At 42.9% G+C, this 288,358-nt stretch overlaps 1 protein-coding gene across 1 annotated transcript; it reads left to right on the plus strand.

Moving 5' to 3' along the window:
• The first annotated feature begins 121,498 nt into the window (after positions 1-121,498).
• tbx4 (T-box transcription factor 4) lies at positions 121,499-241,992 on the plus strand. Its single transcript, XM_041196704.1, has 9 exons — positions 121,499-121,654; positions 129,882-129,976; positions 184,854-184,973; positions 187,236-187,383; positions 206,776-206,928; positions 225,359-225,447; positions 226,727-226,729; positions 230,983-231,218; positions 241,376-241,992. The coding sequence occupies exons 1-9, from the start codon at positions 121,499-121,501 to the stop codon at positions 241,990-241,992; spliced, it is 1,617 nt and encodes a 538-aa protein (XP_041052638.1).
• Positions 241,993-288,358: the final 46,366 nt, after the last annotated feature.

Genomic DNA, 288,358 nt, shown 5'->3' on the forward strand with positions numbered 1-288,358 from the left:
TGACAGACCAGGGAAAAGGTAAGTAAAAAGGTAGGGTTGTGGGGGGCTGGGAATTTGAGGGGATGTTGAGTTGAGTTGGGTGTTGGGAGTGATGCATTGGGCCTTGAGGAGTGAATGAATCAGGTTGGGCCTCCGGGGGTGGGGGGGTTGCTTGGGTAGGGCCTTGGGGGAGGAGTCAAGTTGGGCCTTAGGTGGGGTTGAGAGTTGGGAGGTGGGTCTGGATGATGGGGGGGCAGAAGTTGGGCGGGGGGTGTGGGGGGAAGAGTCCCCATGGCAGGGGAGTTCAGTGGGATTGAGGGAGTCCTGTGGGGAGGTAGTTGGAGGGGGAGTGTGAGGGAGGGGCGAGTCCTGCAGGGGGTAGTTGGGAGGGGAGTCCCGTAGGGGTGTGGTCAGAGGGATGTGGGGAGTCCCCTGGGGGCTGGGGATGTTAAGTCCTGGGGGGTGGTTCTGTATAGTTACCCAGAAGTTAGAAGTGGTTTTAATTCTGCTAACTTTTTCTGGGTAACTATTGATGTAAAGTTGGATCCGAAGTTTGCGACTTAAGTCGCATTTTTGGATGGTTCCCAGTGCAGGTCTATTGCCCATCGGAAGTTTGAACTTCCCGAGCAATTGCCGTGCACCTGGGAATGTGGGCGCTTCCCCGTCGGAACCATTATTGGGGTACCAGCCAGTTACACTGCCCTGGAGCTCGTGAGTTACGGCCTGTGTCAGCTTCGCTATAGGGGGTACCCAATAATAGTGAAAAAGTCTCGCAGTCGTTATTAGGTTTCCCAAATTCAAGAAATACGTCAGCAACTCATAAATTGTGAAGTATTTGGCCGATGATCATTTTTTTGCAGTTTCTTATGTATTGTAGTAATAGTTGGATATAATATATAATTAAAAGTATGGACTGATAAAGTACACTGTTATGTTTGATACTGCGTGTTAAACATGTAGATGAGATGCTGCTTGGGAAACACATCTCAAAGTAAACAAGAAGATACGGGGTAGAGTTTTCGCTTTGCTAAAATGCACTCAAAATCATGCTGATTAAATTACAGTTCACGCTTCTGCTTAAAATTCGATCACATGTGTGTGTTTCAATGAATCAAGCGGGCATGTGTTGTTTTTGAACGCAATTGTTTATTTTATTTCCATTAAAATTTAGTGAAAAGCTAGTGCAGTTTTATTAATGCAGCGGAAAATAGGTTTATGACAAAAAATTAGCCTTTTAATAAAAGGCTCCACTAGCTCTTCCTTTGAGTAACTCAATTTAAATTCCTTGAAAATGATTTAAGAAACAATGCTGAACTATTTATTACTTTCATTGGTGTTTACATTTAATTAGGTTTTTGGTAAGATATTTTGTTACATAAAAAATGCTCTAAAAATGTGTTTGGGTTCCTAAAAGAATTAGTGCAAATTGAAGAGTCTTCCTGAACTAGCACATTCGAAGAAAACTCCCAACTTCCCCTCGGAAACCCAGCGTCAAAGATCATGGGAGAAATGAGCGTAAGTGGTTTTGGAGGGTGACTCACTTTAAAATTCCCCGATCTTTTGCACTGGTCGTGATGATTCCAGCCGGATTGCTCTGATATTACTGGAGAACTGTACAGGAGCAGAAACTCAAATGCATTCTCTTGGTGCACACTTCGGATTGAAAGTACATGCCTCCGAAACGGGAATCGACTGAACCAAATTTTCGAATTACTGTAATTTATTCCCATACGCCGACGAAACGAAACCCAAACCAAGATCTGATTATTGTGTAACTAATAAGCTGCACATGAGCTACAAGATCTTTGGGCTTTCAGTCGATTGATTGGGTTGAGTGAGGTTGAGCGGGAAAGTGTGTTGTTCCTGTGATGTATATAAAAAAAAGTCTGTCCCTTTTTATTGAGTCTAAAAGCAAATAGGGGATGAGACGGGGCTAGAATTGGGGCCATAGCTTTGAGTTCAAAGCTTTACTTTGCTGACGATGCACATTCACATCACTGATTGTTATGGCGCTGCTTCCTGATAATTAATGAGCCTAGATCATAAAGCAAAAATGTAGCAAACTGCATTTGTATTTTTAAATTTTTAATACTGGATTTTTGATTTCCTGAGTATGTTTTAGAACTTTCCAGATAATCCAATCAAAACTTGGACTCTCTTATTGCAAAACTGTCTGGGTGGGAACTCTAATTGTAAGGGAAGGGAGCTGATTGAAAATTATTAGAATATAATGAAATATGACAGGGGGTATGGGCGGGAGCTGACCCATTAGTGCCACCCATCCCACCCCTTACCTTGGCCAATTGGGGCACCCTGGTGTCGAACACTGATTAGTCGGCCAATTAATCCCTTACTCCACCTGCACGACATTTACTAAACTATTTTGTGACTTTCAACTAAGGCAGGTGCAGTGCCATGGAGGTGTAAACACAGAACATGTAGCGTTTGTTATTAGATGCAGTGGCTTTTTGGAGCCTCAGGACACCAATGGCTTGCTAGAGTTGGAAAAGCGTTTAATCCAAAACAGATCTCTGTAGGAAAACATTACAGCACTTAACATAACAGAAGACACAGCTTCCTTTTTTTATTAGTTCTGTTTGGCTTGCATTTATCGCATGATGTTGATGCTGCTCTTGTGCCAACATCGAGAAGCTGTGTAAGAGAGAACAAGGTTAACCTCACCTTCTAAGTTTTCCTGTGCTGGTTTCTCAAACTGGTACCTCACTTGATTGCTTGTCCCCATTCCTTGAGCTTGCTGACCTATATTGGCTCTCAGTCTGGGCACACTTCAATTTTAAAATTCTCATATTTGTATTCAAATCCCTTCAGGGCCTTCAGCTATTTCAATAACCTCCTTGGGGATCTCTGTGCTCCTCCAGTTCTGGTCTTTTGTGCATCTGTGATTTTCATTTCTCCACCATTGGTGGCCTTGCCTCCAGCTGCCTGGCCTTTAAACTTTGAAATTCCCTCAGTTAATCTCTCTACTTCTCCACCTCACTCTTCACATTTAAATCAGTCCTAAAAACATATCTTTTTGATCAAACTGTTGGTCATCACCCCTAATATCTCTTTACTTGGCCGAGGGTCAAATTTTAGTTGATAAAGCTCCTGTGAAGAAGTGTAGAACATTTGTATTACATTAAAGGTGATATGAAAAGGCATATTGCAAAGATTGTTTGATGGGCCTTATGCTGTTTTAAGCTATCAGCATACTATTGCTTGACAAATTGAGTTATTTGACAAATGTGCATAGTTAATTTGAAACACTTCAATGCTGTGTAGCATTAGCTTCATAAGTGTGGTCAGTTGACAAATAAAGTTAAGACAGGAAAACCCGTGAATTTCGAGTATAGGGAAACATTAATTGATGGGTTTTGTTTGGTAGTGTTCCACGGTTGCAAAAATGTTTAATCCTTTGTTCTTGCAGCTAGTAAATGTCTATCAGCATGTGACAACAGGAATAATAAGGTTGGATGGCACCAGTCAGAGCCAAGCATGAGACAAACATCAGAAAGTGACCCTGCCAGCTGGTGCGACAACCTCCTGCAGTTTGCAACTGAGAAAGTCTCTGAGGGAAAAAAGCCAAGTGCACAATATTGCTTAATGGGTTACAAGTGCTTGCCAAGCACCAAGGAACTGACCTCTGTAGTATTGAGAGTTGGGATATCTGAACTCATAATGCAGAGAAAAACTCCTGCAAATATTTATTAGAAGTAAAAGATTTTAAGATGAACAATGAGAGACGGAACATGTGAACAAAGGATAATCAAATGTTGGTTTTAATTTTCAGAAAACAGAAACATATATATTGTTATATTCCACAAATAGACCCAAACCAGTCCACCCAGTGCATTCAGACATCAAGGAGATAACACAATGAAACCAATGACCAAATGTTCAGTTGGTAATAATTAAAAATAAAGGTGTGCATTTATGTAGTACCTTTCATGACTGAAAAATATCACAAAGTGCTTAACAGCCAATTAAGTATTTCTTGAACTGTTGTCACCGTTATAAACTAGGACATATGACAGCCAATTTGTGCACAGCAAGGTCCCACAAACAGCAATGTGATAAATGACCAAATAATTTGTGTTTTTTTTAGTTACGTTGGCTGAGGGATAAATATTGATCAGGACATCAAGGAGAATGGTCTTGCTCTTCTTCAACATAATACTATGAGATCTGTTGCATTGACCTGAGAGGGTAGATGGGGCCTCAGTTTAATGCCTTATTAAAAAGATTGCAACCCTGACAGTATAGTGGGCCTTCAGGAGCATGTCAGGTTCCATATGTAGGCTGAAGACACCCGGCTCTCTCTCACCGCCATCTCTCTTGGCCATTCCATCATCCTATTTGTCATGCTAGTTGTCCGACATCCAGAACTGGATGAGCCAAAATGTCCTCTAATTAAATACTGGGAAGATCAAAGACATTGTATGGTGTAATATAAGCAAATGGAATCAAGTCAATGGCCCTGAAAATGTTGAAAAGGTGGAGAACATGAAGAATCTTTGTTTGGGGCAAGCTGTAAACATGACCAGTAACAGACTTCCTCCACTTACCTTGATGAGACCCAATGATTGCTAATTGCAATGAGATTGTATGTGCGATGTTTTGCTCCTGAATACAATGCATACTTTAGGGAACTAATTTTCACAGTTTACAAGTTTTGAAACAAAAACAGAAATAGAAATACCTGGAAAAACTCAGCAGGTCTGGCAGCATCGGTGGAGAAGAGCACAGTTGACGTTTCGAGTCCTCATGATCCTTCAACCTCTGTTGAAGGGTCATGAGGACTCGAAACGTCAACTGTGCTCTTCTCCGCCGATGCTGCCAGACTTGCTGAGTTTTTCCAGGTATCTCTGTTTTTGTTTTTGTTTTGGATTTCCAGAATCCGCAGTTTTTTGTTTTTACAAGTTTTGACCCACTCTGACAAAGACTGCAAAGACAATACCCATCAATACTAAGTACCCTTTATTGAGTTGTCATGGAATTCCTGAATTTACATTGTTCTCTTACTGGTCGCCATAACTTCAGCTGCTGAGACCCTTGGTTCTGCAATTCTCTCCCTGTATCTCTCCTCCTCTCTACCACTCTATCACTCTCAACTTATGACAGTCCTAAAGATCTACTTCTTTGATGTAGGCTTTGATCAAATATCCTAATACCTCCTTCTCTGTCCAGGTGTCAAATTTTGCCAAATATGTCTCATTTGGATGTTTTACTTTTTAAGGTGTTATATAAATGCAAGTTGTTGTTGCTGTTTCCAGTTGTTAAATTGGAAAAAATTTGATGTTCCAATGGTTTAACATACCAGCACATTTGTTACAGAGCAGCAGGGCATATTTGCCACCTATTTCAGCACAGTTTTCCCAGTCTCATTCCTCATTACATCTATGGGAAACATTGAGTGGGAATATGATGTTTCTTGGCAGTAGGAAAGGCAATTAAAATATGTATTTTTCATCGCTACTCATTTACAATGATCCCTCTTCTTTGAAATATTAGTTTTTCTTCCCTTTAGTAGGTCTCCCTGTAGTGGTGCTGGTCCTCATCCAAGAAATCGGGGAAGTAGATAATTATTTCTGGCATTTGCCAGTGCACACTTGTGCTAGCTACTGGGATGTATAACAGTGTCCTGGGGAAGACCTAGGGGTGGAGCAATGGTTTTTTTTTATATTTACAACCTTAATGGCACAGGTGAGATTAGCAACCATCCATAAATTATTCTTAGTGATACATAGCAGTTTATTTTAAATCTTCTACAAAAATGATTAACACATTTTATTGATAAAATTATGTTATGAACACAAATAACAGTTATGGAGTGACAAAGAAAAACTGTCACTGGACTGTTTCTACACACCTCAAGGGCAATTAACAATGGGCAATAAATGCTACAAGCCATGAGTGAATATATATATAGAAATTCTACTTAATAATCTTTATTGTTCCAGAACAAATAGAAAGTGTTACATTGCTCTTTTATTTACCAAGACTTGTGCACTGAAGAACATTATACCCAGCAGTTAAATCATTTTCCATAATATATAGTTAATTAGGATTTTTAATAGGTTGAAACATATCTAGGAAAAAAGTCATAAATTATGATGCAAATGGGTTTGGAGTCAAAGTTCCACTTCCCTCTTATCCCAGCATTGCCAACATATTGATCCAGTGGTAGAAGCCTGCTTAGTTATCAGATTTCATCATGTAGAGATTATTAACCTAACATTAAATTCTGCAGGACTCTCCATATGGTCCACAGTATGAAATATATTGTGTGTTTACTTATGCTGGAGGAAAAATTTATAGCTGTTCTGGTAGAAAGAAAATGGCTAGTTATTTCCTTTAGTTACAGAGTGTTCCAGTTAATTATAGCCTTGAGTTTTGATAGACCAAGTAAACAATTAGGGGCTCCTTGAATGTAATTGTTTGTGACAGAGGGTGGGCGAATAAATACTTCCCGAGTTTAATAGTTATGAGATATTCACATGTTTATAGATGTGACTAAATATTGGACAGCTCCTGATCTTGACTACATAAAACCTTGGACAGCCAGTTTAGTGTGTACGTGCAGAGTAGCAGGGTTTTGGAGAGATCTTGAGAATGTAATCATCGTTGATAAAATGTTATATAATTTAAGAATTTTTAGGAAAAAGAAACAGTCTTATTGCTTTTGATGGAACTGAACACCACATACCCACTTTCTCACCATTTTCCCTAATCCTTTAACTTTCCAGAAACTCATCCAATCCTTTGAACCTATTTGTATATAATTAATTCCACTAAATATTACCATGACTTGTTAATTCCTCACTTACATGTTTTGGAATTTGAACACTTCAATGCAGTGACCAATTTTCCTAGATCACCATTAATTATCCCTATAATCTTGAAAATTTTACTGGAAATTTATTTTCCAAAGGAAAACTTAATTCCACTTTTCTTATTAAATTTCTTGGTGAAGACAGATGTAAAAGTACTCATTTTATTACCTTATTACGTCTTCTGCTTCCATGCATAAATCCCCTTTTTGGTCTTGAATCGGCCCACTCTTATTGTTGTCCCACTATTCATTTGTCCACAGGAGACTTTTGGATTCCTCTTATATTAGCAGGAAATCGCTTCTCATACTCTCTCTTTGTCTCTCTTATTTCCTTTTTCACTTCCCCTCTGAACGTTCTATATTTAGCCTGGTTCTCCCTTGTATTATCAACCTGATAACTGTCATACACATCTAGTAATAGTAAAAGAGATGTGATGGAATCCGTGGTTTCCAAGCTTGTATTTTTTGAGGCAGGCTCTAATTGGAAAGGGAAGCTGAAAAAGGAAACTGATCCTTCCATGTTTCTAAGGAAATTAAGACTGAACCTGAGATTGGAAACCAAAATGACTGAAACTGGTTGAATCCATGTAAAATAACACAGAGCCATCGGAGCTCAGATGATGATCTTAATGAAGCAATACAGGCAGGCTGAAGAAGTCAGAGGTTAGACCTAGAAGCTAAGAATAGGTGAATATACAGTTGTTGCATCTGCTTCTGTTATTTGAGTATAACATTGGTAGACCTATGCCATCCAGAATGTCATAAGCAGAGTTGAGGAGGACCTGCAGACATGAATTACTTTTGGTGAAGACTGTGCCCGTGGTTGGTTGTGTGCTGCTGCCAGCTGGAGATCAGGCTAAATCCTAGAAGAAGAAGAGTTGAAATTCTTTGCGAAGAGGACAGAGTTTGAAAGATTCTCTGACTGAGATTGATGATGTAAGCTGAGTGGACTGCTGAGCCAATTCGTAATAACTGGGCAGAGTCGTCCCAGACTTGCACTGTGTGGTAGCGGACAGGTAAAACGACACCAGCTGTGATGACGGGTTTTCACGCCGTATTGTCTGAAACCTGTTGCATTATTAATGCATACCAGGGTAACATGCTGTTTCCATGGCGGGCTGGCTCTCTTTCGCCCGCCCGACATCACCTCGCTCCGGGTGCCATAATTAAAGTCCAGCTGCATGCACACATCTCAGTGCTTCCAGCCCATGACCGCTGTAGGGAAGATGTCCACGAAAGGCAAAAAGACTGCTACCTCCAGGTTTAGCGATGTGTGACTGGAACGCCTTTTAAATGCCATGGAGGCCCGTCGGGAAGTTCCATACCCCCTGTTCTGCCTGCAGGATGGGCAGCGGTATGACCAACCAGGTTTGGGAGGTGGTGGCAGTGGTAGTCAGCGCTAACACCCTTCAAAAGCAGACAGCCACTGTTATGACCGATGCAGCTGATAAAGCGGAGTTATTTAAAAATCTCAGAGGGAAACTTTAAACAACTGTCATAATCAATAATTTTAAGTGTTTTGTTTGAGATGCGACTCTAAACTCAGGAATCAGACCACTAGTTTGAGGTTTTACATTAAACTAAATGAAACATTTTATTAATTTACACTGGTTAAAATATATGTACACATGGCTACAAATTACTACTATCATAACTTTTAACAAATTCCCAAACTAATCTCCTTTAAGACAACAGCAACCCATAGACTTAACCAAACACCAGGCAAAGCATTTTCACCTTACAAATTCAAAATGAGGTTCTTTTCACTGTGGAGCCAGTTGGAGGCTTACAGCTGCCTTTTGATCTTACATTGCCTCTGCCTGCACACCCGAAAACTACTGAAGCTATACCTACCAGCCCCATTGAATGTTAATTCTCATTGTATCAACAACCTTTTTGAACTTCACCTCTTAACAATGAAAGCCCTTTCATTGTACCAATTTTATTAGTAATATAAACATATTACTTGGTAGCTGTCAGAAAGGTGTCAAGTTTTCACCCCACTTCTTGAATGCTCTATTCAAAAAAATGCAAATACACTCTACCTCTCTGTTCACATCTCAAACTAGCACATATCAAAACATCCAGACTAGCTAGCTTTAATCCAATTAAGACATGCCTGCAGACCAAACAAACCTCTATTTGAAAAGAAAAATATTTTCCAAAATATTATATACATTAATAGCTTCATGACAGCCACTCAGTGCCACAAGATGTTGAATGATCTCCTCTGTTCGATCAGGGTAAGTCACTCTTCTTATCACTCTCAACTTGCACACTCTCAAACCCATCACACATCCACAGGAATCTCACTGCCAAGTCCAAGGGACATCACCATTCACTCTCTTATATTCACCATCATTGTCCTCATCCCATCCATGGGACCACTCACCACCCACTTGTGCCAGGTATACTTATCATCTGGCCTGGCAGGTGTCCTGCTTACACCTTCTCCATCCCTACTCATACAGGACAAGCTAGCACACAACAACAGGGAGAGGTTGCAGACCAGTGGACAAATGCCTGAAATCAAGGCCCTCACAGACTTTGAAAACAGAACAATCCAGCTGGCCAGCAATGATCTGGACTGGTCCTGTGCTGACAGCGAGGTCGGCCGTGCTCTGCCAAGTGAGGGTCTAGCAGTACAACATCGATCAGACAACCGAGGTGTCAGTGATGTGTCCTGTTTCACAGGCCACTGCCATGCACTAATTATCTCCCCTTGCTTCCACAGGCACAAACAGAGGAAGGAATCCATGACCTAGGGCCTCCAATCAATCCCCAAAGAAACCTCTGAAGAGGAATCTGGAGGCACTTTCCTTGAAGTCCCGTCACAGCGCTCACCCACACCCCCCACCAGCGCAGAGAGACACACCTCGGTGGGATCTAGCTTTAAAATAGCCTTGGGATCACAATTTGGTGAGCACGTGGTACTGTCTCATCCATAGCAGGTGGTGGCAGGGACTTCCCTGGTGTTCAACACTTGGAGGACTGTTGGGATTTTCTGAATCTGAGTCAGAGGATAAGCCTCTGGCTAGAGCTGCAAAGGCAAGCTCGGGAACATCAGTAAGGGATGTCTGCTGCACTCCTCAGATTGCAAGGCATGTTGGAGGAGTCCATCCGCTTTTAGGTTGAGGTGATAGCGCCAGCATGCCAATGTACTGAGATCAATATTGGTAGGATGGAGGCCGCTATGGAGACCTTGGTCAAGGATGTCTCTCCTGCACTGCTGTGCAAGCTCAACTCCATTGCCGATGCTGTAGTTGGCCTCAAACAGTGTGTACACGAGAGGGGTGCTGGGCAGCTCGACCTCACTCCAGTTACCTCTACTCCTCAAGGAGTCGGCCTGGGGCTCCCATAGGGAGGAGGATCAGCAGGTACACGCTCTGGGCCATCCATCCATCTGACTCTGAGAGTGTCCGGACCATCTGAATTCCCTCTTCCTGTGACCTCAGCAGCTCCAGCTCCATTGGCTGAGGAGGGTGCCACTGCCACACAGCAGGACCCCAAAAGTGGGCCGGCGCCTGTCAGGTCTCCACCCTCCAGAGGGCGGCTGCCAAGGTCATCACAGACAGGGTGTTGCTGCCAGCAGGCTGCTTCCACCTCCACTGTGGATGTCAGGGAAGCACCATGATGTAGCGGCAGGGTTAGGAAAGTTAAGAAGAATTAGTCGCACAGCCAGAGCACGGGTGTTAATCACTTGTACATAATGTTCACTATTATCAATAAATTGCCAAGAATGCCTCCCAACCTATGGCTCCTTGTTCTGATGAGCAGTGTTCATGTCACTCAGATGTGAAACCTTTCTGCACAAGATAAAGGCAGGTGTCTCAGTCCAGGGCCTCTTCCCTGTGCTTTGTGCAGCCTTCAGACCAAAGTGATGGTCCGGCTTCACTCCCTGGACACATTATTCACACCTGCACTTCAACAGTGCTTGTCATTGCTGCCATAATGTTGTGGGCAGGCAACACTGAGCTCCGTCATTCTCTCTGTGTGCTCTCAGCACCTTTAAAGCATGGCTGGCCCCCATCTCTTCAGCATCTGTGACCAGTGACGCTGTGCTCCTGAAGGGCTCAGGTGCTGAAGACAAAGGATCAGATGCTTCTTAAGTTTTATGGCTTTGTCTCTATGATATGACCCTGATCACGGAGGGCAAGTGAGCTATCTTCAGCCAGACAGGAGTTAAACATTCTGAGAGGCTATGTGAAGATCTTTGGAGTGTCCTCACTGCATGTCGTCATCATCCTCCATAAATCTAGCTGCTATGAAGGCTTCCCGAGCACACCTGCCTCATCTAGCCAGTGTGAGGGCCTCATCCCTATCATCATCGCCTTCGAGGGCCTCTTCACCCTCATTCCTGTCAGCAACCTCCTCATTGGAGGAGACTTCCAGTTCCTCCATCTCCTCCTCAGCCAGTTCCTCTCCCTGTTGCAGCGCCAGGTTGTAAAGAGTGCAGCAGACAACGATGATGTGTGACACGCTCTGTGGACTCTATTGAAGGGCTCCACCAGACTGGTCCAGGCACCAGAACCTCATTTTCAGCATCCCAATGGTTTGCTCCACCAAGCTGTGAGTTGCAACATGAGCCTCGTTATACCTTCGCTCTGCTGCAGTCTGAGGCTGCTGCACATGTGTCATCAGCCACATCCTCTGTGGGTGGGCCTCATCCCCGAGGAGCCATCTCTGCAGCTTCTATGGACCCTGGAAGTCTTCAGGGATCTGTGACTGACTGCGAATGTAGGAGTCATGCACACTCCCTGGAAATCATGCGCAGACTTGAAGGATGCGTTTCTCATGGTCGCACACCAGCTGCACATTCAGCGAATGGAATCCCTTGCGGTTGACATAGTTGATCTCATGGATGCATTTGTGGGTGGAGGCTTGTGAGATCCCACAGAGGTCACCTGTGGAGCCCTTAAAGGAGCCACTGGTGCAGAAATTGAGCACCTTTGTCACTTTCACGGCCACTGGCAGTGGATGCCCTCCATGTCCCTGTGGCACCAAATCCTGCAGCAGATGTGACCTACCAGTTCCCTAGACATGCACAGTCTTCAGCGACACTGGTTCTCAGTCATCTGCAGGAATGAAAGGTGGCGTCTGTAGACCCTGGGTGTGTCACTAGGTGCCGACCAGCGATGGCTCGCTGTGGCTCTTCAGTGGCGTGTGCGGGAGCCCCATCTGCCCCTTCTTCCAGAGGGTGCTGCATGGCCAGGAGCTTCAGTCACTCTCTCCTCCGTCATCTTTGTTCTCTGTAAGCTATCGGGCAACAGCTAATTCATCAGGCTTCATGATTCTGAAGTACTCCTCCTGCAGGATGAAAGGGAGAAACACGTGGGTTAGCATGGATGTACTAAGAACGTGTCCTGGTTAAGTGTGAAGGGCCCTTAATTCTTCATGGAGAGTGCTGGCCACCATTTGGATGGCCAGAGATTAGTGCGCTGCATGGCTGCCCAAGACCCCACCCAACTTTGCCCCATTCCATCTGACCAATTGGCAGCAGCTTTGCTCATTGGACTACATGCAGTGCTCTCAGCTCAGGCATTGCTAGCTTGGACTATGGGGGAGACTGGTCCAAACCGGGGTGATGACATTGCAAGGGGCTGTGAGCAACTCCCCCAGTGACTGCTCCATGGCCAGCTTCAGCAAGGAGATTGTACGTGTGCAGTCATACAACTGTTCTGCCGTCCACTAAAATGCCCAAGACTTTGCAGCCTGTGCCCGAGGGGTGAAAAGCTCTCCAGCACTTGGTGGCACTTTGATGCTTCTGCATTGTTGTAGTAGTCAGATAAGCTAGAAGCCCAACTCCAATCATATCAATGGCTGTGCCTGAACTGTCTCAGTTACAAAGGAATGGTTACTTTATATAAGGTTTCCCTAATGCATGACCGCTTCCCTCTCCCACCCTACCCCCAACCTGGACTGCTTGTGTGCCATATTCAACCGCAAGGCAGCCCTTTCCCCCCACACCCTCACAAGTCGCCTCAACAGCAAGGCAACTCTTGCGCCCGTCCCCTTTCCCCTCCCCAACATGCCTGAAGCTTGAAGTGCAACAGGCAACCCTGACGAGCAATGCATATTGTTGCTGTGTACTCACCTCTGAGTTCCCTTCAAAGTGCAGCCACCAAGTGCACGCCTTTCATATGCCGTCGGTGTGAAGGTGGACTATTCAGCGGGGGAAGGGGTGAGGGTAGACAATTTTGATGGGCTGGCCTAGTAATGATATGCAGATGTATTACAATGAGGTTCCCGATGTCAGATGGCGGGAATAGTGGCCCGTCATTGGCGGGCTGAGCGGACGATCGCAAACTGGTTTCACGCTATTGTTAAACCGATCACGCCACATTGTCCACTCATGCCACCAAACACACCTGATGCTGGTGGACAAGGAATATTCTGGCCACAGTCTTTGTTGTGTCTGTCATTTAATGTGTAATTTATAGTTTGTAATGGACTACAATTTTCCTGTTAATTGATGTTTAATTTACGTTGATTCTGAATTTCAGATTATAGATGGTACCCCAAGATAATATTTAGTATTTGCTTTGTTTGATCCTTGTACAATAAAAAATCTTTGGTTTTCAACTGTGGAATCTTTTGGCTTCAATCTTTCTGCAAATAATTGGCATTTCAGGTTTCTTATTTTTTTTTAAAGTTACAGGTCTCCACTGAGATCATAACCGAGAAAATAGTTAAGACACTGGATAAGCTAAAAATTAATAAAGAGGAAATATTAGAAAGGCTGGCTATGCATAAAAGTTGATAAATCACCAGAACCAGATGGGATGCAACTGGGGATACTGAAGGAAATAAGGGAGGAGATTGCAAAGGCACTGGCCATAATCTTTCAATCTTCTTTAGATACAGAGTTGGTGCCAGAGGACTGAAGAATTGCAAATGTTGTGCCTTTGTTCAAAATAGAGTGTAAGAATAAACCCAACAACCACAGGCCAGTAAGTTTAAACTTGGTAATGGGGAAGCTTTTAGAAACTATAATCTGGGACAAAATTAACACCCACTTGGAAAAGTATGGATTTATTAAGGACAGCCAGCATGGATTTGTTGAACTAACTTGAGTGAGTTTTTTGATGAGATAACAAAGAGAATTGATGAGGCTGAGCAGTTGAAATGGTGCGCATGGATTTTTAAAAGGCATTTGATAAAGTGCCACACAACAAGCTTGCCAGCAAAGTTGAACCATATGGAATAATAGGGTAGCAGCAGCATGGATACAAAGTTGGCTGAATAATAGGAAACACAGAACAGCAGTGAACTGTTGCTTTTCCTACTGGAGGAAGGTATACAGTTCCCCTGGGATCAGTACTGGACCACTGCTTTTCTTGATATATATATATACATATATATATATACACACACACATGGCTGTACAGGGTGCAATTTCAATATGACACAGAACTTGAAAGTATTGTGAACTGTGAAGAGGATAGTGATATACTTTAAGAAGACATAGGCAGGCTGGTTGAATGGGCAGATGAAATTTAATGTGTGAAGTGATGAATTTTGGTAGGAGGAACCAGGAGAGGCAATATAAGGTAAAAGCATGTAATTCCAAAGTGGGTGCCCAAATCATTGGAAGTGGCAGGTTAGGTTGAGAAAGTAGTTAAAATGCATAGCGTAGAAAGGCAAGCAAGTTATGATGAACCTTTATAAAACATTTGTTTGATCTCAACTAGAGTACTATGGCCAATTATGGGCACGACACTGGGTGTGAAGGCTTTAGAGACAGTGCAGAATGGATTTATGAGAATGGTTCCAGGGATAAAGGTCTTCACATTACATGGATACTTGGAGAAGCTGGGTTGTTTTCCTCAGAGAAGAGAAGGTTAGGGTTAGAGAAGATTTGATAGAGATGCTTAGAATCATGACGGGTCTAGAAAGAATAAATAGGGGGAAACTATTGCCATTGTAAGAAGCATTGACAACCAGAGAACGCCGTTATAAGGTGAATGGCAAAAATACATAAGGAGAAACCTTTTTTATGCAGTGAGTGGTTAGGATCTGAAATGCACTGTCTGAGTATGTGGTGGAGGCGATTCAATCGTGGCTTTCAAAAAGGAATTAGGTAAGCACCTGAATAGAAAATATTTGCAGGGCTACAGGCAAAGGGCTGGGGTATGGGACTTGTTGATTTGCTTGTGCAGAAAGCCTTCTTAATTCTAGGATGCCATGAAGTTTTTGTTGCTTGCATGATTATTTTCTTTATTCTTGTGGAAGTTGCGAGTTTGGCAGATGCTGTTAAAGAAACCTTGATGAAATGTAGCTTTGATTCTTGTAGATAAAACACATTGTAGCCAAGATGCACCAATATTGAATGAAATGGATGTTTAAGGGGTGGATGGGCTGTCAATCAAGCAGAGCTCCCTTTTCCCTGAATAGTATCAAGCTTCTTGAATGTTGTTGCAGAAGCACCCATCCAGGCAAGTGGAGAGAATTTCTTCACACTCCTGACTTGGGCCTAGAAGGCAGTGTTGAGGTTTTGAGGAGTCAGAATATGAGCAGAAGCTCAGACCAAGCCAAACTTTTATCCAGCAAAGCTGGGAAATAAAGAGACTCTTAATGAGGTAGCTCAAATCATCATGTAACTGGTATATCCAATAGTATCTTCCTAGTTGGAACATTGGCCGTAGAGTGGTTCCTAGAGGATGGCAGAAACTGAAGAGTAAAACAAACATATCAATGGAAACAATTCATTTATTTTGTCTGTGGAGTACAAAGTCATCATGGGAACTGATAACATTTTTTCAATACATATATAGCTCATCCAATGGCCAATGTTCCATGTGATTCTACTAAAATTGTCTTTCAAAGTGAGAAAGTATATTCTAGGGGAAATGAAACATGAGGAACAGCAGACATAAGTTTCTTAGACCAAAACAAAAATATCTGGAAAAACTCAGCAGGTCTGACAGCATCTGCGGAGAGGAACACAGTTGACGTTTTGAGTCTGTATGACTCTTGAACAGAACTAAGGAAATAAAGAAATGAGGTGAAATATAAGCTGGTAGAGGGGAATGGGACAGGTAGAGCTGGATAGAGGGCAGTGATAGGTAGAGGCAAAGAAGAGATTGCCAAAGACATCATAGACAAAAGGGCAAAGGGGTGTTGACAGTGGTGAAATAATCTAAGGAATGTGCTAATGGGGACATTAAGGGTAGCAAGCAGGACAAACAAGTGGTAGATGGCCCTAGTGGGGGTGGGGTGGGAAGGGATCGAAATGGGCTAAAAGGTAGAGATAAAACAATAGATTGAAATAAATTTAAAAATAGGTGGGAAGTTTCTGAGAAATGGAAAGACAACAGGGACAACAGATCAAGTATGATACATGAAGCTGTCAATGTTGTGGAGATATGGAACTGCAGAGATTGTCCCAGAGGAGCTGAATAAACCTTTTAATAAGCTTTTGCAGTAGATATGTAGGAATGACCAACTATCTCCAGAGTTAGCTTTCAATGTTAGGATCTAATGCATATGGCAGCATCCTATTGTCAACTTTACCTAATTTTAAGAAAGATACAGATAGATTTTAAAATGGCAGGTAGCCAATCCAGGATTAAAGGCTATTTACACTTATAGGTGGAAGGACTTGGGCCTAAAGTCTTCCAGGTTTATGGAGCTGAACTTGCAACTTGCTAAAAGGCACTAAACCTGATGGATTCTCAGGGCCTGACTATTTTTGCCAGAAGGATTGTAATCTTCAAAAAGAGCGATGTCAGTCCAAACAATGGAACAATGAATCTCATTGTTTATGGAAACGGACAAGTAGATGAGTATTTTCTAAGTACAGCTGATCTTTAGAATGCTTATTATATTTATAAACATTATTACAGAAGAGTAAATTCCTAATTTCCGTTAGAAAGTCAAGAGCAGTTGGTATGGAAGTGTGCAAGCTAACACAGCTGCTTGGAGGTTTCCTAAAAGTCTAAATTCCCATGGAACCAAATTGGCAACCATACAAAACAGTCAATGTTGCTTGTTCTTCAGGTCTGATATCTTCTTGGATTGAATGCCCAGTGTTATGATTTCATGTTGTCATTTGTGGAAATCAGTGAGGAATTTATTGCTGTTACATTGAAAGGTAAAACTCCCTGCAACACTCTATGAACCCTGCCTGGAGTTTCTGCTTTCCAAACTGACTTCTATTGAAACGGGAAGGTGCAGTGTTAAGTCTTTTCAAAATTAACCTAGATTATTGCTACATGGTGCTCAGATATTCAGTCACGTTTGTATATTTGTAATACACTAATCAACAGTGGGGCATCAGTTCTTGGAATGGTTTTCCACTTTTTGCAGTCTACATTAATGACTTGAATTTATATATTGTATTACAAAACTTGCAATCTCTATCACCGAGTAGGACAAAGGCACATGGGAATACCATCACCTCCAAGTTACGCATCATCCTGATTTGGAAATACATTGACATCCTTTTATTGTTGTTGAGTCAAAATCCTGGACTTCCACTCTAATGGTACTGGGAGTGCCTACAACACACATACAGTAGTGGTTCAAGAAGAAGACTCACCACCACCTTCCCAAGGACAATTAGGAATGGGTAACAAATGCTGGCCTTGTCAGCAACACCTGCATCCTATGAATTATTTTGTTTTAAATATCATCTATAATGCATAGTGATCACTCCCAGGTAAGGCACAGCAAAACCAAATACTGTTAAATCTCCATTTGTCCTGTAGGGAATAGATAAATGTCTGTTATTATTGCACATTACATTAGGAGATGAATTTTATGGTGAGGCTTATTGCCCGCAACCCCCTTGCCCTGCCCCAACCCCATTGAAAAGTCTGCCTTGAGCTGACCGAATTTAAAAAAGGCTGTTCCATATTGCTGGGGTGTGTGTGTGGGGTGGGGGTGTGTGTGTGTGTGTGGGTGGGTGGGGTAGATGGTGGTGGGCGTGGCCGGCGGCCTTAACAAGCTGAGAGTGGGGCTTCTGCCCCTCAGGGAAAGGGATTACCGGCCTCGAGAGCTGCTGGCCAATCTGATTGGCGGGCAGCTGAGCAGCCCCAGCAGCACCAGAACTTGGTGCTGGCGACTGCTGGGACAATGAGCAGAACCAAGGAGATCCATGGCTACCGGACTTGCAGGTGAGTCCTAAGTTTTTGGAGGGGGAGAGATTGGTGACCCTAGGGAGGTGGCGAGGGGAGTAGGTGGTCAGGTTCTGGAGGCCAGGGGTGGGAGGCACAATGGGGGGGGGTACCATCTTGGGGGAGGATGCCTCCAATGGCACAAAGCACAGGGCACCCCTCCAAAGGAGGTGCCTTTCTTCCTTACCGCCTTTTACCTGAGGTCATGAAAGAGCAGGCTGGCCTTCTTCATTCTGCCTTCCCCAGCCATACGTATTATTGGGGCAGAGGCAGAACTAGGCCCTTACCTGGTCAGTTAAGGGCCTCATTAGGCCTAAGGGCGGGTGGGCTGGCTCACTCCTTACCTGCCCACCATATTATGAGGGACAGCTTGGGGGTGGGTGGGAAGGCAGTGGGCTAGCCGCCCATCTTATTTTATGTGTCCTCCGCCTGCAAGTACACCTGTCGAGGGCCATTAAGTTTCCCGCAGGCCATTGATCTTCAATAGAAATTATGGAATAGCCACAGATGTGACTACAGTGACACTACTTTAGACACATGCTTTAGTTTTAGTAGAATATGCCTCACAAACCACATACAATACAATAAATGTACTTAACATATATATTTACTGAACAAGCATTTACCACCATTTGGTAACCAAGGCAGTAAGACACTCAAAAGAATCAAAAAACTCATATAAGGTATTTATTGTCTTAATATTTTACCAACGAAGCACAAAAAGATTAAAGTACACACTCATTGACCATGTGAATAGCATATTGAAATCACATGCCCTACAACAGTGGCTATTACTCAATTTATATTTACTGATCAGAAACACAGCTTGTCATGCTGGATTCCCAATTATTCACATCTGGCTAGTAGCTATTGTATTGAACAACATTGCATTAAGCCTTTCTGATAAACTTTCTTTAAGGCATAACTCTGATTACATTCATAGGGTTGGATACGTAGGATATACGGCAGAGAAATAGCCAGTTTTTATGGTCCATTCTAGCCTCCTCCCATTTTTTCGTATCTAAATCTACCATCGTAATCATCTATTCCCTTCTTCCTCTTCTGCTTATCGAGGGCCAGGTTTTCGCTGGGAGAATTCCCAGCTCTGCAAACCCAATCTTTACAAATGGCGGCCTACAGTTCTGATATTCGTTCCAGGGGATGGGCTGTATTAGAAGTTAGGCCTGCCGCCCCCAGGGTGAATGCAGACATTGCCAGGTGCAGAGGCAGGCTGGGCAGAAGGCCTGCCTTTGTGCTTCGGCACTTTGTTGAATTTAATTTAAAAAATGATCAAAGCAAAAAACTGCCCTCACCCCTCACCACCCGCCCCCCCTCATCCCCCACGCACTCTCCATGCCAACCTATGCCATTGTTACAATCGGGTGAAAAAGGGTGAACTGGCTCCACTTTATTCAACCTCCTTGGTTGATCACAACAAAGGTCTAAGTTTCTTTTCCATGAGGATATGTCTTTTCCAAATCAGAACGTATTCAACTATTTAAACTATAAGCAATAAGAAACTATTCAAACTAAGTTTTCTCGAGCTAAAGAAAGAGCAGATTTATTAATCACAAAACCTGAGAAAAATAATAAAAATGTGACATCATTCGACCCTCATGCAGTCATTTGGGCCCACACACACACACACAGACACAAACACACACAGGTATCAGAAACAAGGGGAGTTAGAGTACAATGTAAAAGACAAAATAATATACAGTTAAGTGTCCTTTGATTGTCCTTGAGGTGTAGATTTTAAACGCTGCGGCCAAATTAGGTTAGCTGGTTTCTTGGATGCAGTCAGATGTAGATGCTGCAATCATTATGGGATCTCAGTTCGTTGGTGGGTTTCTGGTAGATTTGGCTTCTCAAAGCAGGCGACACTCTTATTCCAAAAGAGACTGAGGAAAAGAGAGCAGTATTCAGCCTGTTTCCTCTGCTGAAGACTTTCTTGGCACTGCCTATGTCACTTGCAATCTCTCTCCAGTGGCTGGGCAGCCTTGCCTTGAAATACTTCACCCATTGTGTATTTCCAAGAGGTTTTGGGTGTGTCCTTCTGTGGCAGCCATTGCTTCAATATCCAGTACTATGCTTTTTTAATGTCTCTTCCTTAGACAGTTAGAAATTTTGATGGGTGTGTGGATTATAGGAAATGCCTCTGATTTACACTCCCCTAAAGGTGATTTGTTTGTTTCTCCTTCACCTTGGAATGTAGCCTTGCATGTTTAACCAATTTGCTCTGTCTCAGTACAAACTGCAAAATTTCCAGTCAGTTGAAAGTTGAAAAATCATATTTTCAAAAAATAAAGGGGCATTGCCTTTTGACACCATCTAATGACCCCAAACCCCATGGCACCTCATATCTCCATGCCAAAATATGGCCCTCTACCCAAGTCCATGGCCCCTTATAGCCCCTGTACTAACCCAATGCCAACTCATGCCAACACATGCCCCCATCCCCCACCCTTTGCCCTTACCCTGTCCATGCCAATTCACCTATTATCCAGCATGGGCAAACCGCAGGACCCACGATGACATGAAATAATGGCTGAGATTTTCCGTGCCTGCTGGTATCGGGCGTGTTTGGTGGCCTGAGCAGACACTATGGCGCGATTGGTTTCATGACAATGTGAAAACATTTGCCATCGTCCACTCAGCCTGCTGATAGTGGGCCACTTTTCTGCCATTGGATGTTGGGAACCTCATTGTAATACATCTGCACATCATTATTAGGCCTCCCCACCGGAATCGAACACCCCCACCCGCCCTGCGCTGGATTGCCTGCCCATATTGGCAGGAAAGCAGGCCGACGTATTTCACAACAGCATATAAAAGGCATGCACTTGGTGGGCTGCACTTTCAGGGGAACTCGGAAGCAAGCACACAGTAATATTGCGCAGCGCTCACCAGGGTCACCTGTTGGACTTGGAGATTGAGGTGTGTTAAGGGGCGGGGCAAGGTCAGCCATGCGATTGAGGTGACTTGGGGGTGGAGGGTTGGGGGGGCTAGGGCTCCCTGCTGTTGAATATAGAGCACAAGTATTTGGGATGCTGGGTAGGGTGGGCGAGGGAAGCAGCCACGCGTTAGGGAAACCTTATATAAAGTGACTATTCTTCCGTAACTGAGACAGTTCAGGTGCAGCCATTGATTTGATTGGAGTTGGGTTTCTAACTTATCTGCGCACTCAAGCAACACAGAGGCATCAAAGCGCCACCAAGTGCTCCAGAGCTTTCCACCCCTCAGGCACAGGCTGCAAAGTCATGGGCGTTTTAGTGGACGGCAGAACAGTTGGATGACTGCACACGTTGTACAATCTCCTTGCTAAAGCTGGCCATGGATCAGTTACTGGTGGAGACGCTCACAGCCCCTTGCAATGTCATCACCCCGGTTTGGACCAATCTCCACCATGGTTCAATCTAACAGAGCAGCCTTGCAGTGTGGGTTAGGAGAATGTCTGTGCCTGAGCTAAGAGCACAGCATGCAGTCCAATGGGCAAAGCTGCAGCCAATCAGTTGGGTGGAATGGGGCAGAGGTGGGTGGGGTTTTGGGCAGCCATGCAACACACTAATCTCTGGCCATCCAAGTGGTGACCAGCACTCTCTGCAATGCATTAACAGGCCTTCACATTTAACCAGGACAGGTTCTTAGTACCCACATGTTTCTCTCTTTCATTCTGCAGGAGGAGTACATCAGGATCATGGAGCCTGGTGAACTAGCTGTATGTCTCATGGTGTATAGAGAGCGGAGACGATGGAGGAGAGAGCGACTGAGGCACCTGGCTGTGCAGAGGGAGCAGCAGCAGCCTCTGGAAGAAGGGGCAGCTGGGAATCCCACACCCACAGCAAGTCATCACTGGTTGGCGCCTAGCAACACTCAGGGTCTATAGACGCCGCCTTTCATTCCTGCAGATGACCGAGAACCAGTGTCGCTGAAGACTGCACATGTCTAGGGAACTGGTGGCTCATATCTGCCACATGCTGAAGGGTTTGGCGCCATGGGGGCATGGGAAGCATTTACTGCCAGTGGCCGTGAAAGTGCTCAATTTCTATGTCAATGACTTCTTTCCGTGCTCCACAGGTGACCTCTGTGGGATATCACACACCTCCACCCACAAATGCATCCAGGTCACGGATTCCATCTTTGTGAGAGCACACAACTTTGTGCATTTCGCCCGGGACCAGGACAGCCAGGATGCAAGAACGATTGGATTTGCCCAGATCTTGAATTTCCCACAGGTGCAGGGTGCCAGTGACTGCGCTCACATGGCACTCAAATCTCTGTTGCAACACATAGTCAACTATGCCAACCACAAGGGATTCCATTCACTGAATGTGCAGCTGGTGTGCAACCACAAGAAATGCATCCTGGAGCTCTGTGCATGGATTCTAGGGAGTGTGCATAACTCCTAGATTCTCAGTTGGTCACAGATCCCAGATGTATTCCAGGGTCCACAGAAGCTGCAGAGATGGCTGCTTGGGGACAAGGGCTACCAGAGTCCATGGCTGATGACACCCGTGTGGTGGCCTCAGACTGCAGCAGAGCGATGGTATAATGAGGCTCATGCTGCAACTTGCAATTCGGTGGAGCAGTCCATCAGGATGCTAAAAATGAGGTTCCGGTGCCTGAACCAGTCTGGTAGAGCCCTGCAATACAGTCTGCAGAGGGTGTCACACATCGCCATCGTCTGCTGCACCCATTACAACCTGGTGCTGCAACGGGGAGAGGAGCTGTCTGAGGAGGAGCTGGAGGTCTCATCCCATGAGGGGGACGCTGATGGGGATGAGGGTGAGGAGGTCCTCGAAGGCGGCGATGATGGGGATAAGGCATTCACACTGGCCAGACGAGGCAGGCACACTTGGGAGACCCTCATAGCTGCTAGATTTGTGGACGATGATGACGACATGCAGTGAGGAGACCCTATTGATTCTCACACTGCATCTGTGAACGTTTGACTCTAGCCTGGCTTATGGCAGGGCACATACCCTCTATGACAATGCTCCTGTCAAGGAGACACAGTGGAGGCCCTATTAGTCACTTGACTGCAGGAGGATGATGACGACATGCAGTGAGGACACTCCATAGATCTACACATAGCCTCTGAGAATGTCTGACTCCTGTCTGGCCGAGGGCAGCTCGCTTGCCCTCTGTGAACAGGGTTATACCATAGAGGCGCAGCCATGAAACTTTAGAAGCATCTGATCCTTTGTCCACCTTCGGCACTTGAGCCCCTCAGAAGCACAGGATCACTGATCACAGATGCTGAAGAGATAGGGGCTAGCCACACCTTAAAGATGCTGAGAGCACACAGAGAGAATGATGGAACTCTGTGGTACCTGCCCACTACATTCTAGCAGCAGTGACAAGCACTGTCGAGGTGCAGGAATCAGTATTGTGTTCAGGTAGTGTGAGGCTGGACCATCACTTTGGTCTGAAGGCTGCACAATGCACAGGGAAGAGGCCCTGGACTGAGACACCTGCCTTTATCTTGTGCAGAAAGGTTTCACATCTGAGTGACATGAACACTGCTCATCAGAACAAGGAGCCATAGGTAGGGAGACATTCTGGGAGTTTACTGACAATAGTGAACATTATGTACAAGTGATTAACACCCGTGCCCAAGCTGTGCAACTAATTCTTCTTAACTTTCCTAATCCTGCCGCTACATCTTGGTGCTCCCCGGACATCTACAGCGGAGGTGGAGGCAGCCTGCTGACTGCTACATCCTGTCTGTGATGACCTTGGCAAGTATCCATTGGAGCGCCAAAACCGGGAGGGCCCTGGCCTCTTTGTAGCAGCTCCCTCCCTGATGTTCCTGATCTTGCCTTTGCAGCTCCAGCAACTGTGACATGACTGAGTCCAGAGGCTTATCAGCTGACTCAGACTCAGCAAATATCTAGCCTCCAGCCTCTGGAATCCTGTCCTCTGAGTGCTGGACACCTTGGAAGTCCCTGCTGCCATCAGCTGTGGATCAGACCCTGGGTCATGGACTCCGTCGGCTGTTTCCAAGATCTGCCTACGGAAGCAAGGGGAGATAATTAGTGCATGGCAGTGGCCTGTGAAACAGGACACATCACTCATGGCATGATTGTGTGATGGATGTTGCACTGCTGGATCCTTACTTGGTAGAGCACCGCCGACCTCACCGTCAGCACAGGACCAATCCAGATCATCGCTGGCCAGCTGGATGGCTCTGTTTCCAAAGTCCATGAGGACCTTGATTTCAGACCTTCCTCTACTAGTCTGTGACTTCTCCCTGTTGTTGTGTGCCAGCTTGTCCTGCATGAATAACAATGGATAGAGTGTAAGCAGGATGCCTGCCAGGCCAGATGATAAGTTAGCTTGATGTGTGGATGGTGAGGAAGGAGGAGATAAACGGGCATGCATTGCACCTTCTGCGATTGCATGGGAAGGTGCTGTGGGAAGGTGTCGTGGGAAGAGGACAATTGGGGATTGATGGAGCAGTGGACCTGGGTGTCCTGGAGGGAGCAGTTCCTCTGGAATGCTGACAGGGGGGGTGAGGGGAAGATGTGTTTGGTGGTGACATCCTGCTGGAGTTGGTGGAAATGGCAGAGGGTGATCCTTTGAAGGCAGAGGTTGGTGGAGTGAAAAGTGAGGACAAGGGGGACCCTATCATGTTTCTGGGAGAGAGGGGAAGGTATGAAGGCAGAGGCGTGGGAGATGGGTTGGACATGATTGAGGGCTCTGTCAACCACAGTGGTGTGGTGGGGAGGTGGAACCTTAGTTAAGGAAGGAAGAAAGAAATGTCAGAAGTGCCGTTTTGGAAAGTAGCATCATTACAGCAGATGCAACGGAAGCGAAGGAACTGAGAGAATGAGATGGAGTCCTTACAGGAAGCGGGGTGTGAGGGGCTGTAGTCGAGGTAGCTGTGGGCGTCGGTAGGCTTGTAATGAATATTGGTGGACAGTCTATGACCAGAAATTGAGACAGAGAGGTCAAGGAAGGGGAGGGAAGTGTCAGAGATGAATCATGTGAAGGTGATAGATGGGTGGAAACTGGAAGCAAAATTGATACATTTTCCCAGGTCCAAACGAGAGTATGAAGCGGCACTGAAACAGTCATCGATGTACCAGAGAAAGAGTTGTGGGAGGGGGCCTGAGTAGGACTGGAACAAGGAATGTTCCACATACCCCATAAGGAGACAGGCTTAGCTGGGGACCATGCAGGTACCCACAGCCACACCTTTTATCTGGAGGAAGCAAGACAAGTTTAAGGAGAAATTGTTCAGTAAGAGGACAAGTTCAGCCAGATGGAAGAGAGTGGTGGATGGGGATTGTTCTGGCCTCTATTTAAGAAAGAAGCGGAGAGCCCTTAGACCATCCTGGCGGGTGATGGAGTTGTAGAGGGATTGGACCTCCATGATGAAGAGGAGGCAGTTAGGGCCAGGAAACTGGAAATTATTGATATGACTAAGAGGAATCGCAGATGTGGGTGGGAAGACATTGGGCAAGGGGAATGAGAACGGAGTCAAGATAAGAAGAAATTAGTTCCATGGGGCAGGAGCAGGCTGACATAATCGGTCTACCGGGACAGTCCAGTTTGTGGATTTTGGAAAAGAGTTAGAAGCGGGCTGTCCGGGGTTGGGAAACTATGAGGTTGGACGCTGTGGAGGGAAGATCTCCAGAGGAGATGAGGTCAGTGACAGTCCTGGAAACAATGGCTTGATGTTCGGTGGTAGGATGATAGTCCAGGGGGAGGTAGGAAGAAGTGTCTGAGAGTTGACGCTCAACCTCTGTGAGGTAGAGGTCAGTACACCAGACAGCAACAGCACCACCCTTGTCGGCAGGTTTGATAACAAAGTCAGGGTTGGACCTAAGGGAACGGACCGCGGCAAGTTCAGAAGGAGACAGGTTAGAGTGGGTGAGAGGGGCAGGGAAATTAATACAGCCGATGTCACGCCAACAGTTCTCAACTAAAAGATCAACGGCAGGTAGGAGGCCAAAGGGAGGGGTCCAGGTGGAGGGAGAATACTGGAGGCGGGTGAAAGGATCTGTGGAATGGGGTGAGGACTCTTGCCCAAAGAAGTGAGCACAGAGCCAAAGGCGGCAGAAGAAGAGTTCAGCATCGTGTCAAGCCCGAAATTTGTTGAGGTGAGGGCATAAGGTTATAAAATTGAATCCTTTGCTGAGTACAGTACGTTCAGCATCAGAGAGAGGAAGGTCAGAGGGTATGGTGAATACACGGCAAGGGCTGGGATTAGAAGACAGGATGGGGTCAGAGGGTCCTGGATGGGCATTGGTATCAATAAGTTGTTGGAGCTTGTGCACGTTAGCACCTGAAAGGAAGTAGAAAAGGATCCTCAATCTCTCTGCTCCTCTCACCCACTCTAACCTGTCTCTCTCTCTGAACTTGCTGCACTCCGTTCTCTCAAGTCCAACGCTGACATTGTCATCAAACCCGCTGACAAGAGTGGTGCTGCTGTTGTCTGGCGCACTGACCTCTACCTCATAGAGGCTGAGTGTCAACTCGCAGACATTTCCTTCTACCTCCCCCTGGACCATGACCCCACCACTGAACATCAAGCCATTGTTTCCAGGATTGTTACTGACCTCATCTCCTCTGGAGATCTTCCTTCTACAGCTTCCAACCTGATAGTCTCCCAACCTTGGACGGCCCGCTTCTACCTCCTACCCAAAATCCACAAACAGGACCGTTTTGGCAGACCGATCACGTCAGCCTGTTCCTGCCCCACGGAACTCATTTCTTGCTATCTTCACTCAATTCTCTATCCCCTTGTCCAGTCCCTTCCCACCTACATCCGTGATTCCTCTGACACCCTACATCATATCAACAATTTCCAGTTCCCTGGCCCCAACCGTCTCCTCTTCACCATGGACATCCAATCCCTCTACACCTCCATCCCCCACCGGGATGGTCTGATGGCTCTCCGCTTCTTCCTCAAACAGAGGCATGAACAATCCCCATCCACTACTGTCCTCCATCTGGCTGAACTCGTTATCACACTGAACAATTTCTCCTTAAACTCCTCTCACTTCCTCCAAATAAAAGGTGTGGCTATGGGTACCCACATGGGCCCCAGCTATGCCTGTCTCTTTAGGGGGTATGTGGAACATTCCTTGTTCCAGTCCTACTCCGGCCCCTCTCCCACAACTCTTTCTCTGGTACATCGATGATTACTTTGGTGCTGCTTCATGCTCTCATCTGGACCTGGAAAAATTTATTTATTTTGCTTCCAATTTCCACCCCTCCATCATTTTCACATGGTCCATCTCTGACACTTCTCTTCCCTTCCTTGACCTCTGTCTCAATTTCTGGTAATAGACTGTCCACCAATATCCATTACAAGCCTACCGACTCCCACAGCTACCTCGACTGCAGCTCCTCACACCCCGCTTCCTGTAAGGACTCCATCCCATTCTCTCAGTTCCTTTGCCTCCATCGCATCTGTTCTGATGATGCCACTTTCAAAAACAGTTCCTCTGGCATGTCTTCCTTCTTCCTTAACCAAGGTTTTCCACCCAAGGTGGTTGACAGGGCCCTCAACCGTCTCTGGCTCATCTCCTGCGCATCTGCCTTCACACCTTCTTCTCCCTCCCAGAAACATGATAGGGTCCCCCTTGTCCTCACTTATCACCCAACCAGCCTCTGCATTCAAAGGATCATCCTCCGCCCTTTCCGCCAACTCCAGCATGATGCCACCACCAAACACATCTTCCCTTCACCCCGCCTGGCGGCATTCCGCAGGGATCGTTTCTTCCGGGACACCCTGGTCCACTCCTCCATCACCCCCGACACCTCAACCCCCTCCCATGGCACCTTCCCATGCAACCGCAGAAGGTGCAACAGCTGCCCCTTTATTTCCCCTCTCCTCACTGTCCAAGGGCCCAAACACTCCTTTCAAGTGAAGCAACATTTCACTTGCACTTCCCTCAATTTAGTCTACTGCATTCGTTGCTCCCAATGCGGTTTCCTCTACATTGGAGAGACCAAACGCAGACTGGGTGACTGCTTTGCAGAACACCTTCAATCTGTCTGCAAGCATTACCCTGACCTCCCTGTCACTTGCCATTTCAACACTCCACCCTGCTCTCACGCCCACATGTCCGTCCTTGGCTTGCTGCATTGTTCCAGTGAAGCTCAACGCAAACTGGAGGAACAGCACCTCATCTTCCGACTAGGCACTTTACAGCCTTCTGGACTGAATATTGAGTTCAACAATTTTAGATCATGAACTCTCTCTTCCATCCCCACCCCTTTTCCGATTCCCCCCCTTTTTTTTCCCAATAATTTATATAGATTTTTCTTTTCCCACCTACTTCATTATTTTTAAATGTATTTCCAGCCATTGTTTTATATCTACCTTTTAGCCTTTTTTGATTCCTTCATCCCACCCCACCCCCACTAGGGCTATCTGTAACTTGCTTGTCCTGCTTTCTACCCCTAATTAGCACATTCCTTAGATAATATCACCACCTTCAACACCTCTTTGTCCTTTTGTCTGTGACATCTTTTGGTTATCTCCACCTATCACTGGCCCTCTATCCAGCTCCACTTGTCCCACCCCCCTTAAACCAGCTTATATTTCACCTCTCTTCTATTTTTACTTAGTTCTGTTGAAGGGTCATTTGGATTCGAAACGTTAACTGTGTTCCTCTCCGCAGATGTTGCCAGACCTACTGAGTTTTTCTAGGTATTTTTGTTTTTGTTTTGGAAAAGGATCATCCTCCGCCATTTCCGCCAACTTCAGCATAATGCCACTACCAAACACATCTTCCCCTCACCCCTCCTGCCAACATTCTGTAGAGACCGTTCCCTCCAAGACATCCTGGTCCACTCCTCCATCACCCCTAACACCTTGTCCCCTTACCACGACACCTTCCCATGCAAACGCAGAAGGTGCAACACCTGGCCCTTTACCTCCTCCCTCCTCACCATCCAAGGGCCCAAACACTACTTTCAGTTGAAGCAGCGCTTCACTTGCACCTCCTTTAATTTGGTCTACTGCATCCCCTGCTCCCAATGTGGTCTCCTCTATATCGGGGAGACCAAACGCAGACTTGGTGACCACTTTGCGAAACACCTATGGTTTGTCTGCAAGCATGACCCAGACCTCCTGGTCGTTTGCCAATTCAACACAGCATCCTGCTTTCATGCCCCCATGTCTATCCCCAACCCTTCTTAAACAGTATAAATTTCATCACATTTCCACTTCTCTTCAGCTCTGAAGAAGGGTCATATGGACTCGAAACTTTAACTTTGTTTCTCTTTCCACAGGTGCTGCTAAACCGGCTGAATTTTTCCAGCATTTTCTGTTTTTGTTTCAGACCTCCCAAGCCTGGTTGGTCACACCGCTGCCCATGCTGCAGCCATAGCAGGTGTAGTGGACATCACAGCGGGCATCCATGGCATCCAAAAGGCATTCCAGTGACGTGTTGCTAAACCTGGGGTGCAGTCTTTTTGCCTTTCGTGGACATCTTGCAGCAGTTGTGGACTGGAAGCACTGAGGTGTTTGCGCATGGCTGGGCTTTAAATATGGCGCCTGGCGTGATGAAGCGGCGAGGCGATGGCATGGTGGGTGAATGAGAGTCCATGTGTTTCCCAGGAATGCATAAGTAATGCAGCAGGTTTGGGATGATACAGCGTGAAAGCCCACCATTACGGCCGGCGGGTAAAACACTGTTTCACCTGCCCGCTACCACACTTTGGGTGAAATCGTCCCAGATTTGCACTATGTGTCTATTGATGGTGTCACTATTTTAAATTTAAAAAAACACTCTCATTGATTAAAAAAAACATTCAATACTTAGAAATTCCTTCATTAATCTCTTATGCAGGCAAAGGTTTCTATTTTATAATCACTTGGAGCTGTCAAACAAACTGCTCACTTAACAGGCGCCCCTCTGTGATAATATTAGTTTGTAAAATCAGTCTTTGCAGCACTAATCATATAATGACAACCCTCAGGCATATGTTAACTGACAGAATGAAATGTCAGGTACTTGTGTTTTTGAATTTCAGATTTTTTTTAAAGTTAAAGCCCAGCAGAGTTAAATCCATTGATAGCATTGAGTTCCAATGAGTTTTGAAGTTCCAATGAGTTTTGAAGTTCCAATGAGTTTTGATAGTTCTTTGACAGCTTGACAGTTCTTTGACAGCTTTAACAGTTCCAATGATTTATTCACTTTTTATGCACAATCACATTTACTTTTAACAATTTCAAATGGTGCCTTACCTATCCCAAAGATGCCCCAGGACCATATTCATAGGGGTAACTTACCTCTCCACAGGGGCACCTGGCTATCCAAATGAATCCACCAAGTTCAGACCAGCTCTTACCTGGTCCAATCTGCACACGTTGGGTTTCACATTTCTGGGCTACCAAAATCCCACTTCAGTGGAGGTAGCCGATGATTTACATGATCAGCTGCTTTTTAAAACATGCATGTGTGAACCTATTTCTACTTAGTTCTGTCAAAGGGTCATGAGGACTCGAAACGTCAACTCTTTTCTTCTCCGCCAATGCTGCCAGACCTGCTGAGTTTTTCCAGGTAATTCTGTTTTTGTTTCAGTCCCACCCTTATGCAAATAAGAATATTGTGTTTGGGGGTGGAACTTTGGATTTTTGGTCATTTCCGCCATGACACAGAGCCTCTCCAGATGATGAAAATCTGGGCCCTAGTATCTCCTTAAATGCATCCATAATATTCACTTCAACCACGCTCTGTGGTAGCTAGTTCCACATTCTCACCTCTCTTTGGGTGAAGAAGTTTCTTCTGAATTCCCTATTGGCTTTCTTAGCGGCTATCTTATATTGATGGTCTTTAGTTATGCTCTTCCCCATAAGATCTTCAATTCACAGTTGCAGGGCACTCAACATTTCACAATAAGAGCAGTTTTTCTTTGTGCAAGGAGTGATTAGTGTCTAAAATGGTTTTCTTTAAATCACTCAAGAGCTGGTTCAGTGCAGTGATGGGAGGACAATAGCTTCTATGCAAGAATAAGCAATGAGAATGCAAATGACCTCCTTCATTTGCCCTCACCTTTATGATTTCTCAGTGTCATAACAACATGTAAAATATCTAATTGGTGTTTGAAAGGTGTCCTTACGTAGCAAGTAGCATTACAGCACAGATACAGGTCATTTGGCCCAACAAGTCCATGTTGGTGTTTCTGTTCCACACAAGCCTCCTCCCAGCTTTATCTATCTAACCCCATCAACATTTGTTTCTCATTCGCGTCTTCATCTCCCTTCCCCTTAAATCCATCAATGTTCTGTTTGATGCGATCAGTTACCTGATGGAAATTCCACTCAGAAGATGGGGCGAACATTTTCTATTTTCTCCAGGTGCCACGTTTTTGGTGGATCACATAAATGCTTTAACAACTCTGGATGAATAGATATTTAGAAGAATTATAGCTACTCAGCTGTTTTTTTAATATCTTTTTAACTGTGAATCTGCTGGACATGGCAGAGCTTGGAAGGACAGAAGGAGGAGGAATGGAAAGGAAGGCTATCTGATATGACAATGAATACACAGCAAAGGAACAGGCCATGGGTCCAACTAATATGTGTTGGTGTTTATACTCCACACGAGTCATTGTGCATGGAGGAAGGAGTGTATAATGTTTATGTTCTCTTGTTTCTCAATATCTGAAAGCAACAAATTCAGGGAGAAACAATTATAATTTGGAGTGGGTTTGCACTGGGAAACTGTTCCGGCAATGGCAATCCTAATTACTGGGTTGCTGATCAAGTTTGGCAATCAACCTTACAAAAACCAGAAGGCTCAAGGTTCTTTACACTATGTACTAATTGTGAAACTGTGCAGGTTAACTCTTTTGAGTGATGAATGTTATTTTGGAACTTGCATATTTGTTAACTGCCAAAAATGATATTTCCTTGCTCAGTCTTCATGGGCAAAATCATCTCGGATTCCTGTTCCCAAGCTTTATACAGTATAGGAACACTTGCCAGAAAGTGCACATGTTGTGAATGTCATGTGATAACATTATATTTGGCTATGACATCCTATTAACTGTCAGAATAGTCCACTGGTTTTCATTTTCACATATGAAGGTTGCTTACTTAAACAATTAGGAGGGCTGCTGGCAATGTTCTCTACAAGCTGTGCGTGTGCATGGCCACAATTGTAAAGGTACCACACAGGTGCTTTTAAGATACTGCACAAGGACAGCCGCACAATAAATTTGAAGAGAATGCTCATTGAAATAAACTGGCTGCACACAACAAAGAATATTTAAAGGAATCATTAGATGCTAATGCCCAAGGGAGTGCAACCAGTGACAGCAGCACTTTCCGGAATGATGGCGAAGAAATGCTCAAAACAGCTTTCACCGAGTTCATACATTTGAAGATTGGACAGTCTCCTCTCGTGTGCTGTCAGGAAGTGTGTTCTCGGCTTTTGGCATCTTGTTACTCAATCAGCAAATGCCTTAAAAAGAAATTCCTTAGAATACAATATCTCAGTTTTCAAATCTTGGTCCAGTTGGATAGACTGGTGATCGTTCATTCACTTGAGCAATTTATTCTGAAGACAAATTATTCTCAGTGATTTGTTTCTTCCTAATTCATAGAATCTTACAGCACAGAGTGAGACTATTTGGCCCATTGTGTCTGAACCAGCTCTTTGAAAAAGGTATCCAACTAGTCCCACTCCTTTGCTCCTTTCCAATAGCCCAGCAATGTTCTTCTTTTCAAATATTTATCTAATTCCCTTTGGAAAGATACTATTGGATCTGCTTCATCCAGCCTTTCAGGCAGTGCAATCCAGAACAAAACAATTCACAGTCCCATATATAGTAATGAAGTAAACAACTAGAACAGTGCAGCAGTCCCTCAGTACTGCATTGATGTATCAGCCTAGATTATATGCTCAAGCCTCTGAAGTGGAGCTTGAACCCATGACCTGTTGACTCAGAAAGAGCTACCATTGAGCCAAAGCTGGTAGCCTCCTACTTTTGTATCTACTGTTCAACAGTTACTAAAATTGTATTGTCTGATACTTTAACTCATGTTTTACTTTTGGATGTATTTGTTAAGCATTTGTCTTTCATTCTTAGCCTTTAACTGATGGCCAGCTCATGTTCACACATTGAAAACATTCAGCTATAATTTTTTTCACTCCATTGTATTGTGTCTAAAACATTCACCTCACCTTAAACTCTGAACAATAAAACTGATCTATAGAGACCATCTGAGCACTATGCTCTGGAATTATGAAAAAAGAAAAGTAAAAGGATGACTTACATTTATAAAACACTTATCAAGACCACCGGACATCAAAGTACTTTTGAAGTGGAGTCACTGTTGTAATGTAGGAAACATAGCAGTCAGCGCACAGCAAGCTCCCATAACAGCAAAATATTAATGACCAGATAACCTGTTATTTTGTGATGTTGATTGAAGGATAAATATTGGCCAGGAAACCAGGGTAACTGCCCCAATCTGCTTCAAAATAATGCCATGGGATGTTTTACATGCAACTGAGAAGGTAGATGGGGTCTTGATTTAACATCTCATTCAAAAGATAACACTTACAACAGTGCAGCAATCCATCAGTACTGCACTGGAAAGTCAGCCTTGATTTTTATGCTCAAGCCTTGAAATGGAATTTAACAATGGAACCATGTGACTCAGTGAGAATGCTGCCAAATGAGCCAAGGCTGATATTCAATTGCTGTCTTTAAATCCCTCTATTAGCTCTCCCTCTTCACCTTTAAGACCCATCTTAAAGTCCAGTCCTTTGGCTAATGTTTTGGTCACCTCTCCTAATCTCACGCTCTTAGCCTAAGCAAACTGTGAATCAATTTGAAATGCTTTTCTACATTAAAAAGTATAATTATAAATACAATAATAGTTGTTTTTTTATCAGAAAAAAGGATCTGCAACCTCAGCAAAGCCAAAAGATTGAGTGTGCTTGCTTGTTGCTTAAGCTACTGATTCACTGATCTACAAATTTAACAAACACTTTAGATCAGATGATCTGATTTCAGGAAAAATATGCATAGCTGAGATTTTAAAGATTCAATTATTTCTCATGATTCCAACCTGCTCTCAGCTGCAATGCTTTAAATGATATTCTCAGTGAATATTACACTGAAGATTATAGAGGATGTTGATAACAAAGTACATGCAACTTTACCAATTTATTTCCCATTTCTGAGAAGGGAACCAAAGTGCTTTGGTAATCCATAGATTTGATATAACTGCCTACTCCAAGAATACTTGTGCTTTCATAAAGAATAAAATAACCCTGTACAATTTTATGTCAATCAAGCTGACAAAATAAACCCTATTCCTTCAACACCCAAATGAAGTACAATGGAATTGAGACTTTAATCTGAGGGGCCACCTGGGTTACTGATGACCTTGCAATGAGACACTTATATTGGATATAAATTCAGGCAGACAAACTGTAGATTGAGCAGCACTTCTGACATCTTTAATAGTTTTTGTATATTAAAAACCCAAGGACACCCAACAGGTGTAGGTCCTAAAAAAGTTACACTAGTCTATAAGGTGTTCATGTGAAAATACTGCCAATGTAGAAAGTAATTTATTAAAAAAAACACTTGGTATTGGAAACAGATGAAAACTGGGTTGGTTTGATTCCATCCTTCAAGGAGAATTTTGGGGAAAATGATTTCAAAGGCAACCCACGGATTAGAGACATTCTTGCAATTACAGCTCAGAGATGCTTTAGTGTGGTTATAATAGAGTTATGGATTATTTTTCACTGGGGATATTCACATGGATACTGATTCATCTTCTGGACTCCAATCCCTCCAGCTTTCTCTGTGTCTCAATTATTGCTGGGAGTTCCCCAGCCCCTCATCTAAATGGCCATTCTTCTTGCAATGAGCTTAAATCACTGACCACCCGAAGGTCACAACTACATGGGGGCCCATCACAACTAAAACTGATCTTCTGTTTAGCCAATGCAAACACAGAGTCAGCAGAAAGCAAGAGATCTGGCTACATTTCTCCTTCTAAGCGTTGGGCCACAGAGGCCTGTTGCTTTCTGCACATATTACCTCTCTTTGCGCAGACTGGGGCTTGAAACTCTTCAGTGTGGCAGCAGATTTACACATTTACTGATGCAGAGATTTTACCAGAAGTGAAGCGATAGTGTAGCATTTATATCACTATGTTAATAATTCACAGAATGTGAGTTCAAATTTTCCTGTAGCAGTTTGAGAATTTGAATTTGTTTATTTAAGAAAAATCCTGGTAACTAGGGATGGGTAAACAATGTTAGCCTAACTAGTAAGGCCCACATCCTGAGAATGAATTTTTAAAAAAAGGAAAAACCTACAGGAGTGATATTTATGGAACACATTGGATTTATTGGGGCTAATCTTGAAATGGATGTGAGATTTACACAAAAATGGAGACTGTTTTGTGGAAACCGTTATTTTTTATTCTTTCATGGAGTGTGAGCGCCACTGGCAAGGCCATCATTTGTTACCCATTCCTAATTGCCCTTGAGAAGGTGGTGACAAGCTGCCTTTTTGAACTACTGCAGGGTGTACACCCACAGTGTTGTTGGGGAGGAAGTTCCAGGTTTTTGATCCAGCAACATTGAAAGAACGGTGATATAGTTCCATGTCAGGATGGTGTGTGTGACTTGGAAGGAACCCTCAGATCATGACGTTCCTAAGTGTCTGCTGTCCTTGTCCTTGTAGATGGTAAGGTCATGGGTTTGGAAGATGCTTCAAAGGAATCTTGGCAATTTGCTGCAGTGCATCTTGTATATACTATACACTGCTGCCATTGTACATCAGTGGTGGAAAGAGTGAACATTTGGGGTGGATGGGGTGTAAATCAAGTGGTCTGCTTTATCCTGGATGGTGTCAAGCTCCTTGAACATTGTTGGAACTGCACTCATCCAAGCAAATGGAGAGCATTCCATCACACTCCTGATTTGTGCTCTGTAGATGGTAGACAGGCTTTGGGGAGTCACAGCATGACTTACAAGCCACAGAATTCCCAGACTCTGACCTGTTGTTGTGGCTACAATATTTATATAGCTAGCTCAGTTATGTTTCTGCTTCTAGCTTTTGCAAGGAATTTTTTCTTTTTTTTGAGATTCACACAGAAGGTTTTAAACATTTCAAATAGATGAATAGATTTGGGGAATGGAAGAGACTTTTTTCTTCTTTTATGGGATGTCTGTGTTGCTGGCTAGGTCAGCACTTGTTGCCCACCCCTAATTGCACTCGAGAAGATTGGGGTGAGTTGCATTCTTGAACTGCTGCAGTCCATTTGGTGCTGTTGGTGCTGTTAGGAAGGTAGTTCCAGGATTTTGATCCAGTGACAGTGAAGAAACAGTGATATAGTTCCAAGTCAGGATGGTGTAATACTTGGAAGGGAACTTGCAGGTGGTAGTGTTCCCATGCATCTGCTGCCCTTGTCCTGCTAGGTGGTAGAGGTCATGGATTTGGCAGGTGCTGTTTAAAGAGGCTTGGTGAGTTGCTACAGTGCATCTTGTAGATGGTACACACTGCTGCCACTGTGCATTGGGGTGGAGGGTGTGAATGTTTAAGCTGGTGGATGGGATGTCAATGAAGTGAGTTGCTTTGACTGGCTGGTGTCTAGCTTCTTGAGTGTTGTTGGAGTCGCTGCAATCCAGACAAGTAGAGAGTATTCCATGACATTCCTGACTTGCGCCTTGTAGATGGTGGACAGCTTTTAGGGAGACAGGAGCCGAGCTATTTGCTGCAGAATTCCCAAACTCTGACCTGTTCTTGTCACCACAGTTTTTACATGGCTGGTCCAATTCGGTTTCTGGTAACTCCCAGGATGTTGATGGCGGGGGTCCAGTGGTGGTAGTGGTGTTGAATGTCAAAGGGAGATGGTTAGATTCTCTCTTATTGGAGATGGTCATTGCTTGGCCCTTGTGTGGCATGAATGTTACTTTCCACTTATCAGCCCAATCCTGAATGTTGTCCAGGTCTTGCTGCATATGGACATGGACTGCTTCATTATCTGAGGAGCTGCGAACAGTGCTGAACATTGTGCAGTCATCAGCAAACATCCCCAATTCTGACCTTATGATGGAGTGACGGTCATTGACGAAGAGCCTAGGACACTATCCTGAGGAACTCCTGCAGTGACGTCCTGACGCTGAGATGAATGACCTCCAAAAAAACAACCATTTTCCTTTGTGCTAAGTATGACTCCAACCAGAGGACTGTTTTCCTCCTGATTCCCATTGACTCCAGTTTTGTTAGGGTTCCTTGATGCCACACTTGGTCAAATGCTGCCTTGATGTCAATGGCAGTCACTCTCACCGCACCTCTTGAGTACAGCTCTTTGGTCCATGTTTGGATCAAGGCTGTAATGAGGTCAGTAGCTGAGTGGCCCTTGCGGAACCCATACTGAGCGTCAATGAGCAGATTATTGCTGTATAACTGTTGATGCCACTTTCCATCACTTTGCTGATGAACAAGAATAGACCGAATTGGATTTGTCTCACTTTTTGTGGACAGGAAATACCTGGGCAATTTTCCACATTGTCAGATAGATGCCAGTGCTGTAACTTCAGTGGAACAGCTTGGTTTGAGACATGGCTAGTTATGGAGCAAAGGTTTTCAGTACTACTGCCAGAACATTGTCAGGGCTTATAATCTTTACTGTATCTGGGGCCTGCAGCTATTTCTTGGTATCATAGGAAGTGAATAGAATTGGCTGAAAATTGCATCTGTGATGGCAGGGACCTCAGGAGGAGGTTGAGGTGGATCATCCACCCATCACTTCTGGCTGAAAATGGTTGCAAATGCTTCAGCTTCGTCTTTTGTACTGATGTGCTGGGATCCCCCAACACTGAGGATGGGGATATTTGTGGAACTTGGTTCTCTGGTTAGTTGTTTAATTGTCCGTCACCATTCACAACTGGATGTCGCAGGACTGAAGGACTTAGATCTGATCTGTTGATTGTGGGTCACTTAGCTCTGTCTGTCACTTGCTGCTCATGCTGTTTGGCATGCACATAATCCTGTGTTGTAGCCTCACCAGGTAGACATCTCATTTTTAGGTATACCTTGTGCTGCTCCTGGCATGCCCTCCTGCATTCTTCAATGAACCAAGGTAATTGTACAGAGGGGGATATGCCAGGCCATGAAGTTACAGATTGTGGTTGAATACAATTCTGCTGCTGACGATGGCCCACAGTGTCTCATTGCTCAATTTTGAGTTGCTGTGTCTGTTCTGAATCTATCTCATTTAGCCCAGTGGTAGTGCCACAAACAGGATGGAGGGTCTCCACAAGGACTGTGCAGTGGTCACTCCTTCCAATACTGCCACTAATGGATTATGCAACAGTTATTGAAAAAGTTAATTTACCTTTGGATGAGGGAAAAGTCAGTCAATTTGAGTAGAAGCTTGTGACAATGGAAATTAGCCAATGTAAATTGCTATGCGGCCCAGAAAGCTGAGAGGAAATTGACATGAGTACATCAAGGCAAGCGGATATAGTACATACCGGGATTGTAATCTTTCTAAATTAAAGTGAATTGAGTGTACAGATGTTTTGAATAGATCAGGTAAGTTCATGAGCTAGCACAGAGCTGTTGGACAAACTACACTTGACCTAATGTTCAGTAATGAGCCTGAGATTATGGAAAATTGGGAGGCTGACAAACACCAAAGCACCCTTAATATCACCAGGATTTTAACAAAGCAGAATAATGGACATTGGAAATTTAGAAACTGTCTCCACCTGAATTGTGGAAAGAAGTACCTAGCAGTAAATATTATAGATTTTATCCTTTCAAAGTTTGATTGTGTCTGAAGGAAATATTTTGAGTTGTGCAACATTAAATGAAGGATGACATAAAACCTGGAAAAATTGTGAACAATGAGGAGGATAGCCAACTCAGGACTCGAAACGTCAACTCTTTTCTTCTCCGCCGATGCTGCCAGACCTGATGAGTTTTTCCAAGTAATTCTGTTTTTGTTTTTGTTGAGGAGGATAGTGTGGAATTTCAAAAGGACATAGACTGGGTAGTGAAATGGTTGGACAAATGGCAGATGAAATTTAATGCAGAGAATGTGAAGTGATTCATTTTGGTAGGAAGAATGTGGATAGACAATAAAAAATAAAGGATACAATTCTAAACGGGGTACAGGAACAGAAGGATCTGGATGAATATATGCAGAAGTCAATGAAGGTGGAAGGACAGTTTGAGAGAGTGTTTAATAAATCACATAGCACCCTAGGCTTTATTAAGAGGGCATTGAGTACAAAAGCAAGGAGGTTATGTTAAACCTCTATAGAACACTGGTTCAGCCTCAAAAACAGGGTTCTGTCCATTTCTGGGTGCCACACTTTAGGAAGGTGTGAAGGCATTAGAGATAGTGCAAAAAAGATTCATGAAAATGGCTCTAGGAGTGAGGAACTTCAGTTCAGTACATTGATTGGAGAGGTTGGGACTGTTTTCCTTGGAGAAGTGAAGGTTGAGAGGAGATTGATTGAGGTATACAAAATCATGAGGGGTTGGGACAGAGTAGATAGGGAAAAATTATTCCCATTGGTGGAAGGATCAATAACAAGAGGGCACAGAGTTATGGTAATTGGCAAAAGAAGCAAGGAGACATGAGGAAATATTTTTGACACTCAGCGAGTGGTTGGGATCTGGAATGCACTGTGTTAGAGCATTACAGAGGCAAGGTCAATCAATGCATTTAAGCAGGAACTGGATTAATATTTGAAAAGGAAGAATGTGCAGGGCTATAGAGAGAAGGTCAGAGAGTGGCACTAGGTAAATTGCTCCTTCTCAGAGCCAGCACAGATACGATGGGCCAAATGGCCTCCTTCTGTGCTCTAACCATTCTGTGGTTCTGCTGGTTGCAAATCTGTCACTGAGGTGTTTGTATTGAGAGGAATTATAAATTATGAATTAAGAGTATTATACATACAGCGTGTCACCAACTAATAATGTACTTGGCTTAAATGCTATTTCTTCTGCATTAGTATCGAAATGTCAAATTATGACAAATACTGCCTTGAAGTTGATACTGTAGCAGGGGTAAATCTGGAAAATAACTCTGTACAGTAAAAATAACAAGTCCAGAGGATAGTATTTTAAAAGCTTGAGGGACAAAATGGGGACAAAAAAGAACTTTCACTTATATAGCACCTTTCAGAGCTTCAGAACGTCACAACGTTGTTTGCAGCTAAAGAAGTAATTTTTGAAGTGCAGTCACTGTTGTTATGTAGTGAATCACAGCAGCCATTATTTGTACAGCAAGATCCCATAAACAGAAAATTAGATAAATGTTCACCCATTTTGTGTGGTGTTGGTTAAGGGGTAAATGTTAGCCAAGAACTTTGCAGTTCTTTTTTGATTTGTCCACATTGGTTTAACATGTCATCCAAAGGACGGCACCTCTGATGCTCCGAATGGAGTGTCAGCCCAGGTCACATGCTTAGGCCCATAGTGACATTTGATGTTCAGAGGCAGGAATGCTACCACAGAAGGAAGGGCAGAAATCCAACACATTGGATTTTAAGAATGTAAAAGGAATGGTACAGATGAAATGTATATATTAATAAAGAAGATTAGAAAAGTAACAAGAAAAGCAAAACTGCTTTAGCAGGTTTACAGGCTGAGAAGAGAAAATGTGATAACTAAAATATAAAACACAAACAGAATAAAAAGGAAAGTTGGACTTATGCTTCAAGGTCAAGTGATTGCCTGTTGTAGCACTGAGCCACATGAAAGGTCACTGGTTTGATCCTAATACTGTGCTAAGTTAGCTGCTCTCAACTACGATGGGGGCATTTTAATTGTCCTCAATGTTTATGGGCTCAATATTCATGGGCTAGGATGAGCCAGAATCCCAGTCCAACATGCTAACCTGCAACACCTTTCAGGAAATTAGGCAGTTATAGAAATTGGATGAACACCGATTGGGCTTCACTGTGCTTGTCTCCATTGGTGAGCAACTGCCAATGTCTCGGTGCAACAAATGAAGAACAGCCAACTGGTTAAGGTATTGGAGGGCGCAGAGCCCGGAAGACACAGCATTTTTAAGCAAGGAAGAATGGAAATTCATAATGAAAGGGCTAAGATTGGAAAAACAATAGACATGAACAATTAGGAAGGGAAAAAAAAATTCAGGTATTTTTGTAGCAGAAAGTAGGAGGGTGACAAACTATTTGGCAGCATAGAAGTTGTCAATGGCCTTCTCTTTCCAATAATTAGAGAGAACATGAGGAAATAGAGGTCAGAAAGAAAGGTCATTAAGAGACTGAAACATTCATAAAGCATCAGAATCAGATGGAATTCATCCAAGAGTGCTTCATAAAATCTGGGTAGAAGCAGGGGAACTGTGGCAGAAATCTTTCACAGCTTGTTTTGCACAACCTTGGTACCATGAGATTAGTACATAGCTTAAGTTGGTCCAATGTTTTAAAAAAAGGTTTCAAGCATGAACTTAGGGGTAACAAGTCTGTTAACTTGGAATCAATAGTGGGAAAAATATTGGAGTCTATCTTAAGAGGAAGAAATTAATTCACATCTCGTGGCAGAAAATGTGGTAAGTTGGAGCCAGCAGGGGTTTATGAAAGACAGATTACGTCCAAAGAAGGTGTTAGGATTTTGGGATGACACAGCATCATGGGACAATGTGTCTGATAATATATAGAGTTGCATTTTTTTCAGTTACCCTGCTCTAAATCGGGCAGGTCACTGATAGAAAAGTGATGAAGTGTCTATTTGCTGCCTTGCTGCTCCTTTTCAACATACTGCGTTTAAGTGTCTAAGTGAGTGGGGGTGGGGAGTGGGGTATGGTGGGCGGAAGCTCTGCTCACCATTGCCCTCCCACTCTGCTCAACTACAGCAGGGTAGAAGATAGCAGTAGACCCAGAGTGGCAGAGATAATGCCCCAAGTATGGCAAAGGAAGGAAAGGGTCCCTCTTATCCCCAATCTCCACCCCGCTCACTTATGATTGAATATGAAAGACAATTTCCCTGTCAATCATGCATGGAAACTGCACTGCTCTGAGTGATTGGGATTGATTTTATAAACATTATGTAACTATCCTCCACTTACTGAATTTTACTGGGGAAATAATCCAGCTGTATTCCAGAGATCCAGGCCCTGATCTTTACAAGGGTGGGTGTTCTGAGCCACTGGGGGCTCTTGTGGTTGGGTCCCACACACTGTTGACTCCAGACAATGTGCCTTCCTTTCCCAGAAGGTTTCCTGATCTGGAGGTCAAACCCTATTGGCACATTTGGCTCCCTGTCAGGAGGGGAAAGAGGAAACTGCAACCCAAGAGCAGGTAGGGAGTCTGTTGCTAGAGTTAGTAAAAGCAAGGGGAGGGTGTGAATCTTGAGGGACGAAATTGATCCTGGGAGGAAGGGGAGGGTTAAATCCTATGGGAGGTCCAATCCTGGGAGGGTACCCAATGATCCTGAGGTTGGGGGTGGTCACGGTGATCCTTGGGGGTGGAAGAATGTTAACTTAGGAGGGCCTGGGGTTGCTTTCATGCTCCTCCTGGCACAGGCAGTGCTGGAAAAGTACTTACCCCTTTCTCTCAGCAGCTCTGCCTCCATTTAGCTGTTGGGTTACCAAAGGTCTTGGAAACCTGGCCAACCTGTGTTAAGACTGGAAGGCAGATAAAAACTGAGCCTTGTTATAATATTCAAATGAGTAACCTGCCTCCTGGGAGCAGGATGATTGCTCACACCCCATCACTTCTCCCTTAACCCAGAATTGGGCAAGTTTGATGCAATCTGGGGTCAGGCTTGAGAGTTTTTAAATTTTCACATCCCACTGGACCCTCTTTCTTGCTGTAGTTTTGGTCATGAGTTCAGAGACTCTGCTATAGTTTGACTAATTCAAAACCACCCTGCCTCCAATCCATTGACTGACACAATATTCACTCCATTCACTTATCTAGATGTAGTCTGTGCTGAGGGTTACAAAGCTACGGCTCCCTCAGGACTTTCCTGACTCATTAAGTCTCCTTGCCATCTCTTGTAGTGCTATAATGATACATTTAGCTTCAACACTCCAAAGCAGAAGAAAGTCAGTCAATGTTCCCACTCCTTATGAACCTCCAGAAACCCATCCTGGAATATGCTTCAAAATGGACATTGGATGAGACAGAAAATAAAAAATGCTGGATAAACTCAGCAGGTCTGACAGCATGTGTGGAGAGGGAGATAGAGATAACATTTCGAGTCTGTATGACTCTTCTTCACGGGCTCGAAATGTTATTTCTGTTTCTCCCTCCACAGATGCTGTTAGACCTGCTGAGTTTTTCCAGTATTTTTTGTTTTTGTTTCAGATTTCCAGCATCTGCAATATTTTGCCTTTATATTGGATGAGGTAGGATTGGACATAGCTCTACTATCCTTCATGGTTAACAGCTTAGTAACTCCCTGTCTCAAGCCTACATGAATTATTGCTCAGTGCCCAGTTGAACCAACTGAAGAGGAGAGAAAGTGAAGAAAATATAAATTGGACACTCATTTGTCTAGAAATCAAGAAACAAAATATGTCACAACAAGGGTCTTATTATAAATAATCTTCAAGTGGCTATCTGAAGCAAAATTTAAGTTTTTGGATTTCTCTGGTTGTGGGGGAGGTCCAAAACTAGAAGCCTTAAATATCAGATAAAATATCCATGAAGGAATTCAGGAGAAATGTCTTTACCTACAGAATGGTTAAAAGATAGAACTCGCTACCACAAGGAGTCTTTAAGTTAAACAGCTACATATCAGGGGAAACTAGGTAAGCACTAGAAAGAGAGGAATAGAGGGATATGCTGGTAAGGTGAGATGAACTGCAAAAGGAGGAGGCTCGTGTGGAACATAAACACCAACATAGACCACTTGCGCTGAATGGCCTGTTTCTGTAAATATGATGTAAAAATTCTAAGTATTGGGTACTCAAGGAGTTCCCCAAGATGCAAGTCAAAGGAGGTGAAACAGGTAATTTATAAGAAAGTGGTAAGATCACACATAAAGTTTTGCACCTTCTACTGTAAATCCTGTAAATCTTTTTTGCACCCTCCCCAGTGCCTCTATATCCTTTTTCTAATATGGGGCAGAATTGTCCAGTCCCGCCAGCAGCAGGAAGTTTGGCGGGCAGGGGAACTTAATTTGGCATAGGCCAAAAATCAGTTTTCTAACATGGGGATGAACTTTAGGGGGAGAATTTTCTCCCTGTCGTGCAGGCTGGGCAGGAGCTGATCACTGCCATTTTATGTGGGTGGGCCAATAAGGCCTGCCCAGAGTGACGCGCACTTGGAGGCACTCAGTGCTCCCTGAGCGGGTGGGGGGAGGAGGGAGAGTCGGGTTCTGCGCTCTTTCGTGCCACTTGTGCGAAAGAGTGCAGAAATCTCCGAGGCACAGAGTTGCCTTAGTGAGATTAACTTAATTATGAAAAATGGAAAAAAAAATTTAAAAAATTAATTAGACATTTCCCTCATGTGGCAGTGTCACAGTATCATTGGAGCTGGGACATGTTTATGTATTTCAAAAAAATCTTTTATTTAATTTATAAAGCCTTCATGAAACCTCATCCCGCCCTTAAGGTTGGATGGGCAGCCCTGTTAATGATTTCAATTGGTTTTTAAATGACCTTAACAGGCCTTTGACAGCGTGCAGCTGACTCCAGTGCGCACCCGCCGAACTGAAGATCGGAATGACGCGCGGTAATGTCGGGACGCACGCCCAACATCACCGCGCATCATTTTACATGTTGGTGAGCGTGTCCCACTCCCCGCACGTCGACCAGAAGATTCAGGCCTAGGAATCTTACTTTTGGGACTTTAAAGGTGGGTCGAGTTTCCCCATGAACAATGTCGGGAAGCCCTGTTGCATGCATTAGCATGTCATGCATGCTCATTAAAAGGCCACCTCACCAGAATTAAGGTTTCTTGCCAAAATAAGTTCCCCACCCACAAGAAATAAGAATGCTCACTTTTAAGACTGTATAAATACCGGCGAGCTTCACTTCTTCCACAATTCTGAGGCAGATGCTGCTTTCGCCATCTTGGGGACAGCTCATAGCTTCACTCATGTCAGGGGCCGGAAGCAAAAGCTGTGCCAAGGCTGGAAATGGGGTGCAGGCAAAGAATGGAAGCAGGGTTAGGGTGGAATGTAGGCTGGACAAGGGAGGCAAGGGAAGAGTGGAGGGGGGTGCAGGAGGAAACTATGCAGGAAAGGTGGGGAGAGACTGTTGGGGGAAGGGAGAGCGGACAGTGTCCCGGGGAAGGTGTGGGGGTGGGGTGTGGAGGAGAGTGTCCTAGGGGGCAGCTTCGGTGCTGTCAATGACCGGGTCCTGGAGGTTAAACTCAGGGTACTGATCAGAGTAGGGAATAGTCACAGTCAGAGGGGGAAGTGGGATGCAGTAGGGTGGCAGGTCCAGGTGAGAGTCTGGTAGGTGAAGGTTTCATTGGGGGCTGGGGGGTAATCATGGAGGCAGGCCGCACAGGTGGCTCAGATAACAGGAGGGGTCAGGGTCAGGGTGGGCATGAGGATGGTAACGGGTGTCGGCCCTGAGGGTAGGGAAGGCATGTGGAGGTGGATGGTAATAGGTTCAAGGTAATGGAGGGAGGTTCAAGGGTGACAGAGGACAGAGGAATGGTGATATTGGGTAGGTCAAGGGTGATGTGGGGATGTTAGTGGGTGATCGGGGTGGGGGTAGAATATTAAAACCAATATTTGTGTGTTGAAGAAAGAATGAGTGTGAAGCCAGCCTGTACCTTAAGATAGATTTATTACCAAGCCTGCAGAGTAAAAACGCAAACGCTTCCAATTTCCCCCAACACCCACTGTGAGCACCTTTTTATACTCTTGTAACTCTTTCGATTTATACTCTTGTAATGAAGCCCTAAAAATACTTCTCCAGTTGGGGACAGCTGCTCTTGATGACCAATTTAAAGTATGTACTCTACTGCAGCACAATCCCAACATTGACTGATTCCCCTTAAAGAGAAGAAAAACACAATGCATTTTCTTTTCCGACAAAAAATAAATAAAACTGAAGGCGGAGAAATAAGTCACATTTTCAAAGCTCACACCCTGAGTCTTCCCTCTTCTAATACCCCTAATAGTTTTTCACTACAAGCATTCCTTTTGGTGAAACAATCTGAGAACTAATGGTTTGTAGCAACCCACTGGAGCTTAGAGATTTCCTGTTTCTCCATTGTTTATTTTAGGCTTGCAATGTCAATTTGTAGTCTTTTTGAACTCTTAGTGGGATAAAGGGATCAATTGTCAATATAACATTCTACTGGGGACGTTTTCTTTGTCATTTCCCCTGTGTACTATTTCCCCTAATATTTTAGATACAAAGAAGGCCATGTCAACTGCTCCTACCAGTGCAAGAGTCTGCAGCCAGTGTGCTTTTTACTACTCGCCTTATTTCTTGGCTTCCCAAGCCAATGGACAGCATTTCTTATTTTCACCCACAAGAAATATTATGAAACCCAATGCACCTGAAAACCCATCAACAAGGTTTGCGTGAGAGGCATCACTGAACACAATCAATTTTACATTCCTAGGGCAAAACTTTTAGCTCGGCCGTAAAACGACAGGCATTGACATTGGGCGAGCATCCCAACATCAACGCGCAGTCACGTGATATTTCGTTCAGTGGGCACGTCTGCCGACAACTTAAAGGCCTGTTAAGGCCGTTAAATTATCAATAAAGTTGAATTTTTCACTGCCTGTTCAACGTTCTGGTTGGCGGGCAGGCGAAATGGCCAAGTGACCTTTGCACTTTTTAGGAAGCCTCATCCACGGGCAGGATGAGATTCCCTAAAGCAAATAAAAATAAAAAATTTAAAACTTAGTTAATAATATGTCCCTGCTCATGTGACAGATCCACATGAGGGAACATGTTTCATTATATTTTTGTTTTCTTTATTTTTTAACTCTTCATCTTCCTGAGGCAGCTCTGTGCCTCAGGGAGATTATGAAGTGTGCACCCGTGCGCATGCGCAAAGTTCACGCTCACCCCGCTCACTGTGGCCCCCTGCCCACACAGACAGCGCTGAGCGTTGCTGCTCATTTTTCATGCTGGGCAGGCCTTAATTGGCCCGCCAGTGTGAAATCGTTATCCGGCCCGAATCACGGGTGGCAGTCGGCTCCCTGACCACCCCCACCCACCCCCGCCCATCCCCGCCAAGCCTGCCCGACATGGGTGAAATTCTGCCCTTAGGGTTGCCCAAATATGGAAACGTCAGTAAAAATTTCTCCATTCTTTAACATTTTTAATGTTTTGTTTGCTCGTAAGATGTCCCGGACTTTGGGGTATTATATTTCTTGAGCTGAGTGCTATAAGATAAGAATTGACTGAATGTCCAGGATGATGGACAAGCAGTGAAGGCCATAGACTGGGAGCACAAAGTACAAGAATGGAAAATATGGACAAGTAGCTCAAGTTACAGTGATGGCTTGGGCAATGAATCCCAGGTGAGGAAACATGCACGTACAGTGGATAGGGCCTCAGATGGGATAAACAGGGGATCTAACAGTAGGAGCCTGGAAAGATTTCAATAGGCAAGTAGGATTCGCAGCTTGACTAGGCAACGTTGTAGACTGGAGAACGTTGAACCATCTTTGTCTGTGTGCCCAGCCAGTTTAATTGTCAATCAGGCTTCGTAGTTGCTCTGCCTCATTTTTGGAAGCATCTGCCTTTTTTTGTGAGTACATCTCCCGGCTGACTGCGATAGGGCGAACACTTTCTTAATACGATTGCTGGTGTAAAATCACCTCAAACCCATACTGTTTTACTTCCGATCCAACATATGTAAAGGCCTCATTAGCCTGACTCTCAATCATAAAGTCTGTTCTAATGCTGTCAATAACTTTGTTTTGAAACTCACTAGTGCAATCCCATCGGAAGTTGCCAACATGCGTCATGAAGATGCCTGCAAGTTTCCCACCATGGTACCAATTAAACATGGCAGGATCTGCCTTTAGTTGGAGACAACACAACTTTAACAACACTGATCGAATTGAAAGGTATCACACTCTGGAAGCATCGTTTTACCCATATACACACTTACTCAGCTTCCAAAGTTTCCCCTCCACCAGTGGCACCTCCTTAGGAGGTTTGAGAAATATTTCCCTCTGGAGGTGATCTCCCTGCAGAAATGCAGCTTTTATATCTTTGGACTTACACTCCCACAAAAATGTCACCAAAAGGGCCAGAAACATTTTCAAAATTACATTCCCTGCTGCGGATGAGTCCACTCTGACTTCTTTATCTGCTAAGCATTCTTCAAATCCCCGTGCCATTAACCTAGCCTTGGCCTTCTAAGTTCCATACAGTAGGACCTTTTCCGTGTAGACCCACCTAGATGACAAAGCTGGTTGACTCCGGTTTGGGACTTCTGAATACACACCAAACTCCCTCCAACTCCCTCTATTTAGCATCTCGTATAGCTTTATCCCCTAACTTGTTAGCTTTTACAAAAACCTTCTTCTTCTGCAATGTTGTCGTAATGGTTCAACATTCTCCAGTCTACAATGTTGCATAATCAAGCTGCGAATCCTACTTGCCCATTAAAATCTTTCCAGGCTCCTACTGTTAGATCCCCTGTATACCCCGTCTGAGGCCCTACCCACCGTGTGTGCATGTTTCCTCATCTGGGATTCATCACCCAAGCCATCACTGTAACTTGGGCTACGCTTCCTTGTTTTCCATTCTTGTACTTTGTGCTCCCAGTCTATGGCCTTCACTGCTTGTCCATCATCCTGGACATTCAGTCAATTCTAACATTTTCCAGTAGATTTTCCTGCCCATCCCTCCAGTTATCCAATCCTTCTGGACGATACAATACCCAGGAACCCACTTTGGGTAGCTGACCTCTAGGCAAAATAGCCCCTTCCTGTTTATCACAATCATATTTTCTACCGATATCTAACTCCTGATCCATCATATCTTGTCCCTCTGGCTCTGCCCCACAAAATATATGAGTATGTGATGCACATGGTGCTGTGTCATCTTCCATCACATTGTCAGTATTCAGAAACTCATAATTCATTCTGAAGACCTGTGAGGAATAGGCTTTTAGTGTCTGATTCCCATGCTGAATAATCGCAGTTTTCTCTTTGCAACCTATAATTTTCCCTGGGCCTTTCCATTCCCTTTACCCCTCTCTCTTATAATCAACCAGATTGCCTGAAGTAAATTCTACCTCAGATGGTCTTATGTGGTGTTTCAATGCTCTCCTAATTCTTTCCAAACATCCGCCTTGATGAAAGCTTTCCTGCCTGCATGTAAGCCATTTAAGTAGGCAGAAAAAATAGAGACAATGGTAATCTGTCAAGAGCAGGGAGAGCATCTGATAGTACTGAAGGCAACTTTGGATTCCTACCATACACCAGCTGCTATGGAGTATACGCCCCAACCATTTGCAAAGAATTTTTTGCATGTACTGCCTATGCCAGCGCCGTTTGCAACTTACACCCAGTATCTAATGCAACATTTTGTCAATTACTGCATGGTTCTTCTCACACAAATCATTTCTGAATGGGCTCTCAGCCACAGTATTCATGACTATGATATTCAGATTTTCACACATGTCCAGAAATTCATCATTTGCAAATTTTCCTCCATTATCCACCAGGAATTTTGTCAGTGTTCCTAATCTAACACCTACCCACATCTCCATGTACAATGGTCTGTTTGTCCTTGCCATTTATTGCTGTAGATAGGCCAAATCTAGTCACCATATCTACAAAGCGTAGCAAAAAAATTACCTGATTCTTGTCTCATACATTTAAGTCCATTGCCACGACATTATTAAATTCTTTGGCCAGTGGCAGACTCACAACAGGACATGGTCATGTCCTTTGATGTTTAACACAGATGTCACATTGAGCCGTAACTCAGTCAATAAGGGTGTTGTATTCTTTATCAACTACTTCAGCATCTCGCATTAGAGCTTTCAATTTCTGTGATGATGGATGTGCGAATTGTCTGTGTAAATTCCAGATAATCCTTTTTTTGTCCACCAAACTTTTATCTCCAGAAGTTAACAAAATTGCTTGGACTCCCTGACGAGGAAATATCTGGCTGTCTCAATGACAGGCAGTATTGACCTGATTGCATAAAATGCAGATCCATGGTTTTCCCCAACACAATTGCTTTGTCATTCTCCATGTCTAATTTAATCTGTGCTTTTCTCATCGAAGATTTGCTCACAATAGAGGCATGTCACGAGCGATCACATCAGTACTGATGAAGAGACTGCTTCCAGCTATCTTGCATGGGATGCCTACTTTTCTGGAAGACGTTAATGTGCTGTTATCCTCAAACCTAAAGCAGGTGGACCTTCCATACTCCCTAAACTTCCACTGATCTGCCTCATCGAGAGATTCCATGTAGCAATTCACCCAATCCCACCCAACACATTGTGGAAGTGCAACTGCATTCCAGCACTGTGCAGTTGAATGAATCAGCAACCAAAGTACTCATCACTGGATTCAAACTCCCAGTGACCAACACAATTCCTTAATGGCAGTCACCATCATCATTCGCAGCGTTGGAATCATCTGTTTAATGAGTTTGTCATCCATGGCCTGCTTTTTATCTGAATCTCAAATTGGCTAAAAGTGCGACCATCTTCAGACTGCCTATCAACAACCCTGTCTTTATACTGAAATCTGCATCTAATATTTTGGCGACCTTGAAATTTGGTAACCATGGAGTCTTCCATCCTTTTCTTTACAGCAGAGTTGTCTGTATTTGATAGAAACGTAGCCGGAAATGACTGTTTCCCCCCCAAAAATTTTTACAGCAGTAGCCATTTGGTCTAGGAGTGAGACTTTTCCATAAAATTGAACCCCATCAAAATTAAAAGTATTGACATGAGAAATGTGTGCACAATCGAGTAGCTTAAATGCCAATACAAACTCTGGAATTTCAAGCTTAAACTTTTTTCAATCTCCTATACCATTTATCAAAGTCCATAATATGCTCCTCCATTGACTGATCATCTGTTTTCTTAAATCTATCAAAAGTTGACCATACTTCATATACTTCCAACAAATCATCCTTTTGTAAAACTTATCCAGAAAGTATAACAGAAGGGTCAATCCCTCTTTAAAGTCCAAGTCATCCACATCCAATTCTGAAAATAATTTACATCTAATATTTTTGCAATTTTTCCATTGCTGATATGGTTCTGCCTCCAAAAAATCCGGTGGATAGTCAAAGCCTGAGCTTTTGCATTGTCCTTCCACCATTGTGTAACTGAAGTTGTCAGGAGTAATACGCTTCTTTTTCTCAGAGGACAGAGACAACAAACTTCTAATTCAACACCAATCACCAGAGTTTCATGTTCATCTGCTGCTACCATGTTAAATCCAATATTCATGTGTTGAGGAAAGAATGAGTCTGAAGCCACTCTGTAACTTAAGACAGATTTATTTCCAAGGCTGAAGAGTAAGGACACAGACTCTTCTGATTATCCTCAAAGCACACCGTGAACACTTTTTTCTACTCTTGTAATGAATTCTTTATTCTTCCATGGGATGTGGGCATCACTGGCAAAGCCAGCATTTGTTGCCCATCCCTTAGTGCCCCTGAACTGAATGCCTTGCTAAGGCCATTTCAGAGTCAACCACACTGCTATCAGTCTGGAATCATATGTAGGCTGGACCAGGTAAGGACAGTAGATTTCCTTCTCTAAAGGACATCAGTGAACCAGATGGGTTTTTATGATAATTGACAACAGTTGTCATGGTCACCATCACTAGGCTAGACTAGCTTTATATTATAGATTTATTAATTGAATTTAAGTTCCACCAGCTGCCACGGTGGGATTTGAACCCATGGTCCCAGAACATTAGGCTGGACTTCTGGATTGCTAGTCCAGTGATATTACCACTATGCCACCATCTCCCTTAAATTAAGCCCTAACACTTCCCCAGCTGGGGACAACTGCACTTGATTACCAAGTTAAAGCATATACTCTATTGCAGCATAATTCCAACATTAACATGGAAGGTGGTGGAACAAGTTTGAATGGTGACATGTACCATTTGTCAAACCTGACCTTGACAATGCAGTTAGTCATGCAATCTCTCAAAGTGGGAGGAAGGTCTTACCAGGTGGATGGAGTTCACGGTCAGCACTAGAGACACCCTAATGATCATGAGGCAACTGGATGTCAACCACACTCTGTTGTGTTCTCCTCTCTATGGTGAAGCCCACACTGGCTCATGGGTCTCATAACATTGAGATCCCAGCAAGCTGTGGAGCTGCTGTTCATTCTGTGCCATTTGTTGTCCACTACAGTCAGAGGCAAGGATGAAGGGAAGGAGGGAGGTGGATGCCTCCAAGAGACCCAGCTGGTGCACAGCAGCCAACTTGCAACTCCAACCTCCATCTTCACAGGTGAATGGTCATGTCTGACAAGCGTTCATGTTGTTAGTCTTTTTATGATGCCAAGGCAATGGTGTCTCTATAGAATATTGAAGATAGTGGAGGCAAGCAGAATAGAGTCAGAGGGAGGCTCCTCGCACATGGCTGTGATCACCCTGGTCAAAGAGCAATGTCACATGCGCAGTCAAGTATGAATGGGAGAAACACCCATCTCTGATCCTCCAGGGTGTCCTTCACCTGGAAGGGGTGGGGTGGGGATGCGATGTCTAGATGGAGGCCAGGCAAAGGGCTTAGCACTGACTTGCTGGCTTTGAGATGGAGGGGAATCTGTAAATGAGATGGTCACTGAATTTATTACTTCAATGTTTTCACAGGTACACTGAGGCCTAGATGATGGAGGCTTCAGGCAACCCAGCCTTTCTATTGGCTCTCATCCATATGAGGAGAAGGAGGGCCTGTCATAGGTTGGCAAAGGGCTAGGAGGAGCAATGGCCTGAGCAAGAGGCAGCAGTGTTTCAAGAAGATCAAGATGCTGGAAATCAGGGTCCACTGCAGCAGCGACCATTGGCCCGACCATGGATGTATCACAGGCGATGTCCTTGATAAGGAGATGAGCAGGCCACACAAATCTCCATGTGAAGTCCGACAAAGGCTTCAGGCAACAGCACACAAAGATCTTAAATCCTACACTCAATCCTCTTGCAGTCAAGGCTAATATGTCCATTGCCTCCTTATTTGCTGCCTTCACCTGCATGTTAGCTCAAAATGACAAGTCACCAAGCAAGGCTATTCACAATTGAACATACCCACCACAGCTTCTTCCAGATATGTAGGGCAGCCTCTGGTTTTCTACTGTTCAGAAGACAGAGCTTCACTCTCTCAGCCCTGAATCTGCATGTACAGTGTTCCTTGCCGCTCACAAATCATGTTCAACTCCCCTTGAGCACTCATGGCATCCACCCATGTCACATCAACACAACAGCAGCAGGAACAGCATTCACCTTGATGAACACATTTTCAGAGATCAGAACCTGGGGAGCTCCAAGCAAATGATGGCCAGTGGTTAATCATACACAGGATTCTTGACTAATCATTACAGTGATAATATGGGAGAACTGAGTCTATTGGGGTTCATGATTGGATTCTGATGGGGGCCCACATTCCAGAACCTTAAATCCCGTGACCATTGAAGCAATGAGCAGCAAGATGGAATCCAGGAAACTTCCAAATTGTGCAAGTGAACATACATTCCAAGTGCCAAAACTATATATAATGATCGTACATCTATGCCACCCATGTGCCTTAAATACTTCTTCATCTTTCCTTGCCAATCGCTACATCTAGATGCAGCCCTGACGCTTGCAGCTGAGGTGGAGGCAGCCTGCTGACTGCTATGCCCTGTTGACTATGATGGCTTTGTCAGGCATCCTGTGGTGGTCCGAGGCCTGGAGGGCCCTGGCCTGCTAACAGTCTCCTGCTCAGGCACAGGTGCACCCTCCTCGGCCTGGCCTGCTGGAGGCGATGGGGTCACTGGCAGATGGGAGGTGGAGCAGCAAGGCACCCTGTGTGTGTCCTGGTAGGAAGCGTCTAGGGTGCCTGGCAGGCACTTCCCTAACTCCTTGAGGAGCAGGGGCACCTGGAAGGAGGTCAAGGTGCCCATCCCCCTCTAGCTTAGCTACTGCTGCACTGCACCAATGCCTATAGCAACAAATGGCAGGTCCAAGCGCATATCTGACAGCCATTGTGTTCTGTTGGCCCTGAGTCTCCAAGGCTTTCCATGGAGGCAGCCAAGTGCTCGCATACTAGAGCCATGACAGTAGACAGAGCGTGAATGGACTCCTCCACACTTCGGTGCAGTCTGCGCATGGCCTCTGGCATCTCTGCCTGATGTTCCCCTGCCTGTCTCTGCATCTCCATCAGGTCTCTTATGGCCAAGTCCAGAGACTCGTCATCTGCATGGGGCTGAGAAGGGGCCTGGTCTCCAGCTGTCCTCCAGCATCAAAGACCTTGGCTGTCACTTTCTCTGCCAGCTGTGGACCCGTGTCAATAATTTACTCATCAGATTGCGACCCCAAACCTACTCTTGAATTTGGACCCACCGAAATGAGTGTACCTGTGCTGGTGGAGGAGACAGGTGAATGCCATGACGGTCCATCCTCTGAAGACTCTTGTGGCATCCTCCTCAAGAGATGGGTTTAGGGTTGGGGCTGTGGCTGGTCAGGGTTTCTGTCTTCCCCCATTTCTTACTGGTACCTGGAATAGAGAAAAGAAAGATTTAGTGATTGACTAAGCAGGCTCCTTAATTAAATACATCTCTCCCTTAGTGGGTGCAGCTGAAAACTGCAGACTGGAGGCATCCTCACTGGCTTCCTGGGAGACCCCTATCTCACCCTCAGCACAGGCACGGTGCTTCTGCCTGGCTGGCTCAGCGGCCATCTCCTCATACAGGGCGAGGACTCGAATATCCGGTTTTCTGCTTTCAGTCTGAACATATGAATTAGGACCAGGAGTAGGTCTCTCGGCCCCTCAGCCTGATCCGCCATTCAATAAGATTATGTAACCTCAACTCCACATCCCCACCTACGCCTTATAACCTTTCACCCCCCCGCTTATCAAGAACCTATCTAGCTCTGCCTTAAAAATATACAAAGGCTCTGCTTCCACTGCCCTTTGAGGAAAGACTCCAAATAAGACTTTCCAAAGGCTCATGACCCTCTGAGAGAAAAAATTTCACCTCATCTCTGTCTTAAATAAGCCACCCCTTGTTTTTAAACTGTGACCCCCTAGTTCTGGATTCTCCCACAAGAGGAAACGTCCTCTCCACATCCATGTGGGAGCGCTTCACTTCGTTGTGGGCATTCTTCTGCAGAAAGACAGAAGGATTGATTGTCATTTCAATGGTTGCATGAGCAGTTTAGGAGCATGCATGCCTATGGCAGCTGTTGAGCCCTCCCCAGTAAGTGATTAGGAAGCCGATTGTCCTGCAACTGATTTGAGATTGAGAACATGAAGTGGCTGGCACACATTGAATGCAGAAGTCCCATCTGCTGCTGGCTGCTGCAACTCAAATTCCTGTCTGACATCCCTGTGCACTCACACACTTAGACTGCCTGATGCCCTTGTGAGAGTGTCACTTTTGCAGTGAGTAGATGGTGCCACTTAACCTGGCAGAGCGCAGCAGATCATTCCGACACTGCTGGGCATCTCTGCGCTGGACCCAATGGGTGCTAAGCTCTGCTGTGACATTTGTCCAAGCTTCCCTGGTCAGACGGGAGGGTCTCCTGCTGCCATCGTGGGGAAACAGCACCTTCTGCCTTTCTGGACAGACTGGAGGGCAGGTTTCAGGGAGGCTTGACTGAACCGTGGGGCCACACGTTGTTGTCTTCTCTGCGACATTCTGGCTGGAACAAAATATGGAGTTCCTGGCCTGCAGTGAGTGAATGGTGAATGGCTGTCCTGGTGCCCTTTAAACATGGTGTCTGGATCTTTGGCCCCATGAGGTAACAGTGGCGATGGTGACTTCCTGCTCACCCCTGCCATGAGATTCGCTGTACTCCGCACAGATGCATAAGTAACAAGCTGAACAGAGCAACATTGTGCATGCTGAGCCGCCCCACACCCCTTGCAGGAATCACTCCCACACCCACACCCACCACTGAACTTAGACTTCAGAGCACAAGATTGCGCCCATGGTGACCTACAATTGGCCTTTGTTTGCGATAATATATTTGGGCAGTCTTAGCCCAGCTTGTGGTGGGTTCATGTTCATAGTAGAACATAATCCCAATTCATTATTAATTGAAAATTTCTGTCCTATTAATAGTGACTTGACAGGAATAGGGAATACCACTCTGCAGAATTGGCTGTTCTCAGATTGGAGTGGCGATCCAATTCTGGGGCACCTTTATTCTACCCTTAACAGATATAATACTTGTCTTGGGAATGACTGATACTGGCTTGCATTTATATTGCTCCTTTTCTGATTTCTCAGAAATTTCTCAAACCACTGAATTACATTTGAAGTTTTGTGATTGTTGTATAAACTAACTTGACAGGTACTTTTGAGTGCAGCAAGATATTGTAAACAATCAGTTATCAGCTAAACATTCATTCATTGGTTGAGAGAGAAATTTTGGCAGGAAGACTGGGAGAACTTTGGACAATTCATCTAAGAAACTGGAACAGGCAAACAAAGCTTTGATTTCTTGCCTTTTCTGAAGGATAGCCTATTTGGCATTCAAGCATTCCATCAGTACTGTCAATCCAGATAATGAGCTCAAACCCTGATATGGGATTCAAAACTCTGATTCTGACAAACGTACCACAGACTTTGAGGCTGAATGATGCACTGAAAAGGCTTTCATTTGCTCCTTACACTTCAGTGAAGCACCGTAGAATGCTTTCTCTACATTATAGATGCTATATAAATGCAAGTCATCATTCTAGCTTTCATTGTTACAAATACTTTACCAAGAAAAATCCAATTTTAAAATCCTACAATCTAAATGTAATTTAAGGGGTGATTTCTCCAAAGAATTGTTAGCAGTGTATCACCTAAGGTATTAAATGATTATCTAATTGAAACATATAAGATTCCGAGAGGACTTGACAACACTTGAAAAGCTGTTTCCACTGGCCAGAAAATCTAGAACCACGGGGCATTGTCTCAGCATAAGCAGTCGATCATTTAAAGCTGAGACGAGGAGGAATTTCTGAATTTGTGAATCTTTTGAATTCTCTACCGCAGAGGGCTATGGAAGCTCAGATGTTGAATATATCCATGGCAGAGAGAGATAGATCTTTAGACTCTAGTGGTAGCCAGGGACAGACAAGAAAACAGAATTGAGGTCAAAGAGCAGCCATGGTATTGAATGGTGGAGCAGGCTAGAAGGACTGTTTGGTCTATTCTGCTCCTATTACATATGTTCTTATGATTAGTTGAAGCAACTAAAAGGAGAGTTGGAATTGGATAGGATTGTGATTCAACAGGTAGGAACAATGCTCAGGAACTGATCACTCAGATCCACCTGGCTGTTCAAAAAGATTGACATTGACTCAGTGCAAATACAGAATTAGAGGGACATACATTTAAAAAATCATCAATGCAGTTCCTGGGAAAAGATTCAAGTGTTCAAACTACTCGGATTTTTAAAAATTGTATATTTAATTTGGCTCAAGTCCATCTTTTGAGATTTATTTGAGAATATTTCTAAACCACTGAGCACATTTTCACTAGACAAGATTCCAGTGCTCCACCCAATTTGTTCTCCCAGCTTGAGGGGAAGCCAACACCACTTTTAAGCTCAAAGCCTGGCACATAAGAGAAGCCATCAAGTTATTATTTTTCCCCATTTTGAGGTTCGAATCTAACAGCAAAGAGACAAATCTTGTTATTTGTTGAGGGCTTATCCTTAAATCCCCGACTCACATCTCATATATTTTTAATGTTACTACACAAAAGTACTAGGAAATTATCCCCAAAATAATTTATGAACAGTAATTTTCATGATAGCACATAAAAAATGTAAATCCACATGAATAGACTTTCAGTGAATTTGTATATTAACATCACCATACTTTGAAACAGATGAGTCTGTTGTGTTCATTCCCACTAACTGGATAAATTACTTTCAGCTAATGAATAATTATGCTCTGGTTTCATATGTTTATTGATTTCAGTTCAAAAGATGTGCTTCTTAACTCTGAAAAGATTGATTCAGGTTTTTTTAAAATGAATCTTTCGAAATGAAATAACATTGAAAAATAAGTTTAGATTTTGTAAGGCTTGAATTGCATTAACAGTATGTCAGACATTCCCTCACAATCCCCACCTTCTAATATGGTAGGAGAGCACAAGTTTGTGACAAACTATTTATTTACTTAACAGGAACAGGCTGTACTTCATCTGGCATAAATCATAGACTTGGAAGAGAAGCAATTCACAATGAGCAGGCTGGATTGAACCCCAATGACTGATTATAACTTTGGCTAACTGAGTCAAGTTAAAGATGAACGTTTATTTGTTTTGGTCAGCACTGTTCAGTGGAGCCTAATATTTTCATGTTATTTTACCCCTATTTGTGACATAGGGATTACTTAATAATATAACTGATTACAAATGATTCGTACTTGTTGAAACATCAAGCGTAAATCATTTATAAAGCATCTTATGTAAATATATATCTATAATATAAAAGCTTTATGTAGACACACACTTCCAATGCACCAGGCTTTAGATATCACACAGCCTAATGCAGATTTTTGTGCCACACTTAGAAATAGCTAGCACGTGAGTGCAAAGGCAGGGCTGAAACGTCTGCAACCCTCTTCAGTCAGAAATGCCAAGTGGAGGATCCAACTCGGCTACCTCAGAGGTCCCTACAATCACAGAAGCTAGTATTCAGCCAATTTGATTCACTCCAAGTGATAACAAGAAATGGCTAAGTGCACAGGATACAGCAAAGGCTATGGGCCCTGACAACATCCTGACTGTAGTGTTCAAGACTTGTGCTCCAGAATTAGCTACAACTCTAGCTAAGTTTTTCCAGTACAGTTGCAACATTGGCATCTATCCAACAAAGTGGAAAATGTCTAGGGTTTGTCCTGGCTACAAAAAGCAGGACAAATCCAACCCTGTCAATTATGCCCCAGCAGTACTCTCAATCATCAGCAAAAAGATGGAAGGTGTAGTTGACAGTGCTGTCAAACTATTAACCTGCTCAATGAAGCTCAGGTTAGATTCCACCAAGACCACTTGGATCAAATCTCACTACAACATTGGTCCCAGCATGGACAAAAGAGGAAAATTTCAGAAGTGAGTGAGAATATCTGTCCTTGGCATTTGATGGAGTGTGACATCAAACAGCCCTAATAATATTGAAGTCAATGGGAATCAGGGGGAAATGCTCCAATGGTTGGAGTCATATGAGGCACAAAAGAAGATGGTTGTGGTTGTTGGAGGTCAGTCACCTCAGACCAAAGTCGTTGCTGCAGGAGTTCCTCAGGATCATGCCCCAAACCCAGACATCTTCAGCTGCATCGTCAAAGACTTTCCCTCCATCATGATGTTAGAAATGGGGATGTTTGCTGATGATTGCTCAGCACCATTTGCAACTCCTCAAATAATGAAGCAGTCCATGCTTTAGAAAGTGAAGTTTTAGAGAGGGCAGGGAACAGATTTACAAGATTGGTTCCAGGGATGAGGGACTTCAGTTACATGGATAGATTGGAGAAGTTGAAATTGTTCTCTTAGAGAAGAGAAGGTTGAAAAGAGATTTGATAGAGGTATTCAAAATCATGAGGAGTCTTGACAGAGTGGATAGAGAGAAACTGTTCCCATTGACAGAAAGGTCGAGACCCAGAGGACACCGATTTAAGGTGATTAAGCAAAAGAATTATGGGTGATATTAGAAAAACCTTTCTTCATGCAGCAAGTGGTTAAGATCTGGAATGTACCAGTTCAAAGGGTGGGTGGAGGCAGATTCAATTATGGTTTTTAAAAGGAAATTGGATAAGCACCTGAAGAGAAAAAAATATCAGTGTTATGGATAAAAGGATGGTGAATGGGGCTAGCTGAGTTGGTCTAGTAGCCAGCATACACATGACAGGCTGAATGGCCTCCTTTTGTGCTGTAATCATTCTATGATTCTGTTTCTATGTTGCATGTAGCAAGACCTAGACAACATTCAGACTTGGGCTGACAATTGATAAGTGATATTCACACCACACAAGTGCAGGCAATAACCACCTCCAACAAGAGAAAGTCTAACCACCTTTGACATTCAATGGCATTATCACCATAGAATCCCTCACCATTGACAATCCGAGGCCATCACTGACCAAAAACTTAACTGGATCAGCCACATAAATACAATGGCTACAAAGGAAGGTTAGAATTCAGTGGTGAGTATCTCATCTCCTGAGTGAGAAGTCTGAATGAGTACTCTCCACTTGCCAATACTCAATAAACTGGACACCATCCAGGACAAAGCAGCCCACTTGATTGGCATCCCATGCACCATCTCAACTGACTAGGCCCCAGATGTATAGGCTTCCATCCTACCACTGGATATCAGCCTCTGAGGTCGAGAGGTGGGTGCAAATGCTAGGCAAGTCTGCACCTCCTAAAACCATGCCCAGCCTACGCAGCAAACAAAGAAAGGTAACTTTTTGGCTTGGATGAAGGAATGTGAGGACTATGTGCACTAACATGAACAACAACCCACACTCCACAGTAGGTGTGTGCAAGACAGCCCTGATTGACTGTGAGCCACACAAGCTTGGTGTGAACGTTGCTGCTCTACAAGAAACCAGTTTAGCCAACACAGGCTCTATTCAAGAGATAATTACACCTTCGACTGGCATGGAAAGAGCGCTGAAGACCACAGTGAGCACAGTGTAGGCTTAGCAGTGAGCAACCAGCCTACACAGTCAATTGAGCCGCCAGTAGCAACCTTGGAGCATTTCATCTCCCTGCTGTTGTCATCTGACAGAGGCGGAGTCAACATCATATGTGCCCACACATTAACTCTGTATGTCAGCATCTCAGGCAAACAGCATTTCCAGGACTCGATAGGTGATGTTCTGAGGAACATTCCAAATGGCAAGAGGCTATTCAGCTGACCACAACCAGGAAAAGAAGCTCAATAATTTCCATCTTTGCTGTCTGCAGTGCACTTTGGATATATCCTGGCAGGACAAAATCACAAAAGTGGCAATCCTGTGAAAGACAGAGCTCCCAAGTGTGTTGGCACTAATCAACCTAGGTGCCTTCCTCCACAGGGTGGAGGATGGTTGTATACCCAAGGACTTTCTGTGCAGTGAAGTAGCTGGAGCCTGGGAACCAATGGGCCACCCAAGGATCTGCTTCAAGGATGCTTGCAAGCACAAAATGGAGGCCCTAAACATTGATTCTTAAACCTGAGGGAAAGAAACAGGCGAAAGAAGGAACTGGTGACATCACCTGTGGGCTGGAATGTGCTACCATGACAACTACCATGGCTACAGCACTTAGCAACAGGCGCCAATGCAGAAAACACCAACCCATAATGACACTAGGCAGCTTCATGTGCAGCGCTTGTCACAGAACCTGTCTCTCAAGGAGTGGTCTTCATAGGCATCAGCAAAGGTGCACCAAGTGAAGACACCCACACTTAAACTGTTTGCTGCATGTCCATCTCTCCTAGGTGAAAGGATGGCAACATGATGACCTTAAACATCCACTCCCTCCACCGAGAGCAGGTCGTGGCTGCAGTGTGTCCCATTTACATGATGTATTGCAGCAACTCTCCAAGGCTCCTTGAACAGCACCTTCCAAACCCGTGATCTCTACCACCAAGAACAAGAACAGCAGGTGCATGGGAACACCACCATGTGCATGCTCTCTTCCAAGTCACACACTACCTTGACTTAGAAATATATCACTGTTACTTCATCCTTTGCAGAATCCTGGAAGACAGGAACACTGAAGGAATACCTTTACCACACAACCCACAGCGTTACAAGAAGGCGGCTCACCAGCACCTTCTCAAGGGCAATTATGGGTAGAAATAAATGCTGGATGTGGCACCATACCCACCTCCCATAAATAAATAATTTTTAAGAAGTATAAAAGATGAACGTCACTCATTTCCAATGCTTGGAAAACTCCAGTGCAAAATTTTAGGGCTACGATGTATGCAGACTCGTAATTCGCTTCCCAAGAAACAAAGCAGGGATTTTAAGAGTGAATAGCCATGATCCTTTGAATAAACTTACCCAGAGTTGGCAAAATATTAGACTTAGTAGTGCTAAAGGGACATACACCTTTAGTGTACCATTTTGCCTCCCATATGTTTAATGTCCTTTGCTTTATCAATCAGTGCGCCATCTGATTAAACAGGCGCAGTGCTAAGGAAGATTTTAAGATATTTTAAAATATGTTGTGTATATATTACAGCCATCACAAACGACACCATCCCACGTTCATACAGAACCAGCCTGTCCTTTAACGTTAAGTGCCTCAGACCTGGAGCCTGAGGTTTACAATCTGCACAGACGCCTGATCAAACACAAATCTTTTGTCGGCATTCATTTATTTTTTTTTTACTATGATTGGACGCTGTGTCCTTAAGGGACACGATCCCAATTTAACAATGAAAGCAAAGAAGCATCCCTGTCGGCGCATCATCTGACTTAACCGGGAACAACCCCCCCAGGACATCCGCCTATATTTGCATAGAAACCTTACTGTGATAAAGTGTCACGTAGACGGCGAATTCTAAACAGCAAACATCAATTGAATGAAGCCTTGGGGAGATGACCAAAGGTTCAGACCAAGAGATACATCATTAGGATGGGACAGATAGACAGGGAGAGAGATAGGAAGAATATTTCAGATTGCAGGAGCATAATAGCTGAAGACTCTGACACTAGTGAGGGGAGGGTGAAGAGATGTCCCCCATAGTTCGGAGGAATGGAGGTGGGATTGTGGGGCTGGAGGGATTGAGGAGGTAGCGGCACTATTTTTGAAAACACGAGGGGGAATATTCCCACTGAAAGTAAGCGACTATGTTGCACCATAAAGGTTGGCGATTAATCGACCCGCCCAACTGCGCGACTATCTCTCTCCGAAAACTGTTTCACTCTGGACACGTCCTTTCATTCTCCGGTTAAACGGGAAAGTCACAAATGATGCTATTTGTGTCCATCAACATAAATGGCTCAAACCCCCCCCCCCCCCCCCCTCCTTCCCCCTTCTACATTGAGGAACCGTGTGAGATACAGTGTATTCCATTCCTGAGCCCGGAGAGGTCTCCCCCGCGCCCAGCAACAACTACACGATAAAACCAAGATTGTCTCTGCCTGGCGGCTCTGGACGATTGCAGCCTCTCTAAAAATATACCTCACTCTCAGCTGGAGTCATACAGGGGATTAGATTGGCGTGGGGGGGGGGGGGGGTCAAACGACGTGTAAGCGTAAACATTATCAACACGTTTATAGATTTTCTATGAAAATGTAAAACGCTGGCGCGAACTGCAATTTAAGATTCATTGGATTCTTGATTTTGTTTAAGCATCAACGTGAATTAAATCCGGTGAATGAACGTTTGCTCGTTGTGGTTATATTCTCACTGCAAATTGTTGCTCAAACTGGTCTGAGCAGATATTCAATCCTGCACAGGTTTAACAGCCGGAGCTGGGCAGAGTTTTACCCAATGAATGTTCCTGATGTTTTGTGTCCTTACTCTGACCCTTTAGTTTGATTTCTGTGCATTTTTTTATTTAATCCGAATACTTGGACGACATAAAATCTCTCCAGAGTATCCCTCCCTTAACTTAACCCCTTCCTTGGCGAATAAAAGCGATTTTAGTCCGGTGACCATGAAGTCTCGGTGAATGTTTTATCCTGTATGCAGGGCTGGAGTGATGGGTCCGCGAGGCATTACACTTCCTCGGGGTTTCTGCAAGTTGCTGTGTTAACTCCATGTCCCAGACGAGAGGAGGACGCCAGGTTTGTGTCTGTGAGTGACCCCCGGGAAAGCCCCAACCCCAGCTCCACGCAATGAGGCGCTGAGCGGAGGCCAGCCCTCCACCCGCACTCTCTCCCGAAAGGTGCCAGCTCAGCTCAGTTTCTTGCAAACTGCCCGAGTCGGGAGGTCGTGGGTACAAATCCCGCGCCAGAGACTTGAGCACAAAAGCTAAACCAACGCTCTGGTATCATACTGAGGGAGCGCTGCACTGTCCAAGGTGCTGTCTTTCAGAAGAGAGGTTAAACTGGGGCTTCCTCCGCCCTTTCTGGTAGATGTAAAAGATCTCATAGCGCAATTTGGAACAAGAGCTCGCTGGCCTTCTATCCAGCTCTACCTGTCCCACCCCCCTCAACCAACTTATATTTCATCTCATTTCTATTTTTCCTTAGTTCTAATGAAGAGTCATACGGACTCAAAACGTTAACTGTGTTGCTCTCCACAGATGCTGTCAGACCTGCTGAGTTTTTCCAGCTATTTTTGTTTTTGTTTCAGCTCTTCCTGGTGTTCTGGCCAATATTTACTCTTCAATAAGCATCACTAAAATATCCTGCCATTATTACATTACTTTATGGGATCTTGCTGTGCACAAATTAGCTGCTACCTTTCCTTTATTACAACAGTGACTACACTTCAAAAGTACCTTGTTATCTTGACATTCTGAGGTCATGGAAGGCACTATATTTTCTTATGGTACTTTTATTTATTCCCGGAATGTGGATGTTGCTGGCAAGGCTACATTTATTTTCAACCCCTAATTACCCTGAGAAAGTTAAGGGCATCTTCTTAGCCACTCTAATCCTTGTGGTGATGGTTCTCCTACATGCTGCTCAGTGATATGGCTACTGCTGGATGGTCTGTGACTTGCTGTTAACGGCCTTCCTACACGATTGTTGCTCTTGTTTTTTCCTGGTAGTTGAAGCCTCAGGGAAGGGGGCTGCCATTGAAGGCATGGTGAGTTGCTACAGTGCAATCTTGTTGATCATCTGCACTGCAGCCATCTTGTGCCAATGGAGTGGGGTAGGGGTGGATTCAAATCCAGTGAGAGAGCAGTGATTGAACAAACTGTTCTGGGCTGGGTAATGTTGAACTTCTTGAGTGGATAATATCCAGGTGAACAGTGAATATTCCATCACAATTCAGATTTAAGCCTTGTAGACAATGAAGATGCTTTGAGGATATCAGGATGTGAGCCAATCATTACAGAAATCCAGTCTCTGCCCTGCTCGTGAAGCCACACTGTTGATATGACTAGTTCAGGTCAATGTTGTTCTACAGGATCTTGATTGTAGGGGATTTGGTGTTAAAGAAAGTGCTACTGAAAGTCAACAGGATATGGGGTGAACTTTTTTTTGTTTCAAATGGTTATTACCTGGTACTTACATGGTGTTGTTACCTGTCATTTGTCAGCTCAAATCTGGATGCTACCTAGGTCCTGCTGAAGGTTGCCATGGGGTTCTTCATTTTCAGAGGAGTTATGAATGGATCTGAACATTGTGGAATTATCAGCAAACAGCCTGCTCTGGCCGAAGGAAGATCATTGACGAAGGAGTTGATAGTGGTTGGGTTTGAAAATGCTTTCTTGAGGAGCTCCTACAATGATGTCCTGGGTCTGTGATGACTGGTCTCCAAAACCACAAGCAGCCCCCTTTTCAGGTATGACTACAGTCACTGAAGGCTTTTCCCTTTGTTCATTTTTGCTCAGGTATCTTGGCTCAGGTGCCATACTTGATCAAAAGCTACTTTGATATCAAAGGGCAATTCCTCTTATGCACAGTTTTTAAGCTGTGTGCACTGTAAAATCACTCAAATTATGTGTGCTAATAATACTGTGGACAAAACCTTATTTCTGTCATGTATGTTATTTATGCTGAATTCTTCCTCAGGAGACTGAATGACTCTAATCTAAAAACAAAACATGGAATCAAAAAGGTCATCCTATTTATCAGCTTCAGTTCACTACATACCAGATCTAATCTATTCTGTCATAGATTTTATCCAGCTATTTAATCTGAGAAAGAATAATGCATAAATAACAAGAATGACAGAAATAAGGGCTTGTCCAGTGTTATGAGCATCAATAATTTAAGAGGATATTTTAAGAACTGTCTTAAAATAAATATTCAAATAAGTTGTAGAAAGAAATACTGCATTTAATGTCTTTCATGACCTCTGGGCATCACAAACCACTTTACAGCCAATGACATACTTCTGAATATTTTGAAGGGACTTGACATGGTGGACACAGAGGTTGTTTCCACTAGTTGGGAATGTAAAACACAGGGGCACATCTCAAGATAAGAGGATGATCATTAAGAACTCAGAAAAGGAAAAAAATCTTCACTCAAAGGGTTGTGAATCTTTGGAATTTTCTATCCCAGAGATGCTCCATTTTTGACTATTATTAAGGCTAGGATAGACAGATTTTTTTGGTCTTCCAGGGGATCAAAGGATATGGGGAGTAGGCAAGAAAGTGGAGTTGAAGCCCAAGATCTGCCATGTTCCCATTGAATGATGGGGCAGGCTCAACAGGCCATCTGGTCTACACCCATTCCTTTTTCTTGTGCTCTTGTGAAGTGTAGTCACTGTTGTAATGCAGGAAACTATGTCCACTAACAAACAATTAAATAATGCTCATCTAAATATGCTTCTTAAAATGTTCTGTTCAATGCTCTGAAGCTTTTAGGAGTTTGTATTCTTGCCCTCAGACAAAGGAGGCACAAAATCACACAGACTGACCCACCATCCCAAGCCCAGGATGTAAACCAATGTCTGGGGCCCAGTATGTAATTCAGTGTCTGACCCTAGAGAATGCAACCCTGTGTCTGGGCCTCACAGACTAATCTTTTCCACCAACTGCCTCCACCCACCCCCCATGACAAGTCCAGACTCCACCGATTGAACAGAGGCTGGTGTGCATTGCCAGAGGAGAGGTGAGTAAAAGGGATTGAAAATCATAATCATTAATCTCAATGAATTTCTAGGGATTGGTTTCAAAATGACCTCAAAGACTTGTAAGTTGGGTGCTTCTGTTCAAGAAAAGGCCATCCTGCCTATCAAACCTAGATCCATTCTACTTCACTGGATTCTATTCAACCATTTAATCTGTGGGAGAATTTTGCACAAGTAATTCCTAATCTCCAGGAGCTGACAAGTAAAACCAAAATATCTATCCATCTTGCTATCTCCATTATTCTGCCCTAGCCTGAAGTGATAGTTTAACATTACAGCCCACCCTCACCAGCAGTGCTGGAATCATTGCACCCTGTGGAGCATTTTATCAGCCCAGTCTATTCCCACTATTCTAACTTCTAAATCACACACTCCCAACCAGGAGAAAGGATTCTTTTTGTCACTGTGTGTAGTGACACTAATAAGTAAGTTCAAGAAGAAACCGTTGAGTAGCGCAGGCGATTTAGAACATAATTGAAAGGAAATTAACTTCAAAATGGGAAGAAAATACAAATAATTAAAAACTGTAACACAGTTTTGTGACAGATGAGTTCATCCCTACCATTCCTCAGACACTGAGCTTCAATCTTAGCCATGTGTCATGGCTGGTCCCCGGACAAGGGTTCCCACTTTGTTAAACTCCAGAACGAGATCCCCAATTTGTAACGATCAGGATGGAACCCCAATTTTGTTATGATCCCGAGTGAGCAGGAATAAGCTGGCTCTCCTTCTTTATTCAATCCCCTTGAGTATTGCAACAAGGTTTATTTAAAAACCCCTTTCCCAGTCCAATTGTATTTACTTTTTATAAAGGAGCCAATGTAACCAGGCTTTCTTCAGTCAAAGAAAGAGTAAGTTTATTAGTTACTAAAACCCAAGAAAAATAATAAAAATGCAACCGCATACACACAGATCAGAAATGAGCAGTTAAGAGTCCAAATAAAAGTTTTAAAAAATACAAATCAGTCCTTTGCTTGTCCATGAGGTGTAGATAGCAGTATGTTGTGGCCGTTAAGTTGGGTGATTCCAGTAGAGCTGTCTTTGGCAGATTTGCAGTTAGTTGGGTAGCTGAAGAGGCTGCCTTATTTCCTTTTGATTGTGGTTGCTGCTGAACCTTGCCTCCAGCAAGAGAGGGAGAGGGAGAGACTTTGCCTACAAACTGCAGGGTTGTCTTGTGGGTGTTTCTTCTTGTTTCTGTCACTTGCACACTGGTCTGCAGCCAATTTTTTTTTTAACCCATTGCTCCCTGTGTATTCCAGGAGAGGAAATAGTCATGTCTTGCATTCATCTCAGAACTATTAACACATTCTGAAATATAAATCAATAGGAGATGGATTTTTGGGTGACTGCCAAGATGTGCAAGTCAGTCTTTTGTCTCTGGAAAAACAGGAGATTAAAGTCCAGTCTTCTGCATTTTCCATATCCTCCTTTCAAGTGTCTCTCTTTGAAAGAGATCTTGACATCTCTTCAGGTGCAACATTCCATGTCCTCTCAGGACAGGTCTGTCAGTGTAATCCATGTAGGAATTTTCCAGAATGTGGTTACTGTACATTATCAGCCACCTTTTGGTCATGTAATTCTTAAAAAAAACAAAGACAGCACAGGTCTTCCTTAAAAAGTTCAATATGCCCACAAGTAATTTGTAGCTGTAATCTGCTTTTCATGACACCAACACAAATTAAATAAGATTAATTCTAATTTAATTACAAAAGGGAAAAGATATATAAAACAAATAAACAAACACACACACTCTCATTCATTCTCCCAGCCTTGGTCAATATTATCTTTTCAGTTCTAACTGGGTCTCAAGTTGTGAACAGGGCATCCGCTATCAGAATTGATTTCCCAGCAATGTGGGTGATTTATAGGTGGTACGATTGGAGAAACAAACTCCAATGGAATAACTTGGCATTCTGTGCTTCAAACTTTCCCACAAAAATTACATTTATTTACAGATTAGCTCAGATCGATATCAAGGTTTCAAAGTTGCTTTACCTTATAGTCATCTCAAGTCAGTAACCTTGTGTTAACCAATGTGAGTAATTTATTTTGTTGGTTAAAAGGCTGCAAGATTCAATTCCAGGGTATGGTGGAAGGGGAGCTCTAGCTGCTCTGGGGCCCGGTGATATCAGGGTTCAGCATGTGCTGGGCTTCCTGCCTGATCTGGCTGGCCAGTAGGGCTTTTGATTTATTGGTGGGGGTTTTCCCACATCCACATCATGGACTGCCAGTGCGGTAGCCTCCATCAGATCCTTGTGAATTTCTTTAAATTTTCTGAGCAGGGTGGCAAGATCCTCTGACTGCTCTAAGGTCAGGGTTGTTGGCAGGAGATTTCAGATTCCAGGGATTGCCAGTCCTGCAGCTGAGGGTTTAACATGGGAAGCCTCCTGTCCCTCCTGGCTACCTCCAAAGCGTCCACCCCCTGGTAGACACTCATCAGTTGACTGGGCTCTGGGTTCAATTTGGTTCTTATTGCACTTGAACTCCTTGTGTTTCAGGGTTACTGCCTTTCCCTGACTTGTTACCTTGGGGAGGGGTTGGTTCTGAACCTGTCCCATTTTGTTTGGGACACTACTGCCCTCAAATGGCTGTCCAGTTGCTGCAGCATTACCCTGCAGCTCATCAATTAGATGAGACATCATCCTCACCATCTTCATGTCTACTTGGGACCTTCCCTGTTCTCCTTCTAAAGTATGAGAATGGTGTGTGCTAGCCAGACCTCCAGCTCATCTCATAGGGGTGCAGCTTCTTTCTTAAGACATTGCGCCTGGTTTGGGACCTTTTTGCACCCCTGTTCTGTCCTGTATCTTTGGGGATATCTTCATTCAAAGGGATTGGGCTAGCTTCAGCTGCTGTGCCCTGTGACTCTTCAGCTAAGTGAGGCATCACCCTCACTCCTCCCTGGCCTATTTGGGATTTTCCCCATTCCCCATTTAAATTCGCCACAAAGCTACCAATCAAACAGAACATTGGTTCATTAGCACCCTCTGTGGTCTTGAGAAATTGCATTCCCCTAATCGGTTCCACATCTCTTGGAACATTACCGCCTCCAAGTGAACGTTCAGTTCCTGCTGCACTTCTGTGGCTCTTCAACCAGGTGAGGCATCTCCCTCACTATCTACCTTTTGGTTTGGAAAAACCATTTCCCCTTTTAAATCTGCCATGAAGCTGCCTGCCAAACTGATCATTGGCCTATTCCTATCCTCCGTTTTAACCTTTACAGGCCCCTCATGGACCTCTTTTATTACTGCTGGTCTAGCTTTGGTCCTTTTAATTTGCTCAGGTTCTACTTTGTTTCTTTGTACTTCTGCAGGCCTGTCTTTGGCCCTTTTAACTTTTAGTAGCTGTGCAGCTGGGCGTGGCACCTCGCTCACAGTCTCCTTATTTGTCTTGGAACTCCACTGGTCCCTGTTGAATTCTGCAAAAAATGTACCGAATAACTCAATTTCCAGGTCATCCTCTTTGTTTTAAATTCCACCAGTCGCTTCTGGACCCTCATTAACTCTACAGACCTAACCTTGGCATATTTAAATTCAACAAGCTGTTTCTTTACTTCAACCCTCATGGTTCTATTGCCTCCTCTTGGGCCCCTGAACATTCTCCAGCTCACTGCCATTCTGTAGGCTTTGGCTGCGTGTTCCCTGACTCCTTGATTGCAAGTAGCCCTTGCCTAGCTACTCCAACCTTGCAGTCTCTTTTGCCCCCTTTAAGGCCTCCAAACCATTCTCAGTTCCCTGTATTCTTACAGATCCTGATTGGCTTCCTCCAGCCCTTTTAGTTTCGAGTGTTTTCTCCTGACTTTTCCAGCGTGCCATCCTTTTGCCCGCCTCAGTTGCCTTTATCTTCCTTTCCAGTTCATGGAGCCTTCTTTGGAAAGGCTTTTCCCTTCTTGTTCCTGTCTCTCTTCCGTTCTCTTTGGAAAGCTTCCTCTCTTTCCCCTCTCTCTCTCTCTTTCTTCTTCTCTCATTTTCTGATCCTTTTCATTTGTTTTAGCTGCATTCCCAACAATTCTGCAATTTTTCGTAGCCTTGTCTTACATTCACAACATAATGCTCTGGCCATGCGTTGTAATATTACATATCTCATTTGAGGGAAACTCTATGCCTAAGTACCTAATTAGCTCTTTTAACCACTCAAGGGACTGAACTTATAAGCCCCAAAAGTAACTTCCCCTTCTGCTAGAAAAGCAATGGTATCAAATGCCGACATTTTCACACTTTAGTAGTACAGACTCAAGAAAAACTTTCTGCAGTTTTTAAAATTAGTTTTGAAGGAACAATTTACTTTCCCCGCTCTAATTCTTTCATTTCGTCTGTGGGAACAATCCCAGACAAGCCCCCAATTTGTTACAACCAGTCCCCGGATGAGGTCCCCCAATTTGTTAAATTCCCGGATGAGATCCCCAATTTGTAACGACTGGGACAGGACCTTAATTTTCTTATGTTCCCGGGTGAGGAAGAATGAGCTGGCTCCCCTTTTTAACTCAACCCTCTCAGTTGGTTGCAACAAGGTTAATTTAGAAATCCTTTCCCCATGGATATCTTTGCCCATTCCAAATGTATTTACTTTTTATAAGGAGCCAATTTAACTAGGCTTTCCCGAGTCAATGAAAGAGTAAGTTTATTAGTTACTAAAACCTGAGAAAAATAAAAATGCAACACACATACCTGCTGACTGTCCTTGATTAATCCCTGCCCCTCCAAGTGTAGATTAATTCTGTCCCTCAGAATTGCTTCCAATAATTTCCCCACCACTGAGGTTAGACTGACTGGCCTGTAGTTCCCTGGTTTGTGCCTGAAAGGGCGGTAGAGGCAGATACCCTCATAACATTTAAGAAGTATTTGGATATGCACTTGTGATGTCATGGCTCGATGGGCTGAAGGGCCTTTTTGTGCTGTAGACCTCTATGACTCTGACATACAGACAGATCAGAAATGAGAAGTTAAGAGTCCAAATGAAAACTAAAAAAAGCCCCAATACAAATCAGTCCTTTGCTTGTATGTGAGGCATAGATGATGATATGTTACAGCTGTCAAGTTGGGTGATTTTGGTAGAGTTGACTGGCAGATTTGCAGTTATTTGGAGGCACTTGCTTCTGCAGAGTAGCTGAAAAGGCTGTCCTATTTGATTGTGCCTTGCTTCTAGGAACAGAGAGAGAGACAGAGACAGAGACAGAGAGAGATTCTTCTTATTTCTGTCACTCACACACTGGTCTACAGCCAGTTTTTTTAAAACCAGTTTTCCCCTGTGTATTCCAGGAGAGGAAATAGTCATGTCTTGTGTTCATCTCAGAATTTTAACACATTCTGAGATATGGATCAATAGGAGATTTAAAGGGATAAGTCATGGCAGGAGCACTCAAAGCCATGGTGTGCTCCTCGTGGGAAGCCGGGGACATTTCCAGTGTCCAGGACCAGCACGTGAGCAGGAAATGCGTCCAGCTGCAGCTCCTGGAAGCTCGGGTTTCAGAGCTGGAACGGCCACTGGGGACACTGGAGCATCCACGAGTCTGAGAGCATCGTGGATAGCACATTTAGAGAGGTGGTCACACCGCAGATGAAGGGACCTGAGGAAGGAAGGGAATGGGTGACCACCAGGCAATCCAAGAGAAATAGGCAGGTAGTTCAGGGTCCCCTGGGGTCCCGCTCACAAATCAGTATTCCGTTTTGGAGGCTGGTGAGGGCGCTGGTTCCTCCAGGGAGTGTGACAGAGCCAAGCTTCTGGCACCACAAGCAGCCTACCTGTACAGGAGGGGATGAAAGGAGGAAGAGCAATAGTAACAGGGGATTCTATAGTCAGGGGAACAGATAGGCGCTACTGTGGCCATCAACATGACTCCAGGATGGTATTTGCCTCCCTGGTGCCAGGGTCCGGGATGTCACTGAACGGCTGCAGGATATCTGAAGGGGGAGGGTGATAAGGCAGAGGTCATGGTACATGTTGGTACCAATGACATAGGTAGAAAGAGGGATGAGGTCTTGCATCAAGAATTCAGGGAGTTAGGCAGTAGACTAAAAAGCAAGACCTCTCAGGTTGTAATCTCTGGATTACACCCAGTGCCATGTGCAAATGAGCTCAGAAATAGAATAGCGCAAATAAATATGTGGCTTAAGAGTTGGTGCAGGAAGGTGGGTTTTAGATTCGTGGATCACTGGGACTGTTTCTGGGGAAGTTGGGACCTGTACAAGCGGGACGATCTACATCTGAACCAGAGCGGGACTAACATCCTTGCGGGCGAGTTTGGTAGTGCTGTTGGGAGGAGTTTAAACTAATTCGGCAGGGGGAGGGGACACAGAATGTTAGCAGAATAGGGACACATCATAATACAGTAAAACAATCAAGTCAGAGGGAGTACAGCTGCAATAAGCTTCAAGGGAGTAAGGCAAGGCTGGATGGCCTCTACTTTAATGCCAGGAGTATTACGAGTAAAACGGATGTTAAGGGTGAGGATTGACACGTGGAATTGTGATATAGTAGCATCACTGAGACATGGTTGAGGGAAGGACAGGATTGGCAGCTCAACATTCCGGGATATAGAATCTTCAGGCGAGACAGGATAGGAGGTAAAAGAGGAGGAGGCATTGCATTATTAGTTAAGGAGTCAGTTACTGCAGTAAGGAGAGATGATATCTTGGAGGGGGTATCGAATGAAGCTTTGTGGGTAGAGCTTAGAAATAAAAAAGAGGCAACCACATTATTAGGTGTTTATTATAAGCCTCCAGATAGTTAGCGGGAAATTGAGGAGCAAATATGTGCACAATTTGTGGAGGTGTGTAAAAACAATAACAGTAGGGTAATTATATTAGGTAATTTCAACTTTCCGAACATTAATTAGGATAGACATAGTGTTAAGGGCTTGGATGGAGTGGATTTCTTGAAATGTGTACAGGAGAACTTTTTAGGTCAATATGTAGAGGGTCCAACAAGGGACGGTGCATTGCTGGACCTAATTCTGGGGAATGAAGCCGGACAGGTGGCTGAGGTGGTGGTGGGCGAGCATTTTAGCGATAGCGACCACAACATGATACAGTTTAAGTTTGTTATGGACAAAGAAATCAACAATTTGCAAAACAATGTTTTGGATTGGGGGAGAGTGGATTTTAGTAAAATAAGGCAGGATCTGGCCAAGGTAAACTGGGAACAGTTACTTGTGGGGAAATTTACAGAGGAACAGTGTGGGGTGTTCAAAAAGGAAATGGGGAGGGTACAGGCTCAACATGTTCCCTCCAGGGTGATAGGAAGGAGTAACAAGCCCAGAGAACCATGGATGGCCAGAGATATCTAGGTTATTGTGCATATATTTGCTCCTCAATTTCCCGCTGACTATCTGGGGATCTATAATAAACACCTATGATGAGAAGGAAAAGAGAGGTTTTTAGCAGGTACAAGGAAAGCAAATCAGCAGAGGCATTATCGGAGTACAGACAGTGCAGGGTGGAGCTTAAGAAAGCAATTAGGAGAGCAAAGAAGGGATATGAGAAAGCTCTGGCTGGTAAAAGTAGGGAAAATCCCAAGATATTCTATAAGTATATCAATGGGAAGAGGATAACCAGAGAAAGAGTAGGGCCCATTAGGGATCAAGGGGGCAATCTATGAGTGGAGCCAGGAGGACATCGCTAGAGTGTGGAATAAATACTTCATGTCCGTCTTCACCCAAGAGAGTGAGGATGAAGGTATCGAACTCGGGGAGAGAGACTGCGAGGTTCTTAAGCAAATTGATATAGGGAGTGACAAGGTATTGGAGGTGTTGGCAGACTTAAAAGTGGACAGATGATTTGTGTCTCAGACTGCTGAGGGAGGCAAGGGAGGAGATCGCCGTGGCTCTGACCCAAATTTTTAATTCCTCTCTGGCCACGGGGGAGGTGCCAGAGGACTGAAGAACAGCTAATGTACTTCTGCTAGTTAAGAAGGGTTGTAGAGATAAGCCAAGGAACTACAGGCCAGTGAGTCTTACGTCAGTGGTAGGGAAACTATTGGAGAAAGTTCTGAAGGAGAGTATCTATCTCCACTTCAAGAGGCAAAGTTTGATCAGGGATATTCAGCATGGCTTTGTCAGAGGGAGGTCATACCTAACAAATTTGACTGAATTTTTGAGGAGGTGACCAGGTGTGTAGATGAGGGTAGTGCAGTTGATGTAATTTATATGGATTTCAGCAAAGCCTTTGACAAGGTCCCACATGGGAGACTTATAAAGAAGGCAAATGCACATGGGATACAGGGTGATTTGATAACGTGGATTCAAAATTTGCTTAGCTGTAGGAGGCAGAGGGTGATTACAGAAGGATGCTTTAGTGACTGGAAGCCAGTGTCCAGGAATCTGTGCTGGGTCCCCTATTATTTGTAATTTATATAAATGACATAGATGACTGTCAGGGTAGGATTAGCAAACTTGCGGATGACACAGAGATTGGCCGGGTGGTTAACAGTGAGGTTGAGTGTCTTGGGCTACAGGAAGATACAGACAGGGTGGTCAAATGGGCAGATAAGTGGCAGATGGAATTTAACCCTGAAAAGTGTGAGGTGATACACTTTGGAAGGAGTAATTTGACAAGGAAGTATTCAATGAACGGCATGGAACTAGGAAGTTCTGAGGAACAAAGGGACCTTGGTGTGTGTGTCCATAGATCTCTGAAGGCAGAGGGTCATGTTAGTGGGGTGGTGAAGGCAGCATATGGGACACTTGCCTTTATCAATTAAGGCATAGATTACAAAAGTAGGGAGGTCATGTTGGAGTTGTATAGAACCTTGGTGAGGCCACAGCTGGAGTACTGTGTGCAGTTCTGGTCGCCACATTATAGGAAGGATGTGATTGCACTGGAGGCGGTGCGGAGGAGATTCACCAGGATGTTGCTTGGGATGAAACTTTTAAGTTATATAGAGAGGTTGGATAGACTTGGGTTGTTTTCATTGGAACAGAGAAGGCTGAGGGGTGACCTGATCGAGGTGTACAAGATTATGAGGGGCATGGACAGGGTGGATAGGGAGCAGGTGTTCCCCTTAGTTGAAGGATCAGTCACAAGGGGACATAAGTTCAAGGTGAGGGGCAGGAGGTTTTTGGGAGGGGGTGCGGTGGGGGGATGTGAGGAAAAACGTTTTTACCCAAAGGGTGGTGACAGTCTGGAATGCAGTACCTGGGAGGGTGGTGGAGGCGGGTTGCCTCACATCCTTTAAAAAGTATCTGGATGAGCACTTGGGCCAAGTGCTGGTAAATGGGATTAGGTAGGTAGGTCAGGTGTTTCTCACGTGTCGTTGTGGACTCGATGGGCCGAAGGGCCTCTTCTGCACTGTGTGATTCTGTGAGATGGATTTTTGGGCGACTGCTGAGATGTAGAAATCATGTAGAAATCCCTGCAACCGCAGGAGATTAAAGTCTAGACACGATGGGCCAAATAGCCTCCTTCTGCAGTGTAAGAATTCCGAAATTATCTTGTACAAGACCAAAAAAAAAATCAACAGGCTGTATCTCTGCCATTGTTGAAAACAGACATCAAATCCTCAATTACTTTTGATTATTGCAGACTAAATTATGGTGTTCTTGGAGACATAAAAAGCAATTTAATTTATATTATTGATAGTTGAATCTAAAAAAAATGATTTTGCTGATTTATCAGTTAGATGAAAGCTCCATTTTGCCAGAATATTTTTGCTGTTCCAACCAGAACATAAATAGCAATGATCCTAAAGGATATTCCAGGCATTTTTAAACTCATCTGAAAAATTAAGTCATAGTAAACCTGTCATCTTAGATTGTTGCCTGAGAAACCGTTGTATTTGAAAACCTGTGAGGAGACATCTTGTGGAACAGTGAGACAGGGTGATGAGAAATATAAGGTGTTAGGAATAAAACATTAGAGCCAAGCTGTTAGTAAGTCCTTAACCATCATTTGCTGAGTTAGTTAAAATAAAGGATGGTTATCCAAGAATGTTTTTTGAATATAGGACATGGAACAACGCTGGTGTGAAGTATTCTGAACTTCAACTTTGAATCATTGGATATTTTTGCAGGTTTACAACCTTTGATTTGAAGGCCAGTTAGCTCAACTGGCTGAATGGTTACCATGTGGTTCAGAATGACACCAACAGCACGGATTCAATTCCTGGTCTAGCTGAGTAGACTTGGAACCTGCCACATTACCCTGCCCCTGAGAGTGAAAGGCAGTGGCAAACCAACATTGCCAAGAAAACAGAAAAATGAAGCATCAGCAGACAATGAGCCAAGGACCTGCCTTCATGCAGTGCACAAATGAATGAAAAGCTTTTGGTTTATTGAGTGGCAATTATGAACAAAGGTTAACACTAATACACTGCTTTTCTTGTGCAACACACCCTTCATCTTCTGATAAGATGATCTCACTGTTTATACTATGAACACTCAAGATAGATTACCGCAAGTGCCCTGGTTATAAAATCAGTGAAACCAAGAATGAAATTAAACTCTTCCCATCCCATCAAAATATCACAAAATATCCCCTGAGGGCTCAATGAAGAAATCCAGTGTATGGTGCAGTATAAAGTTATACTAACCAAAAGGTCTTAGGTCCCATTTCAGTAACCTGCAGATTCAGCTGATCTCAGACAGGATAACACTCAGGCGACAACAACCATCCTCAGTGCCCCTGGACTGAAAAGAAGTAATGGACCTGTTCCAATGGCTCCGACTGACAAATGTGAATGTGCTGACATTGGGTGAGAATGGAACCCAATTCAATTTTGATGCCATCTATGGTCAACTAACTTACTAATAAAAATTGCCTGGGTTTTCAAAGGAAGAAGACCCTTAAACATCAGTCAGAAAATAAGTGTCAATAGAGAGGACAGATACACAATTTTGGTTATGCTAGCGCAGAACCTCTAGAGTTAGAGGCCCACTGACAATACTGGGGTCCATAACAGACCAACACAGAATAACCACAGAGCTGAAGACATGAAATTCACTGCAGCAGTACTATTGGTGACACAAATTGGTCCATTGTGCTCTCTGATCCTTCAGCTGTGAATTTATACCACAATTTCCTGAGTAGAACATGCCACATTGAGTATCAGGCCAACTCAGATGTGGGGCAGCTAATGCAGAATACAGATCCAAATTTCTACAGAATATGTTCATGTTTGTGACTGATCATTTAGAGAAACTGTCATTTAGCGAAAGCTAAGAGGTTTTTCCTCTTGCTGTATCCACAACAAATATATATGTTTGTAAAAGAAAATAGTATTGCAAATGCAGGAATTGTTTTCATTCTTACCTATACATGTGTTACATGGCAACAAGAGGACTTTCAATTCTCCATGTGTTGCTGATGGCTAATCACAATTCAAAAGCAGCTTTAACTGGGCAAACACATAAAATAAATGTAGCTAACTTCAATTTAGATGTCATTCATGGCTCAGTTGGTAACATTCTCATCTCTGAATGAAAGGGTTTTAGAGTCATGTCCCACCTCAGAGACTTGAGCACAAAATTTAGGGTGATACTCCTTGTGCAGTATTGATGGAAAGCTGCACTCTTGGAAGCTCTGTCCTTTGAATGAGACATTGCATCAGGGCCCAAACGGTCCCACATGGGAGCATGCAATATCCCCAGGCATTATTTGAAGAGCCAGGGAGTTCTCCTGGTGTCCTGTCCAACACCTGAAAAGCAGATAATCTCATTGCTGTTTGTGGGAGCTTTCTGTGCACAAATTGTATTTCCTATAACTGTGACTACAGTGTCAAAGCAATTAATTGGCTATAAAGCACTATAGCATACCCTGGGGCCCTGAAAGGTGCTTCCTTCCTTTAGTATGGTATGTGTACTCTGCCTGAAGGTAGGTCCTTGGCTCTTCCTCTGCTGGTACTTCAATCCTGAGCTGCTTTTCCTTCACAGTTTTTGTCAGTAGCTGGTTTGCCATTGCCATTGCCTTCTGCTCTCAGGGGTGCCCGGGAGGCAGGCCCCAAGTTTACTTCATCCAGAATGGGAATGGAACCCAAGCTGTTGGCTCCAATCTGAACCACATGCTAGCCATCTAGCCAACTGAGCCAACCAGCTTGAAGGGCACCATCTGAATGTAAATTATTTTTTCTAATTGCATCTAATGTGTTATTTTACCGAGGGTAATTTCTTGTTGTTCTCGCATGTACAGTTTATCTTTTGCCCACGCTGTAAACTACCGAGTTTAAATACGTGTGTGCTATTGATTATAATATGCATAACTACAAACAAGGGCTTATCTTTCGTTAGCGCCTTAAGGAATCTCCCAAAAAGGTCTAAGAGTGGGTATGTGAATTTTCTTCAAATTGATCTTGTAGGCATCAGAAGCAACCAAGTTCTTGAATAAAGACATAAATCAGGCTTCTGCTGGCTCTCCAACGCCGCTACTTCTCAGTCGAACTGACAGTTGTGTGAATACAAGCTCAAATGCAACAAATTCGCAGTCCCTATTAATGGAGGGGGAAGGGGATGGAGCGGAACCATGATAATTGGTTGTTCAAATTTTCCGGTGAGGGTCTCCGTGGAGCAGCGGAAAGTGCCAGCAAATTAGTGCGTGATGTATGTAATGACATAAGTCCTCTGGCCATAATTTCTGCGTCATACTAATGGCGTAGAAGGTAGTTACGCCGTTACTATAGTGCAAGTTTTCAGCATGAACATTTCTTCTGTCTATTCTTGCGGTTGGTGGTTGATGTGATTAGTTCAGCTCACCTTTTAATTGAAAATGAATCGAATTAATACCCTGGATGTGGAGTGGATCTTGAAGATATTCAAGTCTTCACTTCTGTCGCTGGTACAAGTAACCAATGGTCGGATTATAGGAGACGATGAGTGCTTAATAATGTGTTTCAACTAAAACAGGCCGACAGTGCTGTATCACCAGAAGGGAATTACAAGTTTTTGTTTCTGCAGTTTATCATTTTACTCACTTCCTCTACGGCGTATGTTCTTGATTAGAGTGGGCCATATTGTGCTCTGCTCTGTCTTATGTTGTGTAAGAAGTCTGAAGGGGAGATAATTCAACCCATTGAGATAGCTGAAATTTACGAGTTTGACATCTAACACCGTATTGCAAAGCAGCACGAAAATGCTAATTGATTGCCACGTGGACGATGGATGGACTGTAGACACCAGTACTGAGTGGAGAGAAATTATAACTAAGAGGGGGAGTGGAGACATCCTACAGATCCAATCTTTGATGAGCAGCAATTCAAACGAATAAGACTTGACTCTGGTAAATAACATGATTGAAAAAAGACTTGCATTTTTATAACACATATCACGACTTCAGGACATCCCAAAGCTCTTTACAGCCAATGAAGTACTTTTGAAATGTAGTCAACGTAGGACACGCGGCAGTAAATTTGCGGACAAGCTCCCGCACATATCAATATGATAATGAGGGGATAACATGTGCTTTATAATGTTAACTGAGGAATAAATATTGGCCAGGGGAGGGGACAGGTGTGGAACTCGCCTGCTCTTTAATAGTGCCATGGGATATTTTAAGAATGACATTAATGTAGCAAAGCCAATAACTAAGACAAAGGCAAAAAACTGCGGATGCTAGAAATCCAAAACAAAAACAAAAATACCTGGAAAAACTCAACAGGTCTGGCAGCATCTGCGGAGAGGAGCACAGGGTCATCCGGACTCGAAACGTTAATTGTGTTCCTCTCTGCAGATGCTGCCAGACCTGCTGAATTTTTCCAAGTATTTTTGTTTTTGTTAAAGCCAATAACTACTTCCTTTTGACAGCTTTTGGATTACATACACACACAATAGTTGTAATAAGGAAATCTGTTATCTTTAAAGTCGGTTCAGTTATTTTTCACACTCCCTGTGCCAACCTCTGCCAGGTCAAGAACAAGTGCTCTCAAGTGGTCTTCAGGTGTGTAACCGTCGGCACATCTCGTGAGAGACCTTGGGCTGACTCAGCCTCCAAATGCTGTTCCCTCATTCCAAAGTAAAATGATCGTTTCCATCAGTGTTAAATTGGAGAATTCATATTGGGAAGCTAGGGTGCTCCGAAACATCTGAGGTTTAAGTATTCCTTTGTCAGAAGAAAGCTGCTAATTTTCAGCAGAGTGGTAGGAGGCTGGCCTGATATGTTTCAAATTCTTTCTGATTAGTTGCAGCACTTCTAAACTTCTTGTGATCTACCAAGGAGCATTGGACGAATATTAATCTTATTTCACAGGAGCTGAATATTCACTAACCAAGTGAATGGCTAAGGGACCTTTGTTGTGGGATCTGTCTAGGTGATCTTAACCTAAGTTGAGAATGTTACCAACTGAGCCAAGGATGACACCTAAATTGAAGTTAGCTATATTCACTTAATGGGTTTGTCCAGTTTAAGCTGCTTTTGAATTGTGATTAGCCTAAGCAATACATGGAGAATTGGAAAGTTCTCTTGTTGCTGAGTAAGAATGAAACCAATTCCTACATTTGTAATACTGTTTCCTTTTACAAATGTGTAGATTTGGTATGGACATAGCAAGGTGAAAAATCTCTTAGCTATCCCTAAATGACAGGTTATCCAAATGGCCAGTTACAAACATGGACACAATCCATGGAAACTTGGATCTGCATCAGGCAATAGCTGCTCCACATCTTTGGTCACCTTTATTCAGAATTGCCACTCAATAAATCAAAGCTTTTCATTCATTCATTGGTGCAGTGTCCGGAGGCAGATCTTTGGCTCACTGTCTGTTGATGCTTCATCCCAAGCTGTTTTCTTGGCAGTCTTCATTTGCCATTGCCTTCCATTCTCAGGGCAGAGCAAGGGTGTGGGCCCCAAGTCTACCTCAGTTGGAACAGGAACTGAATCCATGCTAATGGACCTATAGTAGCACAGAATTTGAGTATTGCGGAAAAAAGAGACATGCTGTTGAAGCTTCTTGTCTTGCACTCATCAGGACAGCTCACAAAAAATTACCAACAGTAATGGGGGAACAACAATCTATTCAGCAGAAGAGAGTAATAATTGGTTGGCAAGTGGACTCTGATGGAGTCATTGCCATTCAGAATGCAGCATGGAACAGTTAACTGCCTAGCTTTGTTCAAATTCAAACCGAGCAGGTCAACTCTGGTCAAAGCATTACCCTATGGAATGAACCAGGGAATGGCTATTCCTTCAGCTTTTGTTTAGTTGAAAAGGGCACAAAGCGTGCACATGTTCCTCTTGTCTATAAAGGACAGGGCCCTAAGCATGAATGTATGTGGCTTCTAGCATGCATAAATGAACCACACTGTGAGCCCAACTGACATTCTAAAATTAGTTTTCAGTGTAATTTTTTAGCACAATCAGGATTATTTTGCAGGTGTTGTCCAATCACAGAATTACACTTAATGTTGGACCCTATGTTTTGAGTTTTACAAGCATAGGTTGGTTGGGCATGGTCAGTATTTTGCCTATTGCAAAGAACCAAAGGGACGTGCTGTTTGATAAGGTGTGCTAATCATTGGGACATACAATATATATGCCAGATATATGGGCCATACATCCCAATGATTGGTGGATTGTATCAAACAGCACATCCCTTTGGCTCTGTGCAACAGGCAAAGTACTGACCATACCCAACCAGCTCATGCAAATAAAACTCAAAACATAGTGTCCAACATTAGATGTGATTCCACCATTGGACAACATTTGATAAACAATCCCGATTGTGCTAAGAATAACACTGGAAACCAATTTAAGATTGTCAGTTGGGTTCACAATGTGGCTCACTTACGTATGCTAGAAGCCACATATATTCACAGAGGGCCCTGCCCTTCACAGACAGAAGGAATATGTGCACATTTTGTGCCTTTTTCAACCTAACAAAAGCTTAGGAAACATTCATCCCTAAGTTCATTCCCCTTGACAGATCAGACCTGCCTGGTCTGAATTTGAACAAAGCTGGGTAATTAACTGTTCCAAGCTGCATTCTCCATATCAATGCCTCCACCAGTCAGAGTACACATGCCAACCAATCAGCACTCTCCTCATTCAGTATAAATTGTTGCTCCCCCATTACAGTTGGTAATTTCTTGCCAGCTATCCTGTTGGGTGCAAAACCAAAAGCTTTAATAGCATGTCTCTTATGTCAGCAACACTCATGAACTCATACTGTCAGTGTTATTTTGCATCACATGGTAGCTATCTAGCCAGCTGAGCTAACTGGCCTTCAAATCAAAGGTTGTAAACCTGTAAAAATGCCCAATGATTCAAAGTTGAAGTTCAGAATATTTCACAACAGCATTGTTCCATACCCTACATTCAATAAGCATTCTTGGATAACCATCCTTTATTCTAACTAACTCAGCAAGTTATGGTTAAGGACTTACTAACAGCTTGGCTCTAATGTTTTATTCCTAACACCTTATATTTCTCATCATCCTGCCTCACTGTTCCACAAGATGTGTCCTCACAGGTTTTCAAATAGCAATGGTTTCTTAGGCAACGATCTAACTTGACAGATTTACTATGACTTAATTTTTCAAATGAGTTTTTAAAAAGCCTAAAATGTCCTCTAAGATCATTGCTATTTATGTACTGGTTGGAACAGCTCAGATTCTGGCAAAATGGAGCTTTCATGTAACTCACAAATTAACAAAATCAATTTTTGAGTTTCAACTTTCAGTAATATAAATTAAACTGCTTTTTATGTCCTCAGGTACATCATCATTTAGTTTACAATAATCAAAAGTAGTTGTGAATTTGATGCCAGTTTTCAACAATGGTAGAGATACAGTCTGTTGTTTTTATCCTTGTACAAGATACTTTTTATGTTCAAATCATTTAGTGAAGATAAAGGTTTCACTTAGAGCTCATTAAACCTTCCTTATGATTTAATCTTTAACTGAGTTTCTCTGGACAGTTTCTACAATGACAGGAGCAATCAGAATTCTTTGTGTTCTTTTTATAGTTGAAGTTCTCTTGCACTACCATGTATTTTGAAATGTTTGAGAGTGAGAAGGTGCTGTATAAATGCAAGTGTTTAAAGAATGTCAATATTAGAAGGACCTCTATTGTTTCTTAATACTGAAACTAAACATTATGCCAAAGTTGAATGATGTGAGCTCTCTAACTATTCCTTTATAGGCAACAATTTGATATTTATTAGCATGGTTCCTTCCATCAATGCATTTAAACACTACTGTGAACATGTTAGTTTTATTTTCCAAAGGTGATGCTCCAATTTGTATTTGTTTTTACAATCACTGGGTACTCAGTGGGTAACTTTGGATGCCATCTTTTTAGTTTTGAGGTTTCCTCCTCTCCAGTGTCCCCACAAATTTTGGCTAATGATATCAAGAGTTATGAAAGCAACATACTGCAGATGCTAGAGATTTGAAGTAGAAATAGAAACTGCTGGAAAAACTCAGCAGGTCTGGCAACATCTGTGAAGAGAGAAACAGAATTAATGTTTCAAGTCTAATATAACTCTTCTTTGAGACTGAAGAGAGATAGGAATCTGACGGGCTTTATGCTGCTGAAAAAAGAGGGAGGGGCAGATGGAGCAAAAGAAAAGGTTAGAGGGTGTGGGAGATTAATCGACAAAGATGTCATGGAACATGGGCAAAGGGTGTGGTAGTGATAGTATTAAAGACACAAAGCTTGATCAGAGTAGGTGTTAATAACATAATGAAAGTCAGCACTGTCTGAAAGCAAAATAGCAGAATGTGTTAATAGCAAAATAAAGGTCAGCCCTTTGTGAAAGCAAAAACATGACAACAAGATACAGACTGGCAATCAGAAAAGATTGAAAATGGAGGACAGAGTTCCCAGATCTGAAGTTGTTGAACTCAATGTTGAGTCCAGAAGGGTGTAAAGTGCCTAATTGGAAGATGAGATGCTGTTCCTCCAGCTTTCATTGGGCTTCAGGGGAACATTGTAGCAGGCCAACACTGTGGGCATGAGAGCAAGATGGTGAATTGAAATGGCAAGCGACCAGAAGGTCAGTGTCATGCATGTGTGCTGAGCAGAGCTGTTCCACAAAGCGGTCACCCAGTCTGTGTTTAGTCTCCCTAGTGTCGAAGAGACTGCATTGTGAGCAGAGAACACGGTAGACTAAATTAAAAGAAGTTCAAGTAAATCGCTGCTTCAGCTGAAAGGTGTGTTTGGGGCCTTGGGCAGTGAGGAGAGAAGAGGTAAAAGAGCAGGTGTTACATCTCCTGCTAAACACATTTTCCCCTCCCCTCCCCTCTTTTGGCAGCATTCTGGATGGACTGATCTCTCCACTCTGGTCCACTTCTCTATCACCCTCAAACCCTCATCCCCTTCCTACGGCACCTTCCCATGCAATTGCAGGAGGTATAACTGTCCAAAGCCCCAAACACACCTTTCAGGTGAAGCAGTGATTTACTGGTACTTCTTTCAATTTAGTCTACTGTATTCGCTGCACACAATTGTTGTCCCTTCTACATTAGGGAGACCAAACGCAGACTGGATGACTGCTTTGTGGAACAGCTCTGCTCAGTACACAAACATGACACTGACCTTCTGGTCATTTGCCATTTCAATTCGCCATTTTGCTTTCACACTCGCACTTCTGACCTTGCCCTGCTACAATGTTGCAGTGAAGCCCAACGCAAGCTGGAGGAACAGTGCCTCATCTTCTGCTCAGGCATGTTACTGCCTTCTGGACTCAACATTGAGTTCAATAATTTCAGACCATAAACTCTATTCTCCATTTTCAATGTTTTTCCCCTAGCACCAGTCTCTATCTTATTCCTGTGTTTTACTTTCAGACAGCACTGACCTTTATCCTGCTATTAACACCTACTTTGACCAAGCTTTGTGTCTTTAATACTATCATTACCAACCCTTTTGCCTGTGTTCAATTACATCTTTGCCATTTTATCTCCCCTGATCTCTAATCTATCCTTAACCTTCTCTTTTGCTTTACCTGCCCCTTTTTCAACAGCATAAAACCCATCACATTCCTACCTCTCTTCAGTTCCAAAGAAGAGTCATATTGGACTTGAAACATTAACTCTGTTTCTCTCTCCACAGATGCTTCCAGATCTGCTGTGTTTTTCCAGCATTTTCTGTTTTTTTTATGGAACTAGGGCTGATAAATCAACCAAGAACTAATTGAATGGTGGAGCAGATTGAAATGACTGAATAACCAACTCCTGTACCTATGTTGCCTCCATGTCATTATACAACCCCAATTCCCGTCAGCAAACCATTAGCACCGTTCCCAAACCACTGCAACTCTCACTCTCTCGCTCTCTCTCTCAGATTTAAGATGCTCCTTAAAATCTATATTGTCTTTAACCAACCTTTTGGTCATCAGCTCTAACATCTACTTCTGTGTCTCGGTGTTAAATTTTGTTTCATAGTACTCCTGTGAAGCACGTTGGGATATTTACGCTATATAAATTTTGAGTTGTTACTTTAATGTCCATACACTTCGCTCAGAAGGTCGAACAGTATATATCTGTTCCTAGGTCTGTATCAAGGCTATTCAATAGCCAAGGATTAGAAGTTTAATGGGAGACCTCAGCTTTGCATTTCCTCTCCCTCTCTATGGAAAATTGACATTCGATATCTCCCTCCGTTTTAAGAAATGGTCACGTGTGAACTCACAAGCATGAACCCAGCATTTTTCTCTGCTGCTTGCCCCATCTGGAGACTACAACATCAACGATCAAACCATAGGTGAGTTATAAGGAACACCCACCCTCTACCCCCAAGTATTTAACAATTTGTGTACATATATCTTCGACATTAGTACATATTATTCTAAACAACGCAATTACCCTGAAACTCCCACAGTCATTTGATACAGGGCCGACTTCTCATTCGAGGTATTCAGTATTCAGCGCCCCTAAACTAAGAGTTAGATTGAAAAGATGGGATTCTGGTTATAGCTGTTCTAAGAAATATACAGCTGCAGAGCTAACCATCCCTAAAATAAAAATTGAAATGAACTCCATGTAGCTCAGGAAATTACAGACATTACGTTCCAAGTAATGTTGACAGTATCAAAAGAGAAACGATCCTTTTTTCGCATCGTTTTATGAGATTTCAAAAGCGAAGTTTCGCCACTTCTGTAGGACCCGCGGGCGATATAAATGGAGGAACTTTTGTGACTTTCATTTGTCTGTTTGACGCTGATGGTCCTCATTCAGCGTAGTTACCATTCCTTTTTCCTTAGGGACTCAAATACCTCAACTGAGAAGCCGTTGAAAATGGCTATTTAAGAGTTTCAAAGTCATCTCTTTGTTTCGGATAGTCCACAGTAATTTCGAATATTCTCTTAAAGTTATAAAATATTTTGGAAAGCAGCTAATAGTTTTGTGGTTCTTTCGCTCATGTTATAGCGTAAACTTGCGCTCACTATCAGACACAGTTTATGAGTTGCTCAGTGACCAATGTTAGTTGACAGCTAGGGATTTGCACAAACTGCGTTACCAGTGTCGAGTTTTCGACAGGTTCCTGATACGAGACCGTGTAACTAATTCTTCATCTGATAGTGCAGGTAGAACGTGGATTCTAGTCAAGGATCTGAACTGTTGAGATGATGCTGAAGAACGCGCCCAATTTCCAAGTCTCCGGATAGGTTGGCTTACTTCAGGATATTCTCAGCATTGCCTCTTGGGCACTTTCCGAAATGTGCCTCATAAAAGTTTCTTCAATTCTGAGGCCAGCTTTGTATCCCAAGGCTGCAATTAAAGCTTTGCAAATCCTGGCGCTTGCGCTTATTTTTCAAAGTTGTAACTAGTCTGCAATTTTAACACTTCTCCCGTTTGGAATGCCATACACGCTGTTATCGTTGGCGAAACGAGTACTTTGGTGGGGTGAGGGGTGGGGGGAATAATTTAGCAGAAAGTCGGAGAGTCGCAGTCTTGCGAGAAATCGGGCTCTGCACCATGCGTGCGAATTGGTTGCAGCTTTCCACTTTGGTTAATGACGTTTATGAAAATAAATATTAGATAGAAACAACTCAATGTTCAAAATGATACAGCGCTATTTATGTCTAACTCCTGAAAATATACACCTGTCCCCCTCACCCATAAAGATCTATAAATGTTGGGTCTGTTACTCAGGCAATATGTTTGTCCTGCTCTTTTGAATGGATTATCTTATTTTTTAAAAAAGCAGTTGGAGCTAAAACTGTGGCGCTCGACAGCCCTGGGGAGAGAGGTGAGTTTAGGTGTTTCAGAGGAGATTAAGGGATATCCAATTCTGGGCGCCACACTCTGGGAAAGAAATCAAGATTTTGTGGAGGATGTGAAGGAGATTTACTAAAATAGACCTATGAATGAGGGACAATCTCTATGAAGAGATTAGAGAAACTGGAATTTTTCTCCTTGGGACAGAGAAAGTTGAGGAGAGATATAATGGAAGTGTTCAAATTAATGAAGGGTTTTCAGAGTACGTAAGGAGCCATTATTTACAGTGGCAGAAGCGTCTGTAAATAGTGGAGACAGATTTAAGATATTTGGCAAAAGAACTGGAGGAATGATGAGGAAACAATAACAAAATGATGAGGAAAGTTTATTTTATGCAGTGGGTTTGTATGAACTGGAAGGCGCAGCCTGAAAGGACGGTGGAAGCAGATTCAATAGTAACTTTCAAATAAAAATGGGATAAAATACTTAAAAGGAGGAAAAATATAGGGAAAGAGCAGGAGAGTGGGATTAACTGGATAACTCTTTCAAAGGCAGGGGCAGGATGGGCCGACGGACCCGCTGTGAGATACTAGTGTAAACAATTGGTTTAAAAAAAAGGTTTATCCTTCGCAGGTGGGGGCAAAACGTTGAACCAAAACACGGGAACCAACGCTCTTTGTGGAGTGAGCGAGGTGTTAAATCCGTATCGTTTCGTCAGAACCAAACATCGATCTGAAACTTGCCTCCTATTTTCCCATCTGCACAGATACGACCTGACCTGATGATGAGTGTTTCCAACACTTCTTTTAATTTCAGATTTCCAGCATCTGCAGGATTTTTTTTATTTTGAGTCTCAAAATATCGAGTTGCAAACTAAATAAATCAATTATCTTAGTTGGTTTAGGTCCTGCTTTGTTACTGGGCACAGAGTGTGAACACTGAAGTCTTGTATTACTTGTTCCCCTTTATCTCGAACCTCCCTTGTTCGGCACAACCGAGAGTAGGAACTGACATAGCAGAGACTTCACCGTTTAATGGTAAAGCGGTAATGCTCCACCCCGCACACACCCTCAGCACACTTTCTAATGTGAGGATGTCTTCTGCAAATTAGGAGTCGCAGTTAGACGCTAGACACAAAACATGTCCACGCTACGACTTCCGGAATACCTTTGAGAGAGTGTTCGGGTGGTATGGGGGGAGGGGTGGATGGATGGTGGTTTACACTCAATCGCTGCTCAACAATTCCAGTTGAGAAAGACTGATTGTGAAAATGCCACAATAAACCAATTTCAAGTTAAGCTCTGGGATTTGATCTCAATGGAGTTTAGGGTCAATTTCGTTCATTCAGAATGGAGATATCCTTCTCTGGGTTCCTCTCTCTAAAATCCAAGCGTCACCAATTTATCTGAATAATTAATCTCACCGTACAACGTATGTATTTCATTGCGGGCCCGGGCCTGGTTAGTGCAAACTCCTGGGGGCTGTCATTATGAGGTCCATATCACCAAGGTTTTAACTACGATTAACATGGGGAAGGTTTTTTTCAGTGAAATTTTTATAATGAGTCAGAGTAATGAATTTTTAATGAGGTTCCATTGTTTAGATGCAAGGTCCAGGTAGAGGACAAGTGTTTCACTCTATAATCTACAGGATTGATTGTGGTATCTGCATTTTAAAATGCAGTCGGAATATTTCATTTTATACTCGATGTGATTTACTTTTTACTTCTAGCATCTGGAGTTATGGAGACCCCATGCAGCTGTCGTGTTTTTTCTCAATGATCAGTTTGGGAGTGTATTTTCAGTGCAAATATTTTACAAATCAAAACAGTTCTTACCTATTGCTCTGCTACATGTAGTTAGTGAGAAGAACAGTTGAAATCAAGTTAAGGAATATGAATCCGTCTTAACTTTCCCACAACTTAGCTCAGCGGTAAAGAGGACCGTTAGAGGCTCCATCTTCACAAGAAATTGACGCAAAATTGAAATGACTGGTGCGTTTTTATATTTAACTGGATAACTGGATCTTAAAATCCCTCCCAAATGCACTGCATTGTTTGCCCTTGACTCTTAAAACGTCCATGTGATGTCTGTTCCCTGCAACCAGTAACTATTTGTTATAGATGTCAATCTCTCTCCACCTCCCCCGCCCCCAACCAAACTCAGAGTCAAAGGTGTATCTTCTGTTACAGTCACCTGTGGTGTTAAACAGTGGATGTCGTGCCACTAACCTAAACGCACAACTGCGTCTCATTGTTGGTTTATATTAGGTTTCCAGCTCAAAATGAATGTCTGCTAATGATTGTAATATTCATTGTTTGTACTGATGCACCTTGTGATACATGTAAAAGTTGAACCTGATTGTATTTTTGTGAGGGTGATTTTGAAATGGTTTGAAATGTTGTTGAAGATTTTTTATGAATAAAGTATATTTTTGCAAAAAAAATTATCAGGTTTCCTTTGGAAAGAACATGATGTTGGGTCGTGGGTAATTTCAGTGAGGTTCAGTTCACTGCGAGCTTTATTTATTTCCAATTTCCCATCCTGGGTTGAATTTTCTTTCACTCTTTACCCCTCTGGTGTCACACTCGAATCATCAGTTCGCTCATGGGGATGATAACAGTTGCATTGTGTGTATGTATGGTTACGGAGGCTCTGCTCCGTCCAGTCTGAGCCTCACCTTAACCACGGGACAGGGATGGGGATACAGTCACTCACTCACTGACCCGGATTCTGACACCACCTCTCCCCCCGCCCCCACTCACCTTTACTAAATGAAAGCTGCCTTGTCACCGCCATTCATTTTACCCGGTATAAAACCTAAAATGTGCTCCCAATACCAAATAGCAGCGAAAACCTCAAAGCATGGTTAAAATGTGCAAACAACTAAGGAATATATAGAGAAAAAACTTTAAAATGTCTATTTATATTTTATTTAGAAATGTACTTGGCTTTAACATTCTGCCACTACTAGAGGAGAATAGTTTACGATGTTGTTCGGTGTAATTTAATATATATTCCATAAATTGTGTTTTTTTTAAGTAAGAGAAGAGCAACGCGGCTTGTTTACCATGTGACATTCACAGCATCGTTCCCGATTTTACTTCTCAAATGTAAGTAATTTTCAGATATTCTAACTCAACCGGGTAGAGATCGCAGGCTCCGTTGAAATGGTGTTGGGCTTGGAAAACAGCTTGGAGAGAGAGGAAATCCTGTGGGACTCAAATAAAAGTTCGGTCAGTATAGATTCAGCTTATTTATGTGTGTCCAGGAAATGAATGGGACACTGGAACGGGAGTGTTGGGAGCAGCAGTAAATTAGAAGTGTTCTCATATTGTGGAAAATACAAAAAAGCAATTAAGAGTCAGGAGTTTGGGCGACACAGGTCGTGAATTCACTACAGAATTCCTGTTATAAAATCATAACCTCTTTTATGGCTCAAAAAACAACAAAATCACACTTTGCCCCAAAACTAAACCCATTTCCCAAAACGGTCAACGATTGAATATGAATTTCGTTATTTTATTTGTGTCGGAACTGAAATGATTTGAATGAAAGGGACCATACTGTGAGCAAGGTGTGACCCGGCCGCCCTGCTTATTTAGAAACAGTCTATTCAAACAGCGAAAATACTAAATATCGAGTCAGGAATAACTGTGTGGATTTGAGGTAAAATTCGACCCAACTCCTATCTGGGGTAACTGTGAAAAACACGAAATCTATACCTGTGGTGGTGCTGGAATTTTCAAATGGAATTTAAATAAAAAGAGAAACAATTCGTAAAAACAAAACGCTTCCTCGGTTTAAAACATTAAAGTAGAATTTATGTTCATAGGATTGAACCCATTCAACAATCTGATGGATTTAAACGGCTTCTAGTTGCTTTACCTAAAACTCTCCTATTAATTAATGTATTTATTTAACGATTAATGTTCAAAAATATTCCTTTACTAACCAGTTAGATAAAAATTATTACAAATTCCTGATTTGACACATTCAATAATCTCTAACTCTCAATTTCGGGTAATTCCGTTGATAAATATGGAGTTTGAATGTATGAAATATTTACCATAAATAAGGCCAGCTCCTAACTAGAGGTTATTTTTATCCCCTCCAATTCTCATTCTAATTATATCCCTCATTTGTTTAAAGAATAAAAACTAAGTACATGGACTTCTGTCATGGTCACAGCGGGAATTTCCTCTTTTGACAGCTGATTGACATGAACACATTTGGTAACGTTTCTCGGAGTGTTTTTTTGGGGGGGGGGTGCACGCAGGGGTGCATGAGGCTATTTAGCCACGTCAGTCAGTTCCTGTACAGTGGAACAGCCTAAAGTGAGGCAAGGAGTGGTGGGCATTGTCGAGGGCTCGCCCTGTATAATTGTGGGGAGGAGGGCAAGATTACAGGGGTAATTAATTGTCTTTCAAGACAAAAGTGCCCAGCATCTGTCTGGATTTACTGGTTGCCCAGAATACTTCTGCCCAGTTAGTTATTAGCTAGGCTGCTCTTCACAAACTGTGTAAAATGATTTCAGATAATGGCAAATTGAGACGGTTTTTTTCAGTTTTATTAAATTTACTTTCATGAAGTTCACGGTTAGTTTGCTGCCACTGAAATCATCCTCTGTTGGATGTAATTCTGCGTGAATCATATTCAATTATTTTATTTTTCTGTAGGGCCTACTTTTATATTTAGAGCTGTTAAAACGGTTGCCCTCTTTAATACTCATTTCATCAAACTCCAGTTGGGTCGATTTTTGCGTCACGTGACGGGGGAGTCTCCTCAGATAAAATTCAGTGTTAAACTCAACGAGGCTCTAACAGCCTCTGATCCGACACTCGCATTCCTTTTAAAAGGAACGGCCTCTGTCTTTCGAATACTTAAATTTCGGCCGTCCTGAGTTTGCGAGGTGAATCGTTATTCGCGCGAAATCGGGCTGTTCATCAAATCTTTCATCAGAAAGTGGATTATCTGTTTGGATAAACAGGACGTGTTTGGTAAGAAACTAGTCTTAACAGAGAGAGAAGAAAAAACACGAATCTGAATTCTAGAATGAGTTTAATTCAAGTTTAATCAGGAGAACTGCTTCACTTTCTCTTTCTCACACCTACAGGCTGTGCCGAGTATATCAGCAACTCGCGAGTGAGGTTTAATTTACTTGAATACTAGATTCAAGGCTAGGTATTAGTGCCCAATTTCAAATGATATCTTACGACGTTAAACTGCTGGCTCATTACTTGCATTTTTCAATGTATGTGATACTATTTGCGGCGTTTAAATCGAACACGAGATTAGTTAACATTTTGTTTCGATCTGTAATATTCAAGTTGATTCGGGATTATTCACTGGCTGAGATAATGCTTGACAGCGATGATAAATAGGAGGACAATCATCAAGGTGTGGGGGTTGGGTGGAGGATGTTACTGGAAGCAAGTGGCAGAGAAGAAGATAAGGACCAAAGCAAGAGAGAAGCCAAGGAGCAAAGTAGGATCGAGGGTGGGGAGTGAGAAACCGGCAGCTGGGGCGGAAAAAAAAATCAAATCGAGGAGGAATGATAAGAGGAATGTTATTGCATTTATTAAGAGTTTTATAGAGACAATATAAACAAACGTAGCATCCAAAATGAATGTGTCCTTTCATGGAGACTGCGAAGGAACTGGTGTGGACTATTGTATTTCTGTGTACTGACGTCGATTGGAATTTGCTAATGTTACTGTTCATAATAATAAATAATCCCCTGTCAAATATTTATTTGATCAACAGAATTCAGCTAGAGAAATGATTGCTGTTAACTATGTCCCCACCGCCTTGTGATTTTTTTTTAAAAAACCCTTAAACAAAATTGATCGTCATAAAGCTAACCTTTTTAAACACTAGTACACTTTAGAAATGACGATTTCTTTTAACGAAGTTGATGTAGTATTGGTATTCTTGTAATGTTTCCATTGGCTTCTGGCAATGTGAATGATGTAGATATTTTAAACAGATTTCAGAGAACCTGAGCGCTTTTACCCGTTCGGCCCACAATCTCCGAAATCTTTCTCCTGTCGCAAATCAAAGTGAAATCTCGCTATCTGACGCTTCAGCTGTTATGATAGCCGATTCTATGTGTTGTCAAATACATCATTTCCCCCAACTCCCAAACCCGCCACCTCCACCCTCCAAAACTTTCGATAGCAAACTATTACAAACAAGAGTTTAATACTAAGAGTTAGAACATAGTTGTCCCTAAACCCCATGCAATGTACGGATAATTATAGTAAAATAATAAATCATTGGAAGGGTCATTATTCCTAGAAAGAGTATTATTTATTACATTTAAAACTAATATGATACTAAAGTTCAATCAATACAATTGACCTGTTACCATGAAACAATCCTCTTTCCTTCAAACTCAGCCGTCCCGTTTACCCACATCTTGTTGATTTATACCGAGGGTCGTTGATAACAGGTTTCAGCAACATCATTAAATCACTTCTTTCAATGATTTCAGGAATGCAAAGGAAATGTTTTTGGGGGTGGGGAGTCCCGTCAAATCCAGGTCCGAAACAATTCACCGTTTCTAGCCTTAATTCAATCCCGATTAAGGGTCAGTGTTTTGCATTTAACTCTCTGTTCCCGGTTTAAAATGGCGAACGTGGTGAAGGGCAAACCGTTAGTTACGATGATTGGAGCAGAGGTGACTCCAGACTGACGTGCGCGCAATTGACCGCGGATCTGTTGGTGTTCAGTGCTAGGGGAGTGTGTTTGTTAACAGAATATCAAACGGTTCAACTTGAAATATTTCAAAGCTACAGGCAAAGAGCTCCGAAATTAGTAACACACAGCAAGGTTCCTGTAGCCAGGTTAGTGCAGGGATGGCGAACCAGAGGGAAAATAGAGAACTTTCTAATTAAATTTTAAATTTAAAAAATCTTAATTAACTCCTGACATTTTTTTTAAATCTAGTGAGAAATATCCACCAGTCAGCCACCACGTCGGATAGGGAGTGAACAGGTCTGTGACGGCGTCGGGCCCTGAAAATTGGGAGGAAATCAATCTTCTGTATCAGATAGATACAGATCAGATAGAGAGTTGCTCCATACAGTCATTTACTAGTTATAGTTTATTATTTAAGTCGGAAAAAAAACATTTTTTAAAGTAACTTTCGTTATGAGGGTTAGAACGTGAATAGCAATGAGCCATCCGGATTTATTTAGATTTCACGCCCCCGCCCTCCGCCCCACTTTGCCTCTCAGGCAGTTCCAGCACCACCCTCCCGCCCCCCCCCAATTTACCTGCCAGCGGCTACCCGCACACTCCCAAACACTATTACAGCACCTACATGTCTGTAACCGTGACTTGCACCGCCAAACAATGACAAATTATTGTTTCTGTGATGGGGAAAACACTCTGGAGTGCCTGCTGCTGGCTATTGGCAAGGCCTCTTCTCTGCTATTGATGCCTCTTTGAACGCAGTTGATTTATTTAAAAAAAACCTGGCAATTAGTGGTTTTGTCGAAAATTGCGCCTAATTAAAACACGTTCCACAACAGAAGATGAGCGACCACTGAACTGTGGTCTCATTTTAAACAGGTCGCAGCAGAACGCTTCCAGCAAAAGACAAATGATTTGACTAAAACGATCGCAGGACTTTAACCTGCAACAGTTTAAAACACAAAGTTTCGACGGGACCGTTTGAAGGACGGGGAGTGTTTTAAAGATCTAATGTCAGATGTTATACATCCGGTGCAGGCACGATGGGCCCAATGGCAGCACTGTGATTCTAAAATATAAAATCGAGTAATGAAATACAGTTAGATAGACACAGCCAATAAGATTTATTAATTCTAATGATGGTTCAGGCTTGAAGATTAACAGTTACTGTTTCACGCCATCGACACTATCGTATGAGGGTTTCCCATTTTGACATCTGGTAAATTGTAGCATTAGATGAGATCACAGGGCAGGTAACTCAAAAGGATGGATCCCCCTGAACCACAGATTATTGGGTAACAGGGCGACATTCTGTGCTGTCAAGAATAGCGTATTTATTCAGGGAAAATTGTCAAGTTCTCATTGTGGAAAATAAAAAAAAAGCAATTAAGAGTCAGGAGTTTGGGCGACACAGGTCGTGAATTCACTACAGAATTCCTGTTATAAAATCATAACCTCTTTTATGGCTCAAAAAACAACAAAATCACACTTTGCTGTTGATTTCTTTAGGTCAAAGGATGTTAATGTTGGTTCTGTTACAATAAACTCTCACCTTATCAAAGCAACTTCCAAAAGATGGGGATGCGGTGACGTAATCTGAAGTTGGTCTAATCTGATATGGAGCATCCAATGTTATGAACCTCTTATTGTCTAAACTAAAATCACGTTGTATATAATGAGATAACCGATGCACATTCCTTCTGCTAGAGAATCAATGTCACTTTTATATTATCAGCCGTTAGAATGTAGCAAGGAAACAGTCGCTCAACATAATCTGTCAGTAATAGAAAAAAAATGTTTCTAAGTAAGTTTCAATTCATAAATTGTCCAAACTCTAAACATCATTCACAACTGCTCACTGGCCGAATAGAGAATGGCGGATAATAGAAATTTATCTATTATATCTAGTGGAATTTGGGGACGCTCGTTTTACACAATTAATTCAAAATTCAACTTGGTGCCTTTAATTATAAAACTTGATTTAAAAAAAAATTCTTTATGGCAAAAACCCGGGGCTGCGCACATTCCATCTCAGTGTGCCCAGGGGAACGGGCGGATGTGCTACAGGCATTACATCACCGATATATGCGCCTTGTATCGTGGCAACCTTGATATCGAAAATAAAATTTAACCTCATCCACAGACAGAGTCCCTACATCTGACAATAAGCAGGACCGAGGCATTGTCAAGCTGACGAGTTCATTGCCAATCAGAAACTTTGCAAAGGTACAGAGCCAGGAACTAATTCATGTGCCTGGATGAGTGAGATGGAGCAAGCTTTGTATTGTTGGTGAATTGGGAGCACTTAAATATCAATCGTGTATAACCCCAACTTTAAATGTTATGGTTAATAATCAAGTTACAGTCTGAAGCAAATACTTTCAAATTTGACATGCACTGGCGCTTCTAATTCTCTATTGAAAATTACGTTCGGCGTAAAGCGTTGTGTACAAACCTTTCTACATTATTTTCATTAAATTGATCATTTTAAAATATAAAATCGTCAAAATACTTGAGTTAAAATATTAACTGCACCAGTGCGCAAAGCATTAAGTAACTGTTCGCAATTTTAAAATATTCCTTGGCTTTAATATTCTCTGACTTTGATTCAACAAAGATTGCCATTGATTGTTCAATCGATTCCTAGCTGATTAAAATTATTTTTGTTCCCCGTTTCCAATGAGGAAGGCTGACGGAGATGTCGTTTTGGACAGTCGAAATAAATTCATGGCGTTAGTTCAATTGAATTCCGAACGAGAAAATTTAACCCGATTAACCGTCCAATCACACAAAGTTAGTCCAGGGTCGTACACAAAATATCAATTGTAAAGGTACAAAGTCCAGTTATTTATGGGAATAGTAGCCAGTTTGTCTGATTTTAAATACATGGCATCGGGGAATGGACATTAACATCCCTGCCCAGAGCGTGTGCACTGGATCAGAAGGGCGGTTCTGATGGTATCTTACGGGTTACTGGACACATTCTGAATAACGCCGCTGCGCCCAATCATAATTTAATCTTGTTTATCCAAAGCCAGTTTTAAAATCAGATTAGCTTCCAGTTTTCACACAGAATTAAAGAAGTAGCCGCTACAATTTCCTAAACCAGCATCTGGGCGATGGTTGGGATGAGATTCCGAACTTGACTACATGTAAACAGCCTCCGGTCATTGTACGCGACATTTCCCTCCTCCAGGTATTAACAGGAGATCTGTGTTGGGAATATTCAGTGACTGATAATGTCGGGTGATGCTGAGTTGGGCTATTTTTAGATAAATACCGCGTCATTGTGGATGTCCGCGAATATTAAAAAAATGTTTACTCAACATTCATCAGGAGCGAATACTGACTTTTCAGAAAGGAAAGAACAGTAGAGAGAAAAAAATCACTGGAATTCACCTTAAAACCGCCTGACATAAATTCAGCGGTGACGATTTGTTCCAACACGCCAACCCCTCCAGTGCATTTAATGATTTCTGTTTAGTTTCTATCTCAATGGCACCTTGAAATTTTCTAGTCATTCTGCTGGATGCTCCTTGCAGCTTGGTAGCGGGGTGGGGGTGGGGTTAAGAGGGTAAGGAAAGGGCTGGTCAGAGGTTGTCTGGCTAAACTCAGATTCTGGTTAAACAGTGCACCTTTTTTTTGGTACCTGCAGTTGGGGGCCTGCACCGTGGGGCTCAGTTGACAGGCCAATGTGCATCATGGAACCGGCCGAAACCCCCTAATGGGACTCAGACAGAGTCTCCTTGTTGTTTTTGTCCCGCCGTTTTACGACCATCTCAAATAATCCTCAATGCTCTAATTTCCTCATCATGATTCACCAGGTAAACAATTTCCGCCTTTCTCATTATCGAGGTTACTGAAAGCACATGGAGCCGCCGAGTTCAGACCAGATTGGTACAGAAAAATAGGCCAATAAAAATAGAAACCACATTTTCAATTCTCAAAATGGCTAAGTTGGAAAGCGCGGGGCATCTCGAAATAATTTTATTCAATCTATTAAATGAAGCTGTGTGTTTTCCCGATCTATTCTAGAAGCTGGATACGCCTTTGACCATATTATAAACATAATTAGTGGAGGTTAATGTGAACAGTCAAGTGGAGACGCTATAAAGCCACTTTGTTATTCGGGTGCTGAGCCCAAAACTAGTTTCCCCAGAGCTGTTCTGTTTGAACCAGGAATCCCATAAACAGTAACGGAAACAGCCGATATCAAATCTTTTATACTGCTTACCATTTAGTATTTATTACTATATTTCAATCACTACACCACCACCCCACCCCCCGTTGCATTTTAGGAAGAGATTAAATCTAAATGCACTAATGCATGTGGTGGGATGGAGCGTGTCCGGTCCAGATAACCTGGGACCAATTGTTGCTTAACTCAGAAATTCTATTCATTAGGAATGGGCGAATGGAGAATGAATTGAATACCCCAGGCGGTTAAGTCTTGGCCATGCGGCCATTGCTCCAAATAGTCAAATAATAGTAGCCATTGCTGTAGTCTGGGTACTTGAGACTTTTTCCTGAAGTTATCGGATTTAGGGGATGCCGGATGAGCTGGCATGTCAAGGTGTATTTTCTTTGCGGGGGGGTGAAGACCTCTAATAGAAAGAGGACTTCAAAATGTTCTAAATATTTCGCCGACGAGTTTTTTTGGGGGGTGGGGTGTGTTGCTGGTTTGTGGTAAATGGGAGCCGGTTTGTTGAAGATTTCCACTGAATTTAAATGTTATACAAATGGTTTTATTGAATTCTTCCGGGAGGTCAACGCTTCCTGCCCTGTGACAGCTAAACTTTGGAATGACATGGTCTAAAATCTTTGTGGGGGTGGGGAGAATTATCCTACACTAATGTGGAGCTGACTTATCAGGCGCACAAATTTTGTTATGGGTGTGAGGCCTTGCTGCTTGGCTGTAAGGGATGGCGCCTGAATGTACGGGAGGATTGGGCAATTTCAGAAAAACGGCGAACGCTGTAACTTGGTGACGAAAAAGTCAAAAATTACAATATTATTATAGAACCTAAATTCAAAGAGTATACACTTGTTAAACGTTTCTTTGGGAAAGCTGCGATTAATACACAATACAGGCTGTCTTTATTAACATCATTGTGGGTGTATTTTGTGGGAAACTGGATCCAGTGTGTAACCCAGGGTAACACCCATCCTTCCACTAGTATTACGGTTGAGTTTTAGAATACTTGATGGTCTGAGCTAGAAGTGTAATTTTTGGAGCTGGGATCGCTTTGATATGCGAAAAGGATTGTTCTGTTTTAATACATTTCAGAATTACTATTGGGTCCTATCGCAGGAGCTCGTCGGCTGAGAAACTGACCTGTTGATGGATGTTTGGGACCGTTACTTAACTGAAAGTTTTTTTTCTGTAATACTGAGGCGATAGGCGCTGAATGTAAGGGTTCTGGAGTCTATGAAATGTGTACATAGAGGCTCCTGAGAGGCGGATTGTGATTGACAGGCTCTACGTCAGCACAGAGACAAACAGGCCCAAAACGTGCAGAACCTGAACGGGGAGCAGAACACCGCACAGACAGCAGCATTTCCGAAGCTTCCAACCACGAGAATCATCTGAGATCATGTTCAGCATCGATGTATAGATTTTACACGCAGAGAAAGATATCAAACAATTCCCCCAATCTTCCAGGAGAATAGTTGAGGAGTGAAACCGACTCAATCGAGGGGATCTTTTCAGGAGTCAGCCTCACTGCCTGATCTGGGATATTTTTCCTGGGGTCGCCCGACGCTGCACATTCCGAGACTTTAATCCAGGGTCGTATTTTCATCCGGTGGAAATACCAAGGCCCCCACCCCTAAAAAAAAAAGTTTGGAATCTGCACTTTGCAAATACTCCGAATGGGGATTCGCTGAACGAATCGGATAGAAGACAGGTTCAGTTTGTGTAAGTGATTGTTCCTAACAGCTCGTCAATCGAAACACAAAGGGAAAACCTGAAAATATAAACCACACGATAGACCAAGCTAGAAAGTGGCTTGCAATTATATATAAATTAAAATAAAGACACATAATCTGTCAGGTTTACAATAGAGAACGAATTGAAAACTTTTCTTTCAGGCAGTCGAAGCAGGCCTCAGCGTTAGTACTTTAGCAAAATATAATTCCTAACTCAACAGCCGCTTAGAAAGGAGACGGGTTCACATAGTACTGGATGGATCAAGCTAATATCTGTCTCTCCGCGTCTGTGTGACCCTTGGCTGGGTTGTAACCTTTCTGTGTATTTTATTCTATCTCATTGCTGCCTGTCTGGTCGTAGCGGCCTTGCAGTGAAAGTGTTTTAAAACTAGCCTCCTCTTGTCTCCCGTCTTTTCAACTTGCAGTTCAACTTTCCCACTTAACACCTGGATAAAATTCCCCAATTGGAAATTCGACCCTTTGTGCCTTTTAGTTTTCGCTGCCCAGTTATTCGGAACGATTTGACTGTTTACAGAAACCTTTAAATTCAGAGTTCACACGGTCCAGTTTAAAGAATCGGATTTTTGCTCAAGGTAAAAGAATACATTGAGAGCACAACTGATCTCACATCAATTAACAAAATGTAATTATGATATCCACACACTCCTTCCGATTTTCTGCTTTAACTTAATGTTGGTACGATTTATGCTGCTTTATAAATTTAATTCCTCATTTTATATTTTGGCAGTCTTGTGTTGGCAGCGAGCTTCTCCTAGGTTGGAGGTTTTATTTTATTTTAAGCAGAAATATATTTCTTACCCATTTTTCTGATCTGTCCATAGGAAACGCTCATCTGAATTCTCTACTGATTTTAACCATTTGTCATTAGAAGCAATGTTACGGTTTAAAACTCTTTAATAACTTTGATTTTGCACTATCCGCATACCGTATGTAATCACACGTGGAAGTGCATATAAATTGCTGGGATCTGACGCATAAAGTTTGTATATATTATATATCACAGAGCCAGAAAAAGATATTTAGAGAGAGATGTAAATATACCGATACACACTAAGGTCCAGCAGGGAAACATAATGATCGGAAACCCTAACAGAAAATTTAAGTTGCCTTAGCTAGCTTCCAGTGCTTCTTATACCAGCAGAATGTTTATATAGAGAATCCCAAAAAAATCGACGCCAAGGTATTAAGGTATGTTATTTCAAGTTATACAAGTTACCCACGTGCAGGTAGCTATTATTATTGGGGTATTTCAGCCCATTCTGCACTTAACAGGCCTTCTAGCGTTCATTACATGTATCCGGGTAGGTTGAGTAGGATTCGAAGGCTTCGGTTACGTGACTTGAGCTGTGAAAGTACGAATGCCCCTTACGACCAGCAATAAGCCAATCTGTACAGAAGCATTTAATAAATGTCTCTCTGTCTGAATGTACAGCATCAGCACACACGCAGTCTGCAGTTGCCAAAAAGGCTGTTTTTCTTAGGTTCGGTATCTGTTGTTTTAAAACAAACAATCGCTTGACAGTGAATCTGAATCTGAGAGCTCAACATTCCCCCTCTCTCAGGCTAGCCATTTATTCTGAGGCTGGGAACACACTACGGTATAAATCATTGATTTGCGCCATCAGAAACATTCCAAGTTGTTATTTGAAGGTTGCAAGTTTAAATTATTGCTGATTAGTCGTGAAATATATTTGACACATTGAGTTGTGGTAAATTACCGAAGTGACGTGTACCCCGAGAAGTCGAAGGCAAACCCAGGAGGATGTTGCAAAACTTCAATTTGAGGTTCTGCCGCAGCACAAACGGAGATTTCTTTGGTTGTAGTCTAATACTCGGTTAGAAATACAAGTGAGGGAGGTGGGTAAGGGTTGTTGCGAGATAGTGTATCGTTATCTTTCAAAAGTTATGCTACGGAAGGTACCGGTTAAAAACGAAGCCAAATCCTTAAATATGATGAGTAATCACAATAAAGCTTTAAAATTACTTTTCAAGGTTACCTGCTCTTTAATTTAACCCTGTCATGCCAATCTCCCTCCCACATTAAGGACAATTGATCTGGATGTTCAAGAAAGTATAAAAAACGAGTCCTTTTTTTAAACTGTACCATTTTCCATTAAGTCATAAACGGTCTAAGAGGCAGATGCACTAAAAGCACACAATATGGACTGTTAAACGCTAATAACTTTAGACTGATGGAGCCGTCCAAAGATGGACAAAATTAAATGAATTAAATAGGGTGAGTTGGAGACATTGCGACCATCCTGTCTCAGCCCGCCCCTCCATTCGGGTAGAGAAGAGGCGCCTCCACACTCTACACATCAGCTCGAAAACGGGGTGCCGGATTAATGTAACCAACCGGCGGAAAGCAACCACAATAGAATATTCTACCGTAAACGAAATGTCCAAGGAAGAGATCTGTTGTTGAAAAGGTGTCGAATCAGGAACAACCCTACACATTCACTTCCCCCACATACAAAAGAAGAACAAAAACGTGCAGTTAGGAATAAATAGGAAATACGTTTCGAATTTAAAAGCCGGAGCTGAAACACATTACAGTTATTTTATTTGCAGATTCTGTTAAATTAATTCTCTCGTGTAGACACATATTAAAGCTCCAAAATGATGATGCTCGTATAAATATTGTATAACCATATATCTGTTGTACCTGTATTAAACATATTCCTAATTTGCACATGTACTTTATCGGTTAGAAATCTTTCCCCAATCACTTCGATTCCACTAATTTCCTATAAATAACCCATATGTAGTCGTCATCAACACAGTTAACTGGGAAGACTGTCCCCATTCTCTGCTACACTATTACACCAGTAACTATAGCATCAAACAGTTTCAATTAAAAATATTTGACTGCAGACTCACACAGATTTAAATAAATGTTAAACAGTCTAATGGGAGGGAGCGGAGGACAGGTTTGTTGATTCGAATCTTTTAGGGACTTCTCCCCTTGCGAAGCTGCTGAAATTCTTTAAGTGCGTCTGCAAATTTTAGCCTTTGCTCTTGCCTCTTGATTCTCGCTTCATTCTTGCAGTTCCAAAACTTTCCCCCCCCCCCCCCCCTTTTTTACAGTTGTCTGCAATCCGGCGAATCATCACCGTGCCTCGCGCAAGCTGCAGGGAATCCCCTTGTTCCCCACTCTCGTGAAATATCTAAAAGTTGAACATTCTCTCAGCTTTTAATAATTCCAAGGTTCAGATTTCCTGGCTCTTAAATACCTCGGCATTTATTTATACTGAATGTCTTCAACTCAAAGCGAAATAAAAGGAGGAAATCTGGGCTGCAAATCTGATAGTTAATTGTAATATTTTACAGCAACGCTGCAATACTATATTCTGATGAACGAGTCCAGGTACAGAGCGCTCAGCAACAATACAGAAGCTGGAAATGACAAGTAGATAAAGGGAGGGGGAGGGGAGGCGGGAAAGGAACAAGGAGGCCCTTTTTGCAACAGAGACAATTACAGAAAAACACATTCATTCAAGGCCAATTATAATCGATTGCCTTCACGAAAAAAGTGACAGTTTTTGATTTAAAGGACAAAGATCGAGAACAGCACTAGCCATTGTCGGGAAGATTATAGAAACCCTTGCAAACCAGTACTCTGCTCTAAATTTCAGACAACTTTTCAATGTTTGGAACTTAAAGGAGGAATAAGAGGTAAGGTTATAGAGTAATCAATGTTTTATATTGGCCGCCAATACTAAATTGTCACTAAATCATCAATTGGAGAATTCAGAAGAAAAATCTGCACCCAGAGAGTAATGAGAATTTAGAAATCACTGGCACAGGGAATGATTGGGTGAATAGTAAAGAGACACATTTAAGCGGAAGCTAGGTAAACACAAGAGAGAGAAAGGAATAGAGGGTTATGCCGATAAAATTAAATGAGAGGAGACGGAATAACACTCAAGTGGAGCAGAAAGGCCGACATAGACGGTTGGGCCCAAAAAGGCCGGTTTCTGTGTTGTGTCATCTATGTGACTATCTCGGATTCGTCACTGGTCAGTGTGTTTATTTTCCTTTGAGCCGGATCTGATCCCGTTTCTCATAGGAAGCTGACAGAGATCTTTGATACAGTGTCAGAGTTTTGAATGTTTATATTGTTTGGAAAAACGTAGGCGGCTGATCACGAGAGGGATTTTGCGTGAAGCTTTCAAACAGGCGCATTTTTCCCGTCACAACATATCTTTAAAACGAGAGATAGCTGGAAATGTATATTGCAGAATATTTTATTTCCCCAGTTGCATTCCCCTTGTCAAAAAAAAACAAATGCACAAAACTTGTCTGGCTGAAAGACTCAGCCACGTCCACACATACCGAAGCTGAATCACCTGCGCCCATGACCAATGCTTTGCCTGAACGGGCTGGGTACGTGGGGAAGTTATAGGAAATGCTGTTCAGTGTGTTCACTATATATCACCTGCTATTCTCAATTATATTAATATTAAACATTTAAAAATTAAGATTGATTGATTTTTGTTAGGCAAAGGTATTAAAGGATATGGAACTAGGACGGGTAGTTGGAGTTAAAATATAGATCAGCCGTGATCTAACTGAATGGCGGAACAGGATCGAGGGGCTGAATGGCCACCTCATGTTCCGCTATCAGATATCCGAGGCTGCAGTCCACGTTAGGTTTCTGATACTTGATGGACTAAATCTCCAGTTATATTTCTACATTCTTTTTAAATTGTGCTAATAACTTTAAGCTATTTAAACACTTTATTCAAACCTATATAAGAGACTAGATAGGCTGGGGTTATTTTACTTAGAGCAGAGAAGGCTGAGGGGGAACCTGATAGAAAACGAAGAGGGGCATAGACAAGGTAGATAGGAAGAAACGTTTCCCCTTCATGTAGGGGTTCAATAACCAGGGGCATAGATTTAAGGTAAGGGGCAAGAGGTTTAGAGGGGACTTGAGGAAAAGATTTTCACCCAGAGGGTTGGGGGGGGGGGGGGGGGGGTGTGGTGGGGGGGGGGGGGGGGGGGGGGGGGGGGGGGGGGGGGGGGGGGTACCTGGAACTCTCTGCCTGAAAGGGTGGTAGAGGCGGGAACCCTCACAACATTTAAGTAGTATTTAGATAAACACTTGAAACGCCATAATATACAGGGCTACAGGCCAAGTGCTGGAAAATGGGATTAGAATAGATAGGGGCTTGAGGATCGACACCGACATGATGTGTTGAAGGGCCTCTTTCCATGCTGTAAAACTCTATGACACTATAACTGAACAGAAGGAGGCCATTCGGGCTGTCCAGCCCATGCCGGTGCCAGCACCTCAACTGCAGTGTCTGCAGTTTAAAGAAAATAATCCATGGGATGTGGGGGTCACTGGCTCAGCCAAGGTTTATTGCCCATCCCTAATTGCCATTGAGAAGGTGGTGGTAAGCTGCCTTCTTGAACCGTTGAAGTCCATGTGGTGTAGGTACACCCACAGTGCTGTTAGGGAGGGAGTTCCAGGATTTTGACCCAGTGACAGTGAAGGAATGGTTATATATTTCCAAGTCAGGATGGTGAGTGACTTGGAGAGGAACTTGCAGGTGATGGTGTTCCCATCTATCTGCTGCCCTTCTCCTTCTAGGTGGTAGCGGCCGCGGGGTTGGAAGGAGGCTTGGTGAGTTCCATTGGCTATGCTCCTTCTATCTTAAACAGTTATCCAGTTCCATTTTAAATTAGGTAATTTTTAAAATTACATTTTATGTTTACACACTCATCTCCAGCCGAAGATAATTTTGGTAATGCAATTAAATATTTTTTTTATTATTTGCAGTAGTTGGGCTCCACTCTAAATTTATACAACCAAGTGTATCTGGGATTACCCAGTGATGTCTGTAGACCCGCCCCTATCAGCAAAGGTACGTCATTCAGTATCTTCAATATAGTCAGAATAGCTAATCTTCACTATTTAGTGACTAAATAAACATTACTAGTTGTGGTTCCCTCACTCTTTCTGCAGTAAGTCTTATAGCGAGATAACGCCAGACAACACAAGTTCACTCTCTTTTCACTACAATATGAGAAAGGTCGTGTTTTTCTCAAATTACAACAGGATTCTTATTCTGCGGAAATAAGTTAGTTTTCATTCGCAATCTCTGGTGCCTGTAAAGTTGCTGGATGAACCAGAGGAGATTTATAGCTTATACAATAAGAATCATAGAATCAGCACAGAAGGGAACCATTCGGCCCGTAGTGTCTGCGCCAGCTTTATTTGATTACAAGTCAAGAGAATTAATGGAAGACTTTTTAAGTCAACACAACGTATGCTGGATATAAAAAACGTCATATTCATGTTTGTAGAGATTATCCTAACGTGAATCTAGCGCTGGGCAAACATCTAATAATGGAGGAATGACGTCGCCCATACTTGATTTGTTCTATAGGAATTTTTTTTAATGAATGAAGTGATAATTGTTTCTAATTTCCTTAAATTGTGTGGTTTGGACAGTGTCTGCTGTCTTTCAAAGATTACCAATTTATTTTCTAGTTAAGATGTATTTATACCACCCTTTCCAATTTTAGTCGGTCCCTTGCATGAGTTTCGACCAAATCGCCCACAGTATGGGTTCTGCCAGGGGGTTTCTTGTATGGGTGATGACCAGCCAGTCCCTCTATACATCTACTGCCTGTTGTTTTTCTCCTCGAGAAAGAATTCTACAATGGGCATGATTACACGCATATGTAGAACTTTTCATACCAATAAAACATGTAAATGTTTAGAGAGTGCAGGCGACACTGTCCAAACATTTCAATTAACTGCGCATATTAAAATCAACCAGGAGGTCCAAGAAGGGGGAGAGGAGTGGGGTGGAACTCTGACCACTTTCGTAAACACAGGCTGACACTGTAGAACTTGATACAATGCCCTAAGAGCCTCCAATTTCGCATGGCATCCTTTCTGAGTGAGGCCCTTACTCCATGTTTACGCCAACACTTCAACATCACTGCAAAATATAGCTGCCAACAAAGGGAAGAGATGTGCCCGGCGGCTTCATCACATGACCTGCTTCTAACCTGCTCTCCTGCTCTTGGTCACGTTCATTCTTGCATTCTCGCTACTCGATTGGCCAATTCTTGACTGTCAAACCGCCTCCCTCCCCATCTCCAATATTTTTGAAACGAATAAACAAATCCGTTCAAAGAACATTAAGAACACACACTTGTTTTTCACGTCCCCTCTAATTTCTCTCCCAGCTGTTGCTTACAGGCATGTCTAGAAGATTCTTTAGAACTTTAGTTCACAGAGGTTCCGGGACAATGCTGGGAATTTCACAATCCTACTGCAAACAGGGAACTGTGTAACAACCGAGCTAAGTTTGCAATATATACGTCCTATTAACTGAACGCTTTCATTGGGATTGTGGTAATTACAGAATCATTATTTCTTTTACGGAAAAGGAGTGTAGATCGAACTTGGTCGTCATAACTAAGTAGCAGATGTTGTGAACCTGGAACAAGAGCAGTAAAAATCTGGGAATACACAGCTGGCCAGTCAGCATCTGTGCAGCTGTTGTCTGTTCTTTGTCCAGGTGTTAACTGACCTACTGTGCGTTTCCAGCTTTCTGATTTTGTTCCAATTTCCTAGCATTTGGAGAAGTTTGCTTTTACAGTTATGATTAAGTGTAAGTCTGATATTCTCTCTCTGTCAGAACGTTTTATGGCATTATAATCACCTCAAACCAATGGAAACAGTTTTCTCTTTTTTCTGCAGTCGCTGAGTGAGCTGCTGTTTCTAATCTTTACTGTTTTTAGTCTTAATATATTCCAATTTACATATTTTAATTAAATGCTTACCAAATGAAAAACAATGATGAAAATAATAGGTGTATATTTATACTACAGTTACCAGTTGACATTTGCTTAAAGTGACATGATGGAAACAAGTCTGAGTTAGTTGGGGAAGGCACTAGTATCAAAAACCTTATGTAGAATTGAATCATAACATCTTACAGCACAGAAGGAGACCATTCAGCTTATCATGCCTGTGACAACTCTTTGAAAGTGCTGTCCAGTTAGTTCCATAGCCCTTTCAAATTGTTCCTTTTCAAGAATATATCCAATTCCCCTTTGAAAGCTATTATTGAATCAGCTTGCTGAATCTTAATGTTAACAAAGAACTGATGTGACTGTTGGCCTTTTGCTAACATGAGAAAGAAGTTTAAAGACTTCCTTGGGAGGCCAAAGAACCACCTCAGAAATTTTAAAATAGTAACGTAAGAATGTATAAGAGTTGAGAAGACCGAGGTCCAGTTTGATAGTCCAAGTCTTTAAAATTTGCTTTTCGCTGATTGCAGTGGTTTGAAGCCAAATCAAAGTGAGATTACTTCCTTCAAGTGGTCTCTGATTGCATGCCTAAATATGGTTTGGGAAACTTCTTTGAGCTACACTACAGATTGTGATTGCTGAAACTACTTTACAGTATCCTCACTAACCAGACAAGTGACTCTGTGCACAAGGCAATGCTAAGGAGAGCTGAATTACCTGGAAATACTCAGCAGGTCTGGCAGCATCGGCAGAGAAGAAAAGAGTTGACGTTTCAAGTCCTCATGACCCTTAAGGGTCATGCTGCCAGACATGCTGAGTATTTCCAGGTAATTCTCTTTTTGTTTTGGATTTCCAGCATCCGCAGTTTTTTGTTTTTAGCTAAGGAGAGCTGTAGGGTGTGACCTAGATCATCAGGTAAGACAGTTCATGAGCAATGTGATAATTCCTGAGCAACCATGGTCACCATTTAGTGGGGCATCAATATCCTCTTGCAACCTTCATTAGATGAGGAAAATCGATTAGACTAGGAGGTTAGAAAGATGGTTTTACTGCTGCACTAGATTCCTTTGTGGTTTTGTTTCAGTGCAGCTGGAGGTATTGTGAGTGCCAAAACGGCTATTATTGTGGGATCTGGGTTTGGATATGTTTCTATTTTGAACCTTTGTTTGAAGTAAAAATTCAAAGGAACTATAGATTGTATAATTAGAAAGTGATGTGATAGTCCATGAAGTATGAAAACCATTACCTGAAATGGCTTATCACAAATTGTTGATTTATTCCAAATTAAAACAGAGATAGTTTAGGTTTATCAGAAATCTATTACCTCCTCACTTTCTAAAAGAGAAATGGAAAAGGTCAACATTAAACTAATATAACCAAAGCCACGGTCTGCAGGTCTTAGAAAAAAATGGACAGAATTCCAGAATGTAATCCCCAAAACACTGGTAAATATCCAGGCATGGCATGTAATAAAAATGGAATTTGACACAGTCACTCACCATAAACCAGCGTGTCTGATTATAGGGAATAGCAGACCCTTTGTAAGTGTAGGCCAGGGCATTAACTTTTAGTTGACATGGAAAAACATACGAAATCACAGAACTCAACTTGCAAAATATTGGTAAAAGTCTTGGAATGCCATATAATGAAAGCAGCATTTGACTTATTCTGTCACTATGAAGTGATGAGTCTGAGCATAATTGCTGAAGGAGTTTCTAGTTTAAATCTGTTGAGATCCACTGCAACCCAGATGAAATATTACTTTCAAGTTCATATCTTCATAAGAGATGTCATGTCCTAGTTTGTCTTCTATCACATTGCCTTTTTCACATGTCAGCACCAAGTAAGCAGTTACACCAAGTCTTCCAGACTGCAGAAATGCAGGAAAGGATGGAATTGGATATAAAACAGAGCAGCTATTAAAAACAATGGCACAGTGATATAATAAGGTTTAGAATCACTCAACTTTTCAGTCAATTCCAGAATGTAGTTCATGTTTCATAAGTACATTTGTGAAAGTCTGCTGGATTATTCAACTCTCATTTTGGCAAAATGTATAAAATATAAGATTAGCAGGTCCCTTGGCTGATAAAAACATGCTTCACTGATCAGTTCAGCAATTGTAGGCTTTAAACACAACCTCTTACAGTGACAATGAAATACTTAAGGCTGAATGTTTAATCCAAATCCTTGTGAGGGTAGAAGAAGCTGTTTATTTTACATTTTACATAGAATTTACAGCACCAAAGTATACTAACTGCTCTATAGCAGTACTTATGCTCCACATGAGCCTTCTCCTACCCTACTTCATCTAAAGCTATTAACATATCCTCCTATTCCTTTCTCCCTTATGTGTTTATCTAGCCTCCTCTTAAATTTATCTGTTATTTACCTCAACTACTCCATGAGGCAGAGGGCTCCACATTCTAACCACTCTGGGTAAATAAGTTTTTCCTGAATTCCATTGGATTTTGGTGAATTTCATTTAGTTATTTATTTTTAGTGACTATAATCCATTGGTTATTTTAGGAAGACATGTCTGAAAGGCACGGAAGAACAGAAAAGTTGCATTTAGCCTATTGAGTCTAATTCACTAATAGTACAAACAATATGCTTATCAATTAAAGGAAAGAGGAAACTTGCATTTAAAAAGGTAGCTCACTATTGTTAGGAGTTTACTTCTACATTTCTAACTTTAAATATACAGTGGTGTCTGGTACAAATCTCAGGATTTTTGTTTCCTCCTCTCCTTCAATTGGATGAAAAAGGTAATTTGTCCCACTTCATTCAGCCTCTTAGCTGGATCCAGGTCTAGGAGATTTTTATACCATTTTCATCCTATTCCAGCCTTATTTCCCTGTCAATGGTTCTTGAGTACCAGTTGAAACAGGAATCCATCAATTTCCTTTCCGAATGTTTTAGCCATGTCTGCTTTCTCACTGCAAATTTATAATTAAATTGCATAAATGAATAGTTCAAAACACATCATCCTTAAGGTGGGAAGGGAAGTTTTGTTCAAAAGGTTGGCATGTTATAATGCAGAAAGCCAGTTGGTGAAGAATTATACTGTAACCACTCTTTATTCAGTCTGATATTTATTTACAGAGTGATACATTACAAGCATGCATCTCCTAACTCAACCACCCCCCAGTTTGATTAAGTGTCTCTCTCATCCTCTCTCTCTATGTGCTCAAGTAAAATCCCAATTGATACCCACCACCTGCATATAATTAAGCATAATTGATATAAATTGACATAATACTCTTAATTGAAGTTTCAGTTATATTTTTATTGTTGAAGTTCCAGGCACAGTGATCCTCAGGTTTGGAAAAGGCTGGGGATTCCCAGAACAGTCTGTATGAAAGGGAGTTTGAGTCATTTATATTAGATTTGATCTTTGATACTCAAAGACTTGAGGAAACCTTGCACACGGTTTATATGTTATATAACTGTTATAAAAAAAAGCTATAACAAGATGTAAAAAAAGATTAGGCAGAAGCAGTGAACACACAGTTCCCATGCTATGATCCCATAAATATAAGATAAGCACAGTAGCTGAAATGTCTTTTGCCATATGTGTAAAAATGAAGGTTACACAAATTGCAGTTAATACAGCTTTGACTCTAAAAGGGCTAATTCTGCTGAAAAATCTGAAAATCGTACATTTTACACAGTGAGTTCAAACACAAATGTCTGCTTGCTGGCAGTAGGATTGTGTTTTATTTAGGAACGTAGGAACAAAGGAGCAGGAGTAGGCCACTTGGCCCCTCGAGCCTGCTCTGGCATTTAACTAGTTCATGGCTGCCCATCTACCTCAACACCATCCTTGCACATTATCCCTGTATCTCTTGATGTCATTGCTATCGAGAAATCTATCCACCTCTGCTTTGAACATACTCAATGACTGAGCCTCCACAGCCCTCTGGGGTAAAGAAGTCCAAAGATTTGCCACCCTCTGACTAAAGAAATTCCTCCTCATCTTGGTCCTAAATGGCCTGCCTCTTATTCTCAGATTGTGTCTCAGAATGATGATTTTTAAATCATCGTCGTTTTATGCAAGAATATAATTTTCATTCGTAAAAAGAGAAAGTATTTTAAAGAGAAATATTCCCAGCAACTTTCATATCGTTCAGTTTTATTTAGATTATGGCTAATACTTTATCTCAGATAACAACTCCAAAGCAGATTACCTGGTTATTTCTCACATTGTTTTCTTTGGGATCTTGCTGTGTTCAAATAGTCTGCCATGTTTCTTACATTACAACAGTGACTAGATGTCCAAAGTACTTCATTGGCTGTAAAACACTTTGGGATGTCCTGTGCTTGTGATAGATACTGTCAGAATGCACCTATTTTTTTCAAATGAGTTTCTTAGCCTAAAACCATCTAAAGGACATTTTGACAACAAATAGTTTTATAATTGGACTGTTTATAGAGTGCTTAAATAATTTAAAACATAGCATATCTTCCTGTGTACTCTCCAAATGGGGTTAAATTAATTTTAAAATTAGGATTTAATCACCTCAATCAAAAAGCTGTCTTTACACAATTTTGTGAAACCCAGTTTTGTTACCAGGAACAATACTTCTCAAATAACTCTTAACTGTAAAAATATTCACTAATCTCCCCTGTCGAGCACAGGAGACAGAGAGTAATTAGCCCATCAAAATGAAAAAGGAACAGCTATTTATCTAAAAGGCTTTGCATGTGTTATAAATTCATTTTCTACTGAAACATGAAGATAACATAAGACATAGAAGCGGGAGTAGACCATACGGCCCCTATAACTTGTGCTGCCATTCAATAAGATCATGGCTGATCTTTGACCTCAACTTCACCTCCACCCCCTCCCCCCACACCCTTCCCGATCCCCATTTCTATGAATTCCCTTGGAGTCCAAATATCTATCATTCTCAGACTCGAATATACTTAACAACTGAGTATGCACAGCTCTCTGGAATAGGGAATTCCTAAGATTCACAACAATCTGAGTGAAGAAATTTCTCCTATGTCACACTTAAATGATCGGCCCCATATATTGAGACTATGCCTTCTCATTCTAGACTCGTAGGTGAAGGAAAACAGCCTGTCAGCATCTACTGTGCAAAGCCTGCTCACAACTTTATATGTTTCAATTAGATAGCCTCTCATTCTTCTAAACTGCAGAGTGTACAGGCACATTCTACTCAATCTCCCATCATAGGACAACCCTGTTCATCCCATGAATCAATTTAATGACTCTTCCCTGCGCCACTTCCAAAGCTAGTATATCCTTCCCTGGATAAGGAGGCCAAAACTAGATGCACAATGCTACTGGTGTGGTCCCACTAAAACCCTGTACAATTGTAGAAAAATGCTTGAGAATAGTTCATTTATCCAAACTTTTGCTGGTATAACTTTTAGGGCTCTGCCATTCTTTATTGTCTTTTTGTTTTACCTTTATCCTCCCATTGGGTCATGAAAATAATCTGTGTGCAATATCATGTACATAGCTCCTTTCCTTCTGTTCTCTGATGCTTTGTAGATTGTTTGAGGGGCTTTTGTGTTGAATTCGGGTGTGCTATTTACACTGTAGCTACTAGTAATTACAGTTCAGATTCACGGCCAGAACTCTGTTTATAAAAGCAAAATACTGCGGATGCTGGAGATCTGAAATAAAAGCAGAAAATGCTGGGAAAACTCAGCATCTGTGGAGTTGCCAGACCTACTGAGTTTTTCCAGCATTTTCTGTTATTATTCCAGAACCCTGTTTAGATTGCTTAGCTTCTGCCAGTTTGGGTTTCTGAATCAGTCACCATGTTTAGTGTCAATACATGTACAGATTCCAAACTTGCAGTGTGATTCAATCCTAAAATGCAAATGTCAACTAATGCCAGCAATAATCTAAACAAATACTGTAAATGGCATTACACGTTTCTGATGTACTTCATTATCTTTAAAGCACTTTGGACATCCTGAGGTTGTGAAAAAGTGCTATATAAATGCAAGTCTTTCTTTACTGCTTCATGAACATGATTTTCTCATGAATCATGGAAACATTTCTTCTTGTGATATTTTTAGTTTTCGATAATTAGCGACTGCTTGTAATGAGACAAAACTGAAATAACTTTTGGTGAGATAGTCAATAATACATCTAAAATTATTGGCACAGTACAGTTCCACCATGGCTATACTTCAGAAGAGCTTAATTAGCTGTAAAGTGTTTTGGAATGACCTGAGGTCATGAAAGGCACCAGATAAAAATAAATCCTTCTTTCTTTCAATAAATTATCAAGATACTGAGCAGAATTTTCAACTTCTAAAACATCTAAAACTAGCAGTAGTGGAGCAGTCTCTATTATACACTTGCCCAATTGTCCTTCCCTATGACATTGGGTAGTGTGCACAATGGGCACCATGTCAAATTCCACAAGTTTTACCCTCTGGCCAAAGTTGAAAGTTCTGCCCAATGTAATTCACAGAAACAATTTTAATATTGGATATGGAAAAATAATTTTCAAATGCTGTTTTCCATGAGCTTTTATTTTACAAGAACAGAATGCCAGAAGCTCAGGGTAATACTTAATCTGAAGTACCTACACGAAGGTAAACATAATTAACAAGGTTACACCATAGAATTACTCTAACAAAGGGTCAGCACAGACACGATGAGTGGAATTGATTTCTTCTGAGTTGTAAATTTCTATGGTACAATTATATGTGTCTATATGATAGGTGAAGCATTGATGAGATGAGTATGTAGAAACAAAAAAAAAAAACAGTTATAATACATATAACAGTGCTACAAATCAACAAAACATTGGGCATAATTTTCAATAATGACACTGTATCCTTTTTACCAGAGGAGTCCGTATGTTGTATTTTTTTTAGTTAAATTCCCTTCTCTGAGTCAAAGCCATGAAGCAAAACTCTTCATAAAACTGCCCAGTGAAACTCAATGACTATAACAGCTGTGGAAAGTAAAAATGAACAAGGTATCGGAATTGAAAACCATCATGAGTATTCACATGGGAATGTAAAAAAAAAATGGAATCATAGAAGAACAAATGATAGATAGGAGTGTGTTCAGGAAGTCTCTGCCTGTCTATTATTCCATGAAAACAATTGAACAGTACAAAATCACTAATGGTGTAAGGCAGAACTACAAAACGATTGAAATACTTGTCACAGTTTGGAATGTGCTGTTTGAGAATTAATGGTTTTGAAACGTTTGGAGAATCTACCACAGTTGGTGCCATTAATCCATTGCTGAATGATATTGCTGCATTTTACTGTTACTCTGACTCATAACTACAATTGATTCATTTATACATTTTCTTCAAGCAATTATTGAAATTTTACAATAATTCTGCATGTAAAATTTTCATTGCTTTATAAAATGTAATTGTTTGAATTAGTTTGCTAATATAATGACATTTTTAATGCAACATATCTGAATTCCCTCTGGTAGTGTGCTATCAGATTGTGCTATATTCAAGCTTAAATTTTTATTTCAGAATCTTACCCTTCCTTCATATAATTAACACCCACCCTGAATGTGAGTTCAGGACTTAATTTTATTTTACAGTCATCCAAGCACTAAATTCCCACCCCAACTCCAGTGCAATTCTGCATGTGTTCCTTAGAGAGCAATAGAAACCTTTTAATAAATCTTCAACCAACAATATTTTTACCATTAATTTTCTTTCATCCTTGCTAAGATGACAGAAAGGTTCACATGTTTTACTAAAGGGAAATCCTGTTCAACAAATTCATTGGAGTTTTTTGAGGATGTAACTAGTTATGTAGATAAAGGGGAGCCAGTAGATGTAGTATACCTGAATTTCCAAAAGGCTTTCAACAAGGCGCCCCGCAAAAGATTAACAGGCAAGTAAGTGCACATGGAATTGCGGGTAATATATTAACATTGATAGAGCGTTGGTTAGTAGATAGGAAGCAGAGAGTGGGCAGAAATAGGACTTTTTCAAGTTGGCAGGTGGTGAATAATGAAGTACCACAAGGGTAAGTGCCGGGATCTCAGCTATTTACAATCTGTATTAATGATTTAGATAAAGCAACAGAAAGTAATGTATCTAAGTTTGCTGATGATACAAAGGTAGGGGGGAAGGTAAGCTGGACACAGAGAGGCTGCAAAGAGACGTAGATAGGCTAAGTGAATGGGCAACAAGATGATAGATGAATTAAAATGTCGGGAAGTGTGAAGTTATTCACTTTGGTTGAAAGAATAGAAGAGCTGAATATTTTTAAAATGTGAGAAACTTGTAAGTGTGGATGTTCAAAGACACTTGGGTGTGCTTGTACAAGGGATGCAAAAAGTTAACACACAGGTACAGCAAGAAATTGGGAAGGCAAATGGCATGTTGGTCTTTATTGAAAGGGGATTGGAGTACAGGAATAAATAACTCTTGCGGAAGTTGTATAGTGTTTTGGTGAGATCACAACTGGAGTAGTGTGTGCAGTTTTGATCTCCACATTAAAGAAAAGATGTACTTGCATTGGAGGCGGTACAGCATAGGTTCACTAAATTAGTTCCTGCGATGAGGGGGTCGTCCTATGTTGAGAGGCTGAGCAAGTTGGGTCTATTTTCTTTGGTGTTTAGAAGAATGAGAGGTGATCTCATTGAAACATACAATGATTCTGAAAGGGCTTGATAGAGTAGACACTGAGTGATTGTTTCCACTGGTTGGGGAATCTAAAATATGGGGGCACAGTCTCAGGTTAAGGGGCTGATCATTTCAGACTGAGATGAAGGGAGATTACTTCACTCAAAGTGTTGTGAATCTTTGGAATTCTCTGCCCCAATTGTGCATGCTCCTTTGTTGAATACATTTAAGGCTGGGATAGGCAGGTGTTTGGTCTCTCAGGGAATCAAGGGATATGGGGAACAGGGAGGGTAGTGGAGTTGAAATCCAAGATCAGCCATGATCATATTGAATGGCAGAGCCGGCTCAAAGGGCAATACGGTCCACTCCTGCTCCTATTTCTTGTGTATTTGTGTTCTTAATAACAGAAATGTCTGTTGCTACTTTGCAACTGTTTATTCAAATGTAGTTTTTCCATAGTTAACAACCAGAGAAAACTGCCTCCTTAAAGAAGGAATGAAATTCCATTTATATAGCGCCTTTGACATCCTCAGTATGTCTCAAAGCACTTCACAGTCAATGATGTATTTTTAAAATGTACATCAGAAAACAGAGATGAGGTAAAATGACCAGATAACCTGTTTTATTGATATTGATTCAGGAATATATAATGGCAGAATACCAGACAAACTCCTCTGCTTTTCTTCAAATCGTTTCATGGAATCTTTTATATCCACCCGAGAGGGTAGGTAAGGCCACAGTTTAATCTTATCTGAAGGACAGCACACTACCTATGTGGTATTCCCTCAGATTCCCTGAAGGTGGATGTAAGAGTTCCCATGGCGCTATTTTGAAGAAAAATTGGAGAGTTATCCCCAGTGTCTTGGTCAATATTCATCCCTTGATCAATGTGACTAAAACAAATCACCTGGTCATTATTCCATTGTTGTTTGTGGGAGCTTGTTGCAGGCAAATACATGTGCCAAAATAACTGCACTTAAAAGTACTTAATTGGCTATAAGATACTTTGGGACATCCTGAGTTCATTAAAGGTGTTGTTTAAATGAAAACCTTTCTTTCTGGGAGAATCCTATGGACTGAATGTTTCAGGTACAGATTCAATTCTCATACAATTTAAAGGAATTGTTAAGGGGAACAGTTTAGACTGGGCTTTGATGCTTTCTAGATGCAACTTACAGGCAACTGTCCCATAACTCAATTCTCACATAGAGTACTTCCAACCAAAATCAGTACTGCAATTGTACACCATGAACCTAGCTAATGCCGATTAAAGCTTTCATGAACTGTTGAAGTATCGCCAGCAGTTCTGCTCAAGTCAAATTTCTTTCCAAATTCTCAGCAGTGATATAAAATAGGGGCAATCATAAATCTGAATACAAAGCTGCTGTTATAGAGACAGGTTAATTACTTCAAATTCTGGGACAGTTACAGGACACACTGCCAATACTGGGGAGGGAGCATGCACTTTTAATGATGAAGGCAAAAGAAAGCTTTGCATTCACACCTGACCTCTACAAGCATGTACTTACAGGAAAGAGGTTGCCAGATAGTGATCAAGAGTGCTATTATGGGTCATTTTCCTCTCCTTAACTCAGGAGTACTGAAGTGAATTGTAGCAGGTAAATAAGGCCATAAAATTGAAAAAAAAAAACACTGGACTTCATTTCCAGATGGATAGGTTGAAATGCAGAGAAGTTATGTTAACCTTGAAGAGAACCTTGTTAAGACCACACTTGGAATAATATAGACAATTCTAGTCTCCATATTATAAAATGGATTTCGAGGCATCAGAGAGGGTACAAACAAAACTTATTAGATTCATAACAGAACCGAAAGGTTATACCTATAAGGAAAGATTGAACAACTGGGGCTCTTTTTTCTAGAACAGAGAAGACTATGGGATGCCCTAGAGATAAAAACAAAAAAACTGCGGATGCTGGAAATCCAAAACAAAAACAAAAACAGAATTACCTGGAAAAACTCAGCAGGTCTGGCAGCATCGGCGCCCTGATAGATAACTGCTGGGTCTATTAACCATGGTTCAGTATAATGGGGCCACAATGTATCAATACTAAATTGATGGCAAAATGGGACATTATAAACTCAAGACAAGATTTCCAATAGTTCAGGTGAGATTTTAAGAAGGTAGCATGAACATTTTTTTTACAGCTGTATTTTGACAGGAAATTTGAGACTGTAAAATGTGCCATATGTTCACGTGGTCCACTGCACTTATATTTATTTGTTTGATTCTCTTGGCCAAACACTGTATTGACACAGACATAGGTCGCTCCTGTGGAGACTAAAGGAACTGGAACTATTCTTCTTAGTACAGAGAAAGTTGAAGAGAGTGTTCAAAATTCTGAAGGGTTCTGATAGAGTAATTAAATAATTAGAGAAACTTTTTCTGCTGGCAGGAGGATTGGTAACTAGAAGACACTTATTTAAGGCAATTGTCAGAAGGAGCACTGAGGAGATGAGGAGATTTTTTTATATACAACAAATTGCTGTGATCTGAATGCACTGCCTGGAAGGGTGATGGAATCAGGTTCAGCTGTAACTTTCAAAAGGGAATTGGATAAACACTTGAAGGGGAAAATTTTGTGGGGCAATGGGGAAAGAGCAGGGAATGGAACTACAGTAATTGGATAGTTCTTTCAAAGAGCTGGTACAGATACAATGGACTGAACAGCCTTGTTCTGTGTTATATGAGTCTGTGATATAGGCCTGATCCTAAACCTAAACCCTCCACCCCAGAAAAACAATTTAACTCCGCAAACCTCAATTTAAACTTTTTGTTCTGTAAGTGTGATCTATATGTGATTTACTTCAGTGCTCAACCTTTCCATTTAGTATTGAATTCTCCTGCAACTTTCGCACTTACCAAGTTGAGACCAGTGCCAGCAGTAAAATGTTACAAAGGCAAGACAAGGGTTGGAAGTCCACTGGAATGAACAGAGGTGTGTTTATACATTAGCAATTGGGAACACCGTGAAGTGCACTGAAATGGGTTTATAATTAGTGAGCAGGCTGCAAAAACCACTGAAATGAGCAAAGTTGTTATTTTTTCCTCCCGAGTGAGAAAAACTGGAAACAGCTCACTTAAAAAGAGAAAAAACAGAGTCAGTGAAATTTTTAACATGCACCAGGTCTATACTAAGCTTGTCGGAAAGTTATGGAAAAGTTGCAGGAGACATTTGCATCTACGTTCATTTTTGTAATTTTGTTGTAAAATGTTTATTTTAATTTTCTTATTCCCGTCCACTTCTCACAAATGGTTTAGTTCTTGGACTGAACTCCAGATGAAATGCTGTGAACTGTAGCTAGTGGCCTGTTAGCTGGTGGTCCATTGTCCTTCCTGCATTCATATTTTGGAATTGAGAAGTCTGGTGCTGCCACATCTCTCTCTGTGAGCCAATTTCTCACATTTTCTTTTGGCTATACAGCATTTATTGATGTGACAGCAGTTTATCTTTGAGTAAGTAGCAGTTACCTTAGAAAGAAAGAGCATATATTGATATAGCATCTTTCATGATCTTTCATGACCTCAGGATGGGTTAAGGAAGTACTTTTTGAAGTGTAGTAACTGTTGTAATGTAGAACACATGACAGCAGCACTATGACAAGGAGACTGTAGGTTGTTCCTTGTGGACAAATGAGCTAAGATAGAACGGGTGGCCTTCCTTAACTTCATTTATCTTCTGATCTCGTGACATGTATTTACAATACACAAAGGCCTTGATTTGAATTTTCAGGCAGCCAACTGGTGGAGTGAGCCTTAGGGAACTAATTCTGAAGGAAAACTCAAACAATTAAATGTACTACCTCTAGAGAAAAATGGCTAATGCAGGACATCAAAATGGAGTTGGAAGTAAATACGCTATTTGAACTTGGCACCTGATCTCTGGTGGAGCAGATTATGGAATTATTGTATGGAACATGGATGTAAAGAGCAAGAGACCTGACTGGTTAGAATGTGATTCCTTGGAGAGTGAGCTCAGGAGTAGATTACGAGTGAAAAATTCACAAATTTCCAGTAAGGTTAGATGTTAGTAAAAACCTTATTTCCTATAGCACAGTGGATGTGGAACAGATTTCCAGGGAGGGGTATCAGTTTGGGGTCAATTATTACCTTTAAAAAAAGCTTAATTAATATCTGTTTGGAAGTGAGATCGGGCCTTATAGACCTAGCAATCACATGACTTGATAAAACAAGAGACTTCACCCTCTAAGTAATGGATGGACAATTATTGTGGCGAGCTCTTCCAGTTTATCTGACAGCTTTTGGGCAGTACATGTGTGGATGTCAGATGAGAACAGGATTAAGCTGGGCTCACTGTCTAAACTGCAGATGAATAAACCAGCACCTGGTATTGAAGGTCAGTTAGTAACTGTGGAACTGGTCACCTAATTCCTGTGGAACTGTACCCCAGCAAGAGTTAGAACCACGAGAAAAAAATCATTGAAAAGTAACATTAGTAGGAAAAGAAGACTAAGGAATTATGACCAAGTCATACACATTACCAGTAAAATCTGTTATTACAATTTGAGTATGAAACTTGGAGTATCTTTTTGAACAGTCTAGCCACTACACAATACCCTTTAGTGAGTGTATTTTCTACTGTGCTGGTTCTTTAGGAAATGCTGCAAGAGAAGAGTGTGGCTGAGAGTGATGAGAGCTTTACAGCAGCTCAAGTAGACGGACACCAGGAGCACAATGTGCAGTCTCCAGGGCATGGAGCTCCAGGAGCAAGCAGCATGTCTCCAGGCAGCCCACAGGGACAGGACCCCGACCAGGTAAGAAATCACTATCTCTCCCTTTCCCATGGAATAACATAAAGGACAGTTTGTAGCTGGAAGTGGCATGATCAAAAACACCCCTTTCTCCCTAGTGGTGATCCTGCTCCTCCTTCTATCTCTCCACAACCCAATGGCACCTTAGTCAGACCTTGCCAAGCTATAAGCTGAGATTCAAACCCATATCTGATTCATCATCAAGACCATTTTCTCCATCTCTGGAATGGCAGTTGACTTCACTCCTACCTCATCCTCATCTATTGCTGAAACCCTCTTTGTCTTTGTTACCTCCGGACCTGTATTTTCCAATGCCTTTCTTGATGGCCTTCCAACTTCCACCCTCCATGAACTTGAACTCATCTATCATTCGGCTGTGTTAATGCTATCGTCTAAAATCATCCTAGGCACCCCACTGCTCATTGGCCACAGAGATCAAAATCCTCACCCTCATCTATAAACACCTCCTTGGCCTGATTCTTCTCCATGTCTGTAATCTCTTCCATTTTTCAGTACCTCTTACACCCATTATTGTTCTGAGTCTGGCCCATTATGTGTTCCTTTTCTTCTGCCATCGGTGGCAGAACTTTGTCATCTTGCCCCTATGCTCACATTATTTTCCAAGCTCTTCTACATTGCATGGCTGTTCAAGGTTAGTTAACATTTTGGGAGGACAGCAAGAAAGGAAAAGGGGGAGCAGTAGCTCTGTTACTAAAGAATGAGGCCAGTACATTTGTGAGAAATGATCTTGGTTTGGAGGATCATAATGTAGAATTAGTTTTGGCAGAGATAAGAAATAGCAATGGAAATAAGTCACTGGGAGGAGTAGTTTATAGGCTCCCTGACAGTAGCTACACTGTAGGACGAAGTATAAATCAAGAAATAATGGGGACTTGTAAGAAAGATACTGAAATAATCATGGGAGATTTTAATCTTCATAGATTAGATGAATCAAATTAGCAAAGGTAACCTAGAGATGAGTTCATAGAGTATATTTGGGACAGTTTCTTAGAGCAATGCATTCTGGAACCAACTAGGGAACAGGCTATTTTAGACCTGTTAATCTGCCATGAGACAGGATTAATTAATAACCTCATAGTAAATGATCCTCTAGGTAAGTGTGATCATAACATGACAATTTCATGTTCAGTTTGAGGGTGAGAAATTTGGACCTTAAATAGACTTAATTACAATTGGAATGGGAAGATATGTTAAAAGGTAAGATGGTAAAGAAGTAATGGCAGACATTTAAAGAAATATTTCATAACTCTCAACAAAGATATATTCCATTGAAAAAAAAAGACTCTAAGAGGAGGATGCACCATTTGTGGCTAACTAAGAAAGTTAAAGGTATCAAATTGGAAGAAAAGATGTACAATGCTACAATGGTCTGTGGGCCAGAGATAGGGAACATTTTTGAAACCAGCAAAAGATGACAAAAAAGGGAAGAATTGGAGTAAGAGAGAAAACTAACAAGAAATATAAAAAAGCAGACAGTAAAAGCTTCCACAACTATATAAAAAGGAGAAGAACAGCAAAAGTGAGCTTTGGTCTCTTAGATGGTGAGACTGAGGAATTAATAATCAGAAACAAGGAAATGACAGACTTCGAACAAGTATTTTGTATCTGTCTTCAAAGTAGAAAACATCCCAAGAATAATAGAAAAACAGGGGCAAAAGTGAGGGAAGAACTTAAACAATCATAATCACTAGAGAAAAGGCACTAGCAAAACTAATGGGACTAAAGGCTGTTAAGTCCCCTGGACCTGATGGCTTGCATTCTGGGGCCTCAAAGGAAGTGGCTGCAGAGAAAATGGAAGCATTAGTTGTAATCTTCCAAAATTCCCTAGGTTCTGTAAAGGTTCCAGTCAATTGGAAAACTGCAAATGTAACACTTCTATTCAAGAAAGGAGGGAGACAGAAAGCAGGAAACACTAGGTCTGTTAGCCTAACATCTGTCATTGGGAAAATGCTGGAATCCATTATTAAGGAGGTAGTACAAGGACATTTAGGAAATCATGATACAGTCAGGCAGAATCAACGTGGTTTTGTGAAAGGGAAATTTATTAGAGTTCTTTAAGGATGTAACAAGCAAGGTGGATAAAGGGGAACCAGTAGATATAATGTATTTGATTTCCAAAAGTCATTTGGTAAGGTGCCATATAAAAGGCTATTGCACAAGATAAGAACAGGTGATATATTAGCATGGATAGAAGATTGGCAGGAAACAGAGAATCAAGATAAATGGGTCATTTTCAGGGATCAGTGCTGGGACTTCAACTATTTTTGATCTATATTAATGACTCGGATGAAGGGACTGACTGTATTGTAGGCAAATGTGCTGATGGTACAAAGATAGGTCAGAAAGCAGGTTGTAGGGAGGGCACAAAGAGTCTGCAAAGGGATAGAGAAAGGTTAAGTGAGTGGGAAAAACTTTGGCAGATGGAGTAAAATGTGGGAAAATATGAAGTTGTTCTACAATATAGCAGGAAAAATAGAAAAGCAGATTATTGTTTAAATGGTGAGAGACTGCGGAATGCTGCACTACAGAAGGATCTGGGTGTCTGTGTACATGAATCACAATAAGTTAGCATGCAGGTACAGCAAGCAATTATGAAGGCAACTGGAATGTTAGCCTTTATTACAAGGGAGATTGAATATAAAAGTAGGGAAATCTTGCTACATGGGGCATTGGTGAGGCTATTCCTGGGGTACTATGTACAGTTTTGGTCTCCTTACTTAAGAAGGGATACACTTGCATTGAAAGCAGTTCAGGGATGGATCAATCATGAGGCTAATTCCTGGGATGAAAGGGGTTCGTCTCATGAGAAAAGGTTGAGCAGGTTGAGCCTATACTCATTGGAGTTTAGAAGAATGAGAGGTGATCTTACTGAAACTATAAGATTCTGAGAGGACTTGACAGGGTAGATATTGAGAGGGCTTTTCCTCTCATTGCGTCATCTTGAACTGGAGGCACCATTTAAAAATAGGGGGCCTCTCTTTCAAGATGGAGATTTAGGAGGAATTTCTTCTCTTAGAGGGTCATCAGTCTTTGGAATTCTCTTCCATAGAGAGAGCAGTGGAATCAGAGCCATTGAATATATTCAAGGCTGAATTGGATTTTTGATCGACAAGGGAAACAAGTGTTACAGGGGACAGGCAGGAAAGTGCAGTTAAGGCTAGAATCAGATCAGCCATTATCTTACTGAATGGCGGAGAAGGCTAGGTGGGATGAATTGCCTACTTCTGCTCCTATTTATTATGATCTTGTGATCTTTGTTTCATTCTTCACCATCTTATGAAGCATCCTTAACACCTACCTCTTTCAAACAGTGCTTTTAGTGACCTCCCCCAATTTCCCATCTATTTTTGAGGCCAACCTTCAACTGACAAGCACCTTGGGCTGCCTCATTACCGTTAAGCTGCCTATTACAAATTTTGGAATTGCATGAGTTCTCCTGTTAGGTCCAACATCATAGGTCATCCCCATAAGGAAATCCTGTGTCTTTTATGATTAGGATGAAAGTGGTCAGAATATGCCTCAATAGACACGCCATGTTTTCACAACAATTAAATCACTGTGCCAGTAACACACCCTACATTACTTCCATATTTCTATAAATTTGTCCACAATACGAACTAACCATGAATGAGTGACCTTCTAGCTTCAAATCAATAGCACAGTTCTCCTACTCTGATGGCCCACTGTCTCTAATGATAAATATGGATTTCCACATCTGACTCAGATTCAAAGTCTACCAATCAGATTCAGCCAGTCTCTCCCAGTTAATTTGCCAAAATAACTTATTGTAATGAGGGTGGTAAATCATCACAGACAGTATCACCAACCCCAATGCAACGTGGGCTGACTACCAGCTGATATGATGGAAGGTTGGCAGTCTTAAAGTGGCAACCTGAACCTTGTTGGCTCTCAAGAATGAAGGATGTAAAATTGAAAGAAAAAAGATAGGAAAGGATTTTTAAAAAAGAAAACCTTCAAACTTCATTTAAACAATGTTAACTGTGTGGAAATTCAATGATAAAATTCTAATGAACCTGTATTTGGCACAACAACAAAAACAACAACTAGTATTTATATAGCACCTTTAGTGTAGTAAAACATTCCAAAGCATTCCAAAGGAGCATTATCAAACAAAGTTAGTAACCGTACTATCTAAGATGACCAAAAGCTTAGACAAAGTGGTAGGTTTTAAGGGGCATCTTAAAGGAGAAAAGAAAGGAAGTGAAGTGGAGACATTTAGGGAAGGAATTTTGCAGCTTAGGTCCTTGGCAGCTGTAGGCACAGCTGCCAATATTGTAGTAATTAACACTGGGGATGCTCAAGAGGCCAGGATTGGAGGACCTCATAGATCTCAAAGGATTGTTAAGGCTGGTGGAGGTTACAGGGATAGGCCATGGGAGGGATTTGAAAACAAGGGTGAGAATTTTAAAATTAAGCTTGTTGAACTGAGAGCTAATGTTGGTCAGTGAGCACAGAGATGATAGTGGAATGGGACTTGGTGCAAGTTGAGCTTTGGACAGCAGACTTTTGGACAACCTCAGGTTTAACCAGGAATGTGCTGAAATACTCAAATTTTGAGATAACAAATGGATGAGGCTTGCAACAGCAGATGAGCTGACAGAGTTGGAAACAGGCAATCTTAGTGATGGCACTGATACATGGTTTGAAACTCATCTCAGGGTCAAACAGGTCTGGTTCAGCCTTAGAAGTTTCTAGGAAGAGGGATGGAGTCAGTGGCTAGGGCGTGGAGTTTGTGGCGTGGACCAAAGACTATGGTTTCAATCTTCCCAATATTTAATTGGAGGGAAATTTCCGCTCATCCAGCACTAGATGTTGGACAAGCGGTCTGGCAAATGGAAGTCAAGACAGATTTGTTGCGGTAGAGCTGTGTGTCATCTATGTACATGTGGAAATTGCTGCTGTATTTACAGATAATGTCACTGAGGGTAAACTTGTAGATGACAGAAAAGATAGATCCATGATGGACTCTAGAGGTAATGGTGTGAGACCGGGAGAGACACCAACGGTGGACATAGAAAGAAATAGAGCTGGAAGGAGGATGGGGTTGTAGGTAGAGAACAATACAAGGAAGTGAACAGAAATGGCCACGCTCAAGGACATGCAATTGCAAAAGTGTAGCCTCCCTGCCTGTTACTTCCTGCCCATTGAATATGATCATTGCAGACTGGGAATATGCAATTTTGCTGTATGTACCAGTAGAAGATTCATTGGAATATTATCCCTACATCACGTGGTCATATTCTAGAAGCCATTGATTCGGAAAAAGATCAATGTGTTAAATTTATAGCTCTACGGCGGGATTTTCCGCACCCGCCTGCCGCCGCGATCTTCCAGTCAATGGACTTCTGGTTGGGGCGCTGGCTCGCCTGTGGTGGGTCCTGCCCGTGACAGGGCCGGGAAATCCCAGCCTTAGAAACAATCCAAACAAAACAAAATTTTTAGAATATTTAGATAGTGCCTTTAATATAGCAAAATGCCCCCAGCTGCTTCACAACAGGAGTAGGGTCAGGGGAGGGAGTGAGGGTATGAGGGGAGGTCTGAAATTTGTAAGGCTTTTGAAGGTGAAGAAAAGTTGCAAGGCAGTGGGATTTAGGAAGGGAATGGGGGCAGTCGCTCTTCTATCATTGGTTGAGAAGAGGGAGGGGGAACACATGGTAGATGAGGGTTGAAAGTGAAGAGTGTGTGAACATGGACATTGAGCTGGAAGAAATTGCAGAATTAGGAAGAGGAGGCCGTGGAGGGACCTGTAGCCAAGGATGAGAGTTGACGTGCTGAGGGGTGGGAAACAAATGGAACTAGATAAACAAGTGAGTGCTAGAGGAGCAGGAGTTTGTTTGAGATGGGGTGCAGGTGGTGGAGTTCTGCCTGAACTGAAGTTTATGTGGAGGTAGAGCTTGAGAAGCTAGGAAGGACAACATTAGTAAAGTGTGAAAGAAAGCATATAATTGAGGATTTGTCACTGATTGAGGCGAATATGTGTCAAAAGTATTGACTGACCAAATGCAGGGTCAAACAGGACACCTGGGATGCACATCTTTCAACTGAACATGACAACACTACCAGAGGAGAGGATTGGACAAGGGCTAAAATGCAAAGTTTCTGAAATGGGCCCAATGGGACAGTTTTGGTCTTGTCATTGTTTGACATACAGAAATATCTGGGTCATGCACACAATATCAGTCAGGCAATTGAGACTGCACAGTGACTGCTTTAGAATCAAGAGTAATGATGAATAGTTAAAATGGGGAACTACTGATGGCGGTACAAAAGCTGATCCACTGCTTGAGGATAACATTACCATGATAATGTGCAGCTGAGGAAATGGATTGGGCAAGGTGGGTGTCTTGGGAGTGACGACAGCTTAGAGGGAATATTGCTATAGGCAGGACTATTTCAATGCTTTCCTGGCCAGGTTCCGACCTTACATCCTCAAAACTCATCCAAAACCCTGCTGCCCACATCCTAATTTGCATCAAGTTCCATTCACCCATCACCCCCTGTGTTTGCTGACTTACATTGGTTGTGGGCTGCAATGCCTCAAACGTCCAAAAAAGCTAGCCATGGCAGCGGATGTGCTGGTTACTTTGAGGGAAAATATACATATATTTAATTTACCAATTTAACATTCAGTTGACTTCGTTAACAAAATATTAGGGGACCAGGGGGAAATGTTTCAAATAAAGTGCAAGAAATTTATTAAAATATTCTTGAGTCTGTTGGAAATCATGTAAACACCTTCAACCATAGGGAGCAGTTTTAAAAGTTGGTCCCTTTGGACATCACTTGTTACTGACAAAAATGATTCCAATTACAAACTTTTATTTTTGGTGTTATTTTTTCCTCATTAACGTTTGTAAGTCAGTTCTGGGCAATGAAACACTCAAAATCTTGGCATCTGCTGTCAACATTTCACCGGTCTCTCCTCTCTAGGTGACGCCATTAAATTAATGCCAATTTGTTGCGAATTGTGACCTACAACCTTTAGCAACTTGGCTGAGAATGACCCAAACTTATTTTCACAGCAACTTAATGACAATTGATTTTTCACTCCAACAGTCGCAGAGGTGAAAGGTTAATTTGCCAATCCCACTGCATCACCTAATCCTTCACTGTTGCAAGCCAATGAAAATCTGACAAATAGCTAAAATCCCAAATGGTTTATATATGCTTAGAAATTTGGTGCAGAACAGAGGCTAATGGTTTCCATGGGTAACCAAGGAATCTTTCTCCCTTACCATGATGCATCAACATCACATGGCAACATATCACATAGATGCGAAATACATATAAAACTAATGATAAAGCCAACCATGTGATGACACAATACACAACCTCACCACATACATTATTTGATCGATGAGCAAACTGGAATTTTTCCCAAAGCTCTGCAGACGAAATGTATTTTTTGAAGCTATAAAGCATTGCATTCTATTGTTTATACCTTTCAATAGGATGTGTATTGATGAGCAGTAGGTTACGGAAAACAAGCCATTTATATCGCATGAATGATGCATTGGGTGCCACTAAGGTTTTGTTGCTTGGTAGTTATTGATCCGAGACACATATACACCCTCAAACGAATTGCCACATTTACACTGCTCCCCATTGGAACATAGAAATAACACAGGAACATAAAACATAGTTACACAAGAGGTAGGAGCAAGAGCAGGTCACATGATTCACCAAACCTGCTCGGCCATTTGATATGATTATGACTGAACTTCTACCAAAACTCCACTTTCCTGCCCTATCCCCATTGCAACAGGAGGAGGCCATTCAAACCTGTTCTGTCATTCAGTTAGATCATGGTTGATTTATAACTTAACTCCCATTTGCTGTCATGGTTCCATCTTATGGTTAAATCTCAGCCATGCTTCCGCTTTTGTTCAATTCATCATTTCATGGATCTGTCAATCATCCAATTTAGAAAACGTGTTCATCAATGATTTCCTTTCATTAAGTTGATTAAAATTTCTCAGAGAATCCATTGTTTTCCATTTACTGATTCCATTTGTTTTTTTTAATGTCTCAAGAGCAAAAGATTTTGTAATTGGAATTTTAGCATTCTAATAATCAAATACAGAATATTCTATGAAGGTAGTTTGTTTCCAGTTGGAATTGGAGGAATGAAATAATGTTATTTATTACAAAGTCATTTACAGTACTAAAGATATGCATTCAATTCCAGAGCATAGAGAACATCAAGGTTTATCTCCATGAGAAGGAACTTTGGAAGAAATTTCATGAAGCTGGTACAGAAATGATCATCACAAAGGCTGGCAGGTAGGTTTAATGTGTATGAGTGTAAAGGAGAGATACTTTGTGCCATTTTATATTTATTGATCTTATTTGGTTCTTTCATTGGTAAATTGGCCATTATCACATTGTTTTTGATGAAAATTAGCTGCCTAAATTAATTGGCAAAAAGAAACAGGTGACATGAAGAAAACATTATTTTAAACAGCGTGTTTTATGATCTGGAATGGACTTCCTGAAAGGGTGGTGGAAACAGATTCAATAATAACTTTTAAGTATTGCTGAAAAAATACATTTTGTTGAAACTTTTCAGCTGGACAGTCACAAGAATACCAATGTCAGGGGAAGCAACAACTTTATACTGTATGAGAAGAGAGTGCTGATTGGTTGGCAAGTGGACTCTGATTGATAGAGGCGTTGCCATGGAGAATGCACCAGTTAATGGTTTGCACGATATACAGTACGAAATAATCTGATCAGGGTAGTCATTAACCTGCAGGATGTCTTTGATGTGCCCTATTTCAGCATCAAGCTTGCATGGTGAGCAGGGTTGGGCCCCTTTTACAAGGCTGCCAATAAGACCAATCTTACAGCAACCCGTGTATTGACCTGTGAAGGTAGGCTTGTGGTAGACCGTGGTAGAGAACCCCCTGGCAAATTTCTTGACATGTCAAGGAACCAGAGTTAATTTGACTGCTCCATTTCAAAGGTGAACTTGAGTGCAGGATGTTAAGTGCTGCCTCAGGGAGATCGCTGTAAGTTGTACAAACATTAAAAGTAGAGAAAAAAAAATCCTTAACATGTCCCCCTCATGGGACAATGTCACACGTGATGGGACATGTTAATAAATTTCATTAAAACTTTATTAAACTTTTTTAAACCCTTTATGAAACCTCATCCCACCGGTGGATGAGGTTTCATGTTTTTTCCATTCCCCGCCAGGGCTCCTGGCCTGCCTGCCAACCTTAAGGTTGGACGAGCAGGTCCTTTAATTGTTTTAAGGATCCTGTCAATGGCCTCAATTGGCCATTGATAGGTCGGCGGGCCCGCTGCTGATTTTGCTGCAGGCCTGCCTTCCTGAAGATTTAAATGGGGCGGGGTGACGTCGAGGGGAACCCCTGACATCATCCCACATCATTTTGCACGTCGGCGAGTGGGCCCCGCCCCCTGCTCGCTGACGGCAAAATTCAGCCCCATGTATTTGCTCACCATTTAAGCTTGATGCGGAAATAGGGTTCATCAAAGACATCCTGCAGGTAATGGCTACCCCAATCAGATCATTTCACACTGTATATCGCGCAAACTCATGAACAGGCCTAAGGCCATCACTTTCGGCCCTGAAAAGTGTCTCCCTCAGATTACTCTGGAAGGGCAGGGTATCTCGATAATTTGAGCAACAGGTGAAGCTAGCTGATTCATGCTGCTACTACGCAGTAGCAACATGACTGGTATTTGCCACTAACAGGATGCTGCCGTCAAGCCAAAGAGACATCCTGCCTATCACACAAATAAGTAATGTGGGATATGAATTTCAGTGCCAGTGTGATGCTAGTTATGTAGGCCGTACATCCCAAAGACTGGAGGATTGTATTAAGCAGCATGTCCTAGCTGCTGTTTGCAATGGGAAAAGTACAGACCATACCCAACCAGCCTGTGCTTGCAAAACTCAAAACACAGTGTCCAACATTAGATGTGATTCTGTGATTGGACAGCATTTGCTAAATAACCATCAGTGTGCTAAAAATGATGCTGCCAAACAATTTAAGATTGTCAGTCGGGCTCATAGTGTGGCACATCTGTATTTACTGGAAGCTACAAATATTAATAAACAGGGCCCTGTTCCTTGCAGACAGAAAGAACATGTTCACACATTGCACCTGTTTCAGCTAAACAAAATAAGTGATAGTCATTCACTGGTTCATTCCTCAGGGCAATGCCTTACCAATCAGCGTCAAGCTGCCTGTTTTAAAATTTCAAACAATGCTTGGCAGCTAACTGTCAGTCACCATTAACTGGTGCATTCTCCACAGCAGCGCCTCTACCAATCAGGGTCCACTTGCCAACTAATCAGCACCCTCTTCTCATACAGTATAAAGTTATTGTTTCACCTGACATTGGTATTCTTGCAATTGTCCTGATAAGTGCAAGACAAAAAGCTTCGACAAATTGTCATTTTTCAGCAATACTCAAGTTCTGTACTATCAAGCGATAGTTCTGTACTATTTGAATAACTTTTAAAGGGAATTGGATAAACACTTGAAAATTAAATATTTGCCAGGCTATGGAGAAATAGCAAAGGAGTAGAACTAATTGGATAGTTCCTTCAAAGAGCTGGCACAGGCATGATGGGCCAACTGGTTTTTGTCTCTGATGTAGCATTCAATGATTCCATACCCTTAAAAAAACAAAATTTTATACATTTACAATTACTAATGTCAGACAGCAGCTCAGTTTAGGAGGTCAGAGCACTAGTTCCTAGCACTGTTCCCACTGACAGAAACATCAAAGATAACTGTGCCAAGGCTATTCTCCTGCTCCTCATAATGGACAGCTCTTCACAAGGATAGAGACCCAGTAGCAAGCTCTTCACAGTCAGTACCTGGGCCATGATACCAAGGGGAGAGTATCCTAATCCCATCCTAACAACAATAAAGATAGAAAATAACTTACATTCACATTCATACCCTCAGGACATCCCAAAATGCTTTGTGGTTAATAAATTACTTTGAAGTGCAGTCACTGTTGTACTGTAGACATATATGGCAGCCAATCTGCACACAGCAAGCTCACATAATCAGCAATGAGATTAATGGTCTGTTAATCTGCTTTCGGTATTGTTGGTTACATGAAGAATGTAGACTAGGAGAACTCCCCTCTGCTTCTTTGATACATGTTGCGGGATCTTTTGCAATTACCTGAATGGGTTGCAGTTTAACATATTATCCTAAAGTTTGTACCTCCAAATGGTACAGTATTAAGTGGCTATTTAATAAGTTACAGTTAGACCCATGGGTTCAAGATGCTGGAATGGAGCTTGAATGAATGATCCTCTATTTCAGAGGTAAGAGTGGTACCACTGACCCAAGCTGATTCCTAACACTTAAAAATCTTTAAATGCAGTTTTAGAGATTCACACTAATTACTAGGCGCAATTTCCAAGTCATTGTTTAGAGATATTCTTTAATCTTTTGGGCATGGATATGCCCTGCCCGCATTCTGCACCATCGCCCCCCCCCCCCCCCCCCCCCCCCCCCACCCCCCCCCCCCCCTCCCCCCCCACCACCACCACCACCACCACCACCACCACCACCTCAGGAGGAAGTGACGGCGTAATAAAATTCTGGAATTAAAAGTCTAATGATGACCACCAAGCCATTGTCAATTGTCGCAAAACCCATCTGGTTCACTAATGCCCCTTAGGGAAGGAGACCTGCTGTCCTTACCTGGTCTACATGTGACTCCAGATCCACAGCAATGTGATTGACTTTTAAATGGCCAAGCAAGCCACTCAATTGTACCGGACCGCTAAAAAGCTTGAAAGGAATGAAACCAGACAGACGACTCGGCATCGACCTTGGTACCAGAAACAACAACGGCAAACTCAGCCCTGTCGACCCTGCATAGTTCTCCTTACTAACATCTGGGGGTGAGTGCCAAAATTTGGAGAGCTGCCTCACAGACTAGTCAAACAACAGCCTGACATAGTCATCCTCACAGAATCATATCTTACAGACAATGTCCCAGACACCACCATCCCCATCCCTGCAGCAGAGGTGGTGGCACAGTGGTATACAGTCGGGAAGGAGTTGCCCTGGGAGTCCTCAACATCAACTCCAGTCCCTATGAAGGCATCAGGTCAAACATAGGAAAGGAAACCTCCTGCTGATTATCACATACCATCCCCCACTCAACTGATGAAACAGTGCTCCTCCATGTTGAAAACAACTTGGAGGAAGCACTGAGGGTGGAAAGGCTGCAGAATGTACTCTGAGTGGGGGGCTTCAATGTCCATCACCAAGAGTGGCTCGGTAGCACCAGTACATACCAAGCTGGCCGAGCTCTAAGGGACATAGCTACTAGACTGGGTCTGCGGCAGGTGCTGAGGGAACCAACAAGCGGGAAAAACATTCATGACCTCATCCTTATCAGCCTGCCTGCGGCAGGTGCATCTGTCCATGACAGTATCCATAGGAGTGACCATCACCTTGTGGCGATGAAGTCCCGCCTTCACATTGAGGATACCCTCCATCATGTTGTGTGGCACTACCACCATGCTAAATGGGATAGATTTTGAACAGATCTAGCAACTCAAGACTGGGCATCCATGAGGCGCTGTGGGCCATCAATAGCAGCAGAATCGTACTCAACCACAATCTATAACCTTATGGCCCTGACATATCTGGGAGGGGTGGCGTATTGTTGTTGGACTAATAATCCAGAGACCCAGGGTAATGCTCTGGGGACCCAGGTGAAATTTGAATTCAATTAAAATCTGGAATTAAAAGTCTAATGATGACCATGAAACCATTGTTGATTGTCATAAAAACCCATCTGGTTCACTAATGTCCTTTAGAAAAGGAAATCTGGCATCCTTACCTGGTCTGAACTACACATGACTCCAGACCCACAGCAACGTGGTTGGCTCATAAACCCCTCTGAAATGGCCAAGCAAGCCACTCAGTTGCATCAAACTGCTAAAAAGTCTCAAAGGGATGAAACTGGATGGACCACCTGGCATCGACCTTGACACCGGAAATGACAATGGCAAACTCAGCCCTGGCGACCCTGCAAAGTCCTCCTTACTAACAACTTCTTACTAACAATTGGGAGAGCTGTCTCACAATAACTCAAGACTGGGCAACCATGAGGCGCAGTGAGCCATATAAAATACTCTACCAATACCACCAAGCCAGGGGATCAACCCCAGTTTAATGCAGGAGGGCATGCCAGGAGCAACATCAGGCATACCAAAAAATGAGGTGTCAACCTGGTGAAGCTACAGCACAGGGCTACTTGCATGCCGAACACCAAAAGCAGCAAACGATAGACAGAGCCAAGCGATTCCACAACCAAGGGATCAAATCTAAGCTCTGCAGTTCTGTCACTTCCAGTCGTGAATGGTGGAGGACGATTAAACAACTCACTAGAGGAGGATGCTCCACAAATACACAAATATCCTCATCCTCAAAGATGGGGGAACCCAACTCATTAGTGCAAAAGATAAGGCTGAAGCACTTGCTACAACCTTCATCTTTGGATGATCCATCTCGGCCTCCTCTGGAGGTCCCCAGCATCACAGATGCTAGTCTTCAGCCAATTCAATTCACTGCATGTGATATCAAGAAACGGCTGAAGGCACTGGATACTGCAAAAGCTATGGGCCCTGACAATATTCCGGCAATAGCACTGAAGACTTGCACTCCAGAACTTGCCATGCCCAGACCCAAGATCTTCCAGTACAGCTACAACACTGGCATCTACCTGGCAATATGGAAAATTGACCAGGTATATCCTGTACACAAAAGGCAGGGAAATCTAACTTTGCCAATTACCACCCCAGCAGTCTACTCTCAATCATGAGTAAAGTGATGGACAAGGTCAACAACAGCACTATCAAGCAGCACTTGCTTAGCAATAACCTGCTCACTGACACTCAGTTTTGGTGCTGCCATGGCCACTCAGCTTCTGACCTCATTATAGCCTTAGTTCAAACATGAGCTGAACTCCAAAAGTGAGGTGAGACTGACTGCCCTTGACATCAAGGCAGCATTTGGCTGAGTGTAACATCAAGGAGCCCAAGCAAAATTGCATCAATGGGAATCAGGGGGAAAAGTCTCTGCTGGTTAGAGTCATACCTAGCACAAAGGAAATGGTTGTGGTTGTTGAAGGTCAGTCATCTCAGCTGCAGGACATCAATGCAGGAGTTCCTCAGGTCAGTGTCCTCGGCCAAGCCATTCTTCAGTTACTTCATCAATGACCTTCCTTCCATCATAAGGTCAGAAGTGGGGATGTTCGCTGATGATTGCACAATGTTCAGCACCATTCGTGACTTCTCAGATATTGACACAGTGTGTGTCCAAATGCAGCAAGACCTGGACAATATCCAGGCTTGGGCTGACAAGTGGCAAGCAACATACATGCCACACATTGCCAGGCAATGACCATATCCAATAAGAGAGAATCTAACCATCACCCCTTGATATTCAATGGCATTACCATTGTTGAATCCCCCACTATCAACATCCTGAGGGTTACCATTGACCAGAAAGTGAACTGGACTAATACTATGATATGGCATGTAGTATTTGCCGGGCTGACCAAATCCCAAAGGGATACTTGGCCAAGCAATCACAACGATTTGCAATTTGCATTTTTATTACAAGGATGTATGTGTACTGAAGTCAGAAGTGAAGATTCCACAATCACTTCTGGAGATTTTAAATATTACATTTTAAATATTAAAACATTTATTAACAAAAGAAAAGAAAACCTAAGCATTCAAGATTACAGTTACATTGTCAAATTTAGTCTTATCACATTTCCCAAAAGAGTTCTACATAGCTAGACTCACAAATAAACACCCTTTTCCAGGCAACCGTCCCAATAGTTCTTAATCTATAAAAAAATCCAGTAATATTATTGTCACTGTTGCTATAGGGAAGGTATTTCACAAGCTTCTCTGTCCCCCTCACTTGACAATGGAAATCCAAGGTTGGTATCGAAACAACCAGATACTTCTCTGAAGTGGCTAGAAGCTGCTTGCTTCACTGTGCTTGCACAACACACTCTTCAAGATCACATGGCCACACACCTCATACAGCTTTCAATTTTCCATTTAATACATTTTCTCTTTCATCTTTACCCACTGTTGTTAACAGCCTTTTGAAAGTTACCTTTCAAAGAATCCAAAAATCTTCCATGTTGCCTTTATGGCCACCACTTTTGGGAAAAATAAACTTAATAATGTTGCTTTATTTACTTACGATCTTTGCCAGTTCTAAAACTTCCTTTGATTTTTCTTTAAAATTCAACAGCTAAAAATTCAACTCCTCACTCTTGTCCTAATGCAATTCCCTATTTATGTTGTACTTACCAGAATCCCATCTTAGTTCCTTCATCTCTACTTCACAAGTCCCTGCCTTACATGTAACCCTTTGATGATTTAAACCTTGCAATCTGACTAATTAAGTTAGTCTTAAACACACACACACACACACGCACACACACACACACACACACACACACACACACACAGCCCCCACAAGCCTGCTTCATAGTATCCCATAGTACTATTGGAAAAAAATGAGATTTTCTTTACATTAGCTATAAAAATACTGTGGCTATAAGAGCAGATGAGAGGATAGGAATCTTGTGGTGAGTAACTCACCTCCTGACTCCCTGAAAACTTGTCTACCATCTACAAGGCGTAAGTCAGGAGTGTGATGGATTACTCCCCACTTGCCTGGATGATTTCCCTGCAGAAACACCTAATTGTATACTGAATGCATGAACCTTTGTTATGGCACAGCAGATGGTAAATGCTGAGCTCTTCAAATCCCAGAGGGAAACTTGAAACAACTGTCACAACTTGTTTTGCAGTTTATATAAATTTTGAGGTGTGTGCCTTGAATTCATTAGTAAGACCACCAAGTCTTATAGGTTTTTATAAAACTAAATTAAACATTTATTAATAAGAGAAATACATAGATCTACAAATTACTACAATGATAACGTCTGAATCCCCTAATCAACCGAACTCCCAGTTTTGTTAAGGCAACAGTGAGACCCATAGATTTTAAAAGACCCAGGCAAAGTAACATGATACCCTGAGCAAGTCAAATCCCAAGTGAGTTTTCTTAACTTCAGTCCTTTGAGGACAGCATAGATGCTGAAGGCTTTTCAAACTTGTAAGATCTTAAAAATGCCTTCCCTTACACACAGCCCTTGCTTCTTCTTTATACATATGTTCCTCATGGAATTCAAATACCCATCGTTTCACTATGGGCAGGATTTTACCGTCGGCGAGCAGGGGTGGGACCCACTCGCCGACTTGTAAAATGACGCGGGATGATGTCGGATGGAACTCCCTATGTCACCTCGCCTCATTTAAATTTTCAGGAAGGCGGGGGCGCAGCAAAATCAGCTGCGCGCCCACCGACCTGTCAATGGCCAATTGAGGCCATTGACAGGATCAATTAAGCAATTAAAGGACCTGCCCGTCCAACCTTAAGGTTGGCAGGCAGGCCAGGAGTCCCAACGGCAACTAGAAAAAACACGAAACCTAATCCACTGGCAGGATGAGGTTTCATGTAGGGTTTTAAAAATTTTAGTAAAGTTGTTATGGAAGTTCTGAACATGTCCCAACTCATGTGACATCATCACATGAGGGGACATGTAAGGGAATTTTTTTTCTATTTTTAATATTGTTGAAAGTAGAGGCAATTTCCCTGAGGCAGCACTTAGCCTCAGAGAGATGAGTGCGCTCTTTCATGCGCATGCGTGAAAGAGCACACTCTTGATTTTAGGGATTCCACCCCTGCCCCCCCCCACCCGCACAAGGAATGCATAGTGCTTCCCTGTGGATGTCACGCTGGGCGGGCGTTAATTGGCCCACCCACGTAAAATCGCGCTGTGCCTCCGGTCGAGACTGCTGATCGGAAGCGCGCCAGCCTATCAACTTCCCCCCCCAACGGGGGGAAAATTCCGCACTATGTCTTTGGACTTTATCTCCCTGATAATAAAACCCTCTCATAGCATGCAATGTTACCAGTAATCTTTGGGAAAAATAAACACTCTGGCTCGTGCCCGATACACCAGAATGTAATATAACACATGATGATGTTGGGCATGGGTCCCGATGTCATTGCGTACTTGTGAGGCATTTCATTTGTCAGTCACAGGCCAGAATTCGCTGCGTGTCCACCGATAATTGAAAGGCCTATTAAGGCCATTAACGACCTAATTAAGTTGAGATTTAGCGAAAAGGCTAAACGGCCTTTACATTTTTTAGGAAACCTCATCCACGAGCGGGATGAGCTTTCCTAAATCTAATACTAATTAAGTAAAACCTTTATTCGACATGAAAAACATGCCCCATCTCATGTGACACAGTTAGATGGGGGGGACATGTTTCATTCAATTTTTTATTAATTTTTTTAAAAAGCCCTTCCATCTCCCTGAGGCAACTCCCTCCTCCCTCCGCCCGCACTGGCAGCGCTCAGTGCTGTCTCTCGTGATCCACGCAGGGCGGGCCTCAATTGCACCCCCCACCCCCCATGTTAAATCGTGGTGTGGAGCCGATCACAGGCGGCAGTCGGCTCCCCAATCACTCCCGCCTGCTCCCACCAAGCCAGCCTGACGAAGGCAAAATTCAGGCCACTGTTTCTAAACTTCACCTCCTTTGAAAACAATCTAGCCTAGTTTATTTCAAAATGCAAGTTTTCCCTTGTCTCCTGTTTCTAAATCTCCCCATGTTTATCTAATTAACATTTCAAACCTACCCTCTCTTCTTAGATCAAAGCACCCAGCCTAGCTGCGTCTAATTCAATTAAATCTCAGACACACACACACATACACGTAGACACATCGCACTATTACTCTATTTTACAATAAATTCCAATAACATTAGGAGAATTATCATATTTTCTTGACAACCTTATAATGTTCAGATGAATGCCTTCCCTTGATAACTCACTCCATCACTCCATTACTCTTTGAGAAGTGTTACACCTAACCTTCCTTCTGACAGCAGTTTCAGCTTCACCAAAATCAACAAAGCGCTTCAGTCAACTGAGTTATGTGGACTTGTATAATATCACGCTGTAAAGATATGTTTCCTAGCATTTTGTTGTAATATTGACCTGATTTTGCTGTGGTAATGATGATAAAATTTAGTAAAATTGGACTTTGGGCATGCACAAAATAACATGGAAATCCAGGACAAAAACAGAATTACCTGGAAAAACTCAGCAGGTCTGGCAGCATCGGCGGAGAAGAAAAGAGTTGACGTTTCGAGTCCTCATGACCCTTCGACAGAACTTGCGTTCGAGTCCAAGAAAGAGGTGAAATATAAGCTGGTTTAAGGTGTGTGTGTGGGGGGCGGAGAGATAGAGAGACAAAGAGGTGGAGGGGGGGGGGGGTGTGGTTGTAGGGACAAACAAGCAGTGATAGAAGCAGATCATCAAAAGATGTCAACGACAATAGTACAATAGAACACATAGGTGTTAAAATTAAAGTTGGTGATATTATCTAAACGAATGTGCTAATTAAGAATGGATGGTAGGGCACTCAAGGTATAGCTCTAGTGGGGTTTTTTTTTTATTTATATAATGGAAATAGGTGGGAAAAGGAAAATCTTTATAATTTATTGGGAAAAAAAAAGGGAAGGGGGAAACAGAAAGGGGGTGGGGATGGGGGAGGGAGCTTACGACCTAAAGTTGTTGAATTCAATATTCAGTCCGGAAGGCTGTAAAGTGCCTAGTCGGAAGATGAGGTGTTGTTCCTCCAGTTTGCGTTGGGCTTCACTGGAACAATGCAGCAAGCCAAGGACAGACATGTGGGCAAGAGAGCAGGGTGGAGTGTTAAAATGGCAAGCGACAGGGAGGTTTGGGTCATTCTTGCGGACAGACCGCAGGTGTTCTGCAAAGCGGTCGCCCAGTTTACGTTTGGTCTCTCCAATGTAGAGGAGACCACATTGGGAGCAACGAATGCAGTAGACTAAGTTGGGGGAAATGCAAGTGAAATGCTGCTTCACTTGAAAGGAGTGTTTGGGTCCTTGGACGGTGAGGAGAGAGGAAGTGAAGGGGCAGGTGTTGCATCTTTTGCGTGGGCATGGGGTGGTGCCATAGGAGGGGGTTGAGGAGTAGGGGGTGATGGAGGAGTGGACCAGGGTGTCCCGGAGGGAGCGATCCCTACGGAATGCCGATAAGGGGGGTGAAGGGAAGATGTGTTTGGTGGTGGCATCATGCTGGAGTTGGCGGAAATGGCGGAGGATGATCCTTTGAATGCGGAGGCTGGTGGGGTGATAAGTGAGGACAAGGGGGACCCTATCATGTTTCTGGGAGGGAGGAGAAGGCGTGAGGGCGGATGCGCGGGAGATGGGCCGGACACGGTTGAGGGCCCTATCAACGACCGTGGATGGAAAACCTCGGTTAAGGAAGAAGGAGGACATGTCAGAGGAACTGTTTTTGAATGTAGCATCATCGGAACAGATGCGACGGAGGCGAAGGAACTGAGAGAATGGGATGGAGTCCTTACAGGAAGCGGGGTGTGAGGAGCTGTAGTCGAGATAGCTGTGGGAGTCGGTGGGTTTGTAATGGATATTGGTGGACAGTCTATCACCAGAGATTGAGACAGAGAGGTCAAGGAAGGGAAGGGAAGTGTCAGAGATGGACCACGTGAAAATGATGGAGGGGTGGAGATTGGAAGCAAAATTAATAAATTTTTCCAAGTCCTGACGAGAGCATGAAGCGGCACCGAAGTAATCATCGATGTACCGGAGAAAGAGTTGTGGAAGGGGGCCGGAGTAGGACTGCAACAAGGAATGTTCCACATACCCCATAAAGAGACAGGCATAGCTGGGGCCCATGCAGGTACCCATAGCTACACCTTTTATTTGGAGGAAGTGAGAGGAGTTGAAGGAGAAGTTGTTCAGTGTGAGAACAAGTTCAGCCAGACGGAGGAGAGTAGTGGTGGATGGGGATTGTTCGGGCCTCTGTTCGAGGAAGAAGCTAAGGGCCCTCAGACCATCCTGGTGGGGGATGGAGGTGTAGAGGGATTGGACGTCCATGGTGAAGAGGAAGCGGTTGGGGCCAGGGAACTGGAAATCGTTGATGTGACGTAAGGTGTCAGAGGAATCACGGATGTAGGTGGGAAGGGACTGGACAAGGGGAGAGAGAAGGGAGTCAAGATAACGAGAAATGAGTTCTGTGGGGCAGGAACAAGCTGAGACGATCGGTCTACCGGGGCAGTTCTGTTTGTGGATTTTGGGTAGGAGATAGAAGCGGGCCGTCCGAGGTTGGGAGACTATCAGGTTGGAAGCTGTGGGAGGGAGATCCCCAGAGGAGATGAGGTCAGTGACAGTCCTGGAAACAATGGCTTGATGTTCAGTGGTGGGGTCATGGTCCAGGGAGAGGTAGGAGGAAGTGTCTGCGAGTTGACGCTCAGCCTCCGCGAGGTAGAGGTCAGTGCGCCAGACAACAACAGCACCACCCTTGTCAGCGGGTTTGATGACAATGTCAGGGTTGGACCTGAGAGAATGGAGTGCAGTAAGTTCAGAGAGAGACAGGTTAGAATGGGTGAGAGGAGCAGAGAAATTGAGATGACTAATGTCGCGCCGACAGTTCTCAATGAAAAGATCAAGAGAAGGTAAGAATCCAGAGGGAGGGGTCCAGGTGGAGGGAGAATATTGGAGATGGGTGAAAGGATCCGTTGAACTGGAGAGGACTCCTGCCCAAAGAAGTGAGCCCGGAGACGAAGACGGCGGAAGAAGAGTTCAGCATCATGCCGAGCCCGAAATTCATTGAGGTGAGGGCGTAAGGGTATGAAACTAAGTCCTTTGCTGAGCACTGAACGTTCAGCATCGGAGAGGGGAAGGTCAGGGGGTATAGTGAATACACGGCTGGGGTTGGGATTGGAAGAAAGGGTGGGGACGGAGGAACAGGCAGGGGTGGAGGGTCCTAGATGGGTGTTGGTGTCAATGAGTTGTTGCAGCTTGCGTTCCTTAGCACTTGAGAGAAAGAGCAAAAGTTTCTTGTTGAGGCGTCGGATGAGCCGAAGGATAAAATGAAACTGGGGGCACGCGCAGCTTTGAAAAAGGGTACGGCGGTGCTGCTGGAGGGAGAGGTCGAGTGTGTTCATATGGCGGCGCATGGCACTGAGTGTGGATTTCAGAATGTGACGGGAACAGCAGTCCGAGAAACGTTTTATGTCCCGGAGATACCTGTAATCCTGGGTGGGTTCGAAACATGAGGGGTGGAATTTCAGTTGAAATCCACGTGGGGTAAGTCGGAGACGGAGACAGTCACTGAGAAAGGAGATATGGCTGTGAAAGCGGGTTTTAGTAAACACCTTGTCAAACACTAGGAGGGAAATGGAAAGCAAGGAAGGTGAGCAAGACAACAGAGAGATACGGAAATCTTGTCGCAGAGAGGAACAGAACTTCTTCAAGGAGGTAGGCATTTCTTGAAGAGCAGTGGCAGTCAATTAAACACAGAGATAAAAACAAAAAAACTGCGGATGCTGGAAATCCAAAACAAAAACAGAATTACCTGGAAAAACTCAGCAGGTCTGGCAGCATCGGCGGAGAAGAAAAGAGTTGACGTTTCGAGTCCTCATGACCCTTCGACAGAACTTGCGTTCGAGTCCAAGAAAGAGTTGAAATATAAGCTGGTTTAAGGTGTGTGTGTGGGGGGCGGAGAGATAGAGAGACAAAGAGGTGGGGGGGGGGGTGTGGTTGTAGGGACAAACAAGCAGTGATAGAAGCAGATCATCAAAAGATGTCAACGACAATAGTACAATAGAACACATAGGTGTTAAAATTAAAGTTGGTGATATTATCTAAACGAATGTGCTAATTAAGAATGGATGGTAGGGCACTCAAGGTATAGCTCAACTGTCGGCGCGACATTAGTCGTCTCAATTTCTCTGCTCCTCTCACCCATTCTAACCTGTCTCTCTCTGAACTTACTGCACTCCATTCTCTCAGGTCCAACCCTGACATTGTCATCAAACCCGCTGACAAGGGTGGTGCTGTTGTTGTCTGGCGCACTGACCTCTACCTCGCGGAGGCTGAGCGTCAACTCGCAGACACTTCCTCCTACCTCTCCCTGGACCATGACCCCACCACTGAACATCAAGCCATTGTTTCCAGGACTGTCACTGACCTCATCTCCTCTGGGGATCTCCCTCCCACAGCTTCCAACCTGATAGTCTCCCAACCTCGGACGGCCCGCTTCTATCTCCTACCCAAAATCCACAAACAGAACTGCCCCGGTAGACCGATCGTCTCAGCTTGTTCCTGCCCCACAGAACTCATTTCTCGTTATCTTGACTCCCTTCTCTCTCCCCTTGTCCAGTCCCTTCCCACCTACATCCGTGATTCCTCTGACACCTTACGTCATATCAACGATTTCCAGTTCCCTGGCCCCAACCGCTTCCTCTTCACCATGGACGTCCAATCCCTCTACACCTCCATCCCCCACCAGGATGGTCTGAGGGCCCTTAGCTTCTTCCTCGAACAGAGGCCCGAACAATCCCCATCCACCACTACTCTCCTCCGTCTGGCTGAACTTGTTCTCACACTGAACAACTTCTCCTTCAACTCCTCTCACTTCCTCCAAATAAAAGGTGTAGCTATGGGTACCTGCATGGGCCCCAGCTATGCCTGTCTCTTTATGGGGTATGTGGAACATTCCTTGTTGCAGTCCTACTCTGGCCCCCTTCCACAACTCTTTCTCCGGTACATCGATGATTACTTCGGTGCCGCTTCATGCTCTCGTCAGAACTTGGAAAAATTTATTAATTTTGCTTCCAATCTCCACCCCTCCATCATTTTCACGTGGTCCATCTCTGACACTTCCCTTCCCTTCCTTGACCTCTCTGTCTCAATCTCTGGTGATAGACTGTCCACCAATATCCATTACAAACCCACCGACTCCCACAGCTATCTCGACTACAGCTCCTCACACCCCGCTTCCTGTAAGGACTCCATCCCATTCTCTCAGTTCCTTCGCCTCCGTCGCATCTGTTCCGATGATGCTACATTCAAAAACAGTTCCTCTGACATGTCCTCCTTCTTCCTTAACCGAGGTTTTCCACCCACGGTCGTTGATAGGGCCCTCAACCGTGTCCGGCCCATCTCCCGCGCATCCGCCCTCACGCCTTCTCCTCCCTCCCAGAAACATGATAGGGTCCCCCTTGTCCTCACTTATCACCCCACCAGCCTCCGCATTCAAAGGATCATCCTCCGCCATTTCCGCCAACTCCAGCATGATGCCACCACCAAACACATCTTCCCTTCACCCCCCTTATCGGCATTCCGTAGGGATCGCTCCCTCCGGGACACCCTGGTCCACTCCTCCATCACCCCCTACTCCTCAACCCCCTCCTATGGCACCACCCCATGCCCACGCAAAAGATGCAACACCTGCCCCTTCACTTCCTCTCTCCTCACCGTCCAAGGACCCAAACACTCCTTTCAAGTGAAGCAGCATTTCACTTGCATTTCCCCCAACTTAGTCTACTGCATTCGTTGCTCCCAATGTGGTCTCCTCTACATTGGAGAGACCAAACGTAAACTGGGCGACCGCTTTGCAGAACACCTGCGGTCTGTCCGCAAGAATGACCCAAACCTCCCTGTCGCTTGCCATTTTAACACTCCACCCTGCTCTCTTGCCCACATGTCTGTCCTTGGCTTGCTGCATTGTTCCAGTGAAGCCCAACGCAAACTGGAGGAACAACACCTCATCTCCCGACTAGGGACTTTACAGCCTTCCGGACTGAATATTGAATTCAACAACTTTAGGTCGTAAGCTCCCTCCCCCATCCCCACCCCCTTTCTGTTTCCCCCTTCCCTTTTTTTTTCCCAATAAATTATAAAGATTTTCCTTTTCCCACCTATTTCCATTATATAAATAAAAAAAAAAACCCACTAGAGCTATACCTTGAGTGCCCTACCATCCATTCTTAATTAGCACATTCGTTTAGATAATATCACCGACTTTAATTTTAACACCTATGTGTTCTATTGTACTATTGTCGTTGACATCTTTTGATGATCTGCTTCTATCACTGCTTGTTTGTCCCTACAACCACACCCCCCCCCCCCACCTCTTTGTCTCTCTATCTCTCCGCCCCCCACACACACACCTTAAACCAGCTTATATTTCAACTCTTTCTTGGACTCGAACGCAAGTTCTGTCGAAGGGTCATGAGGACTCGAAACGTCAACTCTTTTCTTCTCCGCCGATGCTGCCAGACCTGCTGAGTTTTTCCAGGTAATTCTGTTTTTGTTTTGGATTTCCAGCATCCGCAGTTTTTTTGTTTTTATCTTTATGGAAATCCAGGAGCCGCTGTCAGTGAGTCTGTGCTCCTCCATAGGGTACATGTAGACTTAACCACAGGCTGAAATCTCTATTGCAATCATGAATTGACAAGAAATTCCATTCTAAAGCTATTAATTTCATTGTAAACACCTGGAAAAAGTTGAATGAGGTGCAACTGGTTTTCAACAGTACTAGCTTCATAATAACCGCTAAACACCCTCATTGATCCTGAAAAGCTAATATTACATTTGTGGAATGTCAAATTTCTCCAAAATTATTTTTTAAGATGTTTAAAAATCTTTATTTTAGCTTCCATCTTAATGTAGTCATATATTTATTTTGCTATCTGAAATTTTAAATTCAAAGTGAATGATTTTAAGTGTTTTTAACTTCTTGGTTTCTATGGGTTGGATTGTATGGGTTGCCGTAGTCCCCACCCCCCAGGGTGAAAAATCAGGGGGAGCTCACCCTGGTGAAGAACAGCTGCCCCATAGCTATTTAATGGCCATTTGGCCTTTAATAGACTGGAGGTGAAATTGCCGCCCAACAGGGAAAGGAAGTCCTACCTCAGACAGTTGCAGGCCAACCAGAGACTGGCAACTCTCCAATAAGGGCGCAACACCAGGACCGGTGGCCAGTGCCTGTACTGCACCCGAGCAGTAAAGAGGCGTTCAGTGCTGGATCACATTGTAAGTGCTTGGGGGGGCTCTCACCAGGCGCCAAGCTGGCAGATGCTGGTGATGAGGATGGGGGTTGCAGTTTGAGAAGCCATAGGGGCGAGAAGAGACTGCGGGTATAACACCTTGTGGAACGCGGGGGGCCTCCGATAGGCCTAGAGGGCCCCTTAAGGAAGGACCCTTCCCCTGCTTGCTACCAGCCAGCACAGGGAAACCTTAGGCTGGCTGTTTGGCACGAGCGTCTTTTGCTGCAATTAAGTCCTGGTTGCAGCAGGATGAGGCCCATAAGCGGGAACTAATTGCCCACCTAAGGGTTTCAATTGTTTCACTCGTGGGCGGGCTGCCCAGCACCACCCCCATCACTGGTAAAATTGCGGTGGGACAGGGCAGGCGGATAGGCAGTGGGCAGACTACCCCTGGATTTTACGTGCACCCTTGCCTTCAATCTCACTGGTGGAGGAGTGTAAAATCCAGCCCTATGTGTGTGAGTACTTCAATTTGACAAGTTGCTTTCTGCATGCCAAGACATCTCTTGATTTACATTGCTGTGGGGAAAGGGGGAAATCCATACTACAGAAATCACTAGATCCTTGTGGGAAGCTTTCTTTGAGGTCAGCAGAGAGCATCCTTGCTTTGCTGTGGAGCAAAAAATTCAGATCATTGTTATATTTTCTCAAAAAAGTATGCAGAGGGTTGCCTTACTTTTCCCTCAATAACATAATACCTTAAAGCAACTCAAGCTAGCTTCCAGAGGCAGAATTGCCCTAGTCAAATTGAGGCAGGATCCAGTGTGGGGTGGTAAAGTCCCTGAAATGGGTTTTGGGTCAGGATCCTAACATCATCCCACCCTCTTTTGAATTTCCCTGGGTGGGGATCCAAGTCCAGAGTGAACCCGTGTGAGTCTGGTGGGAAAGTAATTGAGGTGAATAAAAAGGCAATTAAGAGCCTTTTTAACCATGGATTCACCTCCTTACCAACAGTGCACAGGTTCCATATTATGTCTTCAATTTGCCAGGGTCACCAAGGCAAATGCGCAACTGGAAGAGCTTCTTCAGTGAAACTGACAAGCTGGAAAGGCCTTGATCAGTTATACGAAAGAGCGCCAGCCATAGCTAAGTGAGAAGCTTATGTTCAAAGCACTTCTTCTCTCAGAGAGTGATATTACGGCTTCACAAGGCCAATCTTTTCCATTCGTTAGGGAAGGCAAATAACAGATAGTTTAACATTTCATCTGAAAGATGGAATATGGAAAAGTGTATATTTTTATGACATGTCTGAAAGTATTGTCCTTGTATTTGCATAGCATTTCTGATTCTTCAGCCACACTCTCCAACTGCCAGGCAATTGTCAAAGTGAAATTGCCCAATCAAAATCTTGCATTGCCTGTTTAATTTAGAATGGGATAAGTGTTTGGCTTTTTCACCTGGCTATTAAGTATGACCTGGGCAGAACACAAAGTGGAAAATTGGCCAGTGGGGATCACATGTTCTAACGGATCTACCATTAGTTTACCTCCCATTTGCAAAATTGGGTGTGTTCCATTATGGCCAGTGATCCTTCCTGCCCAATGTTATCCTCTGCACTGTGGGGTAATAATTTACACCCCGGCGGTGCAGCCTCAAGTTCACCCCACGCTGTTCTGTTGGGGCAGTGGAATCTCCTTCATTTCTGTGTATTATACAATCTGAGATGGAACACAAAAGTAAGAAGTGTGTAGAAGGAGTTTACTTCAGGAAGGAAAGTATTGAAAGGGCCAGTCAAGTAAGGGGAAAGGATTATATAGAATATATGGCATTAAAACACGCCATTTGGCACAACTAGTCCATGCTGGAAAGGTATGGACATAAGTTATAAATTTGGACATGTTGTATAGACGTGAGCTCTTTAACCCTGATACGTTCTAGCTTGGGGGAAGTGGTGGCAGAGTGGTATTGTCACTGGACTAGTAATCCAGAGACCCAGGGTAATGCTCTGGGGACCGGGGTTAGAATCTCACCACGGCAGATGGTGTAATTTGAATTCAATTAAAATCTGGAATTAACAGTCTAATGATGACCATGAAACCATTTTTAATTGTCATTAAAAATCCACTTGGTTCCCTAATATCCTTTGGGGAAGGAAATCTGGCCTATATGTGACTCCAGACCCAACAGCAATGTGGTTGACTCTTAAATGCCCTCTGAAATGGCCAAGCAAGCCACTCAGTTGTATCAAACCACTAAAAAGTCTGAAAGGAATGAAACCAGACAGACCCTCCAGTATCGACCAAGACACAAGAAATGACAACAGCAAACCTGGCCCCGTCGAGCCTGCAAAGTTCTCTTTACTAACATCTGGGAGCTAGTGCCAAAATTGGGAGAGCTGTCTCACAGACGAGTCAAGCAACAGCCTGACAGTCATCCTCATGGAATCATACCTCACAGACAATATCCCAGATGCCACCTTCACCATCCCTGGGTATGTCCTGTCCCAGCAGCAGGTCAGACTCAGCAGAAGTGGCGGGACAGTGATATACAGCTGGGAGGGAGTTGCCCTGGGAGTCCTCAACATTGACTCTGGACCACATGAAGTCTCACGACACCAGGTCAAAGATGTCAAGGAAGCCTCCTGCTGATTACTACGTACCATCCTCAGCCAATGAATCAGTACTCCTCCATGTTGAACACTACTTGGAGGAAGCACTAAGGGTAGCAAAGGCACAGAATGTACTCTTGATGTGGGACTTCAATGTCCTTCACCAAGGGTAGCTCGGTAGCACCAGTACAGACTGAGCTGGCTGAGTCCTAAATGACATAGCTGCTAGACTGGGTCTTTGGCAGGTGGTGAGGAAACCGACAAGAGGGAAAAATCTACTTGACCTCATCCCCACCAACCTGCCTGCCACAGAAGCATCTGTCCATGACAGTGTGGGTAGGAGTGACCACCACACAGTCCTTGTGGAGACGAAGTCCTGTCTTCACATTGAGGATACCCTCTATCGTGTGTGGCACTACCACTGTGCTAAGTGGGATAGATCTGGAACAGACCCAGCAACTCGAGACTGGGCAAACATGAGGCACTGTGGGCCATCAACAGCAGCAGAATTGTACTCAAACACAATCTGTAACCTCATGGCCCAGAATATCTCCCGATCTACCATTATCACCAAGCCAGAGGATCAACCCTGGTTCAATGAAGAGTGCAGGAGGGCATGCCAGGAGCAGCACCAGGCATACCTAAAAATGAGGTGTCAACCTGGTGAAGCTACAACCCAGGACTGCTTGCATGCCAAACAGCATGAGCAGCAAGTGATAAACAGCTAAGTAATTCCACAATCAACAGATCAGATCCAAGCTTTGCAGTCTTGCCACATCCCAGTCATGAATGGGGCTGGATGATTAAATAACTCATTGGAGGAGGAGGCTCCCCAAATATCTCAATTTTCAATGATGGGGGAGCCCAGCACATCAGTGCAAGAGATAAGGCTGAAGCATTTGCAACAATCTTTAGCCAGAGTGTTGAGTGGATGATCCATTTCAGCATCCTCTGGAGGTCTGCAGCATCACAGACGCCAGTTTGATTTACCACATGTGATATCAAGAAACAGCTGAAGGCACTGGATAAAGCAAAGGCAATGGGCCCTGACAATCTTCTGGCAATAGTACTGAAGACTTGTGCTCCAGAACTTGCCATGCCCCTAGCCAAGCTGTTCCAGTATAGCTACAGCACTGGTATCTACCCAGCAATGTGGAAAATTGCCCAGATATGTCCTGTACACAAAAAGCAGGACAAATCTAACCTGGACAATTACTGTCCCATCAGTCTACTCTCCATCATCAGTAAAGTGATGGAAGTGGTCATCAACAGTGCTATCATGCGGCACTTGCTTAGCAATAACCTGCTCACTGATGCTCAGTCAGGCCCACTCAGCTCTTGATCTCATTATAGCCTTGGTCCAAACATGGGCCCAAGAGCTGAACTCCTGAGGTGAGGTGAGAGTGACTGCCCTTGACATCAAGGCAGCATTTGACTGAGTGTGGCATCAAGGCACCCTAGCAGAACTGGAGTCAATGGGAATCAGAGGAAAACACTCCGCTGATTGGACTCATACCTAGCACAAAGGAAGATGGTTGTTGTTGTTGGAGGTCAGTCATCTCAGTTCCAGGACATTACTGCAGGTGTTCCTCAAGGTAGTGACCTCGGCCCAGTCATCTTCAGATGCTTCATCAACAATCTTCCTTCCATCAAAAGGTCAGAAGTGGGGATGTTTGCTGATGATTGCACAATATTCAGCACCGTTCACAGTTCCTCAGATACTGAAGCAGTCCATGTCCAAATGCAGCAAGACCTGGAAAATATCCAGGCATGAGCTGACAAGTGGCAAATAACATTTGTGCCACACAAGTGCCAGGCAATGACTATCTCCAACAAGATAGAATCTAATCATCATCTGTTGACATTTAATAACATTACCATCACTGAATCCCTCACTATCAACATCCTGGGGGTTACCATTGACCAGAAACTGAACTGCACTAGCCATATAAATACTGTGGCTACAAGAGCAGATCAGAGGCTAGGAATCCTGCAATGAACAACTCACCTGCTGACTCCCCAAAGCCTGTCCACCATCTACAAGGCACAAGTCAGGAGTATGATGGAATACTCCCCACTTGCCTGGATAAATGCAGATCCAACAAACCTCAAAAAGCTTAACACCGTCCAGGACAAAGCAGCCCACTTGATTGATACCCCCTCCACAAACACTCACTCCCTCCACCACCGATGCACAGTAGCAGCAGTGTGTACCATCTACAAGATGCACTGCAGGAACTCACCAAGGCTCCTTCAACTGCACTTCCAAACCCAAGACCATTACCATCTCGAAGGACAAGGGCAGTCAACACATTGGAACACCACCACCTGGAGGTTCCCCTCCAAATCACTTACCATCCTGACTTGGAAGTATATCGCTGTTCCTTCACTGGTCGCTGGGTCAAAATCCTGGAACTCCCTCCCTAAAAGCACTGTGGGTGTACCTACACCACATGGACTGCAATGGTTCAGGAAGGCAGCTCACCACCCTCTTCTCAATGGGAATTAGGGATGGTCGAGAAATGCTGGCCTTGCCAGTGAAGCCCACATCATATGAATGAATAAATAAAAAGGGAAGGTTGAAAGAAGGAGAGCTCTCAGCCAATGTAATATTTTCTTAAATTCTGATTATTAAATTTGTAAGGTGAAAACTAATTTTCTAGCCTGATGGATCAGCTTGTCTGATTTTTGTAGTTAAGCCCAAGTTTGATCATTCTCTCCATCGAATATGTTAGGATTTCTATTCATTTTCTTCAGATAACATTATTTTGTTCTCCTAGAACTGTAGGAAGTTTGGAAATAATTGCAAGGAAGATTACTTAAATCTGTAATTTTTGCTTTTTTGAATTACTGTCTATTTTCCATGAGCTTGTTTAATTTTTTGTAATTTGATCAATTCAATGAAATCGCTTCAGTGGCAAATAAAGTTAATTTTAACTATAATTGGTTGACTCCCGTGCCTAATTAAGATAGAGCTGCTATTTGTGATGGCATTTAGGTGGTAACATGAAGTGATGCACCTCCAATTCTTGGAGCTGAGCAGGATCAGTCATACATGTAAAAACAACAAAAGAATTACAAGTTACTACTGGCCTAACTTGGATCCCAATATGCATTATAGTGCTTGGTGCTCTGTCAGTAACATCCTGCTGAGATAACTACTACACATGAAAAAATAGACTTGCATATGTATGGTGCCATTCATGACTTCAGGATATCACACATCTTCAAGTCCAATGTTCCCTGCCTTTTTATTCACCTTTCTCTCTCCTCAAAAAACCAACCTTCGATCCCTCTGTTCTTGCAAACTATCAACCCATCTAAAACTTCCCTTTCCCCTACAAAGTCCTAGAACATGTTGAACTATTCAAATCCATGCCCAGAAAGTGCCCAGAAGTTTATGTCTGAATCCTGCCAGTCAGATTTCTGCCTGTACCACAGTACTGAAACTGCTTTTATCAAAGTCATAGATGACATCCTATTCGAGTGTGGCAAAGGTAAACTATCCCTCATCGCTTTGCTTGTCCTCGCTGCAGCTTTTGACATGGTTGACCACACTATCCCCCTCCAATGCCTCCCCATTTTCATCCAGATGAGTGGGATTGCTCTTACCTGGTTCCATTCTTACCTATCTAATCATACCCAGATAATCACTTGCAATGACTTTTCTTCCTGCTCCCACACCTTTACCTATGGTGTCCCCAGTGAATCCATCCTTCAACCCCATTTCTCATCTACATGCTGCCCTTTGGCGATATCATCCAAAAACTAGTTTTCACACGTATGCTGATGACACCCAACTCTATCTAATCCCACCTCTCTCAACTCCTCTGCTGTTGCTAGATTATTAGACTGCTTGTCTGAAATCCAGTAATGGTTGAGCAGAAATTTCCTCCAATTAAACATTATGATACCATTGCTTTCAGTCTCCCAACTCCATTCCCTGGTTATCAACTCCATCCTTCTTCCTGGCAACTGCGATTAAACCAGACTGTTTGCAACCTTGGTGAGCCTAAGATAAGCTTCCAACCACATACTTACATCATCACCAAGATCACCTATCACCACCTCTGTGACATCACCCTTATTTCCCTGCCACGGCTCATCTGTTGCTGAAACCCTCATTCATGCATTTGTTACCTCTAGACTTGAATATTCCAATGTACTCCTGACTGTTCTCCTACATCTACCCTCCGTAAATTTGAGGTTATCCAAAACTCTGCTGTCCATGTCCCAACTCGCACTGCCCCATTCCCCCATCTCCCCTGTGCTTGCTGATCTGCATTGGCTCCCAGCCAAGCAGTGACTTGATTTCAAAATTGTCATCCTTGTTTTCAAATCCCTCCCTTGGACTCACTGTCCCCTTCTCTGTAATCTCCCCCAGCTCCACGCTCTCTGAGAAAACTGTGTTCATCTACTTCTGGCGGCATCCCTGATTTTAATTACTCCACCATTGGTAGCCATACCTTTAGTTGTCTAGGCCCTAAACTCTGGAATTCCCTCTTTACACCTCTCCCCTTCTCTAACTTGCTTTTCTTCTTTAAGGTGTTCCTTAAAACCTACCTCTTTAGCCAAGCTAATGGACATTTGTCCTAACATAGCCTTATGTGGCACAGTGTGATAACTTGTTTTATAATGCTCCTGTGAAACATTAAAAGTGCTATATAAATATAAGTTGTTGTTCCACTGAGTCACTCTTTCTCAACCATGATCTGAAAGCTCACCACAAAATGGAAGGAAAGTGTAAACTGGGATACTAAAATGATACAATATTAGATAGCAAATATTTGGAAGAAGAAGAGACTTCGCATGATCACAATACCCTGGCATGTCTGTTATAAAGTTTCAGAATGTTTCATACAAAATTAGATACGTACATTAAAGTGTAGTGGCTGTTGTGTCAGCAAACTCATGGTCGTTTTGTCCATAACAGAGAATTTAAGGCAGAAGTTGAGTCTCTGACCTGTGCTGGTATTTATAAATCACTGGGGTTTTGCTCTTTCAGTCTGTGACTTCTCAAAGCACTCGCTATAGCCCATTTATTTGACATACACCTTAAGTGGATTTGAAGGCAGGCCAGACATTTCTTCATTAAAGTATAATGTAGATATTAGTGTTTTATGTCAGCTGCTGTTATCAAGGTATTATTGAATAATGAATATGATTTTGATGCAAACAGTCTGTCAGCTTAACACAAACCAAATGTACATTTCTCATTTCCCCTTTCTCACACTCGATCAATGTCACTATCTATGATATACACAGCAACACAGCTGCTAATATTTCATCTTTCTTCCTCTCTTATAATTGAACCAGGGCAATCAGAGATAGTACTCATGGTATCGCACTCAACATCAATTATCAATGGTTGCAAAAAGTAGCATTCAGGAGATATATACCAAGAATAACAACACTGCATACTTAAAATACACCAGTGTGAGTTAAATGAGCTGTTTTGCACTCTCTAACCTGTGCACACCACTCACTCATATTATTGTGAATGTTAAGTAGATGGATAATGAAGATACTGTTCGTTTGCTGTCACATCTAGGTCATAGAGGGAGGGATTCGCAAATTTCTCCAGTCGCTGCTTCTAATAACCAGGGTAAACTATGACTCATCAAAATTCTGCTGCCTGTATTCTAACTTGCACCAAATCCCATTTGTCCATTTCTCTTGTGCTCATTGATCTACATTGGCTCTGGATCTAGCAACACCTTGAATTTCAGATTCTAATACTTGTATTCAAATCCTCCATGGCCTTACCATATCTCTATGTCCTCCCCCAGTCATACAACTCTATAAGATCTATAGGATCATCCTCCGCCATTTCCGCCAACTCCAGCATGATGCCACCACCAAACACATCTTCCCTTCACCCCCCTTATCGGCATTCCGTAGGGATCGCTCCCTCCGGGACACCCTGGTCCACTCCTCCATCACCCCCTACTCCTCAACCCCCTCCTATGGCACCACCCCATGCCCACGCAAAAGATGTAACACCTGCCCCTTCACTTCCTCTCTTCTCACCGTCCGAGGGCCCAAACACTCCTTTCAAGTGAAGCAGCATTTCACTTGAATTTCCCCCAACTTAGTCTACTGCATTCGTTGCTCCCAATGTGGTCTCCTCTACATTGGAGAGACCAAACGTAAACTGGGCGACCGCTTTGCAGAACACCTGCGGTCTGTCCGCAAGAATGACCCAAACCTCCCTGTCGCTTGCCATTTTAACACTCCACCCTGCTCTCTTGCCCACATGTCCGTCCTTGGCTTGCTGCATTGTTCCAGTGAAGCTCAACGCAAACTGGAGGGACAACACCTCATCTTCCGACTAGGCACTTTACAGCCTTCCGGACTGAATATTGAATTCAACAACTTTAGGTCTTGAGCTCCCTCCTCCATCCCCACCCCCTTTCTGTTTCCCCCTTCCTTTTGTTTTTTTCCCAATAAATTATATAGATTTTTCTTTTCCCACCTATTTCCATTATTTTTAAATATTTTTAAACCTTTTATGCTCTCCCCACCCCCACTAGAGCTATATCTTGAGTGCCCTACCATCCATTCTTAATTAGCACATTAGTTTAGATAATATCACCAATTTAACACCTATGTGTTCTTTTGTTCTGTTGTTTGTGACATCTTTTGATAATCTGCTTCTATCACTGCTTGTTTGTCTCTACAACCACACCAACCCCCTCCACTTCTCTCTCTGTCTCTACCCACCCCCCCCTCCCCCCCCCCCCCCCCCCACCGCCCCCACACACCTTAAATCAGCTTATATTTCAACTCTTTCTTGGACTCGAACTCAAGTTCTGTCGAAGGGTCATGAGGACTCGAAACGTCAACTCTTTTCTTCTCCGCCGATGCTGCCAGACCTGCTGAGTTTTTCCAGGTAATTCTGTTTTTGTTTTGAATTTCCAGCATCCGCAGTTTTTTTGTTTTTATCTCTATAAGAATTGTGTTCCTTCAATTCGAGCCCCTCGTGAATCCCTGATTTCCTTCATCCTGCTATTGGTGTCCGTGCCTTTTAAGCTCTGGAATTTCTTTCCTAAACCTCTGTACCTCTGTACCTCTCTTCTCTCTTTCAAGATGCTTTGACAAAGCTTTTGGTCATGTATCCTAATATCTCATGCAGCTGATTCTGAAATTTGTCTAAAAACACTCCTGTTAACTGCTTTGGGATGTTTTGCTATGTTAATGGTGCTCCATAAATGCAAACTGTTGTTGAATCTTGCTTATATAAAATATGAATGTCCTAAAAATCCCTGGAAAGCTAAAATGTCAGTCGATAATGCAATTCACATTATCGGAATAGAGGGATCAGCTGAATATCACAGTACAGGCATCAGCACACATAAATCTTTAGAATATGAATATTCAGTCACTGATGTGATTTGCTCGCTATGCACAGAAGAGTTAAAGCATCTAAATGAAACTGCCTGAAGTCCCCATCAGCTGTTTGCACTGTTAACAGCTTCCGCAGCAAACAGGAACATGGAGACTTAGTACACCTTCAATCTGCTGCAGTTGTTAATAGTGTAAATAGCGGATTGAAACTTCTTGAAGACTTGACTGCTTTACATCAGCAGAGCTTTTAAATTGGTGAGTACTTGACTGAAATAGCCGCTGCATTTAGTATGGTTTAAGTGGCACCTTTGTAATCGACACTTTGATGATCATAGAATCACAGACTATCAAATGATTACAATACAGAAGGAGGCCATTCTGCCCATCATGCGCTGCCTGCGAGAATCACTCAGCTAGTCCCACTACCCTATCTTTCCCCCTTGCCCTGCAATTTTTTTTCCCTTTGCTCTGTTGATGACAAATAATTAGAATCATTTGCCCCATACAGGTGGTTGCCCAGGATATGCAGGACCATATAAGTGGTGGGGACTGTCATTATTTTAGCTTATATCTTCTTACTTTTTATATAGCATTACATAGAATTTACAGCACTGAAACAGGCCAGTCGACCAAACAGCTCTATGCCATTTTTTTGTTCTACATGAGACTCCTCCCACCCCTCTTCAATTCACTCCATCAGATTATCTTTTTATTCCTTTCTTCCATATGTACTTACCTATCTTTTCCTTAAATGCATCCACGCTATTTGCCTCACTTAACCTGTGTGGCAGTGAGTTCCACATTCTAACCGCTCTCTGGGCAAAAAAGTTTCTTTTGAATTCCCTATTAAAATCATTAGTGTCCATCTAATATTTATGACCCCTTGTTTTAGACTCCTGTATAAGTGGAAACATCCTTTTGAATCCTTTCATAATTTTAAAGACTCTATTAGGCCACCCCGGTCCTTCTCTTTTCTAGAGAAAAGATCCCCAGATGTTCAATCTTTCCTGCTAGGTACAACCTCTCAGTTCTGATATCATCCTTGTAAATCCTTTTTGCCCCTTCCCCGAGTGCCTTCATCTCCCTCATGGAAACCAGAACCATGCCTGAAAGTTGGCAACACCATATGACTATGTAAAATTGAAAATAATTTTAAAAGAATGTTTTTAAATAAGAAAGTAATCTTCATAGTGCCAGACAAGAGCAATATTGAACAGAGTAGAGGACGTCAAGTTTGGGTTCAAATAAAGGAAAGAAAGAAGAGTGGGGAAGGAAAAGAGTTCTGAGAAAGAATGAGCCACTGGAAGAAATGGTGCAGGAAATCTTCATTTCAATATTATGAGGAAACAGAGATGGGAAGAGTGCATTGGGTTGACATATTTGTAAATTATGGGTAACAAGAGAGGAAAGTTCAGGGGATTTTAAGAGATTTTTGTAAGCAACTACGAATTCATCAGAGTGATTGATACCATAAACTACAGAGCAAAACTAGAGTAAGAGATGCTTGACCTTCCACCGTGTCCCACCCCACCCCCAATACTGAACAACAGCCATAAACTCACAGCTACTTTACATTTATTTTAAAAAAACTACCATTTATACAGCACCTTTCACAACCTTAGGATGTCCTAAAGTTCCATACAGCCATTGAAATACTTTTGAAGTGTACTGTTGCAATGTAGAAAACACAGCAGTCAGTTTGTAAACATAAAGCTCCCAGGTCTTTAATCAAAAATTAATGTTATTCGACCCCTAGTACAGCTCAACTTTAAATAATGTACTCCAAATCAAGTAAACTTAATTGGATCTTACAGGCGAATTGTTTTTGTAAATTAACAGCTCGAATTGTAAAAGAGATGAAATCTGTCTATGTTTAACTGTTATTTATGCACCAAGTCTTTTTTGACTTATTGTTGATAGCTCCTAAATTAATCAGAAAGTTGATTAATTTAGGTGAGGACACTGGAGAAAATTCCTCTGCTCTATTTCTATTTAGTGTGGTCAGATCATTTCCCTCCATTTGACAGTGCAGATGGGGCCTTTGTTGAATGTCTCATCTGAAAGAAAACATTTCCATCATTGCAGAAATTTATGTACCATTTCCCAGATTAAATTGAGTAACTATTTCAAGCAGCTTTCTGATTAATTTAGGAGATATCAACATTAAGTCAAAAAAGACTTGGTACATAAATAACAGTTAAACATAGACAGATTTCACCTCTCTTACAATTCCAGCTGTTAATTTACAAAAACAATTCACCTGTAAGAAACAATTAAGTTTGCTTGATTTGTAGTCCATTATTGAAAGCTGAGCTGTACTAACCTGGTATGGGATTATACCTATACAAAAAATATGCAGACTTTAGAAAAGATAGATTGATCATTGTTAGTTGAAAATGTACACCTTCTCATTCATTATTTTTAGATTTCTCCAATAACAAGATACCCCTCCTCCTTCAGGTACCATGGCCTAAGAGGTGACCATCAGATTGCTCTATGATTATGCTTGGCAAAGTACTGCATTATAGCTGACCAGGAAACTCTCCCACTCTTACCACCTGCCATCAGGTTATATTGGAAGGGTGTACAGGCTGATAATTAATCTGTTTGGCCATGTTATGAATGCATCTTCCATTGCCATCAAGTCCTAAAGTGGGACTTGAACCAAGAGCTTCTGGCCCAGAGGTAAGTACACAACCTACTGCGCCACAAGACCTCCAACAAGATACTAATCAGTATTAAAACAAAAAAAAACTTTTTTAACCTCCACCAAAATTAGGTCAAAAATATTCACATTAGAACAAGTCAATGGAAAACTATTTAAAAAGACCACATCTGTAATTTAAGCTAACAAACCAGATTCTCTATTAAATATGCCATTTGACCATTAAGGTCAAAGAAATTAAACAATAAATGTGTCCCAATCAGGGAATGTGAAATGAAGAAGAAAAAAATCTGTGATACATTTTCAATGATGGATAGACAAGAATAAATGTGAATCCCTGATAATAACAGGCATATCTCCCGTCTTACAGTCTGTTCAGAAGATTTACCGTTCACTGTTAAAATGTCCTGGGATGGGGATCAGGACAAAACCTCAGGAGGGTAAAAGGGGGTTAGATGATTGAACTTAGAATGAAAACTCAGAGAAACTAGTTTATTCTCTCCAGGAAACAAAAATAATGGGGAAGGATGATTTAAATGTTGAATATTCTCATCAGAATTAGTAATGTGGAGCTGGGGAATGATTATATTTATAAGAAATAATCATGAGCAAAATTTGCACAACAACTGAATCAGCATTTGAAAAAAAATGATCATTTCATGTGTTACTTTCATTAGAATGAAGATCACAACCTTTTATCTCATTGCAATTATAATCTTCGGATGTCATAAGTCAGACGAGACTCTAGAGTGTTGTTATACATAATTCTGACTGTGTAGCTGTTCTTCTATTGGTTTCTAGCCAATGCTAATTTTGCTGGCTCCTGACATGTAAATCTTACACAGCCACTGACAGCCCCAAAATGAGTTTAAAATCCATCACATTTCTACTTCTCTTTAGCTCTGAAGAAGAGTCATACAGACTCGAAACATTAACTCTGTTGCTCCCCGCAGATGCTGCCAGACCTGCTGAATTTTTCCAGCATTTTCTGTTTTTATCCCAAAATGAGTTTGCTGTATTAACTAAGGCTGCCTGCTCAAAATTAGCGTGTCATCAGGAGCTGACAGCACCAAGTTAACATAGGATCACAAGACGAGGAGGAAACCATTCAGCCCCTCGAGCCTCCACTGCCATTCAATTCGATCATGGCTGATCTGTATCTCTACTCCATTCACCTGGCTCTAAGTTACATGTCCCTTTATACTCTTACCTCACAAGAGCAGCTTATGATGCACAGTAGGCCGACACGTTATATGGTCAACTGCCTTTTGCTTTGAGCTCAATACCAAAGGAATGTAAATATAAAAACAAAAAAACTGCGGATGCTGGAAATCCAAAACAAAAACAGAATTACCTGGAAAAACTCAGCAGGTCTGGCAGCATCGGCGGAGAAGAAAAGAGTTGACGTTTCGAGTCCTCATGACCCTTCGACAGAACTTGAGTTCGAGTCCAGGAAAGAGCTGAAATATAAGCTGGTTTAAGGTGTGTGTGTGGGGGGCGCAGAGATAGAGAGACAGAGAGGTGGAGGGGGTTGGTGTGGTTGTAGCGACAAACAAGCAGTGATAGAAGCAGATCATCAAAAGATGTCAACAACAATAGTACAATAGAACACATAGGTGTTAAAGTTAAAGTTGGTGATATTATCTAAACGAATGTGCTAATTAAGAATGGATGGTAGGGCACTCAAGGTATAGCTCTAGTGGGTTTTTTTTTTTATTTTATATAATGGAAATAGGTGGGAAAAGGAAAATCTTTATAATTTATTGGGAAAAAAAAAAGAAGGGGGAAACAGAAAGGGGGTGGGGATGGGGGAGGGGACTCACGACCTAAAGTTGTTGAATTCAATATTCAGTCCGGAAGGCTGTAAAGTCCCTAGTCGGAAGATGAGGTGTTGTTCCTCCAGTTTGCGTTGGGCTTCACTGGAACAATGCAGCAAGCCAAGGACAGACATGTGGGCAAGAGAGCAGGGTGGAGTGTTAAAATGGCAAGCGACAGGGAGGTTTGGGTCATTCTTGCGGACAGACCGCAGGTGTTCTGCAAAGCGGTCGCCCAGTTTACGTTTGGTCTCTCCAATGTAGAGGAGACCACATTGGGAGCAACGAATGCAGTAGACTAAGTTGGGGGAAATGCAAGTGAAATGCTGCTTCACTTGAAAGGAGTGTTTGGGTCCTCGGACGGTGAGGAGAGAGGAAGTGAAGGGGCAGGTGTTGCATCTTTTGCGTGGGCATGGGGTTGTGCCATAGGAGGGGGTTGAGGAGTAGGGGGTGATGGAGGAGTGGACCAGGGTGTCCCGGAGGGAGCGATCCCTACGGAATGCCGATAAGGGGGGGTGAAGGGAAGATGTGTTTGGTGGTGGCATCATGCTGGAGTTGGCGGAAATGGCGGAGGATGATCCTTTGAATGCGGAGGCATGTCTCTTATATGTGTCTAGGAACATAGGGACAAGATGAGGCTGTTCAGCTCCCCAAGCCTATTCCACCCTTCAAATAGGTCATGGCTGATCTGTACATCTACTCATTTACCCACCTTAGCTCCATAAGTTTTAATGTCCTTAACCAACAAAAATCTATCAAACACAATTTGAAAGCTCCAATTATTCCAGCATCCACAGCCTTTTGGAGGAGAGAGTTCCAGATTACTACTATCCTTTGTGTGAAGAAGTGCTTCCTGATTTTATCATTGAATGACCTGGCTTTCATTTTAAGATTATAGGTGCAATTTAATGCCCTCCCCCGTGGCAAGTTTGATGGTGGGGGGGCATTTAATCAGGTGGGAGAGAGGTGGGTGGGGAGCCTGCCACCTTTCCACCTCTGCCCCAATTACATCTGCAGGGGAAGGCCCGTGGACTGTCTTCCTGTCCCTTACAATTAATGCCCACTTAAGGGTCTCCTCCCACTGCTACTGGTATTCACCCAGGGGGGGCAAGGGACTCACCATGTGGGAAGCCTGAAGCAGGTTTCCATGGGGATCCCTTGTTCATAGGCACTCAGTGCCTGATCGAGGGAGCAGCATTGGGAAGGGGGAGGAGGCTGCTGAGAGCAAAACCCCACCCTCCTTGAAGCCAACCCCTCCCCATCCGTTCCCCTTGGCTCCCACCCCATGACCCCACTCCAGCCATGGGTCCATGCAATCCTAGGCCTTGGGTGTGTGAAGTACCAGCAGCAGCTGCCACCTCCATGGTGTCGCTGCTGATCAACGAAGTGCTGCTGGCCTCTGATTTGTCAGGAGCTCTTGGTGGGTGGGACCTCCACCCTGGGAGTCCTTGATGCTAGGGAGGGCTCGTCACTGTTCAGCTAAATGCTTGACCAGTGCTTAATGTGGCGGGCCCTCTCAAAAGGAGGCAACATGATGCTCCTGCCGGTTCTCCAGCTGTCGGGTGAGGCCCCTGTCTCCTCATTAAGTACTACTATGGCCCTGTGTTCTTGATTCCTCTACCAGAAGAAATTGTTTACCTGTATCTATCTTGTCGAATTCTTTCAACATTTTAAACACCTCAATCAGATCATCCTCAACCTTCTACACTCAAGTGAATATAAGCCACTTTTATGCAACCTGTCCTCATAATTTAACCCTCAAAGCCCTATTCTGATGAATCACATTGCACTCCCTCCAAAGCCAATATATCCTTCATGAGGTGCAGTGCTCAAAATTGAACTGAGTACAGTACTCCAAATGTGGCCTGATCAAGGCTCTGTACAACTGAAGGGTCACTTCCTCTCTTTTGTAATCTATCCCCCTTGAGATAAAGTCCTACATTCTATTAACCTATTTGATTGCTTTTTGTATCTGTATAGTAACTTTAAATTATTGGTATACAAAAACACCAAAATTTCTTTGCTCATCCACAGTCCTTTGTTTCCCACCATTTCAAAAATATTCCAAACTTTTCTTCTTAGGTCCAAACTTCACATTTGACCAATTTAAACTTCATCTGCCATGGTCTTACCCATTCACTTAATTTCTCAATGTGCCTATACAGGGGCACAGAGCTCCATTTATTATTTTGGAGAAAATGAACACAAACATTGCTTTGTTATAAAATTAAAAATATATTTACATTATCTCCAAGATCCATTGTGCCAAGCCGTTAAGCACACCTTCTACTTGGCTATTTGTTATATAGGGTAGTGCATCCAGTATGAGACACCTAAAATATGTGGTCTCATATTTCTCGTGTTAGTGTACTTGAGAGTTTAAGAAATTTGGCCACCGTCCATGATGGAGCAGTTTGCTTGATCCTGCACCATTGGCATGCTCTGGTTGCAGTATATACAATCTACAGGATTCACTGTAGCAACTCAGCAAGGAGTTACAAACTCGTCTTTCCTCCATGATCTCTATCATCAAGAAGGCCAAAAGCAGCCTAGTCATGGGAATGCCATCACCTTCAAGTCACATAACATCCTGACTTTGATGTGTATCACGAATCATTCATTGCTGCTGGCTCAATTTTTTTGATATTTTCTACCTAATACCACTGTGGGAGCACCATCATATTAAAGACTGTATTGGTTCAAGGACAAGGACTGCCATCAATTTCTCAGGGCACTTAGATTTGGGCAATACGTGCAGGCTTGCCAGCATCACCAAAGTCCCAAGAACAAGTTGAAAAGAAATGGATTCATGAAAGCCAAGTGACAGTGAGATCGGGTATAGCCTGGAATTTACAGTCAGTGATGAAGTGACGGCACTCATCACTGACCTTGAAGAAAGCTGTTCATGAAGATCTAGCAATCTCTGTGGCATAAATTTCCCCTTTCTCAATATTAGTTTAAACCTGGAGTCAGGCCAAGAGGATCTCCAGGTGTCCAACAACAATGATGTCATCAGCAACGTAAGCACCCAATTACATTGAAATATTCCCACAAACAGCATACCAGGAAGTTATCCTTCACTTTTTAATAAATTTTACTGAGCATGAAGTAAATGTTTGAGACATGTGCATTAGACGCTGAAATGACATAAACAGAGTTTTAAAATACTTTCACAGAATCACAGAATCACAGAATCACACAGTGCAGAAGAGGCCCTTCAGCCCATCGAGTCTGCACCTACATGTGAGAAACACCTGACCTACCTACCTAACCCCATTTACCAGCACTTGGCCCATAGCTTTGAATGTTATGACGTGCCAAGTGCTCATCCAGGTACTTTTAAAAGGATTGTGAAGCAACCTGCCTCCACCACCCTCCCAGGCAGTGCATTCCAGACCGTCACCACCCTCTGGGTAAAAAAGTTTTTCCTCACATCCCCCCTTTACTTATATTAAAATATAAGTTTTACTATATTAAGTACAATTGTTATCAGGATGGAAATAATTAACATTACACAAATATTAAATTAGCTTTCCAGGGCCAGAGAGACTCTTCTGCAGTAATTATGATTTAGTGCATCATTAAATACCCAGTTACACCTCATTAACAAGGCATAACATTATCTGGACTTTCTAGGGTTTTTAACAGTGGTTTTACAGTATCAAAGGGGAAGGTCTTGTCAGTTCAGTGATTTCGAATTGACTGCAGTCTGCAGGAACTTCAACAACACTCCCAATGGAGAAACCTAGAATCACTGGCAGCAACTTTTGAATCTCCACATTTAACTGTGCATGTGCGGACTCCAGAAGTTGCTGATAGTTTCAGTGGAGTAATTATGGTGAACACTGACAGTTTCACTGTGATTATTACCATGGTCAATATTGCCATAGGATATCAATGCTCAGTACCTAAGCTGAGGCAAGAAGGATAGCCTCTTGGGCAAGATACTGGAGACTTGTAACCTGCCCTAAATCAGGACCCTCATAAGATGAGGAGAGAAGGAATATTGGAGTGATCCTGCAGCTTTAGTGAGATTTCTCATGGTATAAACCACTTTAGTTCCAATTAAATAACTCTGAAGTTGTAAGTAGAGAGAATGTAGGCGAATTGATACTGCAGATGAGCAGATTGGTGTACATTTGATGTATGAATATGCAATATGGACATGTGGATTGTGGATCTATACCCATGATTCCCCACGAGATCCCAATCTTGGCTCTGCCCATCTAGAAACGTGCTGAGTGACTGATAGAAAATCTTAGAAAAAAGGAACAGAAACAAAAGGCAAGTAAGTAGTTGGTCCCAGCTAATATCTTCCAACCAGTAACCGCCAGTTACAGTAATTGATTCCAGCCAACATTCCAGAGCCAGCAATGGCCAGTCACAGTGCACCATTGGTCCCAGTCAATATCCCAGAACCAATAATGGTCAATTACACTAACTGATTACAGCTAGCAATCTTGGAACCATTTACAGTGTGTCTTTGGTTCGATCAATATCCCAGAACTAATAATATCTATTTATATGTGTTACTGGTAGAAGTCAGGGTGCAAGAGACTACCTGCTTTCATCTTCAACTGGACAATAGGAAGAATCAAAGAGTACAAAACAAAAACACAAAAAAAAGGATAAACCAATGAGAAGGACTGAGATAGTTCACTTCAGAATAGAATTAAACAATGGAAAATCAGAAAAAAAGATAAATTGGAAACTCAAAGTAAAGGATTACATTGTTGGTGGATCGGGACTGTAGGGAGTAGTCTTTACTCACTCCATAACTTTGAAAATGTGAAATATACTCTGGTTACATTTAATGTTTGACCCATACACATAGCCCACACTGAGCAAAATATCTCATTAAATGTTTAAAAGACAAGGGAGGTCAGTTTTGTTTTTTTAAACTGACAAACATATGTTTCACAAACATCAATTGAATGAGACAAATGCTTCTATAAAAGTGGCACAACCAAGACTTTTACATGTTCAGTAAGATAAATAAACTCTGTGTTTTGTACAAGTATAATTTGGTCTCTTTAACTGATGGATTGAGAAACTGATGGATTGGATTAATTTTTTAAAATTACATAATCATAATATGGTTATAGCGCAGAAGAAAGCCATTCAGCTCATTGAGTTAATGTCTGCTCTCTGCAAGAGTAATTTAGCTAGTCCTATTGTTGAACCTTCCGCTAATGGAACAGTCTGTCTCTATCTACTCTGTCTAGACCCCCTCATGATTTTCAACATTTCTACTAAATCTCTTCTCAACCCTCTCTCCTCTAAGGAGAACAATCCCAGCTTCACCAATCTACCCACATAACTGATGTCCCTCACCCTGAAATAATTCTTATAAATCTCTTCTGCATCCTCTCTAAAGTCTTCACATCCTTCCTAAATTGCAGTGCTCAGAATTGGACACAATACTCTATTTGAGGCCACACCAGCATCCATGCCCTCACTGTCCTTTTTATTCCATGTTTTTACCAACTGTCAGTGAAATTGTTACCTCCAGGCTCAATAATTCCAATTCACTTCTGGCTGGATTCCCACCCACTACCCTCTATAAACTTGAGCTCATCTGAAACTCAGCCCAGTTCACCCATCACCCATGTGCTCACTGACTTACATTGACTCCTGGTCTGGCAATGATTTTAAATCTCTCATCCTATTATTCAAATTTCTCATTGGCCTTGTCTCTCCTTTTCTGTAATCTCCAGTTTTCCAACTCTTCTAGATTTTTGTGCTTCTCCAATTCTGACCTCTTGGACATCCAGGATTTTGACCATTCCATCACTGGCAACTGTTGTCTTCAGCTGCCAAGGTCCTAAGCTTTGGATAAAAGCAAAATACTGCGGACGCTGAAAATCTGAAATAAAAACAGAAAATGCTGGAAAAACTCAGCAGATCTAACAGCATCTGTGGAGAGAAAGACAGAGTTTACGTTTCGAGTCCATATGGCTGTAGTCATTGGAATGAGGCAAAACAATTTGCAGTGGGCTGGCTCTAGTCATACAGACTCGAAACGTTAACTCTGTCTTTCTCTCCACAGACGCTGTTAGACTTGCTGAGTTTTTCCGGCATTTTCTGTTTTTGTCCTAAGTTTTGGTATTCTCTCATTAAAACTCTCAGCCTCTCTACCCTTCTCTCCTGTTTGAGATGCTCCTTAAAACCTCCTCTTTGAACAAGCTTTATGTCACCTGCCCTATTGGCTCCTCAGGTGGCTCAGTGCCAAATTTTGTTTGATAATGCTTCTATAAAGCTCTTTTGGGTATTTTTTTTATTATGTTAAAGGCACTATAGAAACGCAAATTATTGTTGAAATCAGAGAAGAAATTTGGAAGCAAAATGTTCTGCATTTTTAAAAAGTTGTTACTGGAGTGAGACAAAGCAATTTGCAGTGGGCTGTCTCTGCATATGATTGCACCTTTCAGCTCATGTCTCACAGCTCCCATACCCACAATTTTCACTGAATGAAGTGAAAGGTAACAGTTGGCATGTTCAGTAAATGGTGAGGCGTGAAGCCTTGTCGTGGTTTTGATTAATGACTGATCTGAACAATTCAATCCTCCCGGGCCTTGTCTACCAGCAGCACTGCTGACTGAGAACAAGATGCAGATGAAGTCCGGAAGGTAACAGGGATTGTCAGACAACCCCAGAAGGGGGCTGGGAGCTGTTTTGTCTGGAAATGCTGTGCTTGTGGCAAAAACAGATTTAAAAAGCAGAGAATTTTTCTGATTTTAAATTCTCCCTCTCATTTTCTACAATTCACTTCTAATTGTAGAATCATATGGAGGAAGGCTATTCAGCCCATTGTATCTGTGCTAGCTCTATTAAAGTGCTTTCCAATTGATCCCACTCTCCCACTTCATCTCTCTAGCCCAGGATTTTTTTTTCAATTCATCCAGTTTCTTTCTGAAGGTTACTAGTGAATTTATACTTCCACCATTCTTTCAGGCAGTGCATTCCAGCTCATAACAACTGTGCAAAACATTTCTCCTCATTTTCCCTTTTTTTTGCCAAATCATTTAAATATGTGGCCTCTAATGACTGACGCTCCTGTCAGTGGAAACAGTTTCTCCCTGTCCATTGATGTCAAAATCCTTGATAATTTTGAAAGTTTCCATCAAATCTTCCCTAAACTTTTTCTGCTTCAAGAAGATAAGTCCCAGCTTTTCTAATTCTCCACATAACTGAAGTTCCTCAAATATTGTGCAAATCCCCTGAACCTTCTCCAGGGCCTTGACATTTTTCCTAAAGTGTGATGCCTGGAATTGGACACAATACAGTACAGCACTCTAGTGGAGCTCTAACTGGTGATTTATATAGATTTAACTTATAGCCCTAATAATTTACCTCTTCCTTTAACCTACATTTATCAACCTTGGTGAATGTCCTACACTAACTCGCAATTAAATTAAAATTTAAGTTTAAACTGCCCAGCCATTTTCCACTAGTGAAACAGTGGGATCTAAAAAAGCTAGATTATTTTCTGAAAATTACAAAAGAGCTGAAGGAGTATTAGTAACTTGTAAGGAATTGGATTGAAGGTGTAGTACCAAAAAATACAGGGTTGATTAAATCCTTCATTGGACACACTGGAACATTTATACCACTGTAATCATGGGATTGTCACAGCTGGATCTGCAATGTTAAAAGAGCTGTAGGTTTTGCTCAGTCAACATTTGAGTCAGAGAATTCTTTTTCTGGTATTTCCCTCAGAAATCATGGAAGCAGGTTGCATAGAGACTGGAAGGATTGGGCAAATGGGCTGAATGGCCTTCTCCCCAGATAAACAGAGACGAGGAATGTCACTTGGTATATCATAGCTCATTAATTCAGAATGACCACTCAGTTCCCTCATTACAGGAGTTTCACAAACCATTCTAGAATTTTTGCCTCATCTATCCTTCCTGGAAATCCATTCTATGTATTGATCATCATTAAAGAACAGCCTGACATTGATCCTTAATTAGCCTTTTACTAGCCTGAGCCTCTGTCCCCTCATCCCATTCCCATGGTTTAACGTGAAGTTATTTACTGCCTCTATCTTTCCCATTATGTTTATTATCCTGAACACCTCCATAAGGTTGCTTCCTTTCTACTGTTACATAATATGGTCTCATCTTACATCAATATTTCTGTAGCTTTCCTTGCACTCTCATGTTTAGAGTATACCTACAGGAATAGTGTTTTTATAACTGAGGCTATTTATCATTCCAATAATTCCACAACACTCGTTAGGAATGAGATATTAAACAGCTTGTTGCTGGTCTCTGGTTTGCCCTTCCTTCTGCTGTGAGCCTGTTAAAACTGGGGCCTGTTTCAGTGAAAATGTATTTCATAATTTTCATGCTAATGCACATTCACTGGTTGTAGGTAGTCCAGAAAATTAAACGTACAGACCGTGCAGTATGTAATGCAGTATGCCTGTGAGCAATGTTAAAGATAAATTATTTTATTGAACTTTTGTTATAAGTCAATGAAAGTTTTAGTAAGAAAGATTTGTATTTGTATGTCACCTTTCACAACCCCAGGCTGTCCCAAAGTACAGTACAGCCAATGAACTACTTTTGAACTGTAGTTGCTGTTGTAATGTAGACAGCCAGCTTGCACTCTACAAGCTCCTACAAACAGCAATGTTTTAATGACCAAATAATCTGTTTTTGTGATGTTGTTTGAGGGATAAATATTGGCCAGGAAGTCAGGGAAAAACTTTCCTTCAAAATAGTAGAATAATATTTCCTTAACTTGGCACCCAGGGGGAAATATATGCCCTTCTTACAGTAGGAACATAGGAACAGGAGTGAGCATTTCCGTCCCTCCAGCAAGTGCTACCATTCAATTCGATCATCGCTGATGTATCTCAACTCCATTGAACTGCCTTGGTTCCATATCCCTTACCTAACAATAACCCATTAATCACAGATGTGAAAGTTTCAGTTGAACCTCCAGCTTTAACAGCTCTTTGTGGGAGAGAGTTCCAGTTTAACCAGTGATGTGTTGTGTTGACTGCCCTTTGAATAAATATTTTTCCCAAATGAATTCCATCGTTAAAATGTATAATTCCATCAAGAACAAAGAGAGCTGGGTTTTGTCCGTGCACAAATCTTGGAAAGTGGCAAAACAAGATAACAAAGCAGTTAATAAAGCATATGGGATCTTGGGATTTATAAACAGAGACATTGGTGTACAAAAGCCAGGAAGTTTGCTAAACTTAAATTAAATATTAATTCAGACCCATCTGGAGTATTGTACCTAATTCTGGGCACCACACTTAAAGAAACACATGAAGGCTCTGGAGAGAGTGAAGACGAGATTTACAAGAATGGTTTCAAGGATGAGGGACTTCAGTGATGTGGATAGATTGGAGAAGCTGTAATTGATCTCTTTAGAGCAGAGAAGGCTAAGAGGAAATTTAATAGATGCGTTTAAAATCATGAAGGATTTAGATGAAGTAAACAAAAAGAAACATTTTCCAGGAGCTGAAAGGTCAAATATCAGAGAGCATAGATTTGGCAAAAGAACTAGAAGGGATATGAGGAAAACCTTTTTTATCCATGTGGTTAGGATTTCAAAGGCATTGATGATAGGATGGTGGATATAGTAGCTTTCAAAAAGGTATTGGATAAATACTAGAAGGAGAAAGAATTGCAGAGATAAAACAAAATAACGACAAAGAAAAATCAGGTACCTGAATAGCAACATTAATAATTCATTGGACCAAGGCACCAACCAGATACTTTTCTGAAGTCCTGAGGAGGAAAGCCAGGAGACTATCCAAATGTAATGTAGCATCAGTAATGGCCAAGGCCAATCTGGATCCTGTCATGATGTTCAAACACATCCACTTTTACGCAGCAGCCATTTGATAGCAAACAGTAAGGGACCCTGGATGATTTCATCCTTCCCAACCTGAAGATGAGTTGTAGCATCCCAGTATTGTCCCAGCTAACCAAATACAGAATGGATGTCAAACCTGGGATTGTTCTGTCCTGTGATGTCGTACTTAGATTGCCTAGTGCTTTTATTCACTGACCAACTGGGAAATATAAATTTTGACTTGAAATTCAAAAATTCCTAATAACAAAGCATCACCACAATAACTTTAAAAACATACCAACAATGTCACCCTACTTTAAACAGTTCACAGCTACAAGCTTCATTATAAAGGGTAAGTAAACATTGGGGCTTATGGCTCTACAACAGGTCTAGTTCTTATTTTTGGTTCTGCATCAAGGGATGCTTGATAATTACCGAGATATTTGTCAACCTGTAACTAGTCACCATAATTCAGGGTGGAATCATTCAGCAGCTTGCCCGAGAAAGGTGAACTGTGTCTTTCAGTCAATCACACTCATCTTTCAGCAGAAGCGAAGAGGCAATTTCACTTCCTTCCAACAAGGATATGATTGTTTGTGGTTCAGTAAAACCTGAGAGGGGGAATGGACAATTTGAACAACATTTGTTGCTAAATAACATTGTGATGATTGTACCAGAATGGAGGTTTTATTCTCTTCAAATGAACATACGAAATAGGAGCAGAAGTCGGGCCATTCGGCTCCTCATGCCTGCTCCGCCATTCAATAAGATCATGGCTGTTCTGTTTGTGATTCAAATTCCAAATTCCCACCTATCCCCGATAACCTTTGATTCCCTTGCCTAACAAGAATCTATCATCCCCTGCCTTAAAAATATTCAATGACCCTGCCTCCACTGCCTTCTGAGGCAGCCAAGTATTTATGCCTTAACCAAAATCACTAAAAAAACATTATTTGGTCATTATCACATTGCCACTTGAGGGATCGTACTGTGCTGTGTTTCCTGCATTACAGCAGTAACTACACTTTAAAAAGTACTTTGTTGGTTTTGGGACCTCCTGAGGTTGTGAAAGGTACTGGAGAAATGCAAATTCTTTATTTTTCTTTCCTTATTACTGCTAGATTTGGAAAAACCCACAGAGTTGAAAAGTAAAATTGCAGATGATGATAATCTGTGAAAGTTTTTCACCAAAAACATTGGCCACAATCGGCTCCGCACTACAATTTCACGCGGGCAGGCCAATTAAGGCCCGTCCAGCGTGGATCGCGAGCGGTATATGTGCGGACAGGGGGAGGAGGGCGAGTCGGGTCCAGTGCTCTTCCATGCATGTGCGTGAAAGAGTGCTTCAATCTCCCTGAGGCATGGAGCTGCCTCAGGGAGATTGAAGCGCTTTATAATAAAATAAATAAAGACATGAAAAATTTAATGAAACATGTCCCCTCACGTGTCTGTGCCACACGAGATGGGACATGTATATATTTTCCAAAGAAAGTTTTTATTTCTCAAAGAAAGTTTTTATTTCATTTGTAATAGCTTTAGGAAACCTCATCCCACTTGTAGATGAGGTTTCCTAAAAAACATAAATGCCGCTTGGTCTTTTCACCTGCCTGCCAACTGTTAGGTTGGATGGGCAGTGTAAAATTCATGTTAATTACCTGTTTAATGGCTTTGATAGGCCTATCAATTATCAGCGGGCATGCAGCCGACTCCAGTGTGTGCCCGCCGAGTGAAATGTCATGCGACTTCGCGATGATGTCGGGATGCACACCCAACGTCATCACGCATCATTTAACGTTCCAGCGTGTCGGGCGCGTGCCCGCAGAATGAATGTAAAATTCTGCCCATTAAACTGTTTTCTCATTCAGGTACTGACCCGCATGCCTGTATGCTTTCAGTATCTACTACTTTGACGTGAACAATTTATAGCTGGCTTGCGAAAGTTCTATCCTTGGATTGAAATTAAATGTGGGTCAAGAATTCCATATAGTAAGATTGACTTGGAATGGTAAACTGGAATATAAACTTGGTTTAAAGTGACGTAATGATAAATCTGAAGCTGACTGTATTAATCATCAGTAATTGGGAAAGGGAGTACGTTTTACCCCTGGATAGTAGTTTTCAGAATTCAATATCCTGATCAGGAAAGGGAGGGGGTTAGGAATGTGTAATGCTTTGCATTCTATCCCTTGTAAATCTAGGGAAGTGCTGGATACATTTCCCTGATACAGGCCTGTGCTCTGTGGATGTCATTTCTGCATGGAAGAACTGCGTCTGGTTCCAGAGACAGAAGCAAGGCTTGCAGGGAGCATGCCTTTAGTGGTTAGTAGCTCGAGAATAGCCAGGCATGAAGCTACTTCATTGTAGCAGAATGAGGATGGAGGAGTGATATCAGTTAGAGTATAGTGTGCAGGCCCAGGTGGAAAAGGACACTTACCAGATGGGTAATAAAATCACAATTGAGGATAAAAAAATGTAGAATAGCACTTAACCCTTCTACTGCCATTAACCCATTGATATCATCTGTGACCTGTAAAAGCAATTTGACACTATGATATGATGATTCCTCAGGGGAAGTTAGGGAATCTGTTGAAGGGTCATGAGGACTCAAATGTCAACCCTTTTCTTCTCTGCCAATGCTGCCAGACCTGCTGAGTTTTTCCAGGTAATTCTGTTTTTGTAATGAGAATACATTGTCTGAACTGGGACTAAGACAACAGAGAATTACAGGGAATCTACAGCACAGAAGCAGGACATTTAGCCCAACGTGTCCATGCTGCAATTTATGTGCTACATGAGCATCAGTCCACTCTCTTTCACCTCACGCTATCAGCATTCAATGATAGAAGAGTCAGGTGCTCATCTGCACTGGGATCCCAATGGTCAGTTGTCAATCCCAGTTGTCACTGGGCAGTGATGGATCTAGTCTGCAGACACTTCCCCAAATGGGGGGGGGGTTTGGGATTGGTAATCATAACAAGCCTCGGGCGTTGCTTTCAGTACATTCTAAGAAATGGTTGTACTGGCAGATGGCATGGCTTCATGAAGGGGAAATCATGTCTGACAAATTTATTAGAATTCTTTGAGGAGGTAACAAGCAGGATAGATAAAGGGGAACCAGTAGATGTAATATATTTGGATTTCCAAAAGGCGTTCGATAAGGTACCGCTACTTAATAAGATAAGAGCCCATGGTGTTGCAGGTAGTGTATTAGCATGGATAGGGAATTGGCTAACTAATAGAAGACAGAGAGTTGGGATACGGGGGGCATTTTCAGGATGGCAACCTGTAACCAATGGAGTGCCACAGGGATCAGTGCTGGGGCCACAGTTATTTACAATATATATTAATGACTTGGAAAAGGGAAGTGAATATACTATTGCCAGTTTGCAGATGACACAAAACTAGGTGGGAAGGCAAGTGGTGAGGATGACACAAAGAGTCTACAGAGGGATATAGACAGGTTAAGTGAGTGGGCAAAAACTTGGCAGATGGAATATTATGTGGGAAAATGTGAGTTTATGCACTTTGGCAGGAAGAATAGAGGAGCTGAATATTACTTAAATGGAGAAAGACAGAAGAAAGTTGCAGCACAGAGGGATTTTGGGGTCCTCGTGCATGAATCCCAAAAAGCTAGCATTCAAGTTCATCAGATAATAGGAATGTTGGCCTTTATTTCAAAGGGAATGGAGTATTAAAAATAGGGAAGTCTTGCTAAAACTATACAAGGCACTATTTAGACCACACCTAGAATACTGTGAACAGTTTTAGTCCCCCTATCTAAGGAAAAATGTACAAGCATCGGAGGCAGTCCAGAGAAAGTTCACTAGGATGATACCGGGTATGGAGAGATTTTCTTATGAGGAGAGATTGAGTAGGTTCGGCCTGTACTCATTGGAGTTTAGAAGAATGAGAGGTGACCTTATTGAAACATATAAGATTCTTAGGGGGCTTAACAGGGTAGATGCTGAGAGGTTGTTTCCCCTTGTGGGAGAGACTAGGACCAGAGTGCATAATCTCAGTTTAAGGGGTCGCCCACTTAAAACAGAGATGAGGAGGAACTTCTTCTTTCAGAGGGTTGCTAATCTGCGGAATTATTTACCACAGAGGGCTGTAGAGGCTGGGTCGTTAAGTATATTCAAGGCTGAGATAGGCAGATTTTTAATCAGTAAGGGAATCAAGGGTTATGGAGAAAAGGCAGGAAAGTGGAGTTGAGGATTAGCAGATCAGCCATGATCTCATTGAATAACGGAGCAGACCCGATAGGCTGAATGGTCTACTTCTGCTTCTACGTCTTATGGTCTTATTTTTGAAGCACAGGTATGTGAATATCCACTCACCACAGAAAGGGTTGGGTGGGAGTGTGGTGGTTAGTGGCATGGGGTGGGGAGTTAAAAGAGAGGACAGAAATAAATAGCCTGGGGAGGACAGTTAAATAGCATGAAGCAAATACATATTCCAGCCCTCATACATGAGGTGAATGAAAGAGAGTCTGAAATCCCTGTAACCAGTGTCTTGTTGAAAATCTGAAGAATTCATTTTTCAGCCTCACAAATTCCAGCAGAGCACAAAAAGCACCTTGTCCGTAGGCCACAAACCCAACATCAAATTAATCTGCTTGCAGACAATACCCCCTCACACCCAGAGAGTTCACTTATTTCCCTCGTGTTAGTGACAGTGAAGTTGGGTTTAAAAAATTAACATGAGGCAAGAACTTATGTTGAACTGGTATTGTTTGTTATTATGAGAATTGCCTGTGGCGCACTCTAATCCAGCACTTCAAAGTGAATGATCCTCACTGTATACACAGCACCAGAAGGACTGGTAGAAGAGAAGTGATAAGAGGAAGAGACTGAAAGCATTTAAATACTTAAAGACAAGTAGACTCTGTCGGGGACTGCCCCTCCCCCTCCCTTTGATCTTCTCAAAAGTTTTGTCTTAAAGTAAAAAGCAGAGTGGCTGCAAGAGCAACCAGAACAACACCATAAAATTAAAGCTTTTAAAAGCAATTGGTTAATCTATCCAAAAGGTACCTAAACCCAACGCTACACAAATTGCTACTTGGCTCTGCTGTGTGATTTTGTGCGGCCGAAACAATGAAAACTCTCAGCTCATTTGCCTAGGCTTTCAAATTCTCCATCCTCCTCTCTACAACATGCTGGGCTTGATGTCAGCCGTGGTTCAGTGGCTAGCATGTCACTTCTCAGTTAGAAGGTCATGGCTTCAAGTCCTTCTCTTGAGATTTGTGCATATAATCAAGGTCTGATACTTCCAGCGTACGCAGAGGGAGTGCTACCCTGTCCGAGGCGCCATCTTTCAGATGAGCCATTAAATCAATGCCCCCATCTACCCTTTCAGGTGAATATAAAAAATTCTGTAGCCACTATTTCGAAGGAAAGCAGTGACATTCACCCCAATGCCCTGGTCAATGTTTATCCCCCTACTAACACCATTAAAAGAGATGATTTGGTCATTATCACATTGCTATTTTTAGAACCTTGCTGTGTGTATTGTAGCTGTCATGATTCTGTTCTCTACCAAGATGGAGGGTATAATTTTTAACTATTGTCACTAGATCAGGAAAGCATTTACTCGATGATCAGTTTAACACAGCACATTTACACTGGAGCGAAAATCAAGGTTCATGTCGTTGAAAAGAGTTTGAACCTGGGTGTCAATATGCAGGATGAAAATATGACTGAAGGAATCAGACATGGTTCAATCTGATAAAAACAAAAAAACTGCGGATGCTGGAAATCCAAAACAAAAACAAAAACAGAATTACCTGGAAAAACTCAGCAGGTCTGGCAGCATCGGCGGAGAAGAAAAGAGTTGACGTTTCGAGTCCTCATGACCCTTCAACAGAACTTGAGTTCGAGTCCAAGAAAGAGTTGAAATATAAACTGGTTTAAGGTGTGTGTGTGTGGGGGGGCGGAGAGAGAGAGAGAGAGAGAAGTGGAGTGGGGGTGTGGTTGTAGGGACAAACAAGCAGTGATAGAAGCAGATCATCAAAAGATGTCAACAACAATAGTACAAAAGAACACATAGGTGTTAAAGTTAAAGTTGGTGATATTATCTAAACAAATGTGCTAATTAAGAATGGATGGTAGAGCACTCAAGGTATAGCTCTAATGGGGGTGGGGAGAGCATAAAAGATTTAAAAATTTTTTTTTTAAAATAATGGAAATAGGTGGGAAAAGGAAAATCTTTATAATTTATTGGGAAAAAAAAAGGGAAGGGGGAAACAGAAAGGGGGTGGGGATGGGGGAGGGAGCTTACGACCTAAAGTTGTTGAATTCAATATTCAGTCCGGAAGGCTGTAAAGTGCCTAGTCGGGAGATGAGGTGTTGTTCCTCCAGTTTGCGTTGGGCTTCACTGGAACAATGCAGCAAGCCAAGGACAGACATGTGGGCAAGAGAGCAGGGTGGAGTGTTAAAATGGCAAGCGACAGGGAGGTTTGGGTCATTCTTGCGGACAGACCGCAGGTGTTCTGCAAAGCGGTCGCCCAGTTTACGTTTGGTCTCTCCAATGTAGAGGAGACCACATTGGGAGCAACGAATGCAGTAGACTAAGTTGGGGGAAATGCAAGTGAAATGCTGCTTCACTTGAAAGGAGTGTTTGGGTCCTTGGACAGTGAGGAGAGAGGAAGTGAAGGGGCAGGTGTTGCATCTTTTGCATGGGCATGGGGTGGTGCCATAGGAGGGGGTTGAGGAGTGGTGATGGATGGGGTTGGGGATGGATTGTACAGGCTGGGGTGGGGTGAGCACAGTGTGCAGCCATCTTCTACCATGAGTTTTATACCCCCACCAAAAGTGGAAATTACTTCAGTGCATCTTAAAATACATTTCTCTGCATTATGATGTGGCTACACTTCGAAAGTACTTTCCTGGTCGTAAATCACTTTGGGAAGTCCTGAGGCTATGAAGTGTTAGAGAAATGCAAGTTCCTTCATTTTTGTCTTCTTTAAAAGCAATTTTCTTTGATACTGACTAACTGGTGGCATGTTTGCTGGCATGAGTAGACAATATGGTGAGGAGGCCAAAAATCGGTTTTACGCCGTCATGAAACCCTGTATAATCCCTCCCCAACCTCATCCCATACGCCCTCCCCACCTGATTTTCCTCCCTATTATTTTCTACTGGGGGTGTATATCCAGCAACCAAACACGACCTCTTGTTCTAGCCCTTCCTCTGCCTGTTTCCCACCTGTACAACACTTTCCTGCCCTGAGCAGAAAATTACACCCACTGAGTTTAATCATTTTCCATATTGTGATTCCCTCTCATTTGGTTTTGGGAATAGGAAAACCCAGAGAATTTCCTGACATGGTCTCTTAGTCATGGTGTAAAATGAGAAACATCTCATGTGATTTTCAGATTAGTTTAGCTCAGTTGTAACAATCAAGCCTCTGACTAGAGGTTGTAGGTTCAAAGCTTACTCTATGAATTTAAGCAGCTAATCAACACGTCAGTGAAGTACTTGGGGAGTATTGCAGGGGCAGAGGAGCTGCCCTTTGGACAAGGCATTAAACTGAATCCCTGTCTGCTAATTCAGATAGATTTTTCAAATTAAACGTAACGAATGAGAGAAGGGTAGTTGATACTCTATCCTCAATCAATGCAAACAGTGACAGATTGTCTACTGAGTTGTTAATTCATTTCATTGTTATTTGTAGGACATTGCTGCGTTCACCTACAATATGCATGTGGTTATGTATGTATGTACAATTGTATGTTAAGTGGTTTGGGTCCTTAGGAGGGGAATATTTTTTCTGATTTTTATTACTTCTGAAATTATGAACTTATTTCTTTACCAATAGTGATCAGAGGAAATCTGACCCCATTGTGAGTTAAACCATTTAGATAGGAGAAGCCCATTTGTATAAATGGATTCCTTCAGGGTAGAAATTGATTTTGATCCCGAGTGATCATGTCTTATCTGCTGGTGGAATGAAAGTCTAAAGATGGATCCACCGGACTTTCCTCCATGTATGGGAAACCTAGGCTCAAGTCCCATCTTCACCAACTCTATTATAATTCTCAGTTGAGGTTAGATTGCCGAAGGGTACAATTAGCCGAGGAGCTGTGCATTATTCATGAACTCTCGCAGCCAGAACATGGAAGTCTTTGGTAGAAAATAAGCAACATTTTAGAAAGGGTTAGGTATTGGTGCCACATCCTGTCTCTTCAACGTATATGCAATGGAGGATGTTGGAACTCAAACCTATTACTATGGTTGTCCTGTTTTTTATTGATCTTGGTTTGACTTGCCAGCTCATCTTCCAGGTAATGCCATGGGGCAGAATCGTCTGCTCCCTTTGGCGGCAGGTGTTATGGTGGGCATGAACGGACAATATGGTCAGATGGCCAAAAATCGGTTTACGTCATCATGAAGCTAGTTTGTGAACTTCCGCTCCACCCGTCAATGGCGGGCCACATTTCCCGCCGCCACATGCCGGGAATTTAATTTCAATAGCTTAACATCTCATTATAAGCCCTATCGGAATCATCCCCCCATACTAGATCATCTGGGCACATCGACGTTTCACAACTGTGCATAAGTGATGTGCATCTGGCAAACTGCACTTCACGCAGGATTTCAAAGTTTGTTTGTCTACCTTGCTTCGGGCAGCATTCCCAGTCATAAGCTCCAGGCTTTGCAGGCAGCACCACATCACTTTTAGGGGGGGTGCACGGGCAGGTCTATATCTACCAGACTAGGTGTAAGGTGGGTGTGGCTTTTCAATGACCACAGAGCTAGGGCTTGCTTGGGGAAGAGGGAGAAGATGCCTCAGGCAAGGGAAGAGGCTGCAGGGTGAGGACTGGACTGGGGAAGTGGGTTATCCCAGGGTCTGTATGGGGGCACGTGTTGAGCTGTGCAAATGGCCTCAAGATGATGAGGGCTGAGGAGGCAATCTCCAGAGGAGATCAGGGCAAATGGAGATATGGCAGTGTGTGTGAGAGAGTAAGTGGTGATGTCCCTTGAGCTGGCAGTGAGTGAGATGTCAGTAAATGTGTGATGGCATTGTGAGTGTGTGAGTTTAAAGTGATGAGATGGTTGTCTTACCCCGGCAGCATGGATGAGATCATTCATCCTCTTTCTTCACTGGATGGCCAACCTCTTCTGTGAAGCGTTGGCACTGACCACCACTGCCAGCATCTCCCAAGCTGGAGTGGTGAATTGCTGGACCTCTTGCAGGCAGAGTGAGGACATCACGGCCTTCGAAAAGCATTCCAGTGATGAGTCACTGAACTCTTCTTGGCTTTCGGGGCCATGTCTTCACTGGAGCAGTCCTGGGCTGCAAGCATTGAGTGTGCATGACTGCAGTTTAGATATGGCACCTGGAGTGAGGAAACAGTGAGCTAATGGCATGGCGGGCGATTCAGAGGCTGCCTGCCAGCAAGACAGTGTGTTTCCTGTGGCTGCATAATTAATGAGGAGGGAAGGGGACATGGATGCGAAAATGCACCATTGCAGCTGGCTGGTGAAATGTCTTTGTTCCCGCTCACTTAGTGCAAATTTGGGATGGTTCCGCCCAGGGTATCTTTTACTTCCACCCTAGACAGGGCCTCAACTTAATGTCACATTTGAAAGATGACAACTCCAATAGTGCAGCACTTCCTCAGTACTCAGTCTGTCAGTCTGGATCTTGTGTTCAAGTCACTGGGCAGGGACTTGATCTCACTTTTTTGACTTAGAGGCAAGTGTGCTATCCATTGAGCCATGGCTGACACTTCAGTCACTAAAGCCTGGGTTTGGGGGCTGGTTGGATAAATAATAGGGAAGCAGTAATCTGTCTCATCCACTCCAGGTTAGTCCTGTAAATTTGTTGGCACACAGTCACACAGCAGCATTGATACAGAACAAAAATAAAAATTCCTGGAAAAACTCAGCAGGTCTGACAGCATCTGTGGAGAGGAACACAGTTAACGTTTCGAGTCCATATGACTCTTCAACAGAACTAAGGAAAAATAGAAAAGAGGTGAAATATAAGCTGGTTTAAGGGGGGTAGTGGGACAGGTAGAGCTGGATAGAGGGCCAGTGATAGGTAGAGAGAGCCAAAAGATGTCTTTGACAAAAGGATAAAGAGGTGTTGGAGGTGGTGATATTATCTAAGGAATGTGCTAATAGGTGACATTAAGGGTAGAAAGCGGGACGAGCAAGGTATAGATAGCCCTAGTGGGGATGGGGTGAAGGGAAGGGATCGAAATAGGGTAAAAGGTAGAGATAAAACAATGGATGGAAATACATTTAAAAATAATGGAAATAGGTGGGAAAAGAAAAATCTATATAAATTATTGGAAAAAAGGGGAATCAGAAAGGGGGTGGGGATGGAGGAGAGAGTTCATGATCTAAAATTGTTGAACTCAATATTCAGTCCGGAAGGCTGTAAAGTGCCTAGTCGGAAGATGAGGTGCTGTTCCTCCAGTTTGCATTGAGTTTCACTGGAACAATGCAGCAGGCCAAGGACGGACATGTGGGCATGAGAGCAGGGTGGAGTGTTGAAATGGCAAGCGACAGGGAGGTCTGGGTCATGCTTGCGGACAGACCGAAGGTGTTCCGCAAAGCAGTCACCCAGTCTGCGTTTGGTCTCCCCAATGTAGAGGAAACCAATGTAGAGCATTGACACAGGCTTGTAGGCAGCATGCTGAATCATCTCTCTGCCCGGTATGGCTAAGACAAAGGATTTGTTATAGCAAGAATTGTTAAATCGCAGGGTGATTGAGAAGGGGATGTGGCAATTTCTGAGAGTGTGCACAGAACAGCATCAGTGAATTTCTCCCCTGTTAGGAGCACTTTGATTTTTTATCAGTAGTGTGCTTTAAAATGCTGATGTTTCATTTTTCCTGATCACCTATCAATGAAGGAGGTTTCTAGATTGTACAGTTAACTTCCTGGCTCTTACCATTAGCACGTGGTCTGCTCTGTCAAAATCTGAATGTGACTTAAATGGAACAGTGAGCCAAATGTATGTTGAGCCTAATCTGTTACTCTCATACTTGGCACATCCTCTGCTCCTGAGGACTTAGACAATAAGTACTTTAGAATGCTTTACTATATTAAAGATGCTATATAAATGCAAGTTTTGTTGTTATAAAACAGAAAACTCTATAAATAGTTAGCAGTCTGGTAGAATCGGTGGAGAGAGAAATAGGGTTGACACTTCAGGTCTGTGACCTTCCTAGCATCTGTAATATTTTCCTTTTTTGTTAGTGTTTGTTGTTGTTATCCTTCTGGGCGCTGGTACTAGCTCAAAAATCAGACTCTGAACTGCAGTGCTGATGTAGAGAGTGAGGCAAACAGAGCTTGAAAGCAGCTCCGCACTGCTACTCCTAATCTCACAGATTCAGCATCCATTATTCTCTGCTCAACATCCTGAGGAACACAGGAATTTGTAGGTGAATAAAGTTCACCTTTCACCATCCTGCTAGTCACATGATACAATAATAGAGCTATTGACTATTCATAACAATCAATTTCTGTCAATTAGTTGACAAAGACCCGGATATAAGGTGAGGAAAACCCCAGAGGTGGAGAGTTGTGGGAACCAAAGGTTCAAAATCACCTGCTCCTTCCAAAATCAGCCAGTTACTGTACCAGATGAAATCATCCTTCATGGTTAGGAATCAGTGACAGTCAGAACACTGGCACTGACACTGGTAGATGAAGAGACAAGGTGACTGTGGTAGCTCTGATGCAATGTGAAAAATCAAGCAACGTTTCATCACAAGTGACTTTAACTATGGCACATGGCTTGTGAGCCATTAGGAATGATGCTGGTGGACGGGAGGGGAGGAAAGAGAAACATAAGACAAGCTTAATGTTAAGAAAACATTTAAAAGCAACTTATCTCTGCAGTGCTGTCATACAACAACTTCCCTATCAAAATAATCAACTGTCCTGTGGAATTACATTGAGAAAAGAAGTGAGGGGGGGGGGGGGGGGGGGGGGGGGGGGGGGGGGGGGGTTAAAAAAAACACATAAAACATTTTTATTAATTGAATTCTCCAAGTATAACTGACATATTTCAACCACTTCATATTCAGTGACAGGGTCCAGAAAATTCATAGTGAGTCAAAGACAGTTAAAAACCCGACAAGTATGTTAATAAAATAATACAAAATGAAAACCAGAGATCAACAGGTAAGCTGGCAGCCTGCTCCCCTTCTAAAGCTCAGAAAGCATTCCCACTCTGGAAAAGCTCTGTTACCTTCAGCTACTTCAGCTGACTATAATTCTGCTACTTGAGTTCTGTGTGAACCCACTTAAAAATGTCCAGATATGTCAACAATATGAATTTCACATGCCTCGACTCTTTTTATTGCCATTAAAAAAGCACTTAAAATTTATAAGGCCAGGCTACTTTAGCTGCTAACTTCAGGCATGTGGGCTGAGCAACAAATTATTTTCCAGAAGCCAGGTATAATAAATCCCTGTCGGTATGACGCTCTCTCTGGTCCAATGTCTCATTAACTGCCCCCACTCTCAGCCTTTCCTCCCTCTTCCTTCCTATGCTTTCTCTATTCCCCGCCTTCTATTTCAGTGTGTAAGTTTCTACATCTATTACCCTTTATCCCTTAACCATCATCGCTAAATCAAATTATTTGGTTATTATCACATTGCTGTTTGTGGGAGATTGTGGGAAATTAACTACCACATTTCCTACATTGCAACAATGGCTATACTTGAAAAGTACTTCATTGGCAGTAAAGCCCTTTGAGATCCTGAAGTTGTACAAGGCACCGTATAAATGCAAATGTTTCTTCCATTTCTCTCTTCTTCTGGTCAAAGCACTGGCTTTTTATCAGGGGTGATTTCTGCCTGTGAGACCTTACTGAGTCAGCCAATCTTTGTATGATAAAATGAAGATACTACAGATGCTGAAATTCTTTGTATCAGCATAGAGAGTGATTGGCTTATCAACCATGGGGTGAATCACAGACAAATCCGAACCTTGTTGTCACTGGACAATCACAAGTGCTTAAAAGCCATCAAACCGTACTGAATGATGACCAAGAGCAGAAACCCTGTCATTACTTATCCCTCCTTAGTCCAGGAATTCAAGTCAATCTGTCATACCTTCTCTTACAGGGACCCAGAAATAATTGTGGACAAAATTAATGGGCAAGCACTTTATGACTCCACATGACATTCTTCTGTTTGCTATTTTAATGCAAGTGTTAACCTATTTATCTTAAAAAGGCTAATGACATTGATAAAACAGAGGACAAAAGACTAGCATGTGAATGTGTGAAGAGTCTATCCACTAATAGTGACTTTCTTCATATAAATGGAAACATAAGAACAAGAGTAGGCCATTCAGCCCCTCAAGCCTTCTGACATTCAGTTAGATTATGGCTGAACTGTACCTTAACTTCATTTACTTGTCTTCATTCCAGAACCCTTGATATCCTAGTCTAACAAAATCCTGTGATCTCAGTTTTGAAATTTTCAATTCACCTAGCTTCAACAGCTTTTGGGTAGCAAATCCTAGATTTCCACTGGTCTTTGTGTGAACAAGGTTTCCTGGCATCACCCCTGAATGGCCAACCTCTCATTTTAAGTTTATACCCCTTTGTTCAGGATTCCCCCACTAGAGGAAATAGCTTTTCTCTATCTACCCTAAAAACACTTTAAATCTTCTTAATCTTCTAAATTCAAGGAAATGCAAGACTAGTCTATACAATCTGTTTTCACAATTTAACCTTTGTAAGTCGTATTCTCTCCATTTTTTCCTGGCACCAATTTCAAGGCAAGCATTTGTTGCCTATCCCTGATTGCCCTTGAGAAGGCGGTGGTGAGCCTTCTTGAACCACTGGAGTTGATGTAGTGAATGCTTTAATGTAGGAAGCTGGAGAAATTTGTCCCAGTGCCGCTGAAAGAGCAGATTTTTGGAACGACTGTCTGCAATCAGAATTTGCTACCTTGTTTGTCGCTTTGTAACATGCCCCTTTCTGATTCTCTCTAGGCGGATGTTTCCAAGTTACAAGGTGAAAGTTACAGGGATGAATCCCAAAACAAAGTACATTCTGCTGATTGACATTGTGCCTGCCGATGACCATCGTTATAAGTTCTGTGATAACAAGTGGTGAGTATCTGAAAAGTTACTTCTAGAAATTAGAAAATCTTAAAGCACAGAAGGAGGCCTTTCAGCTCGTTGTGCCTGTGCCTCTCTCCTAAAGAGCGTCCAATAAATCCCACTCCCCGCTCCTTCTCCATAGTCCTGAAAACTTTTCCTTTTTAAAGTATTTATCCAATTCCCTTTTGAAAGTTAAATTTGGATTTTCTTCCAGCATCCTTTCAATCAGTGCATACCAGAGAGATGCTAGTGTAGTGGTAATGTCATTGGACTTGTAATCCAATGGTCCAGGCTAAAGCTCTGGGGACATGGGTGCAAATGGCAGCTGGTGGAATTTGAATTTTGTTAATAAATCTGGAATTATAAAGCCCCCTCAGTAATGGGGGCTATGAAACTAATCTGGTTCACTAATGCCCCTTAGGGAATGAAATCTACGGTCCTCACCTGCTCTGGCTTACATGTAACTCCAGACCCACAGCAATGTAGTTGACTCTTAACTGCCCTCAGAAATGGCCTAGCAAGCTATTCAGTTCAACGGCAATCAGCAATTAAGGATGGGCTACAAATGCAGGCCTTGCTAATGATATCCACATCCCATGAACGAATACATTTTTAAAAACTTGCTACATCAAACAAAATTCTTTTCATCTCCCCCTGTATTTTTTGCAAATAATTTGAAATCTGTGTCAAAACAAAAATAGAATTACCTGGAAAAACTCAGCAGGTCTGGCAGCATTGGCGGAGAAGAACAAAGTTGATGTTTTGAGTCCTCATGACCCTTCAACAGAACTGAGTAATATTAGGAGAGGGGTGAAATATAAGCTGGTTTAAGGTCGGGGTGGGGGGGTGGGGGCGGTTGTTGGGTGTGGGGGGAGAGAAGTGGGGGTGTGGGTGTGGTTGTATGGGCAAGCAAGCAGTGATAGGAACAGATAATCAAAAGATGTCACAGACAAAAGAACAAAGAGGTGTTGAAGGTGGTGATATTATCTAAACAAATGTGCTAATTAAGAATGGATGGCAGGACACACAAGGTACAGCTCTAGTGGGGGTGGGGTGGAAAGACTAACAGGGCATAAAAGGTATAGATTTAAAAATAATGGAAATAGGTGGGAAAAGAAAAATCTATATAAATTATTGGAAAAAACAAAAGGAAGGGGGAAGAAACGGAAAGAGGGTGGGGATGGAGGAGAGTGTGTTCAAGATCTAAAGTTGTTGAATTCAATATTCAGTCTGGAAGGCTGTAAAGTGCCTAGTCGGAAGATGAGGTGCTGTTCCTCCAGTTTACGTTGTGTCCTCTGGTTACTGACCTTCCTGCCAGTGGAAACAGTTTCACCCTATCTATTGTATTGAAATAATTGTGAACACCTCTAATAAATCTCCCCTTAACCTTCTTCGATGTAAGTAGAACAATCCCAGCTTCTCTAATCGCTCCTGGAGATGTGGAGAGTATTCTTGACTTAACCATCCTGGTGGAAAACTGATCCGACGGGGTAAATGCCTGTTTTACACTCCACCTGAGTTTGTTCTAAAAAATACAGGATGTGAGCAGCTTTTCACCCCACAGGGTCAGTTTCCTGCTAAAATTGGCCCCATGATCTCAGAAACATTGTGACTCAAACTCTGAATGCAGAACTCAAGTTCTGGATGTGTGCGGCTCCAACAACAGCCAAGAAATTCAACACCACCCAGGGGAAAGCAGCCTGTTTTATTAGCACCTCATCCACCACATAAACCTTCACTCCCTCCACCACCAACACACAGTGGCAGCAGTGTGTACTGTATACAAAGTGCACTACAGCAACTCATCAAGGGTCCTTCAACAGCACCTAACAAACCCATGACATCTACCACTTGGAAGGACAAGGTCAGCAGATGCAAGGGAACACCACCACTTGCAAGCTCCCCTCCAAGTCACACATTGTCCTGACTTTGGAACTATATCACCGTTCCTTCACTGTTGCTAGACCAAAATCCTGGAACTCCACTCCAAGCAGCATTGAGTGTACCTACACCATATGGACTGCAGTGGTTCAAGAAGGTGGCAGTTTCTCAGTGGCAGTTACGGAGGGGCAACAAGTGTTGGCCTGGCCACTGGACTTCCACATCCCACAAGAGGATAAACAAGAATAGGTATTTTCTGCTCTGTATGTGAATGAAATAATTTTTTTTACTTATAACTCGTAGGTCATCCCTCTTCCACTTTGTGCACAGAGCACTATATAACCCACACACTCAGCGTTACAGGTTTAACCACTCCTCATTTTGTTCCAGGATGGTGGCTGGAAAAGCAGAGCCTGCCATGCCCGGAAGGTTGTATGTACACCCGGATTCGCCAGCAACGGGAGCACACTGGATGCGGCAACTCGTCTCTTTTCAGAAGCTGAAGCTGACCAACAATCACCTGGATCCATTTGGACACGTGAGTGAGCAAACAAACAAAGACGTTTAATGCTCACCAATTATTCAATGTTGACACCCATGATCAAATGGAAACTTTGGCTCCCAGCCCAGGGGGACTCAGCTGTCAATTTTGGCTGCTGTGTGTTGTCACCTTGTATTCACCAGTGGTTTCCCTTGTTCCTAACCAGGCTGCTAAGAAGTTGATTGGCAAAACAGTCAGTCAGTCCATGGGTTGGGAGCAGAAACCACTTCCCCTACAGAGTTGGGTGTCAGCATTTTTCACAGGCTGATTAAGGCAATGATTTTAATCCATAAACTATTGATGACAGATGAAAGAAATACTTGCATTTAAAACTAATGAAGTAATTTTGAAGTATTGTCACTGCTGCAATGTGGAGAAACACTGCAGACAATTTACTGAACAAAATCTCAAAAGCAGCAATATGATAATGACCAGATAATTTGTTTTGGTGATAACTTTGGTGAGGGATAACTATTGGCCACAGGACACTGGTGGGGGAATCTCCCCTGCACTTCTTCAAAATAGTCCCATGGGTTCTTTTATATTCACCTGAGAGGGCAGATGGGGCCTTGGTTTAACATCCCACCCAAAAGACAGCATTTCTGATGGTGAAGTGCTCCTACTCTACTGGAGTGTCAGTCTAGATTTTGTGCTCAAGTCTCTGGAGTGGCATTTAAACTCACAGTGTTCTGTCTCAAAGATGAGAGTCCTACACACTGAGCCAAGAGCAAGAGATTGTTAATCTACAACAACAACCTGTATTTATATAGGGCCTTTAATGTTGTAAAATGTCCCAAAGCACTTCATTCAAGCATTATCAAACACACTTGGCATTGAACCAATTAAATGGATGTTAGGACAGATGGCCTAGAAGCTTGGTTTTAAGGACGTCATAGAGGAGGAAAGAAAGATAGAAAAGTGGAGAGATGTAGGGAGGTAATTCCAGAATTTACTGCTTGGCAGCAGAAGGCACAGGCTCCAGTGGTGGAGAAACGAAGATCAGGAATGCTGAAGTGGCCAGAATTCAAGAAGGACAGACATCTCGGTGGGTTGTGAGGCTGGAGAAAATTACAGAGATAGGGAGATGTAAGGCTATGGAGGGATTCATAAACAAGGATGAGAATTTTAAAGTTAAGGCATAGCTTAACTGGAAACCAATGTAGGTCTGTGAGTACAGGAGAGATGGGTGAACGGGACTTGGTGTGAGATTTGGTGTGAGTTAGGATACGGATAGCAGAGTTTTGGATGGCCTTGAGTTCATGGAGAGTAGAACATGCAGGAGTGCATTGAAATAATCAGGTCTTGTGGAATTATGTTGTATTTTTTCTGTATGTATAAATCAGGCCTCAGCTATAAAGCTCATCACTGTAAGTCCTAGGTCATGCTGATAGTTTTGTGCATCTCTCCAATCTCTACTCTGCTAATGACTTCTAAACTCTCTATTCTGAATAAATCAAAGATGGCTAACTCATACCAGGTCAACTGTTTCATGTCTGGGTTCCATCATCTGTCCAGCATTGTGACCTCCCGTGATATGCACATTTAAAAGATCATTATCACAAGTGCTTCACGTCATGATGCTGGTTTTCCAATGCTGTTGACAAAAATAATTTCTCAGAATTTTCAATATTCAGCATTGATTGTGTGTCCAATAACCATTGGGGCAGACCTTATATCAATATAAGTCTAAGCAGAAAAGTGAATGAGCCAAGCAATCTGCAATGTATGTACATATGGATCATGAAATTATACTGTGTAATATTAGTTAACAAGCATTTAATGTGATTGAATTAAATTCCTTTGTTTCATATACTAATGATACATCAGACTATTTATTTGAAATGGTAAAACTTTTGTTAAAATTGCAGCCAAAGGAACTGAAAATGAGTGCTTGAGGTATTTGCAAATTGATATTGCACAGTACCATTTCAAAGTGATAGATTTAAAGGGTAATTCTATGATCCCGTGCTTTCAGGGATCATGGATTGGAGATGGGGCTACAACACGATAGAAAGAAAGCAGAATTTAAATTTTTATGACATAGTTCAAATCCTTAGTAAATCACACAGACCTTCACAAGCAGTGAATTAATTTTGAAGCAGAAACACTGCTCTTGTGCAGGGAAATGTGTCAGTTTTGCACACAGCAAGGTTCCACAAACAGAAATGAGAGAAATAATCAGTTCATTTGTTTTGGTGCCATTGGATATATGGTGGTAAGAACATCAGCAGAGGTCTCTGCTGATCTTCTAATAGTGGCATGGGATTTTTTAAAACAATCCAAACAGACACATAAGCACTCCTTTAGTACATCACTAAAATATCGTCTAATTTATGTTCGCAAGATGAGTGGAACCTAAACTTTCTAACTATGAGGTGAGAGAGCAACCACTAAGATAAGCTGCTAGCAACCCTGAGGTATGGTAGCATAATAATTATGTTACTGGGCTAGCAATCCAGAGGCTTAGACTAATGATCTATGAAAGATGAACTCTAAATCTCACCAAAGCAAATGGAGAATTTAAATTGTTAATTAAATAAACAAAATTCTCCAACCCCTGCTTCCTGCAAAATTGAGGCATTACTTCATAATACATCAAAAGTTAGTGATACATAGCAGAATATAGAAGATAAATCAAAACACAGGACTTCTGTTCTTTCTGAAATGTAGGTGAATCATAAACACAAGAGAGGAAACGATTATAGATAGAATAAATGCCATCTTTTCATTTTACTTCCAGTCAGCACTACATAAGCTGTGATTCAAATTTTAGGATTTAAAATCTATCCTTACTGAATACCCCTTCTGTTGAATAAAAATTAAATTGAAATACCTGCTCCACCAAACCATATCTCCACAAACATGCTGACAGAATGGAGTTTGGTGTGATAAAATGGGAAAGAGTAGGGATAATGGGATCAATAGCACAGGCATGATGGAGTGAATGGCCTCCTTCTATTCTGTATTATTCTGTACAAACTTCAGAAGTTTATTTAGAAGTTGCATTCAGTCCACGTGTAGTGAAAACCATCACAGGGTGGGAAATGCCACAATAAAGTCCCAAAACAATGCCCTCAGACCAGATTATTCCAATACAAAAGCAAATTACTGTGGATGCTGGAAATTTGAAATAAAAATTATTCCAATGCTCTCCTGGCTGGCCTCCCATCTTCCACTTTCAAAAACTTGGGCCAGAATTTTTCTGTAAAATGATGCGTGGTGACATCGGGTGAGCGTCCCAATGTCACTGTGGTTCTAATCATCACAATATTTCATTGGGCAGGCACGCGTTGATCTCTGATGCGCGCCTGCCATTAAATAATGGGCCACTTAAGGACCTTGAGGCACCAGTTGACAGCGATTTTTCGGCGCCTGTGCAATCTTCGGGTCAGCACACTGGTGCAACTGGCAGGTGGGTAGGACGCATTTGTATAAACCTCATCCATCGGCGGGATAAGAGGGCTCAGTGGGGTCACGAGTGTGCCCTGTCAAATATTGTTTTTTCAAAGTTACTGATACTTGCCTGTGTGATCTGCAATACTTCAAAACACATACTAGCTGCTTGGTCTGGACTCACAACCTTCAGGTCAGCGTGATGCAGTGAGGAATCTTTTATGGGCCTGCAGGTTTCAGGAAGCCTTTCCTTGGCCTGGGAATGGGAGCTGAACTCTCCACTGGAGGCACCTCCTCTGAGGAGGAAGGGAGGGCTAGTAGGGGGAGGAGGCCAGGAGTGCACATTCAGCCTCCAGAGGAGCCACTTTTGGGAGGGCAGGCGCAGGCACAAGGGGTGCAGGGCCAAGAGTTAGTCCAAGGCAGAAGGGGCCGCAGAAGATGCCACTATTCTGCTGCCAGGGTATACAGGCGGTGAAGCAGCTACCTCAGTTTGGCTGAGGTCTAGTGCTGAAGGAGGCTCCGTCTCTCAAGGGAGGCAATCAACTATATCTGTCAGATGATTGGGCCTGAGATCTCCGCGAACTGTGTGGGTGGACACCACATGCCAGTGGCTCTGAAGGTCACAGCTGCCCTCAACTTCTATGCCTCTGGCTCCTTCAGGGGTCGGTGGGTGATCTTTGTGGTGTCTCCCAATCAGCTGTCCACACTTGTGTCAAGCAGGTTACAGACACTCTGTTCAGCCGTGCATTGACTTTCATCCACTTCTGTTGGGAGCAGGCAAGCCAGACATAGCAAGCCAGAGGCTTCGCGGCCATTGCTGGCTTTCCCCATGTCCAGGGTGCAATAGACTGTACACATGTGGCCATCAAGGTGCCAGCAGGTGAGCCTGGTGCCTTTGTCAACAGGAAGGGCTTCCACTCCATAAACATGCAGATAGTGTGTGATCACAGGATGCTGATTCTACAAGTCTGTGCAAGTTACCCAGGCAGCTCCCATGATGCCTACATCCTCAGACACTCCCAGGTGCCCGGGCTCTTCAGTGCTCCAGCCCAGCTTGATGGATGGTTGCTGGGTGACAAGGGCTATCTCCTCAGAAGGTGGCTCATGACGCCTCTCCACCATCCAAGAACAGAAGCTGAGCAGCGGTACAATAGGAGCCAGGGCACCACAAGAGCTGTGGTGGAGAGAGCCATCGATCTTCCCAAGATATGCTTCCAATGACTGGACTGCTCAGGGGGCGAACGCCAATAACCTCCATATTGTGTGTCGGTGATAGTGATTGCACGCTGTGCTCTCCACAATCTTGCACTGGAAAGGGGGGGATGCTGTGGACAATGAAGAAGTAGACAAAGTGGTTGTGGCTGCGCCTGCTGGCGCCATGTGCACTCTCTATCTCTGCCAGCTCCTCCAGTGACTGTGATGTGCCCTCACCGCTGTGCCCCGGGACACTAGCCAATGTTCTAATTCCCACCGAGGTGCTAGTATCTGTGCTGGTGCCTGCCTGACAGAGATGGTGTGACGTTGGTGAGACCATGACTGCAGGGCCCTCAGGTGTGAGAGGGGGCCCTGCTGCTCCTCCTCCCGGCCCTGCTCCACTGATGCTGAAAGGAAGAACAAGGACATTGGATCAGTTAACGTGGAGACAATGTCAATGTGCATCCCTGTCCCCCGGATCATTGTGCGCTCATCCTTCCACAAGCAATGGTCAAGCCATATTGCAAACTTCAATCATTGAACATTCAGCACTGCCATAGCTGTTGGGAGAACAATGGTGACCTCACTGCTGGGCAAACATACCTGCCTGGGGCACCCCAGCCTCACTAACACCGGTGGACCTGGGCACATGGCGCCTCTCCAAATCTAGGGCCTCCTGCTCGAAGCGGCTGAGAATCGCCAACTGTGCATTATGTGCATTCTTCTCCTGAAAAGGAGAGAAGATCATTGATTAGTGCTACTTGTACCTGGACTCTCTTTCCAGACAGCCCACCCCAACCAGAGTAGGACATTGCAGGGTCCAGTGCCTCCTCACCCCACTGCTGCCGAACACTCACAAAAAGATACTAGGCCTGTCCCCACCAACATGCCCCCGCACCCCCTTGGCCAAATGCCGCCTACATCACATTAGGCACCACACGGTCTAACCTTCCATAGCAAGAAGGCACAAGCACTTGGAGTGCAGAGGACAGCAGATTGATCAGTGCCACGCCACCTTGAAGCTCCTCTCCCAGCATGTCATCACCCTGACTTTGACATGACCTGGAGTTCAAAAACAGCACCTAGGTGCAGCTCCTCCAGGTTGCCCCCAAAACAGTAATGTGGGTCTCAGTGTACCATATGCTGCGGGGGCAGAACCCAGCTCTTCACCACCCTCTCAGGGTGACCTCGCCATGGGCAATATCTGCTGGCCCGCCCAGCAAAGGACACATGCCATCAATGATTCAATGCAGTCACTACACTCAGACTTGGTGAGGGGGGCACCAGAGGGGAAAGGCTACCTGCTGGGGTTAAGTGACCAATGCCAACACTGGCCATGATTCGCAGCCTTTGAAAGGCTGCAGCAATTTTTAAATTAATTGGACCACCTGCGTAAAATGACAGTGCGGACCCGATCACAGGTGGCAGTCAGGTCTGCGCCCGTCCGTGCCCACTCCCGCACTATCCACCCGACAGGTAGAAAATTCTGCCCTTGAGCTCATCCAAAACTCTTGAGAGATACTGGCAGGGTATGAAGAAGCAAGTTATTGCAGGTTTTTAAAATTACTATGGTTAATCAACTGTAAAGAATTGGAAAAGAGTTTCACTGGAGAAACTTACTTTTTACCGTGACATGAGGAAAGAACAGTTTGACATAAGGGAGCCCTGTAGTGCCTGTCCCATTGTATTTTCTCTAATTCGAGCTCATTAGGTCTTCGGTCTGAAAGGCGCAAGCTTAATCTCATTGTCAGAATCACTTGCCCCATTTCCAAATGATAAGAAAGGGATTTGGGACAGAAGAAGACAGCAGACATCACTCTGTTGTCCAGACAGACCACATTGTGACAAAGAATAGTGATTGATACAAGAGCATGTTCTTTCACCATTAAACTTGCTAGTATTTACTAAATGCCCGTGGTGTGCACATTTAATGACACTTAAACTGGGCTTGGTTCTTTATACCCACAGCTTTTAAGCAGCATTAAAAGTGAACCATTACTGAGTGTATTTTAAATAAAAGCAATTGCTAGGATTTAGATTGTTTATAGGTGACCAAATATGCTATTGATTATAGTTCATTAATAATGTGGAAAGCAGAACTATCAATTGGTAAAGTTCATCCTATACTTAGATTCCTGTGTGCACCCTTTTTTCTGTGAAATGGGTTAATGTCTGTATAAAAATAGTGCATACAAGAATCAGCATTTGTAGCAAGTTAAACACTTGTATGGAAATTTGATCGATTGAGTGTACAGTGTTTTTATGTCGACATTCAATGTGGTGCTTTTCTACAATGGTTTAAATTTATATGTTGCCTTTCAAGCTGCCTTATAGGAGGAGAGATCGACAGTGACCAGGAAGTAAGTTAAGATTTTTGAGATTTGACAATGGGGAGAGCCGTAGCAGAATGAAGAGGTTTATGGAGAACTCCAGATGCAGGGCCATTTTTGGTGAAGACCCTTCTATCCTTTGTAAAGGGAAGGGAGGTAATATGAACAACAGACTAACAACAAGAAATTGTGCCTTTATGTAGTAAAACATACCAAGATGCTTCACAGGAGTATTATCAGACAAAATGTGACACCAAGTCATATAAAGAGATTTAAGGATAGGTGGCTAAAAGCTTGGTGAAAGAGGATATAGGGTAAAGGACAATTAGGGTTTCAGCAACAATTGGGTTGAGGCAGGAAAGGAGACAGGTGATATTACAAGGTGGCAGTAGGTATTCTGGGAGGTGGAGAGGATATAGGGTCATAACCTTTGCTTAGGATCAAATAAGATGGCTAGGTTGCAAGTAGTCTGGTTCAGCCTGGGAGGGGACCAGAATGAAAAGCAGGTTGAGATGTGGGATTGAAGACTTTTATGGAAAAAGAGTGGAGCAAAGCTGTGGAGCATTGATAGATGGAGCCAGTAGAAGTCATGTGTAACAGGGATGTTGTGATACTACTGCAAAGGTTAGGATTGAGGTTGTAGAACTGGAATTTATGTAGGATGGGAAAAGGAAGGCTGGAAAAGGAGAATGATGGAAAAATCAAGGCTTCATTAGGCACCTAGAACAACTCAGAATCTTAATCAGTTTCTTTGAAAGCCAGTCAGGTGGCCAATTACAGACTTTAGTTCTTGGAAATTCCTGGGACCTAGAAAATCCCATGAAGACTCCCAGGGCTACTCCCAACCAATTTTTTCTCATAGCTCCCCAGCTCTGATGGGTCCATCCTGCTGATGAAATTAGATTTATTAATTGCCGCAGGAATATTGGCTGAAAGATATGATTGAGTAAGCAGCGTAATTTCACTAGTCTATGAGACAGCTCTCCCACATTGGGTTAGTGAGGTAAGTGCATCGTTGAGGAGTTACATTACATTAGTCATATCCTGTCTGGATTGTTGCCGATGAATCTGTTTTTCTTCTTCTTGAACTTTGTGGCTTGAGAGGGCATTTTCATAGTGGTGAAGTTGAGTCATTTATAGTTCAGACTGGTGGCAAGCTCCTTTTTAGTGAACCAGTTAGGTTTTTCCAACAATCTTCTACGGTTATTTTTCTGGTGTTAGTCCAAAAATGACCAGGTTTAATGAATTCAATTTCACCACGTATCATGGTGTAATTTGAACCCATTATCTCTGGATAGTTGATTCACTACCATAATCTCTAGGCAACTGTACCCTATGATGTTACTGGTGCCATTATGCTTCTATGTGCTAGCAATATAAAGCAAGCCAATTAGCGTGCATCAAAATCAAGACTCCTTCATTGAAGAATTTGGCCCCATGATTAACTGGTTGGGTCCCAGCCATCACCTGTTCTGCCAATGTTTTGCCCCATCTCTTACATCCTTCCATTTTCTGGTTGAGGGAGGTGCAGGCATGGGTGAATCTATTGTCCAACCCTACCCACCCCTTACAAGCCCCCCATATCAAGGAACTGTGACATTGGAAGCATTCCTGAGTTACTTTGGTAATTCCACCCTTAGAAAGCCTCAACAGAATTCTTGCCAGAGCTGGAAGGAAGAATTGACCCTGGAGGGAATTGATCATCTTTACTGTACCTCCAAACCACTCCCTCTGGAGCTGAGCATTTTTTTGAAGTAGCTGGTTCTTTAGGCAACGAAGAGCCTCAAGAGGATCCACTGTGGAGTGATTGTAGGCCACTGTACTTCTGAAAGGTGGACCTACTTGGGTGCCATTGAAGCACCCATGCAGGCACTGGTGGCCTCTGTTATCTATACTAATGACCATGTCCCCATAATCTGGAACAGGATTCACAGCATTGGAGAAAGTAGACCTGCAGTTTGCTGTACCACACAACGTATAGTAAAGGGTTAACTTTAATGATAGCTACTGAGCATGTGCATAAAGAGCTGTGTCATGGTGACATCACTCACTGAGAGAAGATGAGAGAAAAACACCAGAGAGAGAGTAGTTGTAGCCATTCCCTGATGTTCTATAATTTTGTAAATAGGTAGTGATGTCAATAAAGGTATTTTGAATGAAAGACCATTGCCTCCAGCAAGATCTCTTGTAGAGTAAGAAAACAAGGAGTCCCGAGACAAATCCACAATAACAGATGGTGGAAGCAGTGACTACACCCACAGAGAAACAGTATAAAAAGGCAGAAAAAGCCCGAAATCCCAACAAAAGTGCAAAATGGCAGATGAAGGACTTTGAGGCAAACCCAGCAACCACACTGGAAACCAAAGAAAAAAATACATCAGGGCAGACCAGCAACTAGCAAAACAAGCAACACAAGAAAAGTGAATCTTAACCCAGGGTGGGAAATGGCTACTCCTTTATCCCTAGCAGAATCGTTTCAAAATATAGAGGGCCAGACAGGCTAAGCAATGGCATTTTAGCCAGTACAACAATGCTTCAGGTCTTGTGAGTAAAGATACCAAAGGCCAGGTTAGCATTATGAGGATGTCATCGGGGCCTTTGACTCCTACTTCAGTCTCTGTAGAAATATTATAATAGAGAGGGCAAAACTTAATAAATGCAGTCAAAAGGAGGGTGAAGGGATTGATTGATTCATCAACAAGTCTTACTGCCTAGCTGGCAATTGTGAGTATGGAACATTAAACGATGACCTGGTCATCTTCTTAGTGTTTTAGATGAAAACCTCTCTGCCTTTTTACAATCTTGGGAAGATTTAACTTTAAGTAAAGTTATACAACTGGCCAGACAGGCCGAAAAGCGGATGCAGAATAAGGTGTTTGTAAGAAATCCCACAGGAAGAACCCGATGAAGTTGTTCAGTTTGTGGTTTGTGAAACTGAAAGTATAGCAAGGCAGCAACCCCAGGGAAGTGCCCTGAAAAGGCGCTGATCGCCATTTTCCAGTGTTCCCGCTGTAGAGGAAGAATGCCCTGCTCAAGTTGCACAGTGCCTTGGGTGTGGCAAAATAGGTCATTTTAAAGCAGTCTGCCATTGCAGGAAATCTGTGCTTACAAAACAGAAAGAAGAACCTGTTAAAGGAACCTCCATTCAAGGAATTCAAGAACTGGACAGTCAGGAAATCACCTTACTAGGAAAAATTAAGGAAAATAAAAGCCAGTTTTGGTATGCTGATATTGAAGTAAATGGGCATCCTATTGAATTCAACCTGGACACAGGAGATGGAGTCTCAGTTTTATCTGCCAAAGTTTCATGGCTGAACAAAATAACTCTGCAAGCTTCCTCTATTCAATTCCAAGGTCCAGATGGAATCAAGCTAAATGTTAAAACGTCAGCTTGATACAACACTAAAATACAAAGATAGGGAAATTTCTGAAATATTATATGTTATCCAGAATCAAGAATCCTCTTTGCTGAGCAGAAAAGCCTGCATAGTTCTGAACCTGCTCATAAAAGTTGATCAAGTCAATGCACAAACACAAGATAATGAATTTTAAAGGGAATTTTCCACACTCTTCAAAGGCTTAGGTAAACCAAAAACCCTGCATCACATTACACACAAGAGAGGTTCTAAACTGATTTGTCTATTTACACCAAGGAAGGTCCCACATCCACTTCTGAAAAGAGTCAGCAGTGAAATTGAAGTGTTGTTTCAACAAGGGGTCATTTCACCAGTCACTAAACCAACCAGGTGGTGCTTTTGTATGGTACCAGTCCCAAAATCTAATGACTCCATTTGAATCTGCATTGACCTGACACACCTCAACAAGGCAGTGGCAGAGAAATCCATCCAATGGCATCAGTAGATGAGAACTTGGCCAAACTTGCAAGAAGTACAATCCTTACCTAATTTGATGCCAACAGCGCAGATCACTGGATCAGGAGTCAAAACTCCTAACCACTTTCATTATGCCCTTTGGACAGTACTGTTTTAAATGTCTGCCATTTGGCATCACATCCACCCCAGAAATCTTTCAACAGACGATGTCCAGCATATTGGAGGGCATGGAAGATGTCATATGCCACATGGCCAACATTTTTATTCTTTGGCTCAATGAAAGAAGAAGATGACAAATGGATAAGAGAAATCTTATTCATGCTGCAAGAGGCTGGCTTGACATTCAATGACGAAGGTGTGTTTTCTAGGCCCACAATAAGGTTCCTAGGTCATATTATACAAGCAACTGGAATTGCCGCAGACCCACAGAAAACAAAAACAATAAAGGAATACCCACCACTTAGAAAGGTAACAGAACTACAAAAGTTTATGGGCATGGTCAACCCATTTGGTAAATTCTTACCTCACTTAGCCCGGATAAATGAACCCCTCAGACATTTTTTATGACAGGACCAGGCTTGGTGCTGGACTGAGCATCAGCAGCTATCATTTGAACAAATAAAAATGATGCTAATATCCTCAGAGGCCCTAGTTCACTACAATCCTGAACTTCCCACAACTGTCGCAGCGGATGCTATTCCAGGTCCAAAGTGATGGCGAAAGACCTGTTCACTATGCTTGAGGTCATTAACCAAGACTGAACAGTGCTATGGTGTTACAGAAAAACAAGCCCTGGAAACGACTTGGGCGTGTGAGGAATTCTCTGATTACATCCTGGGCCTGCAGTTTAAGATTGAGACTGACAATAAGCCACTCGTAACCTTGTTGAACAGAAAATAAATTGTGAAGACGCCACCCAGGATCCAGCAATTCGGATTAAGACTCATGCGATATGATGCTACAACAGAGTATGTATTGGTTAAATATCAGACTACAGCCGACACTCTGTCAAGGATATCTGCCAGTTACCCAGTACAGGAAGATAAAACCTTCCTTGAAGAAATTGAAGCCTTCACAACCCTGGCTACTCAATACTTGCTGGCAACAGACCAGAAGTTGAAACAATTTTGTGAGGCTCAGTGGCAAGATGAAGAGTGCATTCAGATTTGCACATACTAAGCAACACCATTTTGAGGCAATGTTTTAAACAACCTCACTACACTAGAATTGTAGATGACCTCCTGGTATACAATGTAAGATTGGTGGCACAAGAGCTCTCCACCTGGGAGTCCTCCAGAAGATTCACCAAGGTCATCTTGGCATTACTAAGTGTCGAGCCAGGGCACAAAAGTCCATATGGTGGCCAGGTATTTCGCACTCTATTGAAGACATGGTCTCCAACTGCATCGCCTGTGCCATTCACAGACAGGAGCAGAAAGAGCCACTTCTGCCCTTCTTCCCATCCAGGCCATGGGAGCTATAAAGGGAAAATATTTCTTGTAATAGTCGACTATTATTCCCATTGGATAGAGGTGCAAATGCTACAAGGTCTCACCTCTGAAGTCATTATTATCTCTTTGAAGGGGATGTTCTCTATACATGGCATTCCAGACATTATCATTTGTGAAAATGGGCCACATTTCGTCATCGAGTGTTTCCAATCATATGGATTTGTGCATGTCACAAGTTCGCCCAAGTACCCTCAGTCTAAAGGAGAAGCTAAGCAAGGCATACAGACTGTAAAAGACCTTCTAAAGAAGATTGACGACTTTAAGCTTGCTTTGCTCAGTTATCACTGTTGCAGAATGGTTTTTTCCCCATGCGAGCTTCTGATGGGCCACAAGATAAGAACTCAACTCCCCCTCCTTCCTGACATGTTGCTACCAAATGCCACAGTGGAAGACCATTATCAGGTTGGAAAAAGGGAAGAAACATACAGAACATGTCAAGCTCATACTTTCAACCAGAGAAACAGGGCTCATCACCTTTCTACTCTTGAAAGGGGAGAGATGGTGTGGACTAGAGACCAGCAATGAGAAGCTACTGTAATAGAAAAGCTACAGCAACCAAAATCGTATCTGGTCAAGACACAGTCAGGCATCATTCAAAAGAACAGATCAGCCCTGAATTCAATGGACAGAAAACCATTAACAGGATGGGCTCCGTACCCAATACTTAGAAGAATTTCACACCGACAGAACCACAAATGATGGAAATCAAGTATGACAACCCCCAGGAACCGACCTCAGAACAAACAGATTCCCAACTACTTCAGAAGGAGCTCTGCACACACTCAGAAAGACTGGTGAAAACACCAAGGAGACAATCCCTTTAAAAGCAGAGACTTTGGGTGGGGGTGTAGGAGGAAGTGTATATAATAATATGGTAATAAAGACTCAGTGGGAGAAGTAGAGTAAAGGGTTAATGCTAATGATAGCTACTGAGCATGTGGGTGAGGAACTTTTTAAAAATTCATTCACAGGATGTGGGATTCGCTGGCTGGGCAGAGCATTTATTGCCCATTCCTAATCGCCCTTGAGAAGGTGGTGGTGAGCTGTCTTCTTGATCCGCTGCAGCCCATGTGGTGTAGGTACACCCACAGTGCTGTTAGGAATGGAGTTCCAGGATTTTGACCCAGCGATAGTGAAGGAACGATGATATATTTCCAAGTCAGGATGGTGAATGACTTGGAGGGGATCTTCCAGGTGGTGGTGTTCCCATCTATCTGCTGCCCTTGTCCTTCTAGGTGGTAGTGGTCCTGGGTTTGGAAGGTGCTGTCTAAGGAGTCTTGGTGAATTTCTGCAGTGCATTTTGTAGCCGGTACACACTGCTGCTACCATGCATCGATGGTGGAGGGAGTGAATGTCTGTGGATGTGGTGCCAATCAAGAGGGCTGCTTTGTCCTAGATGGTATCAAGCTTCTTAAGTGCTGTTGGAGCTGCACTTATCCAGGCAAGTGGGGAGTATTCTATCACACTCCTGACGTGCCTTGTAAATGATGGACAGGCTTCTGGGAGTCAGGAGGTGAGTTACTCATCACACAATTCCTAGCCTCTGACCTGCTCTTGTAGCCACAATATTTATATGGTTAGTCCAGTTCAGTTTCTGATCAATGGTAACCCCCAGGATATTGATTGTGGGGGATTCAGTGATGGTAACACTATTGAACATCAAGGGGTGATGTTTGGATTCTCTCTTGTTGGAGATGGTCATTGCCTGGCACCTGTGTGGCACAAATGTTGCTTGCCACTTGTCAGCCCAAGCCTGGATTTTGTCCAGGTCTTGCTGCATTTGGACATGGACTGCTTCAGTAGCTGAGGAGTCACAAATGGTGTTGAACATTGTGCAATCATCAGCGAACATCCCCACATCTGATTTATGATGGAAGGAAGGTCATCAATGAAGCTGCTGAAGATTCGGCCGAGGACACTACCCTGAGGAACTCCTGCAGTAATGTCCTGGAACTGAAATGAATGGACTCCATTAACCACAACCATCTTCCTTTGTGCTAGATGTGACTCCAGCTAGCAGAAAGTTTTCCCCCTAATTCCCATTGACTTCAGTTTTGCTAGGGCTCCTTGATGCCACACTTGGTCAAATGCGGCCTTGATGTCAAGGGCAGTCACTCTCATCTCGGAAGTTCAGCTCTTCTGTCCATGTTTGAACCAAGGCTGCAATGAGTTGAGTGACCCTGGCGGAACACAAACTGGGCATCAGTGAGCAGATTATTGATAAGCAAGTGCCACTTGATAGCACTGTTGATGACCCCTTCCATTACTTTACTGATGATCGAGAGTCGACTGATGGGGCAGTAATTGGTTGGGTTGGATTTGTCCTTTTTTTGGACAGGACATACCTGGACAATTTTCCACATAGCCGGATAGATGCCAGTGTTGCAGTTATATTGGAACAACTTAGTTAGGGGCGCAGCACGTTCTGGAGCACAAGTCTTCAGTACTATTGCCGGAATATAGAAACATAGAAACTAGGAGCAGGAGTAGGTCATTTGGCCCTTCAAGCCTGCTCTGCCATTCATTATGATTGTGGTTGATCATCCAACTCAATAGCCTGCTCCCACTTTCTCCCCATACCCTTTGATCCCTTTCACCCCAAGAGCTATATCTAATTCCTTCTTGAAAACATACAATGTTTTGGTCTCAACTACTTTCTGTGGTAATGAATTCCACAGGCTCACCACTCTCTGGGTGAAGAAATTTCTCTTCATCTCAGTCCTAAATGGTCTACCCCATATCCTCAGACTGTGACCCCTGGTTCCGGACTCCCCCACCATCGGGAACATCCTTCCTGCATCTACCCTGTCTAGTCCTCTTGGAATTTTATAGGTTTCTATGAGATCCCCCCTCATTCTTCTGAACTCCAACGAATATAATCCTAATCTACTCAACCTCTCCTCATGTGTCAGTCCCGCCATCCCAGGAATCAGTCGGGTAAACCTTCGCTGCACTCCATCTGTAGCAAGTACATCCTTCCTCAGATAAGAAGACCAAAACTGCACACAATATTCCAGGTGTGATCTCACCAAGGCCCTATCCACTGCCTTCAGCCATTTCTTGATATCATATGGAGTAAATTGAATTGGCTGAAGACTGGCATCTGTGATGCTAGGAACCTCTGAAGGAGACCAAGTTGGGTCATCAACTGGGCACTTCAGGCTGAAGATTGTGGCAAGTGCTTCTGCCTTATCTTTTGCACTGATGTGCTGGGCTACCCTGTCATTGAGGATGGGATATTTATGGAGCCTCCTCCCCCAGTGAGTTGTTTAATTGTCCATCACCATTCACGACTGGATGTGGCAGGACTGCAGAGCTTAGATCTGATCCATTGGTTGTGAAGTCACTTAGCTCTATCACTTGCCACTTATGGTGTTTGGCATGCAAGTAGTCCTGTGTTGTAGCTTCACCAGGTCGACACTTCAGTTTTAGGTATACCTAGTGCTGCTCCTGGCATGCCCTCCTGCACTCTTCATTGAACCAGGGTTGATCCCCTGCTTGATGGTAATGGTAGAGTGGGGGATATGCCAGGCCATGAGGTTACAGACTGTTATCGAGTACAATTCTGCTACTGATGAAAGCCCACAATGCCTCATGGATGCCCAGCCTTGAGTTGCTCAATCTGTTTGATATCTATCCCATTTAGCACAGTGGTAGTGCCACACAACACAATGGAAGGTATCCTCAATGTGAAGCAGAACTTCGTCTCCACCACAACTGTGCGGTGTTCACTCCTACCGATACTGTTATGGACATATGCATCTGTATCAAGCAGGTTGGTGAGGATGACATCAAGTATGTTTTTCCCTCACCACCTGCCACAGACCCAGTTTAGCAGCTATGTCCCTTGGAACTCAGCCAGCTTGGTCCCCCATCCAGGGTACATTCTGCATCCTTGCCACCTTCAATGCTTCCTCCGAGTAGTGTTCATCATGGAGGAGTACTGATTCACCAGCTAAAGGAGGGCAGTCATTGGTAATCAGCAGGAGGTTTCCTTGCCCAAGTTTGACCTGATGCTATGAGACTTCATGAAGTCCAGAGTCAATGTTGAGGACTCCCAGGGCAACTCCCTCCTGAGTGTATAACCCTATGCCACCACCTCTGCTGGGCCTGTCCTGCCAGGGATGGTGATGTTGGTGTCTGGGACATTATCTGTGAGATACGATTCCGTGAGGATGACTATGTTAGACTGTTATTTGACTAGTCTGTGAGGCAGCTCTCCAAACTTTGGCACTAGCCCCAAATACTAGTGAGCGTGACTTTGCAGGGTTGACAGGGTTGAGTTTGCCTTTGCCATTGTCATTTCCAGTCGATGTCTGGTTTCATTCCTTTTTTTGAGGCTATGTAGCAGTTTGATACAACTTGTTGTTGTATCAATGGCTTGCTGGGCCATTTCAGAGGGTATTTGAGAGTCAACCGTATTGCTGTGGGTCTGGAGTCACATGTAGTCGAGATTTCCAGACAATGGTTTCATAGTCATCAGCAGACTTTTAATTCTAGATTTTACTGAATTGGGATTCAAACCCAGGTCCCCAGAGCAATACTCTGGGTCTCTGGATTACTAGTCCAGTGACAATACCACAATGCCATCGCCTCCCCTATGTGTCATAGTGATGTCACTGAGAGAAGATGAGTGAGGATCACTTCAGAGAGTGGGTGTAACTATGTATTTAAAAGCACCATTGCCCCAGCAAGATCTCTTCTAGAGTAAGGAACCAAGGAATCCCAAGACAAACCCATAATAACAGACACTACAGCTGTTGGATTGGGTAAATTGGGATTTTGGCTCATTCTTTTGCATCTTAATTTTTTTCTCCCAATTTCGGTTAACATCCCCATCACCTTCCAGTCTTACATTCTGATTATAAAGTTAGAGACATGATCTGCCACTTCTGAGACTGTGGTGCTACTTCTGGGTAATCAGTTGGTTGTAGAACCACTAGAGCAAAGTGGGCCAGTTTATCCACTGACTGTCCCTACTTTTGGGAAAGCACTACGATTACATTGGGTGGGGTAGGGACATAAAGAAGAAGAAAGACTTGCATCCAAATGTGTCTTTTGCAAGCTCAGGATGTACCAAAGCCCTTTACATCCAATGGAGTACTTTTCAAGAGTAGCCATTGTTATAATGTAGGAAATGCAATAGTCGATTTGCACACAACATAATCCCACAAAAACAGCAGATTTTTTTTTAATGATGTTGGTTCAGAGATAAATATTGACCAGAACCCTAGGAAAACTCTTTCTTCAAGATAGTTGCCAGGGTCTTTTACAATCACCTGGGAGGGCAGACAAGGCCTTGGTTTAACCTTTAATTCAAACAGCAGAACCTCTTACATTGCAGCACTCCCTCAGTTGTGCCAGCCTGGCTCTTGTGCTCAAATCTCAAACCTCTGAGTAGGACCTGAGTCTATGATCTTAGGATTCAGAAATGAGAGTGCTACCCTCTGAGGCTGACACCTGTACCTGTTCACTTTGAGATCACTGCCTGGAGAAATCACCAGTGGGAATGCAAATGTCTTGTTACCCAGTGTTAAGAGTACATTTGGCTGCATTCCCTTCAATAAAGCTTTTAATACTGTTAGAAGGCTGGACCTGTAACACAAATCATTCATGTAAGAGAAGTCTCCTTTAATTTATATTTTCATCAAATGTTATGGAGCTCTGGGTGAGCAGATGTGCTGTTGAGCTCCTAACATTCCAAACATTCTTTCAGCTGTTGTCCCCGTTGCTCTCTGGAAGAAATCAACAATAAAAATCGAAGTGATGTTTAACAGTTATTACTGTTATTCATGAGTGAACCTTAGGCTCAGTGTCCCTACTTCTAATTCAGAAGTTAAAGGGTTTGAGCCCCACTCTGGCCAACCACAATCAGTAGAAAGTAGAATATAGTCTCTAAAAAAACAAATTATATCTAGTGTAAGATGAGTTAGGACCTGCCCTAATGGACTATTAATTAGGTTACATGTGGATAAATGGTATGAGGTAACAGTTCTCTGCTACTTGCACCTGAGGCTTTGGTCATATCTCTAGACAACATAATAAGATCATGGAATCTGATATCAATCGGGACAAACGTGATACTGACCTCTGACCATATTTTTGTTTTGAACAGTACAAAGGGTAAAGGATGTGGGTTTGTGCACACAAAGTTATGAATCAGATGTTGAAGAAACCAAATGAATTTGGTGAGCGGGCACAAGAAATTTCTCCATAGGAAGGAAAGAACTTGCATTTCTCAGGATCAGGGTATCTCCAAGCACTTTACAATCAATAAAGTCCTTTTGACATGTACTCACTGCTGTAAAGTAGGGAATGCCCATTTGCATGCAGCAAGATCCCACAAACAGTAATCTGTTTTTAAAGATGTTGTTGAGGGATACACACTGGCCAGGGCTTCCCTGTTCTTCGCAAAAGTACCATGGGACATTTTACATCCGCCTGAGGTGGTAGACAGGCTTTAATATTTCATCTGAAAGACAGCCTGTCTGACAGTTTAGTAATCCCTCAATGCTGCACTGGGAATGTCAGCCTAGTTTTTGTACCCTGATCTCTGGGGCAGAACTTGAATGCACAAGCTTCTGACTCAGAGGTGACAATGGTGCCCACTCAGCCAGGCCAAGAGTGATAAATTAGAGGGTGGGTCACCTGATGCAGTCTCACTTGCATCACATTGGTCAATGTTGAAAAGGCATACATAGAGGGGGTGGGAGAAGTTCCTTAAACTGGATTTTTGAGAGTGGAAGGGGAAGTCTGGTAGTATTACATGGGAGACTAAAAGCAAATGAAATACTTTAAAAATAGAGATTCACACCACTCAGCCCGATGAATCCATCCAGTTGTCCTATTGTTGGTGGACGGTGTCATTTAGGACGATTGCTGTATAATGTGCCTGCTGTGGTGACACAGACTTTAGTACAACATCAAAACAGTAAGACCCAGCTTCCTGCCTTCCTTCTCCACATTACTGAGCTATCATGGGACAGAAAGAGGCACAGAAGCACTGAGCTGGAACTCTTCTTTCACACGCTGTACTGACCTAAACAAATAATTCATGAACATCACTCTTCTATTTATCTTGATAACTTATGATTCTAATAGTTACTCTTTTTGTCTCCCTCGCCACAGATTATTTTGAATTCTATGCACAAATACCAACCAAGACTCCACATCGTAAAAGCAGATGAAAATAATGCATTTGGTTCAAAAAACACTGCCTTTTCCACCCATGTATTCACAGAGACGACATTCATTTCAGTCACATCATATCAGAATCACAAGGTAAGCCATTTCTTTTCTCCTCTTAATGTTCCCTTTAGAAACAATGCAGTCCTGTTGCTGGCAGCTTTCATCTAACCTCAGTGAAGAGTGTTCTTGGGAATTGTTCAGCTCCTAATAATGTTTTGGCTTCCATTATCTGCAATTGGGAGATTGGTTTGGGACCAAGATCAGAGCCATGATAAGTGATCAAGACTGTGTGATCTGAAGCACAAAGTCAAGGAGAAGGTGGAGTGAGAAACAAGGAACATGAGATCTGAGCTTAAGTAAATAGGAGGAGATAAAGTTCAACACAATGTGTAAATGTAAATGTATATTTTAGTAGGAAGAATGGGGAAGACACTTCTTACTTGGAAGGTACGGGTCTAGATGAGGGTAGAGCAACAAAGGGATCTCAGAGTATAAATACACCAATTACTAAAAGTTGTGCCACAGAGCAAAGCAAGCACTAGGCTATATTTCTAGATGGATAGAATTGAAAAGTAGGGAGTTATGCTAAACCTGTATCGAACATTGATTGGACATTTACACTTATAGTACTGCATACAGCTCTGGTCACCATATTATAAAAATAATATAGAAGTAATAGAGTGGATGCAGACAAGATTTGTGAGGATAATACCAGAAATGCATGGGGATACTTACCAGGAAAGGATTGACAGGCTGGGTCTCCTTTCTCTACAGAATAGAGGCCTTTAAAATTATGAAATGTTTTGAGAGAGTGTATACAGAGAAAATGTTTCCACTTATGGGGAGAAGCATAACTAGAGACTATCAATATAAAATAGTCACCAAGAAATGCAGTAGGCAATTCAGAAAAAACTTCTTTACCCAAAGAGTGTTGAGAATATGGAACTTGCTACCCCAGGGAGCGGTTGAAGTGAATACTATAGATGCATTTAAAGGGAAGCTGGATAATCACATGTGGGAGAAAGGAATAGAGGGCTGCAATGATAGATTTAATCGGGAAAGATGGGAGAGAGTCAAGTGGAGCATAAATGCCAGTATGGACTGCTTGGGCTGAATGGTCTGTGTCTGTGCTATGAACCCTATGTAATCCTATGAGGTTGTACCAACCCTATATGATGGAACCTGCACAGTCTCTGAGGCTACAAAACTTCTTTATGTACACTTTCATAAGTACAGGTGTGTTGGGTCTATGTCAGAGGGAGTCCCTTTTGCAAGGGTCAGTGCATCTTACTTCATAGCTGGATGGATAACCGTACCTGGTCCTCAACATTCACCCAGCTCTCATCTGTGGTTCCATGCAGCTGCTTGTGCACTGAAGCAGCTACACTCTGATAATGGCATTGTTTCACAGGGCAAGCCAGGTGAGGGTAGCATGTGGGCTGGTGTCCACCTGTGAGGTTGACTGCCTGTCTCCAATCACCTTTTTGCAGCTGCACAAAAAAAACGCTGCTGAGACGAATATGGCCGAGGAAATGGTATTTCCTTACTGGTCATAAAAGCATCACAGCAAAGCTGTGTGGGCAGGTGTAAAGTTTTTTGGCACTGCCACAGAAGGTATTGCAGATCATCCACTGCAGTCAGCCACATCTCCAGCTGTCTTGACTTGTCAAGCCACTGGGAACAGATGTGCAAGACCCAAAGAGGGGCTGGCCAAGAGCAATCCATCTTCGCTGTAATCAACTCATGTGCAGGTATTGCATGTGTGCACACCCTTACTGATTCCTTCATACATATTTCTTTATATCCCAAAATGCACTCCTTTGGTATTCACCCACACAAGCATCCTTTTTGCTTGCTACCAGACAGAGAGAGAGAGAGTATTCATCCATACACTACATTATATTGCGAGTGAGACAAAAAGAAGAAGAAATTAGAACTCTACTTAGCTTCTTGGAAAGTACAACTCTACTTGATAAAGAAAACAGCTCTCAACTTAAGCACAAAACTGCTCTGGTTGGCAGGGATATCATGATACCATATTGACATTGCTGCTTTAAATGAAACCTGCCTGGCAGAGGAGGGCCAGCTGACATAGCTATCAGCAGGATACACATTCCTCTGGATTAGTAAGCCAAAGAGTGAGAGGCGAGAGGTAGGTGTTGGCTTTGCTATCAAACCTCTCATCACAAAAAGCTTGGATACCCTTTCTAGGGGCATAAACGGTCGCCATGACTCTTGTGAAAAAATATGCGGCAATCATCAGTGCATACACTCCAACAATGAGTAGTCCTGAAGATATCAAGGAAAAATGCTATGAAGACCTGGACAGAGCTATTGCAAATACTTCACAGGACAAGCTCATTATGATGGGGGACTTCAGTGCAAGGATAGGAACTGACCAGCAGGCTTGGGATGATGTCCTGGCAAATCAAGGTGTGGGGAAATGCAACAGCAATGGCATGTTTCATTTGAGTCTTTGCACCTGCTGAAATATGTCAGTCACCAACACCACCTTCAGACAGAAGTCAAAGTACAAAAACAGTTGGATGCACCCAAGATCTAAACACTGGCATCAGATTGGCTTTATCATCACCCAACAGAGCAATGTAAAAGATGTTATGATCACCAAGGTTATGAGAGGATCAGAGTGCTCTACAGGCCACAGGATGCTCCACTCCAAGATAAAATTTACCATCTCACTGAAAAGAAGACCAACATGCACCAGATCTCCAAGAAAGCTAGATGTATAGAAACCGGCATCCACAGAGTGCAGTGAACAACTCAGGCTCAAATTTGAGGAACGGATGTCGTCTGAAGAAAATACCAAGTGATGATATTGAAGCAGCATGGTCAACCTTCAAACCAATAGTTCTCCAAACTGTCAGTGATGTCCTGGGAACACAGAAAAGAAACCACTGAGATCAGTTCGATGAAAATGATCATCAAATTAAGGAACTGCTACAGGAGCAAAATGCAGCATATGCAGCATAGCTGGGAAACAAAGATACATCCACTCTTAAGAAATCACTCCAGGACAGCAAAGGGAATCTGCAGCAGAAGCTACATAGAATGCAAGATGCATGGTGAGCTAAAGAAGTCAGAGAGTTTCAAGTCTATACAGATCAGGGTGACATGAGGAATTTTTATAAAGCCCTGAAAACTATGTATGGAGGTCCCTCACATGGCTACTCACCTGTTCTTAGTGTTGATGAGAAATCTGTCCTGATGGGCAGGACAGTTAGCCAAGAGCTGTGGGCTGAGCACTTTAGGACTGTGCTACACCACTGTAAATGGGGTAACTATAGACAAGCTTCCAGACTAGCCCAAATGTGAAAACCTGTACATCAAACCCTCTGTTAGGGAGGTTGACAAAGCCATCAGATTCCTACCCTAATGGAAAGTGCCAGGCTCAGATGGGATCCCAGGAGAAATTTACAAGTCTGGGGGACCCCAGCTAGCCATCAAACTCACACAATTACATTACTGAATGTGGGATCAACAAATCTTCCCTTAGGAGTTCAAGAATGCCATGATTGTTCGCTTGTCAAAGGAAAAGGACAAAAATTTGTGTGTGACAACCACAAAGGGATCTCGCTGCTTTTGGTACCTGGTAAGATTCTAGCAAAAGTTCTACACAAACAGACTGATAAGCCACATAGTAGAACATATACTGGCAGAAAGTCATAGTGGGTTCAGGAAAGGGAAAGGCGATTGTGACATGGTCTTCGCCTTTCAGCAAAAACAAGAGATATACTGCGGACGCACATGGGACTCCACTTTGCCTTTGTTAACACAGTAAATAGAAAGGCCTTGTGGAAAGTCTTAGCCAAACTTGGACGTCCTGATAGAGTTGTAAATCTGATAGAACATTTTCACAATAGAATGACAGCTAAAGTCGCTGTCTACAGTGAATATACTGACACCTTTGACATAACAAGTGCTGTGAAGTAGCGGAGGAAACAAATGATCAAACTTACAACAAAACTTGCTGTGTACAAAGCTGCGGTAATACCTACCTTCCTCTATGCCTGTGAAATCTAGGCTACCTACTCCAGACACATTAAGCAGTTGAATAGGTTCTACATGAAATGCATTTAGAATATCATGGAAGGACAAAATGCCCAATGCTGAAGTACTTCAAAAAGCAGAAATGTCTGGAAATGAAACACTCATCATCAGAGCCTGCAAGTTAGGCTGAGATGAAGGTTCAAGGATTCCTAGAAGGCAAACCTCAGGAAATGTGACATGTCCACCACAGACTGGGAGAAAAATGCACAAGAAAGAACTTCCTGGGGAGTGATCTCAAGCAGTGCATTATTTCCTTCAAACAGCAAAGAATACAGGCAGCTAAGGACAAAAGATGAGCTAGAAAGACAGGCAGTTCCAGTGAAATGAGACAATTCATCCTTGCCAGCACTGTAGAAAGTCATACAGGTCTGCAATCGGGCTCCACAATCTTGTTGGAACACACAACAGATGTCTCTAGGAATGGCCTCTTTGATAATGAAGGAAAACCGACAATGATAGTACAGGAATGGGGCAGACTGGTGACTTGTCTACACTATGTATTATAAACACCCCAGCTGCATCAGAGACTCCTAAAATTATGCTAAGAGGCCCAGTCTCACAAAAGCAGATGTGGGAGATCTCTGGAGACTCTTTTATTTTTAAGGCAGGATCATGGAGAACAGCCCAATTTTGCGACTTTCGCATGTTTATTGATCTGTTTTGGTTTAGACTGGCTGCATAATTAATGCTGCAATTTTTACCTCTTCACTTCAATCTTTACCTTTAAGTTGCTGCTTAAAACCTAGCTCTTTGACCAAGCGTTTGGTTAGCCATCAGCTCTCTTGTCTCTTAGCTCAGTATCAATTTCTGTCTGACCAGATACCTGTGAAGCCCTTTAGGATATTTAACTTTGTTATGAGCACTATATAAGTGCAAGCTGTTGTTGCTTACAAGACTGGCAGTGACTGATAGTGTACATGTGCAAATTGCATCAAAGCCCATGCTGGATTAACCATATATGCTTGTGTGTTGATGGCATATTGCTGTAAAGGAGCCAGTAAAATAATAGGCCTTCCTGGCTGCTGACCTTGGCAAATTGGAGAGGCTAATGTTGAAGTTGTGGTCAGTTATATAAAACTTGCCTATCATGACATATGATTGATATAAAAGTAGATTATTAAGCAATTTGGTTCCCACAGTATACAGCAATGTCCATCGCAACCGACTCCCGACTGAAAGCCAAAATATGGGAGAGTGGTACACTCAGTTGCATTCCTGGACAGTAACATTGTAAAACAGCCATGATATATATTTCTAATAATTCACAACTTTAAAGGTTTTTTTTCCTAATAGTTTCATGAAAGCAGAGACTAAACAAAAATCAACTCATAAAACCTAATCTGCCCTCTCAGGTACAGTAATTATCAAAGATCCTGCCATACTGTCTGAAGAAGAGCAGGGTTGTTCTCCCCAGTGTCCTGGGCAATACTTACCCTCAGCCAACATCACTGAAACAGATCATCTGGTCATTATAACGTTGCTGTTTGTGGATGATTGCGGTGCCCATGGCCACCACCTTTCCTACATTAAAGCAGTCAGCACTTCGAAAATATTTAATTGACTGTAAAGCCCCTTGGGACATCCTGAGGTCATAAATGGCATTATATAAATGGAAACCCTTTCATTTTTCAGTAAAGTTACAAAGGATTTATTAAATTGGATAGACTGATGGTGACAGTCATTCTGAGTGCTAAACAATACCTCCTCTAATATCTCAGTTAAATGCTTGCCAGCGCCATAGGCGGGTGGGTTTCATGCAACCAGTGGCAACACCAAAGGAACCTTGATGAATTCACTATGGTTGATGGCTGAGAGAACCAAGTCTTCCCAGCTGCCATCCTTAGTGAATCTGGCAAATTTATTTTGTGGTTGTTGGTGAATGTGCAAGGCCCAGCTTGAGTCTGACACAATTGAAAATAGCTCAGCATACTCATGTTAAAGATCATTGCCCCTGACATGGGAAAGCTCAGATTGGTGCCAGCAATATTATTGTCCTGTTTTAAACTGTGGGGGGAAAAGGACCATAGTGGTATCGTGTCAATAGAAAACGGGTGATAATAATTTAGCACAGAGATCAGTGAATGGGCTCCATTCAAACACTACTGCACCACCCAAGTCTGTCTACCTCCAACAGCACTATCCCTTTCATAGAAAATTTCAATATTTAATCCATATCCATAAAATAAATAGCTGGTTTCATTATCAAATGTGCCTAGTCCTTTTTATCATACACTGGAACCAAAGTGCTGACAGTGATTAGCTGAAGGGTCACTGTGTGGTGCAAAATGTTTTCCTAATTGTTTGTTAATTGGGGTCAAAGGACAATAGTTCACAGAGGCATCAGCAGGCGACAGTGTACAGACTGTTGGCCCCTGACACGAGAGAGCTTAGACTGGTGCCAGCAATAGTACTGTCCAGTTTTACACAGGTGGAAAACATTTTCCTTTTAAACTTCTGATTCCCCTATGGTACAGTTGGGGGCAGGACAGAGGATAACTAGCAATGGTCCAGTCCATCATAAAATGGCAAAGCGATTGTGCAACACTTTTAGAGACCATCACTGAATTTTACTAAAATATTCCTAAGCAGCTAAAAAAATCTCACTCTTTATGGGCTGGGTTTGGACTAATAGTCAAGAGGGCAATATCTGCCTTCACCAGTTTCAAAACAGGGGTATTACTTGCTAACTTGCAACACGACAGTTCCATTCAATACCAACTTGCACTTATATAGCATCTTTACCATATTAAAAGCATCCCAGCATACCCCTCAGGAGCATTATAAGACAAAGTTTGACATTGAGGCACTTCAGGACAAGGGACCAAAAACTTGGTCAAAGAGGTAGGTTTGAAGGAGCAACTTAAAGGAGGAGAGAGGTACAGAGGTGGAGAAATATAGGGAGGGAACTCCAGAGCATAGGGCCCATGCAGTTGAAGGCAAGCCTGCAAATAGTGGAGTGATGAAAATTGGGGATGTACAAGAAGACCAGAATTGGAGGAGTGTATCTGTTTTGGAGGGTTGTCCATGATTCACATCAGTAAATGTCATCATGCTTCGTGTACAACACCAGTGCAATGAAAATGAATATGCTGCTCCGAACTGTTTACAGTGGGGATTTTTTTCTGATATCAATAATGAAAAGTGAAAGTAAGACAATTGAGGAACAGAAATTTTAAAAATTAAAATACTGGAAATATGCAACATGCTGATAAACATCTGAATATATTAAAATCGTTACTGTTCCAAGAAAGTATAATGAGGAATTCATACCTGAAAAATTAACCCACCTTTACTAGTTTGGAGACACTGAAGAGTATATTGTGTATTTTCAGCATTTCTTGCTCTTTTTCTTATATTCGCTGCATTGTTTGTCTCAAACTGAAAGACAATTTACAGAACATCACTGCTAACAGGGAGTTATTGAGCATCATTACATTCTATTATATAATTTTAAAAATGAACACAATAAAGGTGGATGATAGCTGCGGGAACAGAAAACACAGAGAAACTCCAAATTCAGAATGAGTACCTTGACTTACAATGCTATGGTAACTAATAACAAATCAGTAAAAGTTTATTCTTAGGGTGTGTTTCAAAAGCAAGATTGGCATTTATTAGCCCTCTTTGGAAAGTGGCAGCGGGCCTACCCCTTGAACTCTGCTGTGCATGTAATGGAGCTCTCACACAATGCTATTAGGTAGGGATTTCCAGGATTTTGACCTAGTGACATCATAGCAATATCATTTGAAAGTAACCAAATTCCCATCAGTTTATTGTCTCTTTCTGGCAAAAATTAAAATCCCAAACTGAAAATCCCAAAAAAGGAAAAGATGTGCAACCATTTAGACCTTGACTGAAAGATGAGAACAGCAGAGGCATTCACTCTTAAAGTAAAAAATATATATATGAATGTCTCAGGATTGAGGAAACAGGGCAAACAGAGGTTTCAGAACATGAAATGGAAAGCAAATGGAAAACGCATGAAATAGAGTCTGCAACATGCTGCAAAGAAAGTATTGCAAAAATGGAAAACAAAAAGGAGTGGATGAATTCCCATCAAAATGAAAATGCACAATCGCATTATCATAAAAGTTGTAAGTGCCATCTGACTTGTGCTGATTTAATGAGCAGACGTTCATTTAATCTATAAATATTCAACCACCTGTTTCTTGAAGTGGTTCTATTATCGTATCTTACCTCTAGACTTGATTATTAAAATGCATTTCTGTTTGGCCTCCCATCTTCCACCCTTCATAAACTTAAACTCATCCAAAACTCTGCTGCCCCTTAGCTCAGACCAAGTCTTGTTCACCCATCAATCCTGCCCCTGCTGACCTACACTGGCTCCAGGTCCAGCAATGCCTCAATTTTATAACTCTCAACTGTGCTTTTAAATTCCTTTGTGGCCTCACCCCTTTCTATCTTTGAAATGCTCTTTGATATCTCTGTTCCTCCGATTCTGGCCACTTGCAAATCCCTGACTTTAATTGCACCACCATTGGTAGCTGAGACCCTAATCTTTGAATTCCTTCCCTAAACCTCTCTGTCTTTCTAACTCCCTCTCCGCCTTTAAGACACACCATAAAATCTCAATTTTTGACCATCCTTTTGGTCATCTGCCCTAATATCACCCTTTGTGGCTCAGTATTAAATTGGTTTGATATCATTCCAGTGAAAAATTGTGGTTATGCACTTTGGCAGGAATAATAGAGGAGCTGAATATTATTTAAATGGAGAAAGACTGCTGAAAGCTGCAGCACAGAAGGATTTGGCGGTCCTCATGCATGAATCACAAAAAGCTAACATACAAGTTCAGCAGGTAATAGGGAAGGCAAATGGAATGTTGGCCTTTATTACAAAGGGAATTGAGTATAAAAATAGGGAAGTCTTGCTAAAACTATACAAGGCACTACTTAGATCACACCTCAAATACTGTGAACAATTTTAGTCCCCTTATCTAAGGAAAGATACACTGGCATTGGAGACGTCCAGAGAATATTCACTAGGTTGATCCCGGGTATGGAGGGATTTTCTTATGAGGAGAGATTGAGTAGATTGGGTCTGTACTCATTGGAATTTAGAAGAATGAGAGGTGACCTTATTGAAACATATAAGATTCTTAGGGGGCTTGACAGGGTAGATACTGAGAGGTTGTTTCCCCTTGTGGGAGAGTCTAGGACCAGAGGGCATAATCTCAGAGTAAGGGGGGACTCCAATTTAAAACAGAGATGAGGATGAATTTCTTCTCTCAGAGGGTACTTAATCTGTGGAATTCTTTACCTCTGAGGGCTGTAGAGGCTGGGTCGTTAAGTATATTTGAGGTTGAGATAGACAGATTTTTAATCAGTAAGGGAATCAAGGGCTATGGGGAAAAGGCAGGAAAGTGGAGTTGAGGATTATCAGATCAGCCATGATCTCATTGAATGGCGGAGCAGACTCGATGGGCTGAATGGCCTACTTCTACAACATCTTATGGTCTTATGGAAACACCTTGGGTCATTTTACTATGTTAAAGGTCCAGTATAAAAGCAAGTTGTTGTTTCTGATGAAAAGTCATTAACCTGAAACATTCACTCTGGGCAACATTTTCCCCCCATCTGGGGGGGTGGGGGGGGGGAGGTGGGGGGGGATGTGTGGGAGCAGACGTGAGCGGGCGGGTTCCCGATCAGCGCCCCCATTGGGGGTGCGCCACCATTTTACATGGGTGGGCCAAATAAGGCCCACCCAGCGTGACGTCTGCCCCATGCACTCCCTGTGCGGGTGGGGAGGGGGGAATTCCCTGAGTCAGGAATGCACTCTATCGCACATGCGCGTGAAAAGAGCGCACAGATCTCCCTGAGGCAAAATGCTGCCTCAGGGAGATTGGCTCTGGTTTGAAAATTTTCAATAAAGAAGGGGAGTAAAACTATTGACATGTCCATTCATGTGCCACTGTCACATGAGCTGGGACACGTCAATTTCTTTCATTTAAACATTTTATAAAAACTTTAATACCCTCATGAAACCTCATCCCGCCCGTGGATGAGGATTCACGTTTTTCAGAAGCCCGCCTGGGCTCCTGACCTGCCCGCCAACCTTAAGGCAGGTCCATTAATCATGTTAATTAGTTTTTTAATGGCCTTAATAAGCCTTTGACAGTTTGGCGGGCACGCAGCCGATTTGGTTGTGCGCCTGCCAAACTGAAAATCTAAATGGCGCGGGTTGACATCGGGACACATGCCCGATGTCACCTTGTGGCATTTTATGTGTCGGCAAGTGGGTCCCGCCCCCCGCTCGCTGAACAGAAGATTCTGCCCTCTGCTTCTCATTCCACAAATGCTGCCTGCCCTGCTGTGTATTTCTAGCATTTTCTGTTTTTATTTCTACCTTCCACACTGTCCCTATAATCTTAATTCCTTTTATTATCACAAAATCTATCAATCTCTGTCTTAAATATACTGAATGGCTGAGTATCTACAGCCCTGTGGGGTACAGAATTCCAAAGTTCCATAACCCTTTGAGTGAAGAAATTTCTCCTCATCTCTGTCCTAAATGGCCAACCCCTTATTTGGAGACTGTGACCCATAGTTCTAGACTCCCCAGCTCTGGGAAACATTCTCCCAGCATCTGTCCTATCAATCTCCTTAATAGTTTTGTGTTAGCAAATCTATCTAAATTATATTTTTTATAAATATGTTGGATTAGAAATTATAGCTAAGTAACGACAGAAATAAAACTCCAACTGGCTTTATGACTAGTTCCTATCGTGCCAAAAGAAAATTTAAACTAAATAATGCCCTCCAGCAGAACCAGCATCTTTTGGTTCTGTTGAGTGTGTTTTCCATCATCGTAAAATAGCACCCCAACTGATCAGAAATAGTATAATAATTTCTCAATTAAATTAACACCTCAATGGAGCATGTTATAGTTTTGAGTAAGACTATTGCTAAAAGAAGAAATATATACAAGACTATTGGTATAGATTGTTTGTTGAACACGATTATTGTGCTACAATGATAGTCTTGGGGGCACAATTTGTCTGTGAGCGGGCGGGCATGCGCCCGACCCGCTCGAGCGTAAGATGACGCACGATGACGTTGCGCAAGCGTCCCGACATAATTGTGCACTCGGTCAATATTTCGCTTGGCGGGCACGCGCGGGAGTTGGAGTCACGCCTGCCATTAAGTAAGAGGCCAGTTAAGGCCCTTGACAACCCAATTGACGGCAATTTGGCGTTGCCTGTTCAATTTTTCGCTCATTGCATGGGCAAAACAGGCAGGCGGGCAGGCCACAATTTGCAAAGCCTTATTCACGGGCAGGATAAGAAGGGTCAGCAGCATTGTCAATGTGAGTGGTGAGGAGTTCTGGAGATAACTTGCTGCTTATTGGTACTTGGCAGCTTAATCTCTAATCAGAGCTTCATTCCTAGCATTTCCAAGCTCCATTTCTGCACTCATTGGTGTCTCCCAGGCCCCCTGAGGATTGAGACTGTGTGGACCCTTCTAGGTATCAGGCAGCCTTCCCTTACCCTGGTAATGGGGATTGTGCTCTCCGCTGGAGGCACCTCTTCTGAGGAGGAACAGAGGGGCAGAAGGCCATGTGTCCCTATGCAGCTTCCAGGGGAGTGACCTGTGGGAGGAGAGGCGCAGGCGCAAGGGGCGCAGGGCCAGCAGGAAGTCCAAGGTGGAAGGGGCCGCAGAAGATGCCGCTATCTTGCTGCCAGGGTTTACAGGCGGCAATACAAGTACCTCAATATGTCTGAGATGCAATGCGGAAGGAGGCTCCACCTCTCCAGGGAGACTGTGACCTCCATTTGTCAGATGGTAGGCCCTGAGATCACCTCCAACTGTGTGGGTGGAACCCCATGCCAGTGGCTCTGAAGGTCACAGTGGCCCTCAACTTTTATGCCTCTGGCTCTTTACAGGGCTCAGTGGGAGATCTGTGTGGAGTGTCCCAATCAGCTGTCCACAGCTGCATCAAGCTGGTGACAGAAGCTCTGTTCAGGTGGGTATTGACTTTCATTGATTTCTGTATGGACGAGGCCAGCCAGACACAGCGAGCCAGAGGCTTTGCAGTGATTGCTGGGCCCCCCTGCATTCAGGATGCTATCAACTGCACACATGTGGCCATCAAGGCGCCAGCGGGTCAGCCAGGTGCCTTCGTCAACAGGAAGGGATTCCACTCCATGAACATGCAAATAATGTATGACCACAGGATGCAGATTCTGCAAGCCTGTGCAAGGTTTCCCAGCAGCTCCCATGGCGCATACATCCTGAGACGCGTCCAGGTGCCGAGGCTATTCAGTGCTTCAGCCCAACTGGATGGGTGGCTCCTGGGTGACAAGGGCTTGACACCTCATGACACCTTTCTGCTACCCAAGAACAGAGGTGGAGCAGCAGTACAACAGGAGCCATGCCTCCACAAGGGCAGTGGTAGAGAGAACCATAGGTCTTATCAGGATGCGCTTCTGACACCTGGACCATTCAGGGACCGCCATGTGATACCCCCTAGAGTGGTTGTTACTGATTGTGGTTGCATGCTGCACTCTCCACAATCTGGCACTGGCAAGGGAGACCCACTGAGGAAGAGAATCTTGACGCAGCTGCACAGACAATAGAGGATGAATCCTGTAGTAAGTCAGAAGAGGAGCATGGTGAGGAGAATGCTGAGGGCTTGGAGCCTGATCTCGGCAACCTCCAAGGGAGCTGGGACACTAGAGACACCTTGATCCAATGCTCCTTCAGCTAGGCTGCCAAATAAGAACTACCCCATCATGCCAGGGCTGCTGCCTCCATCCTGAATTGCAGAAATGACTCTTTCCTTGGCCCCCAATATACAGTCACCCACAGCCAGCATTACATAATGGCCTACCTTGCACCTACAAAACAAACGAAGCATGCTCAGGCCACAGACACAAAAGCAAATGTCATTTTATGTTGGAGCTCACATAGGCTTGAATAGAAAAATATCCAGTATTGGTAGTCACACCATTAAAGAAAGAAAAATAAAATGGAGGAACAATAGATCATCCATGACCAGTCCCCCTCGTGCTTAAGGTGCCTTAAACTTACGTTTACAGGCGCTATGTCTTGGTGCTCCCCCCTCACTGGCAGCGGCATTGGAAGCAGCCTGCTGACTGTGCTGTCCTGTTGGCCTTGATGACCTTGTCGGTTGTCCTTTGGCCAGTGGAGCCTGTGCTGGCCGCGCCTGGGAGGGAGCAGCCATTGCCACAGCTGGCATCTCCCCAGTCGCCACAGCTTCATCAGATGCCACAATCACTGGCAGAGGGGTGGAGGAGCTGCTGCTGTCATTCAGAGCACCCTGAGAGGAGCCCGCAGAGACGACAGGCAGCTCGTGTGCCAATGTTTGGTCTCTGTAGACCTCCCTGTTCACCGTTAATGGATGGGCACCTAGTGGGATACTGAGTGCCCCATTCATCTCACACACAGACACTGACCAGCTGAGGTCACTACCCGTGTAAGTGCTTGCAGGTCTGAGCACAAACCCAGGAACCCCTGATTCTGTTCCTGGAACTGCCTCTTCATGACTGTCGCCACTCTCTCAATGGAGGAGGCAGTGTGCTCGGCCATGAGGGTCAGCACAGTGCTCAAGCTCCACAGGGACTCCTCCACAATGGAGACTATGGCACGAATATCCTCTTGGATCTCCGCCAGATCCTCCTGTGCACCCAGCTGGACATCCAGCATCTGCTGCCTAATGGATGACTCCAGACGTTCATCATCAGCCTTCGACTGAGCAATGTCTTGGTCTCCAGCAGTCCTCCAACTGCCAGCGCCCTGGGCACTCTCTGTCTACGCATGAACGTCAAGCGAGTGTGAAGGGGCCTTAACAATGTGCACCAAGATATTAGCCACTGAACTAATGCCCACCAAGGTGCTAGTATCTGCACTGGTGCCTGGTTCAGAGAGCGGGTATGACACAGGTGCTTGCGGAGCATGGTGGTCCTCTGGTGTCAGGGGTGGCCCTTCAGGGCCTGGAGAGCAGCATCTGCTGGTGAACCTAAAAGGGAGAAGAAGGACATGTCATTAGTTAAAGTCATCACACTGTCACTGTGCATGCCAGGTACCCTGGTGAGACCATGGAGATCTGCAACATGTTGCCCTTGTCTTTCAATGATCAATGGGAAATCCAGGTTTAAGGCTTATATCAATGAAGAGACTGGGAGAGGATGAGAAGGTGTGGGAGTCCACTGCCAGTCTGCAACCTCTCAATATTGTTATGGGATGTCTCCTCCTGAAAAGACAGAGGAGCATTGATAAGCCCACTCTACCTGCAGCACCATTACAGCCTGGCTAACCCCAGCTGAGGAGCACCTTGCAGGTCATATCCAAGTCATGGCCCTTGAGCCGTAAGGCACTCAGTCAAAGCAGCCAGGGCTCAGCCCCTTGGTCAGCACCTTGTTGGCACAGCTGGCACTCAGACTCTAACACCCTTGAGCTCCATGGGAGGGACGGCCAGCCCAAAACAATTGAACATACTGACTGATGCCAACATGGTACTCACCCTTCCTGAGTGCAGCAGGTCATTGAAGTGTTTCTGGCACTGCACCCAGGTGTGCTGCATCCTGTTGTGGCTGCTCACCTGGGCTGCCACCTCCTCCCATGCCTTCTTGGTGAGGTGCGGTGGCCTCCTCCTCCTATCTCTGGGGACAAAGATGTCTCTTCTGGCAGCCACCTCTTCCAGAAGGGCAGCAAGGCACTTGTCGGAAAAACGGAGGGCTGAGTGCCCAACCGACCTGCCCTCCCACCTGACTTTTGCTGACGCACTTGACTCCATCCTTGCAGCGATGGACAGACATCCTTCCCTGGCAGCCTTTCTCAGGCTGCCTGAGCCATTTTTAAACCAGCCACCAGGTCGACATTGGACCCGTTAGTCAAGAGGCCTCTGCCCCTGCTTGGCTCTTCCTGGCCAGTGATGAACTGCGTTTCACACTGGACGGGCCTTAATTGGCCTGCCAGTGTGAAATCGTGGTTGGCCCCGATCGTAGGCAGCAGTCGGATTCTTGACCACCTCTGCCCACCCCCATTGAGCCCACCCGATGAGGGCAAAATTCTGCCCTTGATGTCATATGCAAAATGCAACCAGCCAACATTGAATAATATCATACTAGCTAAATATGCTGGATTGTTGCTCATCAAGATTTTACATGTAATTGTTCATCTCACTCCAGAGATTAAATTTGGAAGCATTTTTGGCACTGGGAACTGAATATTGGAACACTATTGGAAAAACATTCTTGATTGTAAAAATGGCTTTTTTGTACTCTTTCCTGATTGTTACAACCGGGGTGGGAGGAGTGTGTGAATTATCAAGCCCCTCTACTCCGCAGGGCGTACCATTAATTTAAATGCTAATTTTCTAATTAAAATGGCCAACTGTGTACCTATACCTCTAGTACCCAGAAGGAAAGAGACACTGACCAGGCTTCTTTCAAAAACTCAGAATGATTAATTTATTATAAAACAAAACTCCTTTTAAACAAGTTTCAAGAACTGATTGACACACAATCGTAATCTGGAAGTGTAACTAACTAACTAACTCTTTTAAACTTCCCCAGCACATACACGGACACGCATACACAGACAAACAAAAGACATACAGGTAGTCTCTGCGGAGTTGGGTGGAGGGGAAAAAAATCTTTCCTAGAAAGAAATGAAAAATAAAGTTCATGGAGGTTTGATGCTGTCGGTCTGAAGTTCCCTCACGTGAAGGGTTCCTTGGGTGGGTCCAGTAGATGTTGGGAAGTTCACCAACAATGCTTCAGGGTGGAGAAGACCATAGCTGGACCAATTCTTCCTGTCTCAGCTAGCAAGACCAAAATTATGCAGACAAACTACACTCAGATGAGGATTGTCTGGCTACAGTTCAAGAACTACATATGATTTCACAAAACAGAGAGGAGGAGAGAGAGAGAGAGAGCTAGTCAGGGTAGCCTTCAGTTCTCAGCCTTTCCCCAACAAGACTGAAAGCAAAACCACAGGTTCAAACTTAAGGGGAAAAATTTTTCCACTGTTGGGGGGAGGTGCAGGAAGGGGTGCATTTTACATGGATGGGCCAATTTCAGTGTGACATCCACCAGGAAGCACTTTGGCTCCCTGTGCAGGGAGGGATTTCCCTCAGCTGGGAGTGTGCTCTTTCACACATGCGCGCAAAAGAGCGCACTGATCTCCTTGAGGCTAAGTGCTGCCTCAGGGAGATTGGCTCCAAATTAAAAATTATTTAACAAATGATAGCAAGATTTCCCTGACATGTCCCCTCATGTGACATTGTCACATGAGTTGGGACATGTCCATAACTTTTACCGAAACCTTTATTAAATATTTAAAAACCCTCATGAAACCTCATTCTGTCCGTGATTGCTGTATTTTAATGGCAAAATAACAGAGAAGTTAACGGTCGCTGTATTTTTAATATCATTTGACTGCGCATCGCATTATAATTCTATTGTGGATTAAGATTATAGTCACTTTAATTTATAAACTTGTGCGTGATTATGTCGAAAGCAAAGAATTTGGCAGTGTGCTGTAGCATGAAACAATGTTAAACGCACTAGTAAAACCGTTTGATGCGAGAGAGGCAATTGTCAGCTTGGAATGAAGCTCCGCAAAGTGTAAAAAATTGTACAGTTCCCGGATCTTAGGCGATATGTTCTGCTTGTGGGAACTGTTGTTAGACTGCTGAGACAGAAGACGGCTCTCAAGAAACCATCAAATTGTAGCCGAGAATATGAAACTAAATTTAGCGATTTTGAAGGTGGGTTAAAGATTACTGCTGTGATCATGGACTCACTCATGGCTTAAGGGACTTGTGAACAGTGCAGTGTTACCAGATGCGAAGATAAATTTGGATAATAAGACACTGAGAACAGCAGTTTGAAGTGGTTCTAATAGATTTACCAATACCTGCCTCTAGTCAAGGTATTTTTTCAGATGTTACATTTTATTGGGCGGATCCATTAAACAAACAAGTCCGCGGAGGAACAGTGTTGTGACCTCTCTTCACTCAGGGAGTAAAATGAATGAACAAGGGTTACAATGTGAGCCAAATAAGCCTAGAGACTTTTGACTCTGAGTTTTCTGTCATGTGGCACTTATTTTTGCCTAAGGCTAATATAAAAAGAAACACAGATACACTATTTCTTTAAACACATCAGGGATGGTCTAAGGTGAAATTGTCTATTGTTGCTGATATTGGAAACAATATTTTAAAGTATCATAGGGCGGTTTCTCTTATATTTTACTTCGATTTAAAATACGGAATAAAATTAATATGAATTGGAATTTCAAATGTGATACCTCAGTAATGGGCTTTTCTTGAACTAGGAACCGAGCAAGCAACTTAGCTCTGGAGATAGGGAGCTTTGCACCTCCAGCTCACGGCCATTTGGGCTACGGCCGTACATTCACCTCTGGTTCGAAAATCTTCTGCCCAGCTTTTGGTGTTCCTGTTTTTAGTTATTCTTTCAAGGGGCGTGGGCGTCGCTGGCTAAAAATGCTGGCCTGGCCAGCGCCGCTCCACGTCCCATGAAAGAATTTAAATACATAAATAACAGAATTATCATCAAGATGTCAAAATTCTGACTCGACAACACAAACAGCCTGCTGGGTCCAACGTTTCCTGCCTCCAGGTTGTTTGTTCAATTCATATGTTAACATGCTTTAAATCTGTTCTGAAGACATATTTATTTTCCAAAAGGAGAGCAGTCTGTTTACTGGGAGTATGAAATAGTCACTTTAGGAATAAGGATGAGAGTAGCGTCCGATTCACCTCCCCAGCCTTAGATCTGCTGCAGAAGGCAGGGATTTATTCCAGTGGTACTCGGTACCTGAAGAACTCACAGAATCACAGAATTGTTACAGTGTCTGCACCGACAGGATTATCAAATCAGGATTATCTATAACAAAAACAGAATTACCTGGAAAAACTCAGCAGGTCTGGCAGCATCGGCGGAGAAGAAAAGAGTTGACGTTTCGAGTCCTCATGACCCTTCGACAGAACTACTGTCGAAGGGTCATGAGGACTCGAAACGTCAACTCTTTTCTTCTCCGCCGATGCTGCCAGACCTGCTGAGTTTTTCCAGGTAATTCTGTTTTTGTTTTGGATTTCCAGCATCCGCAGTTTTTTTGTTTTTATCTCAGGATTATCTATTGTAGTTTATCTGTTCTCTGCTTCACAATGCTTCAAATGCAGTACTGAATAAAGTGGCGCCAAATTTTCTACCATTCATAGTCATTGCCCCAGACACCAATTCTAATTAAAATAGCACAAGTGAGGAATAAATACTCACAAGCCTGTGATTAAAGACATTGGTTCACACTTCATGACGGCACCACGTGAGGTGTTGCACTCTAAAAGGGGAGAACAAAAATTTGTTCGATGTTTGTTGGATCGATCGGCCGACACTGAAATAAGATGTTAGAGAGCAAATTAATATAAATGTGCCTTATCCTCACAGATTACCCAGCTAAAAATTGAAAACAACCCATTTGCCAAAGGATTCAGAGGGGGAGATGACAGTGACCTGCGCGTATCTCGTTTACAGAGGTACGTTATGCAACAAACATGCAGGTACTACATTTCATTTAAATGGTTGTTGAAATCTTTGTATTTTAATTTCATTATTTTTCTGAAGTTCTTTTTCAACAAGTTTCCTTCCCTCCTTCATCTCATGTAATTTCCTAGGTTTCTGCTACTCTTCCAGAATTGAGCAAATGCCAGAGAAGAGAGCAGTCTAGATTTTTCAATCAGAAGTATAGTTTTTAAGCATTCAGTGGGTGTTTTCAACCAGAACGTTAAATGGAAACCAAAGAAATTTTCAAAGGAGGCCATTGATAAAATGTGAGAATGGGCTAAAAAGTGGCAGATAGAATTCAATGTATTTTCATCAAAATGTATATACTTTCATTGGAAGAGCAACTTGGTGTTGTTGAAGATCAGACGCATTTGAGGGTACAGGTTCGCAGGACATGAAACGCATGTTTCTTTAACCCTTTTTATTTCATCCCATTTCCTTCTTCCAGATGTCAAATCGAATCTTGCACATGAATAGGTTCTAACAGGAATAAAATTCTAGATTTTATTGCAAGATGTATAGAATATAACAGAAATAAAAACAGACAGTGCTGGAAAAACTCAGCAGGTCTCGCAATATCTGTGGAGAGAGAAACGAAGTGAGCGTTTCGAGTCCAATGTGACTCCTCTTCGGATTAATACTTCATAATATATCCCTTGAAAATATAACTGACCTGCAGTAATGACAACTCTATATCAAAACTTTATAAGATCCAGTTAGAATACTGTATGCAGTATTGGGGTCCGCATTATAGGGAGAATATTGAGACTTTAGAGAGGGTATAAAGCAGACTTATTAGGATACTTCTGTTTACGAGGAAACGAAAACAAATATTTCCTTTAGACATTAGATATTATGGGGGAAAATAATAGAATGGTTAAAAATTATGAAAGGATGGTAAACTGTTTCCAGTAGCTGAACTGGGGCCTCAACCTTTTACAATTTATATAAATGACTTGGATGAATAGGCCAAAGGTATGGCTGCTAAATTTTGCTGATGACACAAAGATAGGTAGGAAACTAAGTTGTGAAGAAGACATATGGAGGCTACAAAGGGATATAGATAGGTTATGTGAGTGAGCAAAGATCTGGTAAATTGAGTAAAATGTGGGAAAATGTGAAATTGTCCATTTTGGCAGGAAGAATAAGAAAGCATGCTATCTGAATGGTGAGAGATTGAAGAACTCTGAGATGCAGAGGCATTTGGGTGTACTAGTGCACGAATTGCAGAAGGTAAGTATGCAAGTACAGCAAGTAATTAGGAAAGCTAATGGAATGTTATTGTTTATTGCAAGGGGAGCTGAATACAAAAGTAGGAAGGTTATGATTCAGTTATACAGGGCATTTGTGAGACCACATCTGGAGTATTGTGTGTAGTATTGGTCTCCTTATTTAAGGAATGATGTAAATGCATTGGCATCAGTTAAGAGAAGGTTTACTAGACTAATCAGGTCTGGCAGCATCGGCGGAGAAGAAAAGAGTTGACGTTTTGAGTCCTCTGAGGACTCGAAACGTCAACTCATTTCTTCTCCGCCGATGCTGCCAGACCTGCTGAGTTTTTCCAGGTAATTCTGTTTTTGTTTTTGTTTTGGATTTCCAGCATCCGCAGTTTTTTTGTTTTTATTTACTAGACTAATACCTGGAATGGATAGGTTGCCTTATGACATAAGATTAGGCTTGAATCCACTGGAGTTTAGAAACGTAAGAGGTGACTTGATTGAAACATATAGATCCTGAGGGGTCTTGACAGGGTGGATTTGGAAAGGATGTTTCCTCTTGTGTGGGGATCTAGAACTTGGGGTCATTATCTAAAAATAAGGAGTCTTCCACTTAAGAAAGAAATGAGGAGAATTTTTTCTCTGAGGTTCATGTGTCTTTGGAATTCTCTTTTTAAGGCAGAGGTAGATAAATTCTTGATAAGCAAGGTGGTGAATGGTTATTGGGGATAGGCAGGAATATGGGGGAGGATTTTCCCCTCATCAGGCAAGTGCGGTGGGCAAGCCTGGGAGCGGCCATGCAACAGTCCACCACCCACGATTGGGCCCTGACTGCGATTTCATGCTAGCTGACCAATTAATGGCCAGCATGCATCATGCACTGAAACATTCAGCGCTGCAGGGGGGCTGGTGATGGTGGCACGGTGCAGAAGGAGGGGGAGGTGGACGAGTGTGTAAGTCGGTGCCATGTGGGTGTACTCACAGAAAGCTCCCTGAAGGCACAGAGCTGCCTCAGGGAGCTGAAGATCTTTAACATTAAAAATAAACAATTGAAAAATAAGGAAAACATGTCCCCTCATATCACTCTGTCACATAGAACCATAGAAAAGTTACAGCACAGAAGTTGTCCATGCCATGCCATGCCCTTTCTAATCCCATATTCCTGCACCCAGCCCATAACCCTGCAGCTTACAGCACTTAAGGTGCAGATCTAGGTACTTTTTAAAAGAGTTTAGAGTTTCTGCCTCTACCACCAACTTGGGCAGCGAATTCCAGACACCCACTACCCTCTGCATAAAAGAATTCTTCCTCATGTCCCCCTTTTGCCACTCTGCTTGAATCTATGTCCCCTGGTTCGAGAATTCTCCACCAAGGGAAACAATTTTATCCTGTCCACTCTATTTATTCCCCTCATAATTTTGTACACCTCAATCAAGTTATCTCTCAGCCTTCTTTGTTCTAAGGAAAATAACCCCAACCTATCCAAAATTTCCTCATAGCTACACTTTTCTAACTTTGGCAACATTCTTGTAAACCTCCTCTGCACTCTCTCCAGAACTATTACATCCTTCTTGTAATGTGGTGACCAGAACTGCACACAATACTCCAGTTGTGGTCTCACCAGTGTTTTATACAATTCCAACATTATATTGTTACTTTTATATTCTATACCTCTGCTAATGAAGGAGAGCATTCCATATGCCTTCTTTACAACCTTGTTTACTTGAACTGCTGCCTTCAGGGACCTGTGTACTTGTACGCCAAGATCTCGCACTTCATCTACCCCTCTTAGTATATTCCCATTTATTGTGTAATCCCTGTAACTGTTTGACCTCCCTAAAAGTATGACCTCACACTTCTCTATGTTAAAATCCATCTGCCACTTTACCGTCCACTCCACCAGCCCATCTATATCATTTTGGAGATTATGGCTATCCTCTACACTATCCACCACGCGGCCAATCTTTGTGTCATCTGCAAATTTCCCAATTGTACCCCTCCACGTCCAAATCATTAATATATGTTAAAAGTGAGATTTAAACATTTTTATTTTATTTTTAATTAACATCAGAAACCTCATCCCACCATGCATGAGGTTTCCTCAAAAATCCAAAGGCTGCATGGCCTTTTTGCCCACCTGCCAATCAAACAGTTGGACGGGCAGCTAAAAGTTCAATTTAATTAATTGATTAAGGGACACTCACCTGATGTCATCGCACACTATTTTATTCCCGTTCGGGTTGGGTGTGCGTCTGTCCACGGGATGAAAAATTCAGCCCATGGAGTTGAGGTTGCAATCAGATCAGCCATGATCTTATTGAATGGTGGAGCAGACATGAGGGGCCATGTGATCTACTCCTGCTCCTAGTTAGTATTTCATGTGAAAGTCTAGAATGAGGCCAATGATGCAAAATTAATTGTAAGTAAGGAAGCTAAATGGAGCCTGTAGAATTTATTTTCTGGATGAATGGTTGAAGCAAGAACTGTCAACATGCAAAATTTGATTGGCAGTTGGATGGAGAAAAAGAGGATGAAAGGTGAGAGAATAAAGGAGAAGGGTTAAAAAAAACAGAATGGGTAAGTGATTAGGACATTTCATGTTTTGGTGGTTAAATACCAACATAAATGGGCTGGGTCAAATTATTGTTTTCCATGTTGTAACTTCTATGCATTTCTATGTAAATGTCAGTAAAAACTCTTTGTTCCCATCAATTTTAAGGGGCATTCTAATGATAAGTTTCCTTCCTTAAAATAAAGGTCAGAATGCAAAAGGTTTACATGAAAAATGAAGGTGAAATGGGGAAGGATGGAAGGGGTGATCCCTCCTAAATGTGACGCCAGAGTTTATAAGAGTTATATGTTTCAAGATGCCTTTGTGAAGAATACACCTTAGTCTCATTCTAAACTTTTACATCTGTATTTCATTAAAAATGCTGTCTAGATTTCGAATCACAGAATGGAAAGAGGCCATTTGGCTTGTTGAGTCCATGTGGGCTCGCTGCAAGGGCAATGGAACTAGTCCCACTCCCCTGCCCTTTGCCTGTAACCCTGCACATTTTTATCTTCAGGTGTTTATCCAATTCTCTTTGGAAAGCCCTTATTGTGTCTGCCTCCATCATCCTCTTAGGCAATGCATTCCAGATCCTAAGTACTAGCTGTGTAAATAAAATGTTTTCTCTTGTCGCCTTTGGTTCTTTTGTTAATCACCTAAAATCAGTATTCTCTGGTTCTTCATCCCTCTGCCAAAGGAAACAATTTCTCCCTATCCATTCTGTCTAAACCCCTCATGATTTTAATCACCTTTATCAAATGTCCTCTAAACCTTCTCTAAGAAGAACAACCCAGCTTCTCCAATCTGTCCTCAAACTGAAATCACTACTTTCTGGAACCATTCTTGTAAATCTTCACTGCACCTCCTCTAACGCTTTCACATCCTTTCTAATGTGCAGTGCCCAAAAATTGGACACAATACTCCAGTTGAGGTGGAAACAATGTTTTATAAAGGTTTCCCACAACTTCCTAGCTTTCGTATTCTGTCTGTATTTATAAAGCCCAAAATCCCATATGTCATGTTAGCCACTTTTTCAACCTGCCCTGTCACCTTTAACCATCTGTGCATATATGTTCTCTGTTCCTGCACTGCCTATAGAATTGAAACCTTTAGCTTATGTTTCCTTTCCTTGTTCTTGCTACCAAAATGTATCTCTTCGCATTTCTCTTGATGAAATTTCATCTGCCATGTGCCTGCCCATTGCACCAATCTGTCTATGTAATCTTGAAATTGATCACAATCTTCCTCACAGTTCACAATACTCTAAGGTTTGTATCATCTGCAAATTTTGAAATCGTGCCACCCAATTGAACATCCAAGTCTAAGGCATTAACATATGTCAAGAAAAGCAGTGGTCTTAGTACTGACCCCTGGGGTACACCGCTGGATACCTTCCTCCAGACGGACTTCCTATCCAAGAATCTTACACTTATGGGTGAACGTTTTTGATTAAAATTTCTATGTCCACAGTTATAATGGAAACTCTGTATGTAAACGTGTTACACTGTGATCACACCCTTCCATCAGAGGCAATACTTTACTACCTCAGTTATGCATCTCAAAAGTCCTAAGTGTGTACGGCACTGAAACGGTGTATTTAAAATCTTATCTCTGGGCACCCTGATCTAATTACCTTTCCGTACATTCCAGATTATTCTCTTTTGACTCGCTATGTGTAATGTGTTACAGGAGGTCAACTAGTACAAATACAAATTTCTTCCGTTGTCTTTTCTTTGCAGAGAATATCCAATGATTTCAAAAAGCATTGTTAGGCAAAGACTCATTTCTAACCATGGTCAGTTGACACCGAAAATGGAAGCCAGCACACATCACGGGACGCAGGGTCACCAACACTACCCGTACGACAACAACGGACCCATTCAGTTAACTGCATCGGGCACTCAGGATCTGGCACTCAGCCCCTTTGCAGCACAGAGAGATTCGGGGCTAATCTATCACTGTTTTAAACCAAGAGGTAACTGGTGACAAAGTTTAAGTGCGTGCTGAGTAATGATTGATATATGAGGCTTAAGCGAAGAGTAAAGGATGGCATTGACACAATAATTAATGCTTTCAAAGAATTTTATTTTTAAAATCCCTCATTCGCGAGGTTTTATAATACATATGGATCCTGGCGCGCAAATACTCCTCTCTCCCTTATGTCTCTGTTACTGCTAACTTTCCCTCTTGTTTGACTACCAAAACAGCAAGACAAACAGTTCCGTTACTCCAAGACTTGAAATTTACTGCCAGCGAGTAACTGCTGAATCAATCAAATAACAAGGACAATTCTGCAGTCAAAAGCGAAAGTTCTTTGTATCTTATCGGTTCGAGTGTTATTATACAGAATGTTAGACGGCGAGCAGCAGACCAGAATGCAGCACATGGTTCAATCAAGATGACCACATGGCAAAAACGTTTGTCAGCAGAGTATCAAGATCCGGTTATGTTTTAACCTTCTGCCATCTGTTTGCTTTTTACCTATCAATATGGCATAAATTTTTCTATTACTTTGTTTTGATTTTTACTCCCATTATCTGGTGGGTGTACCATAGTATTAAGGGAGTGTGACGCAAACAGGGTCAAATATAGCCTGAAGATTTGGGACTTGATAAGACTGGTATGATCATTTATTTTTGTCCTATGTGCTGCATACTTTTAGATTTTCCAGGTTTGGGGTGTGGAGCTTTTCAGAATATGCCCCGATTCACGGACCTATCAAATCTCTAGTCATTAATTTTATGGCTGAAAGAGTCGGCAGGGCCGTGATGCCGGTGCGCTCATCTCTAACAAAAACAGAAAACGCTGGAAAAACTCAGCAGGTCTGACAGCATCTGCGAAGAGAGAAACAGAGTTAACGTTTCGAGTCTTCTTCAGAAACGTCAACTCTGTTTCTCTCTCCACAGATGCTGTCAGACCTGCTGAGCTTTTCCAGCATTTTCTGTTCTTGTTTCGGATTTCCAGCATCCGCAGTATTTTTGCTTTTATCTGCGCTGATCTCCACCCTTTTTCAGTCCTGCGGTCCTGTCCAGTAAAGGGCCCGCCTGCTAACTCATAAACTCTATCCAAAATTTACATATGGAAGTTTAATGTATAGTCACAAATTTTATGCTCTATGCTGATATCGCACATTCTATAAACTATACATCACACACACGACATTTATGTAGCAATGATAAATTGAAAGAATATTACCAATAAGGGGCAACTCCAGCGATAAGCAGCGCTCACGGTGAGCTTTTCAAAAATCACAGCCTCTTTTTCCATAGTAGTGGTTAAACCATAGAGTGCTTGATTTCCTGCGAAGTGTTTTCTGCCAATGCTGCTCGTTGCTAGAAATGCAAGAGTCGCAGAATCACCCCATGCTACTAATGACAATTATTTATTAAACTATAAATCTTGTATCATCTGTACATTGTGTAAATAAATACATACTGCGCTATATATGCTATATATGTTTGCATTTAAGAAGTTAATATTTTGTTGCACATTGGTGTGTCTGTCTACATGAAGTTATCCTCCTGACATTAATGGGAAATGTAATATGACTGTGGTGAGAATGGGAGGAAACGGAGTGATAAGGTAAATGAGGAGGGCTGCTTGATCTTGTCAGGGAATGTGACACGTAAATATGAGTGCTACGGGTGCCTGGATAAGTGCTTGACTAAGGTCTGGAAGCAGACTGTCAGTAATTAACAGCTCAGACTGATAAGCATTCCTTGCGTTGATCGATGCTAAGAAGTTTGGTCTTTGTAGCTGTACAGTAATGGTATTTTTATAACAGAGCTGATACGATCCTCTGATTTCTCGTTAGACTAGCTGTTTCTACTTATACATGATGACGCGTGGCAATAAATTACTGAAACTTCCAGCTTTTCTAAAAAAAATTGATAAACGTAAGCTAATATAATCATCAGCCTGGAAAGCAGCATTTTACTGACAAATAATGGTTTCTTAAAAAAAGTTAACTTTTGTTTCCCACACTTTGCCGTTATTACATTCAGTTTTTTCACATTCCCATGTGCTGCACTGTTGCCATTGTACAGAGCAGGTCAGACAGGCAAAACTGCTCTTTTGCCAAGGAGTTCTGTGCCTTACCAAACAGCTGACAGGAGATTGCAGCCGAGCCAACACTCAGTCCTAGTCTACACCAATGTTATTCAATAGGATTTCGATGCTCGCCAAACTTATTGCAACCGCAGACACTTAGAAAAATTATTTTGCATCTGTTTTCACCAGTAGAAGACACAAAAAAATTCCAAAAATATTAAAAAATCAAAAAGGAGGAAGGAACTTTAAACAATCATTATGACTAGAGAAAAAGTACTAGGAAAACTATTGGGACTAAAGGCTGACAAGTCTTCTGGACCTGATGGCCAGCATTCTAGGGTCATAAAAAAGTGGCTGCAAATATGGTGGCTGCATTGGTTGTAATCGTCCAAAATTCCCTAGATTTTTGAAAGGTCCCAGTGGATTGGAAAACCGAAAATGTAATATCTCTATTCAAGGAGGGAGACAGAAAGCAAGAAATTATAAACCAGTTAGCCTAACATCTGTCGTTGGGAAAATGCTGGAATCTATAATTAAGAAAGTAGTAGCAGGACATTTAAAACATCATAATGCAATCAAGCAGAGTCAGCATGTTTTTATGAAAGAGGAATAATGCTTAACAATTTTATTAGAGTTCTTTGAAGATGTAACAAGCAGGGTGGATAAAGTAAAATAAGTAGATGTGGCGTATTTGAATTTCCAAAAAGGCATTTAATAAGAACATAAGAAATAGGAGTGGGAGTGGCCATTCAGTAAGATCATGGCTGATCTGCCCCAGGCCTCAGCTCCTCTTTCATGCCAGCTCCTCATAGCCCCCAACTCCCCAATATTCCAAATATATATCTACCTCCTCTTTAACTACTTTCAGTGATCTAGCCTCCACAACTCTCTGGGGTAGAGAATTCCAGACATTCACTACCCCCTGAGAGAAGAAATTACTTCGCATTTCAGTTTTAAATGAGTGTCCCCTTATTCTGTAACTATGTCCCCTAGTTCAAGATTCCCCCATTAGTGGAAACATCTTCTCAACATCTACCCTGTCAAGCCCCCTCAGAATCTTGAACATTTCAATAAGATCACCACTCATTCTTCTAAACTCTAATGAATAAAGGCCTAACCTGTTTAGCTGTTCTTGATAAGTCAACCCCTTCATCACAGGAATCAGCCTAATGAATCTCTTTTGAACCGCCTCCAATGCCACTATATCCTTTCTTAAATATGGGGACTTAAACTGTACATAGTACTCCAAGCGCGACCTCACCAACACCCTGTACAAGACTTCCCTATTTTTAAACTCCGACCCCCTAGCAATACAGGCCAAAATTCCAATTGCCTTCTTAATTACTTGCTGCAACTGCATGTTAACCTTTTATATTTCATGCTCAAGAACACCCAGATCCCTCTGTGCTGCACTTTTTAGGAGTCTCTCTCCATTTAAATAATAGTCTGCCTTTTGATTCTTCCTACCAAAGTGCATGACCTCACACTTTCCTTCATTAAACTCCATCTGCCAAGTTTTTGCCCACTCACTCAACTTATCTATATCCCCTTGCAGATTCCTCATGTCCTCATCACAACATGCCTTCCCATCTATTTTGTATCATCAGCTAATTTGGATACATTGCACTCTGCCCCCTCCTCCAAGTTATTAATACAGATGGTAAATAATTGAGGCCCTAGGGCTGATCCTTGTGGCACACCACTAGTTACGTCTTTCCAACCTGAAAAAGACCCATTAATCCAGACTCTCTGTCTTCTGTGTGTTAACCAATCCTCAATCCATGTTAATACATTACCCACAATACTGTGAGCTCCTATTTTGTGCAATAACCTTTTATATTGCACCTTATTGAATGCCTTCTGGGAATCCAAATACACTACATCTACTAGTTCCCCTTTATCAACTCTGATTGTTATACTCTCAAAGAACTCTAGCAAGTTTGTCAAACATGATTTCCCTTTCACAAAACCATGTTGACTCTGTTTGATTGCATTAAGCTTTTCTAAATTTCCTGCTATTTCTTCCTTAACAATAGACTCTAGCATTTACCCAACGACAGATGTTAGGCTGACTGGCCTATAGTTTCCTGCTTTTTGTCTCCCTCCCTCTTGAACAGGGGCGTCACATTAGCAGTTTTCCAATCCACTGTGACCCTCCTGGAATCCAGTGAGTTCCAGAATATTTTGAACAATGCCTCCATTTTCTTTGCAGCCACTTCCTTAAAAAACCCTTGGATGCAGGCCATTAGGTCCTGGCAACTTGTTTGCCTTTAGCCTCATTAGTTTCTCAAATACTTTGTCCCTTGTGATAAAGACTGTTACAAGATCTTTCCTCCCATTAGCTCCTTGCTTATCTGGTATCTTTGGGATGTTTATAGTGTCCTTGAAGACCGATGCAAAATATTGGTTTAAATTATCTGCCATTTCCCTGTATCCCATCATCAATTCTCCAGTCATATCTTCCAAGGGCCTCATGCTCACTTTAGCCACTCTCTTTTTTATATATATCCCTAGAAGCTCTTGCTGTTTGTTTTTATATTTCTTGCCAATTTAGTTTCATAATCAATTTTCTCCCTCTTTATCAGCGTTTTAGTCATCTTCTGCTCGTTCCTAAAAATTCCCAATCCTCTGGCCTATCACTAGATTTCACCACTTTGTATGCTTTAGGTTTTGATTGGATACTCTCCTTGACCACCTTTGTTAACCACGGGTGGTTCATCCTTCTCATCAACTCCTTCTTTTTGACCGGGATAAATTTTTTTGCTGAGCGTTATGAAATATCCGCTTAAATGTCTGCCACTGCTTGTCCAATGACCTTCCCCTTAGTCTATTTTTCTCATCTGCTTTAGACAACTCTTTTTTCATACCTCTATAATTGCCCTTATTTAAGTTGAGGACACAGATTTGAAACTGAAGTTTCTCACCCTCAAACTGAATTTGAAATTCTACTATGTTGTGATCACTATGCCCTAGAGGATCCTCAACTACAATATCTCTTATTAATCCACCTCATTACACATTACTAAATCTAAAATAGCCTGTTCCCGGATAGGTTCTGCAACATATTGCTCTAAGACTCTAAGGCTACATAAAAGGTTACTACATAAGGTAAGAACTCATGGTGTCGGGTTAATATATTAGCATGGATAGAAGACTGGCTAAGTACCAGCAAACAGAGAGCGGGGGTAAATGGGTCATTTTCATGTTGGCAAACTGCAACTAGTGGAGGACCATAAAGATCAGTGCTGTGGCCTCAACTATTTATGATCTTTATTTATAACTTGAAGGGACAGACTGTAATATAACCAAATTTGCTGATGAGTCAAATATAGATAGGAAAGCAAGTCACAGGGATGCACAGAGTCTGCAAAGGGATACAGATAGGTAAGTAAGGGGGCAAACAATTTGGCAGATGAAGTGTAATGTGGGAAAATATGAGGTTGCCCACTTTGGTGGGAAGAATACAAAAGCAGGATATTGTCTAAATGGAGAGAGGCTGCAGAATGTGGTAGAGAGGGATCTGGGTGTCCTAGTACATGAATCACAAAAGATTAGCACACAGGTACAGCAAGCAATTAGGAAGGCAAATAGAATGTTGTACTATATTGCAAGGAGAATGGGGTATGAAAGTAGTCAAGAGCTGTACCGGGCCTTGGTGAGACCACATCTAGATCACTGTTTACAGTTTGGTATCCTTATTTAAGGAAGGATATACTTCCATTGGCGATATTTCAGAAAAGGTTCACTAGCTTGATTCCTGGGATGAAGGGATTGTCTTTTGCGGAAAGGTTGAGCAGGTTGAGCCTATATTCATTGGAGTTTAGGATAATGAGAGGTGATCTTATGGAAACATGTAAGGGAGCTTGACAGGATAGATGCTGAGAGAATGTTCTCCCACCCCCACCCCCTTGGGGAATCTAGAACTAGGGGCACAGTTTCAAAATAAGGCGTGTCCCATTTAAGACAGAGATGAGAAGGAATTTCTTCTCCCAGAGGGTCACTAATCTTTTGAATTCTCTACTGTAGAGAGCATTGGAGGCTGGGTCATTGAATATATTCCAGGCTGAGTTAGACAGATTTTTAATGTGCAAGGGATTCAAGGGGCGTTCGGAGATTTAATAGGCCTTCGGCTCACCTCCTGCAATTTCTCCTCTTACACTAATAATGCCCTAGTTGCTCGTTTCAATCTATTATTATCAAAGCGGAACACTTTGAATCTTGCTGCACCTCCCCCCACCAGCAAGCTTGCCATATTTGAACCCTCATGGGCAGCCATGCGTTGTTCATCACTCACCCACCTCAACTGTTTTTGCGAAAACTGCCAAATATCAAATAAACAAAACCAAGTTTTCAGTTAGCTTCCCCTGTGACACTAGGTCCCCAAGTAAATTTCGAGGGCAATTGGACCGCTGTCCCTTGGAAGGCCGATCGTGCCTTCAAAATGCATCACAGAGAGATCTTGCGGATCTAAATGGATCGTCATTTAGAGAGACTCAGAAAGAACAGGAACAAATCAGGTAACAAAAGGCAGACCATTTTTCCAGTTTCGTTGAACAAATGGCTTCTGTTTCCATGTCACGAGGAAACTGACAATTGAACGATAAATTCTGATAAATATAACCGCGGTCTGGCCGCCACGTGAATCTTGTCTAACAGCCACGTGGTTTGATTTTCCTTTCTCAATTAGGAACGAATAACAAATAGCTGTCTAGTGATTGACACCCACACTCATACCTACAGCTGCAACTTTAACACAACTCAGTATTGTGTGGTAAAAACAAAAAAACTGCGGATGCTGGAAATCCAAAACAAAAACAGAATTACCTGGAAAAACTCAGCAGGTCTGGCAGCATCGGCGGAGAAGAAAAGAGTTGACGTTTCGAGTCCTCATGACCCTTCGACAGAACTTGAGTTCGAGTCCAGGAAAGAGCTGAAATATAAGCTGGTTTAAGGTGTGTGTGTGGGGGGCGGAGAGATAGAGAGACAGAGAGGTGGAGGGGGTTGGTGTGGTTGTAGCGACAAACAAGCAGTGATAGAAGCAGAATATCAAAAGATGTCAACAACAATAGTACAATAGAACACATAGGTGTTAAAGATAAAGTTGGTGATATTATCTAAACGAATGTGCTAATTAAGAATGGATGGTAGGGCACTCAAGGTATAGCTCTAGTGGGTTTTTTTTTCTGCTTCTATCACTGCTTGTTTGTCGCTACAACCACACCAACCCCCTCCACCTCTCTGTCTCTCTATCTCTCCGCCCCCCACACACACACCTTAAACCAGCTTATATTTCAGCTCTTTCCTGGACTCGAACTCAAGTTCTGTCGAAGGGTCATGAGGACTCGAAACGTCAACTCTTTTCTTCTCCGCCGATGCTGCCAGACCTGCTGAGTTTTTCCAGGTAATTCTGTTTCAGTATTGTGTGGCCCTAAAAATGAGCAGCATCAAATCGCCACGTCCGGGACCGATTTGCCACAAAGTGGCGAGCATATTGGACAACACTAGTTTACACCGAGAAACTTGTCTGCTCGGTGTCTCTTGCCAACATCTCGCCCAACACCAGGATTTTGTTGCAGGGAGGAATCCCGGAGTAAATGTGCGTCCCTCCCCCTCCCCTTGATCTTTGCTTTGGTTCAGGCACATTTGAGACTCCCCTTTCAACTCAGTGCTCACAGGCAATCTTAAACTGGACCTTCCTGGTCAGTGTGGCTGTTCCATACCAGGCAAGATCCTTAGCGACTGTCCTATATGTCTGACTGTATTTTTTATCCCCGCTTTTCTCGAAACTTCCTGTAAATACTTTCCTGACTGGGAGAATGGGTGAGTGTCCCAAATTTTATGGGATACACAGGAGTGCTGAGGGGAAAATTCCTCCCCCTCCCCCTAATTGTTTCCATTCTATGGGGAATCTCTTCGCCTATACTTCTGACGCAACCGTACCTCAGATATAGAATTCAGTGCTTGGGGAACTGCGAAGAAAGAGATAAAAACAAAAAAACTGCGGATGCTGGAAATCCAAAACAAAAACAGAATTACCTGGAAAAACTCAGCAGGTCAGATGCTGCCAGACCTGCTGAGTTTTTCCAGGTAATTCTGTTTTTGTTGCGAAGAAAGAGACACTGGGCCGCAGTTTGTCAGAATGCGAACACACGCAGTGCTATTGCTGAATCCTTTCTCCTGGCAAATTTATAGATTGACATTGCTGGAATCCTTTTTACGAAGTTACACGACAACACCCATTAGAACCTAAAGTATCTTGTATTATTTTCGATTACACTCACACTTCCCTATCTCAGCCTCTGAATTGTTGTCCGTATGTTTATTTTTTCAGGTTTTAACTGTGAACACTCGGAGATAATTAGTTTTCAGTGTGCAACAAAACTACAGTAAAATTAGAGAGTACATTGTCCAAATACATTTTATCCCATTGATTGTGATTCTTCAGAAGCTACAGAATCGAAATGACACAGTACAGAATGAGGTCATTCGGCTCATCATGCCTGTGCTGGCTCTTTGAAAGAGTTATCTAATCAATCCTATGCTCTTGCTCTTTCTACATGACCCTGCAAATTTTTCCTTTCCAATTTCCATTTGAAGATTACTATTGAATGTGCTTCCACAACACCTTCAAGCAGTGCATTTCAATCATAAGTCACTGCTTTAAAAAGTACATCATCTTCCCTCTGGTTGGTTTGCCAATTACTTTATATCTGTATCCTCTAGTTCCATCTACCAGTGGGAAATGCTTCTGAATATACACTCTATCAAAACTCTTTATGACTTTGAACACCTCCATTAAATCTTCCCTTATCTTTCTTTGCTCTATGGAGAACAAGCTTTATTATTTGATATTGTGCTGATTATTTTTCCGACTGAACATGTGTCCTGGAAGGAGAAGATAATTATCTATAAATTTCTGAGGGGTTCAGGTCAACTAAATCGGGATGTGTGGGAAGCCTGCAGCTAACTGTATGTTATGTAGGGCGTTGTCAAAGAACAAGAAGAGAAAGAATGCATACCCTAGTGGGTCAAGTTACATTAATTAAAATTCAATCTCAAGGAATTTTTGAATTGGAGCTTGGAAAACATTCAAAAATATAGGTGTGTCAAAGACACTGAAATTGAAGGCTTGTTAGAAGTGTATTACAACAAAAAGTAAAAGATTATATTTGGAATCAGTCTATTTCTGATTGAACTATCTCAAAACCACCATTCAAAATTTAGAGAAAACACTCCATCAGACAGTATAATAAGAACATGCTTAGAAAGGTACATCATGGTTTCCTTCACAGTTATATTGGTTGAAGTACTCAATATCCTTAACCTCCATCTTCACTTGGCTTCTTTGAGTACTTATCTTGGCTACAGGGGGAAGCCTTGAAAATGCGTCATCATGTTACATCAGGGGCTGAACATCTGATGGAATGAAGAAATATTTACTCATTGAGCAAACTGCCTAATCTACATTTATCTTTCTTGTACACAAACATTCTCCGCTGAAAGAGCAAGCATACTTGTGAATTGTAAGGGAAGGTTTTGATCTAAAAAATAAGGCTGCATGCTGAAATGTATTTTTAGCCACATTATCCGCCCAATTATAGCCTAATATTATTTGATCAGTTGCTGCTTTTCCTAGTTTTCCTTGTTCCCTGCAGCTTTCAAAAACTATTGCCTGTAACTAGACATATCAAAAAAGGGAGTAATTTGGTAATGATCAGTCATATCTTGGAGATTAAATAGTTGAGGATTAATTAGTGCAACAAGTAAAGAGTAGGGTTCAACTTTCCAATAATACCATCTGTCACCTTGATTATCACAAAAAAAAGAAATTTAAAAATTGAGAACAGGGAAATAGGGAGATGGACAGATATTTATAAAATGAAACTTTAAAAAATTAATTAACAAACGCGTTTTGAGTTGTCATTAGTGGTACCAAACATGAATAATGTTTTCAGTGGTGTGCTGTCATTGTTTATCATTTACACTGCCACGAGGCTGTAGGAAGGTGTATAACAAACAATAATTTTTATTTTTTCATAGGATGAACGACGATGACACACTTTATGTTTTGTCTCCTTTCAGAAGCCCATGGTCATCCAGAGTTGACCTGTAAACGGCCTTTTCTAGAAGCCCCTGCTTCTATTGCCGAAGAACACTACTTTCGTCCACCACCATATGACCAACAGGTGATGAGCCCATCCTATCGGAACGAAGCAGATCTAAGGGACGCCTGCATGTTTTCCACCCCTGGAAGTGAGGTGCCTGGAGGTGCCGCCGCCGAGGAACATCCTCCTCAAACATTAAACTGCAACATGTGGGCTTCCGTTCCACCGTATGGTAATTGCAGTGTTCAGACCATGGAAACCGTTCCTTATCAGCATTTCTCAGCTCACTTCACCACCACAGCTATGATGCCTCACCTCTCCGCCATCCCAGGACAGAGCTCACAGCCTCCCTGCGATTCACAATTCAGTGGTTATCATTCGCCACCTCAGCACCAGGTTCGGCAACGGGTACCCATTTCTTCATGTTCCCCACGAGACAGAATTCCTCTCTCGCCACATGAGAGGGTCCCACCTTCTCCTCACGCTCAAAACGCTCGGGAGTTCCTTTTCTCACAAAGCCTATCTTTACCGAGAGAGCTACCGACCCAATACCATTCCGGTTTGGGGCCCGTGACAAATTGGACAGACAGTTGACTCGGACTGATATAACCAAGCAGTATTATTAGTAAGAAGGATGCAGAAAAGGTTTGGGTTTCTAACGTTGGGCAGATAGATTTCACACTGCAAAAGCTTAGAATTTGCCTCAATACATTCCCTCCCTTTGACTCTACTAAACCAGATATACCTTATTATTGTCTTCAAGAATACTCCTTCAAGAATACTCTACTTTTCACTACTTATTTCAGATTGTGATTCTTGCTCAATGTTGAGTTGATGAAACTAACTGTAAAGATTTTTTCTGCAAAGATGTCTTAAGTAAACTCAGACATAATGGGCAATGCTGCAGTACTCTCCTGTTGTGAAGTTTTGTGTGACTAGACCGGGAAATCTATGCATTCCGCATATCCTTGTGTGCATTATGGACAACGCTAAAAGACAAGTATTTTGTGCTTATATCCAATAGTGGAATATATAAAGAACAATATCATATTTTCAAATCATCTATCTATTAATAATTTTTGATGACTGTGAATTCAGTGGCTGGAGCTGAAATTATTTTAAATTTTTTCTTCCTCTGACCAGCCCCCATTCTGCTATGTTATACCCCACCCCACCCATTTCCTATTGCCTGTTCATGTCATGCTTCATTCTGTAGAGTGTGGGCAGAGAACTGTTGCCAGCCGTCTGCCGATGCTTCACTGAACTAGCCCTAGGGAGATGCAAAATCATTTTTATTAAAGCAGCTTGCTTGTCAATTTGCTCTTCCTCGTTTGGGAAAGGGATCACTTTACACCAGCACCTTCCATTGGTTGACCCTGATTGATGTTTGTGGGCCCATCGTGTGCAGGATCACTGGGGAGAACCGAAGTTCTTACATTCCGTGACGCAGTGTATCAGTGGATGAATCCACGGCACTGCCAGAAGTACCAACTTGTAATTATTACTTCTTGTTATTTAATCTTTGAAAAAGTGTCCAGTTACTGAATAATGCCAAATGTATATGTGTTTGCTTAATTACCCATGTAAACTAGCCATTTTCATGTGCATAATTTGACACAACTATACAGTCTTTTACATGAAGTTTCTAATAAGAAAAATCACTTGTTTGGGTAATCAATTGTTTGCAGTGTAAAACCTGTGTAAAGGTGATATTCAATTATGCAGAGAACATCGAAAAAAGGAAGTATTTATCCATTTGTGCACAGTAAGTGAATCATTCTGGTAAATAATTGTGGCTTAAAAATATTAAACATTTTCAGAGAAACTTTTTAGAAACCCTATCCTAAACTCAGACCTTTTCTGAATCTTTGCAACATTTCAGATACCCATGCCGGCGTCCTAACTATTTCGCGTTCTAATTGGTGACACAGATTAGTGCTTAACCCCACTACAACCCTATACAGGTTTGGCCTAAATAGCCAAGTGGTTATGGTACTGGGTTTATAACCCCAAAATCAAGAGTTCAAATCTCACAATGGCATAACTATGAAACAATGTAACTTCATCTGAAACAGATAGAAACGGGTTTGTACTCGAAAGAGTTACAACCCTATACAGTTAGCTGTCAATTAACTTTCCAACTGTAGACGTTCATTAAACCTCTTAGTTCTATTTTCAAAATCTGCTTTTCCGTGCATGACAATCTTGACAATCTTTCTTCAGTATTTTTTCCGATATCGTGCAGCACAGTATAGTCTTCCAGGTCAAGAAAATGTGAATCTTACAGGCACTTTCGGGAGAAGAAAGATTTCCCCTTGCGCTCGGAGTGGCAAAACTGTAAATAGATGATTTATAAATGGGTCTTACAATTTCACTAAACCTTGCACAGAGATCTTTGTAAAATGTCCTTTCTTTGTGAATTAATCCATCGTTTCAACAAGAAGGATGGGTAGATATTCTTCCGCTCACTCTGTGATTCTCCGATAGAAGATACAAAAAATGGGTGCGCTGGACTCAAACCCGGTTTTTCCCCTACTCCCCTTATAGAACTGGGCAGCATCGCCCTGTAGCTCCTCTTACAATTAGATGAAAGCAGGAGACTACTGAAAAGAAAAACATAGCAATAAATGTATCCTAAAAGTAAAATAAGAGAAAGCTTAATTTATTCTGCAAATATTAAATTGGTATGAAAAATATAACTGCAGCGCAACGCCGCGCAAGCTCAAGCTACCGGTTTGGTGCCAATTCTTCCATTCTGCTCCTTGCATTGCGCCAAATGGATGTTTGCGTAAGACCGTTTCCATTGTGCTCTTCATGCAACTAGTACTGCATTGCATGTTAAAAAAATGAACCTGCATTTATTGTAGCGCCTTTTCTCTCGCTTGTGAAGTACCAAAATGCTTTGAAATTGTTTTTTTAAGAAGCAGTCAATGTCGTTTTGTAGCCAAACTGGCAATTTGTATCTTAAGTCCAAAAACAGACATAAACAGAGCTACTAGGTGCTTGAAGTCCACAAAAATTGTATTTTGTGGCATGACATCTTTTATGATTTAAAACGCCATAAAAGTCACTCTTGATTCGCAAACGGCACACTTGCACAGTATGGTGTCTTAATGGTGATTTAAAACATAGCTTCAGGAATATGTTGCGAACAGTATTTTTGGAAATTAAAATTATGAGGATGTTTTCAGCAATCAATTGTTTAGTAAGCGCTTGTATCTACAGTAGAAAAGGCCACGATTATTTGTTAGTAGAAAAAAACAGTGCTAAAGAAAATAAAGCTAAAATTGACAACTATGACCATATTGATAGAGAATTTCTATTCAGGGCGTTAGTGAGGCTCGGTGAATTTCCTGTCTTTCTGTAGATCCACTGGCAGTTCTAAAATATAACGTGTCCTGGGCAGAATAGTGTTGCTGTGATTGCTTTAATACCAGCATCAGTCCACCACCATTAAGAATCTGTAAATGATTTTGCTTATTGATTTAATAAAGAACATCACCCACAAAATTTTCCATTTATAGGAGTTATATCAAACAAAATTCAACACCAGGACACATAAGGAGATATTAGGCCAGGTGACTAAAAGTTTGATCAAAGAGCTAGGATTTAACGTGTGTCATCAAGGAGGAAAAAGAAGTAGAGACGCAGGGTTGATTAGGGAGGGAATACTAGAGCTTAGGGCCTAGGCAACTGAACTGAAGGCACCACTGCCAATGGTGGAGGGCTAAAAATCGAGGATATGCCAGGAGCCAGAGTTAGAGCACAGAGATCACTGAGGATTATAGAACTGGAGAGGTTACAGAGATGGGGGTGGGGTGATGAAGCCATGGAGGAATTTGAAAACAAAGATGAGAAATTTAAAATCAAGGCATACGTAAGTATGTATTCATTGCATCCTAAATGGTGCAAAGTTACTCTTTTTTGATATTTATTAAGAGAAAAAGTATTTGTTTTCTGCCAAGATGAAGACCAAATACCTTCTAATATTTTTTGTAATGTGCGGGCAATTTGTTTAAATTCACTGTCCCTTTTTTTTGTGCAGTCATACATGCATGCTAATTTACAGGGGCTAACTTGTGTGTGGCTGCACAGTTTAGAAGGAACATTGGTGGGGTTGCTAGTTAAAAATGGCTGCCAAAATGTCAGACACACTTGATAAGAACAGGTTTTAACAAGTTTTGTTTAAAAAAAATATATCTAAGAACGATACACAAAAGGGCTTCAGACATAGCACTGCCCTTTATCTCTATGTTTTTTGGCAGATAGATTTCACCTATCCACACCTGAATGTTTAAATCTTAGGCAATTTCATTCTCCACTTAAGAATCTAATTCCCAGACGCAGCTGGCTGGAATGAAGATGTATATTTCTCACTGTGGTAGGACGGGAATTTGGTCCCATATTTCCTCACACATGGGGTCATTTTCAAATGGGTGTAGTCCAAAATGAGTGATAATGAATTAGCTGCTCGTTTTACATCAGTTCCAGTTTTTAAATTAATGTAAGTAATTTTTGGAGTGGGATTTGAATCCACAATCTTTACTACTTCAAGCTAAATATGCTACACTGAACCAAGATGGCATTTAAAACTAACAAAGATATCAGTGATAAATCTTAGAATACAGTAAACAGTTCTGATCTCCATATGACAAAAATGACATAGAAGCACTGGAGAAGGTGCAAAAAATAATTAACTAGCATGATACCAGCACTGAGATGTTATAATTCACAGGATTGATTGAACAAACTGAGACTCTTCTCTAGAAAAGAGAAAACTGAGGGATGGCTTATTAATGGTCATTAAAATTATGAAAGGGTTTGATAAGGTAGATGTAGAGGAGGTTTTTCTACTTGTGGATGAGATCAGGACTAGAGACCATAAATATAAGATAATCACTAATAAATCCAATAAGGAATTCAGGAGAAACTTCATTAACTTCATTTGTGGTTAGAATGTGAAACTTAGTACCACAAGGAAAAGTTGAAATGAATAGCACAGATAAGGGGAAGCTAAATAGGCACATAGGGTTAAAAGAATAGAAGGAATATGTTGATGGGGTTAGATGAAGAAGGGTGGGAGGAGGTTTGTGTGGAGTATAAACCCTGGCATATGCCTATTGGGTTGAATAGCCTGCTTCTGTGCTATAAATAATTTGCAATACTTTGTAAAGAGGTAAGTTTTATGTTGACATTTGAGTACCAGACAAGGCAATGTGGTGGTAACAGAATCACATTCACTTTTCATTAGCAATGGACCCATAAAAATAAAGCATTTGCGGCACAAACAGTGTATTTTCCTACATGAAACATTTATTGCCAGAATTTACACAGCCACAAGACAATCTATCCCATTATATTTATCACAGCTGCTTAAGAAACTATATTTCTCTAGCAAATGATGACACGTTACAGTAAATATCTGCTCCAACTTAACTTCAAGAAATAACACTGCTTTGACAATTCTTAAATAGCAATCAAATATTTTGTATATTCTCTGCCACTGGTTTTACCTGTAAATAGTCTGTTTACCTGAAATACTTCAAGGAATCTGTCAACAATTTTGACCAAATGAAGGAATATGCTATATGATAATAAACATTTTTTCTAAACACATTATACTACATTATATTCAGCTTTAAACATGCATATAAAGGATACATGGTGGGGTCATATTGTGTATGATATGTTATACAAGAAACTCAATGGAATAATACACTAATAACAAATTCAGAAATATGTTATCAGATCCATGAGCTGTGTGAATATCGTATTCAGCAAGAACTCAACCTGTCTATTTATACCATAGCCAGATTGCATTAAAAAACGATTAACTTACAAAAAAACTATGACAGACTTATCTGGTGGATTAATTGAGTGATGACTTCCATGGTTCAAACTTGATGGCTGGACAGAACCCATTTCAGCTGCAACCTGGATCCTGTGGTGATATTATTGTACAGTTAGAAGCTATTCTAATCCAATGACAGGAACAAGTTGGGCTCAGAACCAAAGTGAGCTGAGCAGAGAAGTCAAATTGTTTCCAGGACCACACAGTGGTGGAGAAGGGGCAGGTGGACCAGAAATTAAATATTAATCTTCATTTGAGAAGTTGGTTGAATGTGACACATTTTATATGAATTTTTTGTAGTTGTAATTTTTAATTAGACTCGCATTAGCACTTTCTATTTGGATTATGAACAGTTCAACAAAAATCATATCCTATGGCTGTTGTATCTTGCCAGAGACCAGGATCAGTGTTTTAACTATATTTTATATATTGTACATGACAGAACAATGTGTCTTTTAAAAATTCAGAGGAGGATCATTACTCAGAGCATTTGGAATGTTTCAGGTTTGCCTTCTGCACAATTTAACTTCCTAACAATCCAAATAAGTTAGCTAGAGATAAAAAATATCTTTGTAATTGTTTCAAAACCAATAAGATTGTTTTTTTTTTGTCAGGATTTATATAAATATTTCCCCACTTAATGCTACCTTAGTCAGCTATGCTCCCTGCATCACTCAGAAGGATTAGGCCATTTAGGTCTGCCAGAGATTAGCCTCAATGCACCTTTACATTTGACTGCCAGCCCATTCACCTGCGAAAGTTTGGACTGTAGTGGTCTTGCAAGATTTTTATAGGTGCCACTGGATTTTTCCAGTCCTATTAGCAAGGCAAATTTGTCAGCATTGGTTTTATACTCCTCTGAATCTGGTTAATTATCAACATCACTTACTCTGAGGCAAGACAAGTTTTTCACTGTTCTAAACTCGTTGATTGCACTGGAATTCCAGTGCTCTTTCCCTGAAGTTAGCTGCCTGTCGTACCAGTAGCAATTGCAAACTGGCACTTAACATGTCAATGGTTCAAACGATGGTCAATATTATACATTAGGGGTGATCAATATCACACCGTATTATGGGAGATCACTTTAGTGCTCTGATTTTGGACCTATATGATAGGCAGTATATTAGAATCTTTATAAGCTAGGTATCTTGATTTTGTGAAGGATGTGCTGTAGTGGTCTTGAAAGATTTTTTCTAGTTGCCACTTGACTTTATGAATTATATTAGAAGTTTGGTCCAAAAGAAAAACAAATGGCTGGTCATATCTTTGGAATTTATGATATTTAGGATTAGAAACATTTTTTAAAATATTTTTCTCTGTAACATGCAACTTTATTTTGTTAAGATATAGAGGTGAATATTTTCAATGTTATAAAAGTGATTCTGTCAACTATCACTCTATGATGTTTGGATAAAGTTTTCAAACAAACTATTAACTATGTGTATTTGACTGTCAATAATCCATGTGTAAGAAAATGGACAGATCCATAGTTTGTGTTTGATAGTTTATTCTTCCCTCTATTTCTAGTTATTTGTTTTCTGTTTAGTTCCCTTTCCCATTCCCGTGCCATTTACAAGACTTCCTAACTAAAGGACAGCGGTGGTTTTCTTGTGGTTTGCCCCACAGTGATGTTAATTATCCTGTAAAATGCAGCCCAGAATCAGGGAGAGTGAATTTTGGTGCAAAATGAAATAAAACTCCAGGTTACATTACAAGAGTAGCAATTTACAGTGTAATTTCACCCAATGAGGGTGTGCAGTAAAATTATTCCCAGACAATGCCAATTGCCCATTAAGAAATACTTGAAAATGCTGCAGGTCACTATGCAGCTTTCCCTTCTTACAGACACTAGCTAACACCTCCCCTAGAACATATACCCAAAAATGGGATCTTAACGTTTGAGAAATGACAGGTTTATTCTTGTACCTAATTCCTCTGTGGTAATATGCCATCGTCAGATTTGAGGATGATGCATAGTCAGGGTTGCGAGTTTCTACCATGGGTCTTCATGTGACTGAACAGGCCAATTTTCAACTTGCATATCTTTGGGGACATAGGGCAGGACATCCCACAGCATGGTGGGGTTCGGCGTGCAGGATTTGCTTCCTTTTCTTTCCTTCTCTGTTGCTGCACCTCCTCATCATTAAGAAATGTTTTTGCAACAACAAACACTGTGCCAGCCAGTACCCAAATATTCGAAGCTTTTCCTCTACTTTTTCCTCCAATATTCTCTCCTCCATTAAGTGGCTGATCCTTGTTTATATACATTTCATGGACCCAGGCACTCCCTTGAACCTCCAGCAGGGTTATTTTTTTGGTTATTGAGGGGAACCTTGACTGATTTTTCCATCCCTATCCCAGAGGTGTAGAGGCTAACTGTGGTTCACTTACCTCCACTCCAACTGAGAATAGTTTATACAGCATAGACGATAAATCAAAACTTGGACATTCCTGGTCTGAATGGCTCAGCTACTTAACGTTTTAACCAGTCAAGCCACTGGCAGAGTCAATTCAAATTTTTAACCCTCTCTGGTCTGTCCAATTTGGCTTTAAGAATACCAGAATGTATAGTGACAACCTTTCATCATAAAACAAGGGCCACTTATATAATCCCAAAGTTGAAAGTGCTCTGTAATAATTTATATTTGCCTTTCTTTTTGAAACAAGTGACCCTCCATATAAAATCAACCTTGGAAATCGAGGATGGGGTTATGTGGAAATCATGGGTACATGTGAACGAATGAACTGATCACATAGTCCCAGTGAGGAGCTACACTTTGAGTGAGGATAAGTCATATAATTTGTGCTACTATTTTGTAGATGCCAAACTACTGACCTGTATGGGCTTCATTACAGCTTTAAATTTTATTCAATGGATCACAAGCTGCATTTCATGTCTTTTGTTCCACCTTCTCTGCCTTCTTGCAGCCAATGCATACAAAACAGGTGCACAACCAGTTTGTTCATCTGGCCTTTTGAAGTTGGATTCTGAAAAGTCATGAAGGAGTTTTGTGTGTTGGGTTGAAACTTACATTTCTTTTCAATTATCAGCTTTTATTTTACTTTGCATCTTCATTCCTGCACTCCTTCTTACTGCTATATGCGTCTAATTTTTTGAAATACAAAATTTTCATCTATCATTCTTTTTCCTACAACAGCTTTACTTGCAGCAAACAAAGTGTCCCTTTGGGAATGGAAATGAAACTTCAAGATTTGGGTATAGAAGATGAATTCACATGGAGGCCTGAAAGGGAGTTCCTCGTGAACTATGTATGCACCTATCTATATCCCAGTTTATCATTTACTAACCCAGACAGTTCTAGCTAGGCCTCTTAAATGAGATCTGTTTTTTCTGCTTTAATTCATAATGAAGGCTGTCTTCCAGACAGGTTCTGTCTGCTATACAGGTGGATTTTTAAAAAATGCAATGGACAGATGGTCAGGCTGACTTTGAGAAAGGATGGGATCAAATAGACCAAAAATCCATTTCCATTAGAAGTGATCTTGTGACTTCCTCAGAATTAGTTCTTGCAACTTAAAAAATATAAAATTCTGGGCAGCTAAGGAAAATAAAATACTCAGCAGACCAACACGTTAATAGTGCCTGGTTATTTAGATTTGCAACTGCTATGTTGTTTTAAAAGCATATTGCATGTGAAATCATAAATATTTTTAATTTTAATTTTTGTTTCGTCCTTCCAATTTTCTAACATCCTCTCAGTAAATTGGGGGTGTCCAACATATAATAATAGAATCTAAAGCCAACTATTATTATTTTCATACACCAATCTTTAGGCTTGTGTTGTCAAATGACTTACATTATAAGCTGATTTCTGTTTCCCTCTAACTGGCTAACAATTACTTCTCTGCTTACAGGTTTTTAAAAAACTATTTTTGGGATATGGTGTCACTAGCAAAGTCAGCATTTATTGCCAAGTTAAAGTTCTTGAACTACTGCAATCTATCTGGTGAAGGTGCTTCCACAGGGCTGTTAGACGGGCAGTTCTCGGATTTTGACCCAGGATGACAAAGGAGCGACAATATATTTCCAAATCAGAATGGTACGTAATGTGGAGGTGATGGCATTCCTATGCTCATGTTGCTTTTGTTCTTCTAGGTGGTGGAGGCCTTGTGTTTGGGAGGTGCTGTCGAAGGAGCCTTGGCCAGATGCTGCACTGCATCTTTTAGATAGTGCACACTGCAGCCACAGTGCAAGCATAAAATGTACATAAACTGCAAACCAAATTAAAAATGTCTTCCTTCATACAATGTATGACATCTTAGATTAGAGCCAGTTTGAGCAGCTGTGGCTGGTAGTTTCCATTTCTGTACTGCCTGACCCAATTTCCATACTTTAGTTTGTCCACATACAGATCTGATAACCTGTTACATCTGTCTTTGTACTGACTACAGAAATGCGCACAGGCCAGCTAACTGGCTGTTTAAGCATGTGCTACCCTATATCATATAAAAAATAACACATGCAATGAGATTTTAAAAGAATAAACAGTTGACTCACCTTCAAATGAGGTATTAGCTTTTGACTTTAAAGCTGCATGTTTGGTACAGATCCTTTAATTGTGAGTGATGAATGCAGGATTTGGCAGATGTATTCCATACAAGTTCTATAGATGCCTCTCATCACCAGTTCATTGCTTTGAACGGCCAATCATTGGAGTATGCACCAGATGTGCTATCAGAGGGTCATGTATTTGATCCCTTGGTGATACTGAATTGGTGAGGGAAACTGAACTTGTCTTTTATCAATGGCCTTCTAATGAGAGGGTGGAAGTATCTGATGCAAAGCATGAAATATTCTAAACATTTTGCTAATTCCACAGTATAATATCCCACAACATTTACAGAGATAGTATGCTAAGAAACAACTGCCAGCTAGCACAGAATGTGCAATGAGCTTTTGGTACTGAAAAGGTTAATTAAAATGAAGAATGCTTGAATTGAATGAGACTAATGAGATATATGGTATGGATGGCTGGAGAGGACAATTACTGTGCATTCTCCAGAGATTTTGCATAACCTGGTTTAGTCTGACATTCATTTCAGCCTGCAGTTAGACTTGGAGGCTGCATTCTTTTTGGAAGAGTCAGGTGTCACAATCAATTCTAAACATACTCCAGTGACAAAAGTGTCAGGACATTTCTTCTAATAGCACAGATTCTGAAGTATTCACATTTGTCATCACATAGTAAAATGTAAGTGAAAAAGAACAGCTATAGGATTGAATTCTAAAATCCGAATTAAGTAAATTACTTTATCGTAGTCAGAAAATTACAGAAACTGTGAGTTTGTTACTTATGTTTTTATAGGCTTGTAAGTTTACCACATAAGTTAAAACATAGGCTGTAAATATAAAGCCATCAGATGTCTGTTGCAGATAAAAGACCTGCTTCATATATGGAAATTGACTAGGTGAAGAAACGACAGTAAAAGCCAATGTTCCGTGTCAGATTTCACTGTTTCCTTTTTCATTTTGCCAGTGTGGTATCAGGAATTCTAAGCAGTGGGCAATGCCAAACAGCTGTAGGAACCAACCAGACCTACAGAAACAAGAAGAAATAGTGATTAGCAATCTACAAAATCAAGCCAAAGACAGCAATGATCATGGTGAGATGAGACAGATGCATTGGGATCAATTTTAAGAGGGCAGTGGTCAGGACAAGTGTGAAATGCACTAGCTGACCTGAGTTTCAGATTCAGGGTTATTTTAACTCCCAGCTGTCTTTTAAACACTACTGGTCTATTTCCCATCTGGAATGGGTGGAAGTGGGCACAGAGCAGCTGCTGACATGGAATGATTGGCCAGACTAGGCAGCAAGGGAGGGAACAGGAGGTGGAAGGCATTTGGGGCCGTGAACAGAGGAGGATACAACTTTCCTCATGGGTCCCAGAGGATCACTCATTCTCTTCCTGGCCCCTTAAAGGAAGGTTTTGCACATCTTGGAGGACCTCTTCTATGTAAAGATCAGAAGCTGTCCTGCTTCAGTCTTATGGGAACACTACAACAGTCTCCCTGTTCAGGCCTTAGTTATAATGCATCTGGAGTCCTTTAGGAGTCTGATTTAATTCTTTCATGAGGTCCATTTAGCGGGCGCCTCTTCAACCCGCGGAATAAAATTGGAAATGTTGGGAAAGGGATGAGTTCAGAGCGGGTAAGTAGCCTGTTTGTTTTTAATTGCCCACCAACCCAATTTCTGCTAGTAGGGATAGAATCATGCTCAATGTTTATAAATATGTTTAAAAATTATTTCAAATTCATGAATACTACAAGTTCTTCTTATGTCCTTTTTACAAAAGAAACATGCAAATTGTGCTGTATAATGATTTTCATCGGTGAGGAATGTGAGAAAACCTGGGGCTGAATTTTCTGGTTGCCGGGGGGATGGGGGGGGTGGGTGGGGGTGGTGGTGGTGGTGGTGGTGGTGGTGGTGGTGGTGGAGGAGCGGGAGCGGGTGCAGACCTGATCGCGATTGGGTCTGCGCCACCATTTTATGCGGGCGGGACAATTAAGGCCCACCCAGCGTACTTCATGACTCCCGTGTACAGCAGGAGTGGACGGGCGGCGGCAGGCGCGTTCAGGCCACCGAGTCCAATGGCGACCCAGCGGCCTGCATAAAGGAAGGCCTGGCAGCCTCAGAAAGGCTGCTCTCAATGGCTGGGCGAAGGGCTGTGCAGAGGAGCAATGAAGTTCATACAAGCCCTGAGGGTGGGCCATTGTGGCAGGCCAGGCCGGAGGGTAGGGTGGGGGCCAGTGTGCTCCTCATTTTTTGGATGACTACCTTGCTGCCCTCCTCGAGGAGGCGGGAGGTGCTGGTTCCCCAGGATGGGAGGAGGAGGCCCCCTAACATGACAAAACGTTCCTGGGAGGAGGTGGCGGAGGTGGTGAGCTCCCGCGATGTGGTGCGGCACACTTGTATCCAGTGTCGCAAGTGCTTCAATAACTTGTTGCATTCTGGCAGGGTGAGTACTATGTTGGCATTGGTCATTTAACCCAGCAGGTCAGCTTACCCCCTGCTGACCGCCAACCATCACCCCCTTGCCAGGTCTGAGTGCATTGAATCATTGACGGCATGTGTCCTTTGCTGGGTGGGCCAATGCCCATGCTGGATATTGCCAATGCTGAGGTCAGCCTGAGAGGGTGATGAAAAGATGCATTTTGCCCCTGCAGCATGTGTTACACTGAGTCCCACATGACTGGTTTGAGGGCAATCTGGAGGAGCTGCACCTAGGCGCTGTGCTTGAACTGTAGGACATGTCCAAGTCAGGGTGATGACATGCTTGAAGGGGAGCTTCAAGGTGGCATGGCAACAAACCATCTGCTGCGCCCTGCACTCCATGTGCTTGCACCCTGGATTTTGAGGCCAGGAGGCCCTTGATTTGGAGATGCGCCATGCGCCCAGGTTCACTAGTGTCGGTGAGGCTGGGGTGCTATGGCCAGGCATTTATGCCCAACAGTGAGGTCAGCATTGTTCTTCCAACAGCCATAGCAGTGCTGAATGTTAATTTATTTAAAGTGCAACATGACTTGACCATTGCTTATAGAAGGATGAGCGCATAATGATCCGGGGGACAGGGATGCACTTTGTCATTGTCTCCACGTTATCTGATCCATTGTCCTTGTTCTTCTTTTCAGCATCATCAGAGCAGGGCTGGGGGGAGGAGCAGCAGAGGTCCTCACTCACACCTGAGGGGCCTGAAGTCTCACCAGCGTCACACCATGTCTGCAAGACAGGCACCAGCGCAGATACTAGCACCTCGGTTGGAATTCGAACATCGGCTAGTGTCCCAGTGGCACAGTGGTACAGTGGTGAGGGCACTTCACAGTTGCTGGAGGAGCTGGCAAAGACAGAGAGTGCACATGGTGCCAGCAGTTGGAGGACTTCAGGGGGCCAGGCACATGCTCAGTCGGTGCCTGATGATGTGCCTCTGGAGTCGTCTGCGATGCAGCAGGTGCAGGAAATGCAGCCAGGTGCAGGAGCATCTGGGAGAGATACCATGAGGCTATGCTTAGCTTGGTCTCCGTGATGGAGGAGTTTACGTGGACATTTGCCAATGAGCTACATGTCCAAGTGCCATGCATTTTCCATGAAGAGAGTGGCAATTCTCGTGGAGAGGCTGCTCCAGGAGACCCATCAGGGCTTCCTGGGGATGTGCTCTAACTAGCAAGCCCTCACATCGGCATTGACCTCAGCTGGTCAGTGCCAGTGTGGGAGATGGTCTGGGTACCAAGTTTCCTAGCTCGGTGCCCATCCATTCACATGAGCAGGGAGGTCCAAAGCGACCTCATGTCGGCGCAACAGCTGCCTGTCGACTCTGCGGGCACCTCTCAAGGCGGTCCGGATGAGGGCGGCAGCTCCTCCACCCCTCTCCCAGTGACCATAGAATCTGGTGAGGCTGCGACAAGTGGGGAGATGCCAACTGTGGACCTGGCAGCTCCCTCCCAAGCGGGGCCAGCACAGGCCCCACGGGCCAGAGGACAACCGCCAACATCATTGAGGCCAAAGGACAGCAGAGTCAGCAGGCTGTCTTAGATGCCACTCCCAGCACTAAGACATACACTCGGAAACGTAAACATAAGGCACTTTAGGCACACCACGGGTTTATCACTGGTGCTTTTGTGTTGGCCTGAGATGAGGTCTTTATGATTTGCTTTGATTTGGAATGCCATTGTCATTTTTTTGGTTCAAGTTCCTTTGCTTGTGTTATTAAATTCAGACATGTGACCATGGCTTAGGGTGCCTCTTTTCTTCTGCATGTGTATGGTTTCCAAAAATGTTATGAGTGTTTCTTGGGACATTCAGCTTTATTAACAAGACCCTTAGTTACTGTTCAAAGCTTGGCAGATTTGGCACTTAGCTATCGAGTATGAAGCCTACAGCCCAGGCTTGTCCTGGAGGTCCATCTGTGTGTGCTAGCTGAAGGTTCATTGGATTAAAGCCTCCCAGGTATCCCTGCCTCCCTGGAGTATGCCCGGGTCAGCGTCTACCCCCTCAGCATTTCGCTGTGCATGCTCATCTTTGGACTCACTGCTGGACACATCGTGTGCAGCCGCAGCCACTGCGTTGATGTCTTCATCGTCCACTGCATCCTCCCTTTCCAGCGCAAGATTGTGAAGAATGCAGCATGCAATCACTATCACTGACACACGATCTGGGGGATACTGGAGTGCGCTTCCTAAGCGGCCCAGGCATCGGAAGCGTATCTTGAGAAGACCGATGGTTCTCTCCGCTGCAGCCCTTGTGGAGGCATGGCTCCTATTGTGCCGCTGCTCAGCTTCTGTTCTTGGATGGCGGAGAGGCATCATGAGTCACCTTCTGAGGAGATAGCCCTTGTCACCCAGCAGCCATCCATCAAGCTGGGCTGGAGCACTGAAGAGCCCCGGCACTGGGAGTGTCTAAGGATGTAGGCGTCATGGGAGCTGCCTGGGTACCTTGCACAGACTTGTAGAATCAGCATCCTGTGATTACACACTATCTGCACGTTCATGGAGTGGAAGCCTTTCCTGTTGACGAAGGCACCAGGCTCACCTGCTGGTGCCTTGATGGCCACATGTGTGCAGTCTATTGCACCCTGGACGCTGAGGAAGCCAGCAATGACCGCGAGGCCTCTGGCTCATTGTGTCTGGCTTGCCTGGTCCCAACAGAAGTGGATGAAGGTCAATGCATGGATGAACAGAGCGTCTGTAACTTGCTTGACAGGAGATTGGGAGACACTGCAAAGATCATTCACCGACCCCTGGAAGGAACCAGAGGCATAGAAGTTGAGGGCAGCTGTGACCTTCAGAGCCATTGGCATGGGATCTCCACCCACACAGTTAGCAGAGATCTCAGGCCCAATCATCTGACAGATATAGTTGACTGTCTCCCTTGATAGATGGAGCCTCCTTCGGCACTGCACCTCAGACATATTGAGGTAGCTGCTTCGCCGCCTGTATATCCTGGCAGCAGGACAGTGGTGTCTTCTGCGGCCCCTTCTGCCTTGGTCCACCTCTTGGCCCTGCACCCCTTGTGGCTGCGCCTGTCTTCCCAAAGGTGGCTCCTCTGGAGGCTGAATGTATACTACTGGCCTCCTCCCCCTTCTAGCCCTCCCTTCATCCTCAGAGGAGCTGCTTCCAGTGGACAATTCAGCTCCCATTCCCAGGCTAAGGAAAAGCTTCCTGAAACCTGCAGGCCCGGAAAAGATTACTTACTGCAGTGTGCTGACCTGAAGGTTAAGAGTCCAGACAAAGTAGCTGGAATGCATTTCGAAGTACTGCAGATCACACAGGCAAGTTTCAGTAACTTTGAAAAATAAATACTAGACAGTGCACACCCGCGACCCCAATGAGCCCTCTTATCCCGCCCATGGATGAGGTTTATACAAATGTCTCCTACCCACCTGCCCATAGTGCCCATGCGCCAACCTGAAGATTGCACGGGTGCCAAAAAATTGGCATCGATTAGTGAGTCAAGGGCCTTAAGTGGCCCGTTAATTAATGGTGGGTGCCCATCGGACATCATCGTGTGCCCGCCCAAAGGCACGCTCACCCAATGTCACCACACATCATTTTATGCGAGGAAATGCGGGTCCCGTCCCTGCACGCCAAAGGGAAAATTCTGCCCCTGGAAATGGAAAACAGCAGCGTTGCACTGTAGCTAACACACAGCAATCCTTGCCTGGAGTGGCAGGTAGGCAAACTGTTTCTTGGTTCACCAATGTCCCTCCAGAGCTAATTACTTTAATGTCCTTTACATTGCTTTATATTTCTGTTTTTTTCATTCCCTGGACAGCAAGTGCCTAAACTGCTGCCATGTCTTCCCATGTATTTCCTGTGATGGCATCTGTAAAGTTGGGAATTTGGTATATGGAAAATTATGTGTCCAAATTAGTGTCATGCATCCAAAGTGCAGTATATTAATGATGTTTCAAATCTTCATCTACTGATTTGTGCACAGTGCAATGTCCCTCACAATACTTGCAGGGTTGAAATAAATGACATTACCATTAGGGAAAATACAAATGAATTATTTGCCACCTCACATTACAGGGTTATAGGGTTGAGCTGCTATGTGTTTAATGAGCAAAACTAACTGTTATCAAGAATTAATTCAATTAAAGATTCATTGCACAGCTGCAAGAAAAACCTATCTTTATTGTACACATTGGGCAGAATTTTGCCCTTGGCATGCGGGATTGGCGGGAGAGGTCGGGAAGCCGACCACGATCAGCACCGCACCACGATTTCACACTGGCGGGCCAATTAAGGCCCGCCTAGCGTGATATGCAAGCGGCAACGCTGAGCGTTGTCTGTGTGCGGGGGGGGGGGGGGGGGGGGGTGGATGGGAGTGGGCCGAGCGCAAACTTCGTGCATGCGTGCGACTGAAGGCTGCATAATCGCCATGGATGAGATGGAAGAGGTTTCCAAAAAAGAGCAAAGGCTGCTTGTCCTTTTCGCCTGCCTGCCAACTGTTAGGTTGGTCGGGCAGTGAAAAATTTACATTAATTGTTAACTTAATGATCCTAACAGGCCTTTTAATTGTTGGCAGGCGTGCTGCTGGCTCTAGCGCATGCCCGCCAACCCAACTATCGTGCAACTGCGCTTTGATTGGCATGCTGGCCAATGTCAACGCGCGTCATTTCAGGTCGGTCATGCTCCCGCCCGCCAAGCAAAAATTTCTGCCCTTTATGTTTAAGAAAGGCTGCATAGAAACTATTGTCGGATAAAAATATTCATTGTATTTTATGCATTGTGCCAAGGGGAAGTGTGAAGCTCAGTGGTCATGTGGGGCACTACCCCTTCAGTTCCACTGCACTGCAGCTTGAATTGTTGATGCTATTCTGTCTTGCTTCCCTTTCACATCATAACCGCCAATGTTAACTGCCTTGCACGGCTGGAAAGAGGATTCTGCATCAATTGGAAGATAAAAGTATCGAGCCAGGTGTTGATTTGTTCCTGCTGTTGAAAGTCCAGGTGGGTGCCAACATCAACCTGGGAAAAGAGGCATAGATCATTCTGGTCTTTTTCGAATCCTGTGTCCAAACATTTCTGCTCCATGGTTCACAATTCCTATGTCTGCAACAGAGAGGTTTCCTCCTACTTGTGTGAGTGATACAGGACCAAAGCATGATGTGGATTTTGGGTTTGATATGTTTTGATGCTGTGGTTAGAAGGATGGTGCCAATATACCATACTCACACATTTTGTAGTGAGTTGTTCCATTCACCATGCTGCTCCTCAAAACCTTCTTCTACCTGCTGCCCACCTTCTGTAGGCTCAAACCTGTACTTTTCAGGTACCTAACAACAAGCAATGACTATATTTCACTGGAGGTAAGTAAGAAATATTCGTTTGGGAACTAGGTGGTGTCAAAATACTTATGCCAATGGAAGCTCAGAAGCCAGTCAACACCCTGGCAGACCTTGAAATCTGGTATTTAAACCAGGCTAGCTCCACGGACCATCAGGGTGCTATTAATGATTGACTAATCAATCTCTTCACTAACGGAGATTGGAGAGGTAAACTATCCTGACAGGCTGGGATTCTTTTTATTTGGCTCCAGATCATCTTGCAAGCCAAAGCCATCTGTGGCAGGGTAAACAATCGGAAACTTACCAGTAATCAGCCCTGATAAACTGGATGGTTATAGATGGTTAAACTCCAATAAAAGGAAGGATGTGAAGACTTTGGAGAGGGTATAGAAGAGAATGACAGATGCAGAATCCTTCTTCCTTAACCGAGGTTTTCCACCCACGGTCGTTGACAGGGCCCTCAACCGTGTCCGGCCCATCTCCCGCGCATCCGCCCTCACGCCTTCTCCTCCCTCCCAGAAACATGATAGGGTCCCCCTTGTCCTCACTTATCACCCCACCAGCCTCCGCATTCAAAGGATCATCCTCAGCCATTTCCGCCAACTCCAGCATGATGCCACCACCAAACACATCTTCCCTTCACCCCCCTTATCGGCATTCTGTAGGGATCGCTCCCTCCGGGACACCCTGGTCCACTCCTCCATCACCCCCTACTCCTCAATCCCCTCCTATGGCACCACCCCATGCCCACGCAAAAGATGCAACACCTGCCCCTTCACTTCCTCTCTCTTCACCGTCCAAGGACCCAAACACTCCTTTCAAGTGAAGCAGCATTTCACTTGCATTTCCCCCAACTTAGTCTACTGCATTCGTTGCTCCCAATGTGGTCTCCTCTACATTGGAGAGACCAAACGTAAACTGGGCGACCGCTTTGCAGAACACCTGCGGTCTGTCCGCAAGAATGACCCAAACCTCCCTGTCGCTTGCCATTTTAACACTCCACCCTGCTCTCTTGCCCACATGTCTGTCCTTGGCTTGCTGCATTGTTCCAGTGAAGCCCAACGCAAACTGGAGGAACAACACCTCATCTTCCGACTAGGGACTTTACAGCCTTCCGGACTGTATATTGAATTCAACAACTTTAGGTCGTGAGCTCCCTCCCCCATCCCCACCCCCTTTCTGTTTCCCCCTTCCTTTTTTTTCCAATAAATTATAAAGATTTTCCTTTTCCCACCTATTTCCATTATATAAAAAAAATTTAAAAAAAACCCCACTAGAGCTATACCTTGAGTGCCCTACCATCCATTCTTAATTAGCACATTCGTTTAGATAATATCACCAACTTTAACTTTAACACCTATGTGTTCTATTGTACTATTGTCGTTGACATCTTTTGATGATCTGCTTCTATCACATGTCTGTCCTTGGCTTGCTGCATTGTTCCAGTGAAGCCCAACGCAAACTGGAGGAACAATACCTCATCTTCCGACTAGGGACTTTACAGCCTTCCGGACTGAATATTGAATTCAACAACTTTAGGTCGTGAGCTCCCTCCCCCATCCCCACCCCCTTTCTGTTTCCCCCTTCCTTTTTTTTCCAATAAATTATAAAGATTTTCCTTTTCCCACCTATTTCCATTATATAAAAAAAAAACCCCACTAGAGCTATACCTTGAGTGCCCTACCATCCATTCTTAATTAGCACATTCGTTTAGATAATATCACCAACTTTAACTTTAACACCTATGTGTTCTATTGTACTATTGTCGTTGACATCTTTTGATGATCTGCTTCTATCACTGCTTGTTTGTCCCTACAACCACACCCACCCCCTCCACCTCTCTGTCTCTCTATCTCTCCGCCCCCCACACACACACCTTAAACCAGCTTATATTTCAACTCTTTCTTGGACTCAAACTCAAGTTCTGTCGAAGGGTCATGAGGACTCGAAACGTCAACTCTTTTCTTCTCCGCTGATGCTGCCAGACCTGCTGAGTTTTTCCAGGTAATTCTGTTTTTGCTTCTATCACTGCATGTTTGTCCCTACAACCACAACCCCCCCACCACCTCTCTGTCTCTCTATCTCTCCGCCCCCCACACACACACCTTAAACCAGCTTATATTTCAACTCTTTCTTGGACTCGAACTCAAGTTCTGTCGAAGGGTCATGAGGACTCGAAACGTCAACTCTTTTCTTCTCCGCCGATGCTGCCAGACCTGCTGAGTTTTTCCAGGTAATTCTGTTTTTGTTTTGGATTTCCAGCATCCGCAGTTTTTTTGTTTTTATCTCTGTGTTTAATTGACTGCCACTGCTCTTCAAGAAATGCCTAACTCCTTGAAGAAGTTCTGTTCCTCTCTGCGACAAGATTTCCGTATCTCTCTGTTGTCTTGCTCACCTTCCTTGCTTTCCATTTCCCTCCTAGTGTTTGACAAGGTGTTTACTAAAACCCGCTTTCACAGCCATATCTCCTTTCTCAGTGACTGTCTCCGTCTCCGACTTACCCCATGTGAATTTCAACTGAAATTCCACCCCTCATGTTTCGAACCCACCCAGGATTACAGGTATCTCCGGGACATAAAACGTTTCTCGGACTGCTGTTCCCATCACATTCTGAAATCCACACTCAGTGCCATGCGCCGCCATATGAACACACTCGACCTCTCCCTCCAGCAGCACCGCCGTACCCTTTTTCAAAGCTGCGCGTGCCCCCAGTTTCATTTTATCCTTCGGCTCATCCGACGCCTCAACAAGAAACTTTTTCTCTTTCTCTCAAGTGCTAAGGAACGCAAGCTCCAACAACTCATCGACACCAACACCCATCAAGGACCCTCCACCCCTGCCTGTCCCTCCGTCCCCACCCCATCTTCCAATCCCAGCCCCAGCCGTGTATTCACTATACCCCCTGACCTTCCCCTCTCCGATACTGAACGTTCAGTGCTCAGCAAAGGACTTAGTTTCATACCCTTACGCCCTCACCTCAATGAATTTCGGGCTCGGCATGATACTGAACTCTTCTTCCGCCGTCTTCGTCTCCGGGCTCACTTCTTTGGGCAGGAGTCCTCTCCCAGTTCAACGGATCCTTTTACCCATCTCCAATATTCTCCCTCCACCTGGACCCCTCCCTCTGGATTCTTACCTTCTCTCGATCTTTTCATTGAGAACTGTCGGCGCGACATTAGTAGTCTCAATTTCTCTGCTCCTCTCACCCATTCTAACCTGTTTCTCTCTGAACTTACTGCACTCCATTCTCTCAGGTCCAATCCTGACATTGTCATCAAACCCGCTGACAAGGGTGGTGCTGTTGTTGTCTGGCGCACTGACCTCTACCTCGCGGAGGCTGAGCGTCAACTCGCAGACACTTCCTCCTACCTCTCCCTGGACCATGACCCCACCACTGAACATCAAGCCATTGTTTCCAGGACTGTCACTGACCTCATCTCCTCTGGGGATCTCCCTCCCACAGCTTCCAACCTGATAGTCGCCCAACCTCGGACGGCCCGCTTCTATCTCCTACCCAAAATCCACAAACAGAACTGCCCCGGTAGACCGATCGTCTCAGCTTGCTCCTGCCCCACAGAACTCATTTCTCGTTATCTTGACTCCCTTCTCTCTCCCCTTGTCCAGTCCCTTCCCACCTACATCCGTGATTCCTCTGACACCTTACGTCACATCAACAATTTCCAGTTCCCTGGCCCCAACCGCTTCCTCTTCACCATAGACGTCCAATCCCTCTACACCTCCATCCCCCACCAGGATGGTCTGAGGGCCCTTAGCTTCTTCCTCGAACAGAGGCCCGAACAATCCCCATCCACCACTACTCTCCTCCGTCTGGCTGAACTTGTTCTCACGCTGAACAATTTCTCCTTCAACTCCTCTCACTTCCTCCAAATAAAAGGTGTGGCTATGGGTACCCGCATGGGCCCCAGCTATGCCTGTCTCTTTATGGGGTATGTGGAACATTCCTTGTTCCAGTCCTACTCCGGGCCCCTTCCACAATTCTTTCTCCGGTACATCGATGATTACTTCGGTGCCGCTTCATGCTCTCGTCGGGACTTGGAAAAATTTATTAATTTTGCTTCCACTCTCCACCCCTCCATCATTTTCACGTGGTCCATCTCTGACACTTCCCTTCCCTTCCTTGACCTCTCTGTCTCAATCTCTGGTGATAGACTGTCCACCAATATCCATTACAAACCCACCGACTCCCACAGCTATCTCGACTACAGCTCCTCACACCTCGCTTCCTGTAAGGACTCCATCCCATTCTCTCAGTTCCTTCGCCTCCGTCGCATCTGTTCCGATGATGCTACATTCAAAAACAGTTCCTCTGACATGTCTTCCTTCTTCCTTAACCGAGGTTTTCCACCCACGGTCGTTGACAGGGCCCTCAACCGTGTCCGGCCCATCTCCCGCGCATCCGCCCTCACGCCTTCTCCTCCCTCCCAGAAACATGATAGGGTCCCCCTTGTCCTCACTTATCACCCCACCAGCCTCCGCATTCAAAGGATCATCCTCCGCCATTTCCGCCAACTCCAGCATGATGCCACCACCAAACACATCTTCCCTTCACCCCCCTTATCGGCATTCTGTAGGGATCGCTCCCTCCGGGACACCCTGGTCCACTCCTCCATCACCCCCTACTCCTCAACCCCCTCCTATGGCACCACCCCATGCCCACGCAAAAGATGCAACACCTGCCCCTTCACTTCCTCTCTCTTCACCGTCCAAGGACCCAAACACTCCTTTCAAGTGAAGCAGTATTTCACTTGCATTTCCCCCAACTTAGTCTACTGCATTCGTTGCTCCCAATGTGGTCTCCTCTACATTGGAGAGACCAAACGTAAACTGGGCGACCGCTTTGCAGAACACCTGCGGTCTGTCCGCAAGAATGACCCAAACCTCCCTGTCGCTTGCCATTTTAACACTCCACCCTGCTCTCTTGCCCACATGTCTGTCCTTGGCTTGCTGCATTGTTCCAGTGAAGCCCAACGCAAACTGGAGGAACAACACCTCATCTTCCGACTAGGGACTTTACAGCCTTCCGGACTGTATATTGAATTCAACAACTTTAGGTCGTGAGCTCCCTTCCCCATCCCCACCCCCTTTCTGTTTCCCCCTTCCTTTTTTTTCCAATAAATTATAAAGATTTTCCTTTTCCCACCTATTTCCATTATATAAAAAAAAATATAAAAAAAAACCCCACTAGAGCTATACCTTGAGTCCCTACCATCCATTCTTAATTAGCACATTCGTTTAGATAATATCACCAACTTTAACTTTAACACCTATGTGTTCTATTGTACTATTGTCGTTGACATCTTTTGATGATCTGCTTCTATCACTGCTTGTTTGTCCCTACAACCACACCACCCCGCCCTCCACCTCTCTGTCTCTCTATCTCTCCGCCCCCCACACACACACCTTAAACCAGCTTATATTTCAACTCTTTCTTGGACTCGAACTCAAGTTCTGTCGAAGGGTCATGAGGACTCGAAACGTCAACTCTTTTCTTCTCCGCCGATGCTGCCAGACCTGCTGAGTTTTTCCAGGTAATTCTGTTTTTGTTGCAGAATCAATAGCGGCCTTTAAAAAGGAATTGGATAAATATTTGAAGGAAAATATATTGCACAGATCTGGGGAAAGAAAGGTGGAGGGAGGAGAATTGGATTAACTGGATTGTATGAAGAGCTGACTTGGACTTGATGGGCTAAAAGGTCTTTTTCTGCTCTTTACTATTCTATGATTCTAGAATATCCCTCTGCACATTAAAGGGTCCTCTAAGCTTTGGCTCTGCTAAGCTTCATTTAACCTCTCTGGATTTAGATAAATAGACATAATGGGCAAACAGAAACTCTAAAGATGGATATGGATTTTTGAACAACTTGAAATGTAGACACTTACACATGTTGATCAATAGCCCCACTTATCAGACACTTTGTGGATGAAAAATGTGGCACATTGATGAGAAATTGATTGGAATAAATTATAGGTATTTCTGTGGCTCAAAGTAAAAAATGTTTCTGTTATACTGTGCCATAACATTCATAAGTTGCAGGATAGAAGTTGTACCTAATTCTGTCCTACTTAACAAAAGGTTACAGCAAATACATTAGTGCAAACAGAACTAAGTTTTAGAAAAAGTTTAGTTTCTTGGCCAAGTTCTTAATGTCTCTAAAGTGAAGGGGCTTTGAACATGTAGATCATTATAATAAAACTAGCAGTGATCCACAAAACATTTGTGGTCAAATTAGTATCTTTATTGCAAAAGTACTTCTTTAAATAAAGGATTTCTAATTATTCTTTCACAAAAAAACTTTAACAGAATCAAAACTTCTCACTCTGGAAAAAGCTAAATAATGCTGTCCTTGTGTAAAAACAGGCCTAAGAACATAAATATAAATCATTAATACATAGGAAACAACACAATAGTAGATTTATAAATTATATGTCCAACGCATTTTCTTTGAGCTCCTGCACCTCAAAATTTGGCACTACACCACTGACCTGACTGGAGAGATTGTTTCAGCGAGATAAGGTTTGGCATTAATGGGAGTGATTAATTTTGACTTGTTTATAGTCATTGAATATGCAAGTCCAATTGGGATCTGTTTGCTGCTGAGTTGAAAAGGCAGATTTACATCTGATGGATTATTCAAGGAATAAACACTCAATTTCCTTGAAATCTGCCAGTTATAATTTCAGCATCTATCATTGAAGAAAACAGCTTCTTAAATGCCAATCTTGTTCTACAACAAAGTTCTTGTTTAGGATTCAAGTTTTGCGGCAACATTATAATGGCTCCTTCCTTGGGTCTAAGTTTGTGTGGTGGTATACCTATTGAATTTATTCTGTGTAGAAACTCTAGAGGGTACAGACTGTTACCATCTTCTTCATCTATTGAATCAATGCCAATGTATTCTTTTAATTCACCTGACAGCTTTTCTAAAACATTTTCATTCAAATCTAGTGAATCTTCATTTTTAACACAAAAAGTAGCTTTTCAACAATAGGTTGTACCAAATAATTGTCCATACTATTTTGCCACACTTAACCAATTCATTATCACATCCACCCCACCCCCGCCCCCCCATGCCACCTCTCCCATGGCATCTCCCTCCAATGGTATCTCAGTCCCATGCCATTCCATTCTCCCTATGCCACCCCTCTCATGCCATCCCCATCCTATTCTTTCCATCCCTCCCATGCCATCCTCATCCCACTCTTGCCAGCCCCATCCCTCTCATTAATGCCAAACCATCTCTCACTGAAACAATCTCTCCAGTCATGTCAGTGGTGTAGTGCCAAATTTTGAGGTGCAGGAGCTCAAAGAAAATGTGTTGGCCATATGATTTATAAATCTACTATTGTGTTGTTTCCTATGTATTAATCCTTTGAGTCCCCAAACATCAGTAAACTATGCTTTTTAAATGAAAAATATTAGTGCCAGTAGGCATTTTATTTTAAACCATGTGTATTTTGAATCAATAGTCTTTAGCATAGCTAGAATTTAATTGTGCAACAGCTTAATTATTTAATTCAAACCTATTAAAAATATGAACTACAGAAATCTTTACATACTTCTGACTGAGGGATGGTATATAGAGGGACCACTGCTTTTCTTGATTCATATTTATAACCGAATCCTGGATGTGCAGGGCACAAATTCAAAATTTGAAGATGATGCAGGACTTGGAAGTAAAGTGAAACAATGGTTCAGCCTCATTGGGAAGAATATGAAGATTTTAGAGAGGGTGCAGAAAAAATTTACAAGAATGGTTCTGAGGATGAGAGACTTCAGTTATGTGGATACATTAGCGAAGCTGGGGCTGTTCACCTTGGAGAAGAGAAGGTTGAGAGGAGATTTGATAGACGTGTTCAAAATCATGAGGGTCTGAACAGGGGAGGAACTGTTCCCATCAGCAGAAGGTCGAGAACACTAAGGTGATTAACAAAAGAACCAGAGACAACATGAGGAAAAACTTCTTTATGCAACAAGTGGTTTGTATCTGAATGCACTGCCTGAGCATGTGGTGGAGACAGATTCAAAAGGGAACTGGATAATTCTCTGAAGAGAAAAGATCTTACAGGCTGCAGGGAAAAAGTAAAGGATTGAAACTAGCTGAGTTGCTGTTGTAGAGACTGACACAAAGACAATATGCTGAATGGCCTCCTTTTGTGCTGCTACCATTCAATGGGCAGGATATTTAAGTCAGCATGCGGGGGCGGGCCCAACATGTAAAATGACACGTGCGTCCCGGCGTCATCACACTGCCTCATGATGTTTCATTCGGCGGGCACCCTGGCCCCAATTCTCTCTCCTCCCCCTGCCTGCACAGGTAGCACCGAGAACTACGGCTCACGTCTTACACTTGGTGGGCCTTAATTGGCCCGCCTGTGTAAAGTGGTGCTGTGGAGCTGATCGCGGGTGGCAATCGGCTCCACGATCAGCCCCACCCGCTCCCACCGATCCTGCCCACTGCCTGAAAAATCCAGGCCTATGATTCTAGTTTAGACACATTCAAGGAAGTTGATAAACACATGAGGAAGAAAGAAGGTAAAGGTTACCCTGATAGTGTGATCAGGAAAGGTAGGAAGAGGCTTGTGTGGAACATAAACACTATCATAAATGGTGTGGGCCAAATGGCCTGTTTGTGTGCTGTAAATTCCATGTAAAGCTGCCAGCATGGAATACAAACACTATACCGCATCCTCAGGCTTTCAGAGCCAAGGAATTAATATGAATCACTCTCTCTCCACGCTCCCCACCACATTCTCCACACCCACACTCTCTCTCCCCCGACCCCCTCACACTCACTCTCCCCCCACCCCGTCACACTCTCTCGCTCACACAGTCTCCAGTCACTCACTTAGATGCCAGTGGGCCCTGCTCTGGCTACTTTGCCTGGGCCCCCACTGCTCTGACTGCCTCGCCTGGGCCCCTTCCACTCCAGCTGCCCCGCCTGAGCCCCCACCATTCCAGCTGCCTCACACTTTGAGCCCTGGAACTTACCTTCAAAACTTACCTTCCCACTCTTTGCTGCTAACCCAATCACAGGCTGGCTTCTCTCTGCATTTGCTGCTGATGGGCTCACTAGTGAGTGTTTTTCAAATATTAGTCGCTTGAATGTCCATCAAGTTTGACAGGCCGCAGAGAGTTGGACAGGTCTGCTTTAAATTGAAGGTGCCAGATTGGTGCTCCGGTGCGCTCTGGAAGCACTACACCACTGAGACAGGGTAATTTTGATGTTGGGATCTCCTTATCTTCCACTGTTTAAAACTGAGATGCAAAGGAATTTCTTCTCTCAGAGGGTAGTGAATGTCTGGAATTCTCTACCCAAGAGAGTTGTGGAGGCTAAATCACTGAAAGTAATTAAAGAGGAGGTAGATATATTTTTGAAATATCAGGGAGTTGAGGACTATAAGGAGCTGGCACAAAAGAGGAGTTGAGGCCTGGGGCAAATCAGCCAAAATCTTATTGAATGGCGGGGAAGACTTCAGAGGCTGAATGGCCTACTCCTGCTCCTATTTCTTATGTTCTTATGTTTGCATTCACCACCAATCCTCCCATCCGTCCACTGCCACCAACTGTTGGCAGGGGCACTTGCCCACATGTTCATGTTTCCGCTTGCCCCACATACCTCTGCGTGCGGCAGGCACAGCCCATCAAATAAGCCCACCAACAGACACACCTTCTAAACTGACCAATCAAAAACAGTCCAGACAAACAAAAACTGACTATTATTATTATATATAATGATGGAAGTACTCCAGTTCAATAGTAAAATGGCATGGAGAGTAAAATGATATGACATGTGTGAATCTGACTACTTGTTTCTTTGAATCTTTGGGGGCTATCTAAACAGAAGCAAGCTCTTAAGACATGAAAGAATCTAATTTTTCCCAAAAATTGAAAATTTGCCACCCATTAGCAATCATAAGGGTAATTTTATGATCCCACATTCAAAGCAAGGACAAGGAGTGAAATTTTCCGGTCCCATTGGCAGCAGGCATGTTTGGGGGCATGAGTGAGCAAATATAGCGAGAAGGCCAAAAATTGGTTTTACCCCATTGTGAAACCAGTTTGTGATCATCTGCTCCACCCATCAATGGCAGGGCGCCTTTCTTGCTGCCGCATGTTGGGAACCTAATTTCAATACTTTGGCATCTCATTATAAACCCCACGCTGGATCATCTGGGCACGTTGTTGTGATTGCACGCCAACGTGTTTCATAACTGTACATAAGTGATGTGCACCTGGCAAGCTACATTTCGCTGGGGACTTCGGGGTTTGTTTGCCTACCTTGCTTCGGGCAGCGCTCACGGTCATTGGCGCAGACTTTGCAGGCAACACCACATCACTTTTGGGGGGTGGGGTTATGGGCAAGTCTCTACTTGCCAGACCACCTGTAAGGAGGGGGTGGCTTTTCAATGGCTTCAGGGCTAATGTTTGCTTGGGGAAGGGGGAGAAGTGGCCTTAGGCAAGGGAAGAGGCTGCAAGACGGGGGCTGTATTGGGGAAGGACGGTATCCCAGGGTATGTATGGGGCCACACATTGCTATGTGCAAGTGGCCTCAAGGTGGTGAGGACTGAGGAGGTAGTTTCCAGAGGGGTTGAGGCCAGATGGAGATGTGAGAGTATGTGTGTGAGAGTGGGTGGTGATGTCCCTTGAGCTGGCAGTGAGTGAGATGCCAGTGAAATTGTGATAGCTTTGTGAGCGTGTAAGTTTAGAGTGATGAGATGGTTGCCTTACCCTGGCGGCACAGATGAGATCATTCATCCTCTTTCTGCACTGGATGGCCAACCTCTTCTGTGCAGCATTGGCACTGACCACCAGCGCCACCACTTCCCAAGCCAAAGTGGTGAGATTACTGGATCTCCTGCGGCCAGAGCGAGGGTGGAGGACATCACAGCAGGCCTCCAAAAGGCATTCGAATGACAGGTTACTGAACTCATCTTGGTTTTCAGGGCTATGTCTTCACTGGAGCAGTCCTGGGCAACAAGCATTGAGAACAGTGTGCATGGCTGCAGTTTAGATATGGCACCTGGAGTGAGGAAACAGTGTAAGCTGAAGAAACTGGACACCATCCAGGTCAAAGCAGTCTGCTTGATTGGCACCCCATCCACAAACATTCACTCCCTCCACCACCGATGCACAGTACCAGCAGTGTGTACTATCTACAAGATGCACTGCAGGAATTCACCAAGGGTCCTTAGACAGCACCTTCCAAACCCAGGACCATTACCACCTAGAAGGACAAGGGCAGCAGGTAGATGGAAACACTGCCACCTGGAAGTTCCCCTCCAAATCACTCACCATCCTGACTTGGAAATATATCGCCATTCCTTCACTGTCTCTGGGTCAAAATCCTGGAACTCCCTTCCTAACAGCACTGTGGATGTACCTACACCACATGGACTGCAGCGGTTCAAGAAGGCCGTTCACCACCACCTTCTCAAGTACAACTAGGGATGGGCAGTAAATGCTGGCCCAGCCAGTGAGGCCCACATCCCATGAATGAATAATAAAAATGGGCAATTCAGAGGCTGCCCGCCAGTGAGGCGGTGTGTTTCCTGTGGCTGGATAATAAATGAGATGGGAAGTGGACGATGCAACGTAAAAACCTGTCAATGTGGCCAGTGGGTAAAACATAATTTTTCACGCCAATGTTAGTGCAATTGTGGGACAATTCCACCTAACGTGCTTGAAGGGAATGTGAGTTGAAGATAGACTCGCATCTCTGTCACCTTAATTCTGTAAACTGCACTATCTACAAGTGAAGATTCCCTCTGGGACTACAGAATTATCATCATGGACCATCTCTACAGCAGAGGATGCTGTTCTAAAGCTGTTCTTATGGATAATGTTGAGCCAGAGTGGAAGGAGCTATGCTTTTCATCTTTGTCCTTCAGAAGATTAAGGAATACTTGAAGGAGAAACTGAATGATAAAAGTACTCCATTTCTTTGCATTAAAATAATTTTAGCGAGAAAAAATATAACTTATTTATGGTTAAAATACATTGCTACAGTGCAATATGTTATGAAGATAGAATGTTGTGAAAACAAGGTTCAGCACACATCTTATAATGAATCCTGCAGTGTGTCTTGGCTTGTTGATGACCCTAGGATCACTATATGATGTTTGAGTTGCATCTGCTTTTGCAATCATTTCCACCTGGTCTTTGCTTATGCTATCTCAAAATGGGGTGTGGTGTGTTCCTCTAGCACGGTTTCCATGTTACGTAAGGGAGGCTTCTGGCATACTGGACAACTGTTGGTTGAAGATGAGGAACAACTGTGTTCTGGTGAAGAGTCATACGGACTCAAAATGCTAACTGTGTTCCTCTCCGCAGATGCGGTCAGACCTGCTGAGTTTTTCCAGGTATTTTTGTTTTTGTGCCCAAGTTGCTCCTTTCTTTTTCACTTTTTATTTCTCTGTATTCCAATAATTTAATTTTTCCTGTGATAAATGTTAGCGAAGAATTTCATTGTTTTTCTTCAAATAGTGACAAAGGATCTTTAACACCCGCAGAGTAGATTCATGTCTCATCCAAAAGACAACATCTCCAGCTATACAGCAGGGTCTTGGTTTACAATTGGCATGCCAGCCCACATTAAGTGCCAAAGTCGCTGGAGTGGGATTTGAACCATGACTTTCTGACTCAGAGGCAATAGTGCAACCATTCAGCTAAGGCTAACACCTTAATTTTAACATTACCTCCCTGAATTTTTGTTCTATTCTAATACTCTGCACTCTTCATAGCCTTATCAACTTATCAATTACCAACATTTTCGGTTGCAAAACATCACCTAAGCACCCAATATGGTTGGCAAGATGCTGCGCTCACTACAGAATGTAAGTGCACAACATAATGGTGAAGGCAGAAGCAGGCATTGGTCTCTTTGCACATTCAGATGGGGACCTAACAGCTGTTTTTTTTTATTCATTCATGGATGCGGGCATCACTGGTTAGGCCAGCATTTATTGCCCATCCCTAATTGCCCTTGAGAAGCTGGTGGTGAGCTGTCTTCTTAAACCACTGCAGTTTATGTGGCATAGGTACACCCACAGTACTGTTATGGAGGGAGTTCCAGGATTTTGACCCAGCAACAGTGAAGGAACAGTCATATATTTCCAAGTCAGGATGGTGTGCGGCTTGTAGGGAAACTTCCAGGTGTTAGTGTTCCTATGCATCTGCAACTCTTGTCCTTCTAAATGGTAGTGGTCACCGGTTTGAAAGGTGCTGTCTAAGGAGCCTTGGTGTGTTCCTGCAGTGCATCTTGTAGATGGTACACACTGCTGCTACTGTGCACTGGTTGTGGAGAGGATGGATGTTTGTGGATGGGGTGCCAATCAAGCGGGCAGCTTTGTCCTGGACGGTGTCAAGCTTCTTGAGTGTTGTGGGAGCTGCACTCATTCAAGCAAGTGGAGAGTATTCCATCAGACTCCTGACTTGTGCCTGTAAATGGTGGACAGGCTTTGGGGAGTCAGGAGGTGAGTTATTTGCTGCAGCACTCCTATCCACTGACCTTCTCTTGTAGCCACAGTTCAGTTTCTGATCAATGGTTCCCCCCAGGGTGTTGATAGTGCAGGATTTAACAATAGTAATGCCATTGAATGTGAATGGGCAATGGTTAGAGGTGGAGGTGGTCATTGCCTGGCACTTGTGTGGCATTAATGTTACTTGCCACGTGTCAGCCTAAGCCTGGATATTGTCCAGGTCTTGCTGCATTTGGACATTTGGACATGGACTGCTTCAGTATCTGAGAAGTCACAAATGATGCTGAACATTGTGCAATCATCAGTGAACATCCCCACTTCTGACCTTATGATGGGAGGAAGGTCATTGATGAAGCAGTTGAAGATGGTTGGGCCTAGGATACTTCCCTGAGTAACTCCTGCAGTGTTGGGAAACGATCAAGAGGGTCTCTGTTTTATGCAAAATTGGGGTGCCCTGCCTGCAGCTTATAATAGGCAAGTTGGTTCAGGATGGTCCACATGCTGTCTAACCAGTAATGAGCATGCTGCCATTGAATTTCCAAGTCTATATTTTTTCGATTACTCAATCAACTTTATATCAGTATCAAACTCATACAGTAATGTAAGTTATTATGAAAACACACTCCTCTGGATATCAAGTTACTTTAAACCTGTAAATGGCAAATATAAATTCTTCATTAACCATTTACATTGCAGTACTATTTCCATTAAAGGAATGCTGGTGGCTGCCAACAAGAAGGCAACTTTAAAAAAATGTATTTATTTGAATGTAGAGCTGAGAGGAGCAGGATGCTCCTCCTTGTTCCAGTGCAGTGCTGAAAACTGAATGCTGCCCCATTCTCCTGATTGTTTCACCCCATCTCCTATTTGACCCCTCCTCCCAGTTAGCCCCTTTCCTCCCAATCAAAACCCTCTTGATCGTTTCCTCTCTTTCCTGATCACCTCCCCATTCCTCCTGATTGTCTTCTCTCTGCTGATCAGTTTACCCTCTCCTGATTAACCACCAGATCCCTTCACTGCCTTTCCTGATTGTTCCCTCTCCCATTCGCTGCCAGCCCTCCCCTGATTGGCTCCACCCTCCAAATTGCTGTTCTCCCTCACAATCATTGCCCTGGCCATCCCAGAACTTACCTGAGAAATTCTCTGCACGAGGGAGGGGTCTGGTTACACCGAGCAGGCGCCTATTGCCCCACAGCCTAATGTAAATGAGGCTCAAGGCTCAATATCAGGTGTGTCTCAAACAGGTTGTATTTCATACAAATTTAGATGCCATAAGTAAAGAGTGGATTTTTAAAACTGAATATTTTTACCACTGTACAATGTTTAGGGAAATATCAATTACATATAATAAATTACAAAGTCAGTGGAATACATAAAGAAGAATGACTGCATAGTGCACTTTCAAATAATACAAGTAAAATATAATGCAACATTAAGTAGCTCCTGTTACTAAAGACCCTGGGACCTTTAGAATAAATCTCAGCTTCTGTTGCTGCTAATCCTCAGGTGGGTCCAAATTTGAGAATACAGATGGAGGTACTTGTTCAAATTTTTCCACCACACTGTGTGCAGGTTTTGTTTGACAACCCTTCAAGTCCATAGTCTTGCTTGAAACTGAGAATTAAACTGCTCAGGATTGTGTGTAAGAAGCTGCCTTCTGCTGCCCTGTGACACAATGGCTGGAATCTTCTGTTCTGGAGTCTAAGTTTGGTGGCTGGTGTGGAAATGATTTCCGCTGGGGAGATGGAATGTCTGACCACAAGAGATCTTGAGCTGTTCATCTCATTAAATGTGCATCCATGAGGAGCTCACTAATTCTCACAGTGGGGCCATGCAGGAAGCTGCTGTCCCCGCTGTTATCTCATGGGGGCGAAGGTCTGGTTGCCATATTTAAAGGGCATGTAGACTGCCTGCACTATCCCTTCCACTTTTGCCCCACCCTTCCCCGTTAAAACTTGCTCCATTCCTTGATCATCCTCCATGCAACTTTTATTGCCACCACCCGGTTTCAAGCATAGGCTGGCATTTACAGACACTCCCCAAAGAGGACAATACAGCAGCAACTCGCTGTTAATCGTGGAAAAAGTCTACCATGCCAGATGCGTGCCACTTGTGTGCAGCCATAAAAGTAAATGGTATAATTTCTTGCTGATGGGGAACTTAATTTGGAGGAGGAACTTAATTCCGGTGAGCTGGCCTTTTAATGAGTATGGATGCCATGCTAATGTATGCAAAAAGGCTTCCCGGCATTGTTTATTGGGAAACTCAATCTGCCTTTAAAGTCCCAAAAACATAATTGCTAATGTTCATCCCACTGTCAGGAAACTGATTTTTGGCCTCATGCCAAATAAAGTTCCCCAGTCTGCCAAGCTTCCTGCTGCTGCCAGGATTGGAAGATTTTGCCCAACGTGTCAGCAGACTTATGCCCTGAGCCACCATATGAAACATAAAAATTATAGGGGTCAAATTGCCCTGGCTATTAACCAATTCCCGCTCTAGCTCTGGCAAGAGTTTGATGGCAGGCCTTTAGATCATGCAAATCAGGACCAATGACATAATTAGGACCCCAACTGGAGTTAGTGGAGTGTAAGCTGTCCATACATTACCCATGGATCATGGTGTTGAGTGGCTGAAGCAGCGGTTCTTAAAGGACTGCAACAAAAACAGCCCCAGGAATTTTTGCATTGTTGCACGTTTTGTGGAATCAGGAGTAGGAGTGCTCCCCGTTTCATAAAGAAACTGCATCTGTCCTCCACTCTGGTCCTATATACAGACTAGCACAGCCAGTTTAAATTTCTCAAGCCTGAAACTGCATCTTGATTCCAGTCTCTTCACCTTCGCTGATAGGAGGTCAGTTGAAAATCTACTCAGTTTAGCAGTTGCCCCTTCTTACACCACAGGGCAGCTAACTGGGTCTTCAAGGTGTGGGGAGGGGGAGGGAGAACTGGACATTCTCTCTCTGCTCTTCTCCCACGCCTGACAGTTGTCAGAGTTTTTTGCCAGCATGTGTGGGTGGGCATCCAAATTGGTGCAAGTGCCCACTGGCCCCGTGCAAATGGTCTACTCTGTCTCCAACATGAGATACTCCGTAGAATTGATATAGAGTCTTCAGGATGAAAGTAGTGCTTTGCTTGTGAGTGTTTGGTAAATAATGGTGAATCTGAATCAATCAGTTTGTCTAAGGTGTTCTATGAAGATGTAGATTCAAGATCCACCATATATTCTTGGCTGACAATCAAGTGCAACACACAGGAAATGCTGGATTACTGGAGATGTTGATTTGTGGATGATAATGAGGTACAACATTATTCAAGAGGTTTTTATGGCCAATAAAGATCCTGATATAGTATTTGAAGAGCAGCTATTCTGACCAACATTATTCCCTCAACCAACAACATCAAAAAATTGGATTAACTGATCATCCATCTCATTGCTGAGATCTTGCTGTGTGAAAAATGTATTTAGCCACATAACAGTCAGTGCACTTTTTGAAACAGTTGATTTTACATGAAAATTCATTATTTGAGATATTTTTGAGAAGTGTGTTAAGCAGTGTTCTCTCTCAGCCATGTGGTCGTACAAACCGACAGCCCTCACATGGCCATGCACAAGTTGGACCCACGTCAACATATCCCAACTTGCTTCAGCATTAACAGATTTTTTAAAGTGTAGGTTAGATAGGTAAAGGCAACAGCCAAATTGCACAAAATAGATGCCATAAATGACAAATGAGGTAAGTGGTGGTGTTGTTGAAGACAAATGTTGATCAGAATAAATGCAAGGCTTGCTTTTGATTAGAACATAAGAATCTAAGAAATAGGAGCAGGACTAGGTCATACCGCTCCTCAAGACTGCTCTGCCAATCAATAAGATCATGGCTGAACTTTTATATCAACTCTACTTTGTTGCTTTATCCCCATATGGCTTGATTCCCATAGTGCCCAAAAATCTATCAGCCTCAATCTTGAATATACTCAACAACTGAGCATTCACACCCTTCTGCGGGTAGAGAATCCCAAAGATTCGCAATCCTCTAAATGAAGACATTTCTCCTCTTCTCAATTTTGGCCTTTAGCCTGAGATGATATCCCTTGGTTTATAGACTCTCCAGCCAGTGGAAAGAGTCTGCATCTACTCTATCAAGCTCTCTAAGAATTTTCTACATTTCAATGAGATCACTTCTTATTCTTCCAAACTCCAGAGAACATAGGCCAATTCTTCTTGATCTTTCCTTAGGGGACAACCTTTTTAACCCAGAGATCATTGTGGTGAATTTTCTTTGCACCCACTCTAAGGCAAATATATCCTTCCTTAGGCAAGGAGACCAAAGCTATATACAGTATTACAGGTGTTCTCTCCCCAAAGCCCCATATTTTTGCAGCAGGACTTCCTTACTGTTAGGGGAGAATTTTCTCTCGCCAATTAAGGCCCGCCCAGTGTGACGCACACCCGGAAATGCTGAGCGCACCCTGTGCGGGCGGGGGGGGAATAGGCTGAGTCGGTGCCCGTGCTCTTTCACGCATGCATGCAAAAGAGTACTGAAATCTCTCTGAGGCATAGAGCTGCTTCAGGGAGATTAGTTTGATTTTTGAAAATTTTAATAAAGAAAAAATATTTTAAGACAGTGTCACATGAGCTGGGACATGTCAACGAATTTTATGAAAAATTTATATTAAACGTTAAAAACCTTCATGAAACCTCAACCCGCCCGTGGATGAGATGTCATGACAAATGCAAAGGCCGCCTGTGCTCTTTGCCTGCCCGCCAACCTTAAGGTTGGATGGGCAGCTCAGTTACTTAGTTTAATTGTTGTTTAAATGGCCTTAATAGGCCTTTGACTGTTCGGTGGGTGCACAGCCGACTCTGGTGCGGGCCCCCGAACTCAAGATCTGAATGACGCGCAGTGACGTCGGGTCGCATGCCTGATGTCACCGTGCATCACTTGGCACGTCGACGAGCGGGCCTCGTCCCTGCTGGCCTTAGTCTCTAAACCCCTTGCAATTAAGATTAACATACTGTTTGCCTTTCTAATTGCTTGCTGTACCTATTATCCTGCTGGTATACATACTGTCCATGTCAAAGTTTGCTTTGACATGAAGGTCATTCATAAATGGGTTAAAAGTCTGCATGAGCTTTAATGAAACAAAATAACTGAGCCAAAATAATTGGGCAATTTAGAATAACTAGGTTTGGTCAGCTTGTTTCCATACATAAGTAGAGGACAGTCTGAAGCAATCAACACATCGTTAACTGCTTCACATATTCAATTCAGCAGACTAACAAAAGCTATGGTCTGCTTATACAGTACTGTTAAATTTTGAAGAATAGAGACCAGAACTATGAATACATGGTGTACGTGACAGAATTGGACCATAACCTTATATTTTTCTTGAAAACAGAATGATTATGTAGAGGGATTTTTCAGCCACAACCTATTTGTTTTGAAGGCAAAATAAAATCTAGAAACACAGTGTCATAAATAGTGCTACAACAGTGTCGTAATAACAAGTGTATACCACAGCAAAGACACAAGTGCAAATCAGCTATCATCAATTTTCTCAGGAGTATAATAATAACACTTTTTTTAATGAACTTGGTATGTTTTCACTGCTTCAAGGCCTGTGGTGTATGTTTGGGTGTTTGGGCAAGATAACCTATCTATCCTATTCTATCTCTATGGACAGAGCTTAATGATGTATAAAGTTGAACAGAAGGAAGGCTCACATTTCACAATTATTCACTCATGGGAACACTTGATATATAATTCCCCCACTCCCCCTTAATTCCAAACCACTGGAAAACAGCAAGGACCTGGTGTGCTGGATTTCCACTGTTTACGGGATTCATTGGCCTGTCTTGTAGGGGGTAGAACCTCTGCCCTGCCCTTTACAAGGCATATGTTGGCAGTGGTGGATCTGGGGCTTTCTAAGTCTGGAGTTCTGCTTCTTTGGTTCATTTAGCAACTTGCTATGGTTTCCACTGTGCTTTGAGAGGGAATAAAGGAACACAGAAGGTAAACAGTGACCAAATGTTTGTAGTTCACATATTCACAATTCGCCCACAGCATGGAAAGCTTTGTCAAAGTTTAGTAACACCATCAGAATTACCTGGAAAAACTCAGCAGGTCTGGCAGCATCGGCGGAGAAGAAAAGAGTTGACATTTCGAGTCCTCATGACTCTGCAACAGAACTAGGTGAATCCAAGGAAGGGGTGAAATATAAGCTGGTTTAAGGGGTGTGTGTGTGTGGGGGGGGGGAGGGGGTGTTGGGTGGGGGGGGTGGGTGCGGTGTTGGGTGGGGGGAGAGAAGTGGAGGTGGGTGGTGTGGTTGTAGGGACAATCAAGCAGTGATACAAGCAGATCATCAAAAGATGTCACAGACAACAGAACAAAAGAACACATAGGTGTTAAAGTTGATGATATTATCTAAACTAATGTGCTAATTAAGAATGGATGGTAGGGCACTCAAGGTATAGCTCTAGTGGGGGTGGGGGGAGCATAAAAGATTTAAAAAGATTTAAAAATAATGGAAATAGGTGGGAAAAGAAAAATCTATATAATTTATTGGAAAAAAACAAAAGGAAGGGGGAAGAAACAGAAAGGGGGTGGGGATGGAGGAGGGAGCTCAAGACCTAAAGTTGTTGAATTCAATATTCAGTCCGGAAGGCTGTAAAGTCCCTAGTCGGAAGATGAGGTGTTGTTCCTCCAGTTTGCGTTGGGCTTCACTGGAACAAGGCAGCAAGCCAAGGATAGACATGTGGGCAAGAGAGCAGGGTGGAGTGTTAAAATGGCAAGCGACAGGGAGGTTTGGGTCATTCTTGCGGACAGACCGCAGGTGTTCTGCAAAGCGGTCGCCCAGTTTACGTTTGGTCTCTCCAATGTAGAGGAGACCACATTGGGAGCAACGAATGCAGTAGACTAAGTTGGGGGAAATGCAAGTGAAATGCTGCTTCACTTGAAAGGAGTGTTTGGGTCCTTCGACGGTGAGGAGAGAGGAAGTGAAGGGGCAGGTGTTACATCTTTTGCATGGGCATGGGGTGGTGCCATAGGAGGGGATTGAGGAGTAGGGGGTGATGGAGGAGTGGACCAGGGTGTCGCGGAGGGAGCGATCCCTACGGAATGCCGACGGGGGGGTGAGTTAGAGTTGGTGGAAAAGGTGGAGGATGATCCTTTGAATGCGGAGGTTGGTGGGGTGATAAGTGAGGACAAGGGGGACCCTATCATGTTTCTGGGAGGGAGGAGAAGGCGTGAGGGCGGATGCGCAGGAGATGGGCCGGACACGGTTGAGGGCCCTGTCAACGACCGTGGGTAGAAAACCTCGGTTAAGGAAGAAGGAGGACATGTCAGAGGAACTGTTTTTGAAGGTAGCATCATCAGAACAGATGTGACGGAGGCGAAGGAACTGAGAGAATGGGATGGAGTCCTTACAGGAAGCCGGGTGTGAGGAGCTGTAGTCGAGGTAGCTGTGGGAGTCGGTAGGTTTGTAATGGATATTGGTGGACAGTCTATCACCAGAGATTGAGACAGAGAGGTCAAGGAAGGGAAGGGAAGTGTCAGAGATGGATCACGTGAAAATGATGAAGGGGTGGACTGCTTGTTCACCGTCCAAGGGCCCAAACACTCCATTCAAGTGAAGCAGCATTTCACTTGCATTTCCCCCAACTTAGTCTACTGCATTCGTTGCTCCCAATGTGGTCTCCTCTACATTGGAGAGACCAAACGTAAACTGGGCGACCGCTTTGCAGAACACCTGCGGTCTGTCCGCAAGAATGACCCAAACCTCCCTGTCGCTTGCCATTTTAACACTCCACCCTGCTCTCTTGCCCACATGTCTATCCTTGGCTTGCTGCCTTGTTCCAGTGAAGCCCAACGCAAACTGGAGGAACAACACCTCATCTTCCGACTAGGGACTTTACAGCCTTCCGGACTGAATATTGAATTCAACAACTTTAGGTCTTGAGCTCCCTCCTCCATCCCCACCCCCTTTCTGTTTCTTCCCCCTTCCTTTTGTTTTTTTCCAATAAATTATATAGATTTTTCTTTTCCCATCTATTTCCATTATTTTTAAATCTTTTTAAATCTTTTATGCTCCCCCCACCCCCACTAGAGCTATACCTTGAGTGCCCTACCATCCATTCTTAATTAGCACATTAGTTTAGATAGTATCACCAACTTTAACACCTATGTGTTCTTTTGTTCTGTTGTCTGTGACATCTTTTGATGATCTGCTTGTATCACTGCTTGATTGTCCCTACAACCACACCACCCACCTCCACTTCTCTCCCCCCACCCAACACCGCACCCCCCCCCACCCAACACCCCCCTCCCCCCCCACACACACACACACCCCTTAAACCAGCTCATATTTCACCCCTTCCTTGGATTCACCTTGTTCTGTTGAAGGGTCATGAGGACTCGAAATGTCAACTCTTTTCTTCTCCGCCGATGCTGCCAGACCTGTTGAGTTTTTCCAGGTAATTCTGTTTTTGTTTTGGATTTCCAGCATCCGCAGTTTTTTTGTTTTTATATTTTAGTAACACCATAGTCACTGACTGGCATTAGCCTAATTTACTGAAACTATGACAAGCTTTGGCGACTAGTCTGGCATGTGCAAGTAACAATAAGGAGTTGCTTAGGTTTTAAGTGTTGGGAATCCTGGAAGCACTAATTTTGCTTGACAATTCGGCATGTAAAGTCTGTAATATGCAGTGGCGTTGGAAATCTGCAGTTATTCCACTGGACTCCCCACCATGCCCTGTAATTCCAACCCACTAAAAAACAACAGGGACCTGGGAATGCTGGATCTTCACCATTTATGGGATTTGGCAGCCTGTCTTGTTAGGGACAGAACCTCTGCTCTGCTCCTTACAAGGCATATATCATCAGTGGTGGATCTGCAAGGTCAAGTTTTCTAGGTCTTGGCTCATTCAGGACTTTGTGTCATACTGGAGGCTAGTGAGCCCAGTGAGATTAAACATACTGGTGTCCAGATGGGTAGAAGCTAGCCCCATCAGGCTGGGGGGGAATCTAGGCCAGACAACTATTATCAATCTCTGAAGACTACTAAGATTTCTGAAAGTTCTTTAATAAGCCTCATTACACAGGGGGCCTAAAATGAGGATGATTGTGGTCTGGTGAGGCGTGGAAAGACTGGGAAGTTTCTAAAAGGGGTGCAGGAGCTGCATTTTCAGACTGCGAAAGTTAGACAGGCACCCCCCAAATTAGATGCTCTCTCACTGACCCTGGAAAGGAGTACCTGGAAAGCACAGTAGGACCAAACCTGGCAAAGCTACAGGGATCATAGTTCATGGGTCTTCCTGGCCAATGTAAATTTAGATCAGTTTCATTTTCATCTTTATTTGCAATTATTAATAAAAAATGGATTTAAAAATTCACTGTGCTACAAATGACATTGTTTGAAATTTTGACGAATATCATTATGATCTATCATTGAAACAATGACAGTGATATGTGAAAATGGCCAAGATTTTTCAGTCGGTGTGCGGGGGCGGGCCCAACATGCTGATGTGTAAAATGAAGCGCGATGATGTCACTGTCTTGTGATGTCTTGTTTGGCGGGCACGCACTGGAGTTGGCTGTGTGCCCGCCGATAACTGATAGGCCTATTAAGGCCATTAGTGAATTAATTAATATCATTGTTTATGCTGCCTGTCCAACCTTAAGGTTGGCGGGCAGAGTAAGCAGTGACTTTAATTAATTGGTTAATGGCCTTAAGGTTGGCAGGCAGGCAAAAACGCAAAATGGCCTTCATGTTTTTTAGGAAACCACATCCACAAGCGGGATGAGGTTGCCTAATGCTTTAACTACTGAAATAAAAATTTTATATGAAAAATAAAAAGATATCCCATGTCATGTGACATAGTCACAAGAGGGGACATGTCTCATTAAATTTTTAATGTCTGTAAAAATGTTTTTACCAACCACTTCAATCTCCCCGAGGCAGCTCCGCATATGTGCAAAAGAGCACTGCCCCCTCTCCCTCTGGATGGCTCTCTCCTCCCCCCACCCGCACAGGTAGCGCTGAGCATTACCACTCTCGTCTTACACTGGGCAGGCGTTAACTGTGTAAAATGGTGGAGCGGCTCCATGACCACCCCCGCCCACCGAGCCCACCCAATGTGGGAAAAATTCAGGCCTATGTTTTATTGAAAGTTGCTGATTATCAAAAGTTAATTCAAATTGATTCTCAAAATAACCATTTTATCTACTCATTTATGTCAATCATTTTAGTTTTTAAAATATATTTGATAAACTGGACTAGTATTTTTATTTTTACAATAGTGTACGTTGGTTGCCTTTCACATTGATAATTATAACCTCAAACTTTATTGTCAACCAGGCACTTTAAAATCTACTTAACAACACATTTCAACCATCCATCTCATTATGTGCATACTTGTCTTTTCCCTCTCCTTACAGCACACATTAACATTTTCTTCACATGTACCACCACATGGTCGATGGCAGCAGTGGTGGCTATGCCTTGATTTGAGGTTGAGGTCTACTCAAGATTATAAGTTTCTGCCATGGGTCTTCATGTGATCGAACAGGCTGATTCTCAACCCATAGATCTTTGGGCACGTGAGGTAGCATGTCCCATGAGGTAGTGGGATCTGGAGTGCAAGACTTGCTTCCTTTTCTTTCCTTCTTGCCACTGCTCTGCTTCATCATTAAGATGTTGTGACTCAGAGCTTGATGCAGCTTGATGGACAAGTCGTTACAATTTTGAACAATTGGTAGCAAGCTCCTCCAAGTTATTGTCATGCTTCAAGGAGAGCTTCAGAGACTCTTTAAAGCATTTTCTTTGTCCTTCTCTGGAACTTTGGTCATTTGAAAGTTGAGAAAACAGGACCTGGCAGGGGGAGACAATTTTCAGCCATCCAGACATGGCATTCAGTCCATCAAAGTTGATTTTGCAGGAGTTTTGCTTGAATGCTTGTGGAGCTGGCTTCAAGGACACTAGCATTTGTTCAACAGGCCTTTCATTGAATCTGGAGGATGTGGTGGAGGTATTGCGGATGGAATTTCTCTGAAACTCATATGTGTCGCTGATACACCGTCTAGGTCTCACTGCAGTACAGGAATGTGGTCGCAACAACTGCTCTGTACACAGGACTTTTGTTGACTTGCAAAGGTCTTTGTTGTCTAACGCTCACTGGCATACTTTGTAGAAGGCTAAGCGGGCACAGCTAATCCAGTGTTGGATCTCCTTGTCAATGGTGTCCTTTTCAGAGAATTGGCTGCCAAGGTAGGGAAGTGCTCAACATATTCCAGAGTCTCTCCTTCAACATATATGGGAGGTGAAATATTTGGTTGACCAAGTGCGGGTTGATGTATGAGTTTTGTTTTGGCAACATTCAAGGACAGGCCAAGTTTCTTATATGCAGAATTGAAGAGGTTAAGAGTGGCTTGTGAATCTGGTGTAGAGTGGGCAATGACACTGTCGTCATCCACCATCTGTAGACCAAGTATGTCTTTGGTGGTCAGTTTAGTTTTGACATGGAGGTGACTGAGGTTAAAAAGTTTTTCAGTTAGGCAGTATTTAATGCTGACACCAGAAGCCAGTTGATCTTTGATGAGGTGAACAGCTACTGTCAGGTAGATTGTAAATAGTTTGGGCTATCATACAGTCTTGCTAGGCTCCAATCCGAATTTTGAAGGAGGACTGTTTTAGATCTCCCACTCAGGACAATTAAGGTCATTTCATCCTTCCAATAAGAACGGGACAGTTTCCTGGTCAGCCATACTGCAGAAGTTAACAGCAAACCACTGCAGTACTTTGCCATGCATGATCATAGACCAATCCAATGGAAGTCCATGGTCACCAATGCCCTCTTAGAGCATGGTACCTGGAGAAGGAATGTTGTTAGTGCTGCTTTCTTAATTAATGATGGTATTAGCACAATAGAGAGGGATGACCTAAGTTCAAGAAACCAGAATGTAGATATGGTTTGGGTAGAGATGAGAAATGATAAAAGCGAGAAGTCACTTGTGGGAGTGTGCACAGGCCCCCTAACAGTACCCACATAATAGGATGGAGTATAAAGAAGGAAATAATGGGAGTTGGTCAGAAAATTATGGTGATAATCATGGGGGACTTAAATCTACATATGGACTGGAAAAATTAGATGGGAAGAGTTAGCCTAGATGAGGAGCTCATAGAATGTTTTCAGGATAGTTTCTTCGAACAACATGTTCTGGAGCCAACCAGAGAGCAGGCTATACTAGACTTGGCACTGTGCAATGAGATAGGATTAATTAATGACCTCATAGTGAAAGCATCCCGAGATAACAGCGATCATAATATGATTGAATTTTACATTCAGTTTGCGGGAGAGAAGAGTGGGTTAAACTTAAGTTAGGGAAATTATGAGGGCATGAAAGCACAGCTAGTTAAAGTAAATCTGCAAATGAAGGGATAGGTCAATAGATGTGCAGTGGCAGACATTTAAAGGGATATTACAGAATACGCAGAATAGATAAATTCCAGTGAAAAAGAAAAGTTCCAAGGAAAGGACCTTGGTTAACTAAAAAAGTTAAAAATAGTATCAAACTTAAAGAAAAAGCATATAATTACGCAAGGATGGGTGGCAGGTCAGAATATTGGACAGAATATAAAAACAGCAAAGAACAACTAAAAGATTAATAAGGAGGGGAAAATTGGAGTATGAGAAAAAGCTAACTAGAAATATAAAAACAGATAGTAAGAGTTTCTCTAGATATTTAAAAAAGAAGAGTTAACAAAGTGAGCGTCGGTCTTACAGAAAGTGAGTCTGGGGAATTAATAATGGAAAATAAGGAGATGGCAGATGAATTGAACAGATATTTTGCATCAGTCTCCACTATAGAGGATCAAGTAACATCCCAGAAATAGCTGTAAATCAGGAAATGGAAGGGACGGAGGAACTGAAGAAAATTACAATCGCCAGGGAGTTGGTACTGAACAAATTGTTGGATCTGTAGGTTGACATGTCCCCGAATCTTAGTGGACTTCATCCTGGAGTCTTAAAAGAAGTGACTTGTGAAATAGTTGATGCTTTTGTTTTAATTTTCCAAAATTCCCTAGATTTGGGGAAGGTTCCATTGGATTGGAAAATAGTGAATGTAACTCCTTTATTCAAAAAGGGAGGGAGACAGAAAGCAGGAAACCACAGTTAGCTTAACATCTGCAATAGGGAAAATGTCAGACGCTATTGTTAAAGATGTTATAGCAGGACACTTAGGTAAGTTCAATGAAATCGGGCAGAGTCAACATGGTTTTGTAAGAGAGAAATCAAGTTTAACCAATTTGTTGGAATTCTTTGAAGAAATAACATGTGCTGTGGCTGATGGGGAACTGGTGGGTATACACTGGTTAGATTTACAGAATGCATTGGAAAAAGTGCCACATCAAAGATTATTGCAGAAAATAAAAGCTCATGGTGTAGGGGGTAGCATATTGACATGGATAGCTAACAGGAAACAGAGGGTGGAATTGTCCCAGATTTAGGAACGTATGAACAGGAGAAGGCCTGCTCCGCCATTCAATACGATCATGGCTGATTGAACACTTCAAAGCCTTTTACCCACACTATCCTCATAACCATTTATGTTATTGTTAATCAGAAATCTATCAATCTCTACCTTAAACATACTCAATGACTGAGCTTCCACGGTCCTCGCGATACAGAATTCCAAAGATGCACTGCCCTCTGAGTAAAGGAATTTCTCCTCACCTCGGTCCTAAGTGGCTTCCTCCTTATTTTGAAATTGTGTCCCCTGGTTCTAGACTCCCCAACAAGGGGTAACATCTTACCTGCAACTACCCTGTCCATTCCTTTAAGTATTTTGTAGGTTTCACTGAGATCACCTCTCATTCTTCGAAACTCTGGAGAATACAGGCCCAGTTTTCCCACTCTCTCGTCACACTATCCCCGGAACAAGCCTGGTGAACCTTCAAAGCACTCCCTCTATGGCAATACTATCCTTTCTGAGGTAAGGGGACCAAAACTGCACACAGTACTCCAGGTGTGGTCTTACCAAGCTTCTATACAATTGAAGCAAGACATCGCTACTCCTGTACTCAAATCCTCCTGCGATAAAAGCTAACATTCCATTAGCCTTCCTAATTGCTTGCTGCACCTGCATGTTAGCTTTCAGTGATTTATGGACAAGGACACGCAGGTCCTTTTGTACATCTACACTTTCTAATCTCTAACCATTTAGAAAATACCTGGCACATCTGTTTCTTCGACCAAAGTGGATAACCTCACATTTTTCCACATTATATTCCATCATGTTCTTGCCCACACGCTAAGTCTGTCCAAATCCTCCTTTTGCCATTTGACATCTTCTTGATAACACACATTCAGGCCTAGCTTTGTATCATCCACAAACTTGGAAATATTACATTTGATCCCAACATCCAAATCATTGATATATATTGTGAATAGCTGGGGTCCAAGTGTTGCCCCTTGCGGTGCACCACTAGTCACAGCCTGCCAACCTGAGAATGACCAGTTTATTCTTACTTTCTGTTTTTGGCATGTTAGCCAATCCTTAATCCATGCCAGTATATTGCCTCCTATCCCACGTGCTTTTATTTAGCTAATCAACCTCCTGTGGGGAACGTCATTAAAAGCCTTTTGAAAATCCAAGTATACTACGTCCATCGACTCTCCTTTATCAATTTTGTTAGTAACATCCTCAAAAAACTCCAACAAGTTTGTCAAACATGATTTCCCATTCACAAGTCCATGCTGACTACGCCCAATCAGATCATGATTATCCAAGTATCCATTTATCACATCCTTTATAATAGATTCTAGCATTTTCCCTATGACTGATGTAAGGCTAACAGGTCTGTAGTTCCCTGTTTTCTCTCTCCCTCCCTTCTTAGAGTGGATTTGGGGGCCATTCCAGGATCTATAGGTAAATGATCGCCAATGCATCCATTATCTCTATAGCAGCCTCTTTCAACACTCTGGGATGCAGAATATCAGGTCTCGGGACTTATCAACTTTCAGTTCCATTGATTTCTCCAATACATCCTTCTGACTTGTACTAATTTCCTTCAGCTGCTCATTCTCTCTAGTCCCTTGGATCTCTAAATCTGGGAGATTCCCTGTATCTTCCTCAGTGAAAACAGACACAAAATAATCATTTAGCTTCTCTGCCATTTCTCTATTCCCCATTATGAATGTTCCTGACTGTGTCTGTAATGGACCCACATTTGTCTTAGCCAAACACTTGCTTTTTATATACCTATAGAAGCTTCTCCAGTCCATTTTTATGTTCTTTGCTAG

The sequence above is a fragment of the Carcharodon carcharias genome, chromosome 10 (genome assembly GCF_017639515.1).
Source record: "Carcharodon carcharias isolate sCarCar2 chromosome 10, sCarCar2.pri, whole genome shotgun sequence".
Lineage (NCBI taxonomy): Eukaryota > Metazoa > Chordata > Chondrichthyes > Lamniformes > Lamnidae > Carcharodon > Carcharodon carcharias.

Bases quoted from the DNA above. Each gene is read 5' to 3' on its own strand.
- tbx4 (XM_041196704.1), top strand. From the start codon at position 121,499: ATGCTGCAAGAGAAGAGTGTGGCTGAGAGTGATGAGAGCTTTACAGCA. The intron at 121,655-129,881 runs GTAAGAAATCAC...ATTCAATTCCAG, and splicing joins AGGGACAGGACCCCGACCAG to AGCATAGAGAACATCAAGGT. The intron at 231,219-241,375 runs GTAACTGGTGAC...GTCTCCTTTCAG, and splicing joins TCACTGTTTTAAACCAAGAG to AAGCCCATGGTCATCCAGAG.